The sequence below is a fragment of the Antechinus flavipes genome, chromosome 4 (genome assembly GCF_016432865.1).
Source record: "Antechinus flavipes isolate AdamAnt ecotype Samford, QLD, Australia chromosome 4, AdamAnt_v2, whole genome shotgun sequence".
Classification (NCBI taxonomy): domain Eukaryota; kingdom Metazoa; phylum Chordata; class Mammalia; order Dasyuromorphia; family Dasyuridae; genus Antechinus; species Antechinus flavipes.
Genome location: NC_067401.1, coordinates 183,775,013 through 184,018,630, shown reverse-complemented (window position 1 = coordinate 184,018,630; position 243,618 = coordinate 183,775,013). Strand labels below are relative to the sequence as shown.

The window sequence follows — 243,618 nt, the reverse complement described above, 5'->3', positions numbered from 1 at the left end:
GTAGATGAAAGGATATTAACAGCTTAACTTTTCTCAAGGCTCCATCAATAATGCACATCTATCTTCCTACAGCTTGTCCAAACAAATCTTTGGAAATGTATTCATTTCTGAATGAGGAAACTCTGGGGAGAGTGGCCCCAAGTTGCTCAGCTAGATTCATATCTAGCTCTCTGACTCCTATTCTAGCATTCTTTCTACTTCTCCATGCTGTCTCCCCATCTTTCTGCTGCCCAGCTATTCCTCAATCCTGGATCTTCCTTAAGCATCTTTCCTTAATAACTGAGCTCTTTAGTGCTGCTAAAGTCACAAAAGCCTGTTATATACTGCCAGTACAAAGTCATGTTATAAAATCTTTTCACTGCTGCATGGCGATCTAATAGGAATTGAAGGTCATGGATAACATAAGCATTCTCCACAAAACCTATTCCAAATCTCCATAAGAACCTTTATCACCCCTATCATCTGTTCAATTAATGAGAAACTTAACTGCTCTTTTACTGAATAATTCAAAGCAAGAGCAATCTCATCTTTTCACAAAAAATACATGATATGAAACAGAAATAGATTAAATTGTTATATAAGTAACAACATTATCTATTGTAGTGGCTAAGATACTTTCTATAGGGTCAAACTGTTCAACTATTAACCAAAAGAGAATGTTCCTGATTAGAAAATTCAAATTGACTGAAGCATACTTATCCTTCCATTAATAGCTCATGTTAAACCCCAAACATTACTTTTAACAAAGTACCAACTTCCCAATGTATGATTTACTAAACCCCTGAATCTTCTGATAATAAATGATAAATATACAAGTTCTATTAGACTAATTATGATTAAGGATTTCATTCATATAAGCCTATTTTCCTTTGTTGTTCTTCACCCCATTTTTTCCCCCAGATTATCTTATCTTGGAAACCACTGAAAGAAAACTTATTTTGAGTCTTCATGCTTTTTGGGACAAAGGAGACTGCTCAAGATGCAGTCTCAAGTCCTCCAGAAAGAATTTTGCTGATAATTTTCTCACTGCCTATTTCTTCTAGACTCTACATCAGGAGAGAGCAATGTGTATGTATCCCTTTCATCTCTAGTGTTTTGGAACTCAGATGGAAGTTCTGAATATTCAGAAACTAGAACTCAGGAAGAGTAGGGCAGTTCATTGAAACATAGTCCACAGAATATTTAGGATTTTTAAAAAAAGTCATGTGATGGAAAGAGGCCTAAGGTAGAAATCAAGATATCTGAGCTTTAATCTGGGTTGCTCTAGTATTTATCTGGGTGGTACAGGCAAGTCATTCTACCCTTTGGAGCCTCCACTTCTACATCTCTGAAAGAAGGAGATAAAGTTTTAGCTGCTCTGTGTACCACAAATAGGAGCTAATAATCAGCCAACCCTAGGAAGAGAATCATTTGCTGGAAAAGGAAACAGTAGGACCTACATAATTAAATATGGAGAAAGAATGATATAGCTCTTCACATCTAACAGATTTAAGAGGAATTTTGGTGAAGAGCTGGAATGACGTAGCTACTTTAACCATCAATATTAAGCTGCAGAACAGAAGGTGAGAAAGCAGATTTTATGTTCATATGATCATTCTTGTTTATTGAGGTCTGTTTATTCTCAGTGATGCTTTTTCCTTCAAGTAAACAGAGCAGGCATAAATATCTATAATAAATTTATTGTCTTACAAAAATCATTGTCTAGAAATATGGGGATACAAGAAAAGATGTTTGCAGTCAAGTGCCTGGTGGTCAGCAGCCAGTATGATTCATAAAGGGAATGGGATGAAATAAGAGATTCCATTCCCACCTTCATAACCTTCATAACCGATGTTAAAGCTTTAAACCCAAAATATGAGTCATGTTCTCAAGTCCAATGCAGAATATCAAAGATTTAAAATTAACACTGATTCATCATCACTGAATATTCATCATACCACTTTCACTAGAGAGGTACATGATATGAAGCGCAGTCAAAAATTAATACATTAAATTGTTATATAGGTAAATAATATATTTAACATTGTCTTAGTACAATAGTATCTAAGGCACTTTCTGTAATATCAGATTATTTAACTATTAACCAAAAGAGAATGCTAAATATTCATTGTAACACTGTTTAAAAGGGAAAAGAAAGGAGTCATATTCACTGGCATATTAACATTTAGGAAAACAGGTATCCAATGATGAGCCTCTAAACCACTGACAAACTTAGAACAAGCCTCAGACATAAAAAAACCAATGTTCCCCTTTTCTAGTTCAAAAGCCATGGCTGGAATTCAAGGTCAGCACCAGCAGCTGCAGGGTCTTTCACAAATCTCTGCTCTGCAGTGCAGAGGTTGCTTACTCATAAAGAGTAGGAAGCACTAACAAAGGGTTTTAGAGACTCACCCAGTAGTAAATAAATTAATTTACTCAACCGCAAAGTTTTAATTGTCCTTCTGCAAGGACCAGATCTGACCAAGAAGAGTCCACATGTATAGATCCAAGAATCATATCCAGAACAGGGCCATCCTTCATGGGATGTGGCAAGTTAACCAAAGTAAAGGCTACTCTCCCCATCCCATTCTGGTCCTTTTAGTACTTCCAAAACCATTTTCATAGTTTGCGCACTGATATAGTGTTGATCACAATATGAGAGTAAAATGAAAGATATAGGTGCATTTGAGTCTTTACAATGTTGTAAGGGACTTGATATAGCTGAGAAACCAAGGGCCACATAAACATAGGAGAAGATAAGTTAACTGTACAACAGAAAGCATGCATAATAACAACCATGGGTCTGCCCCAATGAAAGTATCTGGGAATGAAGGGTTTGAGGTTTCCTTAAAAAAAAAAATCTCTTCAGACAGCATTTTATGAATTTAAGAATACTTGGAAAATAGATGCGTTGAGCAGACAATCCTATATATATATATATAGATAGATATATGTATATATATGCATATATCTATCTATCTATCTATATATATATATAGATATATATAGATATAAAGAACATTTGTACCTATAGTTGAAGCAAGGTATGTTATGGGGAGGCTAGAGAGCCTTAAGACAACACAGTTGACCTTTCAGTAAATAATCTTATAATTTGCCCATTTCCTTTGCAGATTAGTGGCCACAAGGCAGACTGGTGGTCAGGGAAGTCCTTGTTCACCCCACAGTATCATAACTGGCTTCTGGTCCTTTCTCTCTACTCCACTGGTGCAGGTGGCATCTCGTTGACATCACTGGTTTTGCTCTCTGTGTCATCATCTGACAGTTCAAGGGATGCTCCCTCAATATGTAGTTGGCGCCTGCTGGATCGACTGGAAGAGAAGGTGATTGGACCTCCTCTCCTAATAGGGGAACAGAAAGAGCCATTAGGAGGAGGAACATTGACTTAATGCTGAAGTTGAGAAATTGGTTTTCATATGTTCTCAGGGCACTAATATTTGCTACTTATTTGCTAGAGGTCTAGACAAACACACACACTCTCTCTCTCAGATAGGATCATTTCAACCAGTTTAAAGAAAACTTTGTTTTCTTGAGGTCAATGTCCTAGGACCTAGCCTGGGTCCACATCCTGTGATAGAAAGACCAAATAAACCAATGCCATATGAAACTATACCACTAACTACAAAGAAGTGATACTAGAGGCAGTTGTTTTTTCGGAGGGTGGTAGTGGTGGTGATTAAAGGACAGGGGGAGAAACAGGACAAATAACCTAAATTTTTGGTTATGATGGGTAACCTATTCAGCAAAAAAGTCTTATTCTTAATAAGCATGTTAAGTAAGCTGTTGCTTAGCAAGAAATTGGTTTTCTTCCTCTAGACATACAAAATTTGCTATGCAGCCAGATTCAGGTGATTGGTAGTGCTGTGATAACATTTGCTTAGTTAAACTTGGCTGCAAATGCTGTAAAATGGAGGCTAACATTTCTTTCATCTAATCGATGAATTTATCCTTATTATGATCTGAGTGACACAAATCTAATTTCTTCTTTTGCTTTTATGTCCATATTTAATTGTTCTAGAAGAATACTAAATTGAAAGACAAAAGACAGGATCTGTTTCTAATTTCATCTTACCAGGATGTAGGTTAAAAGACACTAAACTGAACATAGGTATCTTGAACAGATAAACAAGAACAAATGACTGTCAAAGTTAGCTTCTTCATCTCATTTGGCCTTAGATGAACTAGATGACCTTTCTAAGCTTTCTGCTCTGATATAAGGTTACTTATCAAATCTTAATCAACTTAAAGGCAGCCTGACATAAAGCTGTGAACCTCAGGGAAATAGAGTCCATAAATGCACTGAGTATCATCATTCTGATGTTCTCAAAACACTTAGTAAGATTGGTATAAAAACCAACATATTTTACATATTTTAGTGTATATTTAAAAAATACAAGTAGATATTGTGATCTATAAAATAAAAACTACTTTAAAAATTATTAAATTCCTACTAGCCTTTTGCCATTGTGTTTTCTCAAATGATATTTTCATAAGGGCAGCTAGTTGGCACAGTGGACAGAGTGCTAGACTTCAAGACAGGAAGACTAACCTGTTTCAATTCAATTCTGGCCTCAGAAACTGACTAGCTGTGTAACCCTGGTAGCCCCATTTGCCTCTAAGTTCCTCATCTGTAAAATGAACTGGTGAGAAAATGGCAAACCACTCTAGTAACTTTGACAAGAAAAGTCCCTATTTGGTCACTAAGAGTCACTAAGAGATTAAAACAACTTAAAAAACTGATAAATACCAGAAAAGGGGTCTGAGAAATTTTAAAGTTGAAATAGGGTTGTGACTAGGAGCCAGTTATAGTGAAAGAAAGTGGATTTTAACTGAACATCAAAAAGCTGTATAACTTGGACCAAGAATTTCCCCGTCTTATCTTATAATGGCTGTTGTGAGAATCAAATTACATAACAAGGATTTATAATTATAAAGTGCTATATAAAGAAGTTTATCATTATTGAAACAAGGGATTATCCAATTTGCATAAAAATTTCTCACATAAGATCATGCTTAAGAGGATTAGACCACTAGGGTTCTTGGAAAAGAAATCCCAAATAGGGATTTGGATGCCCAAACCAGGCATTTCAACTGTAATGATCTGAGATGTAATAATGTCACTTTTATTATAGTCTAAGTAAGGTCAAATAAGGCTCTCTGAACAGATGGTGCCTTTTTTTCATTTGCATCATCTGGTTGAGCAGTAATAAGTATTTCTTGATGTAAAGGTATCCCTGCCAACACCCAGAAAGAAAGGCATCAGACCAGTTAACAACCATCGTCCATAGCTTGCATGTGATACCATGAGTGCCAATATCTGTCAGGAAAGCTATTTGCCCATTTCATGTTTGTAAAGTTTAACATAAACTCTTTCCATAAGTATTTTAAGTTTGGTCTTCTCATAGGTTCTGGTTTATGTTTCCCTCACATTTACTTAAATCTTTAAATGTTGCCAGAGCTTCCCAAAGCTTTCATTGGGTATGAGGTATTGGATGTGCATTACCTTATACGAGATGGCAGCTACTAACATTAAGTTTGAATCTGAAAAGTGCCACCTGACGTTAGGCCTCCCTTGTCTGTCTGTGTGCACTGACCTCAGCCTGTTTTTCAGAGTAGTGACTTCCCGGCTCAAGCCTTCATTGGCCTCTATGGCATCATCCAGTTCACGCTGGAGTTTGCGCCGGGAGGCGTTAGCCCGGGTGGCCTCCTCTTCTGCTTCTTCAAGTTGGCGTTTGAGCTGCTTCATCCTGGCGTTGGCTTTCTCCATCTAATAAAGAGAATTCACCCCAACTGGTTAAAACAGAAAATTACTAAGAATGAGTGGGAAGAGTGAAAAAATGATCATCTTTTATATTCAGGCTAATTAGAATTTGGAAAGGGAGAGGGATTCAGGGAGTGGGGCACACACCCAAGGTAGGAGACTCCAGAGCGGTCTTAATAAGTACTTGGCTCTCAGAAGAATGAGGAAGAGGAGGCAAAAGCTTCAAAAGTTACTGGTCTTCTTATCTCAGGTTGCTATGAGATATTAGTCAGACAGTGACTATGAAATGACTAGACTGAATAGACCAACTATTGTTATCACCAAAGATTACAAGATAGGGAGGAGAGAGGATCTGATCACTTATAAGTGATATCACTTATTCATGGTATAAGTGCTCTGAAGAAATGGAAACTTGAGTTTTGATATGAGGCAAAGAATTGATTTGGTATCTTCTAGTTCAGAAATCCTGAGGTAGAATCATACTTACAATCACTATATCTTCATTTTTTTTTTTTTTTTGGTTTATTGTTGGTATTGACACAAATACCATCTTATAAGAAAAGCTCAAGTAAGCAGAACAAATGAATTCACTGATCATGTCTGATAGTTTATGCCTTGTCTTTCTTCTGAGACAAGATTATTATGATTGTTTCATCATTAGTATTCAAGTTAAGATTGGTTATAAGACTTCCTCTTGTTTTCCTTTATATTACCACCTTTTAAAACCAAACATTTTTCTAGTTGCACCATCATGCTTCAGAACACCTTATGCTTCTTTTGAATTTTTGAGTCCCCTTCAAAGTACACTAATACTGTTATTAACTGAAGCATTGTGTGTGTGTGTGTGTGTGTATGTTGGTCCAGAACAAAACTGTATCTTTCTCCCAAATCCATTCCTCTTCCTAATTTCCCTATTAGTCATCCTGGTTTATAACCTAGGGTTGTCATCCTCAATGCTTCCTTCTCTCTGACCAAAACTACCCAAACCTCTTCCCACTCATATCCAATTGGTTACTAAGGTTTGTTTGTTTCTACCCTCCTTATATCTCTTGTCAGGTCCCCTTCTTTTCTCTAAAACCACCACCATCCCACTGCAGACTTTCATATTTGGACTGTTGCCTTCAGGTTAGTTGTTCCTCCTAAACTCAGTTGTCAAATTGATTTTCCCTAAAATGTAGTTATGGACATAGCACCCACCTAAGTTAATTATTTTCAATGGCTCCCATTGCTTCCAGAATCAAATAGAAAAAGCTCTACTTGGCTTTTAAAGCCCTTCATAACCAGGTTCCTTCTCAAATAATCCTATCTTCTTTTACACCTTAGTTTCCTTCCATGTACTTTGTGATGTAGTGACACTACTTCCAACACAATAATCTTTCTCTTAATTACCAGCATATTTTCATTAGCTATCTCCTATCCTTGCAATGATTTCCCTTCTCACATTCATCTTCTAGCTTCCCTTGCTTCTTTCAAGTCTTGGGTAAACTTGTACTTTCTCTAAGAAAACTTTCCCAGTTTTTAATCCTACGGCTTTCCCTCCCTATGGATCTTTTTTGTTTTATAGTTGCTTAAATGTTGACTCCTCTCCTAAGGTTGTGAACAACTTGAGAGCAGGGACTGCCATTTATTTTTCTTTATATTTCTAGAGCATATAGGGTGCTTAATAAATGCCATTTTAACTGTCTGATTAAATTATAGGCTGCTCCATAAGACAAGATCTTTTGAAATAAAATAAAAAATGTTATTTTTAGTATAAACCTACACTTCAGTTTTTTGTGGGAAGAAAGGCTGATTAGGAAAAAAAAAAAATCCAGACTATATGGACGACAAAAATAACAACTTTAACAATAATTATAATTGTGCACACTTGACAGGTATCCCTCTGCAAATGCCTACTTACTATTTAATATTCAATTTATCCACTTCAAATAAATACCAGTGCTTCAAAGATTCTTGGAAAAAATGTCTAACATAGGAATGGGTGCCAGGCAGAAGAAGGAGCAAAAGTAAATGTTCTAAAACAATAGAGAAGTGGAGAGAAATTTTTTTTGTTTAAAATTTTTTAACTTTAGATTGACTTAGCTGAATATTTGCTCTATAAATGATACATCTGATCAAAAAAGGGAAAAGATCTACTGTTAACAGTGGAATGATGGTATGGAAAAAAGTACTTTTACTTTAAAGAAATACTTTTAATTATTATTCTTTAGTTAAGGTGCTTCCTGAGAATAAGGAAGAAGTTATAAAATAAATGTTAGTCATATTTTGACTAACGAGGATCGGCAGCCATACCTAAGTCACTATTAAAAAGGCTATCTGTCAAAAGTTCACTCTTTGTCCATTTTCTTGTACCTCATGCAAAATGCAGCATGAAGGAGGCAAGAAAGGACAAGTTTTTTTTTTTTTTCTTTTCCCACCACATACCTCATTTTGTTGTCTGTACTGGCTATATATATATCCCCTGGGTCTAGAGTATCCTACTGTCAGAATCCCTAATTTCCTTCAAGGTTCATCTTAAAAGAACACTTACTGTAGGAGGTTTCTCTTGGTGTCTATCCTCAACCCTTCCCAGCAAATACTTATTTATGTACATGCTAATTTACATTAGAATGTAAACTCCTTGAAGACAGGGATTACTTTTGTCTGTTCCCACTGTTTACACAATAGTTGGGCGCACAGTATAAGCTCAGGATGCCAGCTATCCAAAAGCTGGAAACCATAACTCATACTAAGCATGAGATATATGATGCACTCAGTGAAGATCAGACCTAGCCTGATGCCTTACCCAGTAGGGAGAAGGCACCACAATATTGCAGGCCATAAATGGCCTGGGACCTTGGTGTGTGCATCTCTACTAGCAGTCTATTAGTATCTGTGTCCTCTCTCTGATGGTATCTGTATTCAGGAAACTACTGGGTAGAAGTTAGTTTTATTACTAGGGTTCATGTTGTTAATTTTAGTAAATATGTTTGTCTCTATATAATGTGTCCTCTGTCTGATCAGATGAGAGGTAGATGCTCCCCTGTTCTAGTTTTAGAGCATTTAGGGGCCAGAATCCCTCAACCTAAGACCCTGAGTGCAGCTGGAGCACTAATTCTGAGGGAGAATTGAATCCTTAGTTTTATTTTACATCAGATATTCTGGAAATCCTTAGACCTTTTTAGGAAAATAATGAAGCCAGGCTGAAAAGATGTGAATAGGAAGGGTAGAAGCCATATTCAAGCTCTTGCCTTTTTCATGAAAGAGAGCAGTTTTTCAGAATGTTCAACAAATTGGAGAGAACTGGTGTTTATTTTTTCTTGGAAGGGCCATCAAAGAGAGAATTAAATATTTAAATCTGACTAGGTTGTTGTTGAGAAAGTGTTCTGAATACATCAAAGTTTTATATAAATATGCCTCAATTCTACATGTGTTTTCATACGTGAGAAAAGTATTTCTATGCTTAGTACATATCTGGCACATAGTACGAGTTTAACAATTTTAATCAAGGTGGGTAATTCCCTTCCTATAGAGATCACAATGTCTATAACAAAAATGAACTGTTTGCTGAAAAATTCATTATCCCAGAGCTAGCCTGGTGATGAGACTGTAAACTGAACCGGAATTGGATTTTAAATTAAAGGCATATAGTTTGTCATGGATCTTATACTTCAGAGAGCTACTAAAGTTTGTAGTGAGCTGGCATCCAATCAACTTCATATCACCATAGAGGTGACTGACAGTATGAGATTCTATTTATATTGCTTTTGTTTTAAAAAGAAACTTATGTGTATGTCATCCCCATTCTCTAGAAACCTGGTGAGAGAACAGGAAATTACCACAATTCAATTTGGGGACAGAAAACAGAAGAATAACAATGAACTATCACATAGTTACATCTGATAGAGCACCAGCTAAATGTCTTAAAGTTATCTTGTATGGAGAGGATATAAAAAGTGTGAGTAAACTATATCACTGTGAGTAAACCAGCCAATTTTATGCCAATGGACTTCCAACATCAATGACCAGATAGCAATCTAGGGAGCAGCTTCAAATGTACTCTCATTGGGAACGTTTCTTAATTTACCTGCTCTTTGTATTGATCTGCATGTCGACGTTCATCTTCTACCTGCATGAAAATCTCTTTTAGTTTCTTCTCTGTACGACGAACAAGCTTATTGGCTGCTGCTCGTTCCCTGTGAAAATGAAACATGTCCACATGAAATTCTAGACATAAGAGTTCTGAAAAAGTTTTATATTTTAACAGTCCCTTAGTCTATGTCTTATTTTAGATACATATAGCTCACAAGGATCTCAATGAAATCCAAATGAAAGCAATACAAATGAAAATCTAAAATGGGTTCCTATATAGAGAACATCTATTTGGTAAGTCTTTTTTGGTTCTTCCTAATCACCAGTTATTAAAAAAAATTCTGTAAATGGACAGCACTTGTCATGCATTGCATCATTTCATCAAACATAGCAGAGTGGACAAAAGGCTAGATTTGGGTCTGAATCCTGGTAAGACATTTCCCTGCTTAGTGACCCTGAGCAAGTTTTTCTCACCTGTCTGCATTTCTTTAGTAATAGTGCCTAGCTCCTTTGCCCTGCTCAAATCCAACATTACATTTATCTCCATGAAACTTCAAGTTGCATGCTTCACTTAAAATGAAAAAACAAAAACAAACAAAACAGAAACAAACCCCCCTCTTCTATCCCCCCAACTTATCATAAGTCCATGATAAGAAAGACATAGCTACAGAGATTATCTAAAAATTATGGAGTCTTTAGTGAATTGCTAATGTAATCTTGGGGTACGTTAAGAAAAAAGTGTCTTGTGTGTGTTTGAGGAGAAGAGGGGGAAGGGGGAAAGAAAGATATTTTATGTTGTTTCCAGGCTGGAAAACATCTGGAGCACTTAAAAAAAAAAAAAAATCTGGCTACCACATTTTAGGAAGGCTACTTCATGATCTGGAAAGCATCCAAAAGAGGGCAGCAAGGCATGGTGAGGGCTCTCTAACTCATAACATGGCAGCCTTGACTTAGGGAGTCAGGGTTGATTAGATAAAAAGATTTAGGGAAGATATGAGCTAAACGAAAGTAGGTAAATTCTTCCATGTCAAAGAGAGATTAGACTTCCTCTGATAGCAAAACTGGAAGCAATGGGTAAAAGCTGTAAACAAGCAATTTTAGATTTAAGGTTAAAAAAAGCTTCTTAGCAGTCAGAGCTCTGTACAAGCTAATTGAACTGCCCTGAAAGGGCCCACATTCATTGATGTCCAGGATTATATGATGTGCTGTTGAGGGATTCTTGCTTTTAGGTGATCTCTCAAGCATGTTATTATTCTGAAATTCCATGATATAGCAACTCATATTAATTCCAATTTTATTTTGTTTGATGGAACAACATGGCATAATGGAAATAATAAAGAAGTACTCTTTTTAAGGCTTACACTGGGATTTCCCCATAATCTTTGGGATGTAAGCCCAGGCTTTGGTACTGTTTAGATTTAAGTTAATTTAGGATTCCAGATCTGAACGAAATCCCTTCCAACTTTAATTTTTGCAAAAGCTTAGGAGAAAAAAAAAAAAAACAAACAAACCAGAAGTTTAGTTTTTTTTCCTTTAACAGTTACATAATAAAGCCAGAAATCCTCAGTTTGAGACCTAATTCTGGTATTCACTACAGCCTATGCATTGGGATAAGTCATTTATTTACTCATGACCTTAATTGCAGTCCTCATGTAAAAAGAGTGCAATAGAGCACTAGAAAATCTCTAAGGTCCTATTTAGAGAGAAAACATTTTTGAGGATGTCTCAAGTTTCTAAACTAGAATTCGTCCATACTTGCAAGATGAAGAACATAAATATCTAATATGTAAATAAATACACATTTAATGAAGTTGAATTCTAGGCAAAAATGAAAGCTTCAATGAACCTAGAACACAGTCATATAATTCATATGGCTTAGATTTTGACTGTAACTCCTTATTTTAATGAGTTGGTAAAAAAGTGAAGTCACTCTTACTTGGCTTCTTGTTCAAGCTGTTCTTCCATTTGTCCAATCTTTGCTTCCAAAGCAGAGATGGTGGCCTTGAATTTGGACTTTACTGACCCTTCCAGCTCCTGCAATTTAGCCTTTAGCTCTTTGCTCTGTCTCTCAAGCTGCTGACGGGAACTTTCACTTTTTTGGGCAGCACTACGCTCTCCAGCCAGCTCAGAATTGAGGGCATCCACCTGCAGAAGGGAAAGAAGGACCATCTGCCATATTATATCAGGAGAAGCCCTTTACTCCATTCGCTAAGAAAGTGAAACCAGCTCTTGCACAGTCATATTTGGTGACTAGGTTACCTGCAAAGTGGCTTTACGGAACCGGTCATTGAGGAGCTCCATATTGCTCTGTTCTTCCTCCAGTTCTTCTTCCAGCTGTGCAATACGAGCTTCCAGGCGCCGTTTCTCATCCAGTAAAGAGGATCTGAGAGGCAGATGAAGAAAGTTTGCATTAATATAGTGAAAAAGGGAGACCATTGAAAATGAAATCAGTTGGTTCTTTATGACAGCACTCCATAAAGAGATGTGACTAAAACCCCCTTTTTCCTCACTGGAAAAATGAATGGGTTGGAACAGATGATCTAAGGTTCCCTATAGCTTTGAGGTTCTATGACCAACCAAACCAAAACAATTTACATAATAACAACATTATAGAAAAAAACCAACAATTATCAAAGATTTTAGAACTTATTATTAATGCAATTAATATTAATACATTGACCCCCGGACAACCAAAGACAATAAATACCACTCAACTTGTGCTAAAGAGCTGATGGACTTAAAGTTCAGAATAAGGTATATATATTTAGAGATAATGTAAATATTTTTTGGGGGACGAGGGGTGAGGTGGAGTGGTATGGGGTGTGTGTTAGCCTTTTTAAAATTGTTTAATTAGAGAAGATAAGTGGAGCGATAGATAATAAATGCTATATATATAGATTTTAAATTTTGTGGTTTTATTTTGAGTATTATATAACAGAGACATGATCTGTAAATGAATAAGTTTGAAAAGGATACTTTTATGAAAAATGAATCTATGGGGACAATTTTCAAGTACCAAATTCTATGAATTTTTGTAGATTAAAAATAGTTGAAATTTTGAGGTTAATATATAATGTTGACTTAATAACCAACCAAATCAACCAACCAATTGAGTGACCCTATGCTAAGCACAATCCCAAATATACAACATATTTAACATACTATATTAGCATATTAGAGCTACTCAGTAGTATACTGAAATGACTATCTTAACTCCAAATCCAGTGGAGTTTTTTGCATAAATATACCATCAAATTAAAATCTAAACACAAATCACTATTTTTGGGTTACCTCACAAGACTTATCAAAAGAATTACTCTTTCTAAGAAAGGCAAATATATTAAGAGGCTTTATCAACAATACTACTCAAATGAATACAACTGAGTTTATCATATCATAACATGAGGGGATAAGTATTTGACTTACTTCCCAGAAGCACTGTTGGCTATCTCATCAGCAAGTTCATCTCTCTCTTGTTCAGCATGTCGACGGGCTCTTTCAGAAGAAGCAAGTTCCTAAAAATGTTCAGATTAAGATATTTCCATTTATTATTTGACTTTTAGGGGGAAATATTTTATCTCCCCCCCCCCCAATTATAAGCAAAAAGTTTTAAACATTCATTTAAAATTTTTTTTTAAATTTTCAAATTCTATCCCTCTTTTCCTTCCTGATGACATAAATATAGATCACACATGTGCAATCATGCCAAAAACCAAAATGAAGCAAAAAGAAAAACACCACAAAAATATAGAAAATGAAAACCAGTGTGCTTTGATTTGCATCTAGAATCCATTAGTTAGTTCTTTCTCTTAAAGGGGACAGCATTTTTTTTTTTTTTAATCATAAAGCACTTTTGGAAGTGCTTGAATGACTCAGCTGTTCTCAGCATTATAATGATCCACACAAGTCATTCATAATTGATCACTGTAAAATATTGCTGTTACTGTGTACAGTGTTCTCCCAGTTCTGCTTACTTCACTCTGTGTTCATGTCTCTCCAGGTTTTTCTGAAAGCATCTTGCTTATCATATAACACAATAGTATGCCACCTCAACCCCATGCCAACTTCCAGTTTTTGTCACCAAAAAGAGCTACTATAAATATTTTTATACAAATAGGTCTTTTCCCCTTTTGTTGGATCAGACTGAGATTTTTTTAGACAAGAATTCTAGCACTGTAAAAAATTTCGTCAGACAAAAACCCTAATTAGCAAAGTGTGACCCTCAGAATATATCAAGGCGTCTATATTCATATGTACCACAAAATATACCATATGTAAAAACTCATTCCTAAAAATCTGTCTGAAAGTGATTTGCCCCAAAAGCAGACTATTAAGCAACTTGAAATGATTACATTATTCAAAGGAAGGGCCAAATATGCAATATTTAACAGTAAAATGTATAGTTTCCCTTTGTATTTATCAAATTAAAAAAAAAAGTCCCTAATTTTGTAATAGTAAATGTATTTCCAAATGTACAATCATGGATTCCATAGCAATTGTGGCTCAGTTTCAAGCATATGACACTGGATAGGACAACTAAAAAAAATCATTTATTAGATGTTTAGCCTGTAACGAATATTGAAAAAAACATGCTATAGAAATTATAAATCAATAATCAGGTTAGAATATACCAGTCTGCATAATGAGAGTTCTTTGTAGATAACAGAAAAAGAATACTGATCACATCCAGATTTCATGAGCCAAATTTAGTAGAAAAGTATAGCCTAATACTATACTTCAATGATGATGGTGATTATTAATTAAATGGAAACAAGATGTTGCTGTTTGCAAAAATAAAACCAAACAATTTCTCAGGACTGCATCTGACCTCTTGTAGTTGAAGTATTTCTGCTTCCAGACTTTTTAATTTTTTTTCATTTTCCTTGGACTGAACAAAGATCTCATCCCGGGATGCACGAGCTTCTTCTAATTCACGCTGGTAGTCTTTCATTTGTACCTGTTTTTTAAGACGATTATTTTGGGTAGCAATTTGATGGTTAAAATGAATAGCGTGAGAAAATCCTTAATATAAAGCAATATTTCTTTCTGAATTACTAAATGCTTTTTGCTGGCCCACTTCTACCAGAATTATATCAAAGGCCTAAAATATGAAGAAATGCCAGGGGCCCCACAAATTGAATAGCTTTATTTCCATTTTTGTTTGCTATACCTTCAACTGGGCAGACATTATATGACAAGGGCACAGTTTCTCTTTGTACTGAACTAATGAACTAAAGATAATTATTATATGTATATAATTAATAATAATGATAATGGTCAACTAAACACATAAAAAACAATGTTCATAAAGAACTTTTATGCATATTATCTCATTTAATTCTTACAATAACTCTGTGAAGTAGGTACTATAATTATCTTTATTTTAGAAAGACGGCAACTCAATTGATCAATGATGGACAGAAGCAGCTACATCGAAAGAAAGAACACTGGGAAATGAATGTAAACTGCTTGCATTTTTGTTTTTCTTCCTGGGTTATTTTTACCTTCTGAATCCAATTCTTCCTGTGCAACAAGAGAACTGTTCAGTTCTGCACACATATATTGTATCTAGGATATACTGTGACATATTTAACATGTATAGGACTGCTTGCCATCTGGGGGAGGGAGTGGAGGAAGGGAGGGGAAAAGTCGGAACAGAAGTGAGTGCAAGGGATAATGTTGTAAAAAATTACCTAGGCATGGATTCTGTCAATAAAAAGTTATAATTATGAAAAATAAAATAAAATTAAAAAAAAGAAAGAAACTGAGCCCATGGAGGGGCAAAGTGCTCAGGATTTTACAAATGGTAGTGTTTACTACAGTGGATGTGCGCCCAAAGCAGACTGACTCCCAGCCCGTTGTTCGATCTGCTGGACCACAGTACACATGCCTAAGAGGATGACACTCAACCAAAAGGAGACCTGGATGGCAGGGCCTCACATACCTGAAGTTTTCGAAGCTGTTTGATCACTTCATCCCTTGCCTTATTTGCCGTCTCTATTTGTGCCTCAAGGTCCTTCAGGTCCATTTCCATTTTCTTCTTGGAAGCAACTGCAAGAGCCCTTTGTTTACGCTCATCCTCCAATTCTGCCTCAAGTTCACGCACCTGACATGGATTTATACTTGGTTAATATATAAACAGAGCATGTTTCTTTCATATTTTATAATGATTCTCATCAACTCGTTAGATGGAATGGGAATAGATATATCTGCAGATACCACCTCCTAAATGAAGCATTTCTTGAAACCCTGATTTGTCAGTAGTCTCTCCTTTCTCAAATTATCTTCTGTGTATTTGTTTGTTTATATACCGTCTCAAGACTGATCTCAGGAATGAAATTAGCTTTGTAGGGATTTTCTATGGCCTACCTGTTTAATCAGTAATCTCTTTTTCTCTTCATTCTGTTCATCTCTAGTCTGCAAATCTCTCTCAAACTGGGACTTCATGGCTTGCATATTGACTTCCAGACGAAGTTTAGCATCTTCTGTAGCCTGAAGTTCATCTTCTAGCTCTTCTAACTGTGTCTTCATTTCTTCAACTTGCTGTTCCAAAGTCCTTTTGGATTTTTCAAGTTCATGGACCTATGCCACGAGAAGTCACAGAATCAGAGATTTAGAGATAGAAAGGGCTAGAGAGTTCACTGAGTCAGCAAAGAACTAATTTCAGAACTTGGTTCCAGTCTACTTTCCTAGGTTTATTCCATGTTACTCCCCTGGCTCACTTGTTCTTTTCTACCCTTGACAATCCACCACCCATCTCCTGCCACTGTATATGTGTATACTTGTGTATCTGGAGAGAAGCCTCTCCCTACCTGCAGATACCACTTAAGTGAAGCCTTTCTTGAACCCCTGATTTAACAGTAGTCTTTCCTTTCTCTGTGTACTTTTTTGTTTACATACTGTCTCTTGAAGCTAAATATGCTTTGTTTTGGAATGCCTCTTTATAGGATGTTATTTCTACTTAGAAATCTCTTTGTAGTCAGTCAATAAACATTTACTAAACATCTACTACTATGTACCAGGAACTGTGCTAAGTGTTAAGGACACAAAGAAAAGGCAGAAGACAAGATTCCTCAAGGAACCCAGAGTCTAATGGAAGGGACAAGAAGCAAACAAGTATGTATAAACAATATTTTATATACAGAATAAATAGGAAATTAATAGAGAGAAAGTACTAGAATTAAGAGGGGTTAGAAAAGGTTTTTTCTGGATGATCTATAAGATATAAAATGAGATGAGACTCAAAAGAAACCAGAGGGGCAGCTAAGTGGCACAGTGGATAGGGCACCAACCCTGAAATCAGGAGAACCTGAGTTCAAATCTGGCCTCAGACACTTAACACTTCCCAGCTGTGTGACCCTGGGCAAATCACTTAAGCCCAATTACCTCAGCAAAAAAGAAAAAGAAAAAAAGAAACCAGAGAAGTCAGAAGACAGAAATGAGAAGTGAGAGTATTCTAAGTATGAGGCACAATTAGAGAAAATGCCCAGAGTTAAGAGATGGAGGATCTTGTCCATGTCCCATGTCATTGAAATGAAGAGTATATGGTAAAGAGACTGGAAGATACTGGAAAGCGGGGAGGACTCTAGGTTATGAAGGGCTTTGAATGCCAACCAGGATTTTTTTTTATTTGAACCTCAACACAATAGAGAAATGCAATAGGGTTTTTGTTGAATCAATAGGGACATGACTGAAGGTATATTTTAGGAAAACCACTCTGGCAGCTGAATGTAGTTTGGTGATTAAAGTGAGGAGAGACTTGAGGCAGGCAGGCAGACCCACTAACAAGCTAATACAGGCAGGAGGCAATGAGGGCCTGCCCTCACATAGTGGCAAGATTAGAGAGAAGGGTGAAATCAAGAGATCTTCACAACGGATTGGATATGGCGGGGTGGGAGATAGTGAAGAGCTGAGGATGACACTTAGATAGCAGCAGAGTAGTTTAGGAGGAAAGATAAATGAGTCTAGCAGATACCTTAAAGTCAATGTATTCAAATTCTGAGATACCACTACATACCTGTCAGATTGGCTGAGATGACAGGAAAAGATAATGATGAATGTTGGACAGATGTGGGAAAGCTGGGACACTGATGCATTATTGGTGAAGTTGTGAATAGATCCAACCATTCTGGAGAACAATTTGGAACTATACTCAAAAAGTTGTCAAACTGTGCATACCCTTCGATCCAGAAGTATTACTACTGGGCTTATATCCCAAAGAGATATTAAAGAAGGGAAAGGGACCTGTATGTGCAAAAATGTTTGTGGCAGCTGTTTTCATAGTGGCTAGAACCTGGAAATTGAATGGATGCCCATCAATTGGAGAATGGCTGAGTAAATTGTGGTAATATGAATGTTATGGAATGTTACTGTTCTGTAAAAAATGACCAGCAGGATGATTTCAGAGAGGCTTGGAGAGACTTACATGAACTGATGCTAAGTGAAATGCACAGAACCAGGAGATCATTATACACTTCAATAACAATACTATATGAGGATCAATTCTTAGGGAAGTGGCTATCTTCAGGAATGAGAGGATCCAATTCAGTTTCAATTCATCAGTGATGGAAAGAACCAGCTACATCCAATGAAAGATCACTGGGAAATGAGTGTGGACTGCTTACATTTTTGTTTTTCTTCACAAGTTATTTTTACCCTTCTAAATCCGATTTTTCTTGTACAACAAGAGAACTGTATAAATATGTACACATATATTATATTTAAGATATACTTTAATATGTTAACATGTATGAGACTGCCTGCCATCTAGGGAAGGGAGTAAGAAGGACGGAAGGGAAAAGTTGGAACAGAAGTGATTGCAAGGGTCAATGTTGAAAAATTACTCATGCATATGTTCTGTCAATAAAAAGCTATTTAAAAAAAGTCAGTGTGTTTCAAAACAAAACTCATTTATCTTTTCTCCCAAATCCTATCCTGCTGCTACTTTCCCTAATCCTGGGCAACATCATGCGCCCAATCCTTTAGACTTGTAACCTAGAAGTCATCCTCAACTCATCACTATCCACCATCTTAATCCAGGAGGACAGATGGAGGTGGCTTAATAAGATCAGCAGAAAGGTTAAGCAAGATAGGAAGATCTGAGAATAGTCAGAATGGACTGATAAGATCACCAAGTGAAGTATTATAAAGGGAGAAGAGAGTCAAGGACAGAACCATAACGGACATCTATGGTTACAAGATGTTATTAAGAAGAAGATTCATCAGAGAAAAATCAATCATATAGAAGAATCTTGAGAAAATGGTATCCCAAAAAATACTAGAGAGAACAGAGTATCAAGGATAAAAGGGTGATCAACAGCATTTATCGCAAAGAAATGGATTTGGCAACTAGGAGATCACCAGTGACTTTGAAGAGAGAAGTTCTGATGGAATGATGAGGTTGGAAGCTAGACTTTTCAGTTAAAAAGAGAGTGAGAGGAAAAAAAGTAGAGGCATCTATTATAGACAACTCTTTCAAGGATTTTAGCTATAAAGGGCAGAAGAGATATAGGTGATAGTGTTAGAAGAATCATATGAGGAGTTTTTTAGGATGGGGGAGATATGAGCATGTTTGTTAGGTAGTAATTAAAAATGTGATAAGAGTGGGGACCACAGAGGAAAAAAAATCTATTGAAGGAGATAGGATAGAATGAGATCACTGAGGCATGTAGAGGGGTTAAGGATACTTCATTGTATGAGAAAAGAATGAAAGGGGAGATAGTAGTAAAAGGTATATGAATGATATAAAATGAAAAAGAGAGGAAAAAAGAGAACTCAAGGCAAATCACCTAATTTTTCCTGTAAAATGTAAGGCAAAGTTCTTAGATAGATCAACTCTAGTTCAGGATTCACCATAAATAATCAAGATCTGTTTTACACCAAAAGCCTAACTATTTATCACAAATTTCTAGCATCTTTTTTAGAAGGCTTCTTAGTCTAGGCTTCTCTAGTCTAGATTAGCTAATCTAATTACCATAGATTAATGGTAAGAAGCCTTTTTTAAGAAGGCTTCTTAGTCTTCTAAGCAAAGCTAAGAAAGCTTAGCTTAGTCTAGCTTGTATATGCTACAGTGTTTCTAAATTGAATAAAATACACAAGATAACAAAGGAATCCAATTATACTGAAATAAAGTTATCAGAAAAATTTTAAAACAAGTTCATGAATCCTCAGGACTCAAACTAAATTATTCCTGAATCTCTTTTCTTAAATTTCCATTCCTTAAAAAATCATGCTCAAAAGTCCAACATCCACACCATAACTATGTTAATCAAAGTATTCTACCTTATAAATACTAGAACTTAACTATGCTAAAGAATAGAAATCATCAAAATAATTAGATATTAAAGAGAAAGATTGATCAGCGAACACATTAGGTGCATAATACATAAAAGCAAATGAGCATGGTAGTTAAATTTGTTAAAGCAAATTTTTCTACTTATTGGTATAAGAACTCACTATTCAACAAAAACCACTGGGAAAACTGCAAAACCATCCACAGATCAAAATCTAACATCATATACCAATATAAATGTGCACATAACTTAGATACAAAGAATGATGCTATAAATAAATTAAAAGAACAAGGAAAAAATTGCTAGTCATAACTATAGATAAGACACAGTTGTAATAATGAGAAAAAGACAGAAGATTAAAAAAGATACCAACAGACAACTATGATTACACAAAATTCAAAAGCTTTTGCACAAAAGTAATGCAGCTAAAATGAGAAAAGCAGGCACATGGGGCAAAAAAATCTTTCCAGAAAATTTCTTTGATAAAGTCTCATTTCTAAGTTATACAGAGAATACATCTGAATTGTTAAGACTAAGTCATTTCCCAATTGATAAATAGTCTACAGATATGATCAGACAATTTTTTCAGAGAAAGAAATCCAGAATATCAGTAATAATATAAAAATGGTTTAAACCACTAACAATTACAAAAAAGCAAATTAAAATAATTTTGGCATTTCACCTCACACTTACTAGATTGGCAAAGCTAAAAAAAAAGAAAGAAAAAGACAAATGCGAAAGGGTTATGGGAAAACGTAAGGTACATTAATGTACTACTGGGTAAGCTATAAACTGGTTCAGCCATTCTGAAAGGAATATAGAAATATATGCTAAAAATGATTAAATTGTGCAAATTCTTTGTCCCAGTGATATCACTAGTAGGTTTTTGCTCTTAAAAAGATTAAAGAAAAAGGAAAAGACATATATGTAAAAATATTTATAGCAGCTCTTTTTGTAGTGACAAAGAATTGAAAACTGAAGGGAGGCCATCAGTTGGGGAATGGCTGTATAAGTTATGGCATATAAATGAAAGGAATAAGAAAAGTGAGAAATGATGAAAAGAATGGTTTTAGAGAAATCTGGGAAGATTTGAATGAATTGATTAAAAAAAAATGAAGTGAGTAGAGCCAGGAAACAAAATTTATAAAATAACATTAACAACTTTGGAAAAGTTAGGAACTCTAATCAACACAATGACAGATCATGATGTAACATGCTATCTCCTGACAGAGGTGATATGGATAAGGGATGGATATCGATATATCTATGGCTATGTATTTACATCTGTATGCATGATGGATCCACCATCTCTCTGTCAGAATGTGACATGTTTCATTCATATATGAAGATGGTCAGTGCTGGAGTTTGTTTTGCTTAACTATACATGTTTTCCTTTCTTTCTTAGTGGGAAGGAAATGGTAGGAGAGATTTTTGGCCCCAAATAGTGCTATCATTTTAGAAATATGAAACTTACATTTTTCCCCACATCATCCTTTGAGCTCATCAAGTCTTCCATATCAGTGCGCAGCTGCTTATTCTGCCTCTCAAATTCCTCCTTTGCTTCTAATGCTTCTTCCAGGGCTCGGGCCAAGGACAAGGCTTTGGTCTCTTTCTCTCTTGCTTCTGCTTCAGCCCGATCTCTCTCTTCTGCATATCGAGCAGAAACATTCTTTTCTTCTGCTAAGAGCTGCAACATATTAATATATTGAAAAGGTTACCCCTAAAGCATATTTTTATCTAATGTCAACTATTACATAAGTAATAAGTTGACAAATGAATTATGAGATCCATTCTGTTGGATCTCAAGTTAAGAAGGAGACAAAATAAATTGCCTACTTGATCGAATTTCTTCTGCTTTTTCTCTAAGTTGGAAACAATCTGGCGTTGATGATCTAGATCCACCATTAAGTCATCGAGCTCTTGCTGTAAGCGTGTCTTAGTTTTCTCAAGCTTATCATAAGCCAGTGCCTTTTCCTCTAAGCGCTGGCTCAAAGCCTCCATGTCTTTCAGCAATTTCTTCTTGCTCTCTTCCAAATTTTCAATTGTTCCCAAATCATCTTCTACCTTTTTCTTAGCATCAGCCAACTAGATTTTTTTTTTTAAAAAAGGAGGTGTTGTTATTAAAGAATTCAAATGTTAACCAACAGCTGAAGAATCAGGGTATTATAAAGAGGAAATATTTATTCCAAAGAGTCTATGAGCTAAGATTTAAATTTAAAATGGTTGTATTTGTTTAATTGTATTACAAATCAACTGTAAGCAAAATTTCAATGGTAAGTGTCAAAATCTATCATTTATTTTGGGGAAGACAATGTATAGTCAATAACCTACAAATTTTAAGAAAAACATGACTTTACACAGTTCATGTCTTCATTTAAAACACACCCAGTATTGTATCAGAATAATCTAGGTCAAAAAAAAAAATGCTTAATTTAGCAAAACCTAATTAACTGTCCCGAATGCAGCTGAAATAATTCAGTCTCTTTGTTATATGACTTAGAAAGAAAAGCACAGCACACCTGCGAATGCAAGCCTAACACTTGTTTTTCCAGGCTTTTCCTGGCCTCCTCTTCTTCCTCCTGCTGCTCCTGAAGATTGTTCTTCTCCTCCTCTAATTGCCTGATTCGACTGCTGAGGTTTAACTTTTGGCGCGTCTCTTCCTGAAGCAACTCCTATGTTAGAAAAGTCAATAAAATTATGACAAACATCCATTGTGGAACCATTCTGAGTTCAGAAAATTCTAATATACAAATTTGTAATGAACCACACATTCTCTGTCTCAAACTGAGACCTACAGAATGTATAACAGATTTAAAATAAAATTCTAAACATGTAAGAAAAATTAACAAGAACTGACAACCATCCACTTTATTTTTACCCATATTAAAAAGTCTTCTTAATTTCTAATATGCTATATGTTGTTTTTCTGTTATTATGTGAAAAATTTTCAAGTTCTCATTCCAAAGCTATCTAATATGGATAACTTACCATAAATTAATCTAAATTTCAGTAATAACAAAGTCACTTCAGATGTTTATATCACAAAAAAACATATCTTTATATGTATAAGATGATGGCTATAAAATCAGATCACATAATTCTTGGCAAAAAGAATAGAATAAACCATAATTACTGCTAACAAGGACGTTCCTTTGAAATTATAATGAGATTTTTGTTCCCATAAATGTACCTGTGTATCCTGTAACTGTGACTCAAGACTGGCTGCATCCTTGGCAAACTTAATGCCCTTTTTCTCTGCTTCTTCCAGGAGAGTTGAGACATTATCCAACTCATTCTGTAGACAAGAATAAAAGTCCATATTCAGAACAATAAGCAGGATAAAACTGTCAGAAATTACTATATTAAAATTAATTCCCCATGCAAGATTTATAAAAATATGAAGAAGAATGACACAGGATGCATAGTGTGGAGGGACCCTGATCTGAAATTATTATAAGTAATGATAATGAAATCAGAGCCAAGAATCATGTTGGTAGGTAGGCATCATTAATATCAACTTGCTTTTAAGATTTAGAAATTTCATATTATAGAGAAAGGAAATGTCTTTCAAGTGTCAAAATATCAGTATTTATAAGTTGTGATAGTCTTCACATCTCTTTTTCAAATATACAACATAACAATAATACAATATTTTTACATTAGTTAAAAAATAGAAAATGCTAGTGTTTCACTGATTAGAGTTTAAAGAATGAAGGTTTTCTAACTTACTTGGAGCTTATTTGCTTTTTCAGCAAGTTCTATCCGCAGCCTGTCTCCTTCTGTGACCTTGGCATGAAGTTCTTGTACCTGAGCATCCAGTTTCTTTCTCTTGTGTTCAGATTCAGCTTTGACTTGCTGTAATACCTTCACTTCACAGGCCAACTCCTTGTTATCAGTCTCTAGACCTTGCTTATTTTTTTCAAGATTTACTTTGAACTAACAGACAGAACAAACCCATATGAGTAAAAACTATTTCATAAATAGAAGTAAAAACGTCTATTTTTATAACACTGCATAAAGAACATGCTGCTTTCACCAAGAAGACTCTTCTTTGAATAAGTAGTTTATTTCTACATGTAAAGACACAGGCACCCATACCTTGTAAAATTTTTATTTCAGAGCGTAAGAATACCGAACACTTAGTAGGTACTTAAAATTGTGTACTGAATACACATACACAAGCACACACAGAAATATATTCAAGATATACAAAGAAACAAGGCTAGGATTAGAAAATGCCACCATATTATCTTTATGGCAATTTTGTCTCTTGCTTTGATCAGATCTGAGATGTCCAAAAAGCCCATTAAATATCCTTCCCAAAGGGCAGTGTGAAGGAAGACAAACAAGACACATTAACATATTAGAGTTAGACTAACATATGAAGCTCAAAATGGATATACAATTCTAATTTTAAAGGTCATGTCATTAAAAAAAAGAACTAAATTGTAAATGGTACCTTCTTGCTGTAGCTAAGGGGTAGTGTAATTAATCAAACAAAAGATTATAAATAGAAAACAGACTCAAAAGAATAAAAAATATATATAGTAAATATTAACATGCAAAAAACCTACATATTTTTAATTTTTTTTCTGTTGTCATATTGCCATTGCTAGCATTTGTAAAGCTACCTCAAATAACAGTAAGGAAGACTAGGCATCCTTGTTTTACTCCTGTATTTACTGGGAAAAAATTTAATCGATGTCCACTGCACATAATAATTATTTTTGGTTTTAGATACTATCTATAAAGACCATAAAAATGCCTACACTTTGAGAGTTTTTAGCATAAATGAATAGCTACTTTGTCAAAGCCTTATCCTACATCTATTGAGATGAAAAAAAAAACTTCCTATTTTATAGAAACAGCTGGGAAAAATGGAAAGTATCTTGGCAGAATTAGACTTACCATATTGCAAAATAAATTCACAACAGACACATAACATTAAATACCAGAAAGAAAAGAAGATAAACATATGATATACCTTTTATAGTTATGGATAAAGTAACACATTCTTCACCAAATAAGAGGAAGAAGCAATTACAAAAAGATAAAATTTTGATTCCATGAAATTGAAAAATTTCTGTACAAACAAAATTAATGCATTGAAGGTAAGTAGGGAACTGGCTGAATGAGAAAAAAATTCTTTTATATTAAAATGTTAATCAAAGTAACACTGAAGTTTCACCTCACACACAAATTGTGATACATGAATATAATGAAATATTACACAACAAACGTGAATACAGAGAAGTGTGGAAAGACTTATATGGACATTAGGTGAGTGAAGAAAGCAGAGCCAAAAAAAAAAAACAAACAAACAAACAATACATACCAATGTAAGAGGAAGGATCCACCAAAGAATCAAAAGTGAATGTTGCAAAAATAATGAAAGACAAATAACGCCTCAAAAAAAAGATATCAGAAGACAACCCTACCGCACTCCTTTTGAGAATCAGTAGGTTCAGGGTGTGGAACATTACATACATATTTAGAATTTTGTCAGTATATTTATTGGTTTTGCTGGATTTTTTCCCTCTTCCTCTTTTTCTTTAAAAAAAAAAAAAAAAAAAAAAATATATATATATATATATATATATATATATATGGTATGGCTCTTTGGGAGGAGAGAAGAGGTATACTAGAAAAATTTTGGTGATATAAAAAATAATTTTAAAAAAGAAAATTAATGTAGGAGAACCAAGAAATATAATTTGGGAACTGTTTTTGAAACACACATAAGTGACTGAAATATTTATTTACCCTTTTAGCTTGTTCAAGTTGTTCAGAGAGTTCCTCTAGGGCATTAGCATGTCTCTGCCTTATATCTTGGATTTGTGCTTCATGGTTCTTAGTTTCTTCTTCAATAGCTTTCTTCAGTTCAGCTACTTCCTGCTCACGTTTTGTCCTAAAGAAAGAAATTTTTAACAGAAAGAAACCCAAAATTATTTTCCTAGTACACTTAAGAATTGGTAGTATAAAAATATATCCTTTTATAAAAGTTTCAGTACCTCAGATACTGTATTATAACAAGCTATAATAAAAATGCTACTTTATCTGGTATTCCATGAAAAGAACCAGTGCAATGTAAGGGGCAGTCAAAATTAGGTTGAAATTCTAGGCCTGTAATTTACTATCAGGGTAATTCTGGGCAAGGTCACATGGGCCTCTGGGTACTTTACTCACATCAAACCCATGAAATAGATAACCAAAGTACTTCATAAACTTTGAGGGACACAGAATATGAGTATCAGACCAATACCCGAGTCACTCAATAATTGGGTAGACGTAGTCAAAATGACTAATCTTTTCTGGGCCTCAGTTACTTTCTCTCTATATAAGAAGGAGTTGAATACACTAGGTTTCCTTTTAATCCTAGAAGGCTATGATTTTACAAGCTAAGAAATTTCTAGTTGAAACATTCCTAGAAATTTTTTTCATTCTACATTCTGCTTTTATTTGGAAAAAAGCTAATAGCAAGCTGACACTGAGAAAACATTTAAATAATAACGACATTCAGGATATAATATAGTACAAATTCAACTGAATTCCCCTGCAGTCTACACCCACAGAATGATGATATGGTGAAACTGTTGATAATTAATCCATGTTTGTTGAATAATATGAAGAACATAAAGGTATAATACCTTTTGAATCAAAGAAAAGACTTTGAGCTCCTTAGGCTCTCCTGTGTATTTTCCCTGGAGCAAAAAATAGGGACTCCCAGTCAGATCTCACATATATACTTCTTGCAAACAGTTATGACTTCTGTGGAACAGCATTTGAGTACATTTGGATTAAGATTCAGTTTGTGAGAGAGGCTGAGTAAAGATTAATACTTTAATTATATACTTTAACTTTATAAAAAGGACCCTAAGGCTCAGACAGCCTTGCATAAGATAGGGCTGGGATGAGAATGGAAGTTATCAATTTCATCATTTGAAAATTGTCTGTTCATATCCTTTGACCATTTATCAATTAGAGAATGGCTTGATTTCTTATAAATTTGAGTCAGTTCTCTATATATTTTGGAAATGAGGCCTTTATCAGAACCTTTAACTGTAAAGATGTTTTCCTATTTTATTGCTTCCCTTCTAATCTTGTTTGCATTAGTTTTGTTTGTACAAAGGCCTTTTAATTTGATATAATCAAAATTTTCTATTTTGTGATCAGTAATGGTCTCTAGTTCCTCTTTGGTCACAAATTTCTTTCTCCTCCATAAATGTGAGAGATAAACTATCCTATGTTCCTCTAATTTATTTATAATCTCGTTCTTTATGCCTAGGTCATGGACCCATTTTGATCTGCATTTCTGTTTTTCTTCCCGGGTTATTTTTACCTTCTGAATCCAATTCTCCCTGTGCAACAAGAAAACTGTTCAGTTCTACAAATATGTATTGTATCTAGGATATACTGCAACATAGCTAACATATATAGGACTGCTTGCCATCTAGGGGAAGGGGTGGAGGGAGGGAGGAGAAAAATCAGAAGAGAAACGAGTGCAAGGGATAATGTTGTAAAAAAAATTACCCTGGCATGGATTCTGTCAATATAAAGTTATTATTAAATAAAATAAAATAAAATATTAAAAAAAAAGAGAGAATGGAAGTTATCCAAATCTTCATCCAATGTCTTAACATACTTTTAGGTATATTTCAAGGCATTCTAAATTAGGCAGGATAATGTTGGGTTGAGGCAAGAGAATAGTAGCACATAGGCACAATCTATTAATGCACTAGAACCTTTTAGCAGAGAGACAGTTACAAATATATATTATACTATTTACTATATATGGTATACTACTAGATCTAGGAAACCCAGAAACAAAAATGAAAAAGTACCCAACTCACAAAGAACTTATATTCAACAGGAGAGAAATGCAAAATAAACGAAAGATAATTTGAAGACATATCACTTCAAACTGAACATAACAAAAATTTTTTTTTAAATTTTTTATTTAATAATTACATTATATTGACACTCATTTCTGTTCTGATTTTTTTTTCCCCTCCCTCCCTCCACCCCCTCCCCTAGATGGCAAGCAGTCCTTTATATGTTGGATAGAACATAACAAAAATTGAACTAATATTCCCTCCATACATTCTTCCACTATTTGGCTTTCTTATTGAACACTCCTGGTTCTATCAAAGGCATTAATTAGTTTTTTTCATTTCAGAATCTTAATTAAAGATTTTCTGTCCTTCCTTTCTTTTTGGATAAATGTCTGTTGGAACAATTTATCTCATTCAAACCTGAGTAGAGCACAATGGCTTTCCAATCTGGGTGCGGTCTGAACAAGGGATTGTTAAGAAAATTAGTCCAATCTCATTATCAGTGAAATCCTTCCAGACTTAATTTTTGCAACCAAGACTTGAAAATGTTGATTTCCCCAAACCATTGGTTATTAATAATCACATCAATCAACTGATGGACATCTATTCAAATTTATTTATTTTTATTCTCCAATCTGGATTTTTCATTCCAGTGATAGGGATCTTCTTACTATATTTTCTACTCATGTCAGCCACATTGTTTTGCTTTTGATTTTTGATTTATATTAACTTCTTTGCCTAGGATGCTCTCTGATGTCTTATTCAAATTTTACAAATTCATTGGAAATACAAATTAAATTAAAACTCTGGAGTATTTAAAGACACATGGACAAGATTGCTGGGGAAAATGGAGAGTAATTTGATACAAACTAGGTATAGACCAGCATCTTATATCATGTGGCAGAATAAAGTTAAAATAATAAATAATTAAATTATAAGGGAATGATGTCATAGTATGAAATAGTTTACCTGTAAAAGCCATGATATGGGAAGAATTTATGACTAAACAAGAAAGGATTATGGGAAATATAATGAATAATTTTAATTAAATTAAAAAAACTTTTGCAAAAAAGCCAAAAAAACCTCAAACCTCAAATACAACCAAAATTAGAAGAAAAACAGGACACTGGAAATATTTTTTTAAATAAGATTCTCTGGTAAGTGACTCATTTCTCAAATGTATAGGAAATTGAATCAAATTTATAAAAATAAGAGCCTTTCTTCAATTCACAAATGTTCAAAGAAGATGGATAGGTAGTTTTCAGATGAAGAAATCAACTATCAATAGTCATATGAAAATATATTCTAAATCACTATTGATCAGGGAAATACAAATTAAAACAGCCCTGAGGTAACAATATGAAAGAAAAGGAAAATGATAAATACTGGAGGGGATGTTGAAAAATAGGGACATTAATAGACTCCTGGTGGAGTTATGAACTGGTTCACTCATTCTGAAAAACAATAATTAAAAAAAAAAAAACCCACATCCAAAAGACTATAAAGCTGTGTATACCATTTGAGTAGTAACACTACTACTCAAAGATGAGGGGAAAAGGCCTATATGTACAAAAATATTTATAGCAGCTCTTTTTGTAATGACAATTCAAAACTAAAGGAATGATCCTTAATTGGGGAATGTATGAACAAGCTGTGATTATATAATTGTGATGGAATACTTTTGTACTATAAGAAATGATGAACTGGATGATTTCACAAAAACCTGAGAAGTGAGAGAAATGATTATTAATAACAAATGATTTGGGGAAACAACCCTTTTCAAGTCCTTGCTTCAAAAATTAAGTCTCTTGAAGTAATGAGATTGGACTAACTTTATTAACAATCTCTTGTTCCATTTGAGAGGATAGGAATAAATGGGCTTTTCCTTAAAATAGTCAGGAGCATATATTGAAAACCGTTGGTAAGCATCATATGCAATGGAGAAAAACTAGAACCTTTCCCAGTAAGATCTGGAGTAAAGCAAGTTTGCCCACTATCACCATTATTATTCAATATTATATTATAAATGTTAGCCTCAGCAATAAGAGTCGAGAAAGAGATTAAAGGAATTAAGAGTAGGCAATGAGGAAAGCAAACTATCACTTTGCAAATGATATGATGGTATACTTAGAGAACCCCAGAGATTCTACTAAAAAAGCTATTAGAAATAATTCATAACTTTAGCAAAGTTGCAGGATACAAAATAAATCCCCATAAATCCTCAGCATTTTTATACATCACTAACAAAATCCAACAGCAAGAGAAAGAAAGAGAAATTCCATTCAAAATAACTGTCGACAGCATAAAATATTTGGGAATCTATCTACCAAAGGAAAGTCAGGAATTATATGAGCAAACTTACAAAAAACTTTCCACACAAATAAAGTCAGATTTAAATAATTGGAAAAATATTAAGTACTCTTGGATAGGCCGAGCGAATATAATAAAGATGACAGTACTCCTAATTCTATCTATCTATTTAGTGCTATACCAATCAGACTCCCAAGAAAATATTTTAATGATCTAGAAAAAATAACAAAATTCATATGGAAGAACAAAAGGTCGAGAATCTCAAGGGAATTAATGAAAAAAGAAAATCAAATGAAAGTGGCTTAGCTGTACCTGATCTAAAACTATATTATAAAGCAGCAGTCACCAAAACCATTTGGTGTTGGCTAAGAAATAGATTAGTTGATCAGTGGAATAGGTTAGGTCCATAAGACAAAATAATTAATCATAGCAATCTAGTGTTTGACAAACCCAAAGATCCTAACTTTTGGGATAAGAATTCATTATTTGACAAAAACTGTTGGGATAACTGGAAATTAGTATGGCAAAATGTAGGCATGAACTCACATTTAACACCATATACCAAGATAAGATCAAAATGGGTCCATGCTCTAGGCATAAAGAATGAGATTATAAATAAATTAAAGGAACATAACATAGTTTATCTCTCAGACTTGTAGAGGAGGAAGAAATTTGTGACCAAAGATGAACTAGAGACCATTATTGATCACAAAATAGAAAATTTTGATTACATCAAATTAAAAAGCCTTTGTACAAATAAAACTAATGCAAACAAGATTAGAAGGGAAGCAACAAACTGGGAAAACGTCTTCATAGTTAAAGGTTCTGATAAAGGCCTCATTTCCAAAATATATAGAGAATTGACTCTAATTTACAAGAAATCAAGCCATTCTCCAATTGATAAATGGTCAAAAGATATCAACAGACAATTTTCAGATGATGAAGTTGAAACTATTTCCACTAATATGAAAGAGTATTCCAAATCACTATTGATCAGAGAAATGCAAATTAAGACAACTCTGAGATACCACTACACACCTGTCAGATTGGCTAAGATGACAGGAAAAAATAATGATGAATGTTGGAGGGAATATGGGAAACCTGGGACATGGATGCATTGTTGGTGGAGTTGTGAACGAATCCAAACATTCTGGAGAGCAATCTGGAATTATGCCCAAAAAGTTATCAAACTGTGCATATCCTTTGATCCAGTAGTTACTACTGGGCTTATATCCCAAAGAAATACTAAAGAAGGGAAAGAGACCTGTATGTGCCAAAATGTTTGTGGCGGCCCTGTTTGTAGCGATTAGAAACTGGAAAATGAATGGATGCCCATCAACTGGAGAATGGTTGGATAAATTGTGGTATATGAATGTTATGGAATATTATTGTTCTATAAGAAATGACCAGCAGGATGCATACAGAGAGAACTGGCCAGACTTACATGAACTGATGCTACGTGAAATGAGTAGAACCAGGAGATCATTATATACCTCAACAACGATACTGTATGAGGATGTATTCTGATGGAAGTGGATTTCTTCGACAAAGAGATCTAACTCAGTTTCAATTGATCAAGGATGGACAGAAGCAGCTACACCCAAAGAAACAACACTGGGAAATGAATGTAAACTGCTTGCATTTTTGTCTTTCTTCCCAGGTTATTTTTACCTTCTGAATCCAATTCTTCCCTGTGCAATAAGTGAACTGCTCGGTTCTGCACACATATATTATATCTAGGACACACTGTGACATATTTAACTTGTATAGGACTGCTTACCATCTGGGGGAGGGGGTGAAGGAAAGGAAGAGAGAAGTCGGAACAGAAGTGAGTGCAAGGTAAAAAATTACCCTGGCATGGGTTCTGTCAAAAAGTTATAATTATTAAAATTAAAACAAACAAACAAAAAAAAAACCCAAAAAACAATCTCTTGTTCCACCCAGGCGGAAAAGCCATTGTTCTCTATTCAGGTTTGGGTGAAGATAAATTCTTTCAACAGACTGCCCAAGACTTGTAGTGATCTGGATATAGGAATAATCTCTCATTGACATGACATCATTCTCAATATTCATTCTCTCGTTCATTGTTAAACCAATCTAAGTTGATTGTCACCCTCCAGAATATCCCTCTTCCAAAGGGCATATAAATTGTGAGCCCACTGCCATGACTGTCTTTGGTCTAAGAAATAACCAAATGGAGATAACCTTGGCCAATTGACCATGCTGGCATTATTAATAAAATGATTAAACTATCCAGAAATTATGTCTTTGACACAGAAGATGGATATGAAATGATACAAAGTAAAGTAAGCAAAACCAGGAGGACACTGTTCACATTAATAGCAATATTGTAATGATGATCAATTGTGAAAGACTTAAGTTAGTCTGATCAATAAATTTAAAAAAATGCTATCCATCTCCAAAGAGAGGAAACTGGTGAACTGAGTACAGACTGAAATATATTATTTCTACTTTCTTTATGTTTCTTGCTTTTAATTTTTTTTAAATGTGGCTAAAAATGGAATTTAAAAATTTCCCCCAATTACATATAATTTTAACATTATTTAAAAATATTTAATATTTAAATTTTGAGTTCCAAAATTTCTCTCACCTCCTTGAGATGGTAAGCAATTTGATATAGGTAATATATGTGCAATCATGCAAAATACATTTCCATATTAGTCAAGTTGTAAAAGAAAACACAGACCCAAAGGAGAGAAAAAAAGACCCAGGAAAAAAAATTAAGGGAAAAACATTATACTCTGATTAGCATTCAAGAGTGCATTAGTTCTTTCTTTGAAGGTGGATAGCACTGTTCATCATAAGTGCTTTGGAATTTCCAATTCTTTGCCATTACAAAAACAGCTGCCTTAAATATTTTTGTATATAGACATCTTCCCCCCCTTAAAAAAAAATCTCTTTGGGATACATATCTAGCAATAGTATTGTTGGATCAAAAGGTATGTACTTTTTTTGGGGGGAAGGGGGAATATAGTTTAATATGTAAATTTTTTTGCATAACTTCCTTTATAAAAGTGAAATTATATCCTGTCTTCTCAATAGTTAGAAGACAATTTGGAAATCAAAAAAAACTTTAAATGAATGTAAAAAATAAAAAGGAAAAATGTATACATATACATGCATGTTTATGTATGTATATATACACATATATAGAGTGAGAGAAAGCACTTTATTATTACTCTACTTTAAGTATGTAAATCTCATCATTCCAATTCAGCTCTTTAAAATACTATTTCCTCTAGGATAAAATAAAAAACCTGTCAGCATGACATTTAAATCCTTTAACACTTTGGTTCCTGGACACTTTTACAGACTTATTTCATGCTACTCTAGTTCTTTAATTATTCTTCAAACTTGATATGCCATTTCCAACTCTATTATCTTAGCGATATCTCTTAGAATCTCTTAAATTCCCTTAAGTATCAGCTCATGGGTCACCACCTTTTCTGATCATTCTAGTTGTTAGCATTACCTGTGGCTTTGTGTTTACTTTTATATGCCTGCTGTATCTTATCATAAGAGGGTAAGCTTCCAGAAAGCAGGGACTTTCACTTTTCCAAATCCTTCTCACATTTTAGGATTATAAAACAATATAACACAGTACCACTATTACAATAGGAAAATGGACCCAGCAATTAATAATTTTGTCAAAGGATTACAGATGTTATACATGTACAGTAATTGTGACTTTGGGATAACCATTTCACATTTTCCTGGCCTCATTTTCCAACTTAATTAGAGCACCAGAGCAGATGATATCTTCCAGCTTGATACTTCTGTGCTATGTTCATCACCCACCTCAGACAGTGAGGAGCAAATGATTAAATGTATAGAGTATGTTTTGTATGCTGAGGCACTATGTAAATATGAGCTAAAGGGAGATCTGAAAAAATTCTGTTTTGAATTGACGCTACATGAAATGAGTAGAACCAAGAGAACATGGCATACGACAAAATTATGTGATTATCAAGTCTAATGGACTTGGCTCTTTTCAACAATGAGATGACTCAGGGCAATTCCAAAAGACTTGTGATGGAGAGGCAACTGCATCTAGAGAAAGGACTATGGAGATTCAATGTGGAGCATAATGTTTTCACCTTTTTTTGTTGTTTGCTTCCTTGTTTTTTTTTCTCATTTTCCACTCTTGATCTAACTCTTCTTGTGCAACATGATAAATGTGGAAATATGTTTAGAAGAATTGTACATTATAAACCTACATGGGATTACTTGCAATCTAGGGAAGGAGAGAGGGGAAAGAGGAGGGAGAAAAATTTGGAATATAAGGCTTTGCAAGAGTAAATATTGAAAACTATCTTTGCATATATTTTGAAAAATAAAAAGCTATTATTATTTTTAAATATCCTATTTCTGGGTACATAGTAGAATCACCTTAACTCTTGCTGAGCTGCAGTAGTATCCAAAGTATCCTCAAGTTCTGTTTTCAGGGCTTCCAGCTCTTCACTCAAGTCTCTTTTCTGCTTCTCTGCTTTGTTTCGGGACACCTTTTCTGACTCTAGGTCCTCCTGGAGCTCAGCAATCTGAGCTTGTAGTTCTCGTACAACTTTCAGTGCATTGTTTTTATGAAGTGTTTCATCATCGCCTCTGTTAAAAATCCAGATATAACATGAAATCAGATCCTCACACATGCATCTATACATATATATGAAGTGTTTTCTTAAACAATACCATTCACTGGAGACCTCATAAGTATACTCTAGTTGCCCCTTCATTCTTTCTTTGGATGGGCCCTGAAGGTAGGAAACTGGGTACCTAAACAGTGTCAATGTCAGTAATTTATACCATCCTGCTGGGGGATATTACTCAATCAACTGTCTGGCACCAATATATAACTATCCACCATATATAATTTTTTTTTAAATCCCCAGGGCAATTATCCAATGTCATATAACAAATATAAACTATTCTCTATCAGTATTGAATGCAATGTATTCAGACAATAGAATATGCACTTTTTATCAACATAAAACAACACAACATAGATGCATGTTATTTGAATATATTATAGATCACTTAGACAGAAAGAGAAAATTAAGAGTTTGGGAAATTTGTAAGAAACTTGGTCCATAGGAAAAGATACAGTAGTGATGGGGGCCTTTAGTTAGGGTTAATCACTTCTTGACTTGCTTCAGTAATAATTTCATCATTCAAAAGGTGAGGAACCAACAAGAGTAAATTCTCTTCTCTATTCAATGAACTTGCAGATTTTCAGAACTCTCTATCAACCAATCCTTAAATTAATAGAAAATTTAACATAAGAGCCAATATCAAAGATTAATTTCTAGGAATTCAACATGGACAAACTGTTTATTTATTTATTTAATATAAATGTATACCACATATTTATGTTTGACAGCAACAATGGGGTAGCTCAAAATAAAGTTTGGGGTAGAGTTAAGGTAAAAAATAGTAATCAAGTTATACAAATGAGGTGCAGAGGAAAAACAGACACAGAGGCATGGGGGGAGGGAAGGGGGGAGGCTCGTAGTCCTGAAAACCTACTCACACTGGAAATGGGTTAAATAGGGAACATTACATCTATATCTTGAAGGGTACAGAACCTTCCAAAATCTATAAAGAAATAAGGAGGAAAGGTGGGGGGATAGAGGGAGGTTAAACCAGTAATAGCAAGGCAAGTTAAGAAGCAGAATTAAAGGAAAAAGTAAGCATGGGAAAAAAGAATTAGCAATTATAAAGAGTTTGTATGGCTTTATCAAGAGGTGTGTGTGTGTGTGTGTGTGTGTGTGTGTGTGTGTGAACTGCTTGTTGATCAGAGGAATACTAGAGACATAATTTATTTATGTATTAGTAAATAATTAGATTTCATGCTATTCTTGTAAAAAAGATGAAGATAAAGTAAATGGCATGTGTATCAAAACTGCAAATGATGCAAAGATGGAAAAGACAGTTATCTGGATCCAAATAAAGCTTTATGTGATGGAATACTAGGCTGAGTCTAATGATATATAACTCAATAGAAAAAAATATAAAATTTACACTTGGCTTAAAAAGATAAAATGTAAGGTACAATATGGAAAATTTCTTGACTGCCTCATTACACATGACTCATAGAGCTTGTAGTCCACTAAAACACCTAGAATTTATTCAGATGAATTGCTATCTAACTATGAACTGTACTCCCAATTTTTTATTTATGAAGTCAATTTTTTGAAATTATGTAAGGATTTTTATTTATCTCTACATAATTTCACAATATTCATGCAATTGTTTTAAGACTCTTAAAATCTCTTTGGATTCTGATTCTATTACCTAGTGTGCTACTTCTAGTTCTTGGTGTCATCTGTAAATTTGATAAGATGTCTTTATCTGCTATTAAACAGCAAAAAACAAAACAAAACACAACAGTTTTCAATGAAAGATTGTTTCTTGTAGAGAATTTTCTGTAACTAAAAAAGTAGTACTACTTTAGGTCACATGACCAAACATTGGTATAACTTATTCCAAAAGAAATTTTGGTTGTAAATTTAATCATTATGTTGAAATGAATACAGATTCTAGAATATAAATTAAACATGTCTGCATTCAAAAACAGAACATTTTATAAATGGGGATGAAATTGAGAAAAATAAATTGTATCCTTTCACTCCCCAAGTTTTTCGAAAAATTAAAATGAACAGAAATACTGTTGTGGTAAAGCCAGTCATTTTGGTATTATATTAACTTTGGCATATGTAGCTGACATTTGCCATCTCTCCACAATTCTTCTCCAACCTCTTCAGAAATAAAATCCATATGAACATGATTAAATACAATGTTCTTATTAGTATCAGACCTGGCAAGAGCACCCTGTAGTTCCTCCTCTTTTTTGGCCAATTGGATTTTTAGTTCTTCAATCTGGGCCTGCAGCTCAGCTATTTGGTCCTGAAGATCTGTAGTTTCACCATCAAGTTTTCTTTTAGCTTTTTCCAGCTCTTGACGAGTTTTCTCTTCCTTCTTTAAGCGTTCTAAGGCAAAACATAGGAGAGCTTTTCAACACACTGAACATATCAAGATACCAAGTTGGAATTTTTTCAAGAATAAGCAGTTTTTTATTTTACCATTCAAAAACATGCCATGGTCTCTTCTACATTTTGTAATATGTCTGACTGTTTGAAACCCATTGTTTGAAACAATTTAAAAGGAGTATGAGTTTGATAGGAATTGTGTGGAGGAATACTAAGGTAATAATACGGATTGCAGACAATTCAGAGCAGCAGACAGTGCTGGAGGATGTCTTTGGACCTGGAGCAAGGAGAATAAAAACTGGGATTATTTTTCTCCAGTTACATGATTTTATAAAAGAAAGTTGGTATTGGTATCAAACGTCTATCAGAGAGGTCTTAAAGGACTTTTCTCAATTCTGTATCTCTTTGAATTCTTCTAGTTGTATTGACTTATTTTTGTCCCTTTAAAAAAGTTTTACATAACCAAAATTTTCCATTTTGTTTTTTATTATCTCCACTGCTCTGCTAGTTCTTTTAAATACTTCTTCAGTTTCTAGCTGTGAGGGATATGGTTTTTATGGTGTGATCTATTTTGATCAGATTACTTATCAATTTAAAATTTCTTGTGCAATTTTTGGCATATGTTGCTGGCTTAACACATTTTCTACAAAACTGTTTTTGAATCGGCCTAACAGTTTTGTAGACTTAAATGTATCTTTTTTTCATGTAGTTTGTGTGTTTGGGTTTATCAAAGACTACAATACTGTTTGGTTTTGTTTTTAGGTTACCGTAACTATTCCATTAATCAGTTCTATTTTTAAAAACCAGGTGTCATATATTGTATTTAACATATACTTTAACATATTTAACATGTATGGGACAACCTGCCATCTACAGGAAAGGGTAAAGGGAAGGAGGAGAAAAGTTAGAACAGAAGTTTTTCCATGGGTTAATGTTGAAAAATTACCCATGCATATGTTTTGTCAATGAAAAGGTACAATAAAAAGCAAACAAACAAACAAATAAATAAATAAAAAGACTGAGGGGGGAAAAAAAAGATGTTAGTGATTTGTAGCACGTACAATTTAAGGTCTCGTGTCCTTCTGAATCTAAAAGATACCAAATAACAAATCTTTAAGATTAGAAGATATTCCCAAAGGATAAGTGGTCAAAGGATATACTTACATTTTCGGGGGTAGGTGGGGAAGAGAAGGCAAACTAATAAGAATGATTTGAGAAACTATGCAAGATCATCAATAATTAATAAATGCAAATTAAAAACATTGAGGCATGACTTCATATCTATCAAATTAAAAAAGACAGGAAAATTTGATGTTTAGAGTGTTTGAGAAGAAAGGTTTAATCCACAGTTGATATCGCTAACTGGTTAGACCATACTGAAAGACAATTTCAAATTAAACAAACAAAACAAAACAAAACAAAACAAAACACCACAAGATTACTCAATTTATTTTAACCAAAGTTTCCACTACTGGGTCTATAATCCAGGGAACTACAAAACAACAAGAAAAAACCACACGTACAAAAACATTCACAGCAACATTATAAAGTGGAAGAATGTGGCTCAAATCCTGTGTCCAGACATAAACTAGTTATGTGACCCTCACATATCACTTAACAACTCTCTATGACTATATGTAGAGCAGGTGTCAATTTGCTACAGTAGAGAGAGTTTCCTATATCAATGAATTTTTAAGTCCAGTCTAAATAGGATTATACAGACAATAACTAAAAACTAGAAACAAATTATGTGCCCTAGAGATTAGGGAATGGGTAAACATTGTGGTATGTGAAGGTAAAGAAATAATACTGTGCAGTGAAGAATAATAAATATAAAGATTTCAGAGAAACAGAGGAAAAAAATCACATACAATGAAGAAACTCCTTTCTTCAAATCAAATCAAATCTAAAGAACAATATCACAAATGACCAGACTGTAAGTAAAGACAACATGGAAAGATGACAAAGATCAAAACAAATGGTGTTACCAAATGATTAGATGAAGAACACTAACTTTCTGTTAACTAATGATAATCATAAAAGTGGGAAGTTGAAATACTATTATCGACACTCTCTCCATTAAGAGTTTACTTAATTTGGAGGGAAGAGGAGGAGGTTTGACTATCAAGTAGAATGTATCCAGTGCTCTATTTTTAGCGCTGAGCTCTAATTTATTACCTAAATTAATTAAGGCTACTAGATAGTGCAGTGGATAGGGGTCTGAAGCACTAGTAAAGAGGGAGGGATACAGTAAGATCTGGAGTGAAGCAAGGTTGCCCACTATCACCATTATTATTCAATAATAATTCAATAATTGTTCAATAATGCTAGCCTTGGCAATAAGAGTCAAGAAAGAGATTAAAGGAATTAAGAGTAGGCAATGAGGAAACCAAACTATCACTCTTTGCAGATGATATGATGAGATACTTAGAGAACCCCAGAGATTCTACTAAAAAGCTATTAGAAATAATTCATAACTTTAGCAAAGTTGCAGGATACAAAATAAATCCCCATAAATCCTCAGCATTTTTATACATCACCAACAAAATCCAACAGCAAGAGATACAAAGAGAAATTCCATTCAAAATAACTGTCGACAGCATAAAATATTTGGGAATCTATCTACCAAAGGAAAGTCAGGAATTATATGAGCAAAATTACAAAAAACTTTCCACACAAATAAAGTCAGACTTAAATAATTGGAAAAAATATTAAGTGGTCTTGGATAGGCTGAGCAAATATAATAAAGATGACAATACTCCCTAACCTCATCTATCTATTTAGTGCTATACCAATCAGACTTCCAAGAAAATATTTTAAAAATAACAACAAAATTCATATGGAAGAACAAAAGGTCGAGAATCTCAAGGGAATTAATGAAAAAAAAAAAAAAAAACCAAATGAAGGTAGCCTAACTGTACCTGATCTAAAACTATATTATAAAGCAGCAGTCACCAAAACCATTTGGTGTTGGCTAAGAAATAGATTAGTTGATCAGTGGAATAGATTAGGTTCACAAGACAAAATAGTCAACTACAGCAATCTAGTGTTTGACAAACTCAAAGATCCTAACTTTTGGGATAAGAATTCATTATTTGATAAAAACTGCTGGGAAAACTGGAAATTAGTATGGCAAAAATTAGGCATGGACCCACACTTAACATCATATACCAAGATAAAATCAAAATGGGTCCATGACCTAGGCATAAAGAATGAGATTATAAATAAATTAAAGGAACATAGATAGCATAGTTTATCTCTCAGACTTGTAGAGGAGGAAGAAATTTGTGACCAAAGATGAATTAGAGACCATTATTGATCACAAAATAGAAAATTTTGATTACATCAAATTAAAAAGTCTTTGTACAAACAAAACTAATGCAGACAAGATTAGAAGGGAAGCAACAAACTGGGAAAACGTCTTCATAGTTAAAGGTTCTGATAAAGGCCTCATTTCCAAAATATATAGAGAATTGACTCTAATTTACAAGAAATCAAGCCATTCTCCAATTGATAAATGGTCAAAGAATATGAACAGACAATTTTACAGATGATGAAATTGAAACTATTACCACTCATATGAAAAAGTATTCCAAATCACTATTGATCAGAGAAATGCAAATTAAGACAACTCTGAGATACCACTACACACCTGTCAGATTGGCTAAGATGACAGGAAAAAATAATGATGAATATTGGAGGGGATGTGGGAAAACTGGGACACTGATCCATTGTTGGTGGAGTTGTGAACGAATCCAAACATTCTGGAGAGCAATCTGGAATTGTGCTCAAAAAGTTATCAAACTGCATATTCTTTGATCCAGCAGTGTTACTACTGGGCTTATACCCCAAAGAGATACTAAAGAAGGGAAAGGGACCTGTATGTGCCAAAATGTTTGTGGCAGCCCTGTTTGTAGTGGAAACTGGAAAATGACTGGATGCCCATCAATTGGAGAATGGTTGGGTAAATTGTGGTATATGAATATTATGGAATATTATTGTTCTATAAGAAATGACCAGCAGGATGAATACAGAGAGGCTTGGAGACACTTACATGAACTTCTACTAAGTGAAATGAGCAGAACCAGGAGATCATTATATATTTTGACAATGATACTGTATGAGGATGTATTCTGATGGAAGTGGATTTCTTCGACAAAGAGATCTAACTCAGTTTCAATTGATAAATGATGGACAGAAGCAGCTACACCCAAAAAAAGAACACTGGGAAATCAATCTAAACCATTTGCATTTTTGTTTTTCTTCCCAGGTTATTTCTTCCTTCTGTATCTAGGATATACTGTGGCATATTTAACATGTATAGGAGTGCTTGTCATCTGGGGGAGGGGGTAGAGGGAGGAAGGGGAAAAATTGTAACAGAAGTGAGTGCAAGGGATAATGTTGTAAAAAATTACCCTGGCATGGGTTCTGTCAATAAAAAGTTATTAAAAAAAAAAAAAAAAAGAGGGAGGGATATAAGTGATAAGGTCTACAACCAAGGCATCAAGAGAAAAAAAGGCCTTGATAAAAACCTAGCAGACAAACATAGAAACTAATAGAAAAGATCCTAAATTTTTTTCCCTTGTTTAATTCTTTTTTTTAAAAATTTTATTTTATAATAACTTTTTATTGACAGAACCCATGCCAGGGTGATTTTTTTACATTATCCCTTGCACTCGCTTCTGTTCCGATTTTTCCCCTCCCCTAGATGGCAAGCAGTCCTATTTATGTTAGATATGTTGCAGTATATCCTAGATACAATATATGTTTGCAGAACCAAACAGTTCTCTTGTTGCACAGGGAGAATTGTATTCAGAAGATAAAAATTACCCAGGAAGAAAAACAAAAATGCAAATAGTTTACATTCATTTCCCAGTGTTCTTTCTTTGGATGTAGCCGCTTCTGTCCATCATTTATCAATTGAAACGGAATTAGGTCTCTTTGTCAAAGAAATCCACTTCCATCACAATACATCCTCATCCAGTATCGTTGTTGAAGTGTATAATGATCTCCTGGTTCTGCTCATTTCACTTAGCTCTCCAAGCCTCTCTGTATTCATCCTGCTGGTCATTTCTTACAGAACAATAATATTCTATAACATTCATATATCACAATTTACCCAGCCATTCTCTAATTGATGGGCATCCATTAAATTTCCAGTTTCTAGCCACTACAAACAGGGCTGCCACAAACATTTTGGCACATACAGGTCCCTTTCCCTTCTTTAGTATTTCTTTGGGATATAAGCCCAGAAGTAACACTGCTGGATCAAAGGGTATGCACAGTTTGATAACTTTTTGGGCAAAATTCCAGATTGCTCTCCAGAATGGTTGGATTCGTTCACAACTCCACCAACAATGTATCAGTGTCCCAGTTTTCCCGCATCCCTTCCAACATTCATCATTATTGAAAAGATCCTAAAATTGAGAAGAAAAATTATTCATTACACAAAGAACATGAAGTATGATTAGCAAATATTATAAGATTAAAGAGAGCAAAGTAATAAGGCCTATTAAAAGCCAAACTATTATAGATACCTGTGTATTGTGGATTTTCACTCAACTTCCTGATTCTAGGTGAAAACACTGCTTTATTAGTTGCCTCTATTCACAAGATTCTTGCTTTAGATTCTTATTTTCTACTTCTTGAGGGTTTGAGATTGGGGCAACAAGCTTTAAATAACTCCACCTTAGGGCACTCCCCACTAAGTAGGTTTCAACCTGATTTTTCGCTTTCTTTTTTTACATATACCTGTTTTAATCTTTTCAGAACAAAAAAATAATTACAACTAACACTAGATCTAGAACAAAACAATGTTCAAAAAACTTTAATTATTCAAAAAGTGTTGTTTTTTTTTTTACCAGTTTCAAAAATGACCCATTAAGAATCAAAGTTTTTTGGATTTTGTAATGGAATTGTAAACTAAATATTTTAGGGAAAATTCCTTCTAAAAACACAGAACAGCCTATGTTCTAGAACTTATGGTCTTAGAAAACTATGTGGGCATTCTCTCCATTCTCTTTTTTTTTTAAAATAACTTTTTATTGATAGAACCCATGCCAGGGTAATTTTTTACAGCATTATCCCTGCATTCTGATTTTTCCCCTCCTTCCCTCCACCCCCTCCCCCAGATGGCAAGTAGTCTTTTACATGTTGAATAGGTTACAGTATATCCTAGATTATGTGGCCATTCTCTAAAAAATTAGATGGCATAAAAATGAGTGAGCTTCTGCTACATATACTTTAAAACAGTGCTTAAACTTTTTACACTCACAACACATTTTCACTTTAGAAATTTTTACATGACTCCAGTTACATAAATCAAATATTTACTGAAAATAAGAAATTTATTTTGAAACAAATCTTTGGTATAGGCATAATTTCACCATTTATTAAAGATGAAAACAAATTTGCATTTGATTCATACATAAAAAATTAAATCTTGGTCGAATATTTGATACTTTTTATAAGTGTAAATTTTTCATGACTTACAACTTAGGTAACCCCATATAGAGTTGTGACCCACAGTTTAGGAAGCTTTGGACTAAATACTCATGGTTATAAAATACTCACCTTCTAAATCTGTGATCATCACCTCTTGCTTATTCCTGAGTTTGGTCAAGTTTTTGGATTTCTCTTCTTCTTCAGCCAGTTGAGAAGAACATTCAGCAATGCGATCTTCCATCAGTTTCTTTTCCTATTAGGGAATAATTAATTGATTGATTTATAAAATTAACTCAAAATGTCAAATAAAACTTTTAAAAGTGGTACCAAGCACTTGCATTAATGATATATCATAAAATAGGGCTAAAAGTAAGTAATTGAAGCTAAAAATTTATAGAATGTATATTTCACATTGAATTGATTAAAACAAATAAAACTGAAATAGTTTATGAATTTAGTTGGAATTGCCAATTTCTACAATTCAAAAAGTGTATAAAAGTAGACAAGACAAAAAAAATTCAATTTAATATAATCCAAAAATATATTGAACACATACTATGTGGAAAGTATTTTGCTAGGGGTCTTGAGATAGTTACAAAGACAAAAATGAAACCACAATCTCTGAAAGAACAATAAATAAACTAATATAAAATAAAACTCAGGGAGTTTGCATGGACATGGAAAATATTCTTTTCAAATTCTAAACTTGTTGACAACACAGGGATACCTTGATAAATTTGGAATTTTGGTCCTCTAAAAGTAGAATTTCCTCTTCCATTTTCTTGATTTTGGCTTCTGCTGTGACTTTTTCTAACTGCAGTTTTTGTCGAGCTCCTTCTTCCTCATCAAGCTGCTCTTCTAAGTCCTTCATAGAAGAAGCATACTTAGTACATATTTTGCTTACTTTTTCTAGTACAATCTTATTATATCTTACACCTCAGAATCACACTAAAAAATAATTAAAGCCTGATTAAAAGCAATATACATAGAAAAATGCATAAGATTACCTAGAGTATAATTCGATTACCAAGTTAGTATTTACTCTTTTTTTTCAAAATTGTCTTGAATGTATTAAATCTCCTTAAAGATATTAAATGACATATCTCAAATTCTGATACTTAGCTAAAGATGAATCAGAAATAAGTACATAATGGAATGCAATCTGTTACCCATATTTAAAGATCATTGGCCTAAAGTCCTTTAATTCACCCCTATCACATTTTAAATCATTTGGAATCTGTAAATTATACTTATAAATCACTGATTAGAAATCATTAGTAGTACAAGCAGTTTTCCCCCTTATAAAAATGCATTATAGACAATATCAAAATGTTTAAATCTCCCTATATGTATGCAGATAGCAATCTGCACAACGCTTATAGTTTATTACCTGAGGCTCAGATAAGCTAAGTGACTAATCCATTGTCACACAGCTAGTAAATTAGAGGTGGAATTTGAACCCAAGTCTTTCTGAATCCAAGTCCAGCTCTCTCTCTATTATTACATGCTCCTTCACAGCATTTTATAGGAAGTGAAATCCTCACTCTTTTGGGATTCAGCATTAAATTCAGGAAGTAAACAGCTAGTATGATAACAGGATTTAGATTTCAGAACCAAGGCGTAAAATATAGCATTGATTGGTTTCCAAGCAAGATGACATACACTTACACTTAGCAAGGGCTGATAAGAATGTAATCCCCATCACAAACATAATTTAAAAAGGAAGGGAAGAGATGAGAAGAGGTGGGAAAGAAAACACGCCTACATATATTCACTAAGATAGATACTAAAGAAAATTTCTACAATGTGAAGGCAATTTCATAGGAAAAAAAAAAATCCAAAGAAGTCTGCAAAAAACTGCAATGATCTCAAATGTTAAATATCAAATGCATAAAGTATTGGTAACAAACAGGGTGATGAGAGAGTTCATAATGCAAGATAAACCTCATCTCCTGAGTTTCACTAAGACTTGGTAAGATATAACCAATGACTAGAATATGTCTCTAAATGGTTATAAGTTCAAAAGAAATAATGAGGGAATACCATTATATATAAAGAAGGCAGATACATTAGGAAATATAGGAATCGACAGTGGGAAACATGGGAGAGAGCAATGGAAACAAGAACAGAAATTATGCAAAAATTTAAGTATATTTCAGATTTCCGGAAAGAAAGTATTAATAAAATGGATAAGAATCAATTAATAAGCACTTATTAAGCTATCCATTAGGTACTAGGGATACAAACACAATAAATGAAACAGAAAAACATGAAAAGACTTATATAATCTAATGTACAATAAAGTCAAAGAATCAGGAAAACAATTTACATAATTACAAAAGAGTAAAAAGAAAGAACTGAACAAAACCATTTCTTTCCCTGTATTACAGAACTGGGGATGAACAATGGGTTCAGAAAACCATATGTAACATCAGAGAACCATCTTCTCTAGGTATCTTGCATGTTTCCTAGTTGTTCACATGTTTCCCCTATTAGAATATAAGTTCCTTGAAAAGAGAGATTTTGCTGCCCATGGCATACATACATACATGTGAAAGGCACATTAGTGCTTTATAAATTTTTTTGATGGATTGATGAATGTGCTAATTTTTGCTAGTTTTTGACCTGAGGTTCAAGAACTTATTTTATAAACTATTGGTAACTTTTTCAATTTACTAATTTCCTTTTGGAATCTTATGTATTTTATTTTATCCATTTAAAAACTTCACTCTCGGAAGGAATCCACAGGATTCACCTCATAGCCAATGCAGCCCATGACCAAAAAAAAAAAAAAAAAATTGAGGAGTTTGTAAACATTGAAAGCCTGATATAGGCATTAGATCTCATGATGGTGGACTTCAATTATCTGGACATTAGACTTGATTTTCTGATGAAAGAAATAAATAACTGCCTAATTTGCCTTAATGAGAACTTTATGTCTCTGCAAATAAAAGAATCAATGAAGGAACTTCTATAGTGAACCTGATTCTCAACAAAAAGGCATGAAGTGCTAGGGTGGAAATGAAGAGGACTGTGAATCAAATTAACCAATTAATTTTAGAATTTTGTATTGTGCTGGAGTAGAGGAAAAGTCCTTTTGTGTTCGTTCTAGTCTGACATGTGCCACAGAAATTGTGAGAGCATATTTCAAAGCTTTCAGTTAAGACAGAATGGTCCAGTGCATTCTATTAGGAAAGTTGGCCCAGAAGGGATGGAAAGTTCTTAAGAACAAAATTCTGATAACACAAATGGAAAAAAGTGTATCAGATAGATGTGGCTATACTGGGAATTTGACAAATTTAGATTTTAAAAAGATAAATACAAGGGGCAGTTAGATGGCCTAGTAGGCCAGCACACTGGCCCAGAAATCAGGAGGACTGGAGTTCAAATCCAGCCTCAGCCACTTGACACTTAATAACTGTAAACCCGGGTAAGTCACTTAACCCCAACTGAACTCAAGATAGGCAATATGCAGCATGAATTATATTGAACTGAGTGTGTCAAAGAAAAAGTGATACATAAAAAGGATTTTTTTTTAAAGCTTTATTATGTTGTACATGTAATTATAATAATGGACAAAAAAAAGAAGGGGAAGATACACAATTTTTATTTTCCTTCTATTTTATCTGCCAAGAAGATAAAATGGGAGGGTAGGGGTGGAGGGGGAAAATAGCTAAATGGAGATGATATCCAAGATAAAAAGAGTTATAACAAGAGGGACTCTCTAAGCAAGTCACCATTATTAGGATGAAAGAATCACAGGATATTGAAAAAATCATAGAATGTGATTGCTGACACATTGTCAATCAATCTTTGAAAGACTTCAAAAGAATAGAAAAGATCCTACAAGGAATGGGTCAAGAGGCAAATATTATCCAAATTTTTAAAAAGTAAAAGAATTTTACTTTTGAAATTGAAATTGACTTCAATTTCAGGAAAAATTCTGGAATTAGACAAAGAGTAAAGATCTTGAAAAGGAAGTTATCACAAAGAGGCAACATGGTCTTTTTAATAACAGGTGATGCTAGTCTAATCTCAATTTCCTTTTCTGTCACGGTTATAAAACTGTAAAATTAGTGAAATTATATTGATAGCTTTAGTAAAGTACTGGACAAAGTATCTCATGCTATTCTTTTGGCCAAGAGAAAAATGAGGGCTAAGTGATGGCAGAGTTAACAGTTGAAATGGTTAAACAACTGTATTAAAAAAGTAATTATTAATGCTTCAATGTCACTTTTGAGGGAGGTTTCTTTGTTTGACTCTGTGCTATTTAACATTTTTATCAAGGAAATAGATAGAATTCTCATTAAATTTGAAGATTGTAAAAAACAAAAACAACAACAAAAAATTTTTGGAGGGATGACTAACACATTGAATACAGTTAGGATGCACAATGCTTTCAAGAGACAAGCAGAGTGGCCTAAATTATATAAATTGTATATAAATTTTTACACTTATTAGGAGCAAAAAAATCTTCAAAATTACAGAGGAAATTTGGCTAGACAACAGTTTGTCTGAAAGAGATTCAGACCTTAATATGAATTTAACAAGAATTAAAAGTGTGATGTGGCAACCAAAAAAACGCAAATGCAATCTCAAGTTACATTATGACAGACACACACACAATATCTCCATACACACATATTATCAGTAAGAAAACAGTAAGATACTATATTGATCTAGAACTGAAAGAGATCTCAGAAGACATCTAGTCTAACCTCCCCAAAAATTGGGGACCAGGAAGGCATAAATAACTGGCCCAAGGTCACAGACACAGTGTTAGAGAGATTAGAAATCATGTCCAATAGGATTTTGCTAAAAGAACTGGAGATGTTTAGCCTAGAGAAGAAAAGACTAAGGAAGGGCATGAAAACTGTTTTTGAAGGACTGTATTAGACTTGTTTTATTTGTTCTAATAGCTAATTCCAGGAACAACAGGTTTCAGAGAGGTAAATTAAGGACTTAATATTACAAAAAATTTCCTACTGATTCAACTATTACAGAGTAAATGGACTACCATTTACTTGTTTTTTTCTCCCTTGATGCATTCAAGATGAGGTGATATTGGCCACATGTCAAGTAGTTGTAAAAAGAATTCTTATTCAAAACTAGGTTGAACAAGATAGTTGTTCAAGTCTACTCTAAAAATCTAGGATCCTATGTGAAATGAAATCTGACTCATTGATAGTAATGGAAATTTGCTCAAATGCCAGTAGTCTTAATGAATATGGAAATACGTTAAGAAGGACTGCAACATATATTGGATTGCTTGCTGTCTTGGGGAGTGGGAAAGAGGAAAAAAAGTTGGAACATAAAGATGAATGCTGAAAACTATCTTTGCATATATCTGGAAAAATAAAATACTATTAAAAAAAGATATAAGTAGTTTGAGTGGGGATCATGTTTCTTACTGGATGAACTCCTGGCATTGTGCTAAATACAAAAAAGTACATACACACTCTCAAATTCAGAAAACATTCTATATTAAATGTTTTTGCAAAGCCAAGGAATATTGAAAAGAATATCTACTACTAGAAGGTCCTGATCTTATACAGAATTAAGAAAGAATTAAATTGACTTGTAAAGAACAAAAGAAAAAAAGATTCTACCTTTTTTTATGGATGAACTATTTAATGCCTAAAAGGAAAAGGATAAGAATTTTGATTTAATAAAAACTGCTAAAATGTGTATAAAGACAGATATCAGATGGGATCGAAGTAGTTTTAGAAAATCAATGTGCTATAATTATAAAGACTTTAATCACTTTGTAAAGGATATGAGGGAATGCCTTATTTATTTGTATTAAAAAAATTTAATGATTTAAAGACTCAGAGGAAGAACTTTTTATTTAGTAAATTTACTAGTTTTTGGTGAAACCTTTTAAGGACACATTGTGATAAATGGCTGTGATCACAACTTCTTATGAGTCTCAAGAATTGTAAAACTCACATAAATGATCTAGAGAACGGGAGAATGATAAGGGGAAATTACTTGAGTTATTACCTTGTAAGTAAAAAGTGAGTCATAAGGAGATTTTAATTTAAGCCACTGAAAATATTTAGTCTGAAGGTGAGAGCCTTTGGTGAAGAAATTAGAAAACTGGCAGGAAAGAAGAAGATTCAGCAATTTTTCAAAGCAGCTTTTTACAAGGCATTTGAAGAAAGAGCAGCAGAAGTCAGTCAGCTGACAAACTTTAGTTTCTACTTAATGATTAGAAATATTAAGATTAAAAGTTCACTGGAGATAGTTTTGGCTCCAGATGTTGCCTTTCAGCAACATGCAAAGAAAGGAAGAAATCTCTGAAAAATTTTTAATTCTTTTATTTCTTTGATACTCCTTTTGCTTTGCAAGGAAAATGCAGAAAAAGGAAGGAGGCTTTGTAATAGAAAAAGAGATGGTGAAATCTAATGGACAATATATAATCTTTGTGAAAGATGACCTGGCTAGTTTTATTTATCTTCCTGAGCTATGAGGTAATAACTGAACAATGAGGACAGTTAAAAGAGAAGTGATTTTTGTCATCAAAGCTTGAGGTCCAATTATAAATTATCAATTCTAAGTACCTGTGTTTTCTAATTATATGCTCACTTTTCCTCACAACTACTGCGTGTATTGGTGGAAAAGAATGTACCTCAAGTTTAAATGAGGATTTATTATTATTGAATTGCTTCAATATGCAAATTCTTGTTATGTTGTTATTTTTCTTTACTGGTAAATAAATGGCTATGTCTTATGATTGAGAGTAGCTGGTTAGTATAGATGGAAGAATATTTTAGGCTTAAGAGTTAGTGATGAGCAAGGAAGGGGCATATTCTTCGTAACAGATACACTTAAAGCAATCTAAGAGAATCTAGATGTAGCTTCATGATAATGGTCCTTCCTAAGTAACATTAATCTGACCAGTGTGATGACATATGAAATATTCAGCCCAATGAGTAAGAGATATCCACACATTCAAGTGAGATGTGTGAGGTGTTAACAGTGAGTGTACCCAGTTTATCCAAATGGAAGTTACACTACATTTTAGGGTTCTCAAGGACATCTTATAATGAGATAAAATATGAGGCATTAGGGTGTTGCAAAAAGACCGCTAGACTTGGAATCAGGAGAGGCCTGGATTTGAAATCCTTACTCTGATACTTACTAGGTATTTGACCTTGGGCAAATCACTTAACTTCTGAGCCTCAGTTTCCTCATCTGTAAAACAGAGATAAAAAATACCTGTAGTACTTACCTCATAAGATTGTTGTGAGGATCAAATATTATTTTGCAAATGTTCGGCTAAACTTAAAGCACTATATAAAAATCTGCTATTATTTTTAATATTTACCTTTGTACTCTAGTGCTCCACACATAGCAGGTGCTTAATAAATTTTTGTTGAATGAAGATTAAGTTAGATGACTACAATGACTAAAAAAGAGAAAGTCATGTTCATTATACAATTCCTCAAGACCAGCCAGAACAGGTGAACAAGACCTTACTTCTGCTCCATGCTGGCAGGCTGCTCAAGACTCCTCCACCTGGGGGTACCTGGAGAGCCCTGGCAGTAACTGGTACCCAGTTTGTAAGACCCTACTTCCACCACCCTCCGCCATTAAAGTCATCCCAACCTTACTACTAAGGCCCTCTTTCCCTTTTTCCCTTCCTGGGCAGGACTCTCAAATCCTGCCAGAGGGAACCCAGAATCCCTTGTTCACTTTGATCTGTAGGAACACTCCCTTATTCCCAAAGGTAGCTGCAACTCTGGTGGAGCAAATACCTTGGAGCTAATCTCTTAGGATACCCAGGCCTGCAGCTAAATCAGCTAATTTATCTGCTCTGCATCTAAATTCTCCTACATGTGTTTTATTCAACAATTAAGTCTATCATATATCTGCTACTTAACAAAGAATTTGGCACAAAGGGATTACTTGCTTTTCATTCATTATTCATTTATGATTTCATAAGCCATCTTGCATTGATAAAATGTTACTTAAGAATGTAGATTAAGTTCTAAACATAACACCATGTTACTATTGACACCTACTGCAAAGAAAAGAAGAATTAACTTTTGAAGACATGATTAACAACATCACTATCACTGGATTTCTAAGTTTAATTGTAAATAATTTAATTTAATCAATCTCTTCCTACTCAACACACACACACACACACACACACACACACCCCTGCTATCTACAACTTCTATTCATTCCACAAAGGCACTTGGAAAACTTCCAGGCCTGATTTACTCTCAGGGCCTCACTATGGTATTCTATTAAATGTGGCTAAACAAGCTCAGGTCAAGAGGGCATATAATGCAAATCAATTCAACAAACATTCATTAAACACTGATTTTGTGGCAGCAAAAGAGATAAAAAATAAAAATATAAGAATCCAACCCTCAAGGAGCTTACATTCTGTTGGAAGAAATTTTAGAGAAATTGTGGGGCAGGCCTTCTCACCAGGGAACTTGTAGAGAATAGTAAGAATCCTGCAGCATGTTGGCCTTTATAGTTAAAATAATTCTTTCAGAAATATGATCAGCTTTGAACCACATGCTCCTTCAAAGAAACATTTACAGATACCTGAATGTGCCCTTGCATTTTTTTCTTTTCATTTTGGAGAATTTGGTTTCGTTCTTCTTCCTCTTCAACCCTGGACTCCAAGTCATGAAGAATTTCTTCTAGCTCCTGTTTTTTGGCAGCTAGACGAGCTCGCATCTCTTCAGCTTCAGCAAAGAGCTCTGTTTCTGCTTGCAACTGCTCTGCAAGAATGTTCTTCTCCTCTAAAAGCTATAAACATAGGAAAATACCTAATAAAATGTCATACATCCATAAAAATGTTTATTAGAGAAGACTGTAATAGTTCTGAAACTTTATGTCAAAGAAACATAGCTAGAATTTACAATTATCAGTATGCATCAAAAGAAATTATATTTCTAGATATATAATAATCCTACTTTTCTTAGGTAACAATTATCTGTTAAATGGTTGTATACAACAAAACAACAGTAAAACCAAGTTAGTCAGATATACTTCCAAATAACATAAAATTGATTTTATGAATGTCAATTTATAAAATGTTCATCAGTTAGATTCAATGACCCTTTTTATTTTTCTGTCCATTCTGCACATTTATTTATTTATTTGGCTGAGGCATTTGGGGTTAAATGACTTGCTCAGGGTCACAAAGCTAGGAAGTGTTAAGTTTCTGAGGTAAGATTTGAAATCAGGTCTTCCTGACTTCAGGGCTGGTGGTCTATCTACTGCGCTACCTAGATGCCTCCATTCTGTACATTTAGACAGACACACAAACACAAATATATACATGAAAAATATTTAGTTCAGAATGCATTTTAAAAACCCACAGAATGAATAAAGAAGGAATCAACACAAAAATATCTTTCCCAGTTTATTTTTCTTCTTATACTCACTGCGTATTTTTATTGTACATATGACTTTAATTTTATGTAAAAGTCCATCTTATTTCTTCAATTTTGTTCTATATATTCAGTGGATAAACTTTTTCTCCCATTGACAATGAGTTATAGTACACTTTTTCTACTATCCTTTATAACTTATTTTTAAAAGTTGCCATAAGTGTTTAATATGGAATATGGTTTTAGGCATATAAGATTTTCATCATATGGTTACCTAATTTTCCTAAATATATTAAATAATTCTCTCCTAAATTTTTACAGACACATCACATTTATTTTATATATAAGTAATTAATTACCTCTTCTACTTCATCAATATATATATATTTTTGGTCTAATACCAGCTAGCTTGAATACAAGCCTTATCTACATAAGTTTTTACTCCTTATCAAACTTCATGCTCTGACATTCTTACCTATTTAATCTTTTATAGAGCAACTATGTTTTAACTAGTTTCTATTTTAAAACATTAATATTATTATTATTATATGAAAACATTAATTCATTTAGGGATATTGTAATTTTTGTTATCTTAACTTTAGGTATCCACTAACAGCAAGAGAAATTTTGTAATTATCACAAAAGTATACCAATGAGTTAATTCAAGAATTAAGCTATGTGACTTTTTTGTTCTATTCTATTGTATTCAGGACAGATTCATAGATGTTAATTAGTGCCAGTTTCAATACAGACTAGATATTCATCCATTAAATGCTTGTAGTTACAGGTGACATAGAAGAAAAAAAGAGGTAAGAGAAACAGAAGTAGATTTTGCCCTTTTAACGTGGGAACTCAGGAGAAAGAAAAGCTAGAAAAAATGCCATGTTTTAGTCTTTAAACCACATCTATATTTGAATTCTAATTGTTTTAATGAAGTAATATATTAAATATAACTATTTCTTCAAGATTTTAAAGTCTCTGGGTAGGCTAATTACTAATTATATTTATTGAAAATATATATATGACTCATTCTTCAGTCATATATGGAATTTTACCATTTATTCCAAATACCACTTTGTGAAATTCTATTAATGAATGGCAATAGCAGGAGTTTCAAGTTGTCAATAAACATACCTGTTGGTGTTTCCTTTCCATTTCTTCAAGCTCTTCTTCTACCTTTGTCTGCTTCTCTTTAACTTTCAACAGCTCTTCATCCTTGGCCTGAAGCTCCTCCTCCTGGCGGGTAACTTGCAGTAGAGGCTTTACCTGTAGCAACATCAAAAATAAGTTTAACACTGTCTTTGTTTTCTTTACATAATTGTGTAATACATAATACATAATCAAACTGCTATTCAAAAACATGCAAGCAACTAACCTTAGTAAAAACTCGCCACCATTGCCAATGACGTAATTTTAGATAAGCTGCACAGTTACGCTGTAAGACTTTCAGGGCACTCAATTGTTGCTGTTTCTTTGCAAATGCCCTTAGAACCGAAATAAAAAGAAAGAAGCATATTTAGGCTAACTATTGGGACAAAATTTATAGCTTTTGGGATGACCAAGTTTTCTGAATAAATAATATGGCATATTCTTTTTTAACTTAATGTGTTTAGAGAAGAAGGTATTTTAGTTAATAAAATATTTTAGCTCCTACACACTACACATGATCTTAGCATGAGAAATCTTGATCACTACAAATGCAAGCCACCTAACTTTGTTAAGGTTTATACATTTGCCAAACTAATCTCTTCTTTATTCATTATATGGTTTTTTAAAGTGTATTGTGAACTAATACTGTTCTAATTGTTCATGTTTATGACTCAGACCTCATTTCCTTTCTACTTTAACAAGAAGTTGCCTTATGTTCTCATCTATGTGAAAATCTATCTTAGATACTACTCTAAAAGTCATGTGTTTCTATTCTTTTTGAAAGTATTTTCTCCCACTTTTACCTTCGCTTTCAGTTTATTTTCTCTTCCTTTCCAATTGTATATTTATCCTTATCTTTAAAAAAAGCATAGGTTTGCCTTATTCTGAAAATTTTTGCTTGACTGTAATGTTCCTATTAGCTATTGTGGTATTTTCTCTCATAGAGGAAACTTCTTGAATAAATGCCTTAATCTCTACTGCCTCCATTTCCTAGATCTCTACAAATGGAGATGCCCCACCTCCACTTCATGCTCCTGAAACTACTCTTTCAAAACCCATTTTGACTTCTTAATTATTGAATTCAATGGTCTTTTTCTTTGTTTCCTTGACTTCTCTACAGTATTTTATTTTATACTGTTCATCTCTCCTAGCTTCAAATTAAGACCACAAGCTACACATGTAGCCCTGACTTTTCATTCAATGGTATGAAATCTTTTAATGTAGATGTACTAGATATCTGACTTAGAAAAAATAAAAGAAAACTCATTAATTAAATCTTCACTTCTCTGATTTACCAAAATAGGTGGGTTACCCTCCTAACTTTCTTCTTCCCAACACAATAACCTTCTTTTCTTCCTGTCATTCTGTTTCACAACACTGGCATCCTTTGTTTTTCTATCTTCTGCATTCTTGAAGTCCAATCAGACTTCATGTCATAAAGTCTTCTTTTAAGACATCTCTCTATTCATATGGCCGCTACTCCTTCATTGTCTCTCAGATTATTTCAAGAGGCTTATTGCCTCAACTCTCCACTCTATTTTATCCAACATATAGTTACTTTTTTTTAATTTTTATTTAATAATTACTTTATATTGACAGAATCCATGTCAGGGTAATTTTTTTACAACATTATCCCTTGCACTCATTTCTGTTCCGATTTTTTCCCTCCCTCCCTCCACCCCCTCCCCCTAGATGGCAAGCAGTCCTATACATGTTGGATCAACATATAGTTACTAAAGCAATCTTCCTAAAGCAAAGATCTGAAAATACCATTGTCATCGTCTAATTAAGAAACTTTAGGAGAAAATATAAACTTTTCTTTTTAATAATTAGAACACTGGCTCCAATCTACTTTTCCAAGCTTATTATATACGACACATAGTGGTCTAGTTTAAGCTTCTTTTTGCTCCTCATGGTTAATACTCAAATTCCCATATATCTCTCCCTGCACAGGCTGTCCATCTCATGCATGGAACAAGTTTGCTCTTCAACTCTACCTCTCTACACCTCTTAACTTTCCTAATTTCTTTCAAAGCTCAGCTCAAACACCACCTTCTACAGACCTTTCTCAAGCTGCTAGATCTACCCTTTCTACCTAATTATCATTGATTTTTTTTGGTATATACTTATATGTGGATGTTATCTTACTTGATGGACTATAAACCCCATAAAAGAAGAGACTATATTTGGATTCTCAGTACCCCATGCAGTAGGTATTTTTAAAATGTATTTATTCTTTTATTTACCATAATTGTATTTCAGGTTTCTTGAGAACAGAGATCTTGAGTTATTCTTTTAGCATGTAACATAGGACATCTATTTTAAACATTTTTATAAGTATTTTTAAAGATTATCAATTTTCAAAGAATGTTACAACATTGTAAAATATTCTTCAATGATAAAATCATAATGAATTTTTAGTACAGGGATCCAAATATACCTATATAACAACAAACATTCATTAAGTAAGCTCCCACAAGGTGCCAGTAACTATGAGCACAAGAGAGACTATATAATTCCAGCCCCGAAGAATCTCATTTTCTATCATAAGCATATAACAAGTTTGCAGTAAAGTACATATAAGACACACACACACAAAATACAATGGTTTGCTAGTGGTAGAAGAGAGGATCAAGAGTGGAAACTAAGAACTGAGGGAATTGGGAGAAACCCCTAAAACAAAGTGGCACATAAGTTGAGCCTTTCCTTGGTCATCACATCTTTGCAATCTTTTATGTGCTAAATAAATGCCATTATTGTTTTTATAACATTGCCTAGCAACTTACTTTCTGGCTAAGTAACCTCTACAAACAGCCTGGAAAAAGATGATGATGTCTGTAATCTTTAAATCTCGTTCTTCCTCCAAGTGGGCCAGAACTCCAGCTCTGAAGAATATCTTGCTTTGTCCAATTCTATACAAATTAGGATCTAATTCTAGGGCTCGGATCTAAGAGACAAAAATTGGTTTAATTTTTGCACAAACATCAATATATAATACCAAAAAATAACTTAAAACTTAAGGAAAACCTACCATTCGTTCACAAGCTTGTTTACCATCCATAAAGCCTTTTGGAATAGCATTTGGAGTTAGAATCTCATATCTGTAAAAAAAAGTACAGAGCAAAGAGACCTCAATAACTTTTTAGTATATATTTATGTTCTCCTTTATTGGTAGACACTTTTTGTCTCTAACAGGTATATTACAGTCTTCTACATTTTGTACAGTTGAAAACTCCCCACTATAAATATACAACATTACATAATATGTATATTTTGCACATCTTCTCCTCCTCAACCCCACCCTCCCATGTTGGAATGTGAATCCCTTGAAGGCATATGTTGGTGTCTTTGTATTCCCAGAGCTTAATAAGTTGAATGTACTTAATAAATGCTTGTTGACTGAAAACTTGAAAAAATATCATGTTTAATTCTTCCTATCCCAGACTCTAAAGATGGTGGTTACCTACTTTCCCTGAAAGGCCCTAAATTATTGTTTCTTTGGGTTGAACAATGAAGTTAAGGATAGTTGTTAGGGGCAATGAAGCACTGCTCTCTCTTTGAGATGTACTATGGAGCCTGTACACCACGTCAGCTGGTAGAGAGGGCTCAAGAGGTAAAAAGGGGGTGGGCCTCTGAGGCAGGAGGGTGTGTCTGGCAGGAGTTAAAGAAACTGCTATAGATTTCTTGAGATGGCAAAGGGTGTGTACTCTTGCTAGATCTCCTCCTGTGACAGCAGCACTAACTCCAGAAGCTTCTCTTCTGGGTGCTCTGCCCATACAGTTCTGAGTGGGCTGGGCATAAGCTGGGAAGAGAGGCAGCATAAACAGAAAGCCTTGAGCAGAACTCTTGCTTCCTGCTACACTCATGGAAAGGATGACTGAATAAAGACAGAATGTTTGCACTTCCTGGTCAATCTGTCTCTGATGATCCAGCTTGGAGCCCGAAGGCAGGTGAGCTGGCCTTGTAGAGGCCTACCAATCTGTAGGCAGATAGAGTAGCCTTAAGGGACACTACAGATAGTGCTGATAGTAGAAGTAACTTTAAAATGACATTTCTGTAATTTTATAAAACATACAAAAAACCTTCACATATTTTATCTCATTTACTCTCAAAGGCATAGAACTGCTATCTTCTTGTATACAAGGAATCTGAGATTCAGAGAAATTAACCACAAACTTTGTCAAAGTTTGCATGGATTGAGATAGCCCTTCAACCCAATCTTTTGACTACAAAGACTAATCCTCTTCCTATAAAATTACCATAAAAAATAAAAATGGTTCTAAGGATAAAATATATGCTTTATATGCCCAGCAGTAGGGGACAAATACCTCATACAAGGAAAAGTCATGTCATAGTTAATCAGTGCCATTGAAAATATTGAAAGTTTCTTAATTTACAATTTTTATTTTACAATTTCAAAAATTTTACAATTTACAATTTTGATTTACCACTTTTAGGGGCTACTTGCATGATTTTCTACTTATTTTCTTCCTTTGGTTATAAAACAGAGATTTTAGACTTTCTAGTTCAAATATGACAAATATGTTGTTTTTTTTACCTTTGGCATATGAATGAATGATGCATGGGTAGAATATTCAAAGAATTCAGTTTCCTGAATGCTAATCATTTCCTTTCTGTTCCAAAGAATACAATGTGAATTATCTATTATACTATTTAGCATACAATGTCACTAATATGCCACATTTGTGGGGTCAGGGTACAGGTAGCCAAAAAAGGCCTAAGAATGAGTGAACTCTAAATTAGATATTCCTTGTAAAATAATAAGTTTTGATCAATATCTTATAGAGCTGGAGTTCTTAGCCTGGGGTCCAAGAATTATTTTTTAAAGACTATTTTGACAGCCATATTTTAATATAATTGGTTTCCTTTATAATTCTATGTAGATTATATATTTAAAAATATTATTCTGATAAGAGGCCCATAGATTTCCTTAATAATATCCAAAGGATCATACATGGGGATTTTAGATCAGGTAGAATGAAGAGCAGTCTATCAGTAGACAGTGCAAGAACATGACTCAATTGAGCACCAATACCAATAAATTTGAAAACTTTCTTCCTAAGGAAATCTATAAGGAAAAAGATAAGTGGAGAAAGAGAATCTAAACAATAAAGAATGGATTTTCATCTTTGATAGTATCATTATCTACTATCCTTGTTGACCCTATCATTTTCCCTTCCCCCCAAAATCAGAATTATTTCTCTAAAAGGCAAGAAAGCTAATCCTGAGACCTGACTGGCCCTGGGAGCTACAACTCAAATCCTATTTTTGCCTGTAGATATGGCTTGCTGGTCTCCTAAAGGCATAGAAAGGCTTACTATGGAGTCTGGGTATTTCAGTCCTGATAGAAATTATCCCAAAGACAACATTTGTACTATTGACGAAACTTGTCTATCAAAGATAAATGTTACCAATGTTGTTAAATAGCTTTTTCAAACTGTTGTATTATATTTTGTTTCAACTCTGAATTTAAATGAAGTCAGCCCTGCCAATTAAAAATTTTCTTTTAAATATTAATATCTTCTCCCAAGATCATTTTGTAGCTCCTACTCTGTCCTCTTCATTATCCCATTAGATTCTGACTCACTTTTCCTCCTTTATAATTCAGCTAAAGGAGACTTAAAAGGTTAGAACAAATAAGAGTTAATCTTATTGATAATTAGCTCACAGAGTTATCTCATTGAACATATATTTTAAATTAATATTTCTTTCTCTGAATGCCTTGTCTATATTAACCACATATTAACCATATCTGAACCATAATAAAGTTTCAGTAAGTTTTTGTTGATTAACTGATTTCTTTTCAAAAAGACACACTGATTGATACTTAATCTCAATATGTGTCATTTCCAAGTGCTTGGCAGCACACTTAAATGATTTTAAGAAAAATAGGAAGAATTCTATTTAATTTTTACCCCTCTTACTATTTCTTGAGGATTACCACCACTTTTTCAGTTAGAAGTGAAACACATGTAAAGAATTCTGAAGTCTTGGTACCTCTGTCTGAATTCCTGGAACACTATCCGGTTTGGGAATCCCTGTCGACAAATTCTAATCCCTTCCAAGACACCATTGCAACGGAGCTGATCAAGAACTAGATGAGGATCCAGTTTTCCAGCCTAATTCAAGTAAACAATAGTTTAAAAGTTGTCCTTTATAAAATGACACAAATAAAAATTAAAATTAGCAATGAAATTGACAATTTTAAAATGCTTATAATTTGGTATATAAATATATTTTACTTAGTACTTGCCCTCTTCTCATGATTGGGAATGATGCAGCGAACAAAGTTAGGGTTAGTATTTCGAAGGGTGGCCATCAATTTAGTGAGAGATTCTTTGTATAACTGCCCAACAGTACGAAACATGCCCTTTTTGGTTTTATATGCTGAACCAAAAGCAGTCTCTGTCATGCCAGTGACTTGATCCAGACCCACAATACGATCCACTGGTAAAAACAAGAAAGAAATATAAAATCAAACCAATTATGACTTTTATGAGAAAACAAAAAACAGGACAGAGAGAAATAGGGGAGCAGCACAAGCTTTGTGAAACAGATGGTAAAAGGGGATGTCATTAAGGGAAGGCAGTCAGCATATCCAGACACTGGGCACAAGCAGTGGAATCATAAGCCACAAACTTCCATGATAAGATGTCTTAGTGATTTGATAACTTAAATAAAAACTAACTTTTAAAAACATTAGTTAATAGTCACATGGAATGCTTTTCACATGGACACTATTTTAAATAAATTAAATAAATTATCTGAAACTATATTAAGCAAACTATGACATAAAAATTAAACTCACTTTTATTACAGCCCTAATATATAAATTGGCTTATAAAGGAACCTATGAAAAAAAGGTTGACGTAGAATCATTAAGAAAATGAATGGACAATGAAAATGTCCATGAAACAGAGACCACAGATTTTCTCCATTTAATCATTTCCTTTTCATAAAGAAAATACTGGGAAGATGATGAATTTAAACAGTTTGGGAATACTTCAATTGTATAAATTTCACCAATATTCCAAAAGAGTTAGAAAGACTTAGATAAAAGGAAAGAATAAGTTCTACATAAAAATCAAAGAGTAGGAAAACAAAAACACAGAAAAGTGTTTTTGCTTTCAATCACTTTTTTATTTCTTTAAGAAAGAACAAATGCCTGAGTTTTCCATGTGAGTACTAGCTAAAATTTCTCACTGCAACTTTATTATGAGTCATTTAAAAAAAATGCAATCTATTCTAATATTTATTTTTACTGTATCTCCAGATCACTAGCTTAGAAGAATACAAATACTCTTAAATGAACAAATTTTAAAAAGAAAATTCTTTTATGGATTTTTTTTGGGGAAGAACACAAATACAAAGAAAAGAGGTAGATATCCAAATTTTTTAGAATTGTTTCCCTTCCATTTAGCTAACTGTAGCTGAATCAATACTGATTTTCACAATATTTCCACGAACATCATAAAAACAGGAAAAAACAAAACAAAACAAAAACTTTTGAAGCCTAATAGCTTCCTTTATTAAAAACTATTCCTTTATTAAAACTAAAAATTATTAACCAAATAAACAGCTGGAAAGGAAATGTACATACTAATTTATATTTATTTGAGTAATCAGTTTATATACACTAAGGGACTACCTTTTAATTCTAAGCAGTAGTTGAAGGTAGATAGAAGTGGCGACATTTTTATTGTTTTGCAAACCTCAGTAATTAATGAAAAAAAAAAGTCTGATGATACATTTAGTCTATTATTTTATGTTGAAATTATAAGTCAAGATTTAAAGTGCTAAAAAATTGAAGATACCTGATATTGCTAGAAGTTCCTAGAAAAATACAATTCTTTAATAATAACACATTAAGTTTGTGTGTGGAGGAAAGGGTAGGGAGGAGAAGCCTATTTTTCTACTTATGGGTTCTCAAACAACTTTTACTTTTATAGTTATTGCTGCTGCTGTTATAATTATAGTCAAAGAAAGCATTTGTTAATATTTTTTACTTCTGGCATTTCCATCAAGAAATGTTCAAACAAATGCTTAAATTTATGGAACATTTTATGGTATTTCTATATAAGAGTAATTCCATTCAATCAATACTAGAGCTCTGCATGATGGTGGTGTATGAATGAAAACAAAGGATTTCATTTGTTTTAGTAATCTACATTATATTGTGGAGCAGCAGAATCCTTTTAGTTTGAACCTATAAGGCATCTTTAAGTCGCATTACTTACAATGTGAATCTTTAAAAAATAGGTCAGCACTGTAAAAATTACTAATGCAAAAGCAAATTTATCATGTCATATTTTTTATGGTAAAACTCTACAAATTTAAAAACACTGCTACCCATAAGTATGCTTTGTGAAAGGGGAAGATATACCCAGATATTCACCTATTGATCTATTGATCTGAAAAAGAGGGGTTGGAAGAAGGAAAGGAGAAGTGAGTATGTGCATATATAGCATTTAACATGTATCAGGAACTGTGTTAAGCATCTTTTACAGATATTATCTTATTTGAGCCTCACAACAAGTGAGTGCAATTAGTAATGAGGCAAAGGTTAAACTATTTGCCCAAGAGATTAAGGTTAGATTTGAACTCAGATCTTCTTCCTTTCAGGTCTTATGCACTATCCACTAAACTATCAGCTATCCCTAAAACTGGTATGAGTTTGTGGGGGGATAACTCCTTTAGTAGTTTAAACTACCTTTATAGAGGCTGAAATTAATTTTATTCTTTGTTTCGGGCTCATGTTTCAGATTTGTATACTCTTATCATATTATTCTGATAACCAAATGTGGGAACCAAAGGAGCTAACTAAATATTGCCTTTCAAAATTGTAGCTGATTTTGTGTGTGTGTGTGTGTGTGTGTGTGTGTGTGTGTGTGTGTGTATACATTTAATGATATATATATATATATATATATAAATTTAATGGAGGCCAAAATTTCTTACATGCTAAGAAATAGAATGCTCGGCTCATTAAATGATTATTTTTTGGGTCTATTTTGGTTATTCTGTTATTTTTTGCTATATTTTACAATGCCCACAAAGTGGAGTAAGTGATGTTATTGCTTTAATGGTGATAATGCCTGGCTCTGGTGGGCATGTGCTTTTTTAAGCTGGACAAAGACATATAAAATCATGGTTATGTCTAAAAAACCTACTGGATAAATCTAAAAAATGAAAAGCGGTCTTTATTTTTATAAAAATATGCATAAATTAGAAAACAAATTTTTTCATGTCATAAATGGCAGTGATGAAATCTTCTTAAGGTGATATTCTTGAAAAGAGGCTTTTATGAGAAAAAAATAATTTTCAATTTTTCAAGGGTACATAATTTCAAGAAATGCTTATAGGTCCTTGGGGAAAAAAATGGAATTTTGTATTTTATGTCACAAAAATTATTATCTTCTGCATGCACATAATACAAAGGTCATCATATTCACATTTAAATTAGGTGAATAATTTCATTTTTAGACTAACATTAATTTTTAAATTTAATTTTAAACAATGTGGATAATTGTTCTTTATATTTATAAGTATATTTTAATTGTTACTTAATTCTGTAATTATGATATAATCATATCATTAAAACATTCAAGATAAACCCTTTATATGTAACTTATAACTAAATTTTGTTGTTCTGAGTAAAACATAATGTCAAAACTGAAAACTTAAAAAAAAAAAGGGCAAAGTTAGATATACAAATACAAGGACCTGGGCTTCAAAAACAATTTCAAGAAATATATTATAGAGGGTCTTAAATCTTGTTAAATCTGATTTTGTGCTGCCAAAACTAATTTTAGTTCACATACTAATTTTCCTGATGCACAACACTGACCAGATCATCTTCAGATTATTTTGTTACAAAAAACAATAAATCTTTAACATCTTTATGGGATCCAAATTTATTGGCCTGGTACTGAAGGACACCTTTAATTTCAACATTGTCTACTTAGAGCTGGAAAGGACTTCAGAGGACATCTAGTCCAATTTCTTCATTTTCCAGGTAAGAAAATTGAAGTACAAGATGGGTAAAATGACCTGCTCTGGTCAACAGGTAGTGTCAAAAGTGGGGTATGAATTTCTTTGACACTGGAGCCAGTACTTTCTGGCTGTTCCCAGCCAGAACACTGTTCCGTCAGCACACAGTTAGGTAAACTGGTCCAACATAGGTTGTTATATTCCCAAGGTCATAGAGTCAATAAGATGAGCTTCTTGGGGAAGGGCTGAATCTGGCCAACCTGGATTAGGAGGTCCTCAAAATACGTGGCTGGTGGTACAGAAGCTTTGAGCACACAGATTTGAGTTGCTCATGGCTCCTTTCTCCTTTGCAGTTCATGCCTGTTGAAGAAACAGCCCTTCATCTGTAAATTACCCCTGAAGATGTGGGAATAACTCCCCAAATTCTGGACAGGCCATCATCCCTGCAATCAATGACCTTCAAACAATTTGCTATAGACAGTTACCTAGGAAGAGTAGGAACAACTAGATTAAGCTGATAGGGATCTCATCTAGGTTATAATAAGAGCCATATCATTCTGTGGTTTCCAGTGACTAAACTACTGATAACCAATCATGGATGCTAAAGAAAATAATTCTTAAGTTGAGAAATTTCCACCAAGACCCTGTTTCTCTTTTTCAGGGCTTCCTCAAATGGATAGGGTGTAGCACATATTACTCTCTCACCTATCTATCTAATAACTATGATTTGAGACTAGGGTTTGTGAATACAAACTAAAGATCCTTTCTGATGCACCTTATCATAGTGCACATACAAATATGAAGTGATTTTTTTTAAAGTTATGCCTTATTTTCCCTTCTTTAAACTATTCTTTCAAGACCCAGCTCAAATGCCATCTCCATGATATTTCCTGGTCACCTCTTGTATAAGATGTCCTTTTCTAACTTCTACTTCTATAGCATTTGGCCTATATCACTTGTCAAATATGTGCTTGTTATTATCTATTTTGGTATTACATGCAATAGGTACTCAATAAATATTGCTGAATGATCAAGCACTTTTTTCTCTATTCATGAACATCTGCTCATTTTAATATGTGTACTACTTTTCCATCTTGCTTATTACTGCCATTCCTTATCCACAGAATAGAGTCAGACCAGAACCCTGAGCTATTTTTCGGCAAGAGTCCCAAATTTGAAAAGTACTTTAAATTGAAGCACTTATATTATGGCAGTTAGAAGGAGTATAAATAGACAGAGAGCATAGGTGTGAGTTGAAGATGAAGGGATAATATCTTCTTTAAAAATGATAAAATTCCCAATCACCCCTAGCAAAACAAACAAACGAATGAATGAATAGATAAATAAAGATGCTGAAATTAAGAGGTTGGGGGAATGTGCTGGGAGAAAGGAAAAGGGGTAAATGGAATGGTGCAAATTATCTGCTATAAAAAACGAGGCAAGAAAAAGTAGAGGGAAGAGAAGAAAGGGAGGGTTTGTGTGTGAGCCTTACTCTCATCAGAATTGGCTCAAATAGGCAACAATATACATGCTCAATAGGAGTATAGAAATCTATTTTATCCTGCAGAAAAACAGGAGGAGAATTTCCAAGTATATGGAAAGCGAGGGAGGGTGATAAAAAAAAGAGCACTACTGGTCAGTAGCAAAACATTTTTGAAGAGGGATGAAAGGAGAGAGAAAATAAATGGGGGAAAATATAATTAGCACTAGTAATTGTAAAAAAAAAAAACTGAAGCACAAAGGTCTCATTTCTCAAACATAGGGGGAACTGAGTCAAATTTATAAAAAATAAGAGCCATATCCCAATTGATAAATTATCAAAAGATATGATCTGTACTCAAAGGACTATAAATTCATGAATATCCTTTGACCTAACATTATCACTATTAGTCATGAATACCAAAAGAGATTTGGAAAAACAAAAAGGAAAATGATCTATATTTACAAAAATATTCATAGCAGTTTTCTTTTCAGGGAAAAAAATTGGATTGAGGGGATGCCCATCGATTGGGGAATGGCTCAATAAACTCTGGTATACATTGTGATAGAATATTATTATTCTATGGGAAATGAGCAAGATGCTCTTCAGGAAAAACGAAAACACTGGAAAACCCTTCATGAACAAGGTGCAATGTACGATATACAAAGTAATAGCGATGTTGTGAGATGACCAGCTGTAAATGATTTTCCTATTCTCAGTAGCACAATCATCCACAACTACTCTGAAGAACTTAAGATGAAAAATTCTATCCATTATCCAGAGAAGGAAGTGATTGTGTCTGAATACAGATTAAAGCTTTCTCTTCTGTCTTTTTTTTTAAAACTTAATTTTTCTCAAGAAAAAATATTTATTTTCATCAGGGTAAGAGTTCTATTATTTTCTTTCACAACTTGACTTTTAAGGAAATGTTTTGCATAACTTCACATGTGGGTTTTTAATTCTGGGTGGAAATAAGAGAAAATCTAAAAAACAAATGTAAAAAATTTGTTTTGAATGTAACTGGAAGAAAATAAAATATACAAAAAAAAATTAAAAGCACTTTTACTTGACAATACCTTATATTTCACACAGGTCTATCTGCTATTCCCATACTACACTTCATACATGCCCAGGACATGGTTATTGTCAAATAAATATTTGACCAAATTAAAGAACTTCTACCACTACCTCAATCAACAAGAACTTGAGACTTCATTTTAGAGTTTGGGGATATAAGAGCAAAACTAAAAGATTCTTTGCCCCAAGAGCTTTTCAGATCCAAAAATTCAAAAGAATGAACTGGATTCCTGTTCAACATTTAAATGACAATCAGTATTTCCAGATTTTGACTCTTTCTTTTCCTCTGAAAATTATCTTATAGTTATGTATTTGATTGTGAAGATTTATTTGATCAACTGCAATCAAGTTGCTATTTTATGGATAAATCATGGACTGTTAGCAGACATTATGGTGACTGAAAATTATTACTAGAAAATCTGTAATTCCTTTGTCCTCTCAAATTAGGTGCATTATGTACTGAAAGACAAAGAATAAACATAAAAAATAAAAGAATACAAAAAAAACCTGATTTAAACAATTATATATTTGTCTTTAGAATCTGTTAAAACTATTTAAAAATCATACACTAATTCAAGAAATTTGAAAAAGATCATTCTGTTTGTCAACAAACAGATGAAGTATTCTGTGTATCTGTTTTCGCGCTATTGTCTTTACTTAAACACCTATAGTCAGTGCACATATTATTCTGATGGTTATGCTCAAAAAAAAAAATTAGTATGGCCTATGTCATTATATATGGTATTATTATTCTACTTCATGCATATGACATATAAGATACTTAATTTTTCACTGATTTGTAAAATATGTTTTGTTCAGCTAGTACTCATTATTTGGTACATGTTATTTCTATAATTTTGTTATTATGAATAGTAATAGTTACATGGATAGGTCAAAGATCACAGTTTAAAGCTCTTATGTATCTGTAGAGAGTCACAGTTAGTGGGGAAACTCTGGGTGAGGTATAAGAACCTTCAGCCCTGAGGAAACCTTCTAACACTGTCTGGTTTGGCTCCCCTTCTTTTCTGAGGGCTCTCGGCCTTCCTGAGAAGTCAGGTAACAGTGACAACCTGTGTTGTGATTGAAGCAGAGTGATACCGGATGGGAGAGTGCTATCAGGTGGAAAACTACATAGCAAGTTGTTTATGTAGTCCCATGTGCGCAATGTTGTTTTTGTTACATTAAAAAAAGGGGAAAGTCCTTTAAATGAATGGACTCCCTTTTTCCACCATCCTCAGGAATCCTGCCTCATCTCTTCTCCATTAGGAAGGTATATCTTAATCACCCCGGTGTGAAGGCTCTAGAAAGCAGGACACTACATGTATCCAAGAGACAATCTAGTCCAAACCCCATATTTTACCTATGAAGACAATGAGGCACAGAGAAATCATGAGATTTATCCAAGTACACACAATTACAAGATAGTCAAGATTGTATCCCAAATCCCTTGATTCTAAAATAAGTACCCTTTACACTAACCACAATACTTTAGCGAACATTTACTAGAATAACTTCTTTTATAGCAAAATTTTTTATTTGTAATTTCTTGTATTAAAAAGTATTTTTTCTATTACTCTCACCTGTCTCTAAAACTGAACTACTAATATGATGATGATGATGATAGTAATGATAACAGCTAATCTTTATAGTGTTTTTTATGTGTAAGGTATTATGCTAAGTATCTTACAATTATTATCTCATTTAATTTTCCAAACAGCCCCAGAACATGGGTAGTTTCGTTTTCTTTATTTTGAAGATAAGGAAACTGTGGCAAAAAGAAATTAAGTGACTTGTCCAGGGTCACACAACTAGTTAAGTATCTCAGACACACTTTCTGACTCTAAACCCAGTGTTCTATGTACTGAACCACTTAGCTGCCTAAATACATGAATGAATTAAAGCCCATGTAACAAATATACATGAGGAAAGAAAATAAATTTCCACACTGGCCATGTATTTCTCATTCTGCCTTTTAAGAGCATCACCTTTCTAGCAGGAATTGGATGAAACACATACTTCATCTTTAGTCCTCTGAAATTATTGCCTGTTACTGTATTGGTTGAAGTCCTAAGGTCTTTGAAAGTTGTTTTTCTTGGTAACTTTGCTGTCAAATTTTTATTGTAAACTTTTTTTTTTTAACTTCACTTTGCATCAGTTCTCAGAGTTCCTCCTGTGAAATCAATCATCCATTTCACTAATTTCTTAAAATATCCCACTACACAGCATACATTTGGTTGGTCAATCCCTAACAGAAATTTATTTAACTAGTCCCAGTCCTGGCCCCCAATAAAAGTGCTATATTTTTGTATATATATGGATTCTTTTCCTCCTTATCTTTCTAGAGTATATACCTAGCAATTGTATACCTGAGTAAGCATAACTTAGTGTTTTGGGTTTTTTTTGCTGAGGCAATTGGGGTTAAGTGACTTGCCTAGGGTCACACAGCTAGGAAGTATTAAGTGTCTGAGGCTGGATTTGAACTCAAGTCCTCCTGACTTCAGGGCTGAGACTCTTATTCACTGTGCCATCTAGTTGCCCTCTACAACTTAGTAACTTTTGAAAGCTTAGGTCTAAACTGTTTTCCAAAATGAGAGAAGCAGTTCATAGTTCTACCTATAGGTTATTAATATATTGTTTTCCTACAGCCCCTTCATTATTTGTCATCTTTCTCTCTGGTCACTTTTACCAATCTTATGGGTATGGGATATGTTCTTGTTTTCTAACAGTAAGTATGTACTTAAGTACTTAAGTATGTACTTAAATTTGGAATAAGTGACTTGAATTCAAATATATTCTTAATATTTCCTCACTTACCTTTCGTAATCAACTCTCTGGTTATCAAGTCATTTTTATTATGTCATCCCCAGTGCAAAAATCATTCTTCTTTGCAGAGAAAACAGAAACAACAAAATCAAATAAATCTATCTTCTCTCTGTTGTCCTTTATATCATCGCAGTGACCCCAAGAAAAGGTCCTATTTATTCTCTGATCTTATATGTGTTGTATATCACTTTCTCTTATGGCAAGCTTTAGCATGGAGAATTCATTTTCTCACAATCTTCTACTCTTTCCTGACTTGGAATAGAATTTACTCTTGTTGCTTCTTCTGTCTTTTGAAGAATGAAATTAAGGTAAAGCAAAAAGCTATAGCTCCTTTGTTTTTGACAGAAAAGAACTCCAGTAGAAACAAAATCTTAACTATTTCTCCTCTACTGACATTCACTCAAAACCTTTCCATCATGCTTCTTCCGTCCAGGTCCTACTCTTGTTAATATAAAAATATTTATTAGTATAAAATGCTACTACACCATTGAAGAAATATATATTCAAAAAAAAAAAAAAAAAGAGAGAGAGTTTATCAGCTGGTAGGACTGAGGGATAATTTTTGATCAGGGGTTCTTAACTAAGAGCCTAATGAACTAATTTTTTGAAAAACATATTTTTCAAATATATTGTAGAACATACAGCTAAATGGCACAATGGATAGAGCACCAGCCCTGAAGTTAGGAGGACTGAGTTCAAATCTTATCTCAGACATTTAACATTTCCTAGCTGTGTGACATTGGTCAAGTCACTTAACTCGAATTGCCTCAGCAAAAAAAAAAGAAAAAGAAAAATGTATTTCACTACAACTGATTTTCTTTGTAATCCTATGTATTTTATTTTCTGTACTAATGGTATCATCCTGAAAAGGATCCACTAGACTTACTAAGGGGAGCCCATCACACACACAAAAATTAAAAACCTTTATTTTAGATAATACATGTGCTTCATTGGTTTTTATAATATTAACACAAAGTGAAGAAGGCCTCTAATAGTAAACTTAACAGAGAAGATGAACATGGGTAAAGATCTGCATTAGAGAGAATATTCAAATCAGTGAGAACACAGCTCCATTTGAGTAATAACTTAGAGGAAACTATATAAATTTTGCTTTTACAGGTGACAAAGTTGAGAAAGTATGCGCATGAAAGTGAGCAAGAATGAGAATGTACTATATGGACTGAATTGAATAAATGAAATTCTACAGGGATCAGTATAAAGTCCTTATACAACAAAAATCACAAAGATCAACTTACTGAGTATTACATGAGAGGGCAATATTACATGATGGGCAACAGTTGAATTTTATTTGTCAATGGCATCCTGAAGAGAATTAGATAAAAATGATAGCATGATTCATATAGATGGTCAAGAATTCTGGAGAAAAGAAAGGAACTGAAGGTAGAATGTGGAGGCAGGAGGAAGGGAGTGAGAGTGGGGGAATTACAGATCTCTAATTAGAGTCCAAAGCAGTAAATGGCAAAGCTATCCAATACATGATAAAATATAGGAAAAGATAAATTAAGCAGCTTAGAAAATGTCTGGAAATAAATAGAACAAAAATATTTCTTATATTAAAGATTATTAAACATTGGGGAATTTTATTATTCAGAAATTACTAGTTAAAATTGAATAAGAAGAGGCAGCTGAGTGGCACAATAGATAAAGACCAGACCTGAAGTCGGGAGAACCCGAGGACCTCAGATACTTAACACTTTCTAGTTGTGTGACCCTGAGCAAGTCACTTAACCTTAATTGTCTCAGCAAAAACAAACAAATAAATAAATAAATAAGAATTTAGAGAATAGTCTCATATCACATACATTAAATTCCTCTTTTTTTGTGGGGGGGAGGGGAGGGGAGAAGGGGAAGAATTCTTTTTGACAAGTCCAAAATGATTAATAAGGAAGAAATCATGAGAGTACTTATGGTATTTTTCTTCTTTAAAATATAATGGTTCTCTCTAGGAGCAGGTTTCTTGGGGAGGTTTTCTGGAGGCAGCCTTAGTTTCAGTTAAAAATAATAATCACCCAAATGCAGCCAGGTGCTAAAAGTTATGATCTTTTATTGTCTCCAATATAGCCCGGTTAGTTTTCTTAGAGGCCTCTTTCTCTCTCCTTGGTTCTAAGAGCTCTTGCAGCTTTGTCCTTTGCTTCTGCCTCTGCTTTCTTCATCCTCCAGCCAGCAAAAAGGTGAATTGGTCTTGCCTCTGAGAGAGAGCTTCTGGCTCTCAATCTCTCAGAGTGCTCCTCTCCGACCCTTGGCAATGTTCCGAAGTAACTAACTTGATTGACTCCCTGAAGCTCCATTTATGCTCCTTCTCCGAAAGTGGGATTGTGGGATACGAGAGTGGGATTATGGGTTTCCTCCCAGAGTGCTCTCTGGCCCTAAGAGCTTCAAGGGAGGTGTGAATTCGGATATCTCATACTAAACTCTGAAATCTCCCAAATGTGTGAACTCCAATGAGTACTTAAAATACATTAGTGAGCTAGGGGATTTGCTAAGTACCACGCTAAATTAGCACTTTGTAAGGATTCCAACAAGTACTGGGCTGTCCTTAGTGAATTCAAGTTACTAAGGAAAGATCAACAGTAAAAGATATGGCAGATGTGACTACTAAACCATTGGCTAGCAGTTTTTAAGAAATACAAGTCCAAAGTCTAGATTTTGATACAAGAGAAGATAATAGATTATGACTGATATGATTTAATCCTCAAAATGTCTCTTTAAAGATCATATGGAATGGTGGATTAAATACTGGATTTATAGTTTGTAAATCCGGGATTAGAATTCTGACTCAGACAAATCATTAAGCTTACCTGAGTCTCAAGTTCCTCATTTAGGAAATGGTGGCAATAATAGCATCCATCTTATAAGACTGCTAAGAAGACAACATGAGATAATTTGCAACCTGCAAGTCTTAAATGCTATATAAATATTAGCTATTATTCTTGAAAACATTATTTAATGAGTATCATTTATTAGCTTAGCATTTTTGGTAGGCTAATGGCCCAATAATTAGCTCATTCTTTTTTCCTTTATTTCCTGATTCTTTGCTTAACAAACTTAGTTACCTTCATTTTTTCCATGAAGTGGAAAACTACTTGTACTGATCTTTGCTTTTTTGTGTGATGATGTAAAAGGTTTTTCTTTATTTATTGATGTAAGCCTATCAATCATACTAAATAATCATTTGTTTTATATTGTGTTAACTCTTTTCCTATTAATGAACCACCTTTATATTCCTTGCATAAATACCACTTGATTATGATTTTTATATATTTCTGTTATTTGATGTCAGAATTCTATTTAGCATTTTTCTATTAATTTGATTCATTTCACAAGTTGTGAGTGATGCAAAAGGCAAAAGTGATACTCATAAATAAAGCATAACATATTTCCAGTGACAAGCTATATATGCGAAATGGCATTTCATCATTCACTCTGGCTGGAAAAACAGTTGGGATGGTTATTTATCAAGAGTATAGATAAGGAAGGCAACAACCTAAGTGATGCAAAAATACACACAAAATGTAAAAAGAGTATAGTTTGCTGTGTAGATGCATTCTGACTCTATAAGAAAACATGTATAATATCACATAGGATAAGAGAGCATAAACTGGTTTTGCTCTATAAAGAGGTAAATCTGTAATATAACATCATCTATTAAAGTATATGTATTCCTTAATAAATTAGTTCCATAATGCTTTTTATTTCCCTTATCTAAAGGGACATGCTTTCTACCTCATAAAAAGTTCAGCAAGTTATCTATTTCATTTGCAAAATAGTTTATAAAGAATGAGGACAATAAAAGCTATTTAAATTTTTGATATAATTTTCTTGTGAATCCCTCTGATAGAGGCATCTATTTACATGATATCATTAATGTCCTATTCAATTCTATTTCTGACAACTAGCTTATTTTAAGCAATCTGTAAAATATCATAGTTGGAAGAGGGGAACAGGCCACACAGTTCAATCTCTATCTTAATAAAAATTTCTACATCATATCTGCTCTAATTATTAGGAGGTTTTTTATTGCATCTAATCTAAATTGGCTTGTTCATGATTTTTATTCCTTTAACCCAGTACTGCACCTTCACAACTGATTCTCTTGACATGAATTCAAAACATTTTACCATGAATCAATCAACCGATAAGCATTTATCACATGTATACTAAACATCAGGTATAAGTAGTCACCAAAAAAACAAAACAAAACAAAACAAACAAAAAAACAATCACCCCCCACGGAACACAAATGAAAAATATATACACATATACATATACATCTTAATAAATCTTAGACCTGACAGACATCAAAAATACCTGATATTTATCATTGTAGTACACCTCCTCTCTGGACTAACCCTCCCTTCTCCCCCTGCCCCCGCCAACTCTTCAGCCTAAACAATTCTAATACCTTCACAACTGATTCTCTTGACATGAATTCAAAACATTTTACCATGAATCAATCAACCGATAAGCATTTATTACATGTATACTAAGCATCAGGTGTAAGTAGTCACCAAAAAAAAAAAAAAAAAAATCACTCCCCATGGAACACAAATGAAAAACATATACACATATACATATACATATAACATTCTTTATGTTTATGCATTAATATAAATTTAGAAGTAACAAGTAGTTAAATACAAGATATTTTAGATTTGGACATAATTTTGCCTATTTCCCTGAAGCACTTCTTTGATTAGTATAGCAGTGCAATTCATTTAGGAAGTGTCTTTTTTTTTTTTTTTTTGGGTGCTGAGGCAATTAAGGTTAAGTGACTTGCCAGGGTCACATAGCTAGTAAGTGTTAAGTATCTGAGGCCAGATCTGAACTCAGGCCCTCCTGATTTCGGGGCTGATGCTCTATTTACTGTGATACATAGCTGCGCTAGGAGTGTCATATTTAAAAAAAATACATCGAGGATGGCCTGATCATTAGCAAGTACTTTTCAGTTATTGAAATCTTTATTTCTGTAAATAATATTTTGTTCTTTTGTTTTTCTGTGTTTGTACTAGTAAGGAAAATACTGAATGGAATTTGTTTTCTATACTGTTCTTCTGGGTTGTATTGGTTATATACAGAAAGGGTGGTGATTTTATTTCCTTTATTTCTCTTTCTGCTATAGTTAGTAGTTCTAGAACAATATCCATAGTGGTGATAGCAGATATCTTACTTCACCCCTATTTTATTAGAAAGATTTCTGTTTTTTCCTTCATTACAGATGATACTATCAGTTTTGTTGGTGGTGGGGCATGTGATATTGTCAAAATATTTTTTCTGTATCATAATCATGTGATTATATATGTATATATATATTTTTACTAATATTACTTATCATGGTTATAATTTTCCCACTTTGAAACCATTTGCTTATTTCTTATTCAAAACTAGTCTGAGTGTATAAATTTAATATGTTACTGTAGTTTCTTTGCTAACATTATATTTAATATTTTTGTGTTGATACTTTCACTAGGGATTGTTGTTGATAAATTCCTTTCTTATTCCTACCTGTTTTAAGTACTGGGACCATTATTGTTGCACAGAAAACATCTGGTAAAATATCATCTTTCTCCATTTTCTCAAACAATTTATATAAAACTAGGGTTTGTTGTTTGAATGTTTGATCAAACTCACTTACAAATCCATTGATTCCTGGGAGATTTTTTGATTAAGAGTACATTTATGACTAAAGCTGATTTTCTGAGATTATATTAGTTAAGATCTCTATTTCTAGTCCTGATAATATAGACATTTTCTATTTTTGCCAGTATTCAATCAAGTTCCCACTTTCATTGACACAAAATTGGGCAAAATATTTTGTAATAATTTCTTCCATTTAATTTTCATATTTTTATATTTAATAATGGAAATTTGGCTTTTCACATATTCCTTTTTGATAAGATTAGTCGTCTATTTTATTTTATTTTTTTAAAAAAAGATCTAGTTTATTTATCAGTAGTTTATACATTATGCCAAAGATAACAGGGTAAGAAGTAACCCTCCCGTATTCACCTCCAAACAATAAAATAATCCAAAACAAATGCTGGAACAAGCAGCACCAATATAAAGCTGGGGTGAAACAATCTTTTAGATCAAGAAACTTGGAAAATCAGTAAGAAAGGTCTCTTTCAGGACAGCTAGGTGGCACAGTAGATAGAGCACCAGCCCTGAAGTAAGAAGGACATGAGTTCAAATCTGACCTCAGACACCTAATGCTTCCTAGCTGTGTGGCCCTGGGCAAGTCACTTAAACTAACTCCAATTGCCTCAGCAAAAAATCAAAAAAGATCTATCTGTGCTGCTATCTTAACAAATCAGTGGGAGATCCTGGGCTCCAGTGCAGTAGAGCAGGTAAATGCCACCACCAGGACCCTTATCTCCCAGATGCCTTAGCATAGTCAGGGTACAGATGCCAGCTCTGAAAACCACCAAGCATCATAAGATACCCCCAAGTAAACAATTGGAAGCCAACCCTAAGGTGTCTAAACAAATAGGCAGTGGATAAACCAAGGTCCCCACCACATGCTTCAGCAGTCCTGGACAAACACAGAGCTATCAGCAGCCAGGGTCACCAGTGCTCCAGGATAGTCTTGGAAAAACACAGAACCACTCCAAAATCCTGGCTCAGCACCGGTAAACAGCCAGACAGCTCCAACAGCTTCAGCCATTTTCCACCCCCAACCTATAGTATTAGACTTGAATCTCAAGGCAATATTAGTGCAACACCAGACAAAAAGTCAGGGTCTGCAGCCCTGGCACTCAAAGCCAAAGACAATGCCTCTTTTAACCCTAAGAGCAGAGCTCAAATTGAAAAGAAAGGGAAAAGGTCAAAAAAGATGACCCCCCCCCAAAAAAAATCCCACAACAAAAAAGAAATCTGATAATAAAAAGTTATTACGGTGACAGTAAAGATAAAAACACAAACTCAGAAGAGAAGTCAAAACCCTTTTGGGCAAAACTCCAGAGAAAAACAAAGTAATCTCAAGCTCAGAAAGCATTCATGAAAGAGCTCAAAAAAGGAGTTTAAAAATCACATAAGAGAGCTAGATAAAAAAATGGGAAAAAGAAATGAGAGTGATGCAAGAGAATTATGAAAAAAGAGTTTAAAGCTTAGAAAACAAAAAGATGCATAAAATACAAATTGGCCAAATGGAAGAAGAGATTAAAAAATCTACTGAAGAAAAAACTTCTTAAAAAGTCCAACTGGTTTACCAGCTTATGTGTAGGCCGAGCAAATATAATAAAAATGACAATACTATCTAAATTAATCTACTTATTTAGTGCCATACCAATCAAACTCCCAAGAAATTATTTTAAAGATCTAGAAAAAATAACAAAATTCACCTGGAAGAACAAAAGGTCAAGAATTTCAAGGGAATTAATGGGGGGGAAAAATGCTAATGAAGGCCACCCTAGCTGTGCCAGACCTAAAACTATCTTATAACGCAGCAGTCATCAAAACCATTTGGTTAAGAAATAGAATAGTCGATCAATGGAACAGGTTAGGATCATAGGACAAAATAGTAAATAACTATAGCAATCTAGTGTTTGACATACCCAAAGATCCCAGCTTTTGGGATAAGAACTCACTATTTGACAAAAACTGCTGAGAAAACTGGAAACTAGTGTGGAAAAAATTAGGGCTTGATCCACACCTAACACCACATACAAAGATAAGATTTAAATGGGTCCATGATTTAGACATAAAAGAATGATATTATAAGGAAATTAGAAGAACATATACTATTTAAGAACATATACTATTTATTTACCTCTCAGATCTATGGAAAAGGAATTTGGGACCAAAGAAGAAATGGAACTCACAATTGAATGTCAAAAAGATAATTTTGATTACATTAAGTTAAAAAGATTTTGTACAAACAAAACTAATGCAAAAAAGATCAGAAAGAAAGCAATAAATTGAGAAATCCTTTTTTTTACATTTAATGGTTCTGATAAAGTCCTCATTTCTACAATATGTAGAGAAGTGACTCTAATTTATAAGAATTCAAGCCATTCTCTAATAGATAAATGGTCAAAGGATATGAACAATTTTCAGATGATGAAATCAAAACTATTTCTAATCATTAGAAAAAGTGCTCTAAATCACTATTTATCAGAGAAATGCAAATTAAGACAACTCTGAGATACCACTACACACCTGTCAGATTGGCCAAGATGACAGGAAAAGACAAGGATGAATGTTGGAGTAGATGTGGGAAAACTGGGACACTAATACATTGCTGATGGAGTTGTGAACAAATCCAGCCATTTTGGAGAGCAATTTGGAATTATGCCCAAACGACTATAAAACTGTGCATACCCTTTGATCCAGCAGTGTTTCTACTGGGCTTAAATCCCAAAGAAAGCTTAAAGGAGGGAAAGGGACCCACATGTGCAAAAATGTTTGTGGCAGCCACTGCAAGAAACTGGAAACTGAGTGGATACCTATCAATAGGAGAATGGATGAATAAATTATGGTTTATGAATGTTTTGGAATATTATTTTTCTATAAGAAATGATCAGGAGGATGATTTTAGAGAGGTCTGGAGAGACTTATACGAACTGATGCTAAATGAAATGAGCAGAACCAAGAGATCATTATATACCGCAACAACAATACTGTGCGAGGATGTATTCTGATGGAAGTGGATTTCTTCGACAAAGAGATCTATACAGTAACATCAATATTATATGACGACCAATTCTGATGAATATGACTCTTTCCAATAATGAGATGATTGTTGACAATTCCAATTATCTTGTGATGAAGAGAGCCATTTACACCCAGAGAGAGAATTGTGGGAACTGAGTGTGGATCACAACGTAACATTTTCATTCTTTTTGTTGTTGTTTGCTTGCATTTTGTTTTCTTACTCATTTACTTTCTTTTTTTATCTGATTTTTCTTGTGCAGCAAGATAATTGCATAAATATATTTATACATATCGGATTTAACATATATTTTAATATGTTTAACATATACTGGATTGCTTGCCATCTAGGGGAAGGGATGGAGGGAATGAGGAGAAAATCTGAAACGCAAGGCTATGAAAGGGTCAATGTTATTAAGTTATCTGTGCATATGTTTTGAAAATAAAAAGCTTTAAAAATTAAAAAAAAAAAAAAAGGGGAGGGGGCAACTAGGTGGCACAGTGTATAGAGCACCAGCCCTGAAGTCAGAAGGACCTGAAGTCAACTCTGACCTCAGACACACTTAGCTGTGTGAACCTGGGCAAGTCACTTTACCCAATTGCCTCAGCCAAAAAAAAAAAAAAAAAAAAAGTCCAACTGGTCAAATGGAAAAGAAGTATAAAAGCTAAGCAAACGGACACTCTCGGGACATCAAAAATCAAACAAATCCAAAAAATAAAAAGAAGAAAATGAAAAATATATCAATGGAAAGGGAAAAACAACCAATCTGGAAAACAGATATAGAATCACGGGACTATCTGAAAGAGGATTTAGACAGCATCTTTCAAGAAATTATCAAGGAAAACTAGCCCAATATCTTGGAACTAATAGGTAAAACTGACACTGAAAGAATCCATTGATCATTTTAGGAAAGAGATCTCTCAAATAAAAACTTCAAGAAACATTATAGCCAAATTATAAAACTATCAGGTCAAGGAAAAAAGTACTGGAAAGTGACAAGAAAGAAACGATTTAAATATTGGGGAACAAATTAAATATCAGGGACAGAGGAATCAGAATTACACAAGATTTAGCAGCTGCAATATTAAAGGACAGGAAGCCACAGAATATGATGTTCTGGAAGGCAAAGCACAATCACCTCCCCAGCAAAATTAAATACAATACTTCAAAAAAAAAAATTAAATACAATACTTCAAGGAAAAAAATGATCATTCGATGAAACAAAATTCAAATTCAATGAGCATAATTGAGCAAAAGAATTTTAAAAGAAAAAAATATGATGGCAATATACACAAAGGATATCCAGGACACAGAGAGGATGTTGAAGTAGAGTGATACAGTAGGAAAGTCTAGTTCTGAAGTCAGAGGAGTTAGGTTTATCTATATACACTTGAAAAGTCACTGAATGTTCCTGGGCCTCAATTTTCCTATATATAAAATGAAAAGCCTAGGTTGGATGGAATAAGGTCCCTTCCAGTTCTAGATAATCCTATGAAGGGTAAAATATGTAGCGTCTATGACCAAGTTTGAAAAAATTTAAAAACCAATTTGCTTTTACAGGGATACATGGCTTACTTCTAAAACATTCGTCATAATTTTGGATATCACTGTGAGTCAAGTGAAACTTCTAAAGAAATAAATTATATGTACAGAGAGAAGGAAGAACACAAAGATAAACAAGAAACAGCCTAATCCTAAAGTGGCAATATTAAGAATAGCATCAGGAAGACAGTACAAAATACAGATACAAAATACAGAGATACAAAACAGGTAAAGGACTAAAAGAAAAAAAAAACTTTTAAAGACTGTTCAAAAGAAAAAGAACAAAGAAAGTTTGAGATTACTTCTTGGGACAACCTACATTAACAAATGACAGAAAGAAAGCAGAATTACTCCATTATAATGATGCTACCACCATTACAACAAGAACTCATGATATTAAATGACTATTAAATGACTTCAGTCTGACAGGAAAGAGCTGACTCTCCGTTACCCAAGTCAGATTAAGAAGTTTTTCCAATTCTCTTAACCCTTCTATTTCTATTAAGTCTGACTAGGTGCCATAAGGAAATTAAGACCAATAGTACTGCTATAGACTTTCGAACTCTTTATACTTTGTACATAATGAATAATATATCAATTAAAAGAGTAAATATATGATAATGCTATTACTAAATTAAATAATGTATCAATCATAACTACCTCTATTTGGTAATAAATAGTCTTTATGAATATAATAAATGAATGTGATATCACACTTGAAATGGTTTGTTTTTGGAGGTACATAATCTAAAAGTACATGGCTTAATAAAAAATATTTACATAGAAACATAATCATAGCACATCTGAAATAGCACAGTATTAAACATATAGGCCATGGCAGAAACAATTTCCCTAAAATACCCAAAAATACCCAGAATTGAAAAAATGCTATATATAGCATGATGCTAGCTGAAAAGTTCTTTCTAATCAATTGATAAGCATTTTTTGGGTACTTTATCTTGGGTACCAAGTTAGACACTGGGCATGCAACAATAAAAGCTTAAGAAAGCCCCCCTTGCTTTTTTTAAGATTATATTTTAGATTTTATATTAATTTTTAGATTATATTCTAAAGGAGGTAAGAACATGTAAATATATAAGCACGTACAAAACACAAGGACCACACTGAATTGTCTGTCCACATTCTCTGAGGATGTTTTTCCCGATTCCCACAGTGCCAATGACTTCCTTATTTTGGTTATTACTTGTACAATATTCTTTGCATGCTGTCTCCTCCCTGAGATAAGTGACTCTTTTGCCTTTCTTTCAATCTCTAATGCTTAACAAGGCTCTAATATAAAAGATAATATAAAAGAATAGGTTCTTTATGAATAATTACTGACTGCAGAGTACATAAAGGAAAATGAGATGTGAGAAGACTAGAGAAATAGTAAGGAGACAGGGACTGAAGAACTTTAAATATCAGAAGAGTTTGTACTTTTAACCACAGAGATATTACAGATCCAATGAGTTTAGGAAGTAACATATTCATACTTTTGCTCTGGACAAATCCCTTACTAGCTATGTTGAAAATGAATTAAAATTTGTTCAAGATCAAATATTTGATCTTATCTGAACTTATTCCAGTGGTTCAGGTAAGAAGCAATAAGGCCTTGATCTAATGAGCTGGTTGTACCAGTGGAAAAGAATGGGACTCAAGAGAGATGTTTTGGAGATGTCCAAAAGGCTGTTGATGATGTAGGACTAGCACTCAGAAAAAAACACTACTAATGTTAAATGTGGATCTGGGAATCATCTGCATAGAGATAAAACTTGCATAGTAGCAGATATGAAAAACTAAATAAGAAAGCATACAGAGAAAACAGAAGAAGCCCCAGGGCAGTTCCAGGCTGTGTATTATACAGATGACGATCTGGAAAAGGAAAATGAAAATTTTCAGCTAAGTGATCTGATTTCATCGATAAAGTTTCCATTTCTTTTGAATTTTAAAAACAACTTTGCTAAATGCCAAAGTAATAATTCTGTCCTCTTATTTAGAAACCTATAAATGAGAAAGCTCCCCCACAAATAGTCCTAAGGTCTGTTTGATCAAATATATTAATGGCTTTTCAAATTATAGAATCCTAATGAATCTAAGGGGCCTTTAAGACCACCTAGTCTGTTAAAATATAGGAATCCATTTTAAAACATCATGTTCTAAATTTTTCCCTTTGCTCAAGCTGCCAAAATGCATCTAGTTTCCATATTCACAGTGGATTCAGAACTTTCCACTTTACTAAAACTGACATCTTATAAATTGCTGTTCCTCAAAATTTCACATCTATTTTTTTTTCCTTGGTGGGAGCAAAGGATTGTTAACTGAGTCGATGCCCATTAACTGGATAATAGCTGTACATGAATATGACAGAATACTATTGTGCTTTAAAAAAGGATGAAAGGGATGATTGCAGAGAAATCGTGGAAGACTTGAGATGAGCTGATGCAGAGTGAAGTGAGTAGAACCAGAATGATATTTTCATCAATACAGTAAAGAAAATCAACTTTGAAAGAATTATGAACTCTGTTTAATGCAATCATCAGCCATGATTACCCAACTATCCAACTCCTCATGTAGTTGAGATTTAACCCCTTCCCCTCACACACACACACACACACACAAAAAAAAAAAAAAATCCACATGATAAATGAGAGAATGTTTTGTTCGACTATACATATTTGTAACAGGATTCCCCACGCCATCCCCACTCCTCCATTAGGGATGGGGAAAGGATAGAAGAGTACTGATTTGATTTAAATTTAAGTTTAATTTAATTTAAAAATATATTTTATCACTCCCCTTCTGTCTCTTTCCCCCTTCTATTCTTTTCTTATTGTCACAAAAGTGATAACTTTACTAAGGTCAAGAATTCTGAACCTTTATCTTTGATGTAATTCTCATCTCTTTACTTTCTTATCAATGATTCTCTCTTATGTATCTTCAAGTCACTCCCTATTTGTTCTTTCCTATCCTCCTATAAACTTGTACATCTTCCATTATATAAAAAAATTCTTGAATTGATCCTTCTGCCCTTTTCCAAAAGTACCATTTTTCAGTTTTCCTTCACTATGAAACACTCTCATTGAATACTCTTTCTATCCTTAGCTTCAGTAACACAACATTCTTTTGGTTATATTCCTATGTCTGCTACTACTATTTAATGGTGGCTCATCTTCTGCCTTACCCCTTAAAGCAGAACTAGGAAACATTTTTTCAAATGTTATTTGTATATTTATAATATTATTTGCAGGCCATACAAAATTATCAACTTACAGAATTCAAGCAGTGGGAGGGAGGTTTTTCTACCTAGCTTTCAGTTCATCACTGCCTGTGATTGATTATGCAAATGATTTCTAAGCCACAGACATTCCCCATCCCTGCCTTAAAGGATAAGTTGGTTGTTACTCTTTTCTTCCTTTTCTAATATTTTTTTCCCTTTACCATTACATTAATTCTCATGACTCAACTACTACCTATATACTAATTTCTGGGGGAAAAAAATTCTAGGGGCAGCTAGATGGCTCAGTGGATAGAGTACCAGCCCTGAAGTCAGAAGATCCCGAGTTCAAATCTGGCCTTAACACACTTAAGACTTCCTAGCTGTGTGACCCTGGGCAAGTCATTTAATCCCAATTGCCTCAAAAAAAAAAAAAAAATTCTAGTTGTGAACTTTCCAATGAATTGCAAGACCCAAATTTCTATCTGCCTAAAAATATCACTTCTGCCTTCAAACAATATATCCAAAAGATTTATCTTTTTGGCTAAACCTTTTCAGATTTCTTCCTATTTGTCAGTGGCATAATCTTCCACTGTTCTATCATATTGGAATCATAATTCTCCCTCCCTTCCCTCTAAAATATCATCGGCAAATGTTGGAATCTTTACAAACTGCTAACTCATTAGAATTGATAGATTATTCATCTGATCTTACAAGGAGATGTTTTGGGCCAGAACCTGAAGCAAGGTACTAAGTAGAACTAATTGATACAATGATTGTGTTCACACCTTTACTCATTGGAGTTCACACTTTTGGGAGATTTCAGGAGTTAGTATGAGATACCCGAATTCACACCTCTCTTGAAGCTCTTAGGGCCAGAGAGCATGCTGGGAGATATCCTACAATCCCACTCTCTCATATATAAGAAACAGACAGAGGCTCTCAGAGAGAGTTCAGCTGAGTTAGATTGATAGGGGAGCGTCAAGTGAGTTCAGCCAGAAGCCCTCTCTCGGAAGAGAGTTATTTCGAAACATTGACTGGGGTCGCAGAGGAGCACTCTGGGAGGAAGCCCACAAGCCCTCTCTCAGAGGTAAGACAGATTCATCTTTGTGTTGGCTGGAAGCTGAAGGACAAACTTTTGGATTTGGAGACATTCGGAGGGAGCTCTTGGAACCAAGCAGAGAGATGGGCCTCTAAGCTAACCAGGCTATATTGGAGACAATAAAAGATCTGAACTTTTATCACCTGGCTGCATTTGGGGTAATTATTGATCTGAACTGATACTAGGGCTGCCTCCAGAAAATCTCTCTTAAGAAACCTGCTCTCTCCCAGAGAGAACCATTATTATTATATTTTAAAGAAGAAAAACACCACATTTTGACCACACTGGCGCCCGAACAGGGACAGACAGACTCAGTAGATTTCAGTGGAAAAGCCTCTGATCCTGATCCAGTGGAAAAGTCTTCTTGACCCAGAAATCAGGGTGGGTACAACAAAGAAATTTTGTTAAAAGAGTTAAAGTAGAATTTCAGCTAAGATGGGACAGATATTTAGGAAACAGTCTTCTGTTTCTGTTCAAGGAAAATGTTTAGAGAGCATTCTCAAAGTTATGGACAGCGATGGTTTGATTATAATTTTGGAGATCACTGAACTTTTAGAAACTGTTAAGTACATATGTCCTTGGTTCTCTACAGAAAAAGAATTGGATTTAGACGAGTAGAAATTAATAGGAGAAAAACTAGGTGAATATTACAGATCTAATTCAAACTCAATGGAGTGGAAATTATAAAGAGAGGATCTTTTTTATTTTAAAAATGGACCTGACTCAATTTCCAAAGACATAATTAATACATACAATTTAATACAATTGGCTATAAGAAGTTATTTAAGTGGCAGAATGAAGAAAAAGAAAGTGCAGGAGGGAAAAGTGCCAACTTTACTAGGCGAAAAGGAGCAAGAATCAGGTAACAATGGAGTTAAGTACAATTCTGAGTGTGATACTTCACAGCAGGAGAAATTAGATCATTCCACATCTCATGACCCTCCCCCCTCAATTAGCCCTTCATGGGTGGAGGAAGGGGGAGGGGGAGAGGTAGAAACACAGTCAGCTTCTCCTGTAAAGCAGAATATGACAAGATTAGAAAAAGTATTAATTAAGGCAAAAAAAATGAAGAAGATACATCTCATTTTATAAATGCATATCCTGTGATTGAAAAGCTTGACTCTTCAGGTCAAAAAGAAAGAAAATATACTCCTTTTAATTTGGAAAAAAATAAAGATTTGAAAAAGGGTTGCAGTCTTTATGGGGCTACATCCTCTTATGTTAAGCTGTACTAGATAATTTGTCTTATGAAATCTTAACCCTGAACGATTGGAAATCCATAGCGAGGACATGCTTAGAACTGGGACAAAATTTGTTGTGGCTTTCAGAGTTTCATGAATTATGAATTCAAGCCCAATTATGATTCAATTCAATTATGATTCAAGCCCAACGCAATCGGCAAACAAGAGCTAATGTACAAATAGCTTTTGACTAACTAGGTGGTGAAGGTCAGTATAGAGAGAATTCAGAACAGATGTATTATCCCATACCAGTGTATGAGCAAATTTCTAAGGCTGCAATAAAAGCTTGGAATTCTCTCCCTGGATAGAAAGATGGAAGTAAAGCTTTCACAAAAATAGAGCAAAGTCCCAAAGAACCTTCTGCAGATTTTGTGGGATGTTTGCAAACAGCTGTAATAAGAACCATTGGAGATAATGCAGCAGCAGAAATAATGACCAGACATCTGGCTAAGGAAAATGCCAATGAGATTTGCAAAAGAATTATATGGGGACTAGACAAAGATGCTCCTTTGGAGGAGATCATAAGACGCTGTGCCACAGTGGACATAAATGCTTATTATACCCAAACTATGATGAATATCGAAATTCAGGGTCCCTTTTGGCAAGGGACTTCTAGAGAAACTTGTGGATGTTTTCAGTGTGGAAAAGTTGGACATTTGAAAGCTCAATGTAGATATGAAGATAGAGTGAGAAGACAGAGTGAGAGAAAACCCAAAACCCCATGTCTAAAATGTTACTGAGGCTTTCATTGGGCCTCTAAATGTAGATTGACCCAGAGGAATGAAAGGCAGGAACCAACTCTAAGGTATCAATCAAAAGACAGATGGGGCATGATAGCAGTTGAGGTTACACCCAGAGACTCCTTAGAAATTCAGGACTCTGATGTCATCAACCAACAGAAAAGCAATCAGGATTACAGGTGAGCAGAATATAGGTTTTTTAACCCAACTGGGCAGTGTCCAGTGCAAAACAGCTCCAATGTAATTACCAGATGATAAGGAGAAATCCCAAAAGTGGTAAATAGAAGGGAATTAGATAGGTTAACTGCTTCGGGAAGAGGGTTTGCTTGTATCTCTATAGGAGGAGAAGGACTCAGATGGGTACCAACAAGCTGCATTTGCCTTGTCCATCAGAAAGAAAAAGAAAAAGAGAAAAAACTTCAAAACAAAGAAGACTTAAGAAACATCTGACACCAAAAGAGCATGGCTGACAATGAGACTGTTAAAAGAACTTTAAAATCTTCAGCTTTCAGTTCCTGAAAAACCAGCAACAATCATTGGATTCCCTGAGATGAAACAGAAAAAGAGAAAAACTTCAAAACAAAGGAGATTTAAGAAACATCTGACACTGAAAGAGCATGGCTGACAATGAAACTGTTAAAAGAACTTTTACAAATCTTCAGGATCTTCAGGATTTCCTAACACAAGATGAGACTGTTTTAGTTCTTGAAAAACCAGCAAGAATCATTGGATTCCTTGAGATGAAAAATTGTTGATGACACTATTGCAGTACTTCAGAGCTTACAGGCAGTATTGGATTCCAGGCACATGAATTAATGAACAATGGACTCCTTTTGGACTATTTCTAGGACTTATGGACATGTATAAATTCTCATGTTGATTCATGTTATTTGTTACATTACTACTAGCCTGTGTTATACTGATTATGTGCTTATGTAAATTATGTGTAATGCCTCCCATATTGATGGATTTATGTATACCATGTATATGTTTCAAGTTCTGGCCATATTGATGGATTTATGTGTACCTGTTTCAAGTGAGCCCCTTCAGAAACCCGCTAATGTGATTTGAGTTCCCATTTCCTTTGGTGTTTTCATCTCCCTTCCTGAGATGTCAGGGAGGGCGTGACCACCTTCTTTTTTAGGTGTTTTCACTCCTTTTTTGAGCAGTCAGGGAGGTCATGACCACATTATGTTCTAAAACAAAAGAAAGCGGGAGATGTTGGAATCTTTACAAACTGTTAAGTCATTAGAGTTGATAGAGACACAATAATTATCTAATTTAGCATGGTTCAGTATCACTGATCTGATCTTACAAGATGTTTTGGGCCAGAACCTGAAACAAGGTACTAAGTAGAACTAATTGATACAATGCTTGTGTTCACACCAGTACTCATTGGAGTTCACAAGTATGGGAGACTGACAAAGTAAACTTTGTGAATTCACACCTCCCTTAGATGTGCCTCCAGAAGGAGGAGTCAACCTTTGGGAGATCATATATAAAGAGGCTCTTAGCTTCGGGTTAGAGAGAGTTACTTCAGAACACTGACTGGGGTTGGAGAGGAGTACTCTGGGAGGAAGCCACAAGCCCTCTCTCGGAGGCAAGAGAGATTCATTCCATTTTCCACTTGGCTGGCTGGAGGCTGAAGAAAGCAGAGGCAGAAGCAAAGGCCTCAACTAACTGGGCTATTTTGGAAGGAGAAAATAAACGTTTGTTATTTTTACCAACTGGCTGCATTTTGGGTGATTATACTTTTAACCGAAACTAAGGCTGTCTCTAGAAAACTTCCCCAAGAAACTGCTTTCTCCCAGAGAGAACGATTATTATTTTAAAGAACAAAAACACCACAAACAAGAATTATAAACTCTACCAATATCTCTCATTTTCATCCTTTTACCATTAGCCTAGTTTAAGTCTTCTTTACCATGTGCCTAAGATGTTGCAATGATTTTCCTGCCTTGCTCTATTTGTCCTTCCTCTTCATTGTACCCACCCCATGCATGAATCTGCTCCCTTCATGATGTTTTTCTTGACTTTGTCCTTATCTTCCAGATATCACACAATACTTAAAAAAAAGATACTTCTCTATTTTAATGCTTCTCTAAGTACTAACACTTCTTTTGTAAAGCTTTGTGTCTCTGCTGGGGTCTACAATGCTGTATATAGTGAAGTTAACAACATTCTTTTGATCTTGAATCTAGTACCTGAATTGTGATTCCCAAAGATCAAGAACAGCTGTATTAATACTGAGCCAATTTCAATAATGGAGAAACAACTTAGGCTCCAAGACAGGGCAGTAATTGGAGAAATCAGAGGAAATTAATAGTATTATTATTATTATTATTATTCTGGGAGCAGAGTGTGTGTTTCACTATCAGTCATTAAACATTTATTAAGCCGTGCTATGTGCCAGTGAAGCTAGAGGGCACAGAGAATAGAGTACCAGGTCAGGAAGCTCTGAGTTCAAATCTAGTAGCTATGTAATCCTAGGCATGTCACATAACCCTGCTGCTTCAATTTCCTTTCCAGTATCTTTGTTATGAAAACTCCAAATGAGGGTCACAAAAGAGTTGGATCCAAATGAAATGATGAAGTAACAACGATATGTGCCAGGAATTGTGCTAAGTTCTGGAGATACAAAAGGAGAGAGACTAGGACAGAAACTTCCTATAGAAGATGGGATTTTATGACTAGCAGGATGAATACAGAGAGGCTTGGAGAGACTTACATGAACTGATGCTAAGTGAAATGAGCAGAACCAGATCAACAATGATACTGTATGAGGATGTATTCTGATGGAAGTGGATATTTTTCGACAAAGAGAAGATCTAACTCAGTTCCAATTGATCAATGATGGACAGAAGCAGCTACACCCAGAGAATGAACACTGGGAAATGAGTGTAAACTGTTCGCATTTTTTTTCTTCCCAGGTTATTTTTTATCTTCTGAAGTAAATTCTCCCTGTGCAACAAGAGAACTGTTCAGTTCTGCACACATATATTGTATCTAGGATATACAGTAACATATTTAACATGTATAAGACTGCTTGCCATCTAGGGGAGGGGGTGGAAGGAGGGAAGGGAAAAGTCAGAACAGAAGTGAGTGCAAGGGATAATGTAAAAAATACCCAGGCATATATGCTCTGTCAATAAAAAGTTATTAAAAAAAAAAAAAAAAGACGATGGGATTTTAGTTAGACTTAAAAAAAGCCCAAGTAGAGACAAAAAAAGAGCCAGAGAAAATACCTAGAGCTAAGAAACGGAGTGTCTTGTTTGTGGTTAACAGCAAGAAGGCCAGTGTTACTAGACTGAAAAATTACGTAATGGGGAGTAAGGGATACTGGAAACAGAACAGAGGGCTATGTTACAAAAGGCTTTGACTGCCACGTGATTTTTTTTTAGTTGACTCTGTTGGCAAGAGAGGGACTCAATGGAATTGAGTGTTTGAGAGGTGGTGTGTGTGCGTGTGCGTGCGCGTGCGTGTGTGTGTGTGTGTGTGTGTGTGAGGGGGCAGGGTTTAGGAGCAAGGCAGTGACATAGTCAGACTTGTGCAGTGACTATTAAGACGACCAACATATTTCAGAGATGTTAAAAAGATGAAATTGAGAGGTCTTAGAAACAATTTGGATATATGAAATGATGATGCGCTCAGAATGACTCCTATGTGGTGAACTCAAGGGACTGAGAGAATGGTTGGTATTGGCCTGAATAAGTAGGGAAGATTAAGTGGAGAGATTTAGGGGAAGAGACAATGTATTGGTCTAAAAAGTTTTGATAAGGAAATTCCCTCTATTAATGTGGATTGGCAACTTAGAATATTAGAGGACATTAGTCTTATTAAAAAGTAATCTCCTTTTGGGTAGGAATTATTCAGTTCTTTATATTTGAATCTTCAATCCCTAGTACAGTGACTGGCACATAGTAGGCACTTAATACTTGTTGCCTGATTGAAGGGACTTGCCCATAGTCAACTTTCACCAAGACAAGCTCTCTAAATATCACTGCTTAAAAAAATAAATTCAGAAGTCTAAGAACTTCTAAGATAAATGAATTTAAGAGTAAAAAAATATTTTAAGAAATACCTAAGCACATTGCTATCACAAGCAGACTAATTTCCAATTTCCAAGTTTTCTACTCAATTACCCATGATTTCTACTACTTTCTGGGATCAGTATTCTTTGGTTTTTTGGAGTTTTCCCTTCCCCTAAAGAAGAATTACTATAGTTCTTCTGGCAGATTTCTTGTCTTTAGACCTGATGTCCACTTTCTCCTGAAGTTGATTTTTTTTTTTAAAGACCTGAGATGTTTTTAACCATTTGAGAAATTTTAATCTGGTCATTCTAAAAACTCAATTATGTTTTCCTAGTTGGTTAACTTTCTCAATTATATCCAACAACTCAAAGGGAGATAAATAATAACTATACTAACTATAGAGCAAGACTGCAAATTACAACAAAAATATGTTAGACACTTATAGAAATATGAACTATAATTCTAAGTAACCTGATGTCACTAATCTTGATCAGGATGTGATACAAAGAAGCAAGGATTAAAAGGTCCTAATTCTGAACTCTATCCAACACAGTCAAACATAAGCCTAAAATTTCAAATAGTTCCATTTACTGTGGTAGCCCCAACATAGACCCAGTTTTAGTATTTCCAAGTGGTTTAAGAGAACCCACATAGAGCTTTTTGCCTTTTTAACCAGCCCTATGTAATCACAACTTTAAAGAATTCTCAACTTCCCATTACTAATGCAGATTGGTACAACAGAAAGTTGCTTTCTTGAGATAATGAGTAGTTAAGTGACTTTCCCAGTTCCACAATCATATAGTCAGTATATGTTACGAAACACAATGGGAAAGACTTAAATTCAACTCTTCCTGATCCAAAAGCTTGGCTAAATATTACAAATATATTTTTACAACATAATGGTGAGATGCAAAAATCTGAAACAACTACATGTCCATCATATTTTATTGTTTAAATTCTTAAAATTCCTCAGCACTGCACTTTAACGTTAGCTCAAAGGCAAATAATATACCAAATACCTGTCTAATATCAATATTATCTGGAAAGTATGTATCAAAATGGCACTATTCAAAAAGGTAATCACATATCTTTTAATTTGCAGGACTGTAATAGCTATGTATAAAATAATAAGCAAAATGTAGGCAGTAGCAATTGAATTGGTATGCACTCAAAACAGTTGCTTTGAGGCAGTATAACAGAGCATGAAATGAAAGAGTCATGCAAATCTGTGAGCAAAAATAACCAAACCTTCCCCCAACCAGAAACCAACCAATCCATTCCTCCTCCCTCTCCACCCTTCACTTTCCCCCAGCCTCCTCCCCCACCCCACCCCACCCCCCAAAAAAAGGAGAGGGGAAAAAAGGTCTTCCTGTGGGTTTACAATCCTCTGGCTTTGAGAAGACCTACAGTTTTTATACATTCACCTGGTAGATCATGAAGACCAGAAATATTGTCATAGAAAGAAGCTCTCTGAATATTCTGAATCTCTAAGGCAGAGAAACAGCAAAAAACAGAAGGACAGAAGAGCAGATACATAAAACACTTTTGTTAGTACGCAGAACATTTGAAATCACAAGTAAACTTTGAAACTGGGCTACAAAAATAACCAGGCCATAACAGATTCCATGCAAATATGTGTGTGTGTATGTGTGTAATTATACACACATACACACACACACACGTATATATTTTCGTACAAGGTTCTTTATAGAATAATTAAATCTAATGAAAGACAGAGATAGGAACTATGACGTCCTTGATAGAGGGAACCCCTGAGTAAGGAAGCTTCCTCTACCAATCTAGGTCAGAATCTTCTCTGCAGCTCATAGTCTCAAAGAGTTGCCTAGAGCATCGAGAGGTTAAGTGACTTGCCCTGAGTCACACAACCAGTATGTCAAGAGGCAGAGCCTGAACCCAAGTTTTTCCTGGTTTCAAGGCCAGCTTTCTTTTCACTTTTCTTCATTATGGCCTCCTTAATGAATCTGAGGATAGCTAAATTTATTGGAAAGGATAATAAGGGGAAAGAAAGTTGATTCCAGACATATATCATATCATGATTAGTATTTGTCCACTTTATTAAGTGTTCTTCCCCTTATAAGTGAATGGTATGTCCTGTTAGAATTATTTGAGTATAAGACTATTTAAACACTATATGCTTTCAAATTAGGTAAAGTTATAGTAATTTAAGGAACTAAAATGAATGTAAAAATCAGCTTATTTCATATCTAAATATATGAATAAATGAGTTGCTTTTGCTATGTTGAAGGGAAATCTGTAAATGCTGCTGATAATGGCATGCAGACAATTACAATAGAAATTCAAAGAAAATGCTTCTGTACCATATTATTAAAAATCCACAAAGCAGTAGATAGGAATTTTCCAATGAAGCTGAATGATTTTCAAATAGTTACTAATCACACAATTATTCATGAAAAAAATCTCACAAATCACAATACACTATATCAAACATCTGTAATGCGAAATTTCTTGTTACAAGAACCTTAAAGGATAATAACCTGGATTAAGGGATAAAATTTCAATGAAAAGAAATCTGTGTTCAAAAAGGAATCTTCAAAATTGTGTGTGACAGTATATGAAAATACACATAGGAAAGGGACATAATGTCACTAGGGCAGGGCTGCCACCAATGAATCTTATTTCTTGTTTGACTTTCAGAAAAATCTGTATAATCTGCATATAATTTTTGTTTCAGAAGAAAATAAAAGGGTTTAAAACTAACTTAATTGCTTTATACTCAATGTTAGCATATCCTCATTTGGTAATTAAGATTTCTTTGGCGATAAATATACATGGGAAAAAAATAAGTTAACTGTGGTGCAAAAAGAGAACTTATATAGTTTGCTAGTTTTTATTTGTCTGCAAAAATTTTTTTGTTTATCCCAAACCACCTCTTTCTTCCCTGTGGTTGAGTGAGTCATTTAAAAAACTGTCGCTAAAAAAATTTTTTTAGGGATTTTTTTAGTGATTTAACTTCAAGGTTTTCTTCATCCTTCAAAACCTATCCAAACCTCAGATTTCAACTTTATAAAAGCCAAATTTGGCACTACTACAAACATCTCCACCACTTGCAATTGAGAGTCCCTTGATTCCTATGGTCAAAGTCAGCTTCTTCCTGCTCTTTTTTGACCATAGATATTGATACCTAAAATTGTGCCTTACAAATAGTCAATGCTCTGAAACTATTTCTTCTTAAAGCTTTGACATTGTCAGTGGAAGACATCAGAGATTGGTGAGAGCATGGTAATATAAGAAAGGAGAAACAGGATGGAGGTGTGGCCCTGAGAATTTGAGAGATAAGATTAGCCTCAAGTTTTACATATAAGAGCATAATAACTTACAAACTCCAGTGTAAGATACTAGAAGCAATGATCTTGTCACATTTTTTGTATTCCCCTTAGGATCTTAAAAGCTAGTTCAGAATAAATGTTCAGTAAATATTTACAGAATAAATTTGAAAACTTTTGATGAACCTAAAATAACTTCTCTGATAAAATATAAAATGATGTGTCTGCTCTTATGATCTTTTTTTATTCATTGGAAAATATACTTCAATAGCAGAATCAAGAATAGAATCTAAATTCTCTAAATTACAGTTTGATATTGCCAATAATTTCAAATGTCTATTTTTCTTTTCAGGAAAATGAATGCTATGTACATAGTATATTTAGTAAACTTGTAAGGCATCAAAAGGACCAATTTCCACCTGAATCTCTTCTCACATATCTTAAATTTCTTTCCATTCCCATTGGTAATGGTTCATATATCTTCCTTTTTTATCCCATCTTCTGCAAAAATAAAAGAACAAAGTATTTTTAAAGTTCCTTCCAGTTCTAGAACCTTATATGTCATTTGAGAATCAGATAGATTGTTATCAAGAATAGCAAGCATCCTTACCAAATAATATTTAAACCTTCTTTAATGGGTTCTCAATTCAAAGAATCATCTTTCTTCACTCTACCGTGACTAAAAAGTGATTCAGTCACATCTTAAATCTCATCATCACTATCAAAAACAACCATTTTTGGAGGGGGAGAGGGAGGAGAAGGAAGTTTTGTAGAGGAGAGAAGAGGAAAATCATTCTTTAATCATTAAAGATCATCCTTGGGCTGAGTAAGAAAAAACTAATCCTTCCATGTCCTATCAAACTCAGGAAATGATTACAGCAACTGCCCATAAAAATCATATAAATTCAAAAACTGTTTGATAACAATATTAAGAAGGCAAAGTTACTGGTTTTTAAGTAAGCTCATTAAGTACTTTAATAAAAATGTACAAAGCATAAAATTGTAGTTTTTTGGTTAGATTTAAATCAAAGACATTCATCAATAGACAATCGTGACTATTCCAAAAGGCTTCTCTATGCCATCTGATCAAGAACAAATGTTTCTAAATATCATCCACTCAGAAGGTATTGGCATATATTTGAACTGAATACCGCATTTTTCAAAATAAACCCTAATTTTAAATTCTAGTATATATTTAAACTAAAAACATTTAACCTTAAAAGAAATTTTACCACCTCTAAGATGTTAAATTCTAAAATTCTATATTCTCAAAACCTTCTTGTCTTAAATTTTTCTAATTCATTATTACCAGGAGGAGCTAAAATACTTCCTCCTTCAAGTCTCTAATCTCAATGCTAATTCACACGCTTCCAGCAATGGTAGCCTCATATTTCACAAGATTAGAAACTTCCTCAATCCCTTAACATTTTTCTCTTTTCTTTCCTGTCTCAGAAGAGGTAAGTTTTTCCTATTCCATCCCAATGTCTCTACCCTCTTTTCAGTATCAATAAAGTAGCAATTCTCCAGTTCTCATGCATCTTTAATTTTACTAGCTTCTATCTGCCTAAAAACAGGGATATATCATTCTGTTTTTACCTTCCCTACAACTTCAAACTTCTCAGTAAAGTTAACCATGTTAAATAAATCCATTTTCTCACTAACTATTCTCTCCTCATATCTTGTATTCTGAATATGCAAAACAGAACTCATCTTTCTACTAAAAAATTCTCCCTTTATTCTCAAAGATACTAGCATCATTTCAGGCTCTTCATTAGCACTCAGCTCACCTGTCCAATATACTACCATGTCATGTTCTTCTACCTTTACAAAATGCTTTATTTTATTTCAAAATATCTCACATGTCTCATTTCATTCTCTCTATACAGCTGATACTCTGGCACAGATCCTCATAATCTTAAACCCAGACTATTGCAAAGGTCTTTTGATAGATTTCCCTGCTTCAAGTTTCTCCCTATTCCAATCCATCCTCAACTTTGCTTGACAAAATGACTCTCCTAAAGTGAAAATCTTGACTATGCTCCTCCTTCAATACAATACACCCAGTAACTCCTTTCTACTTCTAGGATCAAATGTAAAATCTTCATTTGGCTTTTAAGGTCTTTTTCATCATATAAGCCTCTGCCTACTTTTCCAATCTCCTTATATTTTACCCTCCTCCACAGTCTTTACAACAACAGTGATATGGGTTTTCTTGTTATTCTTCAAATACAACACTCTCATCTCCTTTTTTCATATTTGGAACATTCTCCTTTCTCATGTATGCCTTCTGAATTCAGGACTTAGTTCAAATCACTTTTTCAGAAAATCTCAGTTCTCCTATTAAAGACTTCTCTAGGAAATTACTTTGCATTTATACTATATATATGTATATTTAAATCTATAATTTTTGCATGTTGTTTCCCCCATCAAATCATGAAAATAGAACATATTTTTGTCTTTTATTTGTATGCTTACTGCTTATTATACATCACAGAAGGCTTAATTAAATTCTTAGTATTTCCACCATTCTACAAAAATTAATTTACTAAATGATCATCAACAGATTTCTAATCATAAATTTTAAAGATTTTTTTAAAAAAACTCTCCTCATCCTTTACTTCTCTGTAGCCTGTGACACTGTGAACCACCATAAGGTTTTCCCTCTGTATGCTCCTAATTTTTATTTCCCAAACTCCAAATTTTCCAGGTCTACCTCTTAACACTCTAATAACTTGTTAAGTGTGTATGGAGAGGGGAGAGATTTAATCAGGAGAGCATCTGGTAAATTTGAGAATTACAATGTGTGCAATGGTCTATGCAATGCCTCTCAAGGAAGATGGGCTTAAAAATATCTTATCCTATTTTATTACTATTAGCTCTGATATTTTAACTAGATGAGAACAATTCTTAACCAAAAGACCCTAGACTAAGTGTGTAAAGACTTTGAGAGCAACTGGATTATGTGGAGTGATGATTCTGAGTATACTGAGTGTATCTTCCCATCAGAGTCCTAAACTATGTCCTTAATTGATTGATTAGCAGGAAACAATGTGTACATCTTCAGAAGCGAAGGCCAGACTCATCAAAGAGACAAGATCATTCTTAGGGGGCACTTCTTGGACATTTCATAATGAGAAAAGACTTCCAGCAACCAAGAGCTTTGCCATTCACCCCTTTGCCATAGGTACTCTGGGCTTGCTCTCATATTCTCCTGTACTTTGTCCAAACTTTTGAGAGAATATGGCATAGATGTTTTGGGGGAACCATCCTTAATAGATAACTTAAAATATTTCTAAAAGTTACTTAAGGTTGGCCAATTTAATGCTCAACTAATAATCTTGATGGGGTAGGAGGGTGGGGAAGAGCATGCTAGTGAGGGATCTGGCCAATAGCATGAGAAAGTCTTCAGTGGTACCCCCAGAACTCTTATAATCAGCCTAAATTCTGGCAATCCAACTTATGTATGAAAATGGAAGTTGCAGAAAAGGCTGTGCACGCCAAATCTATGTAGGATGCATTACTAACTTGCTGGACAAGAGGGAAATTAATTTCTCTGGTCCAGAAAGAATGGTAGATTCTGGGGGAATTGTCAGAAGAGTTGTCTTTCTGTATCTATAGATAACATAGAAATGGGAAAGGTGGGAAGAAGGGAAAAGACAGTTCCTCTAACAAATGTCCATTCTCTCTAACTCAGTCACTTGTCAGTGGTAGGACCACCTCTTATAGACTACAGAAATTTCTTGCATCCCATCAGTAAAGAGACATACCTGCTTCCTTCAGGATATTCTACAGGTTTTGTAATATCAAGTTAATAAGGGTACATATCAAATTGATCAGTAATTCCCATAATCAACCTCCTATCCTTTTCAACGCTTTCCTAATCCATTAAGATGAACATTATGTTCAGTCCTCAATACTCTTTTCTTCCTTCTTTACATTCCATCCTTCAGCAAATTTGATCAATCCTATGGCTGATACTTTTTACCTCTACACTGATGACTCCCCAATTGATATTTCTTGCTTTGACCTAGTTTTCATACCTGAACTATCTACAGGATATTTCTACTTGGATGTCCTATTAGACTTTCCAACTCAACATTTGCAAATCTTGACATATTTCCCCCCAAAATTGTACTTATTCCCCATCTCTAGTAATGCCTCACCATTCACCTTATTCCCTCTTCATATCAGCCATCTTTCACTCTTTGCCCTAACCTCTCATGTCATATCAATTTTACCCCAACATCATCTCTTATCCAGCTCATTATTACTGAACTTCCCATGTTACTATCCTTATTTCGATACATTAGATAGTCTCTTAAGTTGTTATTCACTCTGTCCTTCATATATACATGTATGTTTTTCTTATGCACAAATGACATCATAATATTTTAAGTGATTACTATCTAGTGATTAAAGATCATAATATACTCCATGGAAACCAAAACCTTCTAAACTCCTGGCCCTTACCTATTTTTTTATTATTTACTTCTCTTTCTCAAAACATATCCTGTGTTCCAACCAAAAGATTCAGATATCATTTAGTCCATTTCACCCATTCTTTAAAGAGGTAACTCTATAAGGGTGATAGAGCTTATGTGACTTTACCAAAGGTATAACAAGTGGTAAGAAGTAGAGTCAACATTCAAATCTAGGAACAATCCTTCTAAATGCATCAGTCTTTCCATTACAATCCAGAATTTATCCAAACATACATTCTGATGCCCCGCCTTTACTCCTATTCTGCTTGGAATGAATAAAACCACATAGTTCTCTCTCAAAATCCTGCCATTCCCTTATGATTTGATTCACCAAAAATTAGGTTCATGATTCTCCCTGATCAATGCAGATTTCGGTTTTCATTCCTTTATCTGTTATCAAACATTTATCCTTATTCTATGTTATTTTTTAGTGTAGGTATTTGTATTACCTTACAAAACTATGTGTCCTGCAAAAGGATACAAATAGGAGGAGAGAAATGGACTTGGAATTCTTGGTATAAGGAGAAAAATAACCTAAGAACATAAGGTGGCAGTTTTTCTGCAACTTAAGTCTAAGACTTGTCTAGAACATGATTGATTTACCCAGGGTCCTACATATTGAGAGTATTATGTCAGAGGCAGGACTCAAAAATCCAAGGGTTCTTATCTGCCAGGCCAGATTTTTATTCACTAGACCACAGAGTCTTACAGTTAGGCATGTAACAAATATCCCTTGATCAATGAGTGACTAATCAGTTTACTCTTCCACTCCTGAACACATGATTATCTTAGTATAATGTCACTCCCTCTGCAGTAGATTGTCTACCACTCACTAAGACAGATCCAATCATACCAAGACCTAGAGCCACTTTTCAGTAGGAGATAACTTTTCATAACATCTGATAATGAAGTTGATGTTAAGTTCAAAGCAAGAGAGCTCACGCTTCTCACTAGGCCTTACAAAATGAATTCACTTTAAGAACACTATGGGTTACTCAGTAACAACAGATTTTTATTTAAAGCCCAAGCATATCAAAACTTTTACTTTAATTGCTTAATTATTAGAAACCAATGTTCTTTCCCTAATTCTTTAGAACTTGAACTTTGCTCCACAGTCATTGTCATTCCCACATGGGCCCAAGTTCTCATAAACAAGTACCTTTTTCACAAGTTTCACATACACATTCCAAAAGACACCCGCTCCTAAAAGTATTAGTTTCACTAAGCTGCAAGTACTTACCCACAAAGTCACATAGGTTTTTAATATCTCTTTACTTTCTTCCCCTTATTTCTTCATTTGCTAAATGTGCCTATTTGTTTCCTCTTGTTTTTATTTTCTCTTGTCTCTTTATTCCTTGGCTTCTGAGAAGGGACCTGGAAAGATTTCTGGGGCTCTTGGAGGTGCTTTCAGAATAGCAGAACTGAGACTAAACTAGGGACAGGTCAGAAATAGAATAAAAGACCTGAGTAAAAGCAGATAACGGAGTGTTTCAGGAGTTCTATCACAAATAGAAATGAAGAGAAGAAAATGAAAAGAAGTGAATGGCAGGCTTTGACTATCAAGGATGATATATGCAATTTCTTTTTATTTGTACTTTTCTGAGCATGTACTATATACATTAGGTCGAGTTGCCTAATCATACAATATCACAAAAACAATTGCACTCAGTTTTGAAAATAAACTAAATAAATCTGCAGCAGTGATTTTCTAGAACAAAAGCAAACCAAGGACCAAACCAGAAAGGGCAAATACAGATATAGGGCATTCATGGGTTGCTCTGCCAGGCACTCTTGCACCAACCAGATGCTCAGGTAGTCTCTCATTAATTTTCTAATACTGAAAAATCTGGAAGGAGACATATCTGAAGAAAAAGACTTAAATATGAATGGAGTAACACTTCTCTGTCTTTGTGTGCCAATGCAGATTAGTAAAAGTGAGGATAATTCTTTGCAGCTTTCTATGACTCTGGGTATAGGAATAGATTGGACTAGATTTCTAAGGTCCATTTCAGCTCTTATCCTATTATTTAAAGTATCTAATTTTCTCCTGTAATACTTCCCACAACTCATCCTCACCAGAAAACCAAGTACATGCCCAATTTTCTAAATATTTTATTTTTTTTTTTTAAGTTGAATTATCTTTAAATTGGACAGGTTCTGTTAAAAAGGCAGCCCTGCTCTAGGGAGAAAAGCAACTTCTATTTATAATTATATAAAAGCAGATCATGAGATAAACTAAAATTTTAATGATTCCAGTTAGGTTAATTACAAATACCAGATCATTAACCAAAGGACAGGAAGAAATTTATGCATTTCTCACCATCTTTCCAAAGTTCAGCAACAAATCTGTCTGAGGACTGATGTAAAAGTGTAGCTACATTGTCATTCAGTGGATCCATGTTCTTCATCAGCCACTCATCAGCCTTATAATCCACCTGTGAAAAAGAGATAGGACTTGTTAAATAAAATAAAATATTTTAAAAATAAACTAAAAACTTTTAAGATTTGTCTAAGAACTGGGCTAAATGGAATTCTAGGATAATTTAATCAGCACTGAATCTACATTATCATTTCTTTAACTATCAATTAGAATGTGAACATTCATATTTTCTCTTTTATCTTCTGAAAATATGGTCCAATTTTTTACTGAAAGAAAATGCTTGATACAACACAAATTTAAGAACATCTAACTATAAAACCATCCTTACCTTTCCTGCATAATGAATAATACAAAAATCTGCCTTGTCTTTCAGCTGTCTGGGTTTTTGGAACTTGGAATGTGTGCCTTGCTCTTGAACTAGTTTTTCCACGAAGGTCTTGTCAGTAGCTTTAGGAAACCAGCATTCTTCATCCAAAAGAGCCAAAACACCAGGTGGATTAGCCTAAAAAAAGAATCAACATTCACTGACAAAATTTTATATCCATATTAAATACAATAATTCCTTTAGTGTTTTATAGGGGTTCTCTTAATAGTAACAGCTTTTGTAATGTACTTTTCTGTTAATTATGCAGAAAATGTTTCTCTAAGGGCTGGGAGATTTACATAATGGGATAATAGGTAGATACTTCTCTGAACTTGCCATTTGAATTATTGGAATAAGGATGGGGACTAAACCTAACCTGTGATTTCATTGATATTGGGAACTCCATCTCAGTGAGCAAATTCCTTTTATCATAAAACTCATGGACTTTGAGAGTTGCGAAGAAAATTAAGAAATTTGAGTGATTTGCTCAGGATCATAGAACTAGCACACAACAGAGAAGTATTACCATACTTTTGAGTCCTTCTAGTTTGTAATCTTGGCCTTATCATGGACTCCTCACTCAGCAAATCGAACCAATGGCCAAATCTTTTCAAATTCCACAACATTTCTTACATCTGACCCCCCTTCCCTTATCTCTACTTACACATCTACCTAATCCTTAATTCAGCTCCTTATCTCTTTGTATCTTATCACAATTGTTCCCCTATTAGTTCTCTGACTAGAGTCTTACACTATGGACCAACCTCCAAGCCTTTGTTTTGACTGTCCCCTGTGCCTACAATAAACTCTCACCTCCTCCTCAATGAATCTCTTTTCTTCTTCAAGGTATAGTTTGAACATCATCTTTTATATAAAGTTTTTCTGACCTATCCTCAACTTAGAGACCATCTTTCAGAATTACTTAAGATTAAATCTCTTTATTTTACATACTTATAAATGTTCTTCTTGTATGTATAAATTATATATGTGTGTGTGCATACTTATTACTATCTCCTTGTGAATAGGGATTTTCACTCACTTTATTTGTGTACTCCTACTTGATATTCAGTAGGTAATTAATAAATATTTGCTTATTGATTAAAGTAGACCTTGAATGAAGAACCTGGGCCTTTCTGGCTCTGGATTTCTATCTACTACCATGAGGTAGCTATGCAATTAAGATCTTTGATCACAGTTCTTTGAACTATGTATCACTATGTTTCAAGTTATAACAAGGTTCCGTTAGAGTTTATAATGATTCCTTGACGAGGTTGCATTATTCAAATCTGTACATATTTTCAATGGGCCAGAAACAACTGTAAAATTTTACATAAATATAGCTTTCAATAATGCAGATCTAAATGCATGTGACAACTTCAGGGGACTCATTGTGTGCATTAATCAGGACTTAGCTGTAGTAACTTTCATGTTTAAAAAAAAAAAAAAAGACAAGTATAAAGTGATGGGGGAACCCTGAAACTGTCCTCTGACTTTGGGGGGAGAAGCCATAAGTATTCTTGAGAAATTCTCCTTGAACTCTTGAGAGGCCCACTTCAGGGAATCAAGATAAAATGGCTACATTCTGTTATCTTGGTGGGATTAGCTGTATCCTCTATTGAGCTGAAAATTAGTCCAGGACCACTCCTACTTAGCTTGAACTTAAGTGGTTTCATTCTACGAGGAATCTAGGCCTGATGACAATAATTTCATTCGATTCAAACTTCAGTCTCAGATTTCCTATCAAAGGGACATTTTAAACTCATTTCTTTGCAGAGGTCTGAAGTGGCACAGCTGCCTACCAGGACGCCTGCCTGCTGTGAAGAGACACCCTCTTCTCAGTGTTAAAACCTCTGTTTATTTCTCTGTCAGGATTTCTCTGCTAAGACCTTTATCTCTCTGCCAGGACTAACTTCTCAGTGCCAATAAAACTTTCTTTTTGCCAGTCAAACTTTTCTGGTTTGTGAATTCTTTCACATTGAACTTGCGCTGACCAAAAAGGAATTCTCACACCCCAACTCTCTGCACTGCCATTAACTGAATCAGGATTACAGAAGAAACTAATTATGTCGCAATACAGTAATAAAAATATTTTAAAGAAGATCAAGAACCCTGGATTAGGGACCTCTGGCTTAAGGTAAATATGTCAAAATTAAAAAAATTATGTTAGAAGTGCTAATTAATCAAGTGATCAGGAAGTACAAGAACATAATGTAAAAAAGTTTCTAGGGAGAAAGCAATAGTTTTAAGGTCTCTTGACCTTAGGGGCTTCTGTTCTAACAATAAGTCAGTGATTCTAAATCTTCTGACTTTGTAATCTATGATCCTGAGGCCCTCTGACCTAAGAATGCTATTATTCTGTCAATGATTATAATTCCTCTGGCCTAGGAATGAAATATTTCTTCCCTTAGACTTTAGAGAAGATATATTGATCCTGAAACTATTGTTTTAACCATCAGTTTGTCAATGATTTCAAGTCTTCTTGCCCTAGAATACTCTTACAAACATTACTATCTGTTGGTCAGTGATAACAAAGTCTTGAGACCACTACTTGGTTTTACCACTAGATCATAAAATTAGCATACCAATGACATGAACAACTGGATAAATGTGTCTCTTTGTTTCTTTGCTAAATCTTACACTAATCTGTGACCCCAATCTTTTGGGGGTTCCTTCCCCACTTCAACAGATATCTGAATAACAATGGACATATTTCTAAGAAATAATTAGATTTAATTGATAATTAACTAAACTTGTTCTATAGGGAAGTTTCTTTTTGGTTTAAGATGAAGCACCAAGGTGCTAATTACCAATCAGAGAAACCATGACAAAGTCTTATGGGGCAGCTAGATGGCGCAGTGGATAGAGCACAAGCCCCGAAGTCAGGATGACCTGGGTTCAAATCTGGTCTCAGACACTTAACACTTCTTAGCTGTGTGACCCTTGGCAAGTCACTTAACCCCAATTGCCTCAGTAAAAAAAAAAAAAAAAAAAAAAAAAAAAAGTCATCACAAGAAGATGAAAAATAGCCATAAGGAAATAGAACATGTTTAGGAACTTCCAGGACTATTTTTCTCAAATAGAAATTGACTACTTGAAAAGAAATGAGCAAGAATGAATAAATTTGTTTCTAGCATTTCCTTCAATTATTTAAAAACATTCTGAGAAACTTTTTTCTGAGTCTATATTTAACATAACAGAATAAGAAAGGACTCCATCACACAAAAAAGGTTTAAGAATCTATTATAATTTGCTAGAAGCAGTGAAATCGACTAACCAGGGTTAAAAATTACTCATTTAAAAAAAAATAAATATATAAGTCACTCCAGTCCTGTCCCATTCTCTGTGTCCCCATTTGGATTTTCTTGGCAGAGACATTGGAGTGGTTTGCTATTTCTGTCTCCTGTTTATTTTACAAATGAGGAACTGAAGCAAATTAGGTTAAATGTTCAGGGTCACAGAGAATTAGCATCTGAAATCAGATTTGAAGACTGAGTCTCCCTGATTCCAAGAATAGGAGGAGATTATAAGAAACTGCCAACTTAACAGGGTGCTGAAACTAACTATAAATATAAACTAAGTCTAGAATCCCATTTCCCATCCTACTTTTTAAACTGCTACCTGAATGTGAATGAATATATAAAACTAAATAAAAATGAGCATTCTTACTGGTCGTTCTATTAAGTCAATACAGGGCTGCAGATCTAGTCCAAAATCAATGAAATTCCACTCAATGCCTTCTCGCTGGTATTCTTCTTGCTCAAGGACAAACATGGTATGATTGAACAACTGTTGCAGTTTCTCATTGGTATAGTTGATGCAGAGTTGCTCGAAGGAATTCAACTGTAAATAAGTGTTGAAAGAAGAATGAGGCTTGAAAGGCCATTCTCCAAAAATAAAAACAAACATGCAGATTAAAAGGAGAGATCATATACCTAATACCAATGTTAAATCACAAAAAAGTGAGGGAGAATACAAGGTTACATCTTTCACAATTATAAAGGAAGAACTTCTAGCATGACAAGATAAAAGAGATTATGAAATCTTTGATAAAAAAAAAATTAAGAAAATGGAAGTGCATCTAGATGACTTTGGCCTAAAGTTCCTTTCAACATCCAGATTTATGATTTGAATTAAAAAAAACAAAAACAAAAACCAGACAATATTGACCGTGGACATTTGAAAGGCTTTTGAATAAATAAAATCAATGCTTCTAGAACTGGAGGGGAGGGGAGAATAGCAATTAGAGAAAAAAATTTAAATCAATCACAAATCATAAAGTATGACAATCCAAATCTAAATGGCACTGATAAATCCACAGGACTGAAACCATTCCAAAAGATAAATGATCAAATGGTTTTCAAAAGAAATATAACTTATTACCAACTATTTATAAGAAAAACTGATCAAAAACATTAATGAAAAAAAAACAACACAAATTATAAAGCAATTCTGAATTATCATCTCATACTGATCAAAATATCACAGTAGGTAAAAAGACAGAAAAATCCCATGTTGGAACAATTATGTTTAAGATAAGCCACAAATTCCATTCTAGTCAAGCTGTGAATTAGCCAAACTATTCAGGAAGAAATTTTCAAGTTAAGTAAGACAATCACTAAGTTGGTAATATTAAGTAACAGAGAGCATTTATTATAAGGATTATAATTCAAACAGCAAAAATTAAAAAAATATGTACAAGTATCAGTACTATCCTTGACTTCTTATTGTCTTTCACCTGAGTCTTATCTAATTAATTATCAACCTTATTATTTTTACTTGCATAACATTTCTCACATTCAATTCCTTCTCTCTACTGACACCTCTATCACCTTAACAGGCCCTTATAACTTTTTGCTTAGACTATAGCAAAAAGTTTTTATAATTGATCTCTCTTCTTCAAAATTCTCCCTTTTCCATTTTACACATTTCTATTAAAACATTTACTTTGAGTGAAAATCTTACTCCTTGACTCAATGAATTCTAGTAGCTTCTTATTGCTCCTGGGATAAAACATCAATTTCTCTCTCTCTCTCTCTTTTTTGGCTGAGGCAATGGGGGTTAAGTGACTTGCCCAGGGTCACACAGTTAGAAAGTATTAAGCATCTGAGGCCAGATTTGAACTCAGATCCTCCTGACTTCAGGAATGGCGCTTTATCCATTGTGCCACCTACCTGCCTCAAAACATCAATTTCTTTCAAAACTTGACCTCAATCTATAGTCTAGGCTCAATGGTTATTACTCCCCCTCCTGAAAAAGCCAAAATGATCTCTCTGTTGTTCTCCATATAGGAGAAAGGAAGAGAAGTTCTCCTATTTCACTATGAGATGAGGTACAGGGATAGAATGATAGTGATAGGAGAATTTTTGATTGAGGAAAATGAAACACTTGTGGATAACTATATTATCCAAGGTACTGGGGCAGGCATGATGCTGGCATCCTAACAGTTCAAGTTTAATATATTAGCATGAAATGAGATACTGATTGTTCACTAAACAAAAGTTATGATTTAAATTAATATTTTGAAATACCTCAAAAATTTCAAACCCAGCTATATCCAGAATTCCAATGAAAGATGCTCCTTGTCGTTTGGTTCTATCCAGAGCTTTATTAATTCGATGAACAAGCCAGCGAAAAAGACGTTCATAGGTAGCTTTTGCCAGTGCTTCTACAGCAAAATCAGCCTGAAAATCAAAATGTATCAAGCATTTAATCTGAGAACTTTCAATTAAGCAGTAATAAATGATTTAAAAATTGAAGAGATTAATTTTTTTTTTTTAAATCTCAAAACCTTTATCTACCCATTAAATGGCTTTATCACAGAAAGAAATGAAGTTTGGTAAAACAGGTGATTTTAAAAAGGTGATGAATTTAGAATGAAAGAACCTGTGTTCAAATTTCTTTGACCTTGGGCAAATCTTGTAACCTTTCTGGGCTTTAAGTTTCCTCATCTATGAAATAAGGTAGCTGGATTAGGAGTTCTCAAGACTCTTCAAGCTGCACTTATTAAATCTATGACTAAAGGCCTCTTTTGAATTTGTATATTGATATAGGAAATTATCACAAATAAGTGAAAACATGAATAACTAACAACTGGTTTGAGGACATGACTACATTTCACTAAATAAGGAAGCTGAGGGAAAGCACTTAAAATATCCTGTCAGTAGGAATATTCAAAAGTCCCCCGTGGAGTTCCTTGTGGCTTTTATTAATAAGAACCAACATAATCAGAAAATTGGTTGGTTTTTCTTCAGGAAGGTCCCTTGCTCTTTTACTGAGCCAGGCTCTTAATGTCTCTTCTTGGTTGGCTGCACCAACTACTCTGGGTAAGGTTTGTACATCATCACAATATAAGAAAGATTCTATTGAAAAGCTATTAAAAATTTTTAAAAAAGATTCTATATGAATGCAGGATAAGTTCCCAATGTACAAATTCATGTCATATTGTGAGAAAATTGCATAGGATAAGAGAGAGTAGATTTTTGTAAAGAATACAGCTTGGATGTAGGGGGTCAAAACACGTAAGGATTGGCTTTGGTGTTTATGAGCTCCATGACACTGAACAAAGTATTTCCCGAGTCAACTTCCCCATTTAAAAAATGGTGAAAATTACTGTCCTGTCTAATTGACAAGGCTCTGATGAATATAAAATATTATTTGATTAAGGTGAAGTAAACAAACAAACAAAAAAAAGGGTCTCTTGAAATGTCAGGCAAATTTTTGAAATGAAATGAAATAAATAAAATGAAGAGGCAATGAATGTGGCATAGTAAAGATCTGTGTTGGAATCCTGCCTATGTCAAATCATTTAATCTCTCAGTGTCTCAGATGCTAAGACAGTTGCTTATGTTTATTGTAGAGCAAGTTTCCTCACCCCTTTTTAATACTGATGGAATCATGAAAGAAAAAAAACCCAAAAAGAAACCAATTTCTTAGGCTTCATTCTATTTTGACTTTGAAAAGTTAAAAAAAAAAAGAGTAGAAAGAATAGAAAAGAGGGTCAATACCATCTAGATGATTGAAATTTGTATTCTTTCAATGTTACATATAAAGAAGTGGGATCACTTAAAGAAAATACAAAATAAAATATTACTAAACTTACTTGTTCCTTAGTTTGGGCTTTCTGGACATAATCTCTGCCAACCTTGATCCGAGGAGTAAGGATGGCACGAGTAAATTCCATTACATTCATCCCCAGGAGATGACAGAGTTTCTGTGCAACTGAAATTTTAACAAGATTCAATTTTTAAAAATACTGTGAGATCTGATTTATCATTTATTATTTAGTCCTAATGCCAGTGGCAACCATGTAAAAGTTTTATCATTTTTACAAGGCAATACTGACTGAAAAAAACAAAAAGAACACAACCACTTAAAAAATCACATTGAAACAATCACAAAATAACACTTCTCACTTCTGGCAGTCCAAGCATAGTTAGAACACCATTTAATAGGGACAAGAGTAAAGACCTACACTTGAAAAACATTCAGTATTCACAATCACAGAATGAGGCAGATGTACTCAAGACAACAAGATGTGTGTGGGGAATCTTAATACTTGGGAAGGTAAATGAGTCAAGAATGTGATAGGGAAGTCATATAAGCAAAAAACCGATATGCATCTCTCCACCTTCCCTCTACAATTACTAAGAACTAAGTTTAAAAAGGATGTTTCTGTAACAACACACTTGGACTGGTAGACCCAAAAAAACAGGTAAGAGAGAAAAATAAAGAACTGGATACAAATACAGGCAAGGAACAAGAAGTAAGAAATTGGAGGGAAAAAATAGAAAAGAGACAAAATGGAAGACATTCCTAAAAAGTAAACAGTATTTTGGTATGATTGATTCAAGTAATCCTACATAATTTAATTAATAGTCTTCTAATGAGCTTTTTCATGAGGAATAAATGATCTAGATTTCACTCCTTGATACTGATAGGATTTCAAGTATAGGCTCAATAAACAAACTTAGATGGACTAACTTAGCAACATTTAAAGATATTCATCACAGAAAGGCAGGAGTTACTTTTAAAATGATTATTAAGGCAAAGAATGGTTCTGATGAACTTATCACAGTAAGACATTTTATATTTTTGTTGCTGTTTGGTTATTTTTTATTTGTATCCAACTATTTATAAAACTCTATTTGGGGTTTTCTTACTAAAGATATTGGAGTGATTTGCCATTTCCTTCTCCAGCTCCTTTTACAGATAAGGAAACTGGAGCAAACAGGGTGAACTGACTTGCTCAGGGTCACATAGCTAGTGTCTGATGCCAGATTGGAAAATGAGTCTTTCTCATTTTAGGCCTTGTACTCTATCCATGATACTAATCCCATATATTTTGGCAAAATGGATATAAAAAGTATATGTAATAAATGTAAATACCATAATGAATACTAGCTCCTTAGCTAGTCTCAAATTGAGGATTTACCTCTGACCCATACTAGCTATTCTACTCTGGGCTCAACTTCTCAGTACTTTTGGCAATTCTAAAAGATTCTAATTTCCAGAAAAAGTGCTGACTTTCCTTAGTAGAAGGAATTGCCTGATTCTACAGTCCCTTATGCCAACAAAAGCACACATCCAATACTTATCACCAAAGTTTTATGCGTCAACCATTTCAAATTAAAAATGAACAAATGATAACTATTATAATTTTTGTTACATTTAAATGGCAAAACTTGAACTGGAATCCAGGTCTTCAAATTGTTAGATTGATGCTCTGTATGGTATCCCTGCTATAGGGGAAAAAAATGAAAGTAGTCCAGTTACACTTTTTCATTTTCTAAAGCAGCCTAAATTTATTTTAAAACTGAAAAACCATTCTTATTTTTTCATTTCATGTTTTTAAAAAAGCACAAAAATGGAGATCATGTGGCTATTGAGCAATTAACCTGAAAAGGTTGGAGTGTTTTAGTAAACTGCAAGCTCAACATGAGTATTAAAAAAATAGTATGGGAATAATGAAGCTACTTTGGTAGCTGTATCTTTCTATGTAAGATTCTTGTGCTTAAGCCATATTTAGAATATTGTGTTCTGTTTTAACTACCACAGTCTAGGAAGGTCACTGATAAGTTAAAAAGAATTCATAGTTCTAGAGGAGGATAAACTAGCAGAATGAAGGACCCTGAGATCATGCCATATAAGAATAGCTTGTCATAACTAAGGATGGGTGGCTTAAAATGACAGGCTTCCTAACAATAGGCACTCTTCTAAAGTTGGATATGCTTTCATGGGAATATAATGATATATTCCCACACCATACTGGAGGTAATCTTTTGTCCTTCAAATATGAGTTGGACTAGGTGGCCCCCAAAATTCTTTCCTATTCTAAGAATCTGAGATATGTTCAATTATTCTAAAGTTCTTAATTCTTAACATAATAACAAAAATTCTCAATCATTTCACAGGGCAGTATGGAAGCATATTATAAGCTTCTTTTCAGTTTCCAAAAAATATTAAGAAATATTTTTCCAGTCTAAAAGCCCTTTCCAGGAGTGGCTCGTTATGTGAATATGGTAATTAAGAGCAAAAGACTTTTTCCCTAATTTGGAACAAAGGATTTATCTTTTTTTATATTCTAGAAGGATCTAGAGCTATAATCACTAAGGGTTAATGCTTACATATCCATTTAGAAAGAATTAAGATATTGTCAAGTTATATAACTTTTTAAAATTTAGGACAAAGCATACTACAATGAGTAAATGCATATTTTGCATGTGTTATAATAACACCTTTAATCAAAAAACCCACAATTTAAACTTTTAAAAATAAATAAAGATATCCACAAACAAAAATTGTACAAAGTTTGAAAACTTATCTAAACTTAAGACATTAAACAGCTAGATGGCATAATAAATAGAACTGGAGCACTTGAAGTCAGGAAGACTTGAGTTCACAAACATTTACTTACAAGCTGTAAATCTGGGCAAGGTACTTAATTTCTGTTTGCCCCAGTTTCCCCATCTGTAAAATGGGTGTAATAATAGTGCTTATTCCAAAGGGTTGTTGTGAGAATAAAATGAGATAATTGTAAAGTTCTTAGCACGGTGCTAGATATGTAGTAAGCATTATATAATATAAGCTGTAATAATTATTATTATTCACCTCTAGATATGAAGCAATAGACCGCAAAACAAAACTGCTATGGACTCACAAGGAACTAAGGATAAAAGCTTAGCATCAAAATATGTTTATAACATAAAAAGCATATCACAAATAAAGTTTGAAAATACATTTTTGTTTTTTCTTCTCTGCAGATCCTGAGGATATAATAGAAGGCAAGAAAACAATCAACCCAAGTACATTAATTATCTACCTGTGAGTCACTGAAAAACTCCAACTATCATCGGAACAGTGATTTAGACTAAAACTAGAAGAGGCCTCTGTGAACAAGTTCAGTGCATACAAGGACTAAGCAGTGTATCTTGAGTTAAACTTGAGCTCTGCTCTATGGTGCATAAATATGAAGAAATGAACTACTAAAGAAAATGAAATAATCTAGCTAGCATATTTCTTTCACAATCCTGAGATATACTCAAATAATCATAGACTGAATAATTTAAAAACAAAGAACTTTGTAATTGACAATCCACAAGATTGAAATAAGAACCAAGTGAAGCATCAAGGGAAATGACAAGTCTCTTAAAAACAGATTCATAAAGTATTAAGCTATGACTTAAGGACCACAAATGTAGAGCAGGTTTTTAAGGAGCTCCTTTTTAAGAAGGTATGTGATGATGGATAGATAGTTCTAGTTTCTAGACTCAGAATTAAATCTAAAGAAGTGTCAAGTTACTTGATAAAGGGAGTTTCCTGAAAGTAATGAAATCACAAGTCTGATCTTTATCCTTATTTAAATGATATATTAAAAATTTCCCTAAGTTACTGATATTTAAGTTCTGTAATTTGTTTTTAGCATTTCTGTGCTACAAATAATAGATTTCTAGATGTAAAAACTGTGATGACTATTTTTGGAAGACACTGGGAAAAAAAAACCAAATTGCAACCCATATTTACTTTCATGTTTTATAATCAAAATTAAAATGATTTCATTAGGTTACCTGTGTTTTCTGGCATGGAAGCTTGATCAGTATTCCTTTCTTTTTTAAAGGAGATGTTTCCAAACTGTAGCACTGAAGACACTACTTTAAGCATTGCTATGTTAAAAGACAAATGCATAAAGTATTCATAAGACATTTTAAAAATCAAATTGAGCTAGTGATATTCAAATTAGTTCCAAAATTTGTCAATGCTATTTCATAAACTTATAAATCCTGTTACAGATTAGTAAACCCAAAGCTTTAAGGTAAAAAAAAAAAAGCCAATGATTTTTTGCCAGTTATATCCCATTTTGGAACTACTTATTCAATACATTTAAAAAAAATTTAAGAAATACAGCAAATTATAGATAACATGAAAAATTGGAATTCCTATTTATAAACACAGGCTATAAGGAGGATAAATATACACATAGATCAATGGGTATAAAAGTTTAGTTAAAGCACAGGAGAACTTTTGGGTTTCCAAGGGAACTTTTAAAAAAGTATTTGAGGAAAACATGAGGAGGAGAGATCACTTTCAGCTCAGAAAGCTCAGATATAGCCCCTTAGCTGTACAGGATACATCACTGCATAGAAAGATGTCAAGTTCAGGGAAAATTTAGCCCTCCAGTTTGGGTTTTTAATGAGAGAGGAGACATAGAATTAATGAAGGAGAGTGACTTGAATTTAAAATGGGGAGGGTAGAAAGAGTGTGGAGGGCTTAACTCTAGGAAAATAATGATTTCTATTTATCCTAGAAGCAACAGGGAGGCATTGAAGGTTTTTGAGGTGGAAAGTGACGTGGTCAGACCTGTGCTTTGGGAAGATTATTTTGGCAGCTTTGTGAAGGTTTGATTGACTAATGTTTAAAAGTTCTACTGAAGTGCACATTGGATCTACAGATCCTACACATACACAAGATTTCATCATGAGAGAAGCCCATTATATGCATCGCTTCCATTGTCTCTTGAAAGTTATCTTTGTCTTGCTGTCCAGGAATAGGAATGTAGCCATTGGATAAAAATCTATAGTTATTAAATCCTTCAAGAAGCAAGTCAGCTGAGAGAAAAACAAAATAAAACAAATTTTTAGCTATTATACATAAATGGACAATCATTTACTTCAGAATTTGTAACTATAGCATAACAGATTATCATTGTCTCAACTGTTCTTTCCCAATTTTAGTATGTAATCATCTAGAATTTTATAGATAGCAGAATTCAAAACATTAATCTTTACATAACCTCTTCAGTCACCCATCACTGACCTCTCTATGTATGGGACTATATTCCAGTTTCTATTTTAGATACTCATAAATAATTTATTTTGAAATGGAAACAATATCATGAATATCACCTGACTAAAGCAAAGCACTAGTTGAAAAGCCATCTCCTCCCTAGCATTTCATGTTGTCTTTTTATTCACTTTTAAAGCCACATCACAGAAAACACACAAGTTTTAAAAGAAAAAAAGCTAAACTTTATATTTCCACTATCTTCATAAAGACTTCTAATTTATTTTATGTAACTGAAACCTGGAAACAATGAAAAACTTCAACCTGACAAAGTCTACGTGTACTCTAAAAAACCCAATATATGTTCTGGCCTAAACAATTATCTAAAAAACAAGCTTTAAATTTTGTTTTAGAACTGGAAAATACCATATAGAGCAGCCAGCTATTATCACATGGGACAACACTTTGTTTTTTTGTTTTATTTCTAAAAAATACAATCACAGTAAACCTCAAGCCTTGACCTTTCTAAAGAGAAATGGCTGGATTCCATTATTAAAATTTAAAAATCTGAATAAAAAACATGAAACTCTTTGCTATTTTAATACATTGGTAACTTACACTTTAGATGTTCTCCTGCTCCAGATAGCAGTTGGTAAAATATGTGAAATGTACGTTCATCTTTAGCTTGACGAACTGCTCGAGATTTTTCCAAAAGATCTGAGTTACAACAGTTAAGAAATAAATATGATGAAAAGTAATAAGTTCTATTAACAGTGTCAGTATCCCCTAATAATGAAAGCTAAAATGAAAATTTATTTTCATATGACAAATGCTATTGTAGCTACAATGAGATACAGCAATGAAAATACATTTAACTCAAGTATGAACCAAAACAACTTATACACAACTTCTACTTTCTTCATTCAGTCATTAGGCTGAAAGAATCCAAAGTACAGTCAACCCTGAAGTGAAGGCTATCATGAAATCATTTACAATACTTGTGTCTACTTACATCTTAGGAGGAGCAAGGGAGGAAGAGAGGAAGAAAAAGGAAGGAGGGGAAGGGAAAGGGAAAGAGGAGGGAAAAGAAGCAGGAGGAGAGGGGAAGGAAGAAGAAAAGGGAAAGAGAAAGGGGAAAAGGAAGGGAGAGGGAAAGATAATATGATAGCCTTCCCCTGTGGTTTTTTGGAAGTGAAGGGATTGTTTTCTTTTTGTCATTTCAAAACCATTGGATCTCTTATAAATTAATGTGAAAGAAATTGGGCCTACATGGTTAGGACGCTGATAGGCAGTGGAAACTTGTATGACAGTTCACTTGCCTAAAAAAAAACTTCATCAATTATGCTCCTGCTCCCATAAAATATGCCTTCTCTCCACTCCCCCAAAAAAAGACTTTGCTTCCAACCCTTGACTAATTGTTACAGTAATATCAGTAAAGCAAAGGGGATTATTTTATTCATAAGAGCTTTCCAGAAAGGACTCCACCAATAACCCATTTCTTTGCCTGCCTTTCTCCAATCCCTTCAATATTTCTTATTCCCATTTTTATCATCTTTTCCAATTTATTGAGATGAAATCTCAACTATTTCAATTTATATTTCTATTATCATTGGTAAATTGCATTTGAGCAAGATTTCAAATAGTCTTTAATATTTTCCAATTATCCTTTGGAGAACTTTATATACTTTGATCATTTCTCTACTGGGAATAGTTTTTAGTCTTAAACATATAACTATATATATAAAATTTACATAACTAGAACTATATACTTAACAGAATAATTTTTCCATTATCCATTAATAATGATAAAAAAAACTTTTTATTGACAGCTTCCTTCATATTCTATATAGATTGATTCAATTCATGCAAAAGCTTTTAAATTTTATATTATTAGAACTATGTAATAATCTAATATAGATCCAAGATCCAATATAGGTCCAAACTAATAACTAGAATAAAATCATTTACACTGCATCATTAGAACTCTAAGAGACAAATACTATTATTACACCAATTTTTACAGATGAGGAAACTGAGGCAAACAAGCTAGGTAGCTTGCCCAAGGTCATAAAGATAGTGTCTGAGATTTGAACTCAAATCTTCCTGACTCTTGATGTACTGCCTTATTAGTGCACCATCTCACTGCCCCAGATCTTATTCAATTATGATATGACTTTTGATATTCAGGTTACATATGCCCTTTGAGTGGTAATATGATGTAAGCTACTGATCTAAACTTAACTTTGTCAAAACTATTTTCAAGGTTGCCCAGCAATTCTTGTCAAATACATAATTCTTACCCAAACTATCATCATTCTCAGAGTTGCATTCAATTGTTTCCGGTTTCTTCCTTATCTAGTTTGTTCCACAAATTTACTTTTGTATTTGTAATCCAGTGTCAACTAGTCTGATGACGAATGCTTTAGACTATGACCTATGGTCTGAAAATGAAATTCCTCATAATTCCCAAATTTTTCAGTTTCCCTTGAGATTGTAGGACTTTTTAACTCCTCTAGATAAACTGTTAATCCTATGACAAACTCTGTAGAAGTATTCTCTGAATACAGTTTGATTGATATGAGCAGTTAATTTATAGATCAGTAATGAGCATGGATGATTTCTCTTGATTATAAAACATAGTTCTTTATTTCTTTAGAAATAATGAATGGAAAACTAGATTGAAAGTATGGAAGATCCAAGTTTAAAAGACTGCCTTTGACCCCTCTTAATTGTGAGATCCTGGGATTTAGCTTAACTTCTCAGGACTTGAGCTATCTCTCAAAAGAAGATGCTGACTTTCACCAGCAAATCAATTAACTTCTTGGAATTATTTCTTCCCAATGAAATCTCAGATACACTTATCTCCTTATATTTCTAAGGAACATTTTGTAATTATTTTTAACGGGGCTTCCCTTTCTATTTTTTTTTCCTTTGGAGTTTGTCCTTACCATACAGAAATCTCAATTTTGTTGGTTTTATTTTACATACTGTTACTTTCCTGCAGTTGTTTTGTTTCTTTATTGGATTTCCAGGATTTTATATGTAAATCATTTTATAATTAGTGAGGAATAAATTTGACTCCTCCTCCTTTTGCATATTATCATGCCCTCAATTTTTCTTAATGTATCACATGCTTTTCTAAAGCAATTATAAATCTAACAATGGGTAATGAGTTATTGCTGTATCTACTGGAGAAAATTAGTTGTAACGTATAATACTATGTTTTTCATTATTTTTATAAAGGTCTTCTATTTATGCACAAATGAATTACATTGCCTATGAGTTATTCAATGTCTATAACCATCTTATAGTTTTGGACAATTTCCTCATGATTTTAATTATATTAATTAGGAAGCACTAGGAAAACAACTGGTTCCCGTGCTTGAATCCCTGGTACAAATCCAATGTGTGTTACAAAACAGTAATTTTGGGGACATACTACTATAGACTTTTTGCCAGGGTTTTATTAAAAAATTTTAAAAATATGAATATTAATTATATTCTCCATTTTAACCTCCCACAATTTAAGTATTAGGCCTATGTTTGACTCAGAAAAGGACATCGGGAAAAGATTTTTTTTCTCAATTTGAGAATAATTTGTATGACAGTAATTGACACAATTCTCAGAATCAAATTATCATGGAATATGAGAAGTTGAGCACATCTTAGCAGCTGTCTATTCAATAAGTGGCTGACTTAACATATCCGAAAACCTTCAAGGAAGGGGAACCTACCACCTTCACAGGAACCCCATTCTCACTTTGGGGTTAAGTTTAAGTCTTAGAAGGTTTTTCTGACATCAAATCTAAATTAGGTTCCTTTCAATTTCCATTTGTTGTTTCTGGAGTCACAAAGAACAAGTTAAATCCCTCTTGCACATGACAATCTTTTAAATACTTGAGTACACTGGCCATGCCATGAGTCATCTCTTCCCCAGATTAAACATGCCTAATTTTTATCTCTGACATGTGCACTTGAGGCCCTTCCTTCAAAGTCCTACTTACTTGTCTCCAGATATTCTCTAACCAAACATTGGTGCCTAGATACCCTAGAAATCTTTACTTCAGAGCAGTCTCTTCATTTCCTACTTTAGTAAAAAGGACAAGAGAATAATCTAGCAAAATCTGTTCATGAATCATATGGTTCATAAACCAAATTATTGTGGCTCTTTGTAACCAACATTTCTCAATCTAGATAATTGATCCTTTAACAATCCATTCCAGAATTTTCCCAGTATTTTTGTAGAAAAAATATGTAGAAAAAAATCTATTCCCTCTCAGGAATTTTGGAGCATTCAGTTCATATGCTTTTGCTTAAATTAAATATCTATGTTATAATGTGGTTATTTTGGATTTTGATTCTGCTTCGCCTTTTAAAGTTAGGCAATTCTACAATTTCTTCTTTAGCCCATTTATTATTCTTATTATAAATCTCCATTTATATTTTTGATTGTGTTCTCAGTGCCAATAAGTTTTTTATTGCGTTATTTTTACTTATGTAAAGGATGTACCTCATATTTGTGTTTTTTGCACTTATTTACAATTTTTCTGTGGCCTTTTATTTTTTCTATTTTTCTAAGACATGGTGCTGAGAAATATATATTCTTATTATCTTTTTTCTTCCATATTTTTCCATTACATTAGCTAAATATTTTTTAATTTTGTTGATATAGTTTTATTGTCCTTGCTTTGCCATTAATATTTTTCTCCTCTAATTTTCAAAACTATCTCCAAACAAGAAGTGACTTCTTTCTTTTATATCTGTACTTAATTATTTCTATTTTAGGGGAACTTTACAAATTGAATATTCCATTCATAACTTTGACTAGGGGGGAAGGGAGAAGAACGGCAATACCCAAGAATGACTCAAATGCCATTTTCTTGATTGTTCATTCTTTTTCATTTATGATTAAACCATTATGAATGGCATGACAACAAGAAACGTGCATTTATTAAATGCCTTTTAAACAACAGGCATTCTAAACATAGGAAGTGCTTAGTAAAAATCCCTACTCTCAAGGAGCTCACAATCTAATGAGATAACATGCAAACACTATGTATAAACAAAATTAATAGAGGATTAATTGAAGATAAACAATGGAAGAATGGAATGGAAGTCATAAGAATTAAGGTGGATCAGGAAGGGCTTCTTTTAGGTGGTCAGGTTTTATTTGAGAATTGAAGGAAATCAGGAGTCTGATGAAGGAGGACATAATTCCAGTATAAAGGACAGTGAGTGAAAATACACAGTTGAGAGGTAATGTCTTGTTCAAGGTACAGTAAGGAGCCAGATGACACAATATATGGAAGAGAGTATTGTGTAAAAAGATTAGAAGGTAGGTAGGTAGGTTAGGGCCCAAGGTATGAAGAGCTTTAAAAGTAAAAAGATTTTATATTTGATCCTAAAAATAGGGACTACTGAAGTTTACTTAATAGTGGAATGATATGAGATATGACTGCAATTTAGGAATATCATTTTGACAATGGAATGGACAAATGGCCTGAAGTAAGAGGACACTTGAGGGAAGGAGGCAGCTATTAAAACAGTCCAGGCATGAGGTGATGAGGGCTTGTAATTAGATGATGACAATATAAAAAGGAGAGGATCCTTATATAAGAAATGTTACAAAAGCAGAATATGCTAATGGACTGGTCATATTCAGCAATGAGATGAACCAAATCAGTTCCAATGGAGGAGTAATAAACTGAACCAGCTACACTCAGCGAAAGAACTCTGGGAGATTATTAAGAACCATTACATTGAATTCCCAATCCCTATATTTTTGCCTGCCTGCATTTTGGATTTCCTTCTCAGGCTAATTGTACAGTATTTCAGAGTCCGATTCTTTTTGTACAGCAAAATAACGGTTTGGTCATGTATACTTATTGTGTATCTAATTTATACTTTAATATATTTAATATTTACTGGTCATCCTGCCATCTAGGGGAGGGGGTAAGAGAAAGGAGGGGAAAAATTGGAACAAAAGGTTTAGCAATTGTCAATGATGTAAAATTACCCATACATATAACTTGTAAAAAAAAAAGCTATGGAAAAAAAATAAATAAATAAAACAAAAGCAGAATTTGGCGTTAGGCTGGAGCATTTTTTTTTTTTTTGGGGGGGGGGAGAGAATGTAATATATTATTCTCTTCAGTGACATCACAACAATGTTGGCCCCTTTATTCCATTAGTGGGTTCATTAAATCATCATTAAAATTGACTGCCACTTGTCTTGGGAGTTTCTAGGTTTTTTTCTGGTGGGTTATGCTTATTTTCTTGGTTATTTCTTCTATTTTCTGCATTCTATCTACATTTCTCCAATTTGTGGGCACTTTTCTGTTTAATTTTCTACATGACAATATTCCTCTGGAATACCTATGAACCTTAAGTTGTTTCTGTGTACCCTATCTACAAGGTCATAATCTCTTTGGTTTGTATAGAATTCGTGTATTCTTTTAAAATTACTGTCCTTAACTTCTCTACAGAAAATTTTCTGCTACTTTAGTATATGTGATCCAAATCTGTTAAATTTTCTTCTCTAAAAAGAGCTTCCTAAAGTGTTCAATATTTTTTAATATTCTATTTTAAAAATAAACTGTACTGATATCTCTAGTATTTGTTCCTAATTTCTCCTTGAATGAATTATTTTCTCTCTATTGAATATTAAGAAGCCTTTTACTGCTGCTCCTTGATCTCTGAGGCAGTTTCCTTTCTACTATAACATTTGTTAAGAAAGCTTTGTATCCTATTTAAGGGTTTAATCCATTCTTCCTTCTGGTTTTAGGATCCCCTTTATGTTGAATTGTCTGCCATGTGCTGAGTTTTTAATCGAACCTTTTTAAACAGGAACTTTTCACTATCAACAAACATTACTATAAAATTATCACACAATCCTTCAGAATCAATTATAAATCTTTAATTTCGGTTTTTAAAAGCCTTGGTGATATGTTTTATTTTTCCTTCTAGCTTTTTGTGAGCTTCAATGTTTGGATCATTTAAAAAATATATACTTTGTAGGTTATTACCCAAAAAAGCATTTCAAAAATCTTAAATTGCAACAAAGTAAGCAAATATATGGGAACTTGGGGGAGAACAGATGTATGATTTTACTAGTATACAGATAGTGAGAAAACCCTAAAGAAGAGAGGCACTTGCTCTACAATTTATAGTCTAAAGAAGCTGACTGAATGCTGAGATGAAAAGTGACTTGTTAAAGATCACACAAGGTCTTCTTAACTTCCTGTTCATAGCTTTTCATACATGAGAACACACTGTCTCAAAAGTATTATTACAACTAGGTACATTATTAGAACAATTTTAATTTAATATATCACCAAGGCTTCATTCAAAAATATCTTGACATTAGGATTGATGGTTCAATTAAGAACTAAAGATTTGCATGGGAAAATTTTATACATACCCATTTTATCCAACTGGTAAAATATATCTGACATAAGCATTTAAAGTACTTCTAAAAATAACCCACACAATCAGCCATTACAATTACTTATACCTTATAACATTAAACAAACAAAAAAAATTATTCAAGCATTATGATATACCAAAGAAATAGGATACATGTCTCGATGTTGGCTCCAACGATATAACCAGTCACATCAAAGTTAATCCGTATAAACTTGCCCTGAAAGTAAGTTAAAGAGCTAAGTTACAGTCGTTAGTATTAATATTAATAGAAATTCCTACTGTAATTCATTTTCTTAGCATTAATGTTTTCTTTCAGGAGTATTTTAATTACCACATATTAGACCTATCATTTCTGATTAAAAGATGATGTTCTTCATGCCTTTTATGTTTCAGGACATATACACATTTTATATAAATACATATAAAAATAAGAGGAAAGGGAGGAACAGAGAGGGAAGGAGAAAGAAGGAGGAGGGAGAGAGAGAAAGAGGGAATGTGTATATGATTGTTTATATGTGTGTTTAGAGAGTTAGAGGGAACTTCAGAAGTCATCAAATGCAACACATCCTCACTTTACAAACAAAGTTAATTGAGGACCAAAGAAGCCAAAATCATACAAGTGTTAAGTGGCTTGGGTGGACTTCATAATACCAAGTCTATAACTCTTATTATATCACCTCAAAAATAAACTTGCATGTCAGTATGTATGCACACAGAGAAATAATTTTATTTTATAATAATAATAATAATAATTAATAATTAATTAATAATTCTTCTACTAATAAACAAGATAACTTATCAAAAACTTACCCAGAATAATATTAAAGGATCACAGGTATGCATTTCAAAATACAATATGTCTCCTCAATATATCATAGTGTGACTTCCTCCTAAGGATAATTTCTGCCTCAGTGACCTTTCTTACTTTTCAATGATCAGTCTAGACCAGGGGTCCTCAAACTACAGTCTGTGGGCCAGATGCAGCAGCTGAGGACGTTTATCCCCGTCACCCAAGCCTATGAAGTTTCTTTATTTAAAGGCCCATAAAACAAAGTGTTTGTTTTTACTATATTCCGGCCCTGCAACAATTGGAGGGCCTATTTAAAAAGTTTGAGGACCCCTGGTCTAGACAGTTTTATTCCTATCTAGTGTACTGCTCCTCCTCATTCACTGGTACATTATTCTTATCATACCCACAAGATGTGCAGAATTGAGAAAGTATTCTGAGATCTCTTCTGTTCTCCCTCTACAGTTTCTTGATACCTCATCAGGGCTTAAGTATTAAATTACATCTTTATGCAAAATTACTCGCAAACCTATATATCTAGCCTCTCCCCTGATCTTTAGTTTCACATCATCAATTGTCTTGGCCCATTTCAAACTAGATGCCCCAGAGACATCTTAAATTCAAGATGACTAAAACTGAAGTCTTACCTTACCTTACTATGAAGATCTGTCATTCCACTCGTATATAGTACCAACCCAAGATTTGACTCCCAGACAATTCTGACTCCTAGAAGTAGACAATCGAGTAGTTCTTCCTATAGAGCTTCCAATTTGAATGTTAATCTCATCAGAGGATGTACTCAACAGAGGATGTACTTCACGCATGAGCAGTACCCTCTTTAGGATTGAAAGCAGACGCTATCCCAGGGCGACTCAATCAAGCCACACTAACTTCCACTTGCCCTGGAGTTTACTACGGTCAATGTTCAGAAATTTGTGGTTCCAGCCACAACTTCATGCCCATTGTACTAGAAATATCAACCCTAAAATATTTTGAAAACTGGTCGCATATAATGCAAACATCTTTGAGAAACCAATATAATACTTAAGTATTAACGGAGCTTAATATCTCCTCAAAGCATATGCCTCAATTAGAAACATCAGCTTGCCTGCCTAACGATCATCAACATTTTCTGTTTATTCCAACTCCAACTCCAACTCATTGGTATTGAAATAATCGATATTTATCCTCCAGAAGGAATCCTTAAACTCCCAGAAATTCCATTCCCTTGAGAGAAAAAATGAACGAAAATCTATTTATCCCTTTCATTTGCCCTACTATTATAGGCATCTCTACCCTACCTGTTATTATACTATTTCCTTATTTAATCTTTACAACATCTAAGCATTGATTACCCAACAGAATCCAAATTCTACAAGTCTGACTTATTCGGTTCATCACCAAACAAATAATATCAATACACAACAATCTTGGTGGAACAGGACCCCTAAGGCTTATGTCACTAATCCTATTTATGGCAACCACTAATCTTCTTGGTCATTTACTCCTACTACACAACTCTCAATGAATATCAGCATGGCTATTCCCCTTTGAATAGGAACAATGGTATTAGGCTTTTGCAATAAACCAAAAGCTTCACTTACTCACTTCCTACCACAAGGCACTCCAACACCTTATTGTTATTATCCAAACAATTAGTCTACTTATTCAACCACTAGCCCTAGCAGTATGGCTAACAGCTAATATCACCGCAGGCCACCTTTTAATAGACCTTATTGGTTCGGCTGCCCTAGCACTCATATCCATTAACATTTTACTATCCTCAATTACACTCATTATCCTTTTCCTTCTCACAATCCTAGAACTGGCTGTAGCTATGAGTCAGATCTGTTTTTCATTCCAAAAAAACCAACTCTTTATAAATTTCCCCTTTTTCGATTGAAAATACCACTCTTCCATTCTCCTGGATTCATAATCTTGGTATGAGTCTTAATTTCTCTTTTTCCCTCACTTCAAATACCCAAACATTTGCCAAATCTTGTTGTATCATCTCTACATCTTTCACAATTGACTCCTCCGTATCCACACAGATATAACCTTGAGTTAGGCTTTTTGTCTGATTATTTCAATAGTTCTAATTGATCTCCTCTATTTTATATTATTCTATAAGATTCAAAATGATTTTCCTTAAATACAGATCTGATTTGCCTGTGCCAATGTCTCCCTGTGCCCTGTACCCAATTAATTCCAGTGGCTTCTTAGCTTTTAAAGCGCATTGCAACATGACCCCAATCTAACTTTTCAGTATTATTACTAGATATCACTTCCCTTCCTATAATTTAAACACTGGCCTTTTCCTGTTGCTCACACAGGAGTCCCCATTTCCAGTTTCAGTGTTTTGTACTAGCAGTCATCCTTGGTTTGTTTCTTCAAGATGCAGTTCAAATGTCAATTCTATATATGAGGTGTTTCCTGATCTCCCCAACTACTATTTCTGTCACAAACTCTTTTAAATGATTTTATATTATTCTCTATGTATTCTCTTTATTTTATTCTGTATGTAATTACATATATATTAATTGTCTTTCCAATCTGAATACAAGTCCTCATAAAAAGGGACTGTTTCTTTGAATTCGTAATCTAAGTAAATAGAGAGCCTAGAATATAGTTGGTCCTTAATAAATGCTTGAACAATGATTAAAGACCACAGGAATGTGGCCAGATGCACTGAAATACAGAGTAAGAATTCATTAAAAATTCACTAAAAGAATTAATGAACATTTAATGGGAAGGTAATGCTAACTGGTAAGTAAGATAATTCTCCAGTGCTTAGCACAGTTTCTATCATAGAGTAGGTGAATAATAAATGTTTGTCAAACTGACATACCTAATAAGGAGGAAAATCTCCACTGTCTATGCTTACAGAGTAAACCCTAATCTAATTCTTACAAGGTACTAAAGTCAGTGGAATTGATAGAGACAATAGTTATCTAATTTAGCATGGTTCAGTATGATTGATCTGATCCTCAGAGGAGATGTTACTAAGTGGAATTGAAGAGATAGTGGCTAAATCTAGGTTTAGGATTCATTTAATCCTACAACAAATAATGGTTTCCTAGTGATATAATAATTGGTGTATACTCAGTATGAGATATATAAGGACTCAGGGCCAGGAAGGACAAGCCCACTAAAAGCTCTCAGAGCCTCAGCCAAGATTCAATCAAGGAGATTCACAAGCCAGAAAAGGCAGGTCTCGGAACCAAGACTACCAAAGGCCTCTAAGAAAAACTGGCTGAGCCCCAAGGACACAATAAAGGATTTTGACTGCCTGCATTTGGGGTGATTACTCTGAACTGAAACTAAGGCTGCTTCCAGAACCCTCCCAAGAAACCTGCTCCCAGAGAATATTATATTTTAAAGTGCTTTTTTTATTCTCAAACAAAAAAATGAAAGGATGAATTAATCAATGTAATTCAAATAATCTATAGTAATAACTGGTGGATAAATAACATCAACTACCATCATTGAAATCTCTCAGTAAAGTGGATCTTTTATACACAGCACCACGTGGGGAAAAAATAAAAACCATTTTACTAATGCAGTTTAAGGATAATGCAATAAGCTTAAATACAATGTGGCTTAAGATATTAGGAAGTAGGGTTGAGAAATATTCTAAAAATGAGAAAAGCTCAGTTCATATTATGTATCCACTGACTTAAACAGTCAGTTGATGGAGACAATTGACAGCTCTTTTGTTGTGAAATAATGCAAAGATGCTATCCAGAAAATTATTTAACCAGATATCTGCTATTCCCTGTATCATATTTAGTTTCCTATTATGGTAATTAAAAAGTGATGATAAAGAATGGCAAAAGAATCATTTTGTTGTTGATCACTGCCTTTCTACCATCATCCTAAAATAGAGGAGATGTTTTTTGAGAATCTTTTAATCATTTAAGGAGAAGTATGATGTCTTGAATTACAATGCAATTAAAAAAGGGAATGGGGAAAAATTCTACAAATATACTTAACTGCTACCATTGAGAAGGATTTTATTCTAGCTGACGTTTTTGGAGAACTGCTATATTTGGAAAATTATCATTCTATTTCACATATGTTCTCATGCAAAAATAACAGTGTGTTAGGGAGGGGAGGGATGAGAGTTATCATAGTGCAATGTATCTAATACTGGATTTCAGAGTTCACAAAGCTGACTAGGTACCAAATCAGATACCTCTCTGGAATTTTAATTTCCTCATTAGTAAAATAGGGATAATTTCAACCTACTTCATAGAACTCTTATGAACCCTAAAGTTTTGTAAACCCTAAAATTTTATATATCAATGAGGTTGTAAAATGGCCAATGCAATGGCACACGTTATTCTTTGGCCATGTCTCTTAACAACCTATAGACCTAGAAAGAAGCACTGGCTATAACCACCTCTTTTCTGCTTTCAGAATGCTATTAATTCTGATAATGTTTTGATGATGATCATTAATTAATGATACTAACATCTACAGTGTATTTCTAAGGATTTTTCAAACTGTTACCTTAATTTAAGCCAAATTAACTCAATAAATAATAATAATTTAAGCTAAATTCCATTTTGGAAACAATGCTACTATATATGGAAAAAGTACATTTTGAAAATACTGTTTACATAACTAGCTGTGTCTTCTATGTATTAAAAAATGAATTGAAAGGGAGAAAAGTTGTTAGAATCCTTACAAAGTGATAAGTCAATTGCCTAATTTAGCATGGTTCAGTATGATTGATTTGATCTTATAAGGAGATGTTATAGGCCAGAACTTGAAACAAGGTACTAAGTGGAATTGATAGAAACAATACTTGTGTTCACACCTTTAGAGAACTCATATAAGCAAGAAGCTCTCAGGGCCAAAGGGCACTCTGAGACAGACACAGAGCACTCTGGGAGATTGAAAGCCAGAAGCCCTCCCTCAGAGGCAAGACAGATTCATTCCAACTTTTACCTTGGTGCTGGCTAGAGACATTTAGAGTTGAGCTAGAAGCAAAAGACTACCAACGAGAGCTCTTGGAAGCAAGGAAAACCGAGGCTTCTAAGAAAGCTACCCAGGCCCAAGGAGAAAATAAACTTTTGGATTTTATCAGCTGGCTGCATTTGGAGTGATTATTACTCTGAACTGAAACTAAGGCTGCCTCCAGAAAACTTTCTCAAGAAACCTGCTCACAGAGATAACCATCATGTATTATATTTTAAAGAACACCACAAAAAGTTACATAAGAGGATGTTATTACAGATTTTAAAAGTTTTTAAAAGCTTCATCACCAAAGAGAACAAATGATATTGTGCCTTTTAATACATTAAAATGCTAACAAAGTTTGATACTTTCCCAAATTGTTATACCAATGACAACAGGGTAGATAATGTGAAATCCTTCAATTTTGCAGTCAAAAAAACAAAAACAAAAACAAAAACAGACCAGGGAAGAATACCAATCACAAACACGAATGAAGGCAGTTTTAAGTAACATGGTCATTCATCTGATGAACTAGAACAACAGCAAAGTTAGTGTCCTGCCTGGTTTACTGCTATCCCCACTTGGAAAGAGAGGGAAGGATCCCTGAATAAATATTCCTTCCTCATTATTCTGTCAGCAAACAGCAATCAGCTAAACTTGCAGCTGTTCTTCCATCCAAAATAGCAAAAAATGCATTGTGTCAAAGAGGTCAGTCTTGCCTGATGTTCACACACTGATATGTGTAACTTCATTAATAATTGCCACCAATGTGTATCTAATCTAAATGTATTTCCAAGTAACATCCCCACCTTTTCATGCTAAGACAGAACTATGTGTTAAACAAACATAGGCTTTTGACATTTCAATGTTTATACAAAGAGAGAGATGAAAGTCTGGCTATGACTGAGCCTATGACTGAGAAGTAGTAAAGGAAGATAGGGATGTATGGACTAAGTAGCAAGAAATAAACACAATTATGAGAAAAGTAAGCTTCTAAAAAAACTATAACAAAGAATAAGTAGAATAAAATTCAAAAGCAACAGAATCAAGAAAAGTTAAATGCAAAGCTCTATACCAAAGAAAGAAGCAAAGGCAGATAACAGAATGAAGATAAGGATATGACATGATCTTGGAAGAAAAGTATCAAGAAGGCTAAAGCTCACAAAATGCTAAGGTTTCCAAGAAAAGCTAAGAAAGATGCTAGATTTATAGCAAGTAGATTTATTAATGCATTGCTGGTAAGTAGATTTATTAATGCACTCCTGGGAAGGCTGTGAAATGGTCCAGTTACTATGAGAGGTTAATTTGGAATAGTACTCCAAAATCTATTAAACTACTCATAATTTCTGATTTAGCAATGACACTATGAAACCATATGTTCTAAAGAAATAAAGAGGAAAAGGATACCTTATCTGTATGTGTGTGGGTGCAAGTACATAAAAGCTCTTTTTATAGTGGCAAGGGACCCATCAATTGGGGGAATGGCTGAACAAGCTAGACAGAGATAGTTACAAATATATAAATGTAAAGGAACATTAAGAAATGAAAAGAGTGAATTTCCTGAGAATCTTAATAAATGTTTTTTTTGAACAGATAATTAGCATAATGAGCTATATAGGACAACATCTAATATAACAACACTGTAAAATTAAATATTCAAAAAACTGAAGGGCTCTAATTGATGAAATGACCAATGATAATTCCAGAGAAGTCATGATGAAACTTGCTCCCTATTTTCAGATTTGAAGTACAAATTGAGACATTTCTTTTGGATATGGCCAATGCAAAGATTAATTTTGTTTGACCATACAAGTTTGTAATAGGGATTTTTTTTCTCTTTGCTTTTCTTCTTGGAGAAGGGGGTGGAGGGAAATGGGATGGAGAGAAAGTGGGTTTCCACAGAACGAAAAAAATGAAATATAATTGAAAAAGAAAGGCATACAAGACTAACTTCTACTTTTGACAGGATTATTAAACTATTTTATGCTAATTTTTATGATATTATGATAATAAAACAATAACCATTATAAATTATTAAAGATCAGGTAAACAAAATATTCACTGTTCTTGAAGTAAAAAGAAGATATAATAGAATGGCCAAGTCAAATGGGGAATTGCATAAATGGTAGGACACAAAGATTAGTGATTAATGATTCCATTCAAAAATGAAAAAAGCTCCAATAAAATATGCCAAGAACTTCCACATTTAAATGTTTTTATCATTGATGTAACTAAAACAATACAGGGATTTACTTAGCAATTTAATTATTATTAAGCAGTAGAACAATGATTCATAATTTATTAAAAAGATATAATTTAGTAAAGACATTTTGAAACCAAGAAAAAATAGCTCTCTTCATTAAATAAATAAAGGAATTTAACAAGAACTCCCAAATTTTACATTCCCAGTAAAATAATCCTTAGTCTTACACAAGAAAGATATAATGGATAGTACCACAGGTAACTGATAAAGTATTTGGTAATTGCTAGAATCCAGACGTCCACACTGCTTTGCCTTAAAAATGCAGCACATGGAGAATATAAATGTCTACTACTTACATAAATAAAAACACTTTATATGTGATTGAAACAACAAAAGTGAATAGGTGAATGAAGGTAAAATTATCTCCATTCACCACTAATAAATTACTCACCTTTCAGATATTTTGGAAAGAAATTTATAATGGAGCTGTCCATTCCATACTGATATTCACATATATGTCACAAAGGATTACCAAAATGTTCCATTCATACATTTTGAACCAACATAAAAATACTCTAAAGTATATTATGGATTTGAATGTATTTCATGTGCATCAAACACTGAACATAATCATTGAGCATGTTTTTAAAACAGAGCAAAAGAAGATTGAATTCTCATCAATGGCAAAACATACTGTCAAAATTTGATAAAGTTATTCTCATTTGTTCGAACAATTTATGGTTTTCTTATGTTATTATGATTGTTGGATTCTTGTGAAGAATTTCACTGCATCTACAATAAAAATTTCTAGATACTTCAAACTGACAACAATGTAGAATATGTAAATTTGTTTCAATTTCATAATTATTTTCTCCCAGCTATTTTAAAAATCTATAGGAATAAATACATTTTTTGCCATTTTTTAATTATATCATCATGTCTGACTCTTTATAATCACCATGGACCACAACATACCAGTACCTACTATCCTCTGCTATCTCTTCAAGTCTGTCAAAGTTCACGTTTGCCGTTTCCATGATATTATCTATCTATCTCATTCTCTGCGATCTCTTCTTCCTTTGGCCTTCAATCTTTCTCAACATGAGAATATTTTTTCCAACAAGTTTTTTCTTATTATATGGTCAAAACATTCAGTTTTAGTATTTGACCTTCTAGCAAATAGCTTAATTTAAGTATTGGCTAATTTGACCTAGAAGGTCAAATTCAAAAGCACTAATTCTGTAACACTCAAGCTTTCCTTATAATCTGTTATGATTCTTACAAGGTGCTAAGTCACTGGAATTGATAGGCACTCTGTGTTGGAATCCTTACAAAGTGCCAATGACGTTTGCAAAAGAATTATATGGGGATTAGACAAAGATGCTCCTTTAGAGGAAATCATAAGACGCTGTACCACAGTGGGCACAAATATTTATATTCAAACTATGATGAACATGGAAATACAGGGTCCCTCTTGGCAAGGGACTTCTAGAGAAACTCATCGATGTTTTCAGTGTGGAAAAGTTGGACATTTGAGAGCTCATTGTAGATATGGAGATAGAATGAGAAGACAGGGTGAGAGAAAAAAACCCAAAACCCCATATCGAAAATGTAACCGAGACTTTCACTGGCCCTCAGAATGTAGATTGACTCAGGGAAATGAGAGACGGGGCCCAACTTCAGGGCCCCAGGTGGGGCAAGATGGCAGCCAAGGTTACACCCAGAGACTCTTTAGAAATTCGATAATAAGATATGATCAATCAGCCAAAAGGCAATGGGATAGAAGAAGGAGATTACACAATCAATCACCCAAAGGGTACTCAGAGGGGAAAAGGAGATTGCAATTAGGAAAAACAGAGTTGTATGCAATAGAGACTACTGAAATATCCCCTGGAGAGGTGAAATCTATTCCTGTCCAGCCTATGGATCCCTTGCCTCCAGGCACAATAGGCTTGACCATTTCACCTCCTGAGAATGCTTACAAAACAGTGGCCATCCACACACTGATAAGGGAAACTGGGGAATGTATAGCTAATATCCCAGTCACTAACACAGGTAGACAACCAGGAGAAGTAGTAGCATCAGGTTTACTGTTACATACCCCTACACCTGATGATAGCTGCCCAGATTCTGACTCAAGCAGCAGAGTCCAGGAATATTTTGGACTGCAGCTGTGACAGATGACCAAGCTATGCTGACTATTTATGTGAAAAGAATACCATTAAAAGGATTGGTAGACACGGATGCAGATCGTATTGTCATTAGAGGTGCCAGCTGGCCCAGTCACTGGCCAAAGATTAAGGCAGACACCTACATGTCTGGTGTAGGAGGATCAATAGCAGCAGAAGTTAGTGCTGCCCCTATGAAATGGACATCTAAAAATGAAACAGGAGTTTTTACTCCTTTTGTGGTTAAAAAAATCCCCATCAATCTGTGGGGAAGAGACGTTTTACAGCAGATAAGATTACAATTAAGTACTTCGGGCTTTTTAGGCAGGGCTGCTGTTGAAGGCCTGCCAGCACTCTCATGGGTTCCTATTCAGTGGAAAACTGATACACTAGGGTGGGTAGAACAGTGGCCCTTAACAAGAGATAAAATTCAGGCCTCAGTAGAGATGGTGCAAGAGCAACTTGACCAAAGACACTTACAACCTTCTCTAAGTCCTTGGAATTCTCCAGTATTTATTATAAAAAAGAAATCTGGAAAACGGAAGATGTTGACTGATTTAAGAAAGGTAAATGAACAGATGGAAACTATGGGAACCCTTCAGCCTGGACGTCCATCTCCTACTCAGTTGCCTAGAGAATGGCTTCTTTGGGTTATAGACATCAAGGACTGTTTCTATTCATTCCCTCTAGATAAGGAGGATATGAAAAGATTTGCCTTTTCAGTGCCCAGTGTTAATTTAGCTGAACTTTATAAAAGCTATGAATGGACAGTTTTGCCACAGGGAATGAAAAATAGCCCTACTATGTCTCAAATGTATGTTGCTGCAGCTCTTTCTCCAGTAAGAAAAAGCATTTCCAAAAGTAATATTGTTACATTGTATGGATGATATTTTGGGGTGTGCACCTGAGGAACAAATGTTAGAAGCATGTCTACAAAAGACCATAGAAACACTAAGAAACTACAACCTTTATATTGCTACAGAAAAAATTCAAAGGCATGCTCCTTTTCAATATTTAGTATGTGAAGTATATCCTAAGGCACTTACAGTACAAAAAAATTTAAAGAGAGAGAAGTTAAACACCTTAAATGATTTCCAAAAATTGATAGGAGATATCCAATGGATGCATCCAGTGTTAGGCTTAACTACCAATCAACTGCAATCCCTATATAACATTTTAAGTGGAGATACTGCTTTAAACTCACCATGCCAGCTTACAAAAGAAGCTCGAGGCTTTAAGAGAAGTTGAACTGGCTTTATCCAATATGGTTGAAAGAGTAACTCAACAACCCTTGGAAATATCAGTTTTTGCTACAAAAGAGGCACCCACAGCAGTCCTTCATCAAGGAAATAGTGTGATAAGAATGGGTGAACCTCCTGGAACAACCAGAACAAAGCCTTACTCCTTACCCAGTGCTTGTGGCTAGAATTTTATTAAACACCATTAAGCGAGCAGTACAATTATCTGGGACAAGATCTGATACGATATACACCTTTTATACCAACACACCAATTAATGTATGCTGCGAGACCATCCCAGAGTGGCAAATTTTATTGGCCACAGCTCCAAATTTTGCACATGAGTCTCCATTAAAGATAACCAGATTATTGCATAATTGGCAATGTATTTTTGAGGAGAAGGTTTTTAAGGTTCTTCTTAAAGGACCAACTATCTTTACAGATGCATCCCAACAAAATATTTGTGCTGTATACTCTCATGATTTAAACATAAAGAGAATAGTCAGAACTCCTTTTCAGTCCACTCAGCAGAACGAATTATATGCAATCGTGCTAGCTCTCACTTATTACCCAGGAGACATAAATATAATATCTGATTCGGCCTATTCAGTAGGTGTGGTACAAAGAATTGAGACAGCCCAAATAAAATTTGCAGCTTCTAATATATATCAGCTCTTTAAGGAACTTCAAGAGCAAGTGAGAAAGCATCCAGGCAAGATTTATATTTTGCATGTCCACTCACATAGTGGACTTCCAGGTCCTATTTTTGATGGAAATTCAAAGGCAGATAGCCTTTTAACTATGTTAGCCAGTACTCCTTTATTTCAGGAGGTCCAAGAATCCATTCTAAATATCATCAGGCTGCTCAAGCTTTATGTTTACAATTTGGGATAACAAAAGAGGAAGCTAGGAGCATAGTAAAAAGCTATATAGCTTGCCTTCCTTTCTACCCTCCTACGCTCCCTCCAGGAAAGAACCCTCGTGGTGTGAGACCCAATGAAATCTGGCAAATGAATGTGACCCATTATAAATCTTTTGGTCGTCTGTCTTTTATCCACGTTGTGGTAGACACCTTTTCAGAATTCACTTTTGCAATACCAGCAGCAAAAGAGACAGCCCGAGAAGTCACTGAATTCCTCATTCAAACATTTGCAATTATAGGTGTGCCACAAGAAATAAAAACAGATAATGGACCGGCATATACTTCTAAACATTTTGAACACTTTTGTGCACAGTATAAGATTTTACACACCACTGGCATACCTTTTAATCCTCAAGGACAGGCAATAGTAGAGAGGAGAAACAAAACATTAAGACACTCCTCCAAAAACAAAAGAAAGAGGAAGCCACAGGTAATCCTAGAGAACTTCTATTCTCTATACCATTAATTTTTTAATTTTTGATAAAGATACACTGCCTCTAGCAGACAGGTTTTATAACCCACCAGAAGAGCAGTGTCCAGTACGAGCAGCTCCACTATCTTTAGATAATCACCAGGTGATGTGGAGAGATCCAGAAAGTGGTGAATGGAAGGGAACAGATAGGTTAACTACTTGGGGAAGAGGATTTGCTTGTATCTCCACAGGTGGAGAAGGAATCAGATGGGTGCCAACGAGTCGTATTTGCCTTGTCCATCAGAGAGAAACAGAAAACGAGAAAAACTTCAAAACAAAGGAGAAAATTTAAGAAACAACAGACATTGAAAGAGCATGGTTGACAATGAGACTATTAAAAGAACTTTTAAAATCTTCAGGAATCATTGGATTCCTTGAGATAAAAAATTGTTGATGAGACTATTGCAATACTTCAGAGCTTATAGGAATTATTGGATTCCTGGAACATGAACTAATGGACAATGGATTCCTTTTGGACTATTTCTAGGACTTATGGACATATATAAATTCTCATGTTGATTCATGTTATTTGTTACATTACTACTAGCCTGTGTTATATTGCTACTTAGTTTGCATATAAGTTCTTCTGGAAACAAGTAAGATATCGAGTACTCCCAATTCTTTGAGAACTGGTCACATTTTGTTGTGATTCATGTAGCGTAAGCAGGGGTCTTCAAACTACGGCCCACTTGCCAGATGCAGCAGCTGAGGATGTTTATCCCCTTTACCCAGGGCTATGAAGTTTCTTTATTTAAAGGCCCACAAAACAAAAGTTTTTGTTTTTACTATAGTCCAGCCCTCCAACAGCCTGAGGGACAGTGAACTGGCCCCTTATTTAAAAAGTTTGAGGACCCCTGACGTAAGGCTTCAGTGAAGTCAATGAGGCATTTACTTTTGCAAGTAGATGTTTTTCTAGAACTGTCTTGCTTTTTTCACAATCCAGTAAATATTGGCAATTTCTGTTTCTAGTTCCTCTGATTCTGTGAAAACCAGCCTCCTCTTCTGATAATTCTTAGTTCACATATTACTGCAGCCTAACTTGCAGAATTAACCTTGCTGGTGAAATGAGTACATTTGTTTGGTAAATTGAACATTCCTTGGAATTGCCCTTCTTTAGTATTAGCACAATTGATCTTTTCTAATCCAGTAGTGCCTGTTGTGTTTTCCAAATCTGCTGGCATATTTAGTGCAGCTCTTTAACACCATGAAGTTTTAGGATTTTAAATAGCTCAGTTGGAATTCTGTTACCTCCACTATCCTTATTGTTAACAGTGCTTCCTAAAGCCCACTTGACTTCATTCTCCAAAATGTCTGGTTCTAGATCAGTAACCACACTATTGTGGGTAATCTTTCTTGTATAGTTCTGTATATTTTTGACCAAACAGAGGACTTTCCAAAAAAAAAAAAGACAACTATCCATGAACACAAATGATACTAGAAGAATAAAGTTCAAAAAATATTGTGAGGTTCTGATAAAGGCCTCATTTCCAAAATATATAGAGAATTGACTCTAATTTATAAGAAATCAAACTATTCTCCAATTGATAAATGGTCAAAGGATATGAACAGACAATTCTCAGATGAAGAAATTGAAACTATTTATAGACATATGAAAATATGCTCCAAATCATTATTAATCAGAGAAATGCAAATTAAGACAACTCTGAGATACCACTACACACCTGTCAGATTGGCTAGAGTGACAGGGAAAGATAATGTGGAATGTTGGAGGGGATGTGGGAAAACAGGGACACTGATACATTGTTGATGGAATTGTGAACACATCCAGCCATTCTGGAGAGCAATTTGGAACTATGCTCAAAAAGTTATCAAACTGTGCATACCCTTTGATCCAGCAGTGTTTCTACTGGGCTTATACCCCAAAGAGATGCAGGATGAATATAGAGGACTGGCAAGACTTACATGAACTGATGCTAAGTGAAATGAGCAGAACCAGGAGATCATTATACACTTTAACAACAATACTATATTATGAGGATGTATTCTGATGGAAGTGGATTTCTTTGACAAAGAGACCTAACTCCGTTTCAATTGATAAATGGACAGAAGCAGCTACACCCAAAGAAAGAACACTGGGAAACGAATGTAAACTACTGGCATTTTTGTTTTTCTTCCTGGGTTATTTTTACCTTCTGAATCCAATTCTCCCTGTGCAACAAGAAAACTGTTTAGTTCTGCACACGTATATTGTATCCAGGATATACTGTAACCTATTCAACATGTAAAGGATTGCTTGCCATCTGGGGGAGGGGGTGGAGGGAGGGAGGGGAAAAATCAGAACAGAAGTGAACGCAAGGGATAATGTTGTAAAAAATTACCCTGGCATGGGTTCTATCAATAAAAAGTTATTTAAAAAAAAAAAAAAACAACTTAAAATCTCTATTAAGTGCAAGGCTGGTATATATTAAATTACTATCTGATTGTCAAGTGGACAACAGAGAGTTAGAAAACTGATAACAAAAGGAGATTATTACAGCAGAGCTGATCCATATTCCTTGACAATGGAACATCCCAAATTCAGAGCCTAACATATCACTCCCCAACATGTTATACAAAGAAGATGAAATAAAGACAGGAAACTGACCAAGTACAAACTGCAACCCATCCAGGAAGTGACAGAATCTTTAAAGCATCGAGGAAGCATTTAGTGAGATGTCCCAGAAATTGAAACTTATTAAGATAATGAAAAATATCATGGACTATATAAGATCCCAAGAGAATATCTCTGAACTTTAATATCTATCAACTCTTATTTTTGTTGTTGTTCTTTTGACATATCAAATTCTTCACAATCCCCTCCCCCCACAAAAAAAATATTGTGAATGATTATGATGTCAAGAAACTAAAGACCAAAGCAAGATAGTTTTAAGTTTTCCTCACTTTGAGATGCTCAAGGCAATAAGAAAGAAATAATTTGTAAAAAAACAGCTAATTAATAAGGTGCTGTCCAAATGGAAGTCAGACCTCTAGTACATGGTTTAAAACATAAGGATGAGACTGAGTGAGACCTGGTCAAAGATGAAGTAGAACCAATAAAAGCTGCTAAGAATGCTATTGTTGGAGTTAGCAAAAGTGGTGGCAATACCATTTTAGACAGAGCTTTGTGAAGTTTATGAATAAGATATCATCTTGGACACCTGTGCGACATGATAAAGATAGCTAGCTAGTGTTGTTCCAAGTGGTTGGGCAGGTACTTTGACATAGTGACTGTTTAACCAGGCCTCTAATTTTAATCAGTTCTTATCTAACAACATTTTTATAGCATACATTTGACTAACAACCACACTATTTCCCATTCTTTATACTCAGAAAACATTCATTTATTCTCTAAAGTAGTGCTGTCTTATAGGATGTTTATCAGCAAATGGTAGAAACTAGATTACAGGTCATTGTATCCTGTTGTCTAGAGGTTACCAAACTTCTCCACATAGAAGATCTATGAACCTACTAAAAAAAAAAAAAAACAAAAAACCTTTAAAAACTGTAGCGATATTTTTAATTTTTATATCACTTTCATTTCTAGATATTACTTTCTCTTCTTTACTCAGACAGCAATTGTATTGTAACCTGTATTATGAAGGTCAATATTCCAAGGGTTGATAAAGAACCATAAGGAGAGCAACTAATCTGCACAAACAGTGTAGACATTTTACCTTTCAAATTTTAACAATCATCTTTGATGATCACCAAACCTGAATACAGACTGCAACCACAGCATAGACTGAAAAATATACCCCAGCACTGAGAATTCAATTCTGAACACACTATACCTATAGTTCTGAGAAGGTTCAACAGTACACCTTCATAGGCTGGGGATTTTCATTTTACATATAATATGAAAACAATAAATTTGAAAGCCTCAAATGCTTATATTAAAAAATAAAATTCAAGCAACAAAAAAGAAAGCAAAGATCTTAAAACAAAAAGATAACATGAAGATACCAATAAGCTGGATTGTGGGCATAGGTGGTTAATTAAAATAAAGAAGAGCATTGAAACCCATGTGTCACACAGCTGATTAAAGGATATGTGAAGAAAAGAAAAAATTGGGGGTAGGGGAAGAGAGGGGAATGGAACAACAGTATGGAAAGACTTCATTTGAAATAGATGTTGTTTAACCCCAAGGGGCAGAACCAAAAGCAATGAGTGGAAAAGACAATGGAAACCCATTTCTTTTAAGTTAAATTACCTTTCAGCTCTAACATCTACAGGGTGCCCCAAAAGTCAGAATGCAGTTTTAAGCCTTAATATCATTAAAATTTCACTCTGACTTGTAGTACCCCTGAATATTCTGAAAGACTGTTGATAAGAAAAAAAACAAACCAAAACCAAAACCAATTTCACTACTCAATAAAAGGCCATAATTTTGGAACACAATTCTACAATATCCTTTTTGAAACTGGGTTATCTAAATTGTTAATGACCACAAGGGCCCTGAAAAAAAAAAAACAAGAGAAAATCTACCTTCCTCTTTACTTCACAGAGATGGGTGACTATGGGAATAGAATACTGCACATGATGTCACTCTGTTAATGTTTGTTAACTATTTTTTTCTCTATTAAATTCCTTTCACCCTTCCCCCATACACCTTACTCCTATACCTAAAGAAATTACTGTCTGAGTAAGGAAGAGAAAGTAATAGCTAAAAATGAAAGTGATAGAAAAATAAAAGATATCGCTACAGTTTTTAAAGGTTTTATTTTTTTTTTAGTAGGTTCATAGATCTTCTATGTAGAAAAGTTTGGTAATCTCTAGTCAACAAGAGAATCTATCTGCTCTGGCCATCACCAATTACTCTCAAGAATATGTGTTGTCCTCTGAGATACCACTATACATTTCTCAGATTTGGCTTAGATGACAGGAAAAGATAGTGACAAATGTTGGAGGGGATGTGGGGAAACTGGAACACTGATACATTGTTGCTGAGTTGTGAATGGATCCAACCACTCCGGAGATCAATTTGGAAACATACTCAAAAAGTTATCAAATTGTGCATATCCTTTGATCCAGCAGTGTTACTACTGGGCTTATATCCCAAAGAGATATTAAAGAAGGGAAAGGGACCAGTATGTGCAAAAATGTTTGTGGCAGCTCTTTGTGTAGTGCCAAGAACCTGGAAATTGAATGGATGCACATCAATTGGAGAATAGCTGAATAAATTGTGGTATATGAATGTTATAGAATATTACTGTTGTGTAAGAAATGACCAGCAGGATGAATACAGAGAGTTTTGGAGAGACTTACATGAACTGATACTGAGTGAAATGAGCAGGACCAGGAAATCATTATACACTTCAACAACAATACTATATAAGGATCAATTCTGATGGAAGTGGGTATCTTCGGCAATAAGAGGATCCAATTCAGTTCTAATTGATCAGTAACTAACAGAACCAGCTATATCCAGCGAAAGAACACTGGGAAATGAGTGTGGACCACAATGTAGCTTTTACACTCTTTCTGTTATTGTTTACTTGCATTTTGGTTTTTCTTCCCAGGTTATTTTTACCTTCTTTCTAAATCTGATTTTCTTATGTAGTAAAACAACTGTATAAATATGTGTGTATATATTGTATTTAACATATACTTTAACATATTTAACATGTATGGGACTACCATTTAGTGGAGGGGGTGGAGGGAAGGAAGGGAAAAGTTGGAACAGAAGTTTTTGCAAGGGTCAATGTTGAAAAATTACCAGTGCATATGTTTTGTCAATAAAAAGCTATTTTTAAAAAAAGGGAATATATTTTGAAGAATTGCACGTATTTAATCTGTATCAGATTACTTGCTGTCTTGGGGAAAGAGAAGGGAAAAGGAGAAGGAGAAAAATTATGAACACAAAATTTTACAAAGCTGAATGTTGAAAGCTACCTTTGCATGTATTTGGAAAAATAAAATGCTATTAAGAGAAATAAAATCCCACATAAAGGGAAAAAAAAGAAAAGAAAAGAATGTGTTGTCCATTCAGTGATGGATTTAATTCCAAAATGGAAATAACTACCAAAAAATGTGTGGGGAAAAAATGTTTATCTCAGCTAATATTCACAGCTAACCTTCTGATCTACTGGGCCCCCTTTTTCTTTCTCAATATTCTACTTTTTCAAATCCATGCCTTTCTCTTCGTCTGCTTTTCTTTCACACATAAGGAGGAGGTGAGAAATCAGTTTCCTCTTCCAGGACTACCTCCCCATACTTCTCAATTATAAAATCCTTCTCTTTGGCTTTTAAATCCACCCACAATTTGTTTCTATGGTTTGGCCAAATAGGACTCATTATTATACCATATACATCAGTCTATCTTGGGTTTCCAGGTTTTTGCTTTTGCTTTCTCTCTATATGTTCCTTCCTCAATTCTCTTGTTTCTTCCAAAACTCTCCTCAATATCCATGCCTATATGGAGATTTCCCTGATCCCTTTCAGGTGCTAATATCCTCCCAATAAAAAAGTTCTCTTATGCCCATACTTATTTATAAACATGTCTTCCTAGTAAAACATAAGATCCTTGAAATGTCTCGTTTTTGTTTCCCAAATGCCTAAATAGTTTCTAGCACATAGTAAGTGCATAATTCTTGATAGTTTAATCCTTTGCCTCTTCATTCTTCATTTTATGCATAGTTTCCTTCTTTAGTCATAATAATGGCTTAATTTTGTGTTTTATTTGTTGTATTTAATTAACAGATTACACAGAAGTGAATTACACATTCTCTTATGTATTGTTATTAGAGGTATGTCTATGGTCAAAGATATTGGAATTCCTTATAAGAAATAGTTTTGAAAACATTTGTCTAGGTTGAACAATGACTAAACTCTGAAAAAAAAAGATTGCACACCTACTTTCTTTGGAAAAGAGGAAACATCCCTGGGGATAAATTAGTTCTTAACTTAACTTACTCACTGGTTCAATATATTGTCCAGCTATACATTCTGTCTATGGTGGGAACTTAATATTGTCTTAATTTGCATTTTCTGATAATTAGTGAGATTGGAGATATTTTCATATAGTTATTAATAATTTGTTTTTCTTCCTTTATAAATTACTGAGTATATAAATGGCCTAATAAATTTTGTCACCTAAATAAACATTAGAATAGTTCTGTTTTTTGTTTCTTTAAATAACTAGTTTGAAATACAGATTAAGCATAGAATCTAGAGTTTCTTAGTTCAAGGACAAATCTATTTGAAATCATTCCATATGTATGGCCAACATCTGGCAAATACTTTAAGAAATAGAAAAAACAAAACTAGATGAAAAGATAGAAAATGAAAATTACTTAAACTCCAGAACTGGCCGAATTCTGGAGAGAATGATACGCAAGGAAGTTACATTAAAAAAAATGGAACGCAGATTTACTCCATGGCAACTTCCTTAAAATGGTTTTTAGTGAATAAGAAATCTAGTCCCACATGGACCCACACTTAACACCGTATACCAAGATAAGATCAAAATGAGTCCATGATTTAGGCATAAAGAACGAGATTATAAATAAATTAGAGCAACATAGGATAGTTTACTTGTAGTAAACTTGATAGTAGACTTGTGGAGGAGGAAGGAATTTGTGACCAAAGATGAACTGGAGACCATTACTGATCACAAAATAGAAAATTTTGATTATATCAAATTAAAAAGCCTTTGTACAAACAAAACTAATGCAAACAAGATTAGAAGGGAAGCAACAAACTGGGAAAACATCTTCACAGTTAAAGGTTCTGATAAAGGCCTCATTTCCAAAATATACAGAGAATTGATTCTAATTTATAAGAACTCAAGCCATTCTCCAATTGATAAATGGTCAAAGGATATGAACAATTTTTAGATGATGAAATTGAAACTATTTCCATTCACATGAAAATGTTCCAAATCACTATTGATCAGAGAAATGCAAATTAAGACAACTCTGAGATAACACTACACACCTGTCAGACTGGCTAAGATGACAGGAAAAAATAATGATGAATGTTGGAGGGGATGTGGGAAAACAGAGACACTGATGCATTGTTGGTGGAGTTGTGAATGAATCCAACCATTCTGGAGAGCAATCTGGAATTATACACCAAAAGTTATCAAACTGTGCATACCCTTTGATCCAGCAGTGCTACTACTGGGGTTATACCCCAAAGAGATCTTAAAGCAGGGAAAGGGACCTGTATGTGCCAAATGTTTGTGGCAGCCCTGTTTGTAGGGGCTAGAAACTGGAAAATGAATGGATGCCCATCAATTGGAGAATGGTTGGATAAATTGTGGTACGTGAATGTTATGGAATATTATTGTTCTGTAAGAAATGACTAACGGAATGAATACAGAGAGGACTGGCGAGACTTACATGAACTGATGCTAAGTGAAATGAGCAGAACCAGGAGATCATTATTTACCTCAACAACGATACTGTATGAAGATGTATTCTGATGGAAATGGACCTAACTCAGTTTCAAACGATCAATGATAGACAGAAGCAGCTACACCCAAAAAAATAACAGTGGGAAATGAATGTAAACTATATGCATTTCTGTTTTTCTTCCCGGGTTATTTTTACCTTCTGAATCCAATTCTCCCTGTGCAACAAGAGAACTGTTCGGTTCTGCATACATATATTTTATCTAGGACATACTGCAACATATTTAACATATATAGGACTGCTTGCCATCTAGGGGAGGGGAAAAATTGGAATAGAAGTGAGTACAAGGAATAATGTTGTAAAAAATTATCCTGGCATGGGTTGTCAATAAAAAGTTATTATTTAAAAAAAAAAAAAAAAAAGAAAGAAAGAAAGAAGTCTAGTCCCTGAGATTCGAGATGACATAATTCTTCTGATTTCTTGGGAACTATATAGAACAAATGAGTAAAAATAAAAAAAAAATTTTCTTCTTCAGGTAAGCAGATTTCACAACACAGCCTATTAGTAAGCTGGGAATAGTGCATTATCAGAATTAATGGAGTTCCCCAGGAAGTATTAGAGTCCTTCCATTGTCTATTAGGCTTCCAAGAAGTCAGTTTATCAGTGAACAAGATGAGCAAAATAAGACACTGTTATCGCTCCCAGTGAATCAAACCATGTTTGTAAAATGCTTTAATACCTACTGGCATATATTAGGTATTCAATAAATGCTTATTCCCTTCATCTTTCTCTTGCCTATTATTCCAAATACAAATCTAAGCTTTTTGAGAAAAGGAAAATTATTCATGTATTTATAACTGCAAGCCGACTGTGGAACAATAGTTATGTACAAGAGTTAAGTAAAAATTCCCCTCTCTCTCCTAAGGTTTTAAAACAATGCTGATGGGTTCTATGTACCTGCTAGGCAATTTGGTAATAAATAAAAACAAATAGGTTTGTACTTTTGAGTATGTAAATCCCTAAAAGGAAGAAAGGGAAAATTCAAGTAAAAAATCCTTAGCCATGGAAAACTAGAAGGCTTGACCATAAAAATAGAGAAGATAAAAGATAAAATAGAACATTAGGAGTGAGAAGACTTAAGTTCTTGTCCTGATTTTAACACTACCACTATATCTGTGAACTTGATAGGCTGATGATTTTTACTTTGTGGGACTCAGTTTTTTCTTCTGTAAAATGATGAAATTAGACTATATTGTTTCTAAGGTCCTTTATAGTTCTAAAATACTGTTCTATGTATTTACAGAATCTTAGGACTAAAAGAGACTTTAGAGATAAAGCTTAATATCCTAGTTTTAAAAGGAAAATTTCATATTCTTTTAGGAACTTAACACAACTTCCAAACGCAACTCTAGAGTCCAGAGAATTGTATCCAGTTCAGATCAGATCTGGTCCAAAGCAGAACCGGAATAATTGAGAGGGAGGTATAATACCAAGAATATTAAAAAAAAACTCTTCCAACACAGATCTCAATTATGCATTCTCCATGAATATGGATATAACATCTCCAAAATATGCATTTTCAATATGTATTCTCTTCTCAAGTGTCATTCTGTCCAAATACAACAGCTAAAAAAGAGAGACTACAGTACAAATTAGCAGACACATTTTAAAAAATAAAGTCAAAACTGTTGGTAATTTTTGGTAATTCTGTAATTCTTCATATAGATAAGACAACAAGACCAAATAATGTTTTAAGTAATCCCATGAAATAGCAAACTATTATTAAAATTCTATTACTAACAGCACTTATTTTTTCCCGACAATTCATTTGTCTTCTATTTTGCAGTTCAATTTCTATTTAAAATTCTTAGAGGTACAATAACTTTTTTATCTTAATTCATATTAGTAATTAACAAAGGAATTAAACTTTATGGTGCCGTTAAACTTACAAAACGAGAAGAGTTGTCATTTTTCACAGTTTTTGCATTTCCAAATGATTCAAGGATTGGATTTGCTTGTAAAAGTTGCCTTTCAAGTTCTCCCTAAAACACATTACATACAAACACAAAAACAAACATAGAAGTGTTTATATTTATGTTAAACTAAAGTCTTTAATTAACCCTCAACTGTGATTGCCTCTACTCTTTCTTTTTCATACCAGTTTCTCCGCTCCCCCGTTTCCTCTTCCCCTCTCCCCCCCCCCCCCCCCTTTAAATAGGTCTTCTTAATCCTGGATATTTTGATAGGACTTCACTAAAAATGAAGTAAATATAAAGAGACTAATGTTGTTAAATAAAGATAATGGAAAAACAAATTAGGTATCAATTTATGGGGAAATGAAAGAAACAGATTTCCAAAAGTAATATGTAGCTTTATTGCAGTGATTTTTAAAGCCAAAGCTCATTATTAAAAATTAATGTTATATTACATGAGAGAAGAAGCACTTAAACACAGATGATCAACAGATACAAGCAAAAATACTCTAATATGGGTTGAAAAAATTACTAACATTATTTCTTCTTCAAATTGAGTTCAGACAACTGAATTTCTTTTGTTTATATCCAGAAAGATTCACATGTGTTAGAATATCCAAGACTTAACATGTGAATTTGTATGTAAATCACAAAAAACTATAAAATACATTAATCCATAAAAGAATAGTATCATGGTAATGGTAAAGAATAGTATCATTCTTTCCTTGAAGAAGCTATACTTTTAGACTGGAACTAAAAAATTGAAATCTGTGAATAAAACTGGATTGCTTTTTCAAAAGACACATTGCTGTGGTATAAAAATTGACAGAATCTGACCCAAAAAATAAACCAGCTTATAGAAGTGAGTTTAAAATGGAAAAACAAACAAACCCCAAACCAAAAGACCTGAAAATTAGAACCTAGTTGCCATGCAAATGTACTTTCTCATATTCACTTCACATATGTAAAAAAGAAACAAGTATGGTTATTGGTAAATCAATATAACTTAGCTACTGTGGGCCTTCAACTTTAATATGTATAAAATAAGTGATATAGGTTGGAGGACTTCTAAGGGCCACATCCACCCTACATATGCTACAGGCATGACTGAAGTTTTAGTAGTGTCAAAAGTCAATATTTTTGAAAATACTGATAAGTAGCTAGGTGAAATTGAACGATAAGACAGATATGAGTTTCAGACCATCCCTATCTCTAAACCATTCAGATAGGTGAAAAGATTGTTTATATACAAAGATGTTTGATTGTATATTAACATCCACGTTAATAGTTCCAAAACAGTTAGCTGGATCACCAAGATTTTCACATATTTTAATGAAGAGTTGGACTACAAAAATTCAGCACAACAAATCCTAGCAAATGGCAATCTGTTTTTTTTTATATGGAGAGTAATTTAATTATACAGTAATAAATCACTTACCTGGCAATAGATATTTCCACATCAATGAATTTTTAAGATAAATGAAATTTATGAAATTCAAAATTTTAAATTATTAAGCACTTATTTAACTTTAATTGTATACCAGGCATCATCCTCAGTACTGGACACATATATCCATACACACACTTAAAAAAGCAAAATATAATCTTCTGAGCTCTGTTCTATCCAAGGAGTCACTAAATATAAATAAATTAGTACATATAAGATACACAGAGTAGCTAGAAAAAAATCTTAGGTTCCAGGCCAGAGGCACCATTCTCCATACCACAGGATTAGAGGTGATTACATTAATAAATTCTCATTACAACAAATACATACATACATACAAGAGCAGGCAAAGAAGAAAGAACCCAACCATAGAAAGTTAATATGGGACTAGGGAAGACTGGGGTTTGTCTTCAGAGGAGGATGCTGAAGTAAAAAAATGATGAAAAAGAAAGTTAACCCACCAGAAAAGGAGATCCAGAATCCTAAAGAAGAAAATGACTTCTTGAAAATTAGAATTAGGCAAGAGGAAGGCAGTGAAGTTAGAAGACCAAGAAATAAGCAAATAAAATATAAAAAATGAAAAAAATAGAAGAGGTGAGATATCTCATAAGAAAAACAATAGATCTCGAGATAATTGAACTATCTAAAAGCTGTGACCAAAAAAAAGAACCTTGATTCAATAATACAGAAAATACTCAAATTGTCCTGAAATTACAGAATAAGAGAATGTAGAAATAGAAAAAAAAAAAAATCCACCTATCACCACCTGAAAGATTTTACAAGGAAAACATACAAAAACATCATTGCTAACTGGAAACCCCAAAGTAAAGAGAAAATTTTACAAGTAACAACAATAACAAAAAAAATTTTTTATGCTGGAACTAAATTAGATTTGTACAGGATTTATGAGCATCAACAATAAAAGACCACAAGCTCTATTATATCTATAACTATATATATTTATGTTTGTTATTTTAAAACTAGGCCTATGAAAAATATTATATTCAGCCAAATTGAGTATAATATGAAATGAAAAAATGGACACAACTTTCAGATTTTCAGAATTTTGTTTCAAACAAATCTAAAGTCAACAGAAAATGGAATATATAAGAAACCCACTTCAAAAATTAATTTCAAGAGATTCAATGTTTTATATTTGGAAATGTAAACCATATCTGAGATTGATTATCAGTAATTGGATAGTCCCCAAAGAAAGACTGAGGAAGAAATGAGTATTATCTAACTTTAAAAAGCAAAACTGTTTAGGAAAAGGCAAAAATAGTTCCAGAGCTTAACTGAAGTCTACTTGTGGGAGGTTGAAGATAGGAGAAGACAAATAAAGTAAAAATGCATAGCAGAGAACAACCTACAAGGAAGCAAAGATGTAAAGTTATTAATATAATGTCTTCTATTATCAAATATGCTTTCTTGAAATGGAAATTTATTATTACATATTTTGAATCCTCTCATATGATCTGTTAGGAACATGTCAATGTTTTTCCTTCCCCTTTTCTATCTTTCATTCTCTTATTTTTTCCCTTGTTTTGTATTTAAGTTTTAAACAAATAAATAAAACAATTGAAATAACAGATAACAGAGAGAAGGGAGGGAGGAAGAAGAAGAGGAGAGAGGGAAAGAAGGAAGGAAGGGAAGGAGGGAGGAAAGAAAAGGGAAGAAAGGAAGAAGGGAGGAAGAAAGGGAAGAAGGGAAAGAAGAGATGGAAGGAAGGACGAAAAGGAGGGAAGGAAAGAGGGAGAAATGAAAGAGGGAAGGAAGGAGAGAGGAAGAGAAGGAAGGGGGGATAGAAAGGGAAGATGAAAGGAAGGAAGGAAGGAAAGGTTTATTATGTAGTATCTACTACATGCTAGGGACACTATGCTAATTTTTTTTTTTTTTTAAGATAGTGATTTTCGTAACAAATTTTGCAAGACAGGGCTATTATCACCCTCCTTCTAGAATTGAGGAAACTAAGTCAAACAGGTTCAGTGACTTGCCCTGGGTCATACAGCTAGGAAGTTTCTGAGGCTGGATATAAACTTAGATCTTCCTGACTCCAGGTCCAGTACATGGACATGATCAGACCTGTAATTTAGGAGATAGTCTCCCAAGTCCATATCTTGCTCTTACAAAATTTCTCACTTTCTTTCATTTTACACACACACACCCTACCCTTATCACACTATCTCCAACCTCTGTGCCTTTGCATTGGCCCCATACCAGGACTGCACTCCCTTTTTCATACATATCACCAAATTCCTTTCTGTTCTTAAAGCTGTAATTCAAGCATGATCTTCTACATAAAGTTTCTTAATCCTATCAAATGTTGGTGTCCTACTTAAACTACCTTATTAAACAAATTGTTATTTGTATTTATTCTATGTATAATTAATTATTCTATATATGTTTAAATGCATTCTTAAATAAAGTGAATGAAGGACCTAGCACAGTACCAAGGTATAAGACAAACAGGTGTTCACAGTTAGATGATGATTCTAAATTCTAAAACTACCATAATTTCAACAATTTGATTTTAACTAGAAATTATTACTTACTGACGCCCATTTTAGACTACTCCAACTACAACCAAACGTTTAGCAGTATTTTCTTGAACCACGTTTTTTATCAATTCTCTTAAGCTCAATGAGACAAGACAGAACACTAGATATGCAATCAGGAAGATCTGGTACACCTCACTTAACTAAAATTTGTATGATCATAGGCAAGTCATTTAATCTGAGCTTCAGAATCCTCATCTGTAAAATGAGGGAGGTAGTATTTATACTACCTATTTGAGAAGAAGGAAATTCTAGGACCAAAAAACTTTAATTTATGAAAGAGGTAGGAGAATAGGAGATATGGAGAGAAAGATTTATCTCAAAATTCTTATCTTTTTAAGGTCAAGTTACAGAAACCACTCCATTAAGATGAGTAGATGTTAAGGGAAGAAAAGAGGTAATATGGAATGAGCCCTGGCAGGACCTCTGTTTGTAGGTAGAAATTGCTGTTGCCCACCAGTACAGGATACAGAGGATTTGGGTTGTGGTAGATGGGACATAATTAGCCAAGTACTCAAATGCAAAGATCAAAGATCCTCGTAAAAAGGATGCCAGGAAACTTGGGTCCTGCTACATAGTCCTATTCCTCATTTTTTTCAAAATTTGGCCAATACTTATAAATATTTCCCTTGATGGGAAACTAAGAGATGCTAACCAATAGGCAAAGAATAAATAACTCCCGTCTGCTCAACCTACTTTTCCCTATAAAATATCTACCCTGAAGTATCTCCTAAAGAGCAACCAGTTCCCTGATACTGCTTGGTCCCATTCTGCTTTATTTAACAATAAAGCTTTTTCCTTTGAGAAACCAGTCTGGTGTCCAGATAATTCTTATCTATTGAACCTGCTCTCCTACTGAAAAAACCCGTAATTTTCAGACATAGATAAGGAAGCTCTTCTATAAGTCCCAACGTACCTCTCAAATAGGGAAGTACATCTTTCTATTTCCCTCCCCCTGGAAAAAGGATTCAGGAGACAAACAAATCTAGAGAATTTTTTTAAAGGATCCTAATATAGTATTTTAGGAGCTAACATTAACAAAGCCTTAACTCAAAGAAATGTCACAGTGCTAGAAAACCTGCAATGCAGTTTTATATCTCTATTCAAGTTATTACATTATCTATCCAATAACACTGCAGGACTCTCCTTTATCCCATCCTCCATCTGCTGAGCCAAAACCATAACTCACAAGAAATGTTTCTGATATGGATGAAATCAAATAGACCACAATTTGAATTAATATCATGGATAAAGCAAAGACATAAGTCCAAGCTTAGCCTCAAAGAAGAAATGTGAGAAGAGATTTCCTCCCTCACCATTTTAGAAGTGGAAGTCTAAGGGTAGGGAACATCGTATATAAAGTTAGGATTTTTAGATATGACTACTGGTGTTAATGAACTTTTTTAATTTATATTTTTAAAAGATCTATTATAAAAGACTATTCTCTGAGAGAGAGGAAAAAGAATATACTGAGAAATGTAAGTAATATAAGAACTAAAGATATCAATAAAAATCTATTTCCCTAAAATCTATTCTCTTGACTTCAGCCCCTTTCACAAAGGAATGAACAAAATGATTATCTTAGGCATCCTAAAACTACAAATATTGCTAATTTCAATTACATCCACACTAGACAATTTCCAAAACTCAACATTTTTTTTTAAGTGAAACTAACAAAATAATTTTTTATACAGATAAAGAATAGTACCAATTCACTTAGTGAAAAACTGATCACCTGGCAAAAGACCTGGTGAAACTAAATAATGATTTATGGACACTTTATTGATTAACATCCAAAAAAGGGGGGGAGTCTTCAAATTGGAGAAATTATAATTCTCTACCAAGAAGGGAAATAAACTTTACTCTAAAAATAAAGGAAATTATCAACCTGAAAATTTAAATATAATGCACATTCTGCCATCAACTACATAAAGACCAGGCTGAAGGCTAGTGAAAATAAGAACTTACTCCAGTTGTTGTTCAAATACAAAAAGCCTAAAATACAGAAAAGCTAAATTTAAAGTAATTACATTTAGTAACTTATCCAAAAAAACTTGAGCTTGGTTGCTCCACTGGCTAACACACTATCCAAACACAAAAACTGTCAGAGTCAATGTGAATGGAAAAAAGGAACACAATTATACTTTCAGTAAGATAACTAATTGTATGATTAAACTTATTAGAATTTATTTCATAGGGACAATTTGTGGCCAATAATAAAATCAATGGTCCCAAATATCTATATGCAAATGCTCTAAATTTATAACCAATAAGAGGAGCTAGAAGTCCTAATGTAAGGAATTACATTACACTGAGGACTGAGGACTGTAGTGAAGAAATTTAGGGTTTTATTATATGAAAATTAATTGAAAAAATTAGATATATTAACCTGTAGAAGAAAAGATTTGGCAGGAACATGGTAACTATCCTCCAGTAATCTCAAAGGTTAGCAGGTAGAGAAAAACAGCCCCAAAAAGCAAAACTAAGCACAAAGGGTAGAAGTTGGAAAAAGGCAAATTTTAGGCTTAATGTCAGGGAAAACTTCCTAACTATTAAGAGCTATCACAATGTGGAGTGGTAAGTTACAAAGTGTTAGGTAGCTTTTGGAGGTCTTCAAGCAGAACCTCAACCACTATTTGCTGGATATTATATTAGGAATTCTTTTCATAAATGGTTTGAACTAGATGACTATTGAGATTCTTTCTCTTTCAACCCCTCAAATTCTATGATTCTGTAACTTGAGTTGATATTACTATTTCCTTTTCTTTACAAAAAGTAAAATATTTGTATTTTTAAAAAAGGAAAGACAAATCAGAACAAGGGATGATGGATTATGCTAAATCTTTACAAAGTGACCACAGCTTTACCATCTGATTATACAATCTAGACTGCCAATTAAAGGTTAAATCCTAAAATCCTAGAGTACCAGGTGCAAGGTCCTTCTAGCCTTGGGGGAAGTAAGTAGCAATTTCAACTTTAATATAATGCTTAGTACCATCAAACTACTTAAGAATATAGTCAATATAGTCAAGAATTACCTATGAAAAATAAATACAACCTCAAGCCAAATTTGGAAAAATCATCACAGAAACATAGACTAGGTAGAATAAGCAAAACCTCTAATACAGATAGTTTTTGTAAACCTCAGATTAAAGCAATGTAAAACAAGATTGATGATGATTTTAAAGCATGGACAAAAGAAGCTTTTACTGCTTTTGAAAAAATATATATATACACCAATGCCAGATATAGATAAGATAGGTAGACACAGATATATACATATACACATACAATATACAAAAGGGAGCATTCTGAAGTTTAAAAATGAAATTTAAAGGAAAGTATTAAAGTAATGTGTTTCATGCCACATATTAAATCATTTAAAGATTGGACAATATGGCCTCAATCTGTATATTTTAATAAAACGAAAATTTTAAATTCCAATTTACACTCTGGTGAGAGAAAAATGGCCCTTTAAAATTAGTGATTAGATTTCGTCATTTGCAGTTCCAGTTTGCAAAGTCATAACTATAGGCCATGATCTTTCATATAGATGGTCTCTAATTGAGGGCTAATAAATATCCATTTAACTTAGTCTTTCAAGGATTAATTCATTCAGAGGAATGATTAGAGCAGTGGCATCAAATTGCTAGCCTCACACTGACTTAGAAAAACAAAAACATTATTCATGTTATATTATATTTCTAATTCATTTTGTTAAATACTACCTCATTACATTTTAATCAATTAATCAAACCGGGTCACAAGAGTTCTGTCAAAAACTAGATAGTTGGTCTATATTCCCAACTAAGTGGGGCAAGGTAATGTTGTAATACTTGTGCCCAATTCCGTTATATTTATAAACTGTCTTTCTAAGTGTCTCCTAATTGCTTTATATCACAGCATAGTTTTTACTATAGAAGACAAATCTGTAAGATTTTCTCAGCAAGAGGTAATAGACTATACTATGGAATACATATTTGGCCCAGTTCTGTGTAATGTATTTATCTAGATCATGTCTACATTTTCCACATTAGGGAAAATGTATCTCTTTTTCCTCACTAAGGAAGAAAAACACCTAACTTTCTTCTATAATAAGTTTTTTCTGGGGTCTATGGAGCTAAAAGGAAGGAATCAGTCTCATTAATTATTAAGTCTAATTTCCAGGACTACACTGTCCCGAATTTGTTCATGAGAAAGAAAATTAATATAAACAAAATGAACCCCTTAAATACAGATATGCGTGGCAATAACGTGTTACTTTTTAAAAGGTTAGAAATATCTATTATTCCAAATGGTACAATTTTTGACATTATGGCATGTAACATGATACAGAACACAAAAGCCTGTATCAGATTATAATTAATCGCTAAAGAAATAATTTCATGCAATACTAGATAGATATATTTGGAGCAAAACCCTTATTACGTGAACATGCTTTGTCATAAATGTCATAAATTCAACATTACAGAACAAATAAAAACAAAAATTTTGACAAAACTGAAGTAAATGCAATTTGTTCCATCACCTTTAACAGAAAAAAGCAACTAAAGAATAACCATTTTGAACACTGTTCCAACAACTGATTGTTTGACAATGTAAATTCAGCTACATAATTTGTTTCCATTAGAACATACAAGAAGCTAAAGAGAATAGTAGCATTAACTCATAACTAAGAAGCATAAAGAAAAGCACTTGCCTGATGTTTCACTGGCTTAGGCGATTCAGGCTGGTTACAAACAAATAAATGCAAATGTTAGCAAGTTTGGGCTTTCCTTTGCAGCAATATATTTCCCAAATCATTCAGGTCAACATGCAATTTAGTGTGATAAAAGCTTATCCAGCATGCCATCAAGCTCCATTAATTGGCACTTATACATCTTTATATTACAAAGAAAACTGAAAGATATAATCATGACTTTGGCAAACTGAGAACTTAAGAACAACGTATTTCCTCAATCCAATGTACAGATTTTAATTTATTCACACTCTCACCCCAACCTCCCAAAGCTCCCCAAAAACATTCTTACCCTCAGCTCAATTTTAAGACAATATTGCCTTTCCCCCCTTTCTTTTAAGCCTCATTCCCATGAACCCCAAGGAAATCAAGAACAGCACAATATTTCAAAAAAATAAAATAGGTAGACATAGATATATACATACACATATACAATATACAAAAGGGAGCATTCTGAAGTTTAAAAATGGCATTTAAAAGAAAGTATTAAAGCGATGTGTTTATGCCACATATTAAATGGTGAAAAGTTTAAGGATTTCACTGACTGAAAATAAAAATCAATGTACTTAAACAGCATTCAAATTTCGCTTACTGAGTCCTTAAATTCCAAAGAAGTGAAAATTCTCCTTGATCCAGCCACCACTGAGGACTTCATATCCCACAATACTCCTCCCACCTTTCTTTGTGGTAAAACAGCTAATTAAGAGAATGAAGCAGTAACTGTACAAAGTCAGTACAGATTTTTCTCCTTGCTTTTCATTTTTTAACAAATTTAAAAAATAAAAAAATAAGCAAAGGATTTTTTAAAAGCTTACCGGAATGTTATGGTCCTTTCTTCCTTTATGGGAAGAAGCAACATGAGCAAGATACTGAATAACTTTCTTGGTATTTTCTGTTTTTCCAGCACCAGATTCACCCCTGAAAAAATAAATATTACTTGATTTCATTCTTTAAAATAGATACTCAGTTCAAAAGCTGATTTTTGAGAGGTGGAGATAAATAAAATGCTTCAAGGTGATCAATTTCAACATAAAAAGAAGGAAATATTTTTCCATAGCTAGAAATCATTATGTAAAAACCAAAACCCCAATATTTTATGTTTGTCTTCCTGATAGCTAATGTTCACAATGTGGCCTCCTTCCACATCAATACAGAATAGAGCTCTCTTCACAAAGCTTTCTCATATAACATTCTCCTCTGTGCTAACAAATCTATTTCCATTATTGCTCCTGATTGTACATCTGGGGACTCAACAAGCCAAGTCTTTCCCTTTTTCCATTCTTTAAACATATAAAGATGGCAACATCCTCTCTAAATTTTCTCTCTATCCAGGTTCCTCAACTAATTCTTGCATGATGCTCTTCAAGTCTTTTGCTACCCAAGACACTCTTATGTCTGTTCTTTATTAGTCTCTCTTACACACACTCCTAGTGTCATCTTCCTTATTCTGGACATCATGGCCAAAGCCAAGATAGCATTAGATTTTTAACTGACATGACACAATATTGACTCATATTAAGCTTTCAGTTTACTAAATTTCCTTGCTAGCTCCTCATCAATTCTGTCCTTAATTTTCTGAGCAAAGAACTACATTATTAAATTTGTTCCATTAGTCTAGATAACCAAGTTCTGTTTGAATCTATACTTCTTGTATATATATTTTTTGTGGTTTAAGTATTTTCTATTTAAAAAATCATTTTTACTAAAATATTTAAAAACCATCTAGAAAGATCAATACCAAAAGTTTACTATGCTTAAGGATCAGAAGACTTTTGCCACTTAATATCAACAAGACCATGAGCAAGTCACAACATCTCTGAGACTCACTTTCCTCATTAAGGAAAAGCAAATGATATATTAATTAATTATTATTACAAACAATACTATCCACCTTCTGAAAGAGAGTGAATAAGATGCAAAATAAGGCATACATTTTTGGTCCTAGAAAATGTAAGGGAACAAACATTTATATAGAGTCTATTATGTTCCAGGCATTATGCTAATAAACACTTGATAAATATCTCATTTGATCAACATTTTAAGAACATGATAGTTTGTTTTGCTAGGCTATGCATAATTACTAAAAGCTATTTTGTTTTTCTTTTTAAATGGGGAAGTGTAAAGAAAATAAATGTTAACTGAAAATAAAATCAAAAAATTTTAAATATTAACATAACATAAATATTTAACCCTTACTATTATTTATCATTAATACTGGCTCTCATTAACTTTTCAACACAATAAAACTAAGTCTAATCCCTTTTTTTAAAGAATGATTTGAATCTGAAGTTTCAGGATTTTAACTAGCTTTATCTATCAGAAGTTAAAAGCTCCACGAGGCTTTCTTGCACTTCAGCTTTCACTGACCTAGAATAGAAATTCTTTTTATCTATGATTAGCCTATATAAATAAGGAAGCACTTAAGGTTGGCTGATTATTGCTTTCTACTATTCTCTCCCAGATCCTGAAACACTTAACATTCCTATATAATTTTCCTTTGTACAGTTAAAAATCAGGGTTATAATCATACAGGAAAAAAAGTAGAGACTAGAATTCAATTACTTACTATGGGAACTTAGTAAGTAAGTTGGTACTTGTAAGCTAACCTGTGAAAAACAACTTTAAAAAATCACTCTCTCCTTGTCTTTCCTGCTTTTTTCTTCCAGCTATTTCAATTATTTGAAAAATGCTGTATTCTAATAAACAGAATATCTAGAATTCTTTGAAAGAAAAGCATTACTGAATAACAAAAGAATAAAACTATGTGCCAGTGGACTAAGATTATTTTAAAAGTAATAAATAATAAGGAAATGTCACTTGACAGAATGGCTTTCTGTTTGTCATCAGACAGAAAAAAGGCATGAAAGCAGGAGTTCCTCCAAGATGGTTACAAAAAGAAAAATAAATAGTAACAGTCCCTTACTCTCTCAAAAAAAGATGATTAGTTTTCTTTTGCTTCTCTTACATAAGTGGCTTCCATACATGATATTCAGTAAGTTGAAACTTCTACTTAAAACTTCAATATTTCTATTAATTTCAAGAGTATGGGAATGGGGAACATTGAGTTCAAGGAGATAAGCCCTAAAGTTAATATTATCTAATCAAAGTGATAAGTACCCAAAATGATATATCCATTTATAAAACTACAATAATTTTAAAAGTTTTCTTCATTCTAGTTAGATCTACTCCTGGTATTACTTCGTTAAACTAAATCTCTACAGACTATTCCTAATGAGAAATTAAACAATTCAACTCTGAATTCCTGCTTTAGGATCATATTTCTTCACTCTCCGGATAACTATTTAGCCACCAAGTCACAACTCCCTTTTATTCAACAGAAATGCTTTAGCATTTTATATGGGAAATTATTTTCCCAATGACTTTTCTCCACAAGAGATTTAACCAAAAATTTCCAGTATAGGAATAGTTAAGATGGTAGTCCCCTTTATGGACTGTGCCATATATACTTTCAATTAGAGAAACAACTAAACAAGATGGGGGTAAAGATGGAAAAACCTAATATTCTCTTGATCTATAATAATAGATATAGCTAAATAAAGAGTCCTTATGAAAACGTTCCACCATACTCTGTTCTGGGATAGTTAATAAATGGAATACTCAGTTATGGAATTATTGGAGAAAAGAGATAAAGTATTATGTCCAGAAAACAGTAATTAGGGAATGAAAGAACTGCAGATCATGCCATAAAAATAAGTTGAAGGAACTGGTAATCCTGAGACTAGAGAAAAGAATAACGTAGGAAGTGAGGAAGAGACATTATAGCCGTTTTTAAGTACCTATGTGGCTGTCACATGAAAAAGAGCTTAGACTAGTTTTGCTCTCTCGGGCCATGCAAAATAAGTAATAAAAGATGAAAGCTGCAGAGCAGTGGACAGCTAGGTGGCACAGTGGATAGAGCACCAGCCCTGAAGTCAGAAGGACCCTGAGTTCAAATCTGACTTCAGACACTTAATACTTCCAAGCTGTGTGACCCTGAAGTCACTTTAACCACAACTGCCTCAGAGCCTCCCTCTCTGCCCCCCCAAAAAAGGGAAGGAAAGGAAGGAAGGACATTGACATCTACTCAAGAACAAAGCTATGTTTTAGAAAAATCCTTTTCCAGCGGAATATAGAATAATTGAAGTGGAAAAAGATTAAAAGTAGGGAGAGATCAGTTAAAAAGCTATTGTATTAACCCAGGTGATGGATAATGAGCAATTGTGGATTGTGACTTTATGAGAGAAGAAAAGGATGATATCTAGTCAATAATGACAAAATATGACAATGTATTAAATGACTAGTGAATGAGAGTAAGTGGTCAAGGATTGTGTATGTGTGTGAAAGAGAGAGAAAGAGAGAGAGAGAGAAAGAATCACATGCACAGAGATAATAACTGAATCAGTGGGAACTAATACAATCACCAAGATCTTGAATGATCTCCTTAGGAACCAGCAAAATATAATGAGAAGAATTAATTGGACAGATAGGAGGAAACCCAGGAGAGAACACTGTCAGAAAAGCCTAAAAAAGAAAAAATATCCACGAGAGAAGAGTGATCAGGTATCAAATGATACAGAGAAATCAAGAAAGATCAGGACTATTTGGCAATTAGGAAATCATAGCCAGTGGGGATTATAGAATCAAATGGGGGAGAAGGGGATGGTTATGTTTTAAAGTATTGGAGAAATTTGTGAATATTTTTAGGCTTCCTACAAGAAGATAGGAAGACAGAAAATTAGAATAATGAAGCAATCTGCTGGAAAAGTTGAGTGATAAGGTCCAGGAAACATAAGAGAATTTGGCTTTAGAAAGGAGAAGGATTAAAAATCTTCATGAGACTCAAGTAAAGAAGGAAACTGAGGAAATTGTTTAATTATATATATCTGAGATAAGGAGGGGAGGGACAGCCGCTGGCAAATAGTCTCAATGAATTTTGAGACCATTTTAATTAAGACAGTAGAAGGAGGGGACACTCACTACGTGAGATATAAGAAATGAAAAGGAGAAGGATTCTGGGAAGTTGGAGGAGTAGGTTGTTACTTTTCCCCCACAAATAGAACAAATATGCATCTCAGGGAGAACATAGACTGGTGAAAAATCAAAAAGATTTGGAGCAGAATAGGGGTCTTTCTGGTACAACCTAACAAGATCTAAAGAAAAATCCTAGGCTGAGGATTAACCTGCTGGAAGTGCAAATACACGCAGACTAGCGCTACATCAAGTGGGGGAACCTCTCAGGCTAGCTGGGTGTTGAGCCTAGTAAGAGCCACACAGAAACCTTCATGCTCCAGACTATTTGTGTTCAAGTCCAGGAAGACTGAGTGAACCTCTGCTGACTAGGAATACTTGGCTTAGCTGTGCTGCTGACACAAAGCCCTGAGTGAGAAGGAATCAGTACCCACTAAGTACAGAAGCAGTGGAACAGGGATGCTGCTGGCTGTGGGCAGGAGGGTAAAATTCTTGGTTTGGGGTTCCTAAACCTAATTTAGAAGAACTGAAGAGAAGCTTGAGGCACCAATCCCCTACCCACCAATACCTCTTTAAAAAATAAAAACTGGCAAAGAAGAATACCCCCACAATTGAAACATTATGGGAAGAGGGAAGATTGAAGGTTCATTTTCAGAGGAAGACACTTTAGTTTAAAAAAAAAAAACTTCTACCCCAAAAAAGTAATGTGAAATGCCTGCCCAGAGAAAATTGAGAAAAGAATTCAAAAAAGAATTTACAAATCAAATGAGATATATTGGAGGAAAAACTGAAAAAAAAAAAAAAAAAAAAAACAAATCATTCAAGGGAAAAAAAAAAAAAACCAAGATTATTAAAAAAAAAAAAAATCAACCAACTAGAAAAGGAGGTAGAGTCTCAAAAATAAAAATAATTCTTTGAAAATTAGAATTGGCCATTCTCCAATTAATAAATGGTCAAAGGATATGAACAGACAATTCTCAGATGAAGAAATTAAAACTATTTATAGACATATGAAAATATGCTCCAAATCATTATTAATCAGAGAAATGCAAATTAAGACAACCACCCAGCCCCTCCCCCAAAGAAAGACTCCAGTTTTTTCTTTTTTTCTTTGCTAGTTTGTCTTTGATTATTAGACAGAATGAGCAAGAAATTGAAGAGGACTTTAACCCTTGACAGCTTCAATACAGATAGAGAGCAGACTCTAAATCCTGAGGAGATTAAAAACAGACAGTCTCCAGGTGAATCCCCAAAGGAGGAGATCATCTGTTCCTCAGCACAGATGAATCTCATGGAGGAAATTAAAAAGGCTCTCACAAGGGAGCTAGAAGAAAAATGGGAAAAGTAGAGGGAAGAGCCTGGAGAAGTCAGTTAAAGAGAGAGTGGATAAAGAAATAAAATCCTTGAAAAATAGGATTGATGAACTGGAAATAGAAAACAGCTCTCTAAAAAACAAAACTTGCGAAATGGAAAAAAATTCCACAGAACAAAAGAACTCAATGGGACAATTTGAAAAAGATTTTAAAACAGTGAGTGAAGAAAACACTTCATTGAAAATCAGAATTGAACAATTGGAATTGAATGACTCGGGGAGACAAGAAGAATCAGTCAAGCAAATCCAAAAAAAATCAAACAATGGAAAGGAATGTGAAATACCTTCTGGGGAAGACAATAGACCTGGAAAACAGATCCAGGAGAGACAATCTGAGAATCATTGGACTCCCAGAAAAGGATGAAAAAAAGAGCCTGGACACTATTTTCCAGGAAATTATCAAAGAGAACTGCCCAGAAGTCATAGGAACAGAGGAAAAAATAAACATTGAAAGGATTCATCGATCACCCACTGAAAGGGATCCTAAAATCAAAACACCAAGGAATATAGTGGCCAAATGCCAGAACCCTCAGACGAAGGGAAAAAATATTGCAAGCGGCTAGAAAAACCCAATTCAAGTATCAAGGAGCCACAATAAGGATCACCCAGGATCTGGCAGCATCCACATTAAAAGATCGAAGGGCCTGGAATATGATATTCCGAAAGGCTAAGGAACTTGGTATGCAACCAAAAATAACTTACCCAGCAAGAATGAGCATCTTTTTCCAGGGAAGAAGATGGACATTCAACGAAGTAAGCAAATTTCATCTATTTCTGATGAAAAAGCCAGAACTTAATAAAAAGTTTGATCTACAAATATAGAACTCAAGAGAAATCTAAAAATGTAAAGATTAATCTTGGGAACTATATTTTGACTATATAGATGTATAAAGAATACATGTATACCTTGTTCTAGAAATTGATGTGGAAAGGACATTGTACCAGAAAAAGGGTAAAGTGGGGATAGTACATCTCATGAAGAGGCATAGGAAGCCTATTATATCTGAGAGAAAGAAGGGAGGGGGATGAATATAGTGGGTATCTTACTGCCTTCAGAATTGGCTTTAAGTGAAAAATCTTAAGACATATTCAATCTATGGTGAAACTTCTCCCACCTCATTGAAAAGTGAGAAGGGAAAAGTGAAAAGGGAAGGAATAAGCTAAGCGGAAGGGCATACGGGAACTGGGAGGGAAAGGGGTAAGATAGGGGGAGGAACTCTAAGGCAGGGGGAGGGATACTAAAAAGGGAAGGCTGTGAGAAGCAAGTGGTGCTCATAAGCTTAATACTGGGAAGGGGAGGAAAGGGGAAAGAAGGGAGAAAAGCATAAACCGGGGTTAACAAGATGGCAAGCAATACAGAATTGGTCATTCTAACCATAAATGTGAACGGGGTAAACTCCCCTATAAAGAGGAAGCGGTTAGCAGAATGGATTAAAAGCCAGAATCCTACAATATGTTGTTTACAGGAAACACACCTGAAGCGGAGAGATACATGCAGGTTAAAGGTAAAAGGTTGGAGCAAAATCTACTATGCTTCAGGTGAAGTCAAAAAAGCAGGGGTAGCCATCCTGATCGCAGATCAAGCTAAAGCAAAAATTGATCTAATTAAAAGAGATAAGGAAGGGCACTATATCTTGCTAAAGGGCAGCATGGATAATGAAGCACTATCTATATTAAACATATATGCACCAAGTGGGGTAGCATCTAAATTCTTAAAAGAGAAATTAAGAGAGCTGCAAGAAGAAATAGACAGTAAAACTATAATAGTGGGAGATCTTAACCTTGCACTCTCAGAATTAGATAAATCAAACCACAAAATAAATAAGAAAGAAGTCAAAGAGGTAAACAGAATACTAGAAAAGTTAGATATGATAGATCTCTGGAGAAAATGTAATGGAGACAGAAAGGAATACACTTTCTTTTCAGCAGTTCATGGAACCTATACAAAAATTGACCATATATTAGGACATAAAAACCTCAAACTCAAATGCAGTAAGGCAGAAATAGTAAATGCATCCTTTTCAGACCACGATGCAATGAAAATTACATTCAACAAAAAACCAGGGAGAAGTAGACCAAAAAATAATTGGAAACTAAATAATCTCATACTAAAGAATGATTGGGTGAAACAGCAAATCATAGCCATAATTAATAACTTCACACAAGAAAACGATAATAATGAGACATCATACCAAAATGTATGGGATGCAGCCAAAGCAGTAATAAGGGGAAATTTCATGTCTCTAGAGGCCTATTTGTATAAAATAGAGAAAGAGAAGGTCAATGAATTGGGCTTGCAACTAAAAATGCTAGAAAAGGAACAAATTAAAAACCCCCAGTCAAACACTAAACTTGAAATTCTAAAAATAAAAGGAGAGATCAATAAAATTCAAAGTAAAAAAACTATTGAATTAATTAATAAAACTAAGAGTTGGTTCTATGAAAAAAACAACAAAATAGACAAACCCTTAGTAAATCTGATGAAAAAAAGGAAAGAGGAAAATCAAATTGTTAGTCTTAAAAATGAAAAGGGAGAACTCGCCACTAACGAAGAGGAAATTAGAGCAATAATTAGGAGTTACTGTGCCCAACTTTATGCCAATAAATTCGACAACTTAAATGAAATAGAAGAATACCTCCAAAAATTTAGCTTGCCCAAACTAACAGAGGAAGAAGTAAATATCCTAAACAGTCCCATCTCAGAAAAAGAAATAGAACAAACTATCAATCAACTCCCTAAGAAAAAATCCCCAGGACCAGATGGATTTACATGTCAATTCTACCAAACATTTAAAGAACAATTAATTCCAATGCTAAATAAACTATTTGAAAAAATAGGGATTGAAGGAGTCCTACCAAACTCCTTTTATGACACAGACATGGTACTGATACCTAAACCAGGTAGGCTGAAAACAGAGAAAGAAAATTATAGACCAATCTCCCTAATGAATATTGATGCTAAAACCTTAAATAAAATATTAGCAAAAAGATTACAGAAAATCATCCCCAGGATAATACACTATGACCAAGTAGGATTTATGCCAGGAATGCAGGGCTGGTTCAATATTAGGAAAACTATTAACATAATTGACTATATCAATAACCAAACAAATAAAAACCATATGATCATCTCAATAGATGCAGAAAAAGCATTTGATAAAATCCAACATCCATTCCTAATAAAAACACTTGAGAGCATAGGAATAAATGGACTTTTTCTTAAAATAGTCAGGAGCATATATTTAAAACCATCAGTAAGCATCATATGCAATGGGGAAAAACTGGAACCTTTCCCAGTAAGATCTGGAGTGAAGCAAGGTTGCCCACTATCACCATTATTATTTAATATCGTATTAGAAACACTAGCCTCGGCAATAAGAGTTGAGAAAGATATTAAAGGAATTAGAGTAGGCAATGAGGAAACCAAACTATCACTCTTTGCAGATGATATGATGGTATACCTAGAGAACCCCAGAGATTCTACTAAAAAGCTATTAGAAATAATTCATAATTTTAGCAAAGTAGCTGGCTACAAAATAAATCCCCATAAATCCTCAGCATTTTTATACATCACCAACAAAACCCAACAGCAAGAGATACAAAGAGAAATTCCATTCAGAATAACTGCTGATACCATAAAATATTTGGGAATCTATCTACCAAAGGAAAGTCAGGAACTATATGAGCAAAATTATAAAAAAGTCTCTACACAAATAAAGTCAGACTTAAATAATTGGAAAAATATTAAGTGCTCTTGGATCGGCCGAGCGAACATAATAAAGATGACAATACTCCCTAAACTAATCTATTTATTTAGCGCTATATCAATCAGACTTCCAAGAAAATATTTTAATGATCTAGAAAAAATAACAACAAAATTCATATGGAACAATAAAAAGTCGAGAATCTCAAGGGAATTAATGAAAAAAAAAATCAAATGAAGGTGGCCTAGCTGTACCTGATCTAAAATTATATTATAAAGCAGCAGTCACCAAAACCATTTGTTATTGGCTAAGAAATAGATTAGTGGATCAGTGGAAAAGGTTAGGTTCACAAGACAGAATAGTCAACTATAGCAATCTAGTGTTTGACAAACCCAAAGACCCTAACTTCTGGGATAAGAATTCATTATTTGATAAAAACTGCTGGGATAATTGGAAATTATTATGGCAGAACTTAGGCATGGACCCACACTTAACACCACATACCAAGATAATATCAAAATGGGTCTATGACCTAGGCATAAAGAACGAGATTATAAATAAATTAGAGGAACATAGGATAGTTTATCTCTCAGACTTGTGGAGGAGAAAGAAATTTGTGATCAAAGATGAACTAGAGACCATTACTGATCACAAAATAGAAAATTTTGATTACATCAAATTAAAAAGCCTTTGTACAAATAAAACTAATGCAAACAAGATTAGAAGGGAAGCAACAAACTGGGAAAACATCTTCACAGTTAAAGGTTCTGATAAAGGCCTCATTTCTAAAATATATAGAGAACTGACTCAAATTTATAAGAAATCAAGCCATTCTCCAATTGATAAATGGTCAAAGGATATGAACAGACAATTTTCAGAAGATGAAATTAAAACTATTACCACTCATATGAAAGGGTGTTCCAAATCATTACTGATCAGAGAAATGCAAATTAAGACAACTCTGAAATACCACTACACACCTGTCAGATTGGCTAAGGACAGGAAAAAATAATGATGAATGTTGGAGGGGATGGGACACTAATGCATTGTTGGTGGAGTTGTGAACAAATCCAACCATTCTGGAGAGCAATCTGGAATTATGCCCAAAAAGTTATCAAATTGTGCATACCCTTTGACCCAGCAGTGTTTCTATTGGGCTTATATCCCAAAGAAATACTAAAGAAGGGAAAGGGACCTGTATGTGCCAAAATGTTTGTAGCAGCCCTGTTTGTAGTGGCTAGAAACTGGAAAATGAATGGATGCCCATCAATTGGAGAATGGCTGGGTAAATTGTGGTATATGAATGTTATGGAATATTATTGTTCTGTAAGAAATGACCAGCAGGATGAATACAGAGAGAACTGGCGAGACTTACATGAACTGATGCTAATTGAAATGAGCAGAACCAGGAGATCATTATACACTTCGACAACGATATTATATGAGGACATATTTTGATGGAAGTGGATTTCTTTGACAAAGAGACCTAACTGAGTTTCAATTGATAAATGATGGACAGAAGCAGCTACACCCAAAGAAAGAACACTGGGAAACGAATGTGAACTATCTGCATTTTTGTTTTTCTTCCCGGTTATTTTTACCTTCTGAATCCAATTCTCCCTGTGCAACAAGAGAACTGTTCGGTTCTGCATACATATATTGTATCTAGGATATACTGCAACATATCTAACATATATAGGACTGCTTGCCATCTAGGGGAGGGGGTGGAGGGAGGGAGGGGAAAAATCGGAACAGAAATGAGTGCAAGAGATAATGTTGTAAAAAAAATTACCCTGGCATGGATTCTGTCAATATAAAGTAATTATTAAATAAAAATTAAAAAAAAAAAAGATTGGCAGAGTTAAGGTAAAAATAGTAATCATATTATACATATCAGATGCAGAGAAAGAATAGACAGAGAGGCATTATGGGAGAGAGGAGGACTCACAGTTCTGAAAACCTATTCACATAGGGAATGAATTCAATAGGCAACACTATATATACACCACGAAGAGTATAGCTTCCTCCAAAATCAATAAAGAAATAACGGGGAAGGAAAGGGCAGATGAAACAAAGGATAAGGGAAGAAGACAAGAGAGGAATCATTGGGTAGGGAGAGATTAGTAGCAAGGCAAGTTATGGGGGAGAACTTAATTATATAGGCAGCAGAGATAGGAAAGACCTGGGGGAGGAGGAGGTGTATATATGGGTGTGAGTATGTGTATGTATGTATTTCCTTAACTGTAACTTGGCTTGGGGATAGTGGGGAGGGGAGGGGGGAGGAGGGGGGGGTAAAAAGGAAGAAAAAAGAATAAAGTAAATAAGGAACACAGCAGAGAAACAAAAACAATTTACAAGGAAGTAAAAAAAAATACATTCATGAATATAATTTCTTTTACTAATATATTTATTGATATTGATATTTTGAATCCTCCCTAATTTTCTGCTGGGCACATGACAATGTTCTTTTGTTTTCCTTTATTTTGTTATCTCTTTTCTATTTTTCTTACTGTTTTTTTCAAATAAATTAATTTTTTTTTTTTTTTAAGGAATGATGAAAAGATTTGGAATAGCTACTGTGGAGAGAAAAATAGCAAAAAGATTGGAGAAGAATAGTCTCTTTCCCTTACTGCAGCTCCATTCAGAATAGGAGCAAAACAAGAGAATAATGAAAGTGATCTGGCATTGGGATTTGGTAAAGCATGATAGGACAAAGGGGTAAGAATAGTTTAGACTTGAGCTGGTTCACCATAGGGTCAAGCTGAAGAATATAGTCAGTGCAAGGTTGACAGCTTCGGAAATAATTGAGGGAACAGAGATCACAGTGAGGACAAAGAAGAGAATTAGTGATCCTAAGGCATGGGGAAAGATGCCATAATAAAATGTTTTGATCAGATAAAAATTTTAGAGTTTTTTAAGAATATTTTAGAGTACCAAAGAAATGAAATACTTGTAGGTAATTACAAGGTCAAGTGTATTATTATTATTATTTCTTTATGCATATGAGGTGAAATAATGGAATGAGTCAGAAAAATGGAATAGATTGAGTACATTAGGTCAGATGATGGAAGAAGTGAGAAAAAAAGGAGGTTTTTAAGATCAAAAGGATTTTGTTAATTTTGGAATGGGCATCTCAGAGGTACAGGAGAAAAGGTATGGAGATATAAAGAACTTTTTGGGAAATGGAGTGGGGCTAATGGTTAAAGAAGTGAGGAAGATGAGAAATGGAGCTTGTATGTTGGTAGCCAAGGTTTAGAATTGGTAAATTAACTAATGAGTTGGTTAACCACTGGAAAAGGCAGGAGATTAGTGTGTTCCAGGCCTTCACTTGAGGTTCAACATTTTGGCAGATATGTCCTGTGAGAACTCAGGGAGGTCTGGTAAGCAGGTTACCTTGTTTGTCTTCAAGGAAGCCCTATGGGAACAGGGAATGGAAGAATTTTTATTACAGAGGACAAACCAAGCCAATTCTAGGGATGATCCTGGAGAAGATTGTAGGGCAAGTGAAGTGGGCAATAATCCCTTAGCATGTACATGGAGACAGGTAATGTTGGAGGAGTCTAGGTAAGATTCCAATAGAAAGAATTTGGAAGACACATTGGATAGCAAAAAATCTTTTCGTCAAATTGAACCCTGACACTAATGGTTAACCTGAGTTAGGGGCCAATGGGAAGATGTGACGACTGTGCTAGCACCCAGGATAACTCAGAATCAGCCAGAGTCAGGATAAGCAAAAGTCCTTAGTCTTTATTCTTGGTCTGTAGGGGTAAAAGTGAAGGGGATGGAAGAGAATCTCTGCAACCACCTTCTTCCTAGTTCACCACAAAATATGGTTCTGGCTAGTCTTACTCCACCCCCTAGTCCCTCCTACAATTCTCTATATACACCAATCATTGAACCAGCACAGGATAGTGAGAAGGGCCATTTTCCAAGCATATGCCCATAGAGTATTGTCCAATGGGTAATTAGCCCTGCTTGAACCGACCTCAGTGCAACAACTCAAAAGTTTTAGCCCTCTACAGGAAGATGCCAGGCATACCAAGAAATAAATACTTCTCTACATTCAGTATGTACTGGATTTGGCTCTTGGTGAGTCTCTAACAAGAAGTAGTTAGTAACACCACCATATTAAATTAATTACAGAAAACTCCAATTATAACATCATAGAAACTTATAGACCATTTAGTCCAACTCATACTTCATTAAATCAGAATCTTCCCCCATCTACAATAAAACCAAGATGTAGTCACCTAACTCTTGCTCAAACAAACATTACAAAAAAGAAGCTACTATATTACCAACATTAACTCTTTCCATTTAAGGACATCTCTAGTTATAAGTTTTTCTTGAAAACCAGGCTAAATTTGTATCTCTGGAATTTCTAGCACTGCTGCTAATTTCTGTTCTCTCTGGGCCAAGTATAATCCCTCTTTGACAAATATTTCAAGACAATTATCATATAACTCCTAAATCTATTCTCAATAATCCTTTGCTCTGCTGAACAGTATTCACATGCCATAATCACAAGACATTACCATCCTGAAAATGGAAAATATTTTAAATTGTTCAGTGGAGGAATGGCTAAAATATAATCTTGCATCAGTATGAATAAGGAATTAAAAAAGGAGAGACAGACTTAAGTCTATTATAAATAAGGAATGACTGAATGAGGAATTGAAATATATGGTAACAGTGAGAAAGTGAGAGAATAGGCTAGATTTTTACATATCTTGTATGTAAGGAAGGCACATAACTTGGTAACTAATTGGATAAAAGCAAAGATGAACACAAGATTTAAAATGCAGATCAGAAATATGAAAAATTAGACAAGAAAGAAATATTTTATGAACTGGGAAGACAAAAGAAAGAAATGGAAAACACGCTTCAAGACAACATTTTAGGCTTTTTATTTTAAAGTTCTTCATCTAAAACAAAAATAAAGAAAACTGGCTAAATTCTTCTTTTTAATCTGCAAAAAGACTAGGAAAGTTTATTATTTGTTTACTTACGTGCAAAGAATCGACTGATCTTCACGATCTGAAAAACAAAAAGATCAGCAGTAAGTTGTAAATATCCTTTCATATTAGAAAATTTATAGTATGTTAACATACACAAAAAAAAGTATACTGATGCTTTTTAAGCAAGAGAATAACAATATAACGAGATTAATTTGAGGAGAGAGATTAGACAGCTATGATAATCATCTGTGTTAAATTAAACATCATCTCTCCTCAGCCTCATTTATCTATCTCTATCATTTTTTAATTACCCCTAAAACAGAACAGAATTTCTTTTTTAAAAAATCGTTTTAAATCATATATTCTCTAGTCTTAATTTTAAAAGCAAATCTGAGTTCTCCCCCAAAATAAAATATAGTTATTTTCTTTTGTTACTCTAGTTTATTACAAATGACAAGGATGATAACAAGAGACATACATAGTGCTTTCCAAGTTTTCATTCATTATATTATCTCATTTTTTAAAGCTCTAAGTACTAATCATCATATCTAGCTTTCTGAACAATTTCTCAAATATTATCTACGGACCCACTGAAATATCAGTGGATCAGAAAAAGATCCTAGAATATAACATAGTTTGCCAAAGTCTTCAAATGATGTTCATCACACATATCTATGATGAGTTTGAAATCAAATCAAAGAAAGGAAAAGAACCATGATACTTGAATACCCATTCTCACTGTTAAAGTAAACTAAACAGGTAATCACAGGGAAAGTGTATAATAAAAAATGACAATGATCCATAACCTTAAGCAAGCAGAATAATTAAATGAAGAGAAAACCAGAGTAACTAACAGATTTTTCTGCCTTACACAAAGACGTAATGCCCCTAGGAAATGGTGTAGATAGGAACAACAGTGATTTTATTTCCCTACATACTTACTAAGCATTTAAATTATGCCCAGCATTGGTCAAATGTTATAGGAAATACTACCAGAGTAGGAGAAAATACAGTCTCTGCCATCATGAAATTCATAACTAAATATATTAGTGCTCTGGGGAAAGAAGAAATCTAGATTAACTAGGAAAGATTTTGTAGAACAGATGAGTCCCAAAGAAGAACACAGGAAAGTCTGGATAAATAAGTGGAGACAATAGCATTCTAGGGGAGGAAAACTATATAAGGAAAGCATATGGTATTCAAGGAATGCAATTTGATTGAATTTCAGATAGCAGTGAAAAATGAAGTTTAAATCTGTAGAGTAGGATCTGATTCCTACAAAATTAGATAACGTTAATGTTACATTTGCTTTTTGGAGCAATTTGGCTTTTTTCTTTTTCTTCCCAAAAAAAAGATCATTATCATTAAAAGTATTATTGTCCTGAAAAAGTCAACATTACCACAAACTGACACTTACTCCAGCAAAACTCCAAGAGATTATTCTATTCAATCTTCTGAACTTGTACTGAATGTTGCTTTGAAATAAGTGTGACAACTGCTGAGCTTGGAATTTCTGTTTTTAAAAATATTTTTGATCTACTGGACTTTGCTCTGTATATTTCAGGCAATCATAACTATCCTTAAATCAAAATCAATCATTCATTGAATGCTTATAATATGCCAAGCATCAGGCTACAAAGTGTAGTGGAAGAGAAATACTTATTTTTCCTGTTCCATGCCCATTTACCATAAATAATTATACTTTGACATAATATTTATACACAATAAATCAGTTAAAATTTGGCAGACATGTCTATAGAAGTATTGTTCCAATGAGATAGAATGTTATTGTAATATCAGTAACACTAAGAGAGATAAAATAATGAAATATACTGAAAAAAGTACTGAACTGGAAGAATAATGTCCTCTAAATTCTGGCTTTGCCATTAACTATGCATCTAGACAAATTTCATTTAATCATTTCTCAGACTTGGTTTCACCCCTTTGTTTAAAAATGAAATAAATGGATGAGACTCTCATTACAGTTCCTCCCAGATCTGAGACTCCACAAACTTTATGTATCCTTCACTCTTGGCATATCAAAAAACACAAGACTAATTATTTCCTCATTAAACTATCAAGAAGAAATTTAATATAAGAAGTTTTCACTTCAAATTAAAGCTATCTATAGCTATATGAAAAAATGCTCTAAATAACTATTGAATACAGAAATACAAATTAAAACAACTTTGAGGTACCACCTCACATCTATCAGATTGGCTAATATAACAGAAAAAGAAAACAATAAAATGTTGGAAAATTGATTAGAATTATGAACTGATCCAACCATTCTAGAGAGCAATTTAGAACTTTACTCAAAGGGCTAAAAAATGTATACCCTTTGATCCAGCACCCCAAAATGATCATTAAAAAAGGAAAAACGATCCACATGTTTATTATAGAAGTTTTTTTTTATTATAACTTTTTATTGACAGGACATATGCATGGATAATTTTTTACAACATTATCCCTTGCACTCATTTCTGTTCCGACTTTTCCCTTTCCTCCCTCCACTCCCTCCCCTAGATGGCAAGCAGTCTTATACATGTTAAATATGTTATAGTATATCCTAGTTACAATATAAGTGTGCAGAACCGAACAATTCTCTTGTTGCATAAGGAGAATTCAGAAGGTGAAAATAACCTGGGAAGAAAAACAAAAATGCAAACAGTTTACACTCATTTCCCACTGTTCCTTCTCCGGGTGTAGCTGATTCTGTCCATCACTGAGCAATTGGAACTCAGTTATATCTTCTCTTTGTCCAAGATATCCACTTCCATCAGAATACATCCTCATACAGTACCGTTGTTTTAGTATATAATGATCACGTGGTTCTGCTCATTTCACTTAGCATCAGTTCATGGAAGTCTCTCCAAGCCTCTCTGTATTCATCCTGCTAGTCATTTCTTACACAACAATAATATTCCATAACACTCATATACCACAATTTATCCAACCATTCTCCAATAGATGGGCATTCATTCATTTTCCATTTTCTAGCCCCCACAAAAAGGGCTGCCACAAACATTCTGGCACATATAAGTTCTTTTCCTCCTTTAGTAATTCTTTGGGATATAAACTAGTAGTAGCACTGCTGGATCACAGTCTGATAACTTTTTGGGCATAATTCCAGATTGCTCTCCAGAATGGTTGGATTCATTCACAACTCCACAAATAATCCATCAATGTCCCAGTTTTCCTGCATCCCCTCCAAAATTCAAAATTATTTTTTCCTATCATCTTAGCCAATCTGACAGATGTATAGTGCTATCTCAGAGTTGTCTAAATTTGCATTTCTCTGATCAATAGTGATTTGGAACACTCTTTCATGTGAGTGGAAATAGTTTTAATTTCATCATCTGAAAATTGTCTGTTCATATCCTTTGACCATTTATCAATTGGAGAATGGCTTGATTTCTTATAAATTAGAGTCAATTCTCTATATATTTTGGAAATGAGGCCTTTATCAGAACCTTTACCTGTAAAAATCTTTTCCCAGTTTGTTGCTTCCCTTCTAATTCTGTTTGCATTAGTTTTGTTTGTACTAAGGCTTTTTAATTTGCTGTAATCAAAATTTTCTATTTGTGATCAATAATGATCTCTAGTTCTTCTTTGGTCACAAATTTCTTCCTCCTCCACAAATCTGAGAGGTAAAAAAATCATCCTATGTTCCTCTAATTTATTTATGATCTCGTTCTTTAGCCCTAAATCATGGACCCATTTTGATCTTATCTTGGTATGTGGTGTTGTTCATTGTGGGTCCATGCCTAATTTCTGCTATACTAATTTCCAGTTTTCCCAGCAATTTTTGTCAAATAATAGATTCTTATCCCAAAAGTTAGGATCTTTGCATTTGTCAAAAACTAGATTGCCATAGTTATTGACTATTTTGTCTCGTGAACCTAACCTATTCCCACTGATCAACTAATCTATTTCTTACCCAATAACAAATGGTTTTGGTGACTGCTGCTTTATAATATAGTTTTAAATCAGGTACATCTAGGCCACCTTCATTTGATTTTTTTCCCCATTAATTCCCTTGAAATTCTTGACCTTTTGTTGTTCCATATGAATTTTGTTAATTTTTCTAGGTCATTAAAATAGTTTCTTGGGAGTCTGATTGGTATAGCACTAAATAAATAGATTAGTTTAGAGGTATTGTCATCTTTATTATATTCGTTTCAGCCTATCCAAGAGCACTTAATATTTTTCCAATTATTTAAATCTGACTTTATTTATGTGGAGAGTGCTTTGTAATTTTGCTCACATAATTCCTGACTTTCCTTTGGTAAACTGATTCCCAAATATTTTATGCTATCGATGGTTATTCTGAATGGAATTTCTCTTTGTATATATTGCTGTTGGATTTTGTTGGTGATGTATAAAAATGCTGAGGATTTATGGGGATTTATTTTATATCCTGCAACTTTGCTAAAGTTACGATTATTTCTAATAGCTTTTTAGTAGAATCTCTGGGGTTCTCTAAGTATACCATCATATCATCTGCAAGGAGTGATAGTTTGGTTTCCTCATTACCTACTCTAATTTCTTTAATCTCTTTCTCGACTCTTATTGCCGAGGCTAATGTTTCTAATACAATATTGAATAATAATGGTGATAGTGGACAATTTTCACTCCTGATCTTACTGGCAAAGATTCCAATTTTTCCCCCATTACATATAATGCTTACTAACGGTTTTACATATATGCTCCTGACTATTTTAAGGATAAGTCCATTTATTCCTATCCTCTCTAGTGTTTTTATTAAGAATGGATGTTGGATTTTACCAAATGCTTTTTCTGCATCTATTGAAATGATCACGTGGTTTTTGTTAATTTGGTTATTGATATAGTCAATTATGCTAATAGTGTTCCTAATACTGAACCAGCCCTGCATTCCTGGCATAAATCCTACTTGGTCATAGTGTATTATCCTGGGGAAGACTAGCAATCTTTTTGCTAATATTTTATTTAAGATTTTAGCATCACATATCCAACATATAAAGGACTGCTTGCCATCTAGGGGCGGGGGTGGAGGGAGGGAGGGGAAAAAAAATTGGAACAGAAACGAGTGCAAAGGATAATGTTTTAAAAAAAAAAAAAATTACCCTGGCATGGATTCTGTCAATATAAAGTAATTATTAAATAAAAATTAAAAAAAAAAAAAGAAAGGAAAAACGGAGCAACTATTCATCTTAAAAAAAAAGAAAAAAAAGATTTTAGCATCAGTATTCATTAGGGAGACTGGTCTATAATTTTCTTTTTCTGTTTTCAACCTACCTGGTTTAGGTATCAGTATCATGTCTGTGTCATAAAATGAATTTGGTAGGATTCCTTCAATCCCTATTTTTTCAAATAGTTTATATAGCATTGGAGTTAATTGTTCTTTAAATGTTTGGTAGAATTCACATGTAAATCCATCTGGTCCTGGGGATTTTTTCTTAGGGAGTTGGTTAATAGCTTGTTCTATTTCTTTTTCTCAAATAGGACTATTTACTTCTTCCTCTGTTAATCTGGGCAAACTATATTTTTGAAGGTATTCTTCCATTTAAGTTATCGAATTTATTGGCATAAAGGTGGGCAAAGTAACTCCTAATTATTGCTCTAATTTCCTCTAAATTATTTTCATTTTTAAGACTAACAATTTGATTTTCCCCTTTCCTTTTTTAATCAGATTTACTAAGAGTTTGTCTATTTTGTTAGTTTTTTCATAGAACCAATTATTAGTTTTATTAATTCAATAGGTTTTTTTTTTTTACTTTCAATTTTATTGATCTCTCCTTTTATTTTTAGAATTTCAAATTTAATGTTTGACTGGGGTTTTTTAATTTGTTCCTTTTCTAACATTTTTAGTTGCAAGCCCAGTTCATTAACCTTCTCTTTCTCTATTTTATGCAAGTAGGCCTCTAGAGATATGAAATTTCCCCTTATTGCCGCTTTGGCTGCATCCCATACATTTTAGTATGATGTCTCATTATTGTCTTTTTCTTGGGTGAAGTTATTATGTCTATGATTTACTGTTTCACCCAATCATTCTTTAGTATGAGATTATTTAGTTTCCAATTATTTTTTGGTCTATTTTCCCCTGTCTTTTTATTGAATGCAATTTTCATTGCATTGTGGTCTGAAAAGGATGCATTTACTATTTCTGCCTTACTGCATTTGAGTTTGAGGTTTTTATGTCCTAATATATGATCAATTTTTGTATAGATTCTATGAACTGCTGAGAAGAAAGTGTACTCCTTTCTGTCTCCATTAAATTTTCTCCAAAGATCAATCATATCTAACTTTTCTAGTAGTCTATTTACCTCTTGGACTTCTTTCTTATTTATTTTGTGGTTTGATTTATCTAATTCTGAGAGTGCAAGGTTGAGATCTCCCACTATTATAGTTTTGCTGTCTATTTCTTCTTGCAGCTCTCTTAATTGCTCTTTTAACAATTTAGATGCTACAGCACTTGGTGCATATATGTTTAATGTTGATATTGCTTCATTATCTATGCTACTACCCTTTAACAAGATACAGTGCCCTTCCTTATCTCTTTTAATTAGATCATTTTTGCTTTTGCTTGATCTGAAATGAGGATGTCTATCCCTGATTTTTTTACTTCACCTGAAGTATAGTAGATTCTGTTGCAACCTTTTACCTTTACTCTGTATATATCGCCCTGCTTCAAGTGTGTTTCCTATAAATAACATATCATAGGATTCTGGCTTTTAATCCATTCTGCTAACCCCTTCCTCTTTATGGGGGAGTTTACCCCATTCACATTTATGTTTAAAATTACCAATTCTGTATACTGTAACCTATTCAACATGTAAAGGACTTCTTGCCATCTGGGGGAGGGGAAAAATCGGAACAGAAGTGAGTGCAAAGGATAATGCTGTAAAAAATTACCCTGGCATGGATTCTGTCAATAAAAAGTTATCAAAAAAATAAATAAATAAATAAAAATAAAATTACCAATTCTGTATTACTTGCCATCATGTTAATCCCTGCTTATTATGCTTTTCTCCTTTCCTTTCTCCTTACCCCTCTCCCCAGTCTTAAATTTGTGAGCACCACTTGCTTCTCACAGCCCTCCCTTTTTAGTATCCCTCCCGCCATCTTAAGAGTTCCTCCCCCTATCTTATTCCTTTTCCTCACAATTTCTGTATTCCCTTCCATTTAGCTTACTCCTTCCCTTTTCACTTTCACCCTCCCACTTTTCAATGAGGTGGTAGAAGTTTCACCATAAATCGGAATATGTCTAATATTTTTCTTTGTAAGCCAATTCTGATGACAGTAAGATACACACTAATGTTCACCTCCCTCCTCCATTCTTTTTCTCAGATATAATAGGTTTCCTTTGCCTCTTCATGAGATGTAGTACAATTTCCTTTTCTACCTCTAGTTTCTAGAACAAATTATACATGTGTTCTTTATATATCTTTATATCAGAAATATAGTTCCCAAGATTTCTTTTTACCTTTTTAGGTTTCTCTTAAGTTCTATATTTGTAGATCAAACTTTTTGTTTTAGTTCCGGTTTTTTCATCAAAAATAGATGAAATTCACTTATTTTGTTTAATGTCCATCTTTTTCCCTGGAAAAAGATACTCATTTTGGCTGGCTAAGTTATTTTTGGCTACATACCAAGTTCCTTATCCTTTCGGAATATCATATTCCAGGCCCTTTGATCCTTTAATGTGGATGCTGCTAGATCCTGGGTAATCCTTATTGTGGCTCCTCTATATTTAAATTGTTTTTTTTTCTAGCAGCTTGAAATATTTTTTTCCTTTATCTGATAGTTCTAGAATTTGGCCACTATATTTCTTGGAGTTTTAATTTTAGGGTCCCTTTCAGTAGGTGATCAATTCTTTCAATGTCTTTTTAACGCTCTGTTTCTATAACTTCTGGGCAGTTCTCTTTGATAATTTCCTGGAAAATAGTGTCCAGGCTCTTTTTTCCATCATATTTTTCAGGAAGTTCAATAATTCTCATATTGTCTCTCCTAGATCTAGTTTCCAAGTCTGTTGTTTTCCCAAGAAGATATTTCATTTTCCCCCCATTGTTTCCTTTTTTTGGTTTTGCTTGACTGATTCTTGGTGTCTCCTTGAGTCATTCAATTCCATTTGTTCGATTCTGATTTTCAATGAAGTATTTTCTTCACTCACTTTTTAACTATCTTTTTCTAATTGTCCAATTGAGTTTTTAAATGAGTTGTTTTCTTCTATGGAATTTTTTTCTATTTTGACAATTTTACTTTTTAGAGAGCTATTTTCTTTTTCCAGCTCACTAATTCTGTTTTTCAAGGATTTGATTTCTTTATCCACTCTATCTTTAAATAAGTAGGATGACTTATCCAGACTCTCTTCCCAAGCTTCCCTTTCCTTTTTCTATTTTCCTTCTAGTTCTCTTGTGAGAGCCTTTTAAATTTCTTCTATGAGAGTCTTATGCGTTTATGATCAGATCATATCCCCTCCCCCTCCCCTTTTGGGGATTCATCTGGAGACAACCTGTTTTTAGTCTTCTCAGGGTTTAAAGTCTGCTCTCCATCCATATAGAAGCTATCAATAGTTAGTGTGCACTTTAATTTTTTGCTCATTTTGTCAAAGAAAAGTCAAAGAAAACAAACTAACAAGAAAAACAAATGATCTCCCTTTTTTGGGGGGGGGAAGGGGAGAGGGGCAGAGCTGGATAGTATTACCTAGCTTCCTCTACAGACTGCAGGGGGCAGCAGCGAGGCACTACCAGGACAGCAATGGCTACATGCCCTGCAACTGTGCTCTAAGACTCTGAGAGAGTGCTGAGACACTGTGGGTGGGTATGGCCAGGTCCCAAGAGACTCTAGCTTTTCGGTGTTATAGTCTTCACCCCCTGTGTTTTGAGCTTCTCTACTTGTCTACTGGCTTGCTGCCAGGGCAAAGTAGCCAACACTGTATTAAAGATCTCCCCACAGAAATAGCTGAGATCACTTCCCTCCCACCCCCTCCTCCAGTCTGCTCAGCTGAGAGCTGCCTGCCTTACTCTGTCTGCTGTGCTGCCACTGCCTGCCTTCAGTCTGTGCCCCATCTAACTGTCCCCACCCTGAGTAAAAACAAACCTTTTCTGGCAAATTTTGAGGATATCTTCTCTTGGTAATTATTTGTGGGTTTTTTTCAGTCAAGCACTAATTCTGAGGCTTGTCATGAAATAAATTATTCTGAGAGAAAACACAAAGCTTAAGTAAGATGTAGGCTTCCTTTCCACCATATTGGCCGGAAAACCGTTTATAGGAGCTTTTTTTTTAAACTTTAACAGCATTTTATTTTTCTAATTACATGTGAAGATAATTTTCAACATTCATTTTTGTAAGATTGTGTCTCAATTTTTTTCCTTCCCTGCTTTACTTTCCCATTCACAAGACAACAATATAATTGAACCATGTATGATCATTTTAAACATATTTCCATGTTATATTGTAAAAGAAAAATCAGAACAAAAGGGAAAAAAAAAATCACAAGATTTCCAATTCTCTTCTATTATAAAAAGAACTGCTGGGGAATTAGAAACGGAGTTGATATCCATCAATTGGGGAATGGCTGAATAAATTATGGTATATGAATGTAACGAAATATTATTATCCTGTAAAAAAAGCCTGCAAAGACTTAGATGAATTGATGAAGTGAAGTGAGCAGAACCTGAGAACATTACAATAACAACACTGTGTAATTATCAACTCTGTCAGACTTAGCTCTTCTCAGCAATATAATTATCTAGATAAGACAGCTTCAAAAGACTCAAGATGTAGGTTTCCATTCACATCCAGAAAAAGAACTATAGAACCTGACTGCAAATCGAAGCATACAATTTTCACTTTTTTTCTTTCTCATATTTTTTCTCTTTTGTTCTGATTCTTCTTTCATAATATAACTAATGTAGAAATATGTTTAATGTGAGTTTGTGCATGTATAATCTATATTGGATTGTTTGCTGCCTTAGAAGGATCTGGAAAGGAGAAAAAAACACTCCAAAACCCAAATTTTATAAAAGTGAATGCTGAAAACTATCTTACCATGTAACTGGAAAGTGAGTGGGGGAGGGGGATGGAGCAGAAAGAAGTTATCATTTCACTGAGGTCAAACATTTACTGAGCTATTTTATGTGCAAGATGTTACGCCAACTACATATCCTATTCAAAAGAGGAACACATTTAGCATCTTAATAAGATACAGCAAATCTATCTTAAAAAAAAAATGTTACTAGTGAAAATAATCTAAAATGATGTAGAGTATCACTATTTATTGACAAGTGGATGATATAATCACTCAAAATACTTCAAAAACTTCACAAAATATTTCGAGTAGTGATATCATTTAAACATATAACCTATCAAAATAACTTTAAAAGGCAGAGCACTAAATTAGACATGCCATTCTGGAGTTAGTATATAAATGTTTTAAAGTCATTTGACTTGAGAAGGGTAGTGACAGTATGTCAGGGTAGCAGGAAGAGGTACAGCAGGTTTCCCACAAAAAAAAAAAAAAATTCCTCAAGATCTAGAAAATGTACATTGAATGCTGGTGAGGAAACCCAAGAATGTCACAGGCAGTCATTTCCCCAACATGTATAAACACATGTCTAAGTGTCTGGTTTGAAGCACACCCCTCAGCAATGGAACACTACAACAATTAAGAACTGGGACAAGACAAAATCCAAGCCAAAGCTACCAGTTAGCATCCAGTCCTGCATCCTGCATAAGACTGCCCAGTGCGGTGTCAATCATTACTCCAGTAAAAGTCAATATCCAGGGCAAACTAAAGATGGGATCTGAGGTAAGAGATGATGTTTTGAAATAACTAACAGCTGCAAACCCTTAGGCTATAGAGAAAAAATTTAGATGCAAGCAATAGTGGTATGGCTCCTGGCTGCCTTCTCCCTCCCCCACCCCACACAACAGAACAGGGTCTCAATTTTATCTTCTAGTCCAAGAATGAGAAATATCTGGCCCACAAGCTGTTTAAGAACCATTAAATCATTTGCTAAGGCAGCTAGAAACGATGATAAGCTGAAAGCTAAGTACAACAACCTCCCATTGCTTGACTTCTGTGAATTGATAATTCTCTATGGCCCATGAATGATGTTATAAATATCCAAATAGCCACTGGCAGAAAAAAAGATTCCCCACCATTGTTCTAGCCCAGGGGTCCTTAAACTTTTTAAATAGGGGGCCAGTTCACTGTCCCTCAGACTATCGGAGGGCTGGACTACAGTAAAAACAAAAACTTTGTTTTGTGGGCCTTTAAATAAAGAAACTTCATAGCCCTGGGGGAAGGGGATAATCGTCCTCAGCTGCCACATCTGGCCTGCAGGCCATAGTTTGAGGACCCCTGTCTAACCCATTCTTAAATTTTGCAGATAAACATCCTGTGCAATAATTTTAGATGAAAGGAAACTTACAAATCTATCACTCAATCACAGCAGAAAGAGATTTCAAAGCTTTAATTGCTCTGTCTTCTAAAATACTCAACTCCCATTAAATATTAAGACATAATAATTAGGAAAAGATAAGATATAGAAAGCTGAGGAAGTTCCCATTCAATATCTCAGATGTAAATATTAATATGCCAAGTTTTATGTATTGGTTCAAGACAATAGAGAGACATATGGTAGGCTGAAATAGGCTAGACTATTTCCAATGATGACGTCTACACGAAAAGTGACAGAACTTGTTTTCCTAACTGAATCTGACTTTGTTGGTTTAGAGAATTTCAACCAGGTCTGCAATTTATAGCACTAATCTATAAGAATCCACATTTTCTATTTTGCTGTTCTCCCGTTCCACTCTATTTTTCAACTTTTTTAGTGCTGTCTCCCCATTAGTCTGTGGGTTCTTTTGAGAATGGGACCTGTCTTTTTCCTTTCTATCTCTAGTTTTTTTTAACATAGTCCCTGGCCACAGGGAAGGTCTTTCATATTTACTGACTGATAAAATCACAAATCCACTTAAGTATATAATAAGTAATTATTTTTTTAGATAACTAAAGTGGACTAATTTACTTTCTGTTATAGTATAAATAATAAAACACTCCACTAAAGACAAACACAAAAGTAACAAAAACCTGAAGCATGTTGGATACTTAAGTGTCTAAACTGATATAAGTTCTTTTTCTGAACTCCAGATGACTACCTTCCCTTCTGTCTACAATTTCTAGTTTAATTTGTTTCTAATTGTATTTACTCAGCTGATATTGCATCTACAGCAGAGTAATTTCAGCACCAAAGCAAAACATTGGCCCTTTTGATGATGCCTGTTAATTTGCAATAAAAAGAGGCAACAAAAAACTTCCTAGACATCGACATATCCAACCTCTCCAGCTATGAAAACAAAGCTCCCTTGCTTATTCCTGCTCTGAGGTGGCTTTCTGCAATATTCTCTCTAAAATGTTTGGGTTTTCTTGGGGTTCTCTGGTAGCAGCCTTTGTTTCAGTTCAGTAATCACCACAAGTGCATCCAGGGGTTAAAGTCTAAATCCTTTATTGTCTCCTTCAAAATCTTGTCTCCTTTCCTGGAGCCTGGACAGTTTTTTTAAGAGGCCTACCTCTCTCCTTGGTTCCCAGAGCTCGAGTTCCTGCCTGCCTTCCCTGGCTTCTCAATCTCCCCAACTGAATCCTGGCTGAGGCTCCAAGGGCTTCTAGTGCGCTTGTCCCTTTTTTGGTCCTGAGAGCACCAAGTATACACCAATCATTATATCACTAGGTAACCATTATTTGTTGCAGGATTAAATCAATGCTAAATTAGATTTAACCATGTCTCCTCAATTCCACTTAGTATCTAGTTTCAAGTTCTGGCCCATAACATCTCCTTGTAGGATTAAATCAACCATACTGAACTATGCTAAATTAGATAACTATTGTCTCTATCAATTCCACTGACTTAGTACCTTGTAAGAATCCTTTGTTTCAAGTTCAGAGTTCTGGCCCATAATAGCTATCAAGGGGTCTTACAGAACACAGCTGCCACCACCTGAAATGAAGTCCTTTTAGGGATAACAAAGTGTCTTAATCATCTACTCCCTCTAAGGACCCCTCTGTATCTACCAATGCTCTGTATTTAGACTTATTCCCAATGTTAGTATACTACCATCTCCACCCCTGTGATACTGAACACCTTTTAAGAAAAAACTAAATTTCTTTGAACTCTATTGTCCTCTGCCTAATTCCCATACACCTCAATCCTATTCATTCACTGTCCCACTTAAAAATCATTCAGCAATAAGAACTTCACATTATTCAAATGTATTCCACTCAATTAAAAAACTGATGACCAGTATCTATTCCTTGGATATTCTCTGTAAATAGATCAGAGAGGATTCGTTCTCTACATATTTATTACATATAACATACTGTATAATATATTTTATATATATAATACCCAATATTAAGGAATTCTGACATGTATACTGATTGCTCAAACACCCTAACTTCCTAGTTTCTCAATCTACTCTGCTTCCATGATCTATACTGCTACTCCAGCAACACAGGAAGCATCAAAATCATCACTCACAAATGTTCCATTTCCACACTTTTGAACACTATATTTTATCATAGTATTATTTCTTATACCTTAGGATCCTTGTAATCATGTAGTACCATGATCACCAACCTCAGTGTTAATCCATGCCCTGGCTCTTTCTCCTTTCTTATCATTCCCTTCATTACCCAATTTGACTCTATAATATTATCAAATTACAAACCCAAATCTAGATTATTTCTACCATTCATCTCTCTTGATCACATTCTCCTACTTAATCAATCCTGGCATAAATCCAACTTGATAATAGTATATTTATCTTTTAAATACAATGCCTAACACTGTATTTAATGTGGTTCAATACCCACTACAGTATTCTAGTTTTCTTCCTCTGAATTATTTTCCCCTCATTTGAATATCACGATGTTATTTTGTGTGTGGGTGGGTATATGTCCTATAAGTCTAGTAGCATTCTCTATTCTCTGATTTTTTTGGGGAAAAAAGTGAAACTGAATTATTTTTTAAATGTTTGATAGAATTTTAATTAAAATGTAGTGTGGGCAAAGGATATGTTTAATGTCTGTTTTTCTATATTTATTAATGAGATTTCTTTCTAGATAGAGACTCCCTGTGTCCCTGACCCCCAGGGTTCTAAAATCTTCCTCACTGGACTCTGTAGAAAGGTGTAGGATTCTCACCTCCCCCTCCCCCCAGTTTTCCCTAGATGAGAAATCTGAGCAATCTCCCCTATCCCATCTCTTTTAATCAGGAGACTGCTTTCCCTGTGGCTTGGGAGAGTATGAATGGCTCTCCAAACAGAAACTGTCACTTTAAGAGTTTCTTCTTTCATCCTAGCTACAAGTAGAGATAGGTGGAAGAGGAAGGAGAACCCAGATATAAATGGGCATTTGTAAGATTCACTGCCATTTTTACCCAGGGGAGCCATTGGAAAAGTTTTTGTGTCTCAGTCCTCAGGCTACTACCTTAGTTTACTACTGTTTCAAAGACTTGGGGGAATCTCAGAGTGGAGTTTCAAGGGGGAAGAGTTTCATCCCAAAAATGCAGTATTATTTGTCTGTGTATTTAAACCAAAGTGGTATAAAGCTAGAATCACTTTCAATTGATGTGTGCTGTCTGGGCATGGGATTTTAGAAGTAGAAATTGGAATGTGTGTTTGATTTGATTATGGGCCAAGGGTTTACCTTAGAGAAATTGTATATTCTGCAATCTGTGGAGTTATGTGCCACTCTGCTGAATAGGTGCTGTGGAGAGGTTCTTTCAAGTCATCCAAAGTTATTTAGCTATCCCGAATATTGGGGTTTTGTCTTGCTTTCTCCCTTGGATAAAGAGATTTGCTTGATAGGTAGAATTTATTGGATTTTATAGTGAAGGAGGAAGTTGAGATTGGAGTGGAAAGAAAAATAGATTTAAGGAGCTTTAGTCAAGGTGCACTGTAAGGAGATGTGTGTAAAAGGGAAAGTAAGGAAATTTAGACATGTGAGAATGAGAAGAATGAAGGCCCATGGAATAAGGCCAAGGTCAAATGTGGCCTGCCCCTTGGCCCCTCTTCCCCAGGTGCTACCAATTGGGAGGCCCTACCATTTCAAACGTGAATGAAAGGAGTTAAAGAAGGAAAAGAAGATAATTTACCTCATGGCTTTTTTGGGGGATGACTGGTGAATCAGGAAGTAATTTGCTGAGAAAGGATTTAATTATACAGTTACCAACAAATTATGGTCACTATGGCTGTCTTTGAGGAAGAAGACAGGAAACAAATTAATCCAATGGTCTAAGTGAGAAAGGAAAATAGGAGTGAATTAAAGGTCGCAAAGTGATGTAAGAACAAATGATATAATTATGAGACCTTGCTGTTATTTGATTAATTATTTAAAGTAAATTTAAAATATCTTTAGTGGAGAGCTCAGAGAAGAGAATTTTAGTACAACTAGAGGGGTCTATCTCAAATGCCCTTTTTGACAAGTAATTGTTACAAGGCACTGCCTAAGTGCTCTCCTTCCTCCCCTTTCTCTCCTTTCTTCCTCTTTCCCTTTCTTCCCACCTTTCCCCCCCTACCCAAATTCAGGAGCTCCCACAAATGGGAAATAACTCTTTGGTCAATTCACCTCCCAATGATCAGCATTGTATAGCTGTAGCTACCAGTTTCAGGGAATTGACTCACAGTCCACAGGATGCTGTTTGAATCAGCTCCTGATTGGTCCTCAAGCTCAGGACCCCTCCAGATTGGGACCCTGTAAAACAATGCAACAATATGCCCATTCCCAGGTAGAAGTAGTTTCAGAAGATAAGACATCACCCCATACCCCAAAGGACTTTGGGCCCCTTTGGTTTGAGGGGAACTGGAATGATGAATGGACCCCAAACTACCCAGTGTCTGAGTGAGTCTCCAGTAAAGAATTATTGATGCCATGAAAGGAGAAGTTTTTACAGTATTAATGCTCTTCCCCTACTACAATAGTATTTGGGACTTATGACAGGGGACATCTAGTTAAGATGTGGGTAAACATTACTGAAGATACTACACAAACAATTCAGTCTGATGCCTGTCAAATTACATAATGTGGAAGCTTGATTACTCACAGACAATTTAGTTACATTAAGTATTTGTGCTTTGATGAAGAAAGAGGATTTTATGAAACTATCTGTCTAATATGGTTACAACAATTTATAAGGGCCTAAACTTTTGGAATGCAGCTAGTCATTAGAAGAAAGGATTGTTGGGTTTTTGGTTTTTGTAAAATCTCTAAAACTTTTCTCAATAAAGAAATTCAACAAATTAGGAATCCAACTAAAAACACTAAAAAAGGCACAGATCAAAAAATCCCAAATAAATATAAACAAGAAATTCTTAAAATCAAAAGAGAAACAAAATTGAGAAGGAAAAAAAAAACCCCACCAAACTACTGAAACTAGAAGCTTTTTAAAGAAAATATTAATAAAAATAAACTTACCTATCTGGAAAGAAAATAAGAAAAACAAATTACCAAAATTAAAAAGGAAACCAATGTTAAATGAAAAGAGATTTTGATAAGATAAATATAGTCCAAATTAATTTAACGGGATTTTAGTTGGAGCAAAAAGACAAATAGAGTTAAATCAAAGATATCCACTATCACCAAGACTGGGAAAGCAGTAAGAAAAGAAGAAACGGAAATAAACTTTTTGTCATTAATATAATGGTTTAGAGAAGTTCAGAGATTTAACTACAGAATTAGCTGTAAATATAATTTAAATAAAGAAGCAAGTTATAAAATATGATTTTACTACACATTAAATCATACCTTTTCACTTTTCTTGTTTTTTTTTGTGTGTGCAACAAGGCTAATAATAAAGTGCTTTGCATGACTTTATATGTATAATCAGTATCATATTGCTTGCTTTTATCAAGGGATATAAGTAAGAGAAATTGGAACTTAAATTTTCTAAATGAATGTTGGGAAATACCAATGAAATGAAAACTACATTTTAAGAAATAAAACAAAAATAAAAAATAAAATAAACAAACAAAAGTCGGTCTTTTTGCCCAATATGAAAATCTGGAAGAAAAAGACAAAAAAAAGAAATTCCATTCCAACTATGAAATGTATAAACTGTTTGGGAATCTAACAACCAAGCAAAACATACTTAGAACATATCTGAAAATGACAAAATATTCATTACAGAAATAAAGGTATATATAAATAATTGGAGAGATATTAAGTTCTTATTGCTAGGCAATGACAATTTAAAATGATAAGAACAAGCAGTTTTAAGAAATCAAAACAATTTATAATTAGGAAAAAATTAAAACTTTGCTGAGATTTTTTTTTTTTTTTGCACCTATCAGACTGGCTAAAATGAGTAAAGGGGAAAATAACAAATGCTGGAAGGAATGTGGAAAAACTGGGAGACTAATTCACTGTGATCCAATCCAACCACTTTGGAGAGCAATGTAATATACATTATTTTACCTTACCTATTTGGTAAGAAAATAATTAAATACAAAAATAAATTTAGTGTATTTGTATATAAACTACTGAGTTGCTTTCTAGAAGACAAAATAATTAATAAAGTTCATCCACAGTAAATTTAGAAGAGGACAAGGATAATAGTCACACAGGCTGCTACCTATATACTTGTAGGGAATTCCCCAAAATGAGATCACAGATTCTTTTAAATATTTTTCAACCAAATCAAATTTGTCCACTGACAATAGAAATCAAAATCATTTACTTGGAATATTTCACTCCCTAACTAGCAAATCAAGTGTTAAGTGTAAACAATTTCTTTCAAAGATATCTTGTTAATTAGCAACTGCAAAGAATCCTCACAGTTCAATCATAAAAGCAGGAAATTTAAGAGAAATCGACTGTCTCAGAGATATCTAATCTAAATCCCTCATTTTAGAGGTGATGGAATCTCAGCTACAGCCCCAACCCTTCTTTCTTACTCTCCCTTTTCTATATAAATCCTTACCTTACTCTATTGGGCAGCTTCTCCCTCCCTTAAAGAGAGGTTAACTGCTGGGGATTAACCACAAAATAAATGCCTTTGTTTGCTTTGGAGACTGTCTGAGCCTGAATTCTTTCAGAGAAGATACCATGACACACAGAGCAAGGTCTCCAACTCATATCCAATGAAAAGTAAGCCTCTCCTTCCTATAACCAGTGTTCATTCACCAAGCATTTAGGAAGGATTGGCAGGACTTCGTAGGAATTATGGCCCCAGTGCCCATAATTCCCTCTAGATGGAGGATGTTCCATTTAGGAATTTTGTATTGAGCCCTTGTGCTAATTTTCTCCCTTACTGAAGAAGGCAAATAGCTGGAGGAAGAATTCCTTGCCAATAAATTTGATAACCTAAGCGAAATGGATGACTACCTTCAAAAATATAGGCTTCCCAGATTATCAAAGGAGGAAATAAATTGCTTAAATAGTCCCATTTAAGAAAAAGAAATAGAACAAGCTATTAATCAACTCCCTAAAAAAAAATCTCCGGGGACCAGATGGATTTACATGTGAATTCTACCAAACATTCAAAGAACAATTAGCTTCAATGCTTTATAAACTATTTGAAAAAATAGGGAATGAAGGAGTCCTACCAAATTTCTTTTATGACACAGACATGGTACTGATACCTAAACCAGGTAGGTTGAAAACAGAGAAAGAAAATTATAGACCAATCTCCCTAATGAATAATGATGCTAAAATCTTAAATAAGGCATTAGCAAAAGACTACAGAAAATCATCCCCAGGATAATACACCACGATCAAGTAGGATTTTTACCAGGAATGCAGGGCTGGTTCAATATTAGGAAAACTATCAGTATAATTGGCCATATTAATAACCAAATTAACAAAAACTATATGATCATCTCAACAGATGCAGAAAAACCACTTGATAAAATCCAACATTCATTCCTATTAAAAACTCTTTAGAATATAGGAATAAATGGATTTTTCCTTAAAATAATCAATAGCATCTATTTAAAACCAGCAGTAAGCATCATATGTAACGGGGACAAACTGCAACCATTCCCAATAAGATCAGGAGTGAAACAAGGTTGCCCACTATCACCGTTACTATTTAATATTGTATTACAAATGCTAGTTTTGGCAATAAGAGTTGAGAAAGAGATTAAAGGAATAAGAATAGGCAATGAGGAAACCAAATTATCACTCTTTGCTGATGATATGATGGTATACTTAGAGAACCCCAGAGACTCTACTAAAAAGTTATTAGAAACAATCCACACCTTTAACAAAGTTGCAGGATATAAAATAAACCCACATAAGTCAACAGTATTTTTATATATCACTAACAAAACCAAACAGTTAGAGTTACAAAGAGAAATTCCATTTAAAACAACTACTGATTATATAAAATATTTAGGAATCTATCTGCCAAGGGAAAATCAGAAACTTTATGATGAAAACTACAAAACACTTTACCCACAAATTAAGTCTGATCTAACCAACTGGAAAAACATTAAATGCTCTTGGATTGGGCGAGCAAATATAATAAAAATGACAATACTACCTAAACTAATCTATTTAGCGCTATACCAATCAGACTCCCAAAAAACTATTTTGGTGACCTAGAAAAAATAACAAACAAAGTTCATATAGAAAGTCAAAAGGTCAAGAATTTCAAGGAATTAATGAAAAAAAAAAATCAAATGAAGGTGGCCTAGCTGTACCAGATCTAAAATTATATTATAAAGCACCAGTTACTAAAACCATATGGTATTGGCTAAGAAATAGACTAGTTGATCAATGGAATAGGTTAGGTTCAAAGGACAAAACAGCCAATAATTTTAATAACCTAGTGTTTGACAAACCCAAAGACCCCAGTTTTGGGGATAAGAACACATTATTTGACAAAAATTGCAGGGAAAATTGGAAATTAGTATGGCACAAACTAGGCATTGATCCACACTTAACACCGTACACCAAGATAAGGTCAAAATGGGTTCATGCCTAGTCATAAAGAATGAGATTATAAATAAATTGGAAGAGCATAGGATAGTTTACCTCTGAGACCTGTGGAAGAGTAAGGAATTTATGACCAAAGAAGAACGAGAGATCACTATTAACCACAAAATAGAAAATTTTGATTATATCAAATTGAAAAGTTTTTATACAAACAAAACAAATGCAGACAAGATTAGAAGGGAAACAAACTGGGAAAACATTTTTAGAGTCAAAAGTTCTGATAAAGGCCTCATTTCCAAAATATATAGAGAATTCACTCTAATTTATAAGAAATCAAGCCATTCTCCAATTGACAAATGGTCAAAGGATATGAACAGACAATTCTCAGACAAAGAAATTAAAACTATTTATAGACATATGAAAATATGCTCCAAATCATTATTAATCAGAGAAATGCAAATTAAGACAACTCTGAGATACCAATACACACCTGTCAGATTGGCTAGAATGACAGGGAAAGATAATGCAGAATGTTGGAAGGGATGTGGGAAAACAGGGACACTGATACATTGTTGGTGGAATTGTGAACACATCCAGCCATTCTGGAGAGCAATTTGGAACTATGCTCAAAAAATTATCAAACTGTGCATACCCTTTGATCCATCAGTGTTTCTACTGGGCTCATACCCCAAAGAGATACTAAAGAAGAGAAAGGGACCTGTATGTGCCAAAATGTTTGTGGCAGCCCTGTTTGTAGTAGCTAGAAACTGGAAAATGAATGGATGCCCATCAATTGGAGAATGGTTGAGTAAATTGTGGCATATGAATATTATGGAATATTATTGTTGTGTAAGAAATGACCAGCAGGATGAATACAGAGAGGATTGGAGACACTTACATTAACTGATGCTAAGTGAAATGAGCAGAACCAGTAGATCATTATATACCTCAACAATGATACTGTATGAGGATGCATTCTGATGGAAATGGATTTCTTTGACAAAGAGACCTAACTCAGTTTCAATTGATCAAAGATGGACAGAAGCAGCCACACCCAAAGAAAGAACACTGGGAAATGAATATAAACTGCTTGCATTTTTGTTTTTCTTCCAGGGTTATTTATACCTTCTGAATCCAATTCTCCCTGTGCAACAAGAAAACTGTTCGGTTCTGCACACATATATTTTATCTAGGATATACTGTAACCTATTTAACATGTATAGGACTGCTTGCCATCTGGGGGAGGGGGTGGAAGGAGGGAAGGGAAAATCGGAACAGAAGAGAGTGCAAGGGATAATGTTGTAAAAAATTATCCTGGCATGGGTTCTGTCAATAAAAAGTTATTTAAAAAAAAGAAAAAAAGAATTCCTTAGGCTTAAAGCATAATGGGCAATCCAATGCGGCTGTAATGATTCTCAGTGGTCCTCAAACCACTATACAAAGCAGGCCTGGGTGAAGAGCCCTGACATGGAGTTCCCACCCTGAAAACAGACCTCTTTGTGCATTACCCTTAACACCTATCACGAGGTGAATGGCATGTTTCACCTTCATTCTTTGGACTTGTAATATATTACTGCAGTCTAAAGAATTTCAAAGTTATTTTCTAGAATATTATTATTCTCCTACCTCTGCTCACTTTGCATTGCATCAGTTCATAAAAGTCTTCTCAATTTCCTTTGAAAGTGTCCATTTCACCATTCTTTTGGAAAAATGATGTCCAAATACCTTCATATGAAACATTTTATTTAGCCATTACCCAACAGGAGAACTGTTCCTTGGTTTCCAATTTTTGGCTATCACAAGAGATGCTACAAATATTTCTGGGAGTGTAGATTCTTTTTCTTTCATTTCTTTTTTGAGTTATTAGTAGTAATTTAGAATATTTTTTCAGATGACTGCTTATAGATTTGCTTTCTGGGGCCATTAGGGTTTTTAGGGGATAAAAAGCTAGTCCTGCAAGATTTAAAAACAATAATGGATTTCTTTTAGTAAGCCAACAGGAAGCTATTTAGTTATTCACAGAACCTTGGAACAAAGATAATCATGGACAACCAGGCCTCAGACTATTAATGGAAATTTCAAGAATCCTACCTCTTATATGCACTGATTTATCCTTAAAAACAGCATGAATTTGCAGATAAAAAAGAAATTAGAGAAAACAACAAACATAATAACCCACAAATAATTCTTTTAATATTCAATTAGGGAAACCACAGGAATCCCGGTTTAAATTCAACCAGTTACACTTCCCCAATTTAACTAATCAAGTTGCTTAATCTCTCTTTAATTTACTTAATTATAAAATGTGTGTGATTTGCCCAGGACCTGTCTCCAGGTTCAATACCCACACTGTGACACCTAGCTGAGTTGCCCAGCACATAGTAGTTACTTAATTGCTTGTTTTCTTTTAACAAATCATTTTATTAAATATTAACTAAAACAGGTGCCACAAGGATGGGAAATCTAAAAAAGTATATGTGGGGGAAGGGGGAGCAGCTAGGTGGCACAGTGGGTAGAGCATCAGCCCTGAAGTTAGGAGGACCTGAGTTCAAATCTGCCTCAGACACTTAAAACTTCCTAGCTGTGTGATCCTGGGCACTTCACCTAACTGTAATGTTCTCTTGTTGGGTTTTCTTGGGGTCTCTGGAGGCAACCTTCGTTTCAGTTCAGTAATCACCACAAATACAGCCAGGTGTTAAAGTCCAAATCCTTTACTATCTTTTTCAACATCCTATCTCCTTCACTTGGGGCTCGGCTAGTTTTCTGGAGGCCTATCTCTCTTCTGGGTTCCAAGGCCCGCCTGCCTTCTCTAGCTTATGAATGTCCCTGACTGAATCCTAGCTGAGGTTCCTAGTTTATATGCCCCATGCTGAGTATAAACCAATCATTATATCACTAGGAAACCATTATTTGTTGTAGGATTAAATCAATGCTAAACTAGATTTAACCATTATCTCCTCAATTCCACTTAGTACCTAGTTTCAAGTTCTGGCCCATAACTTCTCCTTGTAGGATTAAATCAATCATACTGAACCATGCTAAATTAGATAACTATTCCACTGACTTAGTACCTTGTAAGAATCCTTTGTTTCAAGTTCAGAGTTCCGGCCCATAACACCTAACCCCAACTGCCTCAGGGAAGAAAAAAAAGTATACGGGTTTAACATAGCCTACTGGTTCTAGCTTCTAAACGCATTAAAAAGACTAAAATTCTATTAAAATCAGGCACTAGAGAATAGGAATAATATGTCACCATAAATTAAAACAAAGCAAAAGGTGATTACAAATTATTTGATAAAAGGTGGTCTTTTATTTTGGAGTAGAAGAATAGAAGAAAAATCAATGAATCATTAAAAAAAAAAAAAACCTACTATTAAGTAAGCAGGAATTGGTTCAAAAGGGAACAAAGAGGAAGCAAGCATGTTACATTGCAAATAAACACCCAACCCCCAAAAAGATCACACTGTTATGTTATTCAGTTTCATATGCAATTTTCATTTTTGTACAGGGATACATTTTGTTTATGTCAGCAAAGTTCATAATAACCAAAAATGGAAATTTAAATTAAAGAATTTAATGTAGGAGACAACATACTCTGATAGTCCAAAGAAAAGAAGCTAACATGGGGAATTATTTAAATTTAGCTTTCTCAAATAAAGAAAAAAACCTAACATTTTTATAACTGCAAAGACAACAGGGCATAGTATATAAAAAAGTATCCTTGAAAGTAAGACCTAAATTCAAGTCCTACCTCTGCCTCTGGGAATCCCAAGGGCAAGTCATTTAACCTTTTAGTACCCCAGACAACTAAAACTAAGATGCAGAACCTGCACTAGTTCTACACTAGAAGTAGAGGTTTCCTCAAAAGTTTCCTAAATCACTGAAAACTTAAGTCTGAAATAAAAGTCACACAAATGATCACTGCATTCAAATTTCTAATATTTTTGCCTTAAACAGTCATGAGTTACCAAATCTACTTCATTCTTTCCTAATCAGCCCAACTAAGGAGAAAAGATAACTGTATATTCTTTCTCCTTCATGCACAGACACTCAAAATCATAAGGACTTTTCCTGCCTCTTGAAATGGTACTCTATTTTCCATCAACTCTTGATCTTAATATAATTCAACCTAGTCTGTTGGAATCTTTACAAACTGTTAAGTCCTTAGAGTTGATAGAGACAATAAATATCTAATTTAGCATGGTTCAGTATGATTGATCTGATCCTACAAGGAGATATTATGGGCCAGAAGAAACAAAGTACTAAGTAGAACTAATAGAAACAATGCTTGTGTTCACACCTTTAGAGAACTCATATAAGCAAGAAGTATTTAAGTACTCATTGGAATTCACAAGTATGGGAGATTCACAAAGTTAATTGTGGAACTTTGTGAATTCACATCTCCCTTGAAGCTCTTAGGGCCAGAGAGCACTCTGGGAGAAAACCCATAATCCCACTCTCTCATATCCCACAATCCCACTCTTGGAGAAGGAACATAAATAGAGCTTCAGATGAATATAAACTGCTTGCATTTTTGTTTTTCTTCCCGGATTATTTATACCTTCAGAATTCAATTCTCCCTGTGCAACAAGAAAACTGTTCAGTTCTGCACACGTATATTGTATCCAGGATATACTGTAATCTATTCAACATATAAAGGATTGCTTGCCATCTGGGGGAGGGGGTGGAGGAAGAGAGGGGAAAAATCGGAACAGAAGTGAATGCAAGGGATAATGCTGTAAAAAAATTACCCTGGCATGGGTTCTATCAATAAAAAGTTATTAAAAATAAATAAATAAGTAAATAAATAAAATAAATAGAGCTTCAGGGAGCCAGTCAAAAGAGTTACTTCAGAACATTCCCGGGGGTGGGAGAGGAGCACTCTGGGAGGAAGCCCATAAGCTCTCTCTCTTATTCCATTTTCCACCTTGGTGGCTGGAGGCTGAAGGACAAACCTTTGGATTTGGAGACATTCGGAGGGAGCTCTTGGAACCAAGCAGAGAGATAGGCCTCTAAGCTAACCAGGCTATTTTGGAGGAAGCAATAAAAGATCTGAACGTTATCAGCTGGCTGTATTTGGGTGATTATTATTTTTAACTGAAAATAAGGCTGCCTCCAGAAAACCTCCCCAAGAAACCTGCTCCCAGAGAGAACCATTATTTTAAAGAAGAAAAACACCACATTTTGGCAACAATGGCTGAATCAAAAAAGATTATAAATATTAAAGTACTGTAAAAAAAATTCACATGCTATACAAATTAACAATTAAAATAAGCTAACATGAGAAACAAGATTTTCACAAAGCCTCTGAAGCAACAAAAAAGCATTTATCTGCTGCCTATATACAAAGGCCAACATTTCTACACCTTGTCAAGGGATACAGCAAACTTAGTTCATTAATGTCCACTTACCTTGAAGCATACATCTGTAAGCAGATTCAGATATAGCATAAATGTGTGGGGGCATCTCATGACGTTTCTTCCCTCTGTACATTTCGATAATATTTTCAGAGTAAATTGGAAGATTCTTGTAAGGATTTATGACTACACAGAATAGTCCAGAGTAGGTCTAAGACATACACACACACATAAAAGGACAAAAATAAAAAAGAAACCATAAAATTCCATTTAATTGTGTTTTACAATGAATATATATAAATTTTATCAACACAGACAACAAAAGTATACTGTTGCTTCTGAACTTTTCATTGTGTGTTTAAGTTTTACTACTTTAATTGGTCTTATTTGCACAGCTGTAGTAAAAGGCACATACTATTTTAGAATTCTACTCTATTTATTTGACAATCATTTATCCAAATAATTTCATATGGAATATATAGATGTTCTTTGTACTCAACATAAGGGATATGGGCAGATAAGAATCAGAGTGTAGAAGACTTTTGAGGATTTAAGATCTTAACCCGATGTCAAAAGAAATCTAAAGAAGTATTTTTTTTAAAAGATTAATAAGTCAGTGTTCTTTATCTACTGGACCAGAAAATCAACAAAAGAACAGTTAGGAAATTGATGAGATTAAAGTACAACATAAGCCAGAACAGAGACTTTGAAGAATAAAATGAGGCTTGATAACTGGTGATACTAAGGGTTAACAAAGAGGGTAGAGAAAGAGAAATCAACAGAGAGGAGAATCAAATGGCCACTGATGAGAGCATGCCACACTCTTGAATCAGAGTGTCTAGGAACTAGGAAGTTAGAAGACAAATCTGATTTGCAAGAAGATAGATCAGTTTAGGGCACACTGAAGTTGTGGTTTTGGAAAAGCATGAAATAGAAATAAGCAACTAGAAGAATATGCAAAACTATAAAGACAATAAGAAGTGGAAGTTAAAGCCACAAGAATTGATGATGTTTCAGGAGTGGTGAGAGGGAAGAACTAAGAGCACAGCAACATTTAGAGAACAAAGATCACAATCCCAGAATGAAGATGAGCCCTAGGATACTAGAGTGACACAAATGAAAAAAACCTGAGACATAATTTCTAAGTAATTAATGATCGATTTGTTAATTAAGCTGGCTGGCAATAAATAACCTAATGGCCAGTCATCAAAACCATCTGGGTACTAGCTAAAAAATAATGGTGGATAGGAGAGTAGATCAAGTACAGAAGACACAGTAGTCAACTGACTATAGAAATCTACTGCTGGAAAAAAAAACCCATGGGCTTCAGCTTTTGGGATAAAAATTCACTATATGATAATAAAAATTTCTGAGAAAACCTCAAAATAGTATGGCAGAAATTAGGCATACACCAACATCTCATATCATATACTAAGATAAGGTCTAGATGTATTCATAATTTAGTAATGAAGAGTCATTCTATGAATGAAGAGCCATTCTATAGAACAATTTGGAACAGTGCACAAAATGTTATAAAACTATATGTATGTATGGGTGTATATAGGTATGTATGTATATGTCTATAATGTATAAAACAAAAGCCTTGGATCCAGCAGCCCCTCCACTGGGTCTGTATCCCAAAGAGATCCTAAAAGAGGGAAAGGAACACATGCAAAAATGTTTGTAGTAGCAAGGAAGTGGAAATGGATTGGATGACCATCGATAGGGGAATGGCTGAATAAGTTACAGTATATGAATGTAATGAAATATTATTGTTCTGTAAGAAATTGATTTCAGAAAGCCTGCAGAGACTTCCATGACTCTTTCCAATAATGAGATCTACACCCAGAGAAAGGACTGTGGGAACCGAGTGTAGATCACAACAATAGCATTTTCACTCTTTTTGTTGTTGTTTGCTTGCATTTTGTTTTCTTTCTCATTTTTTCCTTTTTGATCTGATTTTTCTTGTGCAACAAGATAATTCTTGAATTTAACATATATTGGATTACCTGTTATCTAGGGTGGGAGGAAGGAGGGGAAAACTTGGAACAGGTTTTGCAAGGGTCAATTTTGAAAAATTATCCATGCATGTGTTTTGAAAATAAAAAGCTTTACTAAAAAAAAAAAAAGAAAAAGAAAAAGAAAAGAAAAAAGAAAGACTTCCAAGAAGCTAGCAGAATCAGAAGAATATTGTACACAGTAATAGCAAGATTATGTGATGATTAACTATAAAAGATTTAACTCTTCTCAGCAATACAGTGATACAAAACTAAACGATAGACTTAGGATAGATGGTGCCATCAGCATCCAGAGAGAACGAGCTGTGGAGACTGAGTATAGATTGAAGCATGTTATTTTCACTTTTTTGGTAGCTTGTTTATTTTTTTCTCTCTTGGCTTTTCCCTTGTATTCTAATTTTTCTTCCAAAACATGACTAATATAAAAATGTTTAAAATTACTATCTATCTATATATTATACCTCGTACCACACTGCTTGTTGCCTTAGGGGTGGAGGATGTTAGGGAGGGGGAAGAAAAAAATATTTGGAACACAAAAGCTTGCAAAAATGAATGTTGAAAACTATTTTTAAATGTAATTGGAAAATAAAATGTTATTGAAATTTAAGAAAAAAATAATTAAAATAAATAAATTCATGGCCAGTGGTTTCTCATGGTAAGCAGAGACTTCAATGGAGACTCTGGGAGCTTAAATATACCTTTCTAAAAGGAAATGCCCTGACAAGTGAAAATCAACCCTAAATTGTAATTCCTAAGAATTCTCATCGTTATTAGAGCAGTAAGAATGCAAAAGACAGAGGGAATGGGCTTGAGTTGAATATGATGGATGATATCTAAAAGATAAAATAAAATTAAGGGGTGAGAAAGAGGAAGGCTCTGAGAAAGGTGCAAGGAAGAAAGAGATTTTCCCTTAATGGATGAGAAAGAACTACAATGGAAAGGAAGATGGGGGAAATGGGGAAGTATGAGAGCCCTACTTTCATTGGAATTGACTCAAAGAAGAAATACACTCAATAGGGGATAGTACTTTATTTTACCAATAAGAAAGTAAGAAGGGAAAGGAATAAGGGAGGGGACAAAATGAGGTAGGGGTGGCAGCGGGGGAGGAAGAACAAAGTAATAGAAGGGAGAGCAGATTGGGGGAGAGAAGGAAAACACTTTTGAGGATGGACAGGGTAAAAGAAAAGAAAATAAGATACATAGGGAAAACAAGAGTCTATGATTTTGAAAACAAGTTATATATACTATGATCACATGGAACTTATACTAGGAAAGCAGAGCTGGTTCCATATTAGGCAAACCATAAACATAAAACACAACAACAACAAAAAAATCAACATATGATTAAGTCATTAGATGCAGAAAAGGCTATTAACAAAATTGTTTTTATTGTTTTAAATATTTTTATTGTTTTAAAATATTTTTAAGAAAAGCATATGGTTGAGATGGGGGCAGAACCAAGATAGCAGAGTAAAGGCAGGGACTTCTTAGGTCTCCCTCAAAATCCTCCAAATTCCTTTAAATTATGACTCTAAAAAATATCAAGAAAGGTCTGTGGCAGCAAGATTGGAGATGCAACCCCACCAAAACAGCTCCAGGCAGCAAAGCAGAAAAGGGCCATGGGGCCTCTGAATTAGCAGCACTACTGGTGGCTTCCAGATAGATCACTCAACCCAGAAACACCAAAGATGACTAGGAAGGTCAGCAGGAAAAAAAGGTCTTCTCAACTAGGGTGAGAGGGTCTTGGGAAATCAGCAAATCAAGCATGGGGAGTGGCAATGCCTAGGCCCAAAGGAGGTCTCTTTATTAGAGGAAGAACTTTATTGCTTTAGCACACTAAAACTTATGGAGCAGAGACCCTGCTCAGAGTTCCTTAGAGCAGAAATGAGTGCTTGTCATCAGGTCCTTAGAAGTGTCTCTGAAAATAGCTGCATAAAACCCCTGAAACTTGGGTTATTATACTCTCCACTCTGGAAACAAAGCACTACTTTAACAAAGAATTAAAAGCCAAATAATGGGCTGGGGAAAAGAGCAAAACAGAAAAAGATTCTGACCATACAAAGTGACTGTGATGACAAGGAAGAACAAAATACATACACAGAAAAAGATTACAACGTCAAAGCACCTATATTCAAAGCCTCCAAGAAAAGTAAGAATTACTCTCAGTCCATGGAAAATCTCAAATGGGTTTTTGAAAATCAAATAAGAGAGACAGAGGAAAAATTGGGAAGAGAAATGAGAGTGACACAAAAAGAAGTACAAAAAGAGTGCCTTAAAAAAGCAAAATTAGCCAAATGGAAAAAGAGGTACAAAAGTTCACAGGGGAAAATAATTCCTTAATTTTGAATTCAAAAAATTAGAATTGAGCAAATGGGAAGCTAATGACTTTATGAGAAATCGAGGAACAATAAAACAAAAACCAAAAGAATCAGAGAAAAACATGAAATTGGAAAAACAGCTGACCTGGAAAAATAGATCCAAGAGAGATAATTTTAAAACCATGATCAAAAAAAAGAGCCTATACATCATTTTTTAAGAAATTATCAAAGAAAACTATTCTGATATTCTAGAACCAGACAGTAAAATAGAAATGGAAAGAATCCACTGATCACCTCCTAAAAGAGATCCCAAGATGAAAACTCCCAGGAATATTATAACCAAATTCCAGAACTCTTAAGTCAAGAAAAATATTGAAAGCATTCAGAAAGAAACAATTCAAGTATAGTAAAACCACAGTCAGAATAACACAAAACACAGCTTCTACATTAAAGGATTGGAGAAGTTTGGAATATAATATTTTGGAGAGCAATAATAAATTACAAGAATTACAACCAAGATCACTTACCCAGTAAAAACGAGTATAATTCCTCAAAGGGAATGAATATTCAATGGAATAGAGAACTTTCAAGCATTTGTAATGAAAAGACCAGAGCTGAATAGAAAATTTGATTTTAAAATATAGGATTTCAGGAGAAAAATAAGGAGGTTAATTAAGAAAGGGTTATCAAGGGACTTAATAAGGTGAATCTCTTTGCATTCCTACATGGGCAAATGATATATAACTGCCGTATATAAGGCGTATATATAGACAGAAGGCACAGATGTAAGTTGAATGTGGAGATATCTAAAAAAACAAAATTAAAGGAGTAGTTATGTGGCACAGTGGATACAACACCAGCCTTGAAGTCATAGAGGATATATGTTCAAATCTGGCTTCAGACATTTAACATTTACTAGCTATGTGACCCAGGGCAAATTACTTAACCCCAAGTTCCTCCCCCCCAAAATTAATTAATTAATTAATTAATTAATTAATGGATGAGAGAAGAATGTGCTAGGAGAACAGGAAAGGGAGAAACAGAATGGCATAAATTATCTGCCCTAAAAAAGAGGCAATAAAAAGCTTTTACAATGAGGGGAGGAGAGGAGGGAGAAGAAGAGGGAAGTATGGGAGAGGAGTATTGAGTAAATCTTACTCTCATCAGAATTGGTTCAAAGAGGTAATATAACATATGCACTATCTATCCTACCCAGAAAGAAAGTTGGAGAGGAAGAAGATCCGGGAAATGGGGGGGAAGGGGAGAGTTTTAAGAGGAGAGGACATTGTGGGGGAGGGAGTCGACAGTAGTAAAACACTTTTCAGGAGGAACAGAATGAAAGGAGAGAGAGAACAGAATAAATGGGGAGAAATATAGTTAGCAGTAATAATTGCAGAAGAATTTGGAAGTAAATTTCTCTGATAAGGCTTCATTTCTCAATCATAAATGAAAGAGTCAAATATATATAAAAAATAAGAGTCATGCTCCAATTGATAAATGATCAAAAGTATGAACTATGCCCAAAGAAATATAAAGTCATACATATTCTTTGACCTAACAAGACCACTACTAAGCATGAATCTCAAGAGATTAAAAAAAAAAAAAAAAAAGGACCATTTGTACAAAAATATTTATAGCAACTGTTCTCAGGACGAAAAGTTGGAAATTGGGAATATGCCCATCAATTGGAGAATGGCTGAATAAGCTATGGAATGTGATTATGATGAAATATTATTGTTTATGGGAAATGATAAGCAAAATAGTCTTAGAAAAACCTGGAAAATCCTCGATGAACTAAAGCAAAATAAAATACATTGTGTACAAAGTAACAGCAATATTGTGGGATGATCAGCTGTGAATCCATAACTACTCTGAAGGATTAGTGAAAAATGCAAAATGCTATCCATACCTAAAGAAATAACTGTGTCTGAATACAGAATGAAACATACTATTTTACCTTTATTTTTTTTCCTCAAGGGTTTTTTTTTGGGAGGGGGGAAGAGAAAGATATATTTTTTTTCTCCTGCAAAGTACCTTTTATGGAAATGTTTTGCATAACCTTCATATATGCCTTCTTAATGAGGGGTGAGGATGGAAAGAAAGGGAGAAAATCTAGAACTTATTTTATTTAAATATATATATATATAAAACTGTTTTACATTTAAGTGGGGAAAATAAAAATGTTAAATTTTTTAAAAGATAGGGTTAAACAGCACTATCTTTAATCTGGTAAGTAGAATCTATGTGAAACCAAAAGCCAGCATTATATATAATGGAAATAATCTAGAGGATGAGATAAATTAACCAATTATTAATACTGGGATCTAGGGTTTTTTCCTCTTTGAGCTTCCTCATTCCAAGCCTTCCTTGGGAAGGATAAGAACTGACAGTGCGACTGGCCTAACCCTAATGAGACTAGTCTAACCAAAAATATTCTTTTCTATTCTGGGCAGAACTCCACCCAACTGGGAGTGTTTTTTATTAAAATGAAAAGAGAATCTAATGTAGGTGAATACAGGCCCTAAATAGGATTAGTTCTTATAACCTCATTGTTCAATTTAAGTGGTCTGGGGATGTCTTAGTCTAGAAAATATGAACAAGAGTGATCTGGGGAAGACATATTCTTTGTCTTGAGTACTCAAGGATGAATCTCATGATCAAGTTTTCAGCAGGAGGAGTTGAAGACTTTGGCCCATCTTCTCATTAATATGTCCACTCCCTTATTAACTGGAATGATATCCATGACCTTTTTTGTCTTAATCCAGAGAAGCCACTTGACCATCAATTTATTATTTGCTAGCCTAACTAATAAACTGATTATAATTGCCTAGAAACTCTCTCAGAATTTTCAATTCTTTCACATTGGACCTGCACCGACCAGAAGGAGTTCCCACATCTCTCTGCATTGCCCCTAACCTCATCATATCTGCCTAGATCAAAATACAGACTTAAGTAAGTGGAGAAATATTAATTGCTTGTGATTAAGCTATGCCAACATAATAAAAATATTATAAACAATCTATCGTATTTAGTTTCATACCAATCAACTATCAAAAGAGTATTTTATAGGGTTAAATAAAAAACATTCATCTGGAACAAAGATCAGGAATCTCATGATAAACATGATAAAATGGAAAGGAAGCAAACGGAGTATTACCAGATCTTCAACTATCATACAAAGTTTTAATCATCAAAATGATCTCAAAACTATCTAAAAATATTATTAATGGAACAGATTATATACAATAGCAAATAAAACAAGTAGCCTAACATTTGATAAAACCAAAGGCCCCAACTACTGAGATGAGGTTCACTATTTAAAACTGCTAAATAACTGGAAAAAATTAGGTTTAAACCAACATATCATACCACATATCTAAATAAGCTCCAAAGATTACATGATGTTAAAAGTTTATGTCACAAACAAATTAGAAGTACAAAAAGAAATTATCTTTTGTAGATATGAAAAGGAAAATGCTCATGATCAAATCAAAGAATCACAGATGATAAGAATTTTAACATATGAAATTAAACAATTTCTCCATACAAAACCATTATCCTTTAGATAAGAAAGGAAAGAGTTAATTGAGGGAGAAAAAAATCTTCTTAAGTTTCTCTGAAAAGCTTTCCTTTCTAAGAATATATGAGGAGCTGGTTCAAACTTATTAGAAACATTTTTCCAATTAATAGTCAAAGGATCATAAAAAACATACAGTTTTCAAAGAAAGAAATCTAAGATATAAGATTTTCACATCCATACGAAAAAGTGTTCCAAATTTTAAAACAGGTATGCAGTCCCAAAGTTAACAAGACAAAGGAAGAGAATTAGAGGGGCTTTGGGAAATGCACATGTTAATATATTGTTGGCCAAGCTGTGAACTGATCGAGCTATTCTGGAAAGCAACTTGGAACACTGCCCAAGTCACTAAATTGCTCGTTAACTTTGACCCAGTGATAAAGAAATGATACATCAATGAAATATTTCAAAAAAAACACAGAAAAGAGCAGAAGATTGTTGTTAGAGAAAGAGGCAAGGTTTGTACTACCATGTTGAAATTTAATGTATTATTGAAAAATAATTTGTATATGATAAATTTATAGTTTTATTTACAAATCTCTTTTTGTGGGAAAAATGTTTATTTGATTTTCTAGTTTATAACATTAAAAAATTAAAGGAAAGTAGGAAACCATAAAAAGTTTTGGAATGCTGCAGAGTGAAGTGAACTGAACCAGGTAAACAATTTATGCAATAACAACTACACTGTAAAAATGAAAAATTATATTTTTGGATAAAGTCAATGTGGGAATTTGATCCGGCAGACTGAACATTTGTTACAAGGTAGTGTTGTTTTCTGAGGGAGAGGAGAGATGATGGTTTGTTTTTATTTTTGATAGGAAAGATAGAAAGAAAATAAATAGTTGCTAGGGGAAAAAAATTTTCAACCCAACTGCAGCAACAGTGTTAGGTGATAAACATTGAGTATAACAAATACATTTATCTATCCAAAACATTTTGCCAGGGTCAATATCCATTCAGCTCTATGTTTTTTTTATCATCTTTATAACTACATCTTTATTTTGTCACAGTAACGGAAAACCCCAAGTAATCAAGAAAATAATAATGGTCTGGGTACTCTGTGTTAAGACATGTATTTATCTTAGAAAAACTTTCATTAAAAGCAAAAAAATATTAAAATGAAAATTAACCTCAGCAATTTGAAAAGAAAAGGATTAATAAGTTCCAGGACAATTCACCCAAGGTTTTCCCCACAAAAAAGATACTAGGTTAAGTGTCTTAAACCAATAAATAATTTCTAAAACTGTTAAATCTTCTTCTTTATAAAATACCACTATTTTCCCCTATACGCTTACCTGGATGATAAGTTCTCAGAAGACCAAGCTGTTTTATTTTGTTAAGCTGTCTAAATTAAAAAGGTTACACATATAGAATTAAAGCTTGCTACTAAATCTCACTGTTTAACAAACTCTTGTCAAAGAACAAAAAAATTTACCTATTATAACTCCACACTGGTCAACTGGGAAATGGTAAAAATTCTCTTAGAAGTCTTTCTTCCCCCATTTAAATTTTCAAGCTAGATAATAACAAGGCCTTATAGTCACAGAATTTATAAATCCTAAATTCAGAAATAGAAAGGACTAGAGACATTATCTAGTCAATATCTTCATTTTACAGATGAGGGAAAAAAGGCCCATGTAGCTGAAGTGTATTGCCCAAGTTCACCTCCTGTGTCTCTTTCCATAGAACCACATTATCCATTCAAGCCACTTTTTAAAAATAAAATTATGTATAGTATACTCAACTGATTTAGAATTACTTCTTTAAAAAAAGGAAATAAATTACAGACCCTAAACTCCACCTGCTATTCAGGAGATGAAAGTTTCTGTGATTCTGTTTGAGGCTCCAGTTAAATCCAACTATCCACTGGGGTCCCCCACTTGCTGAAGTAAAGTCTGCGAAGTATTTGTACTTCACACTGGTTAATCCCCCATCTGGAGTCTTTCTTCAGGTTTTTTTGGATTGTTCCAGGAAGACCCCTGTTCTGCCCCAAGACTTCTTGTTTTTTCACCAGTCTATGTTCACCCTAAGATTCAAATTTGTTCTATGTGGAGAAATGGAGAGCTTGAAATTTACTGAACTACTCTGCCATCCTCCCCCAAACCATTTTGTTTTTAATACTTTTATGTCTGATTTATAAAACTATAGCCAAAAGGCAATCTTTTTAAAAATTCATTTTGCCAGTTAACATAAGAACTCGATTCCTCTAATCTACACTCCAAAAGTTCTATTCTTTTTTTTTTTTTTCCCAGAGCAATCTGAGTTAAGTACTTGCCCAGATTACATAGCTAGTAAGTGTCAAGTGTCTGAGGACAGATTTGAACTCAGGTTGTCCTGACTTCTGGGCTGTGTTCTATCCACTGTACCACCTAGTACCTAGTAGTCCCCATTGTCATGTGCCCAACAAAACATTAGATAAGGTAAATTTCCCTTTCAAGAAAGCATATGTAATAATAGAAGAGACTATATTTATGACTGTATACCATAAGTTCTATTCTAATGTTCTGTAATATCCTAGCCAGATAAAATCTGCTCATTCCTGCATAACAACTCTGCTGCCCATGAGAGCGAAGACAAAAATAAACTGAGACAGAGCAGATTATGAGAAAAGCTACATTTTCTTAGCACTCAATAGAAACTTATCATTCTTTAACTATACCTAACATATTCTGTAATGTTAAAAGACAAATATTTATCTTCAAATATATATCCTTAGCACCTACTCAAAATGTCCCAACAGTGCAAAGTAGTGCTCTTCCATGAAAGATCATGGTGAAAGATCATGCACACAACAGTGATTCAACTAGGGATATATAATTTTGAACTTTTACTTCCTCATCCACAAAATGGGAGTGACACTCATAATAGTTATCTCATAAAGTTGGTGTGAGAACAATTATGGCAACACTTAAAACTTGATAAACTATTATTAGCTACTGCAGTTATCTATTGATTTCTGACTTAGAGGTCTCTCCAAAAACTTCCAATAGTGCTTCTCACTTTTTCAACCTGCTCTTATTCATTAATTCTTTTGTAAATGTTTCACTTATGAGCAAACTAGAGAGTTAAATTAAGCCTAAATTGAGAAATTCATTTTATTTAAAGGAATGCCTTATCTAACTTGGAAAGCCAGAGTGAGGCTCTTACCTGAAAGTAGTATGACTTGCTAGAGGAAAAAGGCATTATTATAGACATAACTTTAATTTAAAAATCAAAAAGATAAATTCATTCCCTTCCATAAGAAACAAGTGATCTATAAAATAATCTAACAAAAAGATCAGATATCTTTTTGAAATTTTTTATGTGCAAACTAATAAAAATGCAATTAATTAATTCACTCCTGAAAATTCAAGGCTCTATTTATGTATAGCTAGCCCTTTTGACTGATTTTGTCAATTCAAAAGAAACAATTTAATTCATTTTTTAAAAACTACCTTACTAAGAAATTGACTGACCAAATTCATTTGACTAATCTTCCAACCCCTTCCTTTCCTTCCACTTTATGAATCTAAAGTATAAAGCAACTTTGAGCTCATCCAGTCAAATTTCCTTAAATCATTGCCACAAGTGGTTAAACTGAGGACCAAAAAAAGTAATTGTAAAGGGCTGAAACTCTTAATAGATGCACTGAAATCAGACAACGGAGCACTTAAGACTACTTACTTATTGGACAATAACTCTATGAGCATATGTTTGGAAAACTGGCCCTTCTCACTATTCCATGTTGGCTCGATCTTTTGGATAATGGTAGGAGGGATTAGGGGATGGAATGAGACAAGCCAGACTCACTTTGCAGGAGGATGAGAAGGAAGGTTGGTGGAACCTTGTGGCAGTTTCATCCATCTCCTTTACTTCTCCCCCTAAAGACCAAGGACTTTTGCTTATCCTGACTCTGGCTGATCCTGAGGCCTCCAGGGTGGTAGCCTGGACTTTACAAGTAACTGATTTGACAAAGGTCACCTAGATAGGGTCTGTGCTAGAATTCAAATCTAAAACCAGACACCTGCCACTCTTGACAGTCAATTTACTTCCCATTACCTGGATGAATAAAAGATAAATAAACTCTGAAAAGCAGGCACCAAATGAAGTCAATGACTCTCAAATGTTCCAACTAAGTAAAACATTAAAATTTTTAAATCAGACCTCATTAAATGGTTTCTCAAAAACATTAAGTAAAAATAAGCTCAATAAGAAGATTGACATTAATGAGTGATCAATGATTGTAAAGGGCTGAAACTCTGAGTAGATGCATTGGAATCAGACAAATGAGCACTTAAGGCTAATTACTAATTAGGCAAGATTCTATTAGCATATGTATGGAAAATAGCCCTTCCCACTATTCTGTGCTGGCTCAATCTTTTGGTGTATAAAGAGAATTGTAGGAGGGATTAGAGGTGGATTAAGACAAGTCAGGGTCACTTTGGCTGTGGATGAGGAGAAGGGAGGTCATGGAGAGCTTGCATCCATTCCCTTCACTTTTCCCCCTAAAGACCAAGAATAAAGACCTAGGACTTTTGCTTATCCTGACTCCAGCTGATGCTAAGGCATCCAGAGTGTTAACCCAGACTTCACAAATGATGTCACACAAAATTTCTGTTATACCATAGCAATGGCATTGTGAAATGGTATTAATTGTCCATAGGAAGCCTGCCTATACTACTACCATTATTGATCACATTTACAAAGATATAATTTCTGCAAAGGAGATAAAGCCATCTATAACACACATTCATATAATTTAAATATCCTCCAGAAGTCTATAACAGACATATTTTTTATCTGTCCAAATATTCCCTTAGTCTCCTTTACTAATGTCATGTGTGCTAATTTTGGATGACTTGTCCTGAAACTTTTCCTCTTTTTTCTTCCTTTATGCTCTTATTCTTGGCCATCTCATCAGCTGCAATGATTTAATTACTATCTATCTATCTACTTGCCTATAACCTTAGAACAGGGCTTCTTAAACTTTTTCTACTCACAACTCCTTTTTCACCTGAGAAATTTTTACATAACCCCAGGTATACAAATCAAAGATTTACTGATAATCAATTTTGCCACCCTATGCTCAGTTAGGACATCCCATATGGGGCTGTGATTGAGAGTTTAAGAAGCTGGGCTCTACAGTATCAGTTCTATTCACTACCCCCTGAACATTATTAGCTATATGTCATGTAGGCATCTCAAACTCATATCCAAAACAGAACTTATGAAGGGTTTTAAAAGCCAAATAGAAGATATTATATTTGATCCTGAAAGTAATAAGGACCAGTCACTTATGAAACATTTGGATATGTCACCCAAATAAACAGGTAAAGCATACCAGTGTTTTAGAAAGATCACCTGACAACTGAGTAAAGACTGGAATGGGCTAGGTAAAGATTTAAGGCAAGCAAACAACCAAGCTATTGCAATAGTTCAGTTGTGAGTTAATAAGGAGGCTGCACAAGGGTGGCAGCAGTGTCAAAGGAGAGAAGGAGGAATCTATAAGAGATGCTATAATACATAAATGATGGAGCTTAGCAACAGATTGATTATGGGGGGTGTGATAGAGAATGAAATGTCAAAAATAACACTTAAGAGATCTGTTAAATGAGAAAATTTATCTAGATAATCTCTTAAGGTCTTTACAACTTTAAAATTCTATTTTTCTATTGCTATCCCTTGCATTTTCTCTTATCTTATAGAAACACGAATACTTTACAACTGCCAAAAGATGAAAACCAATGGAAACTTCCTTATTTTCCATCGATAGTGCTATAGAAAATTACTGTGCTTCCCTGATAACTCACTAGTATCAATTTATATACCAGTGATCTATCACTTTCCCACCTATTTTTCTTTAATGCAAACCCATATTACATCTTCCTTATCTATCATTTCTCTGAACCTACCACTATTTTCTCAGATGTTATCAGAGCCCAACTGCATTTTTTTCTCTATTTTACTCTTACTAGTGATTTTAGGATCTGTGTTTACTTCCTAGACTCATAACATTGTAATACATTTGTATACATTCAATTAGTTATATCTCATTAGTTAGTAAACAAGCATTTATTAACCACTTACCTACTATTTAGTTACTAAATAAGTAAAAGGCTACAAAGAAGTGCAAAAACAGATCCTGCATACAAGTAGTATACATTCTAAGGAGGAAGCCTGTATATAAATAAGTAGGTACAAATAAAAGATCTATATGAAATCAAAGGTGATAAGGACACTGAATATTAAAGGAGCCAGAAGTGAGGGATAGACGGTTACTGTTAGTGTAAAGAAATGGAGACTTATGCAGCGAATGCTTATTAGAAACTACAAATAGGCTAAGGAAGCTGGAAAACAGCAAATGGAAGAGTAAAAGGATAAGACAGCAAATGTTCAAAAAGCAAAAATTATGAAGAGTTTTAAATGCCAAACAGAGCATACTTGATCCTGAAAGTAATAGGAATCTATTAGAATTACTGAGTAGGAAAGTGACCTAAACTGATATGCAAATTAATTTTATATACCAATATATAATGGATAATCAGATTACCTTTTTTATCTTCAATGTTACAGCTGAACAAAAAGAAATTCTAGTAGAGAATATGGAGATTCAATATGTTCATATATTTATGACATGAGTTGCTATTTATAATAATTTGTAGTTATTTCTCATATCCATTCAGTTTTAAATACTATCTTTTAGAAAATTTTTTTTAGAAAAAATACTTACATAAATAAGTCCAGAATAATAACGATCCTTGAGGTTATGTAAAACAGATGCTTCATTCAAACATGTTAATTCTGCCATATCTTCCACTTTGGAAAATTTAGGTGGGTTCATCTTTTGAATATCATCTTTATTGACCATTGCTTTCTTTCCATTCTCTGCCAATTCAACTATGACTTCATCTCCTCTCTCTTCCTTGATACTTGCTGCCTCAAAACCATGGCGTTCTGATGGAATCCAAACCAGCTTTTTAGCAGTCCAGTCAGCCTGAGTGGCAGGATTGTAAATTACAGCCCTATCCACAAAGAGATACCTCTCCGGATCTTCAAGTCCACTCCTCTGCGCCATTGTAAAGGGAAAAATACAATGGTATATGCCTACAAAGGAAGAAAAGAAAACCTATGTTTAAAAAATAAGTACACAAAGCTGAATCACAAAATTCAACCATACTACAAACCTACTTTAATGAAGAAGTTGAAAAATGTTGGGAATTCCTTGTCATATCTACTTTAACAAAGACTCCAAAGCAAACTTTAGGTAGAAGTCACTATAATACCTAAAGTGGTTTAGTGCCTAAAAGCTAAAAATCCCAAAATTTTACAAGAACAGAAGGCAGTCTCAACCATGCTCCTTACTAACATGCACACCTTATCAGCCAAAATAAGCATAGGGATTATAGGAACAAAGTTATAAAAAACTTTTTATACAAATAAAGTCAGATTTAAATAACCGGAGAAATACTAATTGTGCATGCTAGTCAGGGCCAAGATGATAAAAACAATTTTATGTAAGTAAATTTATATATTTAATATATATAAATTAATTTTGATAATATTAGTATTATCAAAAAATATTTTACTGAGTTAGAAAATGAAATTTAAAAAAATTCATTTGGAAGAACGAAAAGAATATCAAGGGAACTACTAAAAACTTTAAAAGAATTTGGCAGTATCAGATTTCAAACTATATAATAAGGCAGTAATTATCAAAACTTTCTATTACTGGCTAAAAAATAGAAAGGCAGATCAATAGAAAAGAGCAGGTATACAATTTAATCTTATGTTTGACAGGTACAAAGGCTTGAAAGTTTCTGGATCAAGAATTCATTATTCACTTTTTTAAATAGTTGGGAAAGCTGAAAAGCAATCTGACAGAAGCTGGGCATAGACTTGTAAATGGTATCTTATACCATTTACCAAAAAATAAGGTCAAAATGAATGCATGACCTAAATATAAAGGGAGATATTACAAGAAAATGTGAAAACTATTGGCTATATGCAAACAATTTATGAATAAAAAAAGAGACAGCATTAAGAGGAGTAAAATTTCAATTACATTAAACTCAAAAAGGGTTTTGCACAAATAAAACAAATGTAACCAAGATTAGGAAAGCAGAAAACTGAGGGGAAATTTTTAGACAATTTCTCAGATAAGGATACAACTCATTCCCTAATTGACAAATTGATAAAAATGTTGACTCATGTCAAAGGATATGAACAAAAAGTTTTCTGATGGAATCAAAACAATTTAGTCATGTGAAAAAACACACTAAATCATTATTAGAGAAATTCAAATTAAAACAATCTTGTAAAATCATTTATTATCTATCAGATAGAAAATGAAAACAACAAATGGAAAGTAAGCTTGGTTGTGTAGTTAAAGAAGCTTCAGGTGGAGTTGAGCAGCCATTTTCTAAACAAATGATGTATGTGGGGTAGGTAGGAACATACTAAGGAGTAACCTGAAAAAGGTAGACTGAAAAGTATATAAACCTCATTGTTACCCAGTCAATGGGGAAATCAAAAGAGGGAATTGTGGCCAGGAAAAGGAAGCCTTACTGTTTGCTCTCACTTCTATAGTGTGTTTATGCTCATCTCAAGCTTCACACCTACTTCCTGTAGTTATGTATTAAAGGTTTAAACTTCTTTACTTCCTCCTGAGTCTATTCCATTCACTGCATCCTCTGGGGCTTCAGAATTTTGTTCCCAACATTTCTAAAATATGATACCTAGAACTGAACACAATATGCCAAATATGTGTAACCAGGGAAGAATGGACTAACATTACAGTGAACTTAAGCCTGCATATCTCTCGTTATATAAACTAATATCTATGGTATCCCATACCACACTTTAAAATTTTTGAATACAAGTTTAAACTCAAAATTTGATAGATAATAATTTTTAAAATTTCATCTTACTAGATGCAATCCAATGTTCTAAGCCTATCGAGATTTTTTAAAATCCATTTATATTAATGATGTCTCCCAATTTTTGTCAACTACAAATTGAATAAGCAGATTCACTTCAAATTCAAATCACAGATGAATATTAAATAGCACAATGCCAAACACATCTCTGAAATACTCCATGGGAGATCTATCTTCAAAATGACAAATTGACATAGACCATACCTCTCCATTTTTTCTATATGAATAGCAAAAACATTCATAAATTGATGCTTAAAGTCTAAGTAACATAGCCACAACGCTACTTTTATCTACTAGATTATAAATTCTGTCAAAAAAAGAAATGAATTTAGCCTGATATGGCCTGTTATTAATGAAAGTGCGCGCGCACACACACACACACACACACACACACACACACACAAAATGTTCAATGACAGTCGAAGGGGTGGCTCGCAGGCCAAAACTACATATTCCCAGAACCCATCTAGGATGATCAGGTATTGAGAAGACAAGGTGTTTCCTCCTCTTTTTTACCTTTATTTTTGCCTACCTGCTCATCCATGCATCTGCTCTATTTGACATCTATTGACATATGAGATGGGAAACACCAATTTCATTCTTTCTAGTGAAAAAAAAAAAAAATACATCATTGGTGTAGTGGATAGAGCACCAGCCCTGAAGTCAGGAGGACCTGAGTTCAAATCTGACTTCAGACACTTAACACTTCCTGGCTGTGTGACCCTGGGCAAGTCACTTAATCCCAATTGCCTTAGCAAAAAATAAATAAATAATAAAGAATCACCAGGCTTTACCATAGCATATCTCTATCACCCATAAATCCCCTGGCACTGTCAAATGAGCTACACATGAGGCTTGTTATCCACCCTTTCATTGTACTCTTAGAAATTCTAGGCCTTTCCACAACTGAGTTTTCCTTGATGAACACTTGTCTTCTCCATTTAGAATATGAACTCATCAAGAAAATGGGAATGTTTTTACTTTCTATTTGTATTCTCATAACTTAGTATGGTGCTTGGCACTAAGTACTTAATAAATGCTTTTCTATTCATTCTAATTTGTCTAATAACTTAATACACTTTAATAAATTAAAAAATTTACAATAGTGCCAAATAAATAAAATGACTAAACAGCTTAATCAAAAGCAACATATCGAGGCAGCCCCAAACCCATAGCAGAGCATCACAATGAAGACAAATACAAACTGGAAGTTTTATTATCCACTACTAGTTTCCAAGTCACAGATTCAGAATATAAGGAAGAAAGGTCCTGTGTCTGTTCTCTCCTCTCATTCTCCATTACTACCACCACAGGCAGAAGAGTAAGTTCACAAGTAAATAGCATGGCTCAAATCTAAGGAATAGAGAATAGAATTATTTAAGGTACAGTTTCCAGCTTCCAGCCCCAAAAGAAGACTGTACAGGTTTTACCAGAGTAGCAATTCCAGATCAAAGAATATACATTTCTATATATATTCTATACATTTATGTCATTCAATCAACAGTTTCTCATCTGGCTAACAGTGACTGAAATCAGCAGTAGTCACTTGTTGCTAAGACACAAACCTTGTAGAGCTGGAGGAAGAGGGGAAGGAGGAGGAGAGTAATCAATCTTTGTTCTGGAACAGATCACTTTGAAAATGCTAAAATTTTACAAGTCCTAAGCCCAAATTCTCCCGGAGAGAGTTAACAACACAACAATAAGTACTCCACAAAAGCAGTCAAAGAAACACTCCAGACATTCCCAACAGAAACGTATAGAACTAGTCCCCAACATCAAAAGTCAGAAAGTAGGTTGGAAGAATGAACAACAAAAAAGAATCCCACTATTAAAAATTGTCATAACAGAAAGGGCACAAGACACAAATTCAAAAGTGACTCCAAAACATCTAGAAATTTTTAATTTCAAATATGAAAGTTAAAAAAAAAACAATGAAATGAACAAGGATAAACTGCTTACATTCTACTATGGGGAAATAACATATATTCCTTATAAAGCCCTATCAAGAACATTATTGGTGGAATTGTGAACACATCCAGCCATTCTGGAGAGCAATTTGGAACTATGCTCAAAAAGTTATCAAACCCTTTGATCCAGCAGTATTTCTACTTCTCTGTACCCCAAAGAGATACTAAAGAAGGGAAAGTTACCTCTATGTGCCAAAATGTTTGTGGCAGCCCTGTTTGTAGTGGCTAGAAGCTGGAAAATGAATGGATGCCCATCAATTGGAAAATGGTTGAGTAAATTGTGATATATGAACATTATGGAATATTATTGTTCTATAAGAAATGACCAGCAGGATGAATACAGAGAGGATTAGAGACACTTACATAAACTAATGCTAAGTGAAATGAGCAGAACAAGGAGATCATTATATACCTCAACAATGATTCTGTATGAGGATATAGTCTGATGGAAGTGGATTTCTTTGACAGAGAGAATATCTAACTCAGTTTCAATTGATCAAGGATGGACAGAAGCAGCCACACCCAAAGAAAGAACACTGGGAAATGAATGTAAACTGCATTCATTTTTGTTTTTCTTCCCGGGTTATTTATACCTTCTGAATCCAATTCTCCCTGTGCAACAAGAGAACTGTTCAGTTCTGCACACATATATTGTATCTAGATTTATTGTAACCTATTTAACATGTATAGGACTGCTTGCCATCTGGGGGAGGGGGTGGAGGAGGGAGGGGAAAAATCGGAACAGAAGTCAGTGCAAGGGATAATGTTGTAAAAAATTACCCTGGCATGGGTTCTGTCAATAAAAAGTTATTTAAAAAACAAATAAATAAATAAAGCCTTATCAAGAGGAGTCTAATTAGAGAGAAGGCAATCTTAAAAAAATAATAGAAAAGGATGAAAAAAGAAATACAATAGGAAAGGAAAAGAAAAAAGTTGGGGCAAATATCTCACAAAATGGGAGTAGAGCATCTACAAACAAGGAGAAAGTGATGGGATAAGCACTTAACATTTAAAACTTTATTCTTACCTTAAGTGGTCAAAAGAAAGAAGAATACACACATCGAATTGGGTCTAGAAATACATTCACTTCACAGGAAAATAGGGAAAAGAGATAAAGGAAAAAGAGGAATTAGAGGGTAGATTAAAGGAGGAATTAAGACTAAACAAAACAAAGAAATTACAAAAATACAGATCTTTTTGAGGAGGCAAAAAATGGTAATCTGTGGGGGTGGACCATTAATAAGTGTGGACCTCCTCAAAGATTTGGCCAATCATAATCTATTCTCCCTTTAGGTGTTTTCATAATGTCTCATATGTTCAGTTATCTACAAGTATTTAGATGACAACCCTAATCTCTCTCCTGAGTTCTAGTCCCACATCACCAACTGAGTGCTAACATGTGTGTATATCAGAATCTGTACATTTTATTCAATTGCCTCAGACATAAAATGCAAAATTCTCAGCCTATTATATAAAGCCTAATCTTATTTTCTCTTTGTGTGGGAAAAGGTGAAGAACTTACAGATTCTAAAGTAGATCAAGCTTATAGGCCTTAGTTTCGGCTTCTCTGGAGTCACATGATTTTAGATAAGGCCTGGACTACGTGGTTGAAGAAGCTGTACATCATCTTGTCTACTACATTCCACTGACCAACTAGGGGAACAGTAAATTTATGTAACCAATCACAACATATAGAGGGTGGGATTTTGGAGGTTCTTTGTCTGAAATGTATAAAAGCTATAAGCATTTTCAAAGCTCTGGCCTTATCCTGCTGTGAAATTTTGCTCGCAGACCAGGATGGGGTCTGCTTCTCAAGATTCTAATAAATAATTCTGCTTTCTATGAGTGATCTCTGTAGTAGTCAATTTGGGTAGGTCTATTTGTCCCAAACAATTGGGGGCTCATCCGGGATGGGGTCTTTGGGGGAGATGGCTGTATGCACCCCGAACAGGGACAAGCGCCCATGAAGCAGTTTTCTCCATGGTCTCTGGCTCTGGGTGTGCAGCCTCCCTCCCTCTTAGACAATGACCTAAGGCAAGGGTACTCAGTGGAACGCAGAATTGAAGAAAGAAGACAATAGACAAGTCCTAACAGCCGGCACAGTCTAGAAGATCTAGGCGAGAGGTAAGCCCGAGTCGAAGCCTGGGGGTCTATTGGCCCAGGGAGAGATAAGCTCTCTAAAAGAACTGGAGGACTGCTCAGACCCCAAGGAAAGGGCTTTCGAGAGCGCTACGCTGGTACTGATCGCAGTCCAAAGTTGTATGTTAGGACAAGGTGCAGGGAATTCCGACCAATAGCCCCCTTGGGAGTCGATTAAATAACTGGGACAATGTCCCAAAGTACAAAGAGAAAAGTCAAAAGAAGTTAATTAAATACTGCTGCTTTGTTCTGGGAGGACCTTCCCCGAAAACCTGGACTGGGTTCAGGGTGGTAGAAGCAGTCCATGAATTTATCAAGCCATTAGCTAGGGAATTCAAGAAAAATAGAGCTCTGTGTCTGTCTGTATGTGTATGTCTGCTTTGCATTCTGTTCTGTGTTAAAAGTTAGCAAGCTCATAAGAGATAAGAATTCAGCCTCTGTGTTGCAGGCTTAGAAAAATATCAGGCTGAATTGTGGGGAGAAGAAGGGAAGAAGGGGAAAAATAAGAACATAGATTGAAAGTCTGGAAAGTTTTGAGAAAATAGAAGAACAGTGGATATCACTCCTGTAAACAAGGAGCCTGTTATCAGGACTCAGTCAGAAAAAAAAAAAAAATTTCAAGGTAAAGCAGGGATTGGTGCTTAACTTTTTCCTGGCTTACTGAAGAAAAGAAGTTTGAATGGAATATCTAGGTAGATTTTATTTTACGAAATTTCACAAACTAAAGTACTGGTTAATTTTAAAATAACTTTAAATTGGTATGTGTGTTAAGACTGGAAATAAGAAGTTAAAGATATTGGAAGGGAGGAATAAAAATAGAGTGAGAGAGGTAAATAGTTGAACACGGGGACGCTCTGACCTGTTGGACCTTTGGGAAATCTAGGCATATTTCCAAAAAAAAAAAAAAAAAAAAACCCAAAACATTTTTTTCCCCAGGAGAAGAAAGAAAAATCATTATTAGCAAGTTTGCTTTCATGGAATTAGAGAACATAAAGTTTAGGAAGGTTAAACTGGGTAATTGTTTGTCTACAACATTTCATTAAGAGTTTTGGGAACTTATTGTATTTTAAAGAGGTAGTATAATTGTGAAATTGAAATAAAATTGAAATTGGAATAATTTTGAAATAATTTTACTGTTGCCTTGCACATGTTAGGTTTATTAAGAGGATAAAATCTTAAGAATTGTTTGAATATTGTGGCCTTTACAACTGAAGAGAAAAACTTTTTTTTTTTTGCCTTATTGTTTGGTTGGACTTTAAATTAAAATAGAGGTTATTAAACAAAAGGCCAATAGCTTACCTTGGGGGGGGAGGGAGGAGGTCATGTTTGTATCTCCCTACTTAAATGGTATATTGCTTTTTTAAAATATTAAGTAATTTGTAAACTATATTATGAGTTTTATGAAATTTGGTTCAAACTTAATTGTGAACCTTGAAGTTTAAAGTTTATTTAAAAAAAAAAAAAAGATGATTTAAAGACAAGGGACAAGAGAGATTGATTTACAAAAGCTATTAAAGTCTGTTGGAGAAGGTTTGAGCAAGTCTTGGGAGGAGAGAGACAGAGATGGGACAGGAGAATGAAGGTGATTTAAAGATTGATTAGTAGGAGCAAATGATTTCAAGAAGAAATTAGTGGGAAAAAGAAGGAACTGATTGGAAAGGATAGTCACAGAGATGGCTGTGAGATGGGATGTGTTTTTGCAGGGGGAGAACAGTAGTGGAAAAGTATAGCTGCTTTTGGCTGAAGAAAGCAAACTCATGTAAAGGGATATGCTGCTCTTACAAGATGTTAATTGATTGAACATTTGTTTCTTTAGATACATAATGGTTTTCATGTTTAAAGAATATGATCCGAAATGTGATATAAAGTTTGGAAGAGTTATTTCAAAAAAGTTTAACTGATGTTTTAAAGAACTTTTCAGGGTATTTTATGTAAAAATAGGAAGTTTTAATTAATTGTATTGAAGACAATTATTTAAAGGGACTCCAAGGATAATAGTTTTTGCCTCTGTCCTTTTGAAAATGTTTTTGTTATGGACAATATGTAGTTTGGGATTTTTCTGTGTATTGGGTATTTAAAAAAAAAAGCAAAATGATTAATATAATATTCAATTTATGGAACATCTATTTGGGTATATAAGAATTGTGTGGACATCTGGCATACATTTCTTATCGTTAAAAGTCTTACAATATGTAGATGATCTTGTGGCAGGAAGGAAAAAGAGTGACCTTGTCCAAGTCAATATCAATTTGTTAAATTATTTGAGAACACAGGGACTGAGAATTTCTTAAGACAAATTGCAATTTGTGAAATGTGAGGTAAAATATTTAAGTCACTGTACAAGTGAAGGGAAAAAAAAATTGGATCCTATAAATTATTTGAGGAAAAGAATGGAAACAGTAAAGGTAAAGGATTGGCACACAGGGCATTGGTCACTGAAATTTTGACTAATCTTAAGTTACCTAAGAACGTTGCAGTGATTCATGTGCAGGGGCACCAAAGAGGAGATTTCGGACAAAGGGAAACTGCTTTGCAGATGAGGAGGCAAAACGGGCTGAAGAAGAGGAATCGGTAAGTACAGAGGAAATGATAGTGCTGATTCTGGCATTTCTGCCTCCAAAGCTTCCATCTTCCCTTACCCAGAAGAGAAGCAGGAAATCCAAAGCCTTGGTACTCAGGAGGATAAAGAGGGGCACTGGCTCCTCCCTGACGGCAAAGAGGTACTGACCACAGCAAGTATGGGACGTGTACTCCCACTCCCACATTTACATCAGGGCAGTCCTTGGAGTGTCCAAGACCTGTGTGATGTGGTGCTGACTAAGTTTGTGGCACTGGCTTGTACACAACAGCAGGCAACTGGTCAGTGGGTGTCCTGTTTGTCAGAGGATGAATAGGGCGGCCCAATGACAAGCCCAAAAAGGAGGAAGGCCCCCCTGGTATCAGGCCTTTCCAAAGCATTCAAGTGGACTTTACAGAGCTGCCATCAGTGGGGCATCTCAAATACCTGTTGGTCGTTGTGGACCATCTGACCTTATGGGTAGAGGCCTTTCCCCTTGCCTGGGCAACAGCCTCAGCAGTGGTAAAAGTCCTCCTTGAACATATCACTCCAGGGTATGGGTTGGTGGAGCAGGAAGATTCAGACCAATGAACCCGTTTCATAGCTAAGATCCTCTTATCTGTGGCCCAAGCTCTAGAAATATCATGGGACTTACACACCCCATAACCTCTGCCCTCATCAGGCAAAGTGGAAAGGATGAATAAGGAAATTAAACAGCAACTGACTAAATTGGTTGAGACACAATTGCCCTGGACCAAGTGCTTTCCCCTTGCCTTATTAAGAATAGAATAAAACCCCGAAGGGATGTGGGATTATCACTTTATGAATTATTGTATGGTCACCCTTATCTAAAAGTTCAAAATTCTTCCTTGGATCCAATATTTGAGACCAAGGATTTGTTTTTAAGGAAATGCGCCATGTCTGTACTGCAACATCTGAAAACTTTACCACTAAAAGGGCTTATTGCTCAGACTCCTCCCTTAGAATTCACAGGGCATAAGTTCTAGCTTGGAGACTGGGTCCTGATTCAGACGTGGAAGGAGGACAAGCTGACCCTGACCTGGGAAGGACCGTTCCAGATCCTCTTGACATCAGACACAGCAGTGCTACGCAGGAAAGAGGGTGGACTCAGCATACCAGAATTAAAGGACCAGTGGACACTCCAAGGGTGGACTTCCACAATGAATCCAGAAAATGAGCTGAGACAAATATTGAAAAGGAACTGATGAACTCTGCATGTAAAATCTTGATAGTGGTATTGATCTGGGGGACCTTATTGGGGCATTGCCTAAATCAAACAGGTGCAGGGCCATGGATGGGAGAAAGTAAGTGTGAATGGACTTGTACTCATCAACTAGAGAGGGTAGATATCATAGATTGTAGTGAGTATAGAAACAGAGGGAGCAAGTCAAATATTGTTTGTAATATGGGTCAGTGCTTAATTGTTTCCACCAGCATTTATTAGGGGGTAATGAGGGATGTTTGAAGGAATTTAGTTGAAGCCTATTTGTTGGAACACCTCGTAATCTATTCAAATTGGTGATGCTAATGGGTGGGGAGATGCCTGGCCCCAGCACAGATTATCAAGGAATATGGAATAGCAACATAGGCTCAAGATGGTAGTTGGGGATATCGGATACCAGTGTGTATATATATATTTATGACAGATTAATTCAACTGCAAGCAGTCTTAGAGGTAACAGCTAACCAAACTGTTCAGGCCCTTAATCTATTAGCCGATCAAGCCACCCAGACAAGAGAAGTAGTTTTATAACCTAGACTAGTTTTAAATTATCTGTTAGCAGAGGAAGGAGGAAGGGTCTGTGAGAAACAAAACTTGTCCATCTGTTGTATGCAAATTGATGACAATGGACAAGCAGTAAAAGAAATTACTAAGGGCATTCGCAGGATAGTTCATGTGCCTGTACAAATTTGGAAATCTCCCTTCACAAATAGCTGGTGGTCTTGGTTTGATGGTAGCTGGTGGAAACAGCGCTTATGGTACGGACATTGCAATCAGTGGTATTATTCTGTTGCCACTATGTTTACCCTGTATAATTACATTGGTAACAGGAATAGTTCAAAGATCACTGTGAAGAATCTTACAATATGGAGGATGCCACTAAAATGATGATTTTACAGAAAGAAGGATGGAAGGCAGTAGCAGGGGATGATCCAGATGAGGAGATTAACAAGCAATGTGTAGAGATGTTATTTGAATTTAACCACAATGTTAGTTCTTCATGGGGAAATATATGTACAAATATATTTATGAATAACAGGGGGGACTGTGTGGGAAAAGGTGAAGAACTTACAGATTCTAAAGTAGATCAAGCCTTATAGGCCTTAGTTTTAGCTTCTCCGGAGTCATATGATTTTAGATAAGGCCTGGACTACGTGGTTGAAGAAGCTGTATATCATCTTGTCTACTACATTCCACTGACCAACTAGGGGAACAGTAAATTTATGTGACCAATCACAACATATAGAGGGAGGGATTTTGGAGGTTCTTTGTCTGAAATGTATAAAAGCTGTAAGTATTTTCAAATCTCTGGCCCTATCCTGCTGTGAAATTTTGCTCGCAGACCAGGATGGGGTCCGCTTCTCGAGATTCTAATAAATAATTCTGCTTTCTATGAGTGATCTCTGTAGTAGTCAATTTGGATAGGTCTATTTGTCCCAAACATCTTCATGCTCTTTTGTTCCAATCAAAATGGACAATAAGCCTGTACATTTGCGATTTCATGTCCCTACATATATCTGCATAGATGATCCCTAACGTGTCGGATAAACCCTTTCCTCAATAATGTCTTATAGAGATATACAAGGTACTAATTCAAATTTCTAAAAAAAAAAAAAAAAGTCATTCCCCAATTGAGAAATGGTCAAAGGATATCACAAACCCAGAGCAATTTTCTAAGGAAGAGATATAAGCTTATCTACAATAGTATGAAAAAATGTTACCAATCAATAACTGGATGTTTTTTTTTTTGGAGGCAATCAGGGTTAAAGTGACTTGTCAAGGGTCATACAACTGTTAAGTGTCTATGGCCACATTTGAATTCCGATCCTCCTGATTACAAAGCCGAGAATAATCAGAGAGACCGAGTCACCTAGCTGCCCCACCAATCAAAAATAACTAGAAAAATGCAAATTAAAGCACACTGTTGTTTTACCTCACATTCATCAGATTGGCAAAATTGGCAGAAAAGAAAAATCATGTTGAAGGGGCTGCAGGAAAATAGGCATATCAACATATCATTTGGTGCAACTGTGAATAGGTTAGCTATTCTGTATTCTAGCAATACAGAAATGTCACCAAAACCTACTAAATTATGCACAGAATTCTCAATCAGGGAATAGTTAAATTAAAGCATATGAATGTAGTGGAATACTATTATGGTGCAAAATAATGAAAAGAACAATTAGAAAGAAACATGGGAAGATTTATATATGCTTCTCTCAGAAGCTAACAGAACCAAAATTCTGATAAATTCAATTACCAACCAGAGTACCCATGATAAATAAGTGCCTAAAAGAAATGTGACAGAACTCAAGATAGAAAATGAATTATACAGATAGGCTATAGTCAACATAGGAAATGTTTTGCTGGACTAATTTGTTTTGGTTTGTTTGTTTATTTTTTTAGCAAGGCAATTGGGGTTAAGTGACTTGCCCAGGGTCAAATAGTAAGTGTTAAGTGACTGTTATTAAATTAAATTTGAACTCAGGAGGACCTGAGTTCCAGATCTTAATGCTCTTATCCGCAGCACCATCCAGCTGCCCTCCTGACTATGCTTAGTTGTTTCCAAGGTTTTGTTTCTTCAGTGGAGGTGAAAGGGATAGGAATTAAAGGAGGGATAGGAACCTGGGGGGGGGGTGGAGGGGAGGGGGGAGACGACGGACACCTACTTTGCAGAATGTCCAACTTCCTTCACTACTTAAATCTTTTCTAATTTCCTAGTTAATGTTATTTCCCATTAGAAATTACATTGTATAACTTTGTATTTACTTGAGTGTCTGTTGGATGCTACCAGTACAATGTAAGTCCTTAAGGACAGGAACTGTTTCATTTTTATTTTTGTATCCTCACCTCTTATCTCAGTGCTTTGCACATAAGTGCTTAATAAATGATTGCTGAACTGAAATGAATGTCTAAGACAATATTATCTCTCCCCAACCATTACCACTCCATGAAACCAACATATTTCTATTGAGAGCACTAACATCCTTTCCAGCATCAATGGTTTTTTTAGCTTATTCTGATTATCCTTCAAACCCAATACCTTATCAGTTAGTTGCCAAGTGCAGTCAACTTCTCCACATCTCTTGGTACCCAATTCTCCTTGTCTGCACTTACATAGTTTCCACTCTAGTTTAAGACCATCATCACATCACTTCCCAGTTGGTCTCCACTGATTGAAGTCTGTCTCCCCACTCTAATCTATCCTCCACATTACTGCCAAGAATAATTTTGCTTAAGCACAGATCTAATCATATCTCTCTCCTGCTCAAAAATCTCCAGTATTTCTCTATTTCCCTTTTACTTCCATCTACATAATCTTCAGTCTGGCATTGCCTTCCTAGCTTTATTTTCCATTATTCCCCTAGTCTTTGTTCCCGAAACTCAACATTTCATCTCCCCTTTTTGTGTGTTGGCAAAATACATCTTCTAACCTAAATGGATTACACTTCTCCATCCTTTCTCAAGAGACCTTCTGTTTTCTCTCCAAGACTCAGCTCAATACTTCTGTGAAGACTTTGCTAATTCCTCTCCCCAAGCTGTTAAATGTTTTCCATCTTTCTCAAATTACATTATAGATCTCTCCTGGTTCACTAAGGGACTTGCATAACTCATTGAAATTATAAACTATGCTCTGCAGGGTTACCCAAGACAGATATGTCATAATGGTAGAGTTCTGACAAAAGATGATTCACTAGAGAAGAAAATAGCAAACCTCTCCACTATTGCCAAGAAAATACCACAGACAGCATTAAAATGAGATAAGCCCTTCTGTCTTAAGGTGTCCAGCAAACTACTGGGAAAGAGCAGAGGGCAATTTGTAAGTAACTCTAGTATTAATGAAGCAGATGGTTTAAAACTGACACTCAGCTACATAGCTGTATATATATCTGGTGATGAAAGAAAAGTCTGATGACATAGGAACCTGAAATGTAAAATCTATGAATTAAGTAAACTGAATGTGGTCACATAAGATGAAAAGATTAAATATCATATTTTTAGTCACAGAGAACTTAAATGGATGGGAATGGGTACATTTATTTCAGGTGATCATTATGTATACCACTGTGGACAAGAATCCCATAGAAGAAATAGAGTTATCCTCATTGTCAATAAAAAGATAAGAAAAGCAGTATGGATATATAATTTCAAAAAAGACATTATCCATTTGAATCCAAGGCAAATTGTTTAATATCACAAATCTATCCTCCAACCACTAACACCAAGGAGAACAAAGTTGATTAGTTCTACAAACAACATCTTCTAGAAATATAACACCCTCTCCTGCAAAAAAAAAAGGGCACATTCATCATAGAAGATTGAAATGCTAAAATAGGAAAAAAATAATTGAAATAACACGCAAATTTGGCCCTGGAATACAAAATTAAGCAGGGCAGAAATTAAAATTGTTTTTCAAGATAACTTGTTGGACATAGCAAATTTTTTTACAACAACCCAAAAAATGACTCTATATTGGGTATCACCATGGGTCAATATAAGAAATCAGATTATATACATTACAATCAAAGGTAGGAAAAAACCCTACGTAGTCAGTTAAAACACCTGGAGTTGACTATGGCTCAAAAGCATAGGCTTCTTACTGCAAAATTCAGACTCAAATTGAAAAACCAGCAGACAGTATAAGCATGACCTAAATAACATTCCTTACGAATATGTAATAGAAATGATGAATAGATTTGAGGGATTAGATCTGCTAGAGTTCCTGAATTACAACTGTGATTCACAAATATTATATAGGAAGCAGAAAGAAAAAAAATTCCAAAGAAAAAGAACAAGAAAGCAAAATGGCTGTTTGACAAATAACTGAAGAAAGGAAGAAAGGAGAAAAGTAAAGATATATTCAAATAAAGGCAGAAGTTCAAAGGAATAGCCAATAAGGTTTTCTTACATGAGAAATGCAAAGTATTAGAAGAAACCTATAAAAATGGGAAAAACAAGATCACTTAAAGAAAATTAGAAATATATGCTTAAAGGACAATCAAACTGTACATACACATTGACCAGCCACACTACTATGGGTCTGTTTCCCAAAGAAATCATAAAAAAGGGGAAAGGGATTTATGTATACAAAAATATTTATAGAAACTCTTTTTATGGTGGCCCATCAATTGGGGAACTGCTAACTAAAAAGTTGTGGTAGATGAATGTAGAATGTTATTGTTCTATAAGAAATTATGAATAGGAAAAATTGAGAAAAACTTGGACTAATGAAAAGTGAAATGAACATGCCAGGAGAATGCTGTACACAGTAAAAACACCACCACTGTGCAATTATCAACTATGACTGACTTGGCTCTTTCTCAACAGTATGATGATCCAAATCCAAAAGACTCAGGATAGAAAATATCCACATCCAAAGAACTGATGGTGTCTGAATGCAGATGGAATATTAGTTTCATTCTTTTTTTTGCTTGTTTTTTCCCCTTTTATTTTTTTTTCTTTCACAACATGAGTAATATGGAAATATAGTTTACATGATTGCAGATATATAAAAAATATCAAATTGCTTACTATCTTAGGGAAGGGAGAAAATTTGGAATTCAAAATTTTACATTAAAAATCAATGTTAAAAATTGATTTTGATTGGAAAAAATACTATTTTGAAGAAAAAAAATGAAGAAATGGGGAGGAGGAAAATCAGATACCACAAGAATCCTGTAAAAATTGGCATAATAAAAGATTAAAATGGTAGAGATTTAAAAGAGATGGCAAGAACATAAAGAACCATGTGAGAAAGAACCTTAACATCACCAATAGCTACAATGGTGTGGTTACTGATCTAGAAGGAAACATCCTAGAGAATGAATCAAAGGGACCTTAGGAAGCAATGCTAACAATAAGGTTAGCACAAACAAAAGAATTCCAGCTGAGTTATTTAAAGTCATAAAAGATGATGCTGTTAAAATACTGCACTTCAATATGCCAGCAAATTTGGAAAACACAACAGTGGCCACAGGTTTGGAAAAGATCAGTTGTTCCAAACCTAAAGAAGGGCAACGCCAAGGAATGTTTAAATTACTAAACAACTGTCTCCATTTCACATATTAGCAAGGTTATAATTAAGATTCTACAAGCTAGGCTTCAGTAAGAAAATTACCAGAAGAGCAGGCTGGAACTAGACAATGGAAAAAGGCAGTGGAACTAGAAACCAAATTGCCAAGTTTCACTGGATCATGAAGAAAGCAAGGGAGTTTCAGAAAAAAACATCTATTTCTGCTTCATTGACTGCATTAAACTCTGTGACGACAGTTTACCACAGTGAACCACAGTTCACAATAAAATGTGACAAAGTCCTCAAAGAAATGGAAAATCATCTTACTTGTCTCTTGAGGAAACTATATGTGTCAAGAAGAAGATAGAACCAAATATGGAACAAAACTGGAAAAGGATGTATATTGTCTCTTAATTTAACTTATATGCAGAATACATTATGGAGAAATGCCAGGCTAGAGGAATCAAAAGCCAGAATAAAAAGTTGCTCAGGGTAAATATCAATAATCTCAGATATGCAGACAATGACAGAAAATGAATAATTAAGAAGCTTCTTGAAGAGGGTTAAAAGGGAAAGTGTAAAAACTGGCTTGAAGCTTAACATCAAAAAACTAAGATCCCATCATTTCCTGGCAAACAGAGGAAGAAGAAATGGAAGCAGTGTCAGAATTTATATTATTAGGCTCAAAGATGGAGATTGCAGCCATAAAATCAGTATGCCTGCTCCTTGAAAGGAAAGCTACAGTAAATCTGGACAGCATCCTAAAAAGAAACAAACATCACTTTGCTAACAAAGGTCCAAAGACTCAAAGCTATATCTTTTCCAGTAGCAATGTATGGCTCTGAAAGCTATAAGGAAAGCTGATCATCAGTGAACTGATAACAAAACTGTGGTGCTGGAAAAGACTTGAGAGTCCCTTGAAGAGCAAGAGATCAAGTAACTCAAAACTTAAGAGAATAAATTCAGAACACTCATTGCAAAATCAAATACTGAAGTGGAATCTTAAATACTTTGACCACATAATGAGAGGATAAGACTCACAGAAAAAAACCCTGATGTTTAAAAAAAAAAAAAAAAACTGACACAAAACACAAGGTATATTCAAGGTACAAAGAGTAGCCTACTTTGACAGTGTAAGGTAACATGTAGGAGAATAATGAGAAATATAGTTAGGAAATAAATTGGTCACAGATTGAAGGTTCTCAAATGCCATCCCAAGATATTTGCAATTTTTTAGGTAATAGAATAATTGAAGGTTCTAGAGAAGATGAGGGAAGAGAAGGGAAGAAAAAGGTTCTTTTTAAAAAATGTAACCATGGCACATGTAACAAGCTGAAATTGCAAAAAAGCAAAAGGGAAATAGCCTCTTTGTATGCGTCTTCAGCAGAGGATGCATATCCCTATTTAGCAAGGCATGTACTTGGGGGCAGGGCTAAAAAGATTTTGAAAGAACCTATCATTAGTACAATTCCATAAAAGCTGATAAAATATAACTTAGTATTTGTAAAATAAGTCAGGAGGAAGGGACTTAAGTTCAAGACTTAAGATATGTTCCTTTTTAGATTCTATCAATGAGAGATGGTTGTCATTTAAAAAAATTTTTTTCAATAGAAAGATTTCAATATTTTAATGGAGAAAGAAGTTGGAAGTTAGAGATGAGAGACCCCATTAAAGATAAAGTAGAAGAGTTTGTGAAGGAACAAAGTGTCAAAAGAGCAAAGAACAAAATATTGGTAAAAAAGATGAAAAAACTTGCAGAGTTGTGTCTTAACACAGTAAAGTCTGATGATTAAGAAAAGGTTTGGAGTTTGGCAATCAAGCTGGGTTTTTGTGTATTTGGTTTTTTTTTTTTTTTTTTTTTTTTTTAATAATAATTTAGAAAATGGAGTTTCTAAACACAGGAGAAAAACAAAAATGGCTAGAAAATTAGGTGTGAAAGAAATCCCCTTCCATCTTTATTTTAAGGTGAAACCAAAAAAATTTTAAACTCCAATCACACCTGTGCTCAATAAGTATTTGCTGAATGAGTGAAGCATATGTGCAGACAAATCATTTCAAACATCCATTCTTTGAAGAGAAAGGACTTCAGGTAGAAAAGCAGGAGGAAATCTACTCCAGGAGGTCATTATTGAGTATAAATGAGAGAAGACAGAAAGAGAACACAGAAAAATGTAGTTATGTTGGAGCTTAAATGACAAAATATTCTAAGGGGATAAATTTAATGAGAATGCAATCTATGTCTTTATCCAAGCCACTGATAAAAATGTTAAGACAAAATGAGAACAAACATAGATCCCAAAGTGTAACTAAGTTTTTTAACTAAATAGTTCTTAAGCATAGTTTTGTTATTTATATCTGCCATGGTACTTTGCACATAGTGCTTTGCTCATAATAAATGTTCAAAATAGCTGTGAAATAAATTCATAAATCTAGAAATGGATTAAGTTTTTGGGTAAAGGGGTTATATAGAGAGTTGGCAATATCAGCTTATTCAAGTAGCACATAAAGAATGGATTGTGACCTATTTTTAAAAGTTTTCTTAATTTAAAAAAGGCAAAGGCAGGGAGAGACAAGAGGCAGTAAGGATAGCCAAGCAATAATAGTTTAATTTAGTTTAAAAAAAAATAGAAATTCCTGCACAAATAATACTTTTAAAAATTCACTTCCTACTTCTGAAAAACCATACATAAGTATAAAACCTGCTAGTTTTAGAACTCTTTTCCATGTATGCCTACATAAATCTAGCTATCAGTAACCCAGCATGGAGTAATATATAAAATACACTGTGTATGGGATTCAAAGCGGCACTAATTTTATAGCGAAGTTTACCCATCTGTAAAATAGAAATAATATATGTACTACCTACTTCATATAACTGTTTCAAGGAAATAACAACATATAAGAACCCTCTGAGAATATTTGAATACAATTCACAGAACCAGACACTGAACCACAAAATTTCAGAGTCAGAGGATAGGTACCTCACCAACTACTTAATCCAACTCATACCTGAAAGGAGTACCCCATTATAACATAGCCAATGTGCTCATCCAGCCTCTGCTACTTCCAGTGATCTTCAAAAAGAAACCCACTAAGCCTTAAATAAAACAGAAATCTCAATTATGGGTATTTGTGTTATTCATCTTCCTTACTAGGTAGTCTCAACCACTTATGAAGCAAACTCTTAAGTATTTTGGTATCCCCCATGCTATCTAATATGGTGCCTTGAAATAAATTGTTCTACTATTTACGAAATCAACTCATGAATCCAGCACATTTTCTTCCCATTATTACAAAAGCTTGAGAATCATTTTGACTCTTTTTCCATTTATGCATTTGCTAGCCAATCTTTCTTCAGCAAATTAACTAAAGAAATTATTTGCCTTAGTATGACAAATGATCAATCTATAAATTGATAAGATGTTAATATTCAGTACATATTGGTTAAGACTTCCTATTTTCTTAAAATTGTTAGTGAAATTTGTCCAAACTGGCAAAGAAAAAAAGTAATCTGTAATGAAAATCACCATCATCAGTTGAAATCTACATAATAATAAAATTTTAAGTTAGAACACTACACTAAGTAATTTTTATTTTATATCTTTCTCTCTCTATCCATATATAAGCCAAAGTTCTATATTCCTTTATACTCCATCCAAACCTCTCTTCCAATTTTTCTCTACTGTCGTCCCAGTTAGGCTTTACTAAAATAATTTCCCAAAGAATCCTCCCCCCAAAAGTACTGTTTTCACGGGTCAGTTCACTTCAAGTCTTCTCGAGAAGTAACAGACTTCAAGATACAGAGATAAAATGCATAAAATGGCCACTTTTCTAGGCCAAGAGATACTTAAATATCAAAAGCATATTTGAGACCTTTTGGTCTCAAAAGGAGGATACTTAGAATCTAATTACAAGTTTTTTTGAAATGAGATGGCATCAAAATAATCCAAATAATGCAGACAATTCTCAGATTCATAATCAAAAATCAAAATCTTAGCAAAGCACAATAGTATATTTGGTATTTTATTATTCAGTTAAAACTGCAAAGAAGTCTTTGTTTCTTGTGTAGTCCCTACCTCCACCCACCGCTGCTGTTCCCTCCCCTCCCCCCAAAAAAAATCAACCGCAGTGATCCTGCAGGGAGCTGCAGAGCCTGAAAGAAATAACAGTGATTACTAGAGACCTTGATACCCACACCAAGCCTCCTCAATGCCCTCACCCTTTTTTGGGGTATTATGCTCCAAAACAGTCCCAGGGGACTTTTCCATACATAGGGAAAGAGCTTGTCCAAAAGCTTCCACAATCGAATCCGTTTCAAGCAGCCTCCGACCCATGATTTGACTGGTATGGGGGGGGTGGGGGGGAGAGATAAAGGAGGGTGTTGCTAATCAAAGAGTAGGAGGAAAGAGAATGGGGAGCTCAGGGTAGCCGCTCAATCGGAGAAGGCAGAGATCAGACTCTTGGCCATTCACACAATAGAAAAGAGATCTAATAGACAGACCGACCCTCCCTTTCTTTTTCTCTCTCTCCCTCCCATCAGGCCTCCAGGAGCAGCCAGCCCCTTTCCATTTGGTAGTCGTTTCCCCCCGCCCCGTTCCCTCCCAAGCGAGCCACATTTTCCCGCCTCCGCAAGGTCCTTCCCAAGGCACAAACGTAGCCCCCAACCCTGCCTTCTTCCTTCACATTCCACCTTAACTCCTCCCCATTTAATACACTTACAGCCCTACTTCTCGAAGATCAACCCTTCGCTCTCTTCCACGGCATATACACGTCTTCCCGCACCTGGTATTCGCACTTTCCCAGCCTGCATGATTCTGTCCCTCCCCCCACCCCGTTCCAGTCTAATCTTGAGTCCCCCCCACAATGTATTCCCCCAACATGAGCCCGCAGCCGAGCCCAGCCCACCCAGCATTGCCCCATTCTTCTCAGCCACCGCCTTCCCCAACCCTCTCAGTCCTACCCAGAACCCCTTCCTCCCGGGATCCTCCCAATCCCTCCAGGATTATACGCCTCCCCGGAGCCCTCCAGGACAGGGATCCGCAGGCATCCAGGTTTTCCTCCTTAGACTCTGCCATCATTCCTTGGTAGTCCCCTCCCGAAAGCACGCGCTTCCCTCCAAAGACCCTACACTACATACCAGAGGCCCCCGTCCTTTTGTCCGCCCTGCAAAGAGCACCTCCCCACCCTTCAGGGGTTCCCATAAGCAATACCCCCACATGCAACCGGGAGTGTACCAGAACCTCCTAGGGACCCTTTAGAGAGCGGGAGACTTATACACTATCTTCTTCTAGGGAGCCCCTTCTCCCAATACAAGTTCCACCCCCGCCCCCCACTACAGGACTGTACCCCTTCAACTTCCCCTCCCCGCGAGGGCCCCTGCCCTACGGTCATCCCAGAGCGAGCGCGCAAGCCCGCGACCCCTCCCCTCACCTTCTCTGCCTCTTCCCTTCATAGCTAAATTTAAGTCTCTCTCCTTCCGCCCAGACACAGAAGACCCCCGCCCCAAGCAAGCCCTGATACCTGCCGGGCCCAGCTAGCCTCCTACACTCCGGCCCACCGGGCCCCGTCAGTGCAGTGATGGAGAAGAGCTACAGGGCTGGCTGCCTCACCACCTCACCTTGAAGTGGAGATGATGGCGACCGCAAGTACCTAGCAGCGACCACAGATCCGGCTCCTCAGACGAAAACCCACCGCCGCCTCCGCCGGGCTCCTTTAGCACTGCTGCGCCGCGCCGCCCCTCCCACGCCCACCCTCATTGGGCCAGTCCCACGCCCATCACCGCGGGTCCGTTGGAGCGTCCAACTCCGAGGCTAGACGTTGGCAATCCCGAGAAGCGGTCCTACCTCCGGTTCACCCCCCCCCCCCCCATCACAAATAATATTCATTGGCTCGCATTCAACGCCCTAGCAACCGGCGCCCTCACCTCACGGGCTTCACGCAGTGTCAGTCACTCGTTCCCAAGGAGGAGAAGCCGGTGTAGCAGCTGCCTAAGAGCTCAACCTTGCCGGCGGTGGGCATTCGGGACACACCTCGGGTTTAGGAGGTGCGCGGCTGCATGGTGCGCAGTCCCCGCGGTGATCCGGGACTCGGAGGCTGCGGCGCGCCTTTGCTCTGCCTGGTGCTGACTTTGAGCTTCAGGCATGTGGCCGCGATTCATCCAGTTCGAGAAGGCCAATCGGTCTCTCCCAGCAACTGGAGCTCAGAGAAGCTCAGGCAGCAGCCCTCTGTCCCATTCTCTCCCGCCCCCTCAAAATTGTTGTCTAGCTTCCGTCCCCTATCCCCCACCTCAAACTTGGTGCTAGCTCATTCCAACCTTGTCCCTCCTTGGATTCGAGCGTTCCTGGCCCTTCCACTTGGATATCCCGCAGTTCTTCCTGAAGACACCTCCCACATTAATAGGGCGCGTGGCTCTACGACCTTGGCTCTAGGGCTGCGGGCGGAATGGGGAGGGGCCTACGGTCCCGCATCTCACCTGCAATGAAGGAAGGAAGGAAGGGCAAGTCCTCACCCAGTTTGCAGCCAGCCCAGCCTGTACAAGACCGATTTTTGACCAGAGGAGTCAAGTACTGCAGAGCAGATGGGTTTGCTTTTCTAGTGTCTTATTGTTTTACAAAAAGGAACCTCCCAAACGGGAATGTCCATTCTAATGTATGGTACGAAAGAGGTTGAGAGGTACGAAAGACAGAGTGGGAGAAAAAAAAACAAAAAAACAACACTTTGGTCCCCGGTCTCATCATAATCAATCCCAGAGATGCATATAATCATAAAACACAGCGATAAAGATAAATTGCAGGATTGCTAAAACAGTTTCCTTGACTTTCTGTGGGCCTTGTCTATGGAATTCCCAGACTAGAATTAATTGCACACCTGGTCCTGGGTTTGAAGGTTTCTGCATCTTCCATCCCTGGTCTGATCTCGTGGGGTGGAAAGAACAAAGCGCTTCAGATCAAGATAAAACTGAAAGGAAGTGCCATTGGCATTCCAAATCAATCATTTGCTACGTGACCTTGGGCAAATTACTCTCCCTTTCGGGGTCTCAGTTTCCTCTGGGAAAAAAAAAAAAAAAAAAAAAGGATTGTTCATTCTAATTTTAATAAGTTTATAATTATGATTTTAACCGGGAGGCACCTGGTGCTGGAAAGAACATGGAATTAGATCTACTTTTAAATCCAGCTTATGCTCCTAATAGCATCTTTGTGATCTCGAAAAAATAGTTCAACTTCCCTAACTTCTGTTTCCTTCGCAATAAAATGTGAATAATATAAACTCTACTACTTACATCACAAGCTTGTCCCCTCACTTAAATCTAATTCACCTTTAAGTCTTGGTATCCTGATGTCATGGTTCTCTTCCAGAATGGACAAACAACAACCAGGATCAAAATAATTATAGCTCTAAAACACTTAAGACTATTGTCATTTGTTAATATCATGTTCCTGATCCTCATCCGGAATGTCATGAACCTGTGATCCACAAAAATATTTCTTTTAAAAAGTTAAAAGAAATATATCGTAGATATAAAGCTGTAAGAGTTCATCTTGGAAGATGCCATTTGAGTAGTTTAGTTCAGATTCCCCCTTCTATAAAGAAGACTTTCAATGAGCCTCTGGCCTCAGCTGCTTCTGCAAATTCATCTCCCCTGGTTCCCTATCTTGCACCATATGCTGCAGCCAAGGTTACTCACCTTCATATAAGACTTTTACCTCCAAATATATTTCATTTACTTATTGTTTTTTGAAATCTGAAAAGAAACTTATTTTTATTTAATATATTAACATTTATAATTATTTAACATATATTGAATTACTTGCCATGTAAAAGAGGGAGAGGGAGAAAGAGGGAAAATTGAAACACAAGGTTTTTTAAGGAAATGTTGAAAAATTATCTTTGCATATGTTTTGAAAATAAAAAAGCTTCAATAAAAAATGGGGAAAAATAATTATTTATCCATTTTTGACTTAAAAAAAAACTGAGCAGACTTCTATAAAAATTCATCCTCTAAAATTATAGCAGATGTTCAGTCTAAATTACAAGGTGTGAGGAGGTTGAACAATCTAAACAGTTTTTATTTTAATGTTTTGATTATCTTTTGAATTATTTAAAATCATTGTTGTGGCTTTGAATCATCCTTTTATTTATTTGGGCCGGTTTTCATACTAATTGTATTATTCTGTTTTAGGACAGCCATGTTTAGCCATATTCTGAACACTTTTCTTGCAACCATATTTCTTGCTTACTTGAATGAATCCCTAGCTATAACTCAAAGAAGCTGGAGCACTTTTTTATTACAGAAAGTATTAGGTGATTATTTTTGAAGCTTTTACAAATTATTTTAAGTTTCAAGTAATTTCATTGTAAGTAAAATTGAAAGAAAATGTAATATGGTGTTGAAATATTTGAATTGGTTTGAAATATTATTACAACGTTAATTAACATTGAATATATAAGGAATGTTAAAAAAAAATTTCCAATTATTTGGACTAGTGGACAGTGTGAGAGCTTTCAAATAAGTCATATAGATGTGTGTGTGTATGTATGTATTTGGGTGATAAAATATCCTAGACTGAAGCTCAATGACTTTTCTTCTTCAGTCTTTTCCTTTTATCTTGTGTTTGGTCATAAAGACATCTTCTCCATTAATCTGACAGGTAAACATCTCTTGCTCTCCTAATTTGTTTATGATATCAAGCCTTATGTCTAAATTATGTGCCCATTTCAACCTTATGTTGGTATAGGATGTGAGATCTTGGTCAAAGCCTAGTTTTTACCACACTATTTTCCAGTTTTTCCAGCAGTTTTTGTCAAGCTATTAGACAAACACTGGAATCTTTGGGTTTTTCAAATAGTATTCTACTCATTGACAATTGTGTCTTGTGTACCTAATCTATCCTACTGATACACAACTCTATTTCTTAGCCAGTACCAAATGTCACTAATGATTGCTACTTTATAATATAGTTTTAGATCTAGTATAGTGAGGCTACCTTTTTAATATTTTTTTTTCATTACTTCGCTTGATATTCTTTACTTTTATTCTTCCAGATGAATTTTTTAGTATTTTTCTATAAAATAATTTTTGTAGTTTGATTGGTATGACACTGAATAAATAGATTAATTTAGATAGAATTGTCATTTTTGCTGCCTACCCATAAGCAATTGATATTTTTCTGTGTAAATAGGTCTGACTTTATTTGTATAAAAAGTGTTTTGTAACTATATTTATATATAACTATATAGTATATGTTAGTATATAAGTATATTATTTATTATTGTTATATGTATTACATATACCTTCTATATTACAATTATACACACACACACACACACACACACACACACACACACACATAATAACTCCTATGCTTGGTTTGGCAGATAGAATCCCAATTATTTTATATTGTCCACTGTTATTTTAAATGGAATTTTTCTTTCTATCTCTTGCTCTTGGACTTTGTTAGTAACATATAGAAATGCCTATAATTTATGTAGATTATATACTGCAACTTTGCTAAAGTTTTTCATTATTTTTAGAAATTTTTTCATTGATTTTCTAGGATTCTCTAAGTATACTTTCACATCATCTGTAAAGAGTGATAATTTTGTTTTTTCATTGCCTATTCTGATTCAATTCCTTTTTCTCCTTTTATTGCTAAAGCTAACATTTCTAGTATTATCTTGAATAGTTGATAATAACAGGCATCCTTGCTTCACTACTGATCTTATTGGAAAGTTTTATCACTTGTCCCCATTTCTTATAATGCTGGCAGAATTTATTATTTTAAAGAAAATTTCATTTATTCCTATGCTCTTTAGTGTTTTTAAAAGTCACAGGTGCTGTATTTTGTCAAAGATTTTTCTGCCTCTTTTGAGATAATCATATGATTTTATTTGGTTTTATTATTGATATGGTCAATAACACTGGTAGTTTTCTAATATTGAATCTGTCCTTCATTCCTGTTAAAAATTCATCTTGAACATAATGTATTATTCTAGTGATAAATTGCTGTAACCTCTTTGCTAATTTTTTACTTAAAATTTTTTTTATCAATATTCATTAGGGAATTGGCTTCTAATTTCTCTGTTGGGCTTCTCCTGATTTAGGTATCATCACTATATTTATGTCATAAAAAGAATTTGTCACCTATTTTTCCAAATAGTTTATATGTTATTGGAATTAATTGATCTCTCAGTGTTTGGTAGAATTCACTGGTAAATTCATCTGCCCTGGAGATGTCAGGGTTTTGTTTTGTTTTGTTTTGTTTTTTAGGAAGTTCATTGATGGCATGTTCAATTACTTTTTTTTTTCTAAATGGGGTTATTTAAATATTTTATTTTATCTTCTGATACTCTTCTTGTTCATCCTTTATCAGAAGCTTTCTTAGTTGCATGCCCAATTTATTGATCTTCTTTTTTCTATTTTATTCAGGTAAGCTTCTAGAGACATAAAATTTCCTCTAAGAACTACTTTGGTTGCATCCCATAGATTTTGATATATTGTCTCATTGTCATTCTCTTGGATGAAATTATTAATTGTGTCTATGATTTGTTGTTTCACCCATTCATTCTTTAGGATTAGATTATTTAGTTTCCAATTAATTTTTGGTCAGTTTTTCCATGGCCTTTTATTATATATAATTTTTCTTGCATCATGATTTGAAAAAGTACATTTATTATTTCTGCCTTTCTGCATTTGAGTTTGAAGTTTTTATGCCCTAATACATGGTCAGTTTTTGTGTAGGCTACAAGTACCATCAAGAAAAAAGGATATTCCTTTTTGTCCCCAACTTTTCTTAAAATTATATTTACTTCCTTAACTTCTTTCTGTTATTTTGTGGTTGAGATCTCCCACTAGTATAGTTTTGCTGTTTATTTCTTCTTGTACCTCTCAACTTCTCCTCTAATAATTTGGATGCTATACCACTTGGTGCATAAATATTTAATATTGATATTACTTCATTATCTATGGTACCCTTTAATAAAATGTAACTTTCTTCCTTATCTCTTTTAATGAGATCTATTTTTGCTTTTGCTTGATCTAAGATCAGGATTGCTACCCTTGCTTTTTTTATGTTTTTACTTCAGCTGAAGCATAATAGATTCTGCTCCAGCCTTTTACCTTCATATGTATCTCTCTGCTTTACATGTGTTTCTTGTAAACAACATATTGTAAGATTTGGGGTTTTTATCCAATCTACTATTTGCTTCCTTTTTATGGAAAAGTTCATCCCATTCACATTCACAGTTAAAATGAGTAATTCTATATTTTAGAATTTTATTCTTATTTTTCTTATTGCCATCTTACTTTTCTTAATTTATACTTTTCTTTTTTTCTCCTTTTCCCTCTTCCCCATTGTTCTGCTTTTGGCCAGCTTCTCCCTCAATCTGCCTGCCTTTTTTACAGCCCTTCCCCTTTCTTACCCTTTTCCCTTCTACTCCTGTTCTCCCTTTTATTAGCTTCCTTCTCCCTTTCCCCTTCTATTTTCCTGTTGGAACTAACTAAATCTCTGTCAAATTGCATGTGTCTGATGTTCTCTCTTTGAGCCAAATCTGATGAATTAAGGTTCATAAAATGCTCATCTCTCTCTCTCTCTTCTTTCCCTCAACTGAAACCTGCCTCTTCATGTGATGTAATTTACCCCCTTTTATCTCTCATTTTCTCTTCTTCCAGTATAATCCTTTTTCCATCTCTAGTTTCTTTTTTATATCATCACAATAAAGTCAAATTATACCTACACCCTCTAAGTATATTCCTAACAAAGATACAGTTCTCAAGTGTTGGAATCTTTACAAACTGTTAAGTCATTAGGTTGAGATGTTTTGGGCCAGAACCTGAAACAAGGTACTAAGTAGAACTAATTGATATAATGCTTGTGTTTACACCTTTTCTCATTGGAGTTCACAAGTATGGGAGATTCACAAAGTTAACTGTGTAACTTTGTGAATTCACACCTCCCTTGAAGCTCTTAGGGCCAGAGAGCACTATGGGAGAAAACCCATAATCCCTCTCTCTGATATCCCACAATTCCTCTCTCTCATATATAAGAAACAGACAGAGGCTCTCGGAGGGAGATTCATTCCATTTTCCACTTGGCTGGCTGGTGGCAGAAGAGAGTTCAGCTGAATTATATTGGAGAGGAGCACTCTGGGTCAGAAACAGAGCACTCTGGGAGAGCCAGAAGCCCTCTCTTGGAGGCAAGAAAGATTCCTTACAACTTTTACCTTAGTGCTGGCTGGAGGCAGAGGCAAAAGCAAAGGACAAAGCTGCAAGAGCTCTTTGGAGGCAAGACAGATTCAACTTGGTGCTGGCTGGAGGCTGAAGGGAGCAGAGGCAAAGGACAAAGCTGCAAGAGCTCTTAGAACCAAGCAGAGAGATAGGCCTCTAAGCTAACTGGGCTATATTGGAGGCAATAAAAGATCTGAACTTTTATCACCTGGCTGCTTTTTGGGTGATTATTTACTCTTAACTGAAACTAAGGTTGCCTCCAGAAAACCTCCCTGAGAAACCTGCTTTCTCCCAGAGAGAATCATCATCTTTTATTATATTAAAGAAGAAAAACACCACACCCAAGAGTTAAACATATCATCTTCCCATATAGGGATGTAAACATTTTTTTAATTAAAGCTTTTTCATTTTTTTATTATAGCTTTTTATTTATAAGATACATGCATGGGTAATTTTTCAGTATTAACGATTGCAAAATCTTTTGTTCCAATTTTTCCCCTCCTCCCCACCCCTTCTCCCAGATGGCAGGTTGACCAATACATATTAAATATGTTAGAGTATAAGTTAAATTATATATATATACATGTCCATACGGTTATTTTGCTGTATAAAAAGAATTGGACTTTGAAATAGTGTACAATTAGCCTGTGAAGGAAATCAAAAATGCAGGCAGACAAAAATAGAGGGATTGGGAATTCTATGTAGTGGTTCATAATCATCTCCCAGAGTTCTTTCACTGGGTGTAGCTGGTTCAATTGAAGCTTTTTATTTTCAAAACATATGCATGGATAATTTTTCAACACTAACCCTTGCAAAACCTTGTGTTCCAATTTTCCCTCCCTTTCCCCAACCCCTTCCCTAAATGGCAAGTAATCCAATATATGTTAAACATCGTAGAAATAAATGTTAAATCCAATATATGCATACATATTTATACAATTATCTTGCTCTGTTCTATCCTCCATTCAGTCACCAAAGTGATTTTACTTTAGCCTATATCTATATTACTTCCCTGCTTGTAAATTCCAATGGCTTCCTATTGCTCCAAGATCAAATACAAAAGGCTCTTTTCACATTCAAAATTCTTTATAATCTAGCCCCTTCTATCTTTCCAAGATTCTTACATTTTACTCCTTAACACATATTCTGATCCAGTGACTCTTGTAGTTCCTACCTCTCTTGATTAATTCCTATTTATCTTGTATAGAGTTTGCTTTGCATATATTTGTTTGCATGTCATCTCATTAAACTATGAGTTATTTGAAAGCTGGAACTATCTTTTGCTTGTTTTTGTTTCCCCAGACCTTAGCATAATGCTCATATATAATTGGTGCCCAATAAATATTTATTAATTGATGATCTTTTTCAGTCCCAGAGCTTCTAGTTGTAGAGTTTGGTTTTAGATGTGTTATTATACTTGGATGGTGGAATGCTTCCCAGTGCTGCCTTTAGTGTTGCCCCTGGTTCCCCCACTACTTCACTATACTTCTGGCCAACTCTCTCTCCAGTGTCTGAGGACCTTTTTTGATATATTCTTAATTGTTCTGGGCTCGAAAAAAATGTCTCATTGTGACTTTTTCTTGACTTTCTTAATCAGAATCCATTATAGCATGTTTTTTAGATTCTTGTAGAAGAGGTTTTTTAGGTGAACTGAACAAAAATGTTAGCTCTCCAAAATATTGACTCCTCCAGAAACATTTATTAAGCACTACTTGATGCTAGGGATAGTCTCTGTCCTCAAAGATCTCACAGGCTAATGAGAAAAATTACAAGCAAATAAATATGTATACACAAGCTATATGCAGGATGAAGAAGAATTGGGAAAGGCTTCATATAGAAGATGAGATTTTAGTTGGAATTTAATGAAGCAGGATTCCAATAGGTAAAGATGAGGAGAGAACATTCCAGACATGGGACACAGCTAGACAAAATATCCTAGAATTTTTCAGTACTGCCAGAAACCCAATCCAGAGTCACTGAGTTTGACATGTAAGAGGTAGAACTATTAAACTTATTAGGGTCTTATTTCATTCCAAATCTGCCTCATCCTTCTCCTCCTGTTTCTTTTTTTCTTCATCCTCTTGGAGAGGGAATCATTATTTCATTCACCACAGAAACTTCCAAACCACAAACCTCCCATGACTCCCTCTCTGTCTACATTTGCCAAGAGCTCCCTTTTCTCCCTTCTTCCTCATCTCACTTGACTCAGATGCCTTCTATTTCACCTCTGTCTCACATGGAGGTGGCCTTTCTCCTTACCAAAACAAACCCATTCACATATATAAGTATGTCCCATCTTCTCCACAGATTATTTTCTCTTAATCATCCCCATCCTCTAATTTATCTTCAATCTCTCACTGTCTACTGGTTGGTTCTCCATTGCCCATGTCTTCCCTATTCTAAGAAAAAAAGAAAAAACAAATTTACTTGATCCATTCATTCCTGTTAGCTATTATCCTATATCTATCCTCCATTTTATGGCTAAATTCCTTAATTTAGACTGTTTAGAATAGATGCTTCTACTTTCTTTTCTCTCTTTTTTTAACTGTAACATTCAAAGAAGCATTCAAAAAATGGTCTCTCTCAAATTATTAATCTTCTAATTGACAAAGTTAAAGACATTTTCTCAATCCTCTTCTTTCTTGACCTGGCCTTTGATACTGTCAGTCATCTGCTTCTCCTTTATACTCTTTAGGGTTTCATGACATTCCTTTCTTCCTGTTCTTCTCCTACCTAAAGGACTAATCCTTCTTAATCTTTACTTCATCTAGATCATGCTCACTAACCATGGGTGTTCCATAGGATTCTGCATTGCTCAGCATATTCAGCAATTAGAGAGAGAGTTCTCATTTTTTAAGGACTGTGCACTGAAGACTGAGGGTTAGCTAATGGTACTGAGACTATTCAAGCTAAGTGGCATAGTAGATAGAGTGCTGGGCCTGGAATCAAGAAGACTCCATTTCTTCTTTCTTTCTTTTTCTTCTTCTCTTCTACTATTTGCTTCAGTTTCTACATCTGTAAAATGATCTGGAGAAGAAAATAACAAACCACTCCAGCATCTTTGTCCAAAAAAAACCCAAATGGGATCATGAAGAATTATGACTAAAAAATGACTGCACAACCATGGTTAAGAACTTATTTTTATGTAGCCAGCTATATAGTCATATAACTTTACTGGAGTGAATAGTTTAGCTGATGAAATTTGAGTGGGAGATTGCTGTGATAGTCACCATCAGAGCAAATACTTATATGTAGGTACAAATGGGTGCTCTGAGAATGGTAAAAGGAGATCCTACATCTGCCATTTTTTCAGATAGATGATGGCACCTTCTCAATACAAGGAGATTGAGCATTTAGTGAAATAGCATCGAAAGTTGATTTGTCATACATTCTCCCTATAGTTTAAAGAGGTATATTCTTCCACAAATATAGACATCATGAATGAATAGTTAACATGAATATGAATAATACATACAATGTGATTGTTCAGCTCATTTCTGATAATGTAGGGTGATGTCTTTTTAATACTCTCAATTGGCCTGCTCCTTTCTGAATATGGCAGCATCTCTGCTGGATCTAATTTTCCCTGGTTAAGGAGTACCTATCTTCCTGGTGTTTGAAAGAGTATAATGGCTAGAAGCTGCTCTGATAGATCATAGCCACAGCTAGGCCTAGATTAGGTCTGTTCTTTTCAATCCCAAAGCCAAATATCAAAACCTACTGATACACCTTACTTAAATTAGTCTTGCATGACCCTCAGATCCTCTCTGTTTTAGAGTCATAAGAATTTGAGCCTTGGTAAGGGATTCATTAAAGAAATGAGGCCTGTGTTCTCTATTTGATGATCCTACTCTTCACAGTGCCTCTTCCAAAGAATTTCATCCCTTCTTAACTCTCTTATGACTACCTTTTTCCTATTCTCTCAGCTGAGAACATTGCTTCCTATTTTACAGAAAAAAAAAAAAAATAAGGCCATTCATTGGGAGTTCCTTTTCTCTGTAGAGGGCTGCAGATAGTCAGGGAACTCTTCAGGTGAGAGGGAACCTGCTGACAATGTCTAGTTCCACTACCCATATCCCTTTAGTGGTCTCACATTTCCTCAGAAGTCAAGGAGAGTGAAACTACTTATGCTCTACTTGAAGGTAGGGATACTTACAGTAAAGAGGCATTTATATACCAATAGCAGGGCGCTTATAGTGAATATTTGCACAGTGTGCTGTAGTGATGTAATTCTACTATAGTTAGCACATGCTCAGTGTATTAACTGAAATAAAGGGACTCTATCTTTGACCAACCTTGTGAGTCTCCTGCTTTCTTTACTCCTCCATTAAGACCAAGTATTCAGGCTAGTCCAGAGATTCTCCAGAGAGCTAGTCCAGATGGTATATTTTGGCACCCCAGTATGGGGGCCCTAGAAAGCATAGTATATTTTAGCAGCCCAATTTGGGGGCTCTAAAAAGCACACTACATTTCTCATCCTTTCTCATTCTCTCTTTCTTATCTAATATTATTCATATCTGCCACTAACTCTTCTTTTACTCCTTTTCACCTGATAAAGTGGCTCTACTACTTATCATGGCTAATTCTTCTATCTGCCCAATCTATTCATTAACATCCCATTTCCTCTCCCAGATTGCCCATCTATCTCCCCACGTTATGGCTTATTTTTAATCTTTATTACCTCTTTCCTTATTGCCTACAAACATGCCTATGTCTCCCCTATCCTCAACAAACTTTCACTTGTTTTACACTCCAGCTCTACCTCATCATTTCATTGAAATTGCTAGGTAATGCAGTTGATAGAGCACCAGCCTTGAAATCAGGAGGACCTGAGTTCAAATATGGCCTCAGATACTTAACACTTCCTAGCTATGTGACCCTGGGCAAGGCACTTAACCCCAATTGCCTCAGCAAAAATACAAAAAAACAAACAAACAAAAAGGAAAAAAAAAAAAGAAATTGCTTTCTCAAAAGTTACCTATCATACCATAATTGTCACTCTTTTTTCTTTAATACTCTTTTCTCTCCAGGTTTTTGAGACACTGTTCTCTCCTAGTTCTTATCCTACCTGACTGACTCCTCCTCCTCCTCAATCTCCTTTGCTTAATCTATATCCAGATTATACCTTCTAACCAAAGATGATTCCCAGAGTTCTATCCTGGGTCCTCTCCTCTTAATTCCTATCTCTATGCTGACAATTCTCAAATTTATCTATACTGCCCCAAAACTCTTTGCTGACTTTTAATCTTGCATTTCCAAATGCCTTTCAGACTTATGGAACTGGTTATCTTAAACTCAACATGTCCAAAATAGAATTATCTTTTCCCTCTAAACCCTTCCATCTTCTTCCCCCTCTCTATTACTATAGAAGGTAACATCTTTCTCATAATCTAGGAAGCACATCAAGTGTCAATTTCACTTTTTTTTTTTTGACAATTTGATCACTTTATTAACAATGTTATTAAACTGGATTTCAATTACCAAAAGGTTATTTAAAAGAAGTCATTTGGTCATCTCTTTTAGACCTAAACACTTGGCAACAGATATGTGGGGTTAGTGAAAGTAAAGAGTCAATATAGATACCTAGATTAGGAGTGTGAGTATTTGGGAAGATGTTTGAGCTTTCTGTGGTCATAGGGAAGTACATAAGAAGAGATAATTTGGTGGAAAAGATAATGTCTCTTTTGGACATATTGATTTTTTTTTCCTCTCAGAGTTCATTTATGGCTTATTTAATTTCTTTTTCTGATACTTTTTTCTCAGTTCTCTATCTCTTGTTCTGTAAATATGATCAAGTTTGTAAATATTCATCCATTTCTTTTAATTTGTTTATTGCACTGGCATTGAATTGAACAAAATGTGTAATAATTCCCTTTCTTCTAGATTTATTGAGAATTATTTTTTCATTTGTGATACTAGTTATTTAAGTTGACTCTTTTAAAAAAAAATCCAATTGGCTGATGGTTTATTTATCTTTTTATTTTAAAAAAAAACCCTTAGTTTTGTTTATTCATTATTTTTAAATATATATATATGTTAATGGAGCAACTAGGTGACACAGTGGATAGAGCACCAGGCCTGAAATCAGGAGAACCTGAGTTCAAATTTGGCCTCAGACACTTAACACTTCCTAGCTGTATGATCCTGGGCAAGTCACTTTTTCCCAATTGCCTCAGGGAAAACAAAATGTTAATCTTCCCTTTGATTTTCAGAAGTTCTCTTAATTGTTTGATTTGGGTTTTATTTTAATAGCATGACCAATTCATTGATATATTTTTCTCTCTTTTGTTGTTGCGAGTATTTAGAAATAAATTTTCTCCTAAGGACTGTTTTGACTATATTCTAGGCTGACTAGTCTCCTGGTAGTTCATATTTGATGCTGGAATGTAATGAGATGTACATAGATCATTCATAAGATATGCACACTGGGCAAATCACTTAACTCCATTTGTTTCAGTTTCCTTATCTGTGAAATGAGCCAAAGAAGGAAATGGCAAATCACTCTACTATCTTTGCCAAGAAAACTATAAACAGAGTCATGAAGAGTTGGGCACAACTGAAAAATGACTTAACAACAACTGAGGATTTACTTCTGTATATCAGTTAAAGCAATTAGAACCTCCAGAACACAAATGCCCTTTGTTCCTTCTTAGGTGATTAAGAAGGGGAATTTCTTGTACCTGGGCCCATAAAGATGACTTCCTATTGCAGCTGACTCCCCATAGGAATTTATAAGGGAAGAGTTAATTCCACTGATTCGTTTTTGAGAACAAAGGAAGAACAAGAAGAAGAAGACAGGGCAGGAGACATGGCTTGATGGAAAGGTATATTTCCCCTTATCTCAAAGGCAGAAGGTTAATGCATGATGGAATGGCATTCCTTTTTCCCTTGAGTGACTGGAGACCAGGAAAGAGATCTGGCACAATAGGATAGCAGGCATTTCTTCTCTGGTGAATAAGATTATGGCATCACTAAGAATTTTGTAACTGAAAATGCTATTTTTCCTTATTATAGGTACTATAAACAAGTCATTGTCACTTGCTATAGAATATACATGTGCCCACACACATGAATGGGATAAACTGAGTGAAGACATCTCATGGGAATGTGGCCTTGATCTATGCTCTAATTGTGCCTTGAGACTTTGCAATAACAAGTTGAGCTATAGCTAAAAGCTGCAGGTGTTTGATTATCTTAGATAAACATTTTCCTCTTATTCCCTACCACCACCACTTAGCATTTAAGTACTTAATAGGTAAAGAGCTTGTTATTTACTAGTATTCTTTTGTTTCTGGGACAGATTTACACCAGTTAAGGTGTTCACTGTGACTCTCCCAGACAATGGGAGAAAAGATGGGAGAAAGGGAGCGTTTCTGCTAGGCTCTATATAATCTGGTGTTTTGCAGTTTGTGCTTTGCCCTCCTTTACTGACAACACTGTAGAGGGCCACAGATAGTGGGGGAACTCTGGGGAAGGAAGTTACAAGACCCTTCAGCCTAGAGGGCTGACAATGTCTAGTTTGGTTCCCCATCTCCCTTTGCTGCCTCTCACCCTTCCTGAGAAGTCAAGGAGAGTGTGACCATCTGTGTTCTACTTGAAGCAAGGGATACTTATAGTAAAGAGGAATTTGCATATCAATAGCAGGGTGCTGATAGTTAATACTTGTACAATGTGCTGTGATGATGTAATTCTACTATAGTTAGCACATGCTCAGTATGCTGTAGTGATATAATCATACTAACGTACTTAAGGGCTGAGAGGGCTTGAAATGAAGGGATCTTTGACCAGCCTAGTGGGTCCCCTGCTTCTTCACTTCTCCACTAAGACCAAGGATTCGGGCTGGTCCCAAGATCTTCCAGAGAGCTAGTCTGGATGGTACCCCAGGGTGGGAGCTCTAGAAAACATAATATATTTTGGCATTCCAATTTGGGGGCTCTAGAAAGCTCACTATATTTCAACACCTTGTCTATTGGAAATTGTTCTTTCTCACGAGATCACAATAAATCCATTTTTGATTTTTTTTTTTCACTTTGCAAGTCTCTGATTTTAATTTGGATTGGGGGTCATAGCTGTCCCACACATGCCTTCAAAAATAACTTTAGCTAGCTAGTCATTAAAGAATATGAAGAGGCAGTTTTCTAATGAAGAAATCCAACAGATTAAGT

The 243,618-nt window shown here is 34.4% G+C and overlaps 1 protein-coding gene across 2 annotated transcripts; it reads right to left on the bottom strand.

Moving 5' to 3' along the window:
- Positions 1–1,663: 1,663 nt before the first annotated feature.
- Positions 1,664–229,095, bottom strand: MYH10 (myosin heavy chain 10). 2 transcript variants are annotated; one of them, XM_051995701.1, is made up of 42 exons: positions 228,848–229,095; positions 207,107–207,480; positions 192,539–192,695; positions 167,255–167,282; positions 153,017–153,119; positions 143,438–143,530; positions 120,536–120,599; positions 113,576–113,674; positions 112,639–112,782; positions 111,745–111,840; positions 107,781–107,899; positions 106,210–106,362; positions 104,348–104,521; positions 100,646–100,819; positions 100,258–100,372; positions 91,576–91,638; positions 60,497–60,690; positions 60,241–60,362; positions 57,254–57,323; positions 57,009–57,169; positions 54,449–54,557; positions 54,208–54,339; positions 52,280–52,486; positions 44,439–44,576; positions 43,841–43,964; positions 37,096–37,267; positions 34,674–34,886; positions 25,885–26,029; positions 23,851–24,057; positions 23,312–23,416; positions 22,641–22,793; positions 21,958–22,206; positions 21,596–21,808; positions 16,199–16,411; positions 15,774–15,935; positions 14,658–14,786; positions 13,256–13,344; positions 12,089–12,212; positions 11,766–11,974; positions 9,825–9,933; positions 5,592–5,764; positions 1,664–3,338 (listed from the first exon to the last, which is right to left on the bottom strand). In XM_051995701.1, exons 2-42 carry the CDS (start codon positions 207,449–207,451, stop codon positions 3,194–3,196), a joined length of 5,994 nt encoding a protein of 1,997 aa, XP_051851661.1. In that variant the 5' UTR covers positions 207,452–207,480; positions 228,848–229,095; the 3' UTR covers positions 1,664–3,193. The 2 variants fall into 2 exon arrangements, with proteins under 2 accessions (XP_051851661.1, XP_051851662.1); XM_051995702.1 differs by lacking the exon at positions 91,576–91,638.
- Between the last annotated feature and the right edge of the window lie 14,523 nt (positions 229,096–243,618).

Excerpts from the sequence above, each read along its gene's own strand:
- MYH10 (XM_051995701.1), bottom strand. The coding sequence starts at position 207,451 with ATGGCGCAGAGGAGTGGACTTGAAGATCCGGAGAGGTATCTCTTTGTG. Across the intron at positions 100,820-104,347 it reads TTGACTTAATAGAACGACCA|GCTAATCCACCTGGTGTTTT; the intron begins GTAAGAATGCTC and ends TTCTTTTTTTAG. Across the intron at positions 22,207-22,640 it reads TGTTAGGCTTGCATTCGCAG|TTGGCTGATGCTAAGAAAAA; the intron begins GTGTGCTGTGCT and ends AAAAAAATCTAG.